The sequence below is a fragment of the Podarcis bocagei genome (genome assembly GCF_964188305.1).
Source record: "Podarcis bocagei genome assembly, chromosome: 10".
NCBI classification, from domain to species: domain Eukaryota; kingdom Metazoa; phylum Chordata; class Lepidosauria; order Squamata; family Lacertidae; genus Podarcis; species Podarcis bocagei.
Window position 1 is genome coordinate 2,280,575 of NC_138135.1, and position 248,325 is coordinate 2,528,899.

A 248,325-nucleotide genomic window follows, 5' to 3' on the forward strand; every position below is an offset into this window, starting at 1 on the left:
TTCTTCCGCACCCTCCGTACTGGGCGCATAGACTCGTGCCTGCAGGGGTTGTTCTGGATCTGCGGCCACCGCGGCTATGTATGGGCCAGCCCCCACTCCCGTGGCACCTGTTACCTTGGACTGATTTTACCTGGGGTCCGTGTTACCCAAGAACTTCCCCCCGGAAACAGGCGCAATAAGAGAGCAAAGGACTTGTCAGAGCTCTCCGATGTTGCAGCCAACGGAGAAACCTACGGCCGGGCCCTCTTCCCCGCATATGGGGCCGGCTCCAACCACGTCGATATCCTTAAACTGACCGACATACTGCTGAACTTTATGGAAGAATCCAATGCGGCCACCCAATCTATCTTAACTGAACTAACGGAGGTCAGGCAGAATTCGATTCAGAACCGCCTTGCTTTGGACTACGTACTCGCCTCGACTGGAAGGTTTGTGCCCTCATAGGAACCGAATGCTGCACGCACGTCTCTGACCAGACCTTGAACATCACGGGTCATCTTAATAACATTCACAAACTGACCGATGGACTTAGGAATATCCAACATGAGGGCCTGTCGGATACTCAATTTTGGAGCTGGCTACCTGGATCCACTTGGATAAAACAACTTTTAGGGAACGGCCTCTTAATATTGATCACTGTTGCCATCTGCATTGCTTTCTTCTGCTGCATAATCCACTGCTTCCCGATGTGCTGTCAAACTTGCGGCTCTTGCCTTCCTACCCTTCGCCCGCGATCGGCCACCACCTACAGTCCACCGACGTCAGGAATCCAGTCGACCCCCATCGAAATGGGACCCTTACACGACTTCCGAACCCTGGACTCTAGGTATGACATGTCAAACTTCTATTGATTTATGCGGAGAAAAGGATTGCGCGGTTTCCCTACCTTCGCAATCTTATCTCCGAAGGGGGGAACTGTCGCCGGAAATCACCCCCCCACACACACTAACATGAGTTTGCACAAGCACCACACTCACACATACACGCATCTCCCCTCCTAACCCCAGAGGTGTCCCTTTAGAGGGCCATCCCTTAAAAGCCTTCCGTAAATAAGGAAGCGCTAACCTGACAGTTTCCTTCTATAATACTCCGTATCGCCCTCTCTTTATTGCGAGTAGACCGGCCGGCCGAGTTCTGCTGTCAATCGGCGGCCGCCTCAGCCAATCAGCGTTAGCGAACAGCGCCTCTTGCGGCGGCCACGCAGGTACTGCAGGCTACTGCTGCTCTCTCCCCTTACCTTTGACAGCTCTCAATACAAAGTTTCCGAGTTCAATTGACCGTGACTGATCTAATCAAAATGTAGCAAGCCGCTTCCTGAAGGCGAAAGTGCTTTGAACTTCAAGGACAATATTCTTTATAAATTCACTAAAAATCAACCGTACATCGGATTTTCACCGGACCACTTTTATTCTCCTAGATATTACAAATACTATCAAAGGGGGGTGACCTGATATCAGGCGGCCATAATCCCCTAACCGAGCAGTCACGTACCCTGCGCTCCCTCCAGGTAGACGTGACCACCTTGATAGCCATCGTGATGGGTTCAGACAGAAGACTATCAAGGATACAATGGACTGTATACTTTAGTGTATTCCGCACGGATTTTCACAAAGGAACTGTGACCGGATTCCCCTCAGGGGGCAGGAAACTTCGTCCTTCTCCTTTGTTTCAACCATGACTCATGCAGGGAGGGGGAAGGAGGCTCCGGCCAGGTGTCAAGACACTCGGATTACCTGTGCAGCCCCTCCTCAACTCCTCCTATTTTTAATATAATCATGATGTAAATATGATGTAATTCTGAGGGTGTAGCTTAGGGGATTAGCAGCTAATAAAAGTTAGGGTCTTCCTTTGTTCGGGGCTTCCATCTTGCTTCACCTTGTGGGCGGTGGGAGTCCTGTCGCGACAGTCTTTTCTTTAATAAAGACCGAGCCTACTGGCTGCTGTTTTGCTCTGATTACTCTAGTCGGTGTCTTCATTTGCCCAAGAGAACCCTCGGATTTTCCGGTAACAGCAGCAATCCCGGAGAAATTCAACATCAGGCCCCTCTGCCTCATCTGCCGGGGCTTCTGCACCAGTACACTCAAAACCAAGAGGAATGTCGACAGAAGAGGCCTTAGCGGTTGCATTAAATAAGAGAAATGACTCACTGGAACAGCTTAACAAGAAAGTGGATGTTGCAAATACTAAAATTGACTTAAATACAGAAAGTATAAATTATTTGGGACAAAAGGTGAATACTAATACAGAAACTATTCAGAGATTGATACAGGAATCTACTTTGATACGTCAGACTGCGGAGGAAGCCAGGGAGAAAGCCGTTGCTGCTGAATGTAAAGTAACACAACTGGAGAGAGAGAGAGTCCCAGACCTACAGAGGCAACTTGATGAGCATAAGTTGACGCTTTCTATGATTGAATTTAAAGAAAAACAGACGAATTTGAGGATCAGAGCCCTACCTGAATTGGAGAAGGAAAGTTTGACAGACTTTCTCACACAGGAATTTGCAGACTTTTGGGACCTGGACTTGGGTAAAGAAGAGTTTAGAATTGTGAGGGCCTTCAGACTTCTTTCAAAGATCTGTAATATCTTGAAGTCAAACCACCTGGTCCTGGAGATTTACCTAATTGCATATTCTGGATGGCCCCTTCCACCTCCTGATCCGTTATTTTATAATTCAACATTAACTGTTTTTCCTGAGAGATTTTGTATAGTCCATTGATTTTCAGAAATCAATCAATGTCCATTTCTTTTTGCTTCTCCTGTGTATAAAGTTGTTTAAAATATCTCTGGAAACACTTCCTAATCTCCACTGTGTTCTGTATATTCTTTCCTTCCACTTCCAAATTCGTAATAGTATTGAGTTTTTGTCTTTTTTTCATTTGCCAGGCCAACAATTTCCCACACTTATTTGCCGATTCAAATGTCTTTTGTCTCATCTGTTTAATCTTACATTCTATTTCCTGATTCATCAGCTTCATATATTGTACTTGATATAACTTTATCTCTTTCAGGATCTCCTGGAAGACCTATTGCAGTCGTTAAGAGTCGTCAACAGGCTCATCTCAGCTATCTGCCAATCTCCCATTCCCACCACCCTTCTGAGTAATACCCCTCCCCACCTTCTCACTATATAGAAGGATCTGGCAACTTTTCTAAATAAATTTTTAAAACTTTCTTCCAATCTTCATCCATCGTCTCTTCTCCTGGTCTCGGGTTTTGTCAGTACTTTCTATCCCATCCATCTAGTCCATCAACCTGGTGACCTTATATCCGAGGCTCTTAGGTCTTTTCCATGTCCCTTCCGCAGGTCTTCTTCATGTGATCACCAATAGTCAGCATGGATTTCTGAAAAATAAGTCATGTCACACTAACCTGATCTCGTTTTTTGACAGAATTACAAGCCTGGTAGATGAAGGGAACGCAGTGGATGTAGCCTACCTTGATTTCAGCAAGGCATTTGACAAGGTGCCCCATGATATTCTTGTAAAGATGCTGGTAAAATGCGGTCTTGACTATGCTACCACTCAGTGGATTTGTAACTGGCTGACTGACCGAACCCAAAGGGTGCTCTTCAATGGTTCCTCTTCATCCTGGAGAAGAGTGACTAGTGGGGTGCCACAGGGTTCTGTCTTGGGCCTGGTCTTATTCAACATCTTTATCAACGACTTGGATGATGGACTCAAGGGCATCCTGAATGCTAACACCCCGGAGGACAGAATCACACTTCAAAACAACCTTGACAGATTAGAGAACTGGGCCAAAACAAACAAGATGAATTTTAACAGGGAGAAATGTAAAGTATTGCACTTGGGCAAAAAAAAAATGAGAGGCACAAATACAAGATGGGGGACACCTGGCTTGAGAGCAGTACATGTGAAAAGGATCTAGGAGTCTTGGTTGACCACAAACTTGACATGAGCCAACAGTGTGATGCGGCAGCTAAAAAAGCCAATGCAATTCTGGGCTGCATCAATAGGAGTATAGCATCTAGATCAAGGGAAGTAATAGTGCCACTGTATTCTGCTCTGGTCAGACCTCACCTGGAGTACTGTGTCCAGTTCTGGGCACCACAGTTCAAGAAGGACACTGACAAACTGGAACGTGTCCGGAGGAGGGCAACCAAAATGGTCCAAGGCCTGGAAACGATGCCTTATGAGGAACGGCTAAGGGAGCTGGGCATGTTTAGCCTGGAGAAGAGGAGGTTAAGGGGTGATATGATAGCCATGTTCAAAAAGATAAAAGGATGTCACATAGAGGAGGGAGAAAGGTTGTTTTCTGCTGCTCTAGAGAAGCGGACACGGAGCAATGGATCCAAACTACAAGAAAGAAGATTCCACCTAAACATTAGGAAGAACTTCCTGACAGTAAGAGCTGTTCGGCAGTGGAATTTGCTGCCAAGGAGTGTGGTGGAGTCTCCTACTTTGGAGGTCTTTAAGCAGAGGCTTGACAACCATATGTCAGGAGTGCTCTGATGGTGTTTCCTGCTTGGCAGGGGGTTGGACTCGATGGCCCTTGTGGTCTCTTCCAACTCTATGATTCTATGTTTATACATGTACTTTACTTTGTCTTCTGCTCCTTTCACTCTGGGAGACTCCAACTTGACAATATTTTTGTTCCTTCTCAACAAGTCAGCCCCTTTTCCATAGTCAACACTGAAATCCATGTGGTATTTAAAGGCATGTTTCAAGGCCCCTCCAAAATTAGGGGCCCCCACAGCTCCGAGCTCCCCCCGGCCTAAAGCCAGACTTGAAAAATCAAAACATCTCTGCATAGGGGGGTCCATCCAGCCCCCCATCTCCAAACCAAGCAGAACTCCATCTCAGAGTGAAACCCTTGATTTACGTCAACAAAGTCACACAATAGACAAACAACATAAATGTCAAGAAGAACTTTAAGGGTAGAGGTTCAGTCCTATTGGAAGTCCTACATCAACAGAGCCAGTGGGGTGTAGTGGTTCAGAGCGATAGACTCGTATTCTTGGGAACCAGGTTCGCATCTCCGCTCCTCCACATGCAGCTGCTGGGTGACCTTGGGCCAGTCACACGTCTCTGAGGTCTCTCAGCCCCACTCACCTCACAGAGTGTTTGTTGTGGGGGAGGAAGGGAAAGGAGAATGTGAGCCACTTTGAGACTCCTTCGGGTAGTGATAAAGCGGGATATCAAATCCAAACTCTTCTTCTTCACGGTCAGGAAGAACTTTAAGAGCTGACGCCCTACAAACCAACAACAAACTCAAAGACGAGAAGCAGTTTAGATGGAAACATCGCAGAAAGTGCTTTTGTTACAATGGAGTGTTTATGAAACATCTAGGGAGATCTAAAGGGGAGAACCTATTTAGATGTATGGAGTGCTTATATGTAAAACTATATAGCCATGAAATAATGAAGGTAATGTCCCACAACAGTGATTATAATTTTATATGTAAAGTACATTTTGATAGAGAGGGGGAATCTAGATTGCTGGTGGTGAGGATCAGGGCTTTGTAAAGCAATTGATATTGCAATACAGCGTGAATCACAGTGTGTGTTTCTGGGATGTGCCTGGAAGCAGGAGGCAGAAAGCTTTGCTTCATGAAGCCCCTGCAGATGCCGAGTTGCTGACTTCCCTCCCAGATGACAGGAAGCGAAACACACACATCCATTGCCCTGTGTCCTTCCAGCCACTTTCCTCCCTTTGCTCCCTTCTGCCGGTTTGTGTGCCTGACTTAGATATCCTGTGTGCTGTATTTTTTTACTGCTGAAACTGGATTTGCTCTCAGGAGCTAAGTTTTGTGCCTCACTGGGGACCCAGTGAGAACTGTATGCTTTGAAAGCTCAGTAAACTATTACTGAAGAAGTCCTGCTGCCTCTCTGTGTGTTTTTGACCTCAGTGTGGGACTTGCTCTGCACGTGGCCCCTACCCTGCTGCTACTTGGCTCATGCCCTGGAGTTGCTCTACTCAAGCATGCAAGACGGTTTTTGCACAAAACTCTGTCACACACGCCCCACCTCATAATCTCCAAACATTGCTTCTTCACCAAAACTTCTCCCCGCCCCCTGTGTCTTCTGAAGAAAATTTAAATTCCGTAATTTAATGGGAGATCTTCCCCCAAGCCTAATTGCAAGAGGGGTAAGGAGGAGCTGCAGGAACCCACCAGAACATTAAAAACACAGATTGAGGTCAGCAGAAAGCAAAGCAAATCCTACTCCAAGAGAAGCCGCTTCAGCTTCCAGCCTTCCACTCCCACAATCGCTGAAGAAGACTTGCCATTTGAGGATGGCAGAGCTGAATGGAAGCGGGCAAGGAAGCCCCACAATCGCTCCTGCTAGAGCAGGGGTAGGCAACCTAATGCCCAAGGGCCGGATATGGCCCATTCGCCTTCTCAATCTGGCCCAGGGCAGTCCAGGAATCAGCATGTTTTTCCATGAGTAGAATGCGTCCTTTTATTTAAAATGCATCTCTGGGTTATTTGTGGGGCATAGGAATTCGTTCATTCCCAGAAGACACAAGATTTACCCACCCGGGAAGAATGGCAGATGAAGCTGATGGACTACATGGAACTGGCGGAAATGACTGGCAGAATCCGAGACCAGGGAGAAGAGTCGGTGGAAGAAGATTGGAAAAAAATTAAAGACTATTTACAGAAACACTGTAAAATTAATAAATGTTAGAAGGATGCTGGAATGAAGTTATATGGCTTTAGCAGAAATGTTATAAAGAATTAAGTAAAAATAGACTGTTAATGGGCTAAAGGGGGAAAAAATAAGGTCAGATTGTGTTAAGATAAATTATGGGACAAAAATTGAGAAAGGTGGAAAGGATTTGCTGAAATAGCTAATTGAACTAGAATACAAAAAAGGGAGGTGTGAGGAGGTTGTCGAAACAAGTAAATGAAAGATAAGACATGGAAATATTGGATGTGTTTTTAATTGTTTCTGTTTTTGTTTTTGTTTTGTTAAGCTAAGTAGTGTTTTCTGTTTTATATGTATTGTATTGTTTTGTTTTGTTTACTTTTTTCTTTTTTCTGTAATTTCTAAACTCTTAATAAACATTATTTTTTTAAAAAAAAAAAGGAATTCGGACACTGTATTTTGAAGGGGGGGGCCCCTTCAAAATACAGTCCGGCCCACACATGGTCTGAGGGACGGTGGACCGGCCCACGGCTGAAAAATGTTGCTGACCCTGTGCTAGAGGAATAGGGGCAGTGACCCCTATACTCAAAGGTGACGGCCAGGAAGGAATTCCTCCCCACCCTTGCCACATGCAGCTGGGCTCACTTGCCAGAGCCACCTCGAGGGCCTGACTACATTTCCCATTTATGTATATGGGAAGGGGGGGTTCTCGGTTATGTTTCTGAGATTGTTATTAAGAAAATGTATATTCCCCAAAGTGTAAAGCCTTGGCTCTAACGTGGTCATGTTGATACAAAATCGTACTGTGTAATGCTTTGAATGTGCTACTGAAAGAGACTTTGTAAAACTTTGTACAAAATAAGTGAAACAGTTGCTGTCATGACAGACCCAATATAGAGCACCCCACACTGCCATCCACTGGCTCCACAGTGAAAAACACACCCATTCATGACTAAGGCACATTTACTGAATAAGCCATTCTTCAAACAAAGTAACAACCTTTCACAAATAAAGACTGACTTCTCGCGGTCCCAATCGGACACAAAGCTGGGAACATCTTAGCACAAGATTCTAATTATCGCTTCCAGTGCTGTTGCCTCTGGCGTGCCCATTCCTGCAACATCACAAAAGGGACAGCCATTAACAGAATGGGTTCAGCCCAGACACTGGCACCAGGTACTTTGCAAACACATAAATAATAAACACATCACTATCGCCCTCCACTTCACAAAGGATCCTTAGCTGTAACCTCACGCTGGGGCACCTCCTCTCTGACGTCCTCCGTGACAGATCTACGAGGGTGGTATAAGGTGGGGTGGACAACCTTTTCTGACATTTATAAAAGTATGGTCTTTCTTTTGTTCAGAGTTCCCCCCCTTCCCCCCGCGTGAGTGACTTCAGACCCTGCTGCAGAAGGTCTATTAATAAAAGATCAGGGAGGACGCGGGTGGAACTGTGGTCTATGTGTGAATCTTCAGGGATACAGAAGAGGATATATTGTTTAATAATATCCTATCTAACTTGCGCTAGGAAGTTCTATAACTCAGCAGAGTTTTGCATTTCCCTATTAAACTCTCAGTCACCACTCTAGCTGCCACATTCTGGATTAATTGCAGTTTCCGGGTTACCTTCAAAGGTAGCCCCACATAGAGTGCATTATAGTAGTCCAAGCAGGAGATAACTAGAGCATGCACCACTCTGGCGAGACAATCCGCGGGCAGGTAGGGTCTTAGCCTGCGTACCAGGTGGAGCTGGTAGACAGCTGCCCTGGACACAGAATTGACCTGCGCCTCCATGGACAGCTGTTAGTCCAAAATGACTCCCAGGCTGCTCACCTGGTCCTTCAGGGAAACAGTTACCCCATTCAGGACCAGGGAGTCCTCCACACCTGCCTGCCCCCTGTCCCCCAAGAACAGTTCAGGATTCAACCTCAATCTGTTTGCTGCCGTCCATCCTCCAACCGCCTCCAGGCACTCACACAGGACCTTCACCGCCTTCACTGGTTCTGATTTAAAAGAGAGGTAGAGCTGGGTGTCATCCGCATATTGATGAACACCCAGCCCAAATCCCCTGTTGATCTCTCTCAGCGGCTTCATGTAGATGTTGAAAAGCATGGGGGAGAGGACAGAACCCTGAGGCTCCCCACAAGTGAGGTCCCAGGGCTCTAAACACTCATCCCCCAACACCACTTTCTGAACACGGCCCAGGAGGAAGGAGGAGAACCACTGTATGACAGTGTCCCCAGCTCCCAGCCCCTAGATGGTCCAGAAGGATGTTATGGTCGATGGTATCAAAAGCCACTGAGAGATCCAGCAGAACTAGGAAACAGCTCTCACCTTTGTCCCTAGCCCTCTGGAGACTCCTTTTGCATCTAGAAGCGCTATTAAATGTTGCTTCCAGTGCCCAAAATTTTATTCATTCAGCATAGGCATTTCTTGCCCTGCATCACTATCAAAAGCTACACTGGCCCTCTCAAAATTCAAAAATTTGGAAATATTCAAAATTTCAAAAGCTGTCAAAATTTCAAAATCAAAATAGCAAACAATCTCAAAATACAAAACAAATCTTCACTGCCTTAGGTCACTGTGAACTCTGAGGGACTGGGCGGGGGGGGGGTTGCTTAATCCCCACTACACTATGGAACAAAGGACCATGTGCTTACCAGGAAGTATGCTCAGAAAAATACTTTTCAGCTTAGGATCTCAATCCTTTGCAATCCTTCAAAAATACGCAACGCTGGGGCCAATAACCCTTTGTGGGAATGTTCAGAGAGGCAGGAGAGGATATATTGTTTAATATACTTCCTAACTTGTGCTAGCAAGTTCTATAACTTAGCAGAGTTTTGCATTCCCCTTTTAAACACACTGTGGTTAGCTTGTTGCAAGCTTGTTTCAGCTTCTCAATATAAGATTCCTGGTAATTTCCCTATTCTTAAAAAGAATAGACACAACACAATCTTGTGTAAAGTATATAAAAGAAGTTTACTCACACATTCAGTTCACAGATGGCTCCCTGAAGGCAGACTTGGTTACAAAGTATATACACGTGGATCTACCCCCATATGAGGGGTTGATCCCAGTGACTGCAGACTGTCACTCACTGCAGCTCACATGGCGAAAGCAAGATGGAGAAAGAGAGAGGGGGTCTGCTTGCCCTGTGCTTTTGTTACCTGAACAGGTAAGGTCACGCCCACCTCTAGTCACATGCTAAAGGAAGTTTGTCCCAGTCAGGAGGAAACAGGAAGTTTTCAACTGACTTGGCCCAAACATGTCCCCACATGTCCACTCTAGAAAAACTAGGAATGTTGTACTTGACTGCTATCTATGTATCACAGTCTAAACCACTGAGCCTCTTGGGCTTGCTGACCAGTGGTTCGAATCCCCATGATGGGGTGAGCTCCCATTGCTCTGTCCCAGCTCCTGCCAACCTAGCAGTTCGAAAGCATGCCAGTGCGAGTAGATAAATCGGTACCGCTGCGGTGGGAAGCTAAGCGGCATTTCAGTGCACTCTGGTTTCCGTCACGGTGTCCTGTTGTGCCAGAAGCAGTTTAGTCATGCTGGCGACATGACCCAGGAAGCTGTCTGTGGACAAAGGGCGGCTTCCTGGGCCTGAAAGCAAAATGAATGTCACAACCCATAGTCACCTTTGACTGGACTTAACTGTCCAGGGGTCCTTTACCCTTTTTACCATAATAAAAGATCAGACTTAGCAGCCGCTTTGCTCCAGCATTACTCTGGTTGGTCTCTGTTAGTTTCTCCAACCGATGGGAGACTTACGGTTTCCTAGACGGGCTCCTCGTGCATCCCTTAAGGAGGAGCTGTTTTACGATCTTTTTCACCATCATCCCTGACCACTAGTCTTGCTAGCTAGGGGTGATGGGAGCTGTAGTCCAAAAACAGCTGGAGACCCAAGTTTGGGAAACCCTGTTCTCCTTGAAGGACAAAGGAGCGTTCACTTGCATCAGAACGTCAGATGAGCCCTGCAGGATCAGGCCAAAGGGCCCCCTGTGGAGGGACTGCAGCTTCCCCGCATGTGAAGGAGCTGTAGGGTGAAGGTGCCGCAGGAGCCATGGGGAGGCAGGCAGTATGTGGGGGGGAGTGGAGGAACCAGCGAGAAGGAGTTTCTGGAGCCTCTACAGCCCCCTCCTCGCCTGCTCCCTCAAGGTTTCCTCTCCCCTTCTCATTTCAAGGATTGGGGCATCTCAGCCCCACGGGGTTGCTTGGCTTGGGGGGCGGGGAGCTATTTTGTTTGCTGAGGGCAGGAGTCACAATCCTGTCACATTGTGGGTGTCAGGCTTTTAGGTAAGGGGGTGAGGCTCAGGTGGGAAAGAGTTGATAAGGAAAATATGCTGGGGTGTGGATTTACTTTGCTGCGCAGCTCCTCAGGTTCCCACTCCCAGCAGGTCTCTCTGGGGTCAGCAAAAGAAGGAGCCTCCAGCCAAGTTAAAGATGCAAAACAGCAGTCAGTTAACCTAATATTTATTTGTTGCAACAAGGTTCAAACACACCAAGAGTAGGAACCCTGAGCATGGGTTTTCACATACTTTTAAGACCTCTCCCCATTTCCCATAATACACTACCAACAGCATCATTGATACGTCACAAATATGTCACAAAATAGGAGTCTTTGGCATTTAGAAACATGAGTCTGTCACCCATCCCTTCAATATCCCCAGTTTCCCACACATTTTAACTTCCCTCTTCCCCAAAGAATGTTGTTGTTTAGTCCTTTAGTCGGATCCAACTCTTCGTGACCCCCTGGACCAGAGCACTCCAGGCCCTCCTCTCTTCCCCTGCCTTCCTCATGCTGGTAGCTTCGAGAACACTGTCCCACCAGCTCGTCCTTTGTCATCCCCTTCTCCTTGTGCCCTCCATCTTCCCCAACATCAGGGTCTTTTCCAGGGAGTCTTCTCTTCTCATGAGGTGGCCAAAGTATTGGAGCCTCAGCTTCAGGATCTGTCCTTCCAGTGAGCACTCAGGGCTGATTTCCTTCAGAATGGAGAGGTTGGATCTTCTTGCAGTCCATGGGACTCTCAAGAGTCTCCTCCAGCACCAGAATTCAGAAGCATCAATTCTTCGGCGATCAGCCTTCTTTATGGTCCAGCTCTCACTTCCATACATCACTACTGGGAAAACCAGAGCTTGAACTGTACGGACCTTTGTCGGCAAGGTGATGTCTCTGCTTTTTAAGATGCTGTCTAGGTTTGTCATTGCTTTTCTCTCAAGAAGCAGGCATTGTTTAATTTCATGACCATCTGCAGTGATCATGAAGCCCAAGAAAGTAAGATCTCTCACCGCCTCCATTTCTTCCGTTTCTATTTGCCAGGAGGTGATGGGACCAGTGGCCATGATCTTCGTTTTTTTTACAGATGGGTAGCCGTGTTGGTCTGCCATAGTCAAAATAAAAAAAAGTCTCAATGGTCATTGTCCTGTACTTAGTCAGAGGCTGCGTTGGGGACTTGGGGTTTTTGGGGAGTCGTCTAACCGCCCCCACCATTCCTGGTGTTAATAGCACCAATAACTAAAACGTGGACGGATCTAAGTTCATGGCGTGGGGTGGGGGAGGGAAGAAATTTGCAATGTAAACACTGTTTGTCCGGGATCCCACTTTGCAATTGGATTGCCGGGATCAGCCCCTCTCCCGCTCTCTTGATCCCCAGAAAGAGGAGGGGAGGGGGAATCTTCCTCTCCTCTCCCCCCCCATTCTTTCCCTTCCCTCCCAGCATATCACTCTCTCACCCCTTCCCGCGCTACCCCAAATCCCTCCCCCAATACATTGCTCCTCCTCCTCCTCCAATCCGGCTTCTGCTCCGGGAATGGGGGGGGGGGTGAGCCCCCCTCCCAACCTGCCTGCTTCTGTCGGACGTGGAGCTTCCACTCCGGATTGCTGCTCTGACCCATAGCTCTAGGGGCGCGTTTTCGGAAAGGGGAGGAGGGGCGACAGGGAAACCCCCCCCCCGGATGTTGCAGGAAAGGAAAGGAGAATGGGGAGGGAGGACAAAGAGGTAAAGGGGTCGCGGGGGGGGGGCGGAGAGGGGAGAAAAGGACCCAGAGACCCCGCCAGCTCCCCAAAGCGCCTTCCGTGGGCCCCGTGGCAGGGCCTGGATCCCGGCACGCGTGCTGCGAAGGGGGCTTTCCTTGGCCCCTCAGGCGCCTTGGCAGGGGCGGACATGGAGCCCCCACCCACGGGGTCCCCACGAGGGCCTCCTTGCCCCGTTTCCCATACGCAGGCATCCCCCGGGCGCTGTGGGGTTCCCGGGAAGAGAGTCGGGCCTGGAAAGGGTTAACGGGCGCTACAGACCCCACCCCCGTCCCTCCCCATTTCGTCCTGGGGTGGCCCCTCCGGATGGAAAGATGGGGCGTGCATGGCGAGGGTTGGGCCGGGCCAAGGGGGCCTTTGGGTGCAGGGGAGACTCTGGGAGAGAGGGAGGGGGTCGAGGAAGTGGGGGGAAGGGAGGGGAGCATCCCAGCAGCATTGGGGGGGGGAGAGCTAGGAAGACCAGTCTTTGGGGAGACATCTCCATCGTGGTGCCCGCAGGGATTCTCTGGAGGGGCCACCTTGGCTTCTCCCTCCCTCCCAGGAATGGGCCACCCCTTCAAGGCGACCAGAGAGGGATCCCTGGAAAGTGGGGGGTCATATCCCCCCACCTCTTCCTTCCTGTAATCTCCATCCTCTTCCCACCCCATAAGCCCCTGCCCTGTCCGGACGCAGCGGTTCTTCCAATTCCAGCCATTGTTCCGCTGGAGAGGAGAGGAAATCCCGAGAGGAAGAGGGGAGAGGCCTTCTCAGAAGCGGCTCTTGGTTTCCGCAATCCCACCCAGGAAGCAGCCAGAAACCTTTTCCTCTCTCTCAGGCTTCCATCTTTATTGTCTTTTCCGCTGAGAATGAGGATAATGTACACCTGTCATCAGAAACGGGTGCAGAGTCCATGGAATGGCTCTCAGGATTGATACAGAAGTTGCACCTCAAAAGCATTTCTGTTCCTCTTATTGTTCATAGGCAATGCCAGAGTGACTGACAAGCTGAGATACAACCCATCATCATCTGATGACAGCGAGTGCATGAATCTTCCCAGTCAAAGGACCCATTTTCATGATAGACAGTGCCTGTGGCTGGAGGCTCTACACACCGGGTGTGCCTGTGGAGGCCAAAGACTGCCAGTATTAGCACAGGTGAGGTGTGTGACCTCCCCAAATGTACAGACTGTATGTGAATGAGAATTTTTGGGTGGGATTATAGTTTATGGCAACCCTGTGATTTTCTCCATCCATAACATTTTGTAAGCTAATATTGCAGTATGAATTTCAAAATAACTTTAAAAAATCACAAGATGATGATGATGATGATGATGATAATAATAATAATAATAATAATAATAATAATAATAATAATAATTATTTATTTATACCCCACCCTCCCCAGCCATGGCCGTGCTCAGGGGGATGAAAAGAATGATTGCAGAATTTATGCCCTGCCCATCTGGTTGGGTTTCCCCAGCCACTCTGGGAAGCTTACAGTACATATACAAGACAGTAAAACATCCAACATTACAAACCTCCTGATACAGCTGTCTTCTAAATGTCAGATAGCTGCTCATTTCCTTGCCCTCTGAAGGGAGGGCATTCCATGGGGCAGGAGGCCCTCTGCCTGGTTCCCTGGAACCTCACTTCTGACAGCAATGGAACCAGCAGAAGACCCTCGGAGGAGGACCTCCTTGTCCGGACTGAGTGATGGGGGTGGAGATGCTCCTTCAGGTCTACAGCGCCGAGGCTGTTTATGGCTTTAGGTTGCAGATCTTGCTCCTCCATAACGATCTCCAGAGCAAGTCTGAGATATAATTAGCAGAGTAGCAAAAAACGCTCAGAGGCAGAAAAAAATAATTCAGCTGAGAAATCTATTACAGTGGCACATCTGGTTGCGAACGGGATCCGTTCTGGTGGCCAGTTCGCAACATGAGCAGAATGCAACCCACGTCTGTGCATGCATGGGTCACGATTCGCTGCTTCTGCAAATGCACGTGACCTGATTTTGCACGTCTGCACATGCACGAGCGGCAAAACCCGGAAGTAACTGGGATGCCACAGGACACAACCCGAAAAGGCACAACCTGAAGCAAGTAATTTCGTTGTCCCCGAGAGGGGGCAATGACAATAAAGATATTATTATTATTATTATTATTATTATTATTATTATTATTATTATTATTATTATTATTATTATTATTATTACATAACATGAGGTATGACTGTACTGAAGACAAATAAGCATAACAAGATCCAAAAAATAGCAAAAATGTAACTGACAGTAAAACCATGACTTAGCATACCAAAACAGCACTCAAGTAAGAAACAGACAAACAGAGTAGAGTAATATCAGAATAGGAAGTGGGAGCAGGCACATTTCAATACTGTAATTCATATATAATTCAATGTCAGAGTAACCCTGGGACTAGATAACAAGCCTCCAGGTGGACGTGCCCCATCTGCCCTTCACGTTCCTCTTCCGCACGGGCAGAATCTGCCTTCTGGACTGTGGGATTCACGGTTGTTCTCCTCCTCTCCATCCACCAGGGCTTGACTTCAGGTGCAGCAGAATTCCCCAGCCCCCCAAGGATTTGAGACCCATCAGCTTTCCTCACCTGGTTTAGCCGGCCGGTTGAAGCCGTTGCTTGAACCCCTGTTGCATGCTGACAGCTTCTGGAAGCCACAGGTGAGAGCTGAGTGCAGGGTGGGGACCAAGGGTGGAAAAATGACCCCAGGATGTGCAGGACATGTCCCCCACCAAAGGAACTACTGCTCCCCAACACCCCATGACATCTAGATTCAGGTAGGTAGCCGTATTGGTCTGACGCAGTTGAAATAAAAAAATAAAAAATAGTCCAGTAGCACCTTAGAGACCAACTATGATTCTTCTAGGTATAAGCTTTTGTGTGCATGCGCACTTCTTCAGATACACTGAAGCAGATGTCACCAGACCCTTGTATATCGTGGGAGGGTGGGTTGGGGTTTTTCTCTGAAGGGTACTCCTACTACCATCTCCCACTACGCATCACTATATGAAGAAGTATGCATGCACACAAAAGCTAATGCCTAGACCAAAATTAGTTGGTCCCTAAGTTGCTGTTGTTGTTGTTGTTTTATAGTCGATTAGTCGTGTCCGCCTCTTCGTGACCCCATGGACCAGAGCAGGCCCTCCTGTCTTCCACTGCCTCCCGCAGTTTGGTCAAACTCATGCTGGTCGCTTCAAGAACACTGTCCCACCATCTCGTCCTCTGTCGTCTCCTTCTCCTTGTGCCCTCCATCTTTCCCAACATCAGGGTCTTTTCCAGGGAGTCTTCTCTTCTCCTGAGGTGGCCAAAGTCTTGGAGCCTCAGCTTCAGGATCTGTCCTTCCAGTGAGCACTCAGGGCTGATTTCCTTCAGAATGGAGAGGTTTGATCTTCTTGCAGTCCATGGGACTCTCAAGAATCTCATCCAGCACCAGAATTCAAAAGCATCAATTCTTCGGCGATCAGCCTTCTTGATGGTCCAGCTCTCACTTCCATACATCACTACTGGGAAAACAATAGCTTTAAATATAAGGACCTTTGTTGGCAAGGTGAGGTCTCTGCTTTTTAAGATGCTGTCTAGGTTTGTCATTGCTTTTCTCCCAAGACCCTAAGTTGCTACTGGACTATTTTTGTTAATTTTTTACTTCAACAGTGTCAGACCAATATATCGACCTCCCATTAAGTACAGTTATCTCCTTGCCTTGAATATCCTGCTTTTCAGTGCCAGATTAGGATAGTCCTCTGTCAGAAGACAAGCACAGGATCAGGCAGCACATCATCATTATAAAGAACCATTGGGGTGGGTGTTTCCGCCTGGGATTCCCATCTGCTTTCCTTCTGCTTCTCCTGCTCTCTCCATGCAATGTGAGGCACGTAGACAGAGGTCCATCTCCAAGAACAGGAGCTTCCCTGAGCACCCATTCAGCTGACCCCAAGCACCAAGCCTTGTCACTAGTTCTCTGACTGACCCAGACCACAGTCCCTGGAAGAGATGAAGGCCTGGGTCTCCCAAAATAGTCCATATGGACCTCCTGAGGTCAGCGGAACTGTGAAGGTGATTCATGAAGATCTAGGGGTCGAAATGGGGGCAACCACTTGATTTGAAAGGCAGTCCCACAGGACAACAGTATTCCAAGATCATGCTGTGTTATTAAAGATGATTGAGGATTATGAAAGGTTCCTGATGCATTACTACCATTTGACATCATACCATTTTCATTTCCTAAAAATTGGGAACATGGGGAGGACATGGGAGAATGTAGGAGATGTTGAAATAAGAGAAGGTCTAATGGCGGTTGATGTGTCCTTTTCCCCCTGTGTTCTCTTCCTTGAAACCCAAACAGGATTTCCTTTCTGCCCACTCTGAAAAAGGTGATGGAGAAGACAGAATTGCAGGGGACAAGGCACCTTTCATTTCATTAGGAATAGCCATTAAAATGTGTGAAATGTGGAATATGCTTCACTGAATGAGCACACATAGTTCACATCAACAAACAAAAAAAAGGAAAGAACCCATTTAAAAGGTATGGAGTGCGGAAATAGCTTCTCTTTCAATGCAAAACTTAGAACACACCAGTGGACTCACACAGAGAGAAAGCGTTTTAAGTGCAGGGAGTGTGGGAAGAACTTCAGTAAGAGTGGAAACCTTAAATTGCACAAATGGACACACACAGGGGAGAAACCATATGAATGTATCGAGTGTGGAAAGAGCTTTAGTGATAATGGAAAACTTAGAAGACATCAATGGATTCACACAGGGGAGAAACCATTTCAGTGTATGGAATGTGAAAAGAGTTTTAGTGATAATGGAAAACTTAGAAATCATCAATGGATTCACACAGGGGAGAAACCATTTAAATGCATTGATTGTGGAAAGAGCTTTAGTGATAATGGAAAACTTAGAAGACATCAATGGACTCACACAGGGGAGAAACCATTTAAATGCATTGAGTGTGGAAAGAGCTTTAATAATAGTGGATGCCTTAGAAGACATCAACGGACTCACACAGGGGAGAAACCATTTGAATGCATAGAGTGTGGAAAGAGCTTCAGTGAGAGTGGAAACCTTAGGAAACATCAACGGACTCACACAGGAGAGAAACCATATGAATGTATTGAGTGTGGAAGGAGCTTTAGTGATAATGGAAACCTTAGACAACATCAATGGACTCACACAGGGGAGAAACCATTTAAATGCATTGATTGTGGAAAGAGCTTTAGTGATAATGGAAAACTTAGAAGACATCAATGGGCTCACACAGGGGAGAAACCATTTGAATGCATAGAGTGTGGAAAGAGCTTCAGTCAGAGTGGAAACCTTAGGAAACATCAACGGACTCACACAGGAGAGAAACCATATGAATGTATTGAGTGTGGAAGGAGCTTTAGTGATAATGGAAACCTTAGACAACATCAACGGACTCACACAGGAGAGAAACCATTTAAATGTATGGAGTGTGGAAAGAGTTTTAGTGATAGTGGAAGCCTTAGAACACATCAACGGACTCACACAGGGGAGAAACCATTTGAATGTATGGAGTGTGGAAAGGACTTCAGTCAGAGTGGACACCTTAGAAGACATCAACAGACACACACAGGGGAGAAACCATTTAAATGTATGGAGTGTGGAAAGGACTTCAGTCAGATTGGACACCTTAGATCACATCAACGGACTCACACAGGGGAGAAACCATTTAAATGTATCGAGTGTGGAAAGAGCTTTAGTGAAAATGGAAGCCTTAGAAATCATCAACGAACTCACACAGGAGAGAAACCATTTAAATGTATGGAGTGTGGAAAGGACTTCAGTCATAGTGGACACCTTAGATCACATCAACGGACTCACACAGGAGAGAAACCATTTAAATGTATGGAGTGTGGAAAGAGTTATAGTGATAGTGGAAGCCTTAGATCACATCAACGGACTCACACAGGGGAGAAACCATTTGAATGCATGGAGTGTGGAAAGGACTTCAGTCAGAGTGGACACCTTAGAAGACATCAACAGACACACACAGGGGAGAAACCATTTAAATGTATCGAGTGTGGAAAGGACTTCAGTCAGATTGGACACCTTAGATCACATCAACGGACTCACACAGGGGAGAAACCATTTAAATGTATCAAGTGTGGAAAGAGCTTTAGTGAAAATGGAAGCCTTAGAAATCATCAACGAACTCACACAGGAGAGAAACCATTTAAATGTATGGAGTGTGGAAAGAGTTTTCGTGATAGCAGCAGCCTTAGTTCCCATCATCGGACTCACACAGGGGAGAAACCATTTGAATGCATGGAGTGTGGAAAGGACTTCAGTCAGAGTGGACACCTTAGAAGACATCAACAGACACACACAGGGGAGAAACCATTTAAATGTATCGAGTGTGGAAAGGACTTCAGTCAGATTGGACACCTTAGATCACATCAACGGACTCACACAGGGGAGAAACCATTTAAATGTATCGAGTGTGGAAAGAGCTTTACTAAAAGTGGAAGCCTTAGAAGACATGAACGGACTCACACGGGAGAAACCATTTCAATGTATGGAGTGTGAAAAGAGCTTCAATGAGAGTGCACACTTTAGATCACATCAACGGAGTCACACGGGGAGAAACCATTTAAATGCATGGAGTGTGGAAAGGACTTCAGTCAGAGTGGAACACTGGAAAAAAATCAACGGACTCATACACGGGAGAAACCACATAAATGTATAGAGTGTGGATAGAGTTTCCATTGTAATCCAAGCCTTAGATCACATCAACGGACTCATATAGGAGAGAAACCCTTTCAATGTATGGAGTACAGTAAATACTTCACTCAGAGTGGAAATCTTAGAAAACATCAGTAGATACACAGGGGAGAAACCATTTAAAGGTATGGACTGTGGAAGGAGCTTCAGTCAGAGTGGAACCCTTGATTTATGTCAACAAACTTACACAAAAGACAAACCGTATAAATATCAGGAAAGTAGATAGAGGTTCACTCTTAGTGGAAGTTGAAAATCAACAGACTCACGGACAGGAAGAACTCTAAGAGTTGAAACCCTTCAAACCATCAACAAACTCAGAGAGAAGAAGCAGTTTAAATGAAAAGATTGCAAGAAGTGCTTTATTTATAATGGAGTGATCAAGGAACATCCCAGGACTCTCACATGGGAGAACCCATTTAGATGTATGGAGTGTGGGACTTCTTCCTCTCAGAGTCCACTCTGAGCAATGAACTCAGCAGGAAATCATTCCTAAAAGCATGAGGTATATGTGAAGTTCTGGTCTTTATATGTAAAACATTACAATAATCAAATAATGAAGGCAGCATCTCACAATGGTGAGTATAATTTTAGATGAAAGTACTTTTGGTTTTTGTACCAAACTCTGTCACCACCACCACATGATCTCCAAGCACTGCTTCTTCACCAGAACTTCATCGCTGCCTCCTGCCCTGCGCGTTCTGAAGAAAACTTGAAATACTGTAATTGAATGGGAGATTCCCCCCCCCCAAGTCTAATTTCAAGAGGGGGAATGAGGGGCTGCAGATACCAGGGAAGTCTCCTGGGGGGGGCATCTTCACTCATGAACCCCATGGGGCAACCCCAGAGCTCCTGCTCATTCTGGGGTTTGAGGAAGATAGCATTTTTCCATAGTCCCAGAAGGCTTGCTTCAATCATGCTTCTCAGGTGTTTTCCTACCAGAGGACCACAGTGCTGTGGCTGCTGTTGTTGTCAAGGACTGGCTGATGGGGGGAGGCACCAGCTGGGGGACCCACAAGGGAAGAAGGCTCAGATCCTGTTGACTGGTGATGGGATGAGGCAAAAGAAGGAGAAAAGGGAGCAGACCGGAAGGGGAGATGTTGCAAGCTGAGGAGGAAACTGGGTTAGGTGAGTGGGAAAAGTCTGGGGCAGAGAGCAGTTCAGGCTCAGAGGGAGGAGAGGAGGGGGCCAGGAGACCCAGAGGAGGCCGGCTGCTGAAACATCCAGGGAGACCCCCCTCCTGCTGCGACCAGCACATGCCTCTGAGTCTGGGGGTTAGAACGCTTAGATTGTGGGGATCCCATTTTTCAACCAAAACCAAAACAAAAACCCGCTAGCCTTTTCCCAGGTCTTTCCTGACCTGACAGTCGTTCGTCTTCTCTACAAAGTCCTTCTCCCTCCCTTTATTTACCATGGGGTCCCAGCAACCTTTTCAGCCTCTAGGGAAAAGAGTCCCTTTCCACTGGACCCCTGGCAGCCCAGTGCCAAATCCGGCTGCTCCAGAGAGAACGGAAAGGAACTGTAAACGCCCTTGCGCTCTGACGTGCACCAGTCACTTCCTTCCGGATCATTGTGCTCCGGTGCAGCTGCATTTACGAGAAAAAGAGAAATCGGAAACCAAGCCCAAGTCCCTCGCTATCCAAACTGGCCACTTGGACCAGCCTTGGGGCGTCTTCCTTGGGGAAAAGGAAAAGTTTCAGATCTCAGGTTCCCCGACAGGGAATGAAAGCTTTGATTGGCGTTCTCCCCTTGCAGTTAATTGCCCCTCTAATTGCAGAACCCCAATTCTCCCGTTCTCCCCTCCCCCTCCTAGCTACCTCTTGCCAGGAAGGGTTGGAGTGAAGACCGTCAGCAAAAGAGACAGCAAAGGATGAGAATCTGGGTTGCTGGGTGTTTCAGAGAATCCCGCCCACAATCTTCTCCATTCCTAGACTCACGTCCGCATGCGCTGCTCCTGGCCATCCCAGGGTCTTTTACTAGATTAATTTATGGCCGGCCTGGGGCTGAAAATAAACTACCAAAAAACTAAATTACTGACAAAAAGCCTCACAATGGAAGAAAAAAAAGAACTTCAAGAAAAAACAGGCCTGGAAACTAAAAATAAGGTTAAATACCTAGGGATCTGGATTTCAAATAAAAGTATAAATGTATATGAGGATAATTATAGTAAAGTATGGAAAGAACTTTTTAAAAATATGGAAACCTGGACCAAACTCCATCTCTCACTCTGGGGAAGAGTCTCGGTTGTGAAAATGAATATCCTCCCCAAAATGATGTTCTTATTCCAAACAATACCCATTTTAGGAGGAATGAATTGTTTTAAGGAGTGGCAAAGGGAAATATCTCGATTTATATGGAGTGGAAAGAAACCGAGAAGTAAACACCAGTTATTAACAGATCAAAAGGAGAGAGGAGGTTTTGCATTGCCAGATTTGGAATTCTACCATACGGCGGAAGGATTGGTTTGAAAAAGACTGGATTACACTAAAAGATACGGACCTATTAGACTTGGAAGGCCACAAGAATCGGTCTGGATGGCACGCTTCTTTAATATACGGAAAAGTGAAGGTCCACAGGGGATTTTTGAGCCATGTGAAATAAAATCTGGAGTAAATATAAAGGAATATTTGAGCCAAAAATACCCTTGTGGACATCACCAAGAGAAGCCATATACTCATGTTAGAATATTTACAACTAGCAAAACTGACGGGAAGAGTTAGAGGAGTATTGAACCGGAAAATATTTGGAGAATGGAGAATATTTAAGGATTATAAAAGATCATATTGTACCAACCACTCCATATTAGCAGAACTTGAGTGATACTTGTAAACACAACAAATGCTGTTTGTGGAGTAAACCGGAACAATATTAAAGAATAAAACTGTGCAGAAAAAACGACAGTATAAACAGTACAATGAGAATGATTGGAAGACTCGTTTTGTCAGAAGTCTTTTTTATTTAATTAGGAAGATTAAGTTTTTTCATGCACATAAATCTGCTTCTTCTTTCTTTTTCTGTATTTTCTTCTTTCCTTTATTCTTCATTGTTTTTTCTTTAATTTTCTTTTTGCAGTATGAGATTCCAAATTCTTTGTATATGTGTGTAATTTAAATCAATAAAGATTATTTTTAAAAATAAATTTGAGGCCGGCCTGATCAAGCGTTGCTTCCTCTGGTTAGCCCCACTGGGACTCCACTTCTTTCCAGACCCTGGGGTCACTAGAGGACTGGTGGCTCCTCCTGGCAAATGGCCTGGTGCGCGCTGGATCACCAGTCCTTCCTTACCCCCAGAATCTGGGCAACCGAAGGTCCCATCTGGGGTGCCATCTGTTGTAAACAAAAGCTGCCCTTCTTCCCTTATGGGGGACACAAGACCCCTTTATAGAGTCCCTTGTAGGTTCTCCATCGGTAGGAGGAAATAACAGAGACATCCAGAGAATATTGAGAGGCAAAGCAGCTAGTAAGCCTGATCTTGATTGATCTGTTTCTCCCCTAACACGCAGGAAAGGAGGAGGACCCAGAAGAAAGGTTTGCCTGCCTTTATATAGACATTTTAAATTCCCTGCCCTGGAGCTCCAGACCACCCCTCCATACATCACAGAAGGGGTGTAACCCAGGACCACCCCCCACAAACATCATACCTGCATCACAGAAAAGGTGGTCTACAACAGAAATGTGAATGTTGTTTTTCCTGTCTGCCAGGTTATCTGATAATTCCTTATCTGATTCCCTTTCCTGGTAGTCTGGCCATTCGGTTAAGATGGTGATTTCCCAATCCCTGAGACAATGGGAAGGTTCCCTCACCCGCTCCCTCCTTGCAGAGAAAACATTTGGTCAGTTGGGGGGTCTAAATGGTTTCAGGACGGTCTTCCTGTGCTGCTCCAGACATGTGGTCCACATATCTATGAATGCGCTTGCTTGGTACATTTATGAACATTTATTGTATATTGTCAGAGCTGCTTCCAGATCCTAGCTCACAGAGGATCACGCTAGCCAGTGATCACTTGTACCTGGCACCCTTCCTCTCCACTGCGTTCTGTTGGTGATGCTGGTCCCGATTTCCAACTGCTGCTCTCTGAGCCCCCTCTGGACCCTTCTTCCTGGGGTGTCCCCCTAGGCTCCCCCCTTGCTCTGGCCACTGGCGCCCCTTCCTGTGAATCTTCTGATTCACTGGAAAGACTCGGAGATCTCGGGTCGTCGTCATCACTCATCTTTTCTTCTGCCTCCTCCCCTTCGCTCTCTGTTTCCTCCCTTGCCCTCGCCTCTGCTCCTGAACCCCTGACATATATTATAAGACCTTGTTACGGAAAATCTAGGTGTGAGGCTGCTCTGCCACCCAGCTCGTCGGACTGAGTCCGCGGGTCCCTGCGGAACAAAAGGAGCGCAGCCAGAGACTGGAGCAAGTTGGAGAAGATCCACATTTGTTGTGCAACAGGTTCAAGGCGAGATTGAATCCCGAGGATAGGGTGACATGAACTTTTAAAACTTCCCACCATTACCCCAGATACAGTTCAAAAGCATCATCACTACATCATTGCTACATCACGATTACATCAGAAAAGGGGTGGGTTACACGGGATTAACATATGGAGGAGGGAGGGGGAGACATGCAGAGCTGGAACATGTATTGAAAGGCACATTCTGAGTACCGGTAGTAAGAGAGCAATGGGGTCTTAGTTTGCATAGTCTGTCACCCGGCCGAGCCTGGAGGAACGGCTAGACTGGGTGATTTGGCATCAATGGGGTCCTTCCTGGGTGTACGTGACCGTGACCTCCAGCTTGAGGGATTATGGAAGGTACTGGGCAGTCTTGAAGTCCTGAGTAAATTGAGCAGTTTGGCATTGAAAGCAAGAGAATCGGTGGTACGGGTGATTTTCTATGAATTTTTATATTTTTTTAGCCCTTTGAAACAGTGGCAGCTCATTTGGGAAGCGAATTGATACATTGTATCACTTTTGATGGGCTTAGCAAGGATACGAGGTGTCAGTCCATTGTTCTCCCCGCAGGGAGCTGTCAACAGCTTGTCAGAAGGTGAATGAGGCCTGCAAGAGCTGACACTGCAGACCAAATGCATTGTCTTGATTGGTTGGAGGCTGCGTTTAGTGCAGGCTGATTGGTCAGGACGCTCCCGTAGGCAAATAGTCTGTTCATTCATAAAATATGCTACTCGCTCCTCCGGTCTACCCAGGGAAAGGGCACTATTTGGGGGCTTCGGTTTCGCCTGGTGCTTAGTGCAAAAGAGTGAGGGAGCTGAGGGGTCCTTGTAGGACCGGGTGCCCTTGAGGTCATCGCCTCGAACCCTCTGAAGGCTTCTGGGAAGGGGGTTGACAAACATGCCCCCCCTTCCGTATCAACCTTAATTTTTTTATTACAGGATTCATCCATTCCAGCCTTTTGCATGATGAATTCTGCATCTACGTTAAATAAGCAGGGAGACAATTTAAAGCCATACTCCTAACTCAATTTTGAACCAATCAGTTGTTCCATATCCAGTTCAAACTGTAGCTTCTTGTCCCACATAGAGATTTCTCAGGAGACAGATGAGGTGATCAGGCGCTCCCATTTCTTTAAGAACTTGCCATCATTTGCTGTGGTTGACCCAGTTAAATGGTTTTGCATAGTCAATGAAGCAGAATAATAATAATAATAATAATAATAATAATAATAATAATAATAATAATAATAATTTATACCCCGCCCATCTGGCTGGGCCTCCCCAGCAACTCTGGGCGGCTTCCAAAAGAACACCAAAATACGATAATACATCAAAGATTAAAAGCTTCCCGAAACAGGGCTGCCTTCAGATGTCTTCTAAAAGCCTGATAGTTGTTGTTCTCTTTGACATCTGTGGGAGGGCGTTCCACAGGGCGGGTGCCACTGCCGAGAAGGCCCTCTGCCTGGTTCCCTGTAACTTGGCTTCTCGCAGGGAATCATAGAATCATAGAATCATAGAGTTGGAAGAGACCACAAGGGCCATCGAGTCCAACCCCCTGCCAAGCAGGAAACACCATCAGAGCACTCCTGACATATGGTTGTCAAGCCTCTGCTTAAAGACCTCCAAAGTAGGAGACTCCACCACACTCCTTGGCAGCAAATTCCACTGTCGAACAGCTCTTACTGTCAGGAAGTTCTTCCTAATGTTTAGGTGGAATCTTCTTTCTTGTAGTTTCGATCCATTGCTCCGTGTCCGCTTCTCTGGAGCAGCAGAAAACAATCTTTCTCCCTCCTCTATGTGACATCCTTTTATATATTTGAACATGGCTATCATATCACCCCTTAACCTCCTCTTCTCCAGGCTAAACATGCCCAGCTCCCTTAGCCATTCCTCATAAGGCATCGTTTCCAGGCCTTTGACCATTTTGGTTGCCCTCCTCTAGACACGTTCCAGTTTGTCAGTGTCCTTCTTGAATTGTGGTGCCCAGAACTGAACACAGTACTCCAGGTGTGGTCTGACCAGAGCAGAATACAGTGGCACTATTACTTCCCTTGATCTAGATGCTATACTCCTATTGATGCAGCCCAGAATTGCATTGGCTTTTTTAGCTGCCGCGTCACACTGTTGGCTCATGTCAAGTTTGTGGTCAACCAAGACTCCTAGATCCTTTTCACATGTACTGCTCTCAAGCCAGGTGTCCCCCATCTTGTATTTGTGCCTCTCATTTTTTTTGCCCAAGTGCAATACTTTACATTTCTCCCTGTTAAAATTCATCTTGTTTGTTTTGGCCCAGTTCTCTAATCTGTCAAGGTTGTTTTGAAGTGTGATCCTGTCCTCTGGGGTGTTAGCCACCCCTCCCAGTTTGGTGTCATCTGCAAATTTGATCAGGATGCCCTTGAGTCCATCATCCAAGTCGTTGATAAAGATGTTGAATAAGAGCGGGCCCAAGACAGAACCCTGTGGCACCCCACTAGTCAATCTTCTCCAGGATGAAGAGGAACTATTGATGGGCACCCTTTGGCTTCGGTCAGTCAGCCAGTTACAAATCCACTGAGTGGTAGAATAGTCAAGACCGCATTTTACCAGCTTCTTTACAAGAATATCATGGGGCACCTTGTCAAATGCCTTGCTGAAATCAAGGTAGGCTACATCCACTGCGTTCCCTTCATCTACCAGGCTTGTAATTCTGTCAAAAAACGAGATCAGGTTAGTCTGACATGACTTATTTTTCAGAAATCCATGCTGACTATTGGTGATCACAGCATTCCTTTCTAGGTGCTCACAGACTGTTTGCTTAATGATCTGCTCCAGAATCTTCCCTGGTATTGATGTCAGACTGACTGGGCGGTAATTATTTGGGTCCTCTCTTTTCCCCTTTTTGAAAATAGGGACAACATTTGCCCTCCTCCAGTCTGCCGGGACTTCGCCTGTTCTCCAGGAATTCTCAAAGATGACTGCCAGTGGTTCTGAGATCACATCTGCCAGTTCTTTTAATACTCTTGGATGCAGTTCGTCTGGCCCTGGAGACTTGAATACATCTAAACTAGCCAAGTATTCTTGTACCATCTCCTTAGTTATTCTGGGCTGTGTTTCCTCTGCTGAATCATTTGCTCCAAATTCTTCAGGTCGGGCATTGTTTTCTTTATCGGAGAAGACTGAGGCAAAGAAGGCATTGATACGGAACGGGGGGGCATGTCTTCTTCACTACAATATATCCATTTATTTCCATCTGCCAAGCCCTTCCTCCGGGCGATGCCAGGTTACAGACTATGCAAACATGGACCATTGTCTTCTCAGGATGTGCTTATCTGCGCATATCTCCAGCTCTCTGCATATTCCCCCCTCCCTCCTCCATCCAGCTCTCTGCATATTCCCCCCTCCCTCCTCCATATGTTAGTCTGTGTAACCCAACCTCTTAATGTATTCATGATGTAACTGGGATGTATTTTGCACTGTATTCTGGGATATGGAGGGAAATTTCAAAAGTTCATGTCACCCCTTTCTCGCTGTTGAATCTTGCCTTGAACCTGTTGCGCAATAAACTTGGATCTTCTGCAGTTTGCTCCTGTCTCCGGCTGAGCTCATTTTCCTCCGCAGAGACCCACGGACCTAGTCCGATGAGCTGGGTGGCAGAGTAACCCCGCACCCAGATTTTAGCCGTAACTGTTGGCGCCCAACGTGGGGCTTGCGGTTCTCCCGAGCTGCTGACTGGGGGCCCTGAAATCTTCAGCCGGCTCCAGGCCATTTTGCCTGGGAAGATCCTTTTGGACCCCCAGCCATCTTCCGGGCGGTAATCGAAAGCCCTAGGAGTTCATCAATCCCGGGATCATCATAGAAGACGCGTGAGTATAAGGAAAAAGGAAAATCCAGTGCACTGGTGGGAAGGGGGTGGAATCTCCTGGCAACTGAATTCTCTGCCCTCCTCTCTATCGCTCCTTCTTGCCTTTCTCTTGGTCCGGTTAGTGAGAGAGACCGTGGACCGCTGCTCAACCCGAAAGGGGGGTTCTGAGCTCTATCTCTTTTCTTTAAAATCTCCAGCCAGCCGCACCAATTGGGAGCCCGAAAGTAAGACGGAGAGACCCGACTTGAAAGATAGCCGACTCTTCGCAACGGGCATCCCAGTTGAAAGCAAGGGGTTGGAGCTCTCTTTCCGAACTTCCCGAGCGTCCTTGCTAGGGGGCAGGAAGTGGTCTTGCTTTCTGTATCAATCCCAGCCGCACCGGTCGGAGCTACGTACCACGTGTATCGTAAGCCCGCTTCCGAAAGCAAGGGGGATTTTCGATTCAAAATTCTATCCAGGGATCACCCGATCTGGCACCGCATGGCGCGGGCGTCCAGTAGGGCCCCTTTTCCTGAGATGTGACGATAGGTAGGAGGTTGCCAGGAGGGATAGCCCATGAGGAATTGGGCAGGACCGGCAGAGTGGAAAGAGACCCCAGGTTATAGGAAATAAGGAAATAAGGAAATAAGGAAATAAGGAAATAAGGAAATAAGGAAATAAGGAAATAAGGAAATAGGAAAGGGAACGCAAGGAACTGGATAGCTAGAGCTCTCTAAAACCCACTAAGAAAGTTGCCAGGCAACTAGAAGCCCCTTCTCTTCTTTACTATACGTCCCTGTACTAAGCATACCAAACCCCTAGACATACCAATCCTTACAGACCCCTTTCTTTCCCCCTTTTCTGTCTAGACACGCGTGAATCATAAAGGGGTACCCAGTCAACCAAGCGTTGTGAGCCCTGCCAGTTTGATTAACTGGTGGTGTGTTTAAAGAGGCAAGGAGGCTCATAAAACCATGTGGGACCTTCCTACTAATTTCACTTAATGAAGCCAAAGGTAGTGGCCAACTCCTTGCAATAACCAACTAAAGGATGAGAATATGTATGTTTACATGTTGTCTGTTATGTGTGTTGTCTGTTCCTTCTGTCTCTGGCAGACTGCCTTTCTTAAGTGTGCATAGTTTAAACTGCAAGCTTGCTTCAAAATTTTAAATCTAAGGAAACCATGCTGGACCTTAGCAGTCCTAAATAAGACAAAAATTGAGAATGAAGTGTGCAAATGTTTGTTATTTGAGAGGGGCTCCAAAAGAGAGTTTTCCTCCCAAGTGGTAAAACCTAATGTTTCTGCTGCAAAAGCCTAGTTGAGCCAACTGCTCTCAAGCTAAAATGCAGTGTATGTATTTCATTAAGCATATGCCTATGAAAGTATGGTGTTCCTTCTAAGAAAAAATATTTGAGTCCAGTTTTAACTTTGATTTGGTTATTGTGAGAGTTATTGTAAGGCTCCTGATATCAGTCTCTATAAGACGTCCTGGCCTCTTTTCTTAGAAAATGCCCCCCCCGTTTCATTCTGTCTCTTTCAGGGTTTTTTCCCCCTTCTCCTTCTTATTCTGTGCCAGGTAAATTTACTCCCGAGTAAGCTTCCTTTAAAGGAAACTGCAAAGGGGGGGGGCATAGATTAGGCTTACTATTCCTCTGCAAGTTCAGGAAAAATTGTTTACTTTTGTATTCCTTTAAATCAAATCTATGGCTGTTTTAATTATTTGTGAGTGGTTATATCAATTGAATTAACTTTCCTTTATAAAAGATCCTCTCCCTCTCTTAGGAAAAACTGTTCAATTCAATCTTCCTTTAAAGATCATTTCTCTATCTCAAGATCTGCTAAAAGGGTTCTGTATAGAATTGGGTACTTTTATTTTCCTCTTCCTTAGTACATGATAGGCGCATGGCTTGTGATCTCTTCTCCAGTTGTGTCTGTGTACATAAGTATGTGTGTGTTTCTGGTAGTACAAATCTTGCTATGAACCCTGTATTTTAGGGTTGGACTAGATGACCCCAGGTCCCTTTCAACTTTCCCAATTTGTGGCTAATGAGTTGAAATTCAGCCCAGATTTGCTCTTTGTTTTTTAAAAGGTGTGAGGTGAAGCCATGATGTTTGAAGCAGAACTGGTGATATCAGGCATTTAAGTGATTACAGTGTTTATCGTTTTGTCTATTATTTACAAAAATCAGACTTAAAAGTCCACTCAAAGTTTAAGCACATACAAATGAATAATCAAGTAGAATTAGCCTTGACCAATCCTGTAAATAAAGGGCAGGAAAAAATTGTCTGCAAATGGTAAGGCTGAAATGACTGAGAATGTTAAAAAAAATCCTATGAATTCTGATCCTCTGGCCATTTTCCCCATATATAAGGGCGTGGCATTGTTCCGCGAATGGCCAGAGGCATATTAGCCCTTTCCTATACATAAAGGAAGCAGTCCCTTTTGCTTGGGCTGAAATTACTAGCTATGGTGAATACTTGAATTGCTGAGTTTCTCTTTTTTGTTTTAAAATCTAACCCTATTTTTAAAATCTACTCCTTACCCTTCCCTTCCTTATTCTAATTTAGCCAAAAGATGCAACATTTTCAATGGTATAAAAGGTTTGCTGAGACATGAACTCTGCACATGCACAGAGGCTAGATCAGCTTACGAAAAAGAGAGAGTGAGAAAAAGGAGGGGGTGAAACCTATCCAAATTTCCTTATGTAAAACTTGGAACCATTGAGGGAAATCACCCTTAATGTGTCTTTGCTCCAGGGGCTACGTAAGACAAAAGGCTTTAAAAAACAACAACAAAAAACTAGCCCATCAAAAGTCAAGAGCTTTCCAGGTTCCAAATCTTAACATGCCAAATTCTTTTCACAGGTAAATATCAAAGCATTCCCCCCCTCGATGGGAATTTTAGGAACAGCATTTCCTGACAGGCTTCTCACATGAAATAATTTCCCCTTTGAACAAGATATGTGAACCCCGATAACAAAGTGTTTGTCCCTTTTTCCTCCCACAGCAACTTTCTTTCGGTTCTGTGAAACAAGTCTGAATCCCTGCTATATTAGTGACTTCCATCTCTTTGTGGCTTTGACATTTTTTTAGGTTACAAATAATCTGTTTTCGTTTATATTAAAATCAGTTCTTCCATTATATATATGAAATTAATCGAAGCACAACCAAACATTGTTTATGGAATGGTATTTGTTTACCTTTTTGCCTGAGCATTTCTTATTAATTCTGTCATTTTGGCTAGTGCAAGGTACGTGCACAACTTTAAATTGCCATTCATTTTTTATTGGTATTAACTCATTTCCCAGTATTCCGCTATTAACATTACAGCTGATGTCACACCAAGAAACACTATTTTATTTTCATTTGGGATGTTAGAATGCCAAAACAGATTACTTTAGGTTACTTCAGGTTTCTTATTAATTGTGTGTCTTAGCATTTATTAATTTTTGGTTCCTCATAGCTCATTTTGTGTGTGTGTGTTTTACTTTGGGGACATGTTCATCACATGTTGAAAGTCAGTTTCATGAAGTTCTTTTATCAGATAGCACATGGTGAATTTTAAGTTTTCCCCCCATTGTTTTCCCATTTTTTTCAGTCCAGTAGTAATCTGCGTGGTTTTGATAATATCTTTGTATTATTTAATAATAATTCTTTTCTAAATCTGATGTCTTTGTGTCAAGTTTGTTTTCATCTGACTGGTAATTTAATTTTTTGCTTTCTTTTGTATTTTTTAACCTTTGTATTTTTTACAGTCCTCTTTCTATACGTGTGGAGTAATTTTTTATTTTATAATATGAAAAAAAACAACAACAAAAACTAAGTGAAGGAAAGCAAACAAACTTAGCAGATAATAACAGTAATTATGTGGAAATGTGATAATGATATTGAAATGAATAAAATGCTTAATGTGCTAAGATTTTTTATTATTTGCAGCTTCCCACGTAAATTGAAGGACATCCTTTTTGCCTTTTGCTCCTTCCTTTTTCTAACTGTCCTTTAAGTCTCCCCAAAACCCTGCCCCCTTACAGGATATCACTTCTACAGATGTGCAATGATGAAAAGCAGCAACAACCCCTCAACTCAGTTCTTCGCCATCACAACACCAGAGTTTTCAAAGTGCCCACAGCTATCTCTTTCAAAGGCTATAGACTGAGGGGGGAGGAGTTGAATTGCAAGGACATTTTCTCACTTTTGAACCTTAAGACTGTGCTCCAGGATTCAAAAGATACATACATAAAAGATCACAATTGTGTCAAGATATGCAACTGATATTTAATTAGTTTGTTTTGTATTATGTGTTATTATGTAGGAATGTTGAAATGTGTCTGACAGTGTGATCTCCACAAAGGGGGGGGGGGAGGCTATTTTTGTGTGTAATTGTTTTTATGTTTAATGTCTTATTCCTTACACCCCAGTGGAGGATTCTCATGCATTTTATACTTTCTAATAGCTCACACTATTGTGTAGTCCAATGTTTAGATAACCACAATTCGTTGTCCCACCTGGCACTATGCCAACCTTCCCTACCCATTTTAAAAAATGTGCTAAAACTTGCTTTACCAAGGAGAAGCTTCTAAGAAACATGAAGGTGGATATGCTTTGGTTTAGCAGGAATGATCCCTTATAGACTTAAATTGACTTATTTGGACAACTGCCCTTGTTAAGAATGGTTTTCTTTTAACAGATTGGTTTGAAGAGTTGAGAACCATGGGGCAAGATAAATTCAAATTGGACTCAGTTTGAATTGGGCAAGTGTATCCAGGCTGCAATTAGGTTTTTGGTCCTTTAAGTGCAAGTGAGCAACTTCCCATGAGTGCAAGACCACAGCCTATAATAAAATCCCATAGCTAAAGGTCAAGGCGAAGACCTCTACCTCACGAGATGTCCAAACCTGTGCCAGCTATGGTGAATGCTAGGCAACATGGTTAAATGAAAGCCCTGAGGGGATTCAACAGACAGGATGTGTTGCTGTAGCACTATGTCAGTGTGAGACCACAGAAGAGCTAGCTTGACACCTGAGAAACACACAAAAATGGCGAAGGGCAAAACACCAACTGCATTTTTCAGTCAGTAGTGGACCTTCTAAATGTAAAGCATACACCACTATTGAAAATGTTTCTCCCAGGAACTAGGATGCCACGAGTAATTTAGCAACAAAATACAAGAGGTGTTCTTTTATATAATACCCTATATGCAGCTACCTGCACTGCTATACTTGCAAATGACCGTAAGAGGCATGGCTTGCAAGTCCCTTTCAGGTTTGCATAAAGCCACACATCCCATTCACCGAGATTTAGGGTGCGGAGAAAAGATTTGCAAGTTCTTACAGAACTTTAATGCAAATCTATCTCCGAATGGGGGACTGATACGGAACGGGGGGGCATGTCTTCTTCACTACAATATATCCATTTATTTCCATCTGCCAAGCCCTTCCTCCGGGCGATGCCAGGTGACAGACTATGCAAACATGGACCATTGTCTTCTCAGGATGTGCTTATCTGCGCATATCTCCAGCTCTCTGCATATTCCCCCCTCCCTCCTCCATCCAGCTCTCTGCATATTCCCCCCTCCCTCCTCCATATGTTAATCTGTGTAACCCAACCTCTTAATGTATTCATGATGTAACTGGGATGTATTTTGCACTGTATTCTGGGATATGGAGGGAAATTTCAAAAGTTCATGTCACCCCTTTCTCGCTGTTGAATCTCGCCTTGAACCTGTTGCGCAATAAACTTGGATCTTCTGCAGTTTGCTCCTGCGTCCGGCTGAGCTCATTTTCTTCCGCAGGGACCCACGGACTTAGTCCGATGAGCTGGGTGGCAGAGTAACCCCGCACCCAGATTTTAGCCGTAACAGCATTGAGGAGTTCAGTCCTTTCTGTGTCCCCTGTTTGCATTTCACCATCTTCTCCTCTGAGTGACTCCACTGTTTCTTTGTTCTTCCTTTTGCTACGAACATACCCATAAAAGCCTTTTTTGTTGCTTTTAACCTCTCTAGCCAGCCTGAGTTCATTCTGTGCTTTAGCTTTTCTGACTTTGTGTCTACACGTGCTGGCTATTTGTTTGAATTCCTCTTTGGTGGTTTCCCCCCTTTTCCATTTTTTGTACACATCCTTTTTTAATCTTAATTCAGTTAAAAGTTCTTTAGATAGCCACCCTGGCTTCTTTAGGCACCTTCCATGTTTCTGTCTCATTGGTATTGCCTGACGTTGTGCTTTTACTATCTCCCTCTTAACAAACTCCCAGCCATCATGAACTCCCTTTCCTTTTAGTATTGCTGTCCATGGGATCTCACCCAGCACTTCCCTAAGTTTTATGAAGTCGGCTTTCTTAAAGTCAAGAAATTGGCTGCTCCTTTCGTGGCCATCGTGGCCGCATCTAAAGATGGTTTTTTAAGAAGCGGTTTAATAACCGCCTCTTTCAGCGGGTCTGGGAAGGCTCCCTCACGGAGGGAAGCATTCACCACCCCACGAAGCCCATCACCCAGTCCTTCCCGGCTAGCTTTTATAAGCCAGGATGGGCAAGTATCAAGGAGATAGGTGGTTGGTTTCACTCGTCCAAGCAGCCTGTCCACATCCTTGGGGGTAACAGATTGGAATTGATCCCACACAACTTGACTAGACAGGACTCTAGCACTCTCCCGCCCCGGCCCTGCTCCCACGGTGGAGTCTACCTCTTCTCGAATCTGAGCGACTTTATCTGCAAAAAACTTTGCAAAGTCATTGCAGGAGATCATGTTGCCCCTACTGGGCCCTGATGGAGCAGGTGGTTCCGCTAAATTGCGAACCACCTGAAAGAGTCTCCTGCTGTTGTTTTCCGCAGATGCAATAGAGGCGGTGAAGAAAGTCTTCTTCGCCGTCGCTATCGCCACTTGGTAGGCTCGACATTGAGCTCTAACCCGTGTCCAGTCAGCTTCAGAATGAGTTATCCGCCACTGGTGCTCTAGCCATCTCAGCGATTGTTTCATTGCCCTCAGATCCATGGAAAACCACGGGGCTGTCCAGGCTCCATGCAATCGGAGAGGGCGCTTTGGAGCCAGACAGTCAATAGCCCTGGTTAACTCCACATTCCAGCGGGCCACCAGGGAATCAGCTGAAAGGCCATCAACATGGGATAAAACATCCCCTACCACTCTCTGGAAACCATTTGGATCCATTAAGTGGTGGGGGTGGACTATCCAAATCGGTCCCACCTCCCTGCAGAGGGGAAGGGTCGTGGAAAAGTCAAGTTGACCATGGCACTTCTTTTGTTTCGCTTTTACTTAGTGTCAGATCACCAACATCCATAGAGGTGAACACCAAGTCCAAGGCATGTCAGCGGCTATGAGTTGGGCCAGACTTATTCAGGGACAGCCCCATGGAGGCCATGCATTCCACGAAGTTCCAAGCAGCCCCTTGTAAGGTCGTGTCGGCATGGATGTTAAAATCCCCTAGGACGACCAAGCTAGGTGTCTCCAGGAGAACATCCGCCACGACCTGAAGCAGCTCGGGCAGGGAATCCTTGGTGCAGCGGGGAGGTCGGTACACCAAAAGGAATCCTGTACTGCCCCTATTGCCCAACTTCCAGAACATGCACTCAGAGAACTGGGTCTTCCCAATAGGACGCCTGGTGCAAACTAATGACTTCCTAAAAATCACTGCAACCCCCCCTCCCCGCCCACAAGGCCTGGGTTGCTGTGCGTAAGAGAAACCTGGTGGGCAAGCAGTGGCAAGGACAGGCCCATCTGCTTCATCCAACCAGGTCTCTGTCACACATGCCAGGTCAAAGCCTCCATCCACAATCAGGTCGTGGATGGCAGTGGTTTTATTCATCATTGACCTGGCATTGCACAGCAACACTTTCAGGTCATGTGGGTTTCCCTTGTTGATTCCAGTATCCTTCCGGTCAGGACCAGAGCTGGAGGCAGGGATAGTCCTCAGACAACGACTAAACCTGCGTCCTCGGTAATGACATGGTCTGGTCTTAGCGTAACTCCTCCTCCTACCCATGATCACTGCGATCGGTTGTCCGAGTGCACCCCCCCTATGGAACCTGCCCCAGCCATTTTGTTTGCTGGGACCCACTCCCGGGCAGCCCTGACCCCTCCCCTTAAAATCAAATTAAAGCCTATACAAAAAACAAACTAACAGAACAATAAATCTATAAAAACAAAAAACAAAGTTACAAACACAACATAATTAAATTAAACAAATTCCCCCACCCAACTAAACACCCACCCCACACACCCGAGGCCTCCCTGGAGCCCCATAAGCTGGGGAGGTGAGTATGGGGCCCGCCCCCAGGCCCAAGGTGGAAAAAGGGCTTCAGGGGGGAGCGGTCCTCCCCACAAGCTCACGGCAAAGCGGCAGTAGATGTCTTTCTGGAACTCTCTAGCTTTCTCCATAATCCAGCGCATGTTTGCAATTTGATCTCTGGTTCCTCTGCCCCTTCGAAATCCAGCTTGCACTTCTGGGAGTTCTCGGTCCACATACTGCTTAAGCCTGCCTTGCAGTATTTTAAGCATAACCTTGCTAGAGTGTGAAATGAGTGCAATTGTATGGTAGGTGGACCATTCTTTGGCACTGTCCTTCTTTGGGATTGGGATTCATGTGTTGCAGGAAACAGGGTCTGCATAAAAGGCGGATCTACACGGATCCTCATGGATCCTCCACTTTTTAAAAAATAATTCCAACAAATGCAGTGTCAAATCACACCTAGAAGGCATGCCTACAAACTGGACTATAAAAAATGTGGATCCAACACTTTGCCGCGCTGCAGTACCATAAAAACATGGATCCGAGGCACGGATCCTCATGAATTCATATGATTTTTATATTGAAACAAAATAAAAACACCATGCTACTGTAGACCACATCTTAGTCTGTAGGAGGAACCAAAAAAATCACGCATCCACTGTTTCGTGATGCTGCAATGGCGCAATGGTTATAAAACACGGATCCTCATGAATCCTCATGATTTTTGCACTAGATCAGCCCAAACTCACTTTCAAATTACACATCATGTCCAGGGGCACAACATCCACCACAGAAATCACGGGTCCATGGCTTCCTGGCCATATCATGGCCAAAAAACGTGGTTTTCAAGAACAGATCCTCATGGATCCTCACACTTTTTGCATTGGACCAACCCAAACTCACCGTCAAATCACACATCATAGCCAGGGGCACAGCCTACATCACAAAAAACTCAGATCCACGCCTGCCTGGCCACTCCATGGCCCAAAAACGTGGTTCCGAAGCACGGATCCTCATGGATCCTCACGCTTTTTGAATTGGGCCAACCCAAACTCCCTGTCAAATCACACATCATAGCCAGGAGCAGAGCCTGCACCATAAAAATTATGGATCCACGGCTTCCTGGCAACGCCATGGCCCAAAAAGGTAGTTTTGAAGCACGGATCCTCAAGGATCCTCACTCTTTTCGCATTGGGGCTCCCCAAACTCACCATCAAATCACACATCATAGCCACAGACACAACTCACAAATCATGAGTTACACTACAAAAATCACAAAAATCCCCTTACCTGCACTGTTAATGTCACCACTGCAATATTATTATTAGAGCAGATAGGAGAATATATGACTACCGTATTTTTCGCTCTATAGGACACACTTTTTACCCTCCAAAAATTAAGGGGAAATATGTGTGCGTCCTATGGAGCGAATGCAGGCTCCTTGGCTTCAGCGATAGCAACACGAAGCCTCTGAAGCGCTGAGGGAGCGCTCCCTCCATGCTCCAGAGGCTACGCATTGCTTTCGCTGAAGCCTGGAGAGCGAGAGGGGTCAGTGCGCACCGACCCCTCTCGCTGTCCAGGCTTCAGGGATAGCCGCCTGAAGCCTTTGGAGCACAGCGCAAGTTCCTGCTGATCTCCGAAGGCTTGTGGTAAGCCGCCTGAAGCCTGGAGAACGAGAGGGGTCGGTGCACACAGCATTCGCATCCTGAAGCGCCACGTCTGCACACGCACTGGTGCAATTTGGCGCTTCTGCGCATATGAAAGACCCAGTTCTCTGAGTGCATGTTCTGGAAGCTGGGCAATAGGGGCAGTACAGGATTCCTTTTGGTGTACTGACCTCCCCGCTGCACCAAGGATTCCCTGCCCGAGCTGCTTCAGGTCATCGCGGATGTTCTCCTGGAGATACCTAGTTTGGTTGTCCTAGGGGATTTTTACATCCATGCCAACATGACCTTACAAGGGGCTGCTTGGGACTTTGTGGAAAGCATGGCCTCCATGGGGCTGTCCCTGAATAAGTTTGGCCCAACTCATAGTCACGGACATGCCTTGGACCTGGTGTTCACCAATAGTGACATGGGTGATATGACATTAACTAAAAGCGAAACAAAAGAAGTGCCATGGTCAGATCACTTCCTGGTGCAACTGGACTTCTCCGTGACCCTTCTCCTCTGCCGGGAGGTGGGACCAATGCGGATGGTCCGCCCCCGCCACTTAATGGATCCAAATGGTTTCCAGAGAGTGGTAGGGCATGCTTTATCCCATGTTGATGGCCTTTCAGCTGATTCCCTGGTGGCCCGCTGGAATGTGGAGTTGACCAGGGCTATTGACTGTCTGGCTCCGAAGCGCCCTCTCCGATTGCATGGAGCCCGGACAGCCCCGTGGTTTTCTTTGGAGCTGCGGGTGAGGAAACAATCGCTGAGACGGCTAGAGTGCCAGTGGCAGAAAACTTACTCTGAATTGGACCGGACACAGGTTAGAGCTCAATGTCCAGCCTACCAAGTGGCTTTCTTCACCGCCTCTATAGCATTTACAGAAAATAGTAGCAGGAGACTCTTTCAGGTGGTTTGCAATTTAACGGAACCACCTTTACCACCGGGGCCTTGTAAAGACCCCAAGACCTCCTGCAACGATTTTTCAAATTTTTATGCAGATAAAGTTGCTCATATTCAGAAGGAGGTAGACACCACCGTGGGAGCAGGGCCGGGGCGAGAGAGTGCTAGAGCCCTGTCTGGTCCTGTTACACGGGATCAATTTCAATCCGTTACCCCCAAGAATGTGGACAGGCTGCTTGGAAGCGTGAAACCAACCACCTGTCTCCTTGATCCTTGCCCATCCTGGCTAATAAAAGCAAGCCGGGAAGGGCTGGGCAATGGGCTCTGCGGGGTGGTGAATGCTTCCCTCTGTGAGGGGGCATTCCCAGACCAGCTGAAAGAGGCGGTCATTAAACCGCTTCTTAAAAAAAATCTTCAGACCCGGCCAGTATGGCCAACTATCGCCCAGCCTCAAATCTTCCATTCTTGGGCAAGGTGATTGAGCGGGTGGTTGCTGAACAACTCCAGGCACGCCTGGAGGATGCGGACCATTTGGATCCCTTCCAATTGGGATTCAGGTCTTCTCATGGGACTGAAACTGCCTTGGTGGCGACAATCGATCATAACATCCTTCTGGACCGTCTAGAGGAGCTGGGAGCTGAGGGCACTGTTATACAGTGGTTCTGCTCCTTCCTTCTGGGCTGTGTCAAAGAAAGTTGTGGTGGGGGATGAGTGTTCAGACTTACTTGTGGGGTGCCTCGGGGTTCCGTCCTCCCCTCCATGCTTTTTAACATCTACAGGAAGCTGCTGGGAGAGATCATCAGGGGGTTTGAGCTTGGTGTCCATCAATATGCGGTTGATACCCAGCTCTACCTCTCTTTCAACTCAGAACCAGTGAAGGTGGTGAAGGTCCTGTGTGAGTGCTTGGAGGCGGTTGGAGGATGGATGGCAGCTAGTGGATTGAGGTTGAATCCTGACAATAATGAAGTTCTGTTCTTGGGGGATAGGGGGTGGGCTGGTGTGAAGGACTCCCTGGTCCAGAATGGGGTAACTGTGCCCCTGAAGGGCCAGGTGCACAGCCTGGGAGTCATTTTGGACTCACAGCTGTCCATGGACGCACAGGTCAATTCTGTATCCAGGGCAGCTGTCTACCAGCTCTATCTGGTACGCAGGCTGAGACCCTACCTGCCCGGAGACTGCCTCACTAGAGCGGTGCATGCTCTTGTTATCTTCCGCTTGGACTACTGCAATGTGCTCTACGTGGGGCTACCTTTGAAGGTGACCCAGAAACTACAACTAATCCAGAACGCAGCAGCTAGTCTGGTGACTGGGAGTGGCCACCAAGACCATATAACACGTGTCCTGAATGACCTACATTGGCTCCCAGTACATTTCTGAGCACAATTCAAAGTGTTGGTGCTGACCTTGAAAGTCCTAAACGGCCTTGGCCCAGTATACCTGAAGGAGCATCTCCACACCCATCATTCTGCCCAGACACTGATGTCCAGCAGCAAGGGCCTTCTGGTGGTTCCCTCACTGTGAGAAGCAAAGTGACAAGGCACCAGGCAGAGGGCCTTCTTGGTTGTGGCGCCCGCCCTGTGGAATGTCCTCCCATTAGATGTCAAAGAGATAAACAACTACCTGACATTTAGAAGACATCTGACGACAGCCCTGTTTAGGGACGTTTTTAATGTGTGACTTTTTAATGTATTTTTATTTCATTTTTTGGGAAGCCACCCAGAGTGGCTGGGGAAACCCAGCCAGATGGTGGGCAGGGTACAAATATATTTGTAGTAGTAGTAGTAGTAGTAGTAGTAGTAGTAGTAGTAGTACTTTGTAGGATTTGATAATCTTTATAGGTCTTTTAAATTTCTAATCTATCTATCTATCTATCTATCTATCTATCTATCTATCTATCTACCCCCTCCCCCGTTTCCCTTTCTGTACTTCCTTATCCTTATAAAATTGAATATATATATATATATATTTAAAATTTACGGCTCCACAGTTTTCTGGGTCACCCCATATTCATTACCCAACCACCTATGCTGCTCATGGCCAGATCACTTTGGGGCACTGCCATGCTGTAAAAAGATTCTCATGAAGCACAGATCCCCATGGATCCTTAGGGTTTTTTTATGTTTGGTCACCCTGAAATCACTATCAAATCACACCTGATGTATATGACAACAGAACGAACCACAAAAACCACAGAGCACAGCCAAGGAACAAACACTATATTAAATACTTTAATCCTCATGGATCGGCATGATTGTTAAATGGACTCCACCAAATTATATTGTAAGATCACACCAATGTCCATGGAATGACCGAAATACAAACGCTATCTGAAATGGTTCTGCATTAGCAAGAACATTGAAATAAAATGACATTCATATTCATAGCTTCCACTGTGAAGAACTGCACCTGGAAATTTTTGACACTGCTAAACCTCAAGAATGTCCAAGGCAGAGATTGTGATGATCTTACCTGTGAATGTAAATTATCAAACCAACTAGATGGAGACCACCAAAGTAACCATGAAAAACAATCACCTGTCTTGCGTCAATTCAGCTACAAATGGTTTTGGGACAAAAGTTGGTTGCTTTGCAGGGGTAGTAATTATAAATGGAGGTTTAACTGCAAGTTTTTTTGAGAACAGATTTTGTCAGTGCAAACTTTGAAATAGGGGGTTTCCAACGTGGTGCCCATGGGAATCATGTTGCCTGCTGACAGCTTTCCTGGAGTCCACCACGTGTTTTTAGAAAAAGAACAGGATTAGTGGTGAATTGTGCCCAGCATGACTTCAGATTGTTCATAGTACATTTGATTGACTACAGGGGCATATGAAGGGGCAGCGGGGTGATGGTGCCCCAGGGTGCCATGCTGGGGGGAGAGTGACAGTAAGGTCGCTGTACTGGCTGCCGCTCTTGTGGCAACTGTACAGGCAGCCCCTCTCGCAGCAACCGTATGGGCCATACGGGCAGCTGCTCTCGCGGCGACTGTACAGGCTGCTGCTCGCGTAGCGTCCATACAGGCAGCTCCTCTCACGGCGGCCGTACAGGCTGTATGGGCAGCCGCTCTCCTGGCGACCATACGGGCAGCCATGCATGCACAGTCCGAACAGGACATCATCCAGGACTTGTTACCATATTATAGCTGCCACAAAATCTATCGGCATGCCACCAGAACCAGGGAGGCCTTGCCAGTTGCAGCTCACACAGTTGAAGTGAAATAAAAGACAGAAGAGTAGATCGGGAAGAAAGTTCCCCAGACTGCAGGAAAAGATAACAGTACCTCCAGCATCTGATTCAGTGCAGGCTGCTGAGGGGTTTGACTCCTTAAGATCACCAACTGACTATGAGACACCTGGAAAGCACTCAGCCTCAGATGACCTCCACTCCAACAGGTGGGAAAGAGGATTTGACAGTGACCAATATTGATTATTTTGATAGCAGCCCCATATTCTCAACACAAAGTGAGAAGTGTTTGGACAAATCACTGATTTGTACATCAGTTCCCCCATGGCACAACTGTACCTTCCCCACACTCAGTCTACAAACCATGGGACTTGGGTTCAGTTGGCAACATCTGTGTGTATGACTATGACATAAACACACTGAAAGGATCAAACTGGATAAATGATCGCATAATAGATGCCTTTCTTGCCTCCAGGGTGATCATGGCCAAAGAGCTAGGTCACAATGGAACAATTTTCCCACTTACCGTACTTGCCACTTCATGCAGATATGTCAAAGATTGCCAGTGCAAGCTCTGAAGAACTGTTTGAGATTTGGAGTGCTAAAGAAAGATGTTTTGATTATTCCAGTAAATGACAGAGAAGTCCACTGGAAACTGATAGTAATCATTTTTAAAAGGAAGACCATGCTCTATCTAGATTCCAAACATGGATTGAACCACTCTGTGATTGATGCAATAACATCCTTCTTAGCATGTCTGTATGAGATGGATTCAAAATATCCCTATAGTTTTGCGGCTGATCATTTTTTGCACCAACTGATATACCCAGGCAAGGTACCGTAATTCCAGTGACTACGGTCCTTTCACATGTACCATTGCCCATCTGATTGCTTCTGCTGCCCAATTACAGTTCATACAAAAGGATATGGCTGCCATTAGACCCTGGATTGCAAAAGAAATAATACAGTACTGTGGGAAAACCTATTTTGAAGGACAAGACAAATATTTTCAAGTGGAAATTGATGCTGTTCCTCTCAAGAAGAGACAAATCTTGAACGAGAGTTACATTACTGTGTCTCGATCATGCCCAGAGGGATGGAAAGATACACTAGCCTATTGCTCAGATATCCTTGTTTGAAGGCTGCTGGTCACTATGTTTCTTGAAGGAAGGGTGCAGGAGGCCCAGTGGTGACCTAACTATGACTTACTGTGACGGAAACTGCAAGGACTGGTACCACTGCTTTCGCATAGGCATTGATTCAAAAGATCTTCCAGAGGTTTTTGTGTGTCCAGACTGTCAATCCACTGTGGCCAAATAGATTTTGAAACTGCGAACTGTCATATTCCACAGGTTGGTATAATACAGCAAAATCCAAACATATAGTTTTCATCATCATGGCAGGGATGGTCCTTTTCCATAGAATTCTTATTTATGGAGTTAGTTTTTATATCCTGCTTTTCTCTACTTGAAGGAGTCTCAAAGTGGCTAAAAATCTCCTTTCCCTTCCACCCCCACAACAGACACCTTGTGAGGTAGGTGGGGCTGAGAGAGTCCAGAGAGAAGTGTGACTGGCCCAAGGTCACCCAGCAGCTGCATGTGGAGGAGCGGGGAAGCGAACCCAGCTCACCAGATTAGAGTCCACCGCTCTTAACTACTACACCACAGAAACGTATCTCTTAAAACTCTGGAGCAAGCTGTTCAGTTCAGCCTCATAGTGATACTGATTTGTGGAGGGAAGGTTGGTGATGAGCAAGATCTGTTCCCATTTCCCAACACAGAGACCATAGAGCAGTTTCTTTTGGGGGCTGAACCTGCAGAGTGTTTCTGTTCAGAATTTCCGTGGCAGAAATTGGCTAAGTGCCTTTATAAACATTCAGCTTCTCAAATCGAACCCCATCATGAAACTTTCAGGTGTAGCTGTTGGAGGTGGAGGGCAGAGAAGGTGCTAGTCCTTACCTCCCTCCTCCCAGCCTATCACTGCCCAATGGGCTGAATTTCAGGGCTTTTGCATGTAAAGGGCAAGCTTGTTCTTTACTTGTTTAGACTCTTTAAACTTGGAAACATATATTTGGCTCCATGACCACAATGACCAAAAGGGTCAGCTTCTAGAGGACTGGAAAGATCATACTTGTACTTCCCCTACCCTCAGCCCTAACTCCGTTGAGTATTTTTTGTTATGAGACTGAGTGTTTGGGGCTGATGCTGTAGCATTCTTGTCTGGGGGCTTGATGGAAAAACAGAAAAGTGACCCTCACCTAACTCTCCAATGCCCTTCAACAAGAATGCTGTAGGAAATATTGCTAAGCCCAAAGGGAGGCAAGAATTTGCTTCAGCTCACCTTGTTAATGGCAGAGCAAAAGCTATGCGTGTGTCATTCTCAATCAGTCTACTTTCAGGACTGATTTTAGAACCCTCTTATATCAGGCCACATGGTCACTGGAGGTGGCCCCATCATGCAAACATGACTATCCACACAGGGACCATCTATTTTTGGTTTTTTCCCCTGATACTGGATTTTAAGTTACAGTTACATCTTTTAAAACAGCTGTCAGTATATCACACTGTATTCCACTTGCCTTCCAAAGGAACACGTGGCTCTCCCCACATAGCGGGTAATCAGTAATTTTTACGGTAATTACAATCCTGCTTTCCCTTGTACCAGCTTACTTTGACTTCAGTAAGGCCTTTGAAAAGGTCCCCCATGATATTATTGCAAAACAACTAGTAAAATGTGGGCTAGACAAAGCTACTGTTAGGTGGATTTGTAATTGGTTGATGGGCTGAACCCAAAGAGTGCTCATCAGTGGCTCACCTTCATCCTGGAAAAAAATGACTACTGGGGTTCCACAAGGTTCTGTCCTGGGCCTGGTGCTATTCACTATTTTTATAAATGATTTGGATGATGGAATAGAGGGTGTGCTAATCAAATTTGCAAATGACTGCAAACTGGGAGGGGTTGCTAATACACCAGAGGACAGGGTCAGAATTCAAAATGACCTGAATAGCCTAGAGAGCTGGGCCAAAACCAACAATATGGAGTTCAATAGGGAGAAATGTAAGGTACTGCACCTGGATAGAAAAAATGAAATGCACAGGTGGGGGACACTTGGCTTGACAACAGTACCTGTGAAAGGGATCTGGGAGTCTTAGTCGACCACAAGCTGAATATGAGTCAACAGTGTGATGTGGCAGCTAAGAATGCCAATGCAATTCTGGGCTGCATCAATAGGAGTATAGTGTCTAGATCAAGTGAAGGAATGCTACCACACTATTCTGGTTGGTTGGTCAGACCACACCTGAAATACTGTGTCCAGTTGAAGAAGGATATTGTCAAGTTGGAGTATGTCCAGAGGAGGGTGACCAAAATGTAAAAGGTCTGGAATTCAAGCCCTATGAGGAGAGACTTAGGGAGCTGGATTTGTTTAATCTAGAGAAGATTAAGGAGTGGCATGATAGCCATGTTTAAATATTTGAAGGGATGTCATGTTGAAGAGGGAGCAAGCTTGTTTTCTGCTGTTCTAGAGACTAGGATGCAGAATAATGGATTCAAACTATGGGAAAAGAGATTCCACCTGGGCGTGGTAATCCAGTCAGGGAAAAAGGGAGGCATACTATGTTTAGGGCACCGTTTCCAGCCCCTTCCCCTTTTCGGGGTGAGCATAGTGGATCCTAAAAAGGGCTGCTCAGTCATGGATACAGCTGCTGAGCTGCTCAATGGCCTCATTCCTTGAGTCAGAACGACTGACCGCCCATGTGTCGGTTCATGACTAGGGGCTTCACATTCCTGCCACAGTAGCCATTTAGTGATGGCCATGGGGGGAGGGTTTGGGGAGGTTGGGTTTGGTTTTTGGAAGACGCCTGTGCATGAATTTGTTTTATGTGTGTAGATTAGTGCACGCTGACCAACGCGCAGTCTTCGCAGTAGGGCTCTGTTCTGATGGCATGAGTAGTCATGACAAACTGGTGGATCCTATCTGCTGCAGGCTTCATCCGCCTTCAGAGCCGTTGTAACACACTGCTTGTTATCACCCGCCTGTTCTGCCGTTGAGGACTTCTTGGATCATTCTTTGTCTAGCTCCTTCCCTGTTATGTACTAAGCTTGGATCCTAGAACAATAGGCAAGTAGGATCCTAGAATGAAAGAACTGATTGGCTTGCAGGAAAAGACCAATCAGGCTCCAGGAGGGAAGCAGAATCAGCTAGTCAGACGGGACTCATTGTGTGAATAATGTATATAAAAGCCTGAGGTTTGGGGGGGAATTCAATCACTGTTTTACAAGCTGCAATAAAGAGCATGAAATCACTACAGGACTCTGAGCATATTTAATTTTCTTTGACCTTGCTGGGAGTACGAGATTCCCAATGGCTTCACTCACAAGGGTCATAGGAATGTGCAAGCCCACTCACCATGACAAGTGAGAGAACTGAGATAGATTGCACTGAGCCCTGGTCTCATTAGACAAAGCGTTCCACCAAAAAGGCTCTGGCTCTGGTTGAGGACAGCTGGATATGTTTTGGGCCAGGGACCACCAGTAGGTTGCTGTTAGATGAGCGTCACACTCATGGGGGGTGTATTGGAAGATAATTCCCACAGATAAGAAAGGTCACAGACTGTTTAGGGCTTTAAAGATTAGCACCAAAACATTGAACCTGATTCGATACTCCATCTGGAGCCAATCCAGCTGATGAACAACCAACTGAATGTGGGTTCTCCACAAAGTCCAAGTAAGAACTCATGCACCTGCATTTTAGACCATTTGGAGTTTCTGGAGCAGTCTCAAGGGTAGCCCTGCATCTCTCTCTCTCTCTCTCTCTCTCTCTCTCTCTCTCTCTCTCTCTCTCTCTCTCTCACACACACACACACACACACACACACACACATTTATACCCTGCTCTCCCCGGCTCAGGTGTACAGCAAGTTAAAGTAGTCTAGTCTGCAGGTGACTACTGCATGGATCACCATGGCTAGGTTGGAAAGGGACAGGTACGGTACCGATCTCCTAACCTGACATAGGTTCAAAAATTCCAGTTTGGCTACATTTGTGACCAATGCCTCCATAGAGACAGAAGCATCCAGGATCACACCAGGACTCCTGATGGCAGCTACAGGTGACTATTGCGCCCCATGAAGACCTGGGAGCTGGCAAACCAAACAGAAATTATTCTGGCCCAGCCATTGGACGCCCATCTTTAATGGATTGAGATTCAGCCGACTCCGTTTCCTCCATCCCAGCGCACCCACCAAAAAATTGGCCAATATATCCAGGGTAGCATCTGGCCAGGGCCATGAAGCAGTAGATCCATGATGTTTGTGGTCAGATCTGTGGTTATGTACAAGATATGTGAATAAAGGGTGAATTTGGGGTTCCCCAATGCAAAAAGGGTGATGATCCATGAGGATCTGTGCTTCAAAACCATGTTTTTGAGCCATGGAGTGGCCAGGAAGCCATGGATCCGTGATTTTTGTGGTGCGGGCTGTGGCCCTGGCCATGATGTGTGATTTGACGGTGAGTTTGGGCTGATCTAGTGCAAAAAGCGTGAGGATCCATGAGGATCCGTGCTTCAAAACCACCTTTTTTGGTCCACAATATGGCCAGGAAGCCGTGGATCTGAGTTTTTTTGTTGTGCAGGCTGTGCCCCTGGACATGATGTGTGATTTGACAGTGAGTTTGGGTTGGCCCAAAGCAAAAAGTGTGATGATCCATGAGGATCCGTGCTTCAAAACCACGTTTTTGGGCCACGGTATGGCCAGGAAGCCGTGGATCCGTGATTTTTGTGGTGGATGTTGTGCCCCATGCCATGATGTTTGATCTGATGGTGACTTTGGGCTGATCTAGTGCAAAAATAATGATGATCCATGTGGATCCGTGCTTCGAAACCATGTTTTTGGTCCATGGTGTTGCCATATAACCGGAAATCCGTGATTTTTGTTGTGTAGGCTGTGCCCCTGACTATGATATGTGATATGATGGTGAGTTTGGGTTGGCCCAATGAAAAAAGCGTTAGGATCCATGGCGTTGCCAGATAACCGTGGATCCTAGTCTATTGTGGTGCAGACTGTACCCCTGGACATGATGTGTGATTTGATGGTGAGTTTGGGTTGGCCCAATGCAAAAAGCGTGAGGATCCATGAGGATCCATGCTTCGAAACCACGTTTTTGGGCCATGCCGTTGCCAGATAACCGTGGATCTGATTTTTTTGTGATGGATGCTGTGCCCCTGGCCATGATGTGTGATTTGACAGTGAGTTTGGGTTGGCCCAATGCAAAAAGCGTGAGGATCCATGAGGATCCATGCTTCGAAACCACGTTTTTGGGCCATGCCGTTGCCAGATAACCGTGGATCTGATTTTTTTGTGGTGGATGCTGTGCCCCTGGTCATGATGTGTGATTTGACAGTGAGTTTGGGTTAAAGCGTGAGGATCCATGAGGATCCATGCTTCGAAACCACGTTTTGGGGCCATGGAGTGGCCAGGAAGCCGTGGATCCGTGATTTTTGTGGTGTAAGCTGTGCCCCTGGAAATCATGTGTGATTTGACGGTGACTTTGGGCTGATACAGTGCAAAAAGGGTGAGGATCCATGAGGATCCGTGCTTGAAAACCACGTTTTTGGGCCATGGAGTGGCCAGGAAGCCGTGGATCCGTGATTTTTGTGGGGCAGGCTGTGCCTCCGGACATCATGTGTGATTTGACGGTGAGTTTGGGGCAGCCCAATGCAAAAAGCGTGAGGATCCATGAGGATCCGTGCTTCAAAACCATGTTTTTGGGCCACGGAGTGGCCAGGAAGCCATGGATCCGTAATTTTTGTGGTGCAGGTTGTGCCCCTGGGAAAGATTTGTGATTTGACGGTGAGTTTGGAGTGGCCCAATGCAAAAAGTGTGAAGATCCATGAGGATCCATGGTTCGGAACCAAGTTTTTGGGCCACGGTTTCGCCAGGAAGTCGTGGATCTGTGATTTTTGTGTTGCATGCTGTGCTGCTGGTCATGATGTTTGATCTGATGGTGACTTTGGGCTGATCTAGTGCAAAAATAATGAGGATTCATGAGGATCCGTGCTTCGGAACCACGTTTTTGGGCCATGGAGTGGCCAGGCAGGTGTGGATCCGAGTTTTTTGTGGTGTAGGCTGTGCCCCTTACTATGATATGTGATTTGACGGTGAGTTTGGGTTGGCCCGATGCAGAAAGCGTGTGGATCCATGAAGATCCGTTCTTGAAAACCACGTTTTTGGGCCACGGTTTCGCCAGGAAGCCGTGGATCCGTGGTTTTTGTGGTGGATGCTGTGCCCATGGCCATGATCTTTGATCTGATGGTGACTTTGGGCTGATCTAGTGGGAAAATCATGAGGATCCATGAGGATCCGTGTTTTTTAACCATGTTTTTGCGCCCCTGCGCCCCCCCGAAACAGTGGATGTGTGATTTTTTTTATGCTTTCTACAGAGTAAGATATGGTCTACAATATCATGGTGGTTTTATTTAATTTGAATGAAAAAATCATATGAATTCACGAGGATCCGTGTAGATCCGCCTTTTACCTTTTTCCGGGGCTTTCCTCGCAGGGCGGACCCCTCGCCCCGTTTCCCAGGCTCCGCGCATCCCATGAAAGGGTTAAGGGGCGTGAGAGAAGCCAGGATAGAGCCCCCTGTCCCCCTTGCTCATCTTGGGGGGCAATAGGGACGGAGAGATGGGGGGCGCAGGGCGAGGGGTGAGCCGGGCCAAGGGGGCGTCTGGGTGCAGGGGAGACCCCGGGATGGGGGGGCAGGGCCGGGGGGAGGAGGGGGCAGCATTCCCGGGGCAGGGAAGGGCAGCACTGGGGGGGGGGAGATAGGAAGACCAGTCTTGGGGGGGCGTCTCCATCGTGGCTTCCTTGGGGACTCTCCGGAGGGGCCGCCTTGGCTTTCCCCTCCCGCCCAGGAATGCCCCCCCTTTAAGGCGACCAGAGAGGGATCCCTGGAAAGTGGGGGGTCCTGTCCTCCCACCCTTCTTTCCTGCAATCTCTATCCTCTTCCCACCCCATAAGTCCCTGCCCTGTCCAGACACAGCGATTCTGCCCAGTCCAGCCATTGGTCCCCTGGAGAGGAGAGGAAATCCCGAGAGGAAGAGGGGAGGGGAGAGGCCTTCTCAGAAGCTGCTCTTGGTTTCCCCAATCCCACCCAGGAAGCAGCCAGAAACCTTTTCCTCTCTCTCAGGCTTCCATCTTTAATGTCTTTTCCACTGAGGATGAGGATAATGTACACCTGTCATCAGAAACAGGGGTGCAGAGTCCATGGAATGGCTCTCAGGATTGATACAGAAGTTGCACCTCAAAAGCATTTCTGTTCCCCTATTCTTTGAAGGCAATGTCAGAGTGACTGACAAGCTGAGATACAACCCATCATCATCCGATGACAGTGACTGCATGAATCTTCCCAGTCAAAGGACCCATTTTCAGGATAGACAGTGCCTGTGGCTGGAGGCTCTACACACCGGGTGTGCCTGTGCAGGCCAAAGACTGCCAGTATTAGCACAGGTGAGGTGTGTGACATCCCCAAATTTACAGACTGTGTGAGAATGAGCGTTCGTGGGTGTGACTATAGTTTACGGCAACCCTGTGATTTTCTCCACCCATAAAATTTCGTAAGCTGATATTACAGTAAAAAATCCAAAATAACTACAAAAAATCACACGACAATAATAATAGTACAGTGGTACCTCAGGTTAAGAACTGAATTCATTCTGGAGGTCCGTTCTTAACCTGAAACTGTTCTTAACCTGTGGTACCACTTTAGCTAATGGGGCCTCCTCCTGCTGCCGCACAATTTCTGTTCTCATCCTGAAGCAAAGTTCTTAACCCAAGGTACTATTTCTGGGTTAGCAGAGTCTGTAACCTGAAGCGTCTGTAACCTGAGATACCACTGTAGAAGTTCTAGTATTAGTATTTTCCCCCAGCCGATCTGGGCAGCTTACAGTACATATAGGTAAAGGTATAGGGACCCCTATGGGGTGGCGCTGTGGGTAAAACCTCAGTGCTTAGGGCTTGCCGATTGCATGGTCGGCGGTTCGAATCCCCACAACGGGGTGAGCTCCCATCTTCGGTCCCAGCTCCTGCCCACCTAGCAGTTCGAAAGCACCCTTAAGTGCAAGTAGATAAACAGGTACCGCTTTATAGCGGGAAGGTAAACGGCGTTTCCGTGTGCTGCGCTGGTGCTGGCTCGCCAGAGCAGCTTCGTCACGCTGGCCACGTGACCCGGAAGTGTCTCTGGACAGCGCTGCCCCCGGCCTCTTAAGTGAGATGGGCGCACAACCCTACAGTCGGACACGAATGGCCCGTACGCGCAGGGGTACCTTTACCTTTACTAAAGGGACCCCTCACCATTAGGTCCAGTTGTGGCAGACTCTGGGGTTGCGGCACTCATCTCGCTTTATTGGCCGAGGGAGCCGGTGTACAACTTCCAGGTCATGTGGCCAGCATGACTAAGCCGCTTCTGGCAAACCAGAGCAGCGCACGGAAACACCGTTTACCTTCCCACCGGAGCGGGACCTATTTATCTAGTTGCACTTTGACGTGATTTCAAACTGCTAGGTTGGAAGGAACAGGGACTGAGCAACGGGAGCTCACCCTGTTGTGGGGATTCGAACTGCCGACCTTGTAATCAGTCGTAGGCTCTGTGGTTTAACCCACAACGCCACCCGCGTCCCTACAGAACATATACAAGACAGTAAAACATCCAACATTAAAAACCTCCTGATACAGCTGTCTTCTAAATGTCAGATGGTTGCCTACCTCCTTGCCCTCGGAAGGGAGGGCATTCCATGGGGCAGGAGGCCCTTTGCCTGGTTCCCTGGAACTTCACTTCTAACAGCAAGGGAACCAGCAGAAGACCCTCGGAGGCGGACCTCCCTGTCCGGACTGAGCGATGGGGGTGAAGATGCTCCTTCAGGTCCACAGGGCTAAGGCTGATGAGGGCTTGAGGTTGCAGATCTTGCTCCTCCATAATGATCGATGAATAGATAGCAGAGTAGGAGAAAACACTCAGAGGCAGGGGGAAAAATCAGCTGAGAAATTTATTACTGAAGACAGATAAGCATGACAGGAGCCAAAAAATAGCAAAAATGTAACTCACAGTAAAACCCTGACTTAGCAAACCAAAACAGCACTCAAGTAAGAAAGACACAAGAAGAGTAGAGAATAGCAGAATAGGAAGTGGGAGCAGGCGCATTTCAATACTGTAATTTATATATAGTTCAAGGTCAGAGTAACCCTGGGACTAGATAACAAGCCTCCAGCTGGACGTGCCCCACCTGCCCTTCACGTTCCTCTTCCGCACGGGCAGAATCTGCCTTCTGGACTGTGGGATTCACGGTTGTTCTCCTCCTCTCCATCCACCAGGGCTTGACTTCAGGTGCAGCAGAATTCCCCAGCCCCCCAAGGATTTGAGACCCATCAGCTTTCCTCACCTGGTTTAGCCGGCCGGTTGAAGCCGTTGCTTGAACCCCTGTTGCATGCTGACAGCTTCTGGAAGCCACAGGTGAGAGCTGAGTGCGGGGTGGGGACCAAGGGTGGAAAAATGACCCCAGGAGGTGCAGGACATGCCCCCCACCAAAGGAACTACTTATCCCCAACACCCCATGACATCTAGATTCAGGTAGGTAGCCGTATTGGTCTGACACAGTTGAAATAAAAAATTAAAAAAGAGTCCAGTGGAACCTTATAGACCAACTAGGTTTGTTCTAGATATAAGCTTTCGTGTGCATGCACACTTCTTCAGATACACTGAGACAGATGTCACCAGACCCTTGTATATCGTGGGAGGGTGGGGTGGGGTTTTTTCTCCGAAAGGTACTCCTACTTCCATCTCCCACTACCCATCACTATATGAAGAAGTGTGCATGCACACAAAAGCTTAGACCTCAAACAAACTTAGTTGGTCCCTAAGTTGCTTTTGTTGTTGTTTAGTCGATTAGTCGTGTCAGACTCTTCGTGACCCCATGGACCAGAGCACGCCAAGCCCTCCTGTCTTCGAGAACACTGTCCCACCATCTCGTCCTCTGTCTTCCCTTTCTCCTTGTGCCCTCCATCTTTCCCAGCATCAGGGTCTTTTCCAGGGAGTCTTCTCTTCTCATGAGGTGGCCAATGTCTTGGAGCCTCAGCTTCAGGATCTGTCCTTCCAGTGAGCAGTCAGGGCTGATTTCCTTAAGAATGGAGAGGTTGGATCTCCTTGCAGTCCATGGGACTCTCAAGAATCTCATCCAGCACCAGAATTCAAAAGTACCAATTCTTCAGTGATCAGCCTTCTTGATGGTCCAGCTCTCACTTCCATACATCACAACTGGGAAAACCATAGCTTTAACTATACGGACCTTTGTTGGCAAGGTGATGTCTCTGCATTTTAAGATGCTGTCTAGGTTTCTCATTGCTTTTCTTCCAAGATCCTAAGGTGCTGCGGGACTATTTTTATTACTTTTTTACTTCAGCTGTGTCAGAACAATATGGCTACCTACCATTAAGTACAGTTATCTCCTTGCCTTGAATATCCTGCTTTTCAGTGCCAGATTAGGACAGTCCTCTGTCAGAAGACAAGCACAGGATCAGGCAGCACATCATCATTATAAAGAACCATTGGGGTGGGTGTTTCCGCCTGGGATTCCCATGTGCCAGCTGCTTCCCTTCTTCTTCTCCTGCTCTCTCCATGCAATGTGAGGCATGTAGACAGAGGTCCATCTCCAAGAACAGGAACTTCCCTGAGCACCCATTGAGCTGACCCCAAGCACCTAGCCTTGTCACTAGTTCTCTGACTGACCCAGACCACAGTCCCTGGAAGAGATGAAGGCCTGGGTCTCCCAAAATGGTCCATATGGACCTCCTGAGGTCAGTGGGACTATGCAGGTGATTCATGAAGATCTAGAGGTGGAAACGGGGGCAATCACTTGATTTGAAATGCAGTCTCAGAGGACAACAGTATTCCAAGATCATGCTGTGTTATTAAAGATGATTGAGGATTATGAAAGGTTGCTGATACATTACTACCATTTGACATCATACAATTTTTATTTCCTAAAAATTGGGAACATGGGTAGGACATGGGAGAATGTAGGAGATGTTGAAATAAGAGAAGGTGCTAATGGCGGTTGATGTGCCCTTTCCCCCCTTTGTTCTCTTCCTTGAAACCCAAACAGGATTTCCTTTCTGCCCACTCTGAAAAAGATGATGGAGAAGACAGAATTGCAGGGGACAAGGCACCTTTCATTTCATTAGGAATAGCCATTAAAATGTGTGAAATGTGGAATATGCTTCACTGAATGAGCACACATAGTTCGCATCAACGAACACAAAAAGGAAAGAACCCATTTAAAGATATGGAGTGCGGAAAGAGCTTCTGTATCAATGCAAAACTTAGAACACACCAGCGGACTCACACAGAGAGAAAACGTTTTACGTGCAGGGAGTGTGGGAAGAACTTCAGTCAGAGTAGACACCTTAAATTGCACAAACGGACTCACACAGGGGAGAAACCATTTAAATGTATCGAGTGTGGAAAGAGCTTCCGTTGTAATACAAGCCTTAGATCACATCAACGGACTCATACAGGGGAGAAACCATATAAATGTATGGAGTGTGAAAAGAGTTTTCGTGATAGTGGATACCTTAGAAGACATCAACGGATTCACACAGGGGAGAAACCATATGTCAGGGGTTTAGGAGCAGAGGCACGGGCAAGGGAGGAAACAGAGAGCGAAGGGGAGGAGGCAGAAGAAAAGATGAGTGATGACGACGACCCGAGATCTCCTAGTCTTTCCAGTGAATCAGAGGATTCACAGAAAGGAGCACCAGTGGCCAGGGCAAGGGGGGAGTCAAGGGGGGCACCCCAGGAAGATAGAGCCAGAGGGGACTCAGGGGGGAGCAGCTGGAAATCGGGACCAGCGTCACCGCCAGGAAGCAGGGAAGAGGAAGGGAGCCAGGGGGGAAGCGCTGGCAGCTCACCACAGGAGGGAGGGCATGAGTCAGGAGTGGCCACACCTCCATCGGGGAGCGAAGAAACGGTTAAGAGGAAAGTGGAAGGTTGGGCGCGCGCGCCAAGTTCAAATGCAGAGGAAGGCGGCGCAGTAAGCAGCCCCGAAAGGGAACCAGGTCCTAAAGCCCGGCGCAAGGAGGCAGGAGGGTCCGGGTCAGCGTCAGAAGAATCCCGGAAGGAAGAAGCCCCGGGGGGTAGAGGGACCCAGAGGAGGACAGTCAGGCGGAAAAGGTGGAGCAAGGCTAGGATATTAAGTTGGTGCACACGGGGCGGAGAATCAGACGGAGCTTCGCCGATCTAGCTACTAGACGTAGAGTTTGCGCGCAGCAGCGTGAGAATGGAAACTGTAATTCAATAAAGACTTTTACTTAATGATCGCTGGCTAGCGTGATCCTCTGTGAGCTAGGATCTTCAAGCAGCTCTGACAGTAAGCTCCGTCCCCTCTCCATTGTGGGCATCTACAGCCTCGAGGAGGGGAGAGAAACAGGTGCCTACTAGCGAGCTCACGAACGGCAGACGACATGACGGCTGAGCAGCAGATAGAGGACCTCAGAAAAGCAGTGGCACAACTGAACGCCGAGGTTCTCGCATCCAGGAAGAGAGAGGAGGAGGCAGCTGCCGCCTGCAGGGATCTCCAGGTCAGGTTAGATGTGCTGACAAAGCAGACACCCCGGCAGGAGGGAATTGGGTTGGCGAGACGGACAGGCGGGCTAGTCTCTCACTTCGATGGGAACCTGCAACAGTATCCCAACTTTAGAGCCGACGTACTGTGCGCACTGCAACTGCTGCATAAAGACTTTAGAGATGAACAAGAGAGAGTGGGGTTCATCATGTCCCATCTGCATGGGGATGCGAAAGCATGGCTACGCAATTTATGGAGAGATAAGGATCCGGCGCTCCAGAATGCGGATGCCTTTATTAAAGCGATGGATGGGTGCTTTTTATCAAGTATTGACGTGGATCTTGCACGGAAGGAGGTGCATGGGCTGAGACAAGGGAGGGCCAGCGTCAGGCAGTATCATGCCCGCTTTTTCGCCTTGGTCAGTGCCCTGGAATGGGACAGAGATTCGGCTCCTGTAAGAGACCTCTTTTGGGAGGGGCTGCACAACTCGATTAAAGATGAGATCGCGAGGGGGGAGAGACCCCGAACCACCCAGGAGGTCGTTCAGAGGGCACTGGCAGTGGGGGTGAGGCTGGAAGGACGTCCGTGGAGCAGGGACGAAGGGCGTGGAGGGCGCGAACCAGCCGGGGGCCCCTCCTTCCTTCCCAGAGAAGCAGCGCGGGCGCAATCCACGCCTCCGCCAGGAGGAGGAGCCGAACCTATGGAGGTTGGAGGTGCAAGGGCTCAGTCAGCAACCAGAGCCCTAGCACCGGCAGCAGTGAAAGCGAAGCCTCCTAGAGGGAACAGGAAGTGTTACGTCTGTGAGGAACCAGGGCATATGGCAAAAGAGTGTCCCCAGAGGCCCCACAAGCTCACTGCAGCCTCAGCAATGGTGACTGCAGCAACGCAGCAAGGAGGACCACAGCAGGGAAACGACGCAGTCTGGCTGGAGGAAGAGGCACTGGGGCCCAGCCAGACGTGTTAGTGACGCAGTCCCCAGAGATTTTACAGCCCGTGAACCCCCTCCCGCCCAAACCAGTAGTGAGGCTCACAGCATCTCTCCAGCTGCCCAATGGAATCACCATAGACGTGCCAATCACCATCGACTCAGGCAGCAATGCGGACTTTATAGGGCAGGACTTTGTCGACAGGCACGCTGTGCAGTTGCTGCCGGCCACACTGCCCCTGCAGGTTGTCACGGTGGATGGCAGGGAGCTGCTCGGGGGGCAAGTGGTGAAGCAGACGCCACCAATGGTGATGCGACTTGGGAATCACAGAGAAATCATCAGCTTCAACGTCACTCAACTATCTGACACGCCCGTTGTATTGGGCATGAGTTGGCTGGACAAGCACAGCCCAACGATGGCTTGGTACCAGAGGCAGCTGACCTTCGGCTCTTCCTTTTGTGCTGAACACTGCATCGTGCCCAGGCAGGAAGGAGAGGAAGAGGAGTCACAGCTGCTGCTAGGCACGCTGCAAGCGATTCCCCACAAGTACGCTGAATTTTTGGAAGTTTTCTGCGAGAAGGAGGCAGACAGGCTACCCCCTCACAGGCCATATGACTGCAAAATTGACCTGCTGCCGGGGGCGGCGCTGCCTAAAGGGAAACTGTATTCCATGTCAGAGGACGAACTGCAAGAACTCAAGGAGTTCATTGATCATAATTTGCAGCGCGGCTTCATCCGGGAGTCCAAGGCAGTGGGGGGCAGTCCCGTATTCTTTGTTAAGAAGCGGGACACGCCCCAAAAGAGACTCGTAGTGGATTACAGGATTTTGAACAGTGTGACTAGGCCATCGGACTTCCCCATGCCCCGAATTGACGACCTCCTCGCAAAGGTACGGAAGGGCAGAGTGTTCACCAAGTTGGACCTGCGGGGGGCGTACAACCTCATTCGCATGCGGGAGGGTGATGAGTGGAAGACAGCCATGTTCACGCCACTGGGGACCTACGAATATAGAGTTATGCCTTTTGGATTGCAAAATGGCTCCCACGTTTTTCAAGCATTTATGCATCACGTGTTGGCGGGACTTCTCTACAAGACGTGCGTCTGTTTCTTAGATGACATCCTGATCTTTTCGGAGTCGCAGCAGGAGCATGACAAACACGTCAAGGAAGTGCTGAGCAGGCTAAAGCAACATAGGCTCTACGCCAAGCTGGAGAAGTGCCAATTTGACGTGACGGAGGTGGATTTTCTGGGCTACAAGCTGTCTGACAAGGGGCTCGCCATGGACAGCGCCAAGGTTCGAGCGGTGTTGGATTGGAAGAGCCCGCGCAACCGGAAGGAGGTCCAACGGTTTGTCGGCTTTGCGAACTTCTATCGCAAGTTTATCAAGGGCTTCGCGATGCAGACGGCGGCCATCACTGACACGCTTAGCTCCAAGAAAAAGAAGTTCATTTGGACAGAGCAGGCGGAGCAGTCCTTTCAGGCACTCAAGCGTCTCTTCGCGTCGGAAGAGCAGCTGCTTCATGTCAACCCCAGCAAGCCGATGAGGGTGGAGACAGATGCTTCGGACAGAGCCGTGGGGGCGGTCCTGCTGCAGAAAGACCCGCAGGGGGTGTGGCGACCGGGAGCGTTTTACTCCAGGAAGCTCAGCAAGTCCGAGCAGAACTACACCATATGGGACAGGGAGTTGCTGGCCATTCACGCAGCGTTCAAGGCGTGGAGGCACTTTCTGATCGGCGCCAAGCACACGGTGCAGGTTTGCACGGACCACAAGAATCTAGAGCACTGGCGCACGGCACAGTTCCTGAACCAGAGGCAGATACGTTGGGCAGAGTTCTTTGCGAACTTCGACTTCCGAATAGAGTATGTCCCGGGGGACACCAACATCATGGCAGACGCTCTCTCCCGTAAGCCACAATATCTGGAGGACGCAACGCCAGCGGCCGCCATGCACATCTTCGCACCGACAGTGTGGGCGTGCGCCGCGGCGACCGTGGACCTAGAGGCGGTGCGACGAGCGTTGCAGGGGGACTCCTTCGCACAAGCAAAGATGGCAGAGGTGCAAAGGGGCAAGGCAGCGGCCGACGGTTTCCAGCTAAGAGATGGATTGCTCATCCGTAAAGGGGCCATCTACGTGCCGGGAGACGAACTTCGAGCCAAGGTGCTGCAGCAGCTGCACGACGCGCCCACGGCCGGGCACTTTGGCAAGGAGAAGACGGTGGAATTAGTAGCCAGGGATTTCTGGTGGCCTGGAATGAGAGGGGAGGTCGCAGACTACGTAGCGAGGTGTGACACCTGCCAGAGGGCCAAACCAGTGCACAAACCGCCGGCCGGACTGTTGGAACCGCTGCAAACTCCGGTCGAACCTTGGGAAAGGGTGGCCCTGGACTTTGTCACGGATCTGCCCAGCTCAAGGGGCAAGACGGCAGTGCTGGTGGTGGTGGACCTGTTTTCCAAGATGGCGCATTTCATTCCGTGTGCTAAGGTGGCCACGGCGGAGCAAACCGCCAAACTGTTCATAGACCACGTGTTCAAGGTTCACGGTCTGCCACGGTCTATTCTGTCCGACCGGGGGCGGCAGTTCATCTCGAATTTCTGGCAGAAGCTGATGGGCTTCCTGAACGTCAAGATCAACCTGGCGTCGGCGAGACACCCGCAGACCAACGGGCAAGCGGAGCGGGTCAATGCCATCATGCAGCAGTACCTGAGATGTTATGCAAATCAACAGCCTGCAACGTGGGTGGATTACCTGCCGCTTGCCGAGTTCGCCTACAACAACACGAAGCACGTGTCCACGGGGGTCACGCCGTTCTTCGCCAACAACGGGAGGCACCCCAGAACCTTCCCGGGACTGGAAAGAATGGGGGAGGGGGAGCCGCAGACAGCAGATGCGTTCGCGTCGGAGCTGCAGGAAGTCCACGATCAGCTGAGGCGCCACCTGGAGCTGGCCAAGCACGCATACAAGGTACAAGCAGACAAGCACAGAAGGGTTGGAGAAGAGCTCCACGTGGGAGACTGGGTTTGGTTAGCAGCCCACGCAGTGCCGGCCAGGTCGTTGGCCAAGAAGAAACTAGGGCATAAGCAACTGGGGCCCTACCAAGTCGAAGAGCAGGTCAACCCGGTAGCTTTCAGACTGGCACTTCCGGAGGGTTCCAGAATGCATCCGGTATTCCACAGATCGGTGCTCACTCCCTACAAGGCACCGCACAGGTTCCAGGAACCCGGAACGGCGCCGAGTCCGGCCAGAGACAGAACAGGGCACGCGGGAGTGGCACAGAAGGAGCGCATCAACGAAGTCACAGAGATTTTGGACTCCAGATGGGGGGAAGAAGGGGTAGAATACTTTCTCGCCAAGGAGGGCACCCCGGCCAGTGCGAACAGCTGGGTGCCGGGCTACGCCTTAGACGAACCTCTGCTCAAAGACGAGTTTCATGCCCTCTTCCCACATAGACCTATGCCAGCAGACTTTTTCGACGACTGGCTTTTCACGCCCACGCTTTCGGCCAGCACGTTCCGGGGGTTCGACTCGGACGAGGAACCGACACGAGACGTCCGTTCCCCGGAGGGGTCACCCTCGGGATCCGCCTCAGAACCCTCGTATTGGTGGGACGATAGGCCAGAGGAGCAGTTCCGCAGAAAGTGGCTGGAATGCTCAGGACGAGCAACGCCGCCAGGAGGAAGTGAGGGAGAGACGGACATGGACATTTTCGGGGACGACCCTGGTTTCGAGCACGGCGGCACAGAGATGGAAGCGGAGGTGACCGTCGTCGACGAGAGCAGGGAGGAAGACCCGGGAGAGTTCAGATGGAGGCCCGCCACGGGAAGCGACCGATATCCGACGTTCGTCCCTTTGCAACAGCAGCCCCCAGCTCCAGCACCGGAAGGAGGGGAGGGGGGAATGGGGGGCTTCGAGGGGGGGATGGATGTCAGGGGTTTAGGAGCAGAGGCACGGGCAAGGGAGGAAACAGAGAGCGAAGGGGAGGAGGCAGAAGAAAAGATGAGTGATGACGACGACCCGAGATCTCCTAGTCTTTCCAGTGAATCAGAGGATTCACAGAAAGGAGCACCAGTGGCCAGGGCAAGGGGGGAGTCAAGGGGGGCACCCCAGGAAGATAGAGCCAGAGGGGACTCAGGGGGGAGCAGCTGGAAATCGGGACCAGCGTCACCGCCAGGAAGCAGGGAAGAGGAAGGGAGCCAGGGGGGAAGCGCTGGCAGCTCACCACAGGAGGGAGGGCATGAGTCAGGAGTGGCCACACCTCCATCGGGGAGCGAAGAAACGGTTAAGAGGAAAGTGGAAGGTTGGGCGCGCGCGCCAAGTTCAAATGCAGAGGAAGGCGGCGCAGTAAGCAGCCCCGAAAGGGAACCAGGTCCTAAAGCCCGGCGCAAGGAGGCAGGAGGGTCCGGGTCAGCGTCAGAAGAATCCCGGAAGGAAGAAGCCCCGGGGGGTAGAGGGACCCAGAGGAGGACAGTCAGGCGGAAAAGGTGGAGCAAGGCTAGGATATTAAGTTGGTGCACACGGGGCGGAGAATCAGACGGAGCTTCGCCGATCTAGCTACTAGACGTAGAGTTTGCGCGCAGCAGCGTGAGAATGGAAACTGTAATTCAATAAAGACTTTTACTTAATGATCGCTGGCTAGCGTGATCCTCTGTGAGCTAGGATCTTCAAGCAGCTCTGACACCATATAAATGTATGGAGTGTGAAAAGAGCTTTAGTGATAGTGGATACCTTAGAAGACATCAACGGATTCACACAGGGGAGAAACCATTTAAATGTATGGAGTGTGAAAAGAGCTTTAGTGATAATGGAAGCCTTAGAACACATCAACGGACTCACACAGGGGAGAAACCATATAAATGTATCGAGTGTGGAAAGAGCTTCAGTCAGAGTGAACACCTTAAAATACATCAACGGACACACACAGGGGAGAAACCATATAAATGTATCGAGTGTGGAAACAGCTTTGGTAAAATTGGAAACTTTAGACGACATCAACGGACTCACACAGGGAAGAAACCATATAAATGTATCGAGTGTGGAAAGAGCTTTAGTGATAATGGAAACCTTAGGAACCATCAACAGACTCACACAGGGGAGAAACCATATAAATGTATCGAGTGTGGAAAGCGCTTTAGTCAAATTGGAAACCTTAGGAAGCATCAATGGACTCACACAGGGGAGAAACCATATAAATGTATCGAGTGTGGAAAGAGCTTCAGTCAGAGTGGAGACCTTAGGAACCATCAACGGACTCACATAGGGGAGAAAGCATTTAAATGTGTGGAGTGTGGAAAGTGCTTCAGTTTCAGTGCAAGCCTTAGACGACATCAACGGACTCACACAGGGGAGAAACCATATAAATGTATCGAGTGTGGAAAAAGCTTTAGTTATAGTGGAAGCCTTAGGAAACATCAACGGACTCACACAGGAGAGAAACCATTTAAATGCATGGAGTGTGGAAAGAGCTTCAGTCAGAGTGCACACCTTAGAAATCATCAGCGGACACACATGGGAGAAACCATTTAAAGGTATGGACTGTGGAAGGAGCTTCAGTCAGAGTGGAACCCTTGATTTTTGTCAACAAACTCATACAAAAGACAAACCATATAAATATCAGGAAAGTAGATAGAGGTTCACTCTTAGTGGAAGTTCAGAATCAACAGACTTATGGACAGGAAGAACATTAAGAATTGAAACCCTTCAAACCATCAACAAACTCAGGAGAAGCAGTTTGAATGAAAAGACTACAGAAAGTGCTTTATTTATAATGGAGTATTTAAGGAACAGGGACGCGGGTGGCGCTGTGGGTTAAAGCACAGAGCCTAGGACTTGCCGATCAGAAGGTCGGCGGTTCGAATCCCCACAACAGGGTGAGCTCCCGTTGCTCAGTCCCAGCTCCTGCCAACCTAGTAGTTCAAAAGCACGTCAAAGTGCAAGCAGATAAATAGGTACCGCTCCAGCGGGAAGGGAAACTGTGTTCTGGTTTCCGCTCAGAGTCCACTCTTTTCTTCACAGAAATGAACTCAGGAGGAAATCAGTCTTTAATACATGTTGTGTATTTGAAGTTCTGGTACTTATGTGTAAAACTGCATAGTAATGAAATATTGAAGGCAATGTCAAACAATGTGATTATAATCTAGCATGTAAAGTACCTTTTGATAGAGAAGGGGTGAGGGTTTATCTGGACTGCTGGTGGTCAGTGAGGATTAGGGCTGGGCGATATAATGTTCTATACTGGTTTCTAGACCACATCGTGATAACCTTCCAAAAACAATGGATATGGCAACAGCCCACAGATCAGACTGTGTTTCTGGGATGCTGATTTGCCTGGAAGCAGCCGGCAGAAAGCTTTTCTTCATGAAGCCCCTGCAGATGCCGAGTTGCTGACTTCCCTCCCAGATGACAGGAAGCAAAAGACACACCTCCATTGCCCTGTGTCCTTCCAGCCTCTTTCCTCCCTTGCTCCCTTCTGCCGGTTTGTGTGCCTGACTTGGATATCCTGTGTGCTGTATTTTTTTACTGCTGCATCTGGATTTGCTCTCAGGAGCTACGTTTTGTGCCTCACTGGGGACCCAGTGAGAACTGTATGCTTTGAAAGCTCAGTAAACTATTACTGAAGAAGTCCTGCTGCCTCTGTGTGTGTTTTTGACCTCAGTGTGGGACTTGCTCTGCACGTGGCCCCTACCCTGCCGATACTTAGCTCATTCTCTGGAGTAGCTCTTCTCAAGCATGCAAGACGGGTGCATCTGTGTGCACTCAAAAGCAAATAAAGTGGGACTCACCTTTCTAAGTGTGTAATCTGTTTTCAACTGTTCTTATTGCTGTTTTTTATATTTAGTAATCAGCTCTTGGAAATTCGGGTGATGGGCAGGGAACAAGCAATAACAATGATGATGTTACATTGCTTAACGCTCCCCCTCCCCCGTCATGAATACTTGAGGGCACTCCTGGGTCCATCATGGTCGCTTGAGGCCCATGTCCAGCTCAGGCTAATTCCCCACCCCACAGACTTTTGGGACAAAGAGGACATGGCCCTGGTCCTCTCTGCACCAGATGGGATGGTGGCAACGCTCTCTGTGTGGAACTGCCTTGAAGGCGACTCTGGAACTGGCCCAAAATGCAGCAGCCAGATGATTGGCTGGGCTGCCTCTCTTTATGAATGGCATTTCTCTCCCACCTCTTTGCCCAAGGAGATCAAGGCGGCATCCATGGGACTACCCCTCCCCACTGAGTCCCCCCACAACTAACACATTGGATTCCTGTTTTAAAACAGTTGCACTGGTTGTTTCCTTTCCAGCAGGACCTCTCCTGCTCTCAATGCCTTGGCTTGTGAGACCTCCAGTGGTGCTTTCATGGAACTATAGAGGTGGATGGCACCCCAAGGATCATCTAGCTCAACCTCAGGCAATCTCAGAGGGCAAACTTGCATCTGGAGGAACTGAGCACTGGAGGAGAAAACGGGCCCTGCAGGATCAGGCCAGAGGCCTCCCTCCTATAGGGGAGACAGAGAAGAGGAGCCGCCCATTGCCCTCTCCTCCTCCACAGATTGGCCTCCTCCTCTTTTAACACCACCTTGATTGGTGGCCTCTGCCTCTTATGGGAGGGAGTTCCACAGGTTTTACTCTGCCCTGCAAGAGGAAGCGCTTTCTCTTCTCTGCCTTCCTTCCTTCTTCTTTCACAGGTGAGGTTTTAGGGACCAGGGTATATTTCATGTCCAAATGTTTCCATCCGCGGACGACCTCTGTTATAAAAGGGGACTGATCCATACATCTGAATGGGGTATATCTGCATGCGTTCCCCCGCTCCTGGACCCAAGGGGCCAGCTGCGCATCCATGAAAAGGAAGAGCCGAGCTGCCGCCCTCCTGCGACCCTCCGCGCCCTGACTTGCCCCCCTCTCGCCATGCAGCGCTGGGACCCCCGCTCTCCCCATGGGCCCTATCCTGGGAGAGAGGAGACGCACCGGATCCCAGCAGAGCCGAACCAACGGGACCCCCACACGCCCGACTTCTTGCAGGAAAGGGAGGGGCTGGGCTTTCGCTCTGGAGGACCCTGCCCCCCCCCCCGGTCTTACTTTCCTCTCCAGGAATCTAGCTCATTTCCGTTTAACCCTTGGCAAGCCGAGCGCACCCAACTCACGCCTTTCCCTCTTTCGAGAGCCGGAGCATCGCGCACCAATGGCATCCCGAGAAGACGAAAGAGGAGAGGCTTATGGATTACTTCCGGCAAGGGATACCTTCAGTTTTGGACAGCAGCTGAAAGGCCCCCTAACAGCTGGCCCCTGAACACGGGTCCTAAGAAATCCTCACTGGCTCCCGGTCCTTTTCCGAGCACCATTCAAAGTGCTGGCACTGACCTTGAAAGCCCCAAATGGTCTCAGCCAAGTAGAAGGGAAGGAATGTCTCCACGTCCATCGCTCAGCCCGGACACTGAGGTCCAGCTCCGAGGGTCTTCTGGCAGGTCCCTCAGTGCGAGAAGTGAGGTTACAGGGGGCCTTCTCGGTTGTCGTGACTGCCCTGTGGAACGCTCTCCCACCAAATGTCAAGGAGATAAACCTCCATAAACGCCTGAAAGCAGCTCCGTATCGGGAAGCTTTTAATGTTTTATGTTGGGTTATATTTTCTTCTCTTCTTTTGGCTGGAGCAATCCGGTCTGATGGGTGGGGACAAAAAAAGTTGTTGATGTTCTTGTTGTTGGACACCCAGCTTTTGACAGCTAGCTAGGCAGGGATTAAGGGCTGCTACGTTCTGTGCTTTTGGACTTCTATGTGGGCTTACGGTTTTGGTGCTTGTGGATCTCATGGGATTTAATGTCTTGCCATTATAAATGCACGGGGATAAGTGCATTTACACAGACACATTTCCACAACCCACCCAAACTCTGGCATGTAGCCGCAGGTGATACAATAGGAGCCTTTCTGCAAATGGCCTTTGCAATACAACTCATTGGGTGGTTACAAAGTAGACACATTTGCCTCTTTTCAACTGATGCTTTCGCTTAGTCCAGTTTCGCAATGAATCTACCCATTTCTGGATGAAATGTAACTTCTGCCAAGAAAACCTGAGCTGAAATAGTAAGGAGAGCAAAACAGCAGCCCTGTCTGACCCCCGTCACCCCCAGACTCCCCCAGTCACGTGGCAGGAGATTCATCCTGAGCCCCCCCCCCTCCGTGAGATGGGTATGACATCATGGATGATCCATATGAACCATTGATGATCCCCATGATCCAAGCAGACTGGGCGAAAGGGCAGATCTCTAGGCCTGAATGAAACGGGTCTGCGATGATGGATTCTGGAGTCAAGAAATCCTCCCTTTCCAGTGATCTCTCAGGCTGGAAATGGCAGCGAGCGGGAATCGCCAGGCATCCCGACGGACAGACAGACTTGTCATGTTGCCAAAACACGAACTCGGAGTCTGATCTGATTTAAATGCAGAACTCATTTTGTGATGCAACCGGGGATGTTTTTGGGGTGCTCTCTCTGTGACAGGGGGGGCGATTATTTGAGGGTGTACAAATTGCAACGCGCTTTAGTTCTGGGCTGCTTCACTCCTCGCATGGGGGGGGGGGGCTCTGCCTGCAAACAGATCAACAGCTGCCTTGCTTTCTTCCTGGCCGCATTGTGTTACCTCTGAGGGAGACACAAGGGAGGAATTGTGTTGGGGTGTGTGTGTGTGCAAAAGCCCAAGCCCCATTTTCTCCGTAACACAGGAGTCACAAAGCCTAACCCGCTGCTCATTGTGCACCAATACCAAAAACAAGGAATGGATCTAAGATCATGGCGTGTGGGGCGGGGGGGGGGGGGAAAAGGATTTTCAATGTAAACATTGCAGGGGGGGACTCCACTTTGCAGCTGGATTGCCAGGATCAGCCCCTCCCCCGCTCTCCTAATCCCCTGAACGAAGAAGGGAGGGGGGAAACCTTCCTCTCCTCCCCCCCCTCTATCCCTCCCTTCCCGGTACATCCTCCTCTCACCCCGCCCCCACAACCCTCAAACCCCCCCCCCCCCGTATGTCGCACCTCTTCCTTCTGCTCCTCCTCCAATCCGGCTTCTGTTTCCGGAATGAGCGGAGAGAGCCCCACTCCCGAACTGCCTGCTTCCCCCGCAAGTGGAGCTTCTGCGCCGGATTGCTGCTCTGCCCCGTAGCTCGGGGGGGGGGGGCACTTCAGGAAAGGGGAGGAGGGGCGGCAGGTAAACCTCCCCCCCCTGGATGTTGCGGGAAAGAAAAGGAGAATCGGGAGCGAGGACAAAGAGGTAAAGGGGTCGCGGGGGAGGGGAAAGGGGAGACGGGAGAGAAGGATTCAGAGACCCCCGCCAGCTCCCCCAGGCGCCTTCCGTGGGGTCTGGATCCCTGCGCGCGTGCTGCGAAGGGGGCTTTCCTTGGCCCCTCAGGCGCCTTGGCAGGGGCGGACATGCAGCGCCCACCCAGGGGATCCCAGCGAAGCGCCCTCGCCCCGTTTCCCCCGCTTAGGCATCCCTGGGGCGCTGTGGGTTCCGCGCGGAGAGAGGTGGGCCATGAAAGGGTTAATGGGAGTGAGGGACGCCTGGATAGAGACCCCCCTGTCCCTCCCCTGCTCGTCTTGGGGTCGCAGGGCGAGGGGTGAGCCGCGCCAAGGGGTGCAGGGCCTATGGGTGCAGGGGAGACTCTGGGACAGAGGGAGGGAGTCGAGGAAGTGGGGAGGGGGAGCATCCCTGGGGCAGGGAAGGGCAGCATTGGGGGAGGGAGAGATAGGAAGACCAGTCTTTGGGGAGACTTCTCCATGGTGGTGCCCGCTGGGGATCTCCGGAGGGGCCGCCTTGGCTTCTCCCTCCCGCCCAGGAATGCCCCCCCTTCAAGGCGACCAGAGAGGGATCCCTGGAAAGTGGGGGGGCCAGTCCCCCCACCCCTTCCTGCAACCTCCATCCTCTTCCCACCCCATAAGCCCCTGCCCTGTCCAGACACAGCGCTTCTGCCCAGTCCAACCATTGGTCCCCTGGAGAGGAGAGGAAATCCCCAGAGGAAGAGGGGAGGGGGGAGGCCTTCTCAGAAGCGGCTCTTGGTTTCCGCAATCCCACCCAGGAAGCAGCCAGAAACCTTTTCCTCTCTCTCAGGCTTCCATCTTTAATGTCTTTTCCACTGAGGATGAGGATAATGTACACCTGTCATCAGAAACGGGGGTGCAGAGTCCATGGAATCCCTGTCAGGATTGATATAGAAGTTGCACCTCAAAAGCATTTCTGTTCCGCCTATTATTTGTAGGCAATGTCAGAGGGACTGACAAGCTGAGATACAATCCTTCAGCATCCGATGACAGCGACTGCATGAATCTTCCCAGTCAAAGGACCCATTTTCTGGTTGGGTTTCCACAGCCCCTCTGGGCAGGTTACAGCACATATAAAAAACAGTAAAACATCAAACATTAAAATCCTCCCGATACAGGGCTGCCTTCAGCTGTCTTCCAAATGTCAGGTAGTTGCCCATTTCCTTGCCCTCTGCCTGGTTCCCTGTAACTTCGCTTCTCACAGGCAAGGAACCAGCAGAAGACCCTCAGAAGAGGACCTCAGTGTCCAGACTGAGCCATGGGGGTGGAGACGCTCCTTCAGCTCTACAGGGCCGAGGCTGTTGAAGACTTCAGCTCGCAGATCTTGCTCCTCCATAATGACCTCCAGAGCAAGTCCGACGTATATTTAGCAGAGTAGGAAAAAACGCAAAGAGGCAGCAAACATTTTATTCAGCAAATAAATTTATTACTGAATGCAAAGAAGCATAACAGGATCCTAAACATAGCAAAGCCCTAACTTAAATAGAAACCTAACTTGGCATACCAAAGCAGCACTCAAGTAAATAAAAAGAAATGTCCAGTAGCTCCTTAGAGACCAACTAAGATTGTCCTGGGTATAACCTTTGATGTGCATGCAAACTTCTTCAGATACACTGAAACAGAAGTCACTAGACAGACCCTTATATATAGTGGGAGGGTGGGGTGGGGTTTTTCTCAGAAGGGTAGTAGGAGATGGGTATGGTAAAGCTGTTGACAACTGTTAATGACTGCAATTAGTCCTACAGGAAAAAGCAAGGGATAGTATGCAGATGACCAAAAATAGCTTTAGTATGTGTAATGAGACAAGAATCCAATATCTCTATTCAGACCAGGTCTCTCCATTGTTTTCAGTTTAGTAATAAGTTGTAATTCAGCAACTTCTCTTTCAAGTCTCTTTTCAGCAATAAGTCTTTCAAGTATTTCTGAAATTCCTTTTTTATTAATTTTGACTGCGTCAGACCAATACGGCTACCTGCCTGAATCTAGCACTCAAGTAAGACACACACAAGCAGAGTAGAGAAATAGCAGAATAGGAAGTGGGACCAGGCGCCTTTCAATACTGCAATTTATAAACAATTCAGTGTCAGAGTAACGTTGGGACAGGATAACAAGCCTGGCTCACTCCAATTTAACCAGTTTCATCTGGTTCCCAAAATCAAGGAAGGTTCAGCATAACCTCATTACAATTGATCCCACCACCTGCTCTCAGCAGAAAGGAAACTCCGTGATCAGCTAAAATATTCCAGCTAGAGAAAACTCCAGCTTTGAATCACACAGAGCAAAACCACCAGAACCTTCTTGAAGCAATAGACCAGGAATGATTGATCTCTCTACATTAGATCAATACTTTTCTATGCCTGAAAAATGCAACTATGACACTTTAAAGGTCAGCACCAACAGTGTGAATTGTACTTGGAAATGCGCTGGGAGCCAGGGAAGATCCTTTAGCACAAGTGATATGTGGTTTCCGTGGCTGCTCCCAGTTACTAGTCCAGCTGCCGCATTCTGTTTTAGTTGCAGTTTCTGAGTCATCTTCAAAGGTAGCCCCATGTACAACACATGACAGTAGTCCAAACTGGAGATAACCATAGCATGCGCCACTCTGGTGAGACAGTCCGAGGGCAGGGAGGGTCTCATCCAGTGTACCAGATGGAGCTGGCAGACAGAACTGACCTGGACACAGAACTGACCTGCACCTCCATGGACAGCTGTGAGTCCAAAATGACCCACAGGCTGTGCCCCTGGTCCTTTTGGGCCACAGTTACCCCATTCAGGACCAGGGAATCCTCCACATCTGACCGTCCTCCAGGGACAGTACTTCTGTCTTGTCAGGATTCAGCCTCAATCTGTTAGCTGCCACCCATCCTCAAACCACCTCCAGGCACCAACACAGGGCATTCACCACCTTCACTGGTTCGGATATAAATGAGAAGAAGAGCTGGGTATCACCCACATACTGGTGAACACCCAGCCCAAAACCCCTGATGATCTCTCCCAGCAGCTTCGTATAAATCTTAAAAAGCATGGGGGAGAGGATGGAGTCTTGAGGCTCCCCACAAGTGAGAGCCCAGGGGTCTGAACACTCATCCCCCAACACCACTTTCTGGGCATGGCCCAGGAGGAAGGAGGGAACCACTGCACAGCAGTTCCCCCATCTCCCCTAGAGGGTCCAGAAGGACACCATGGCCAAAGGTCTCCAAAGCCACTGAGAGATTTAGCAGAAACAGGAAACAGCTTCCCCCTCAGACCATTCAGAGAACATCAGTCACAGCAACCAGGGCAGTGTGAGTTCCATGATGAGGCCTGAATCCCAATTGGAAGGATCATGGTGGCAGGAGCTTTCCTGGTCCTGCACCCCCAAAAGCTCCAGGCACAATACATTCATTAGCTTTCAAGGGGCCACCTGATACACGGTGGTCTTTTCTTCAAAAACCAAATATTTTGAATACTTTTACATTGCTGTATGATGTAAATAGCACTTCTGTTTCCCTTGCTCCACATCAGAGAGACTTTGATACACAGGTCTGAGCTGATTTCTCCACCTGAAACTGCTGTGTTAGCAGCAATGGCAGCCTGGGCAGTGTGTTTGGGGGTCCTGGGCTGCCTAGACAAGAAGACCCCCTTCTCAGCAGAGCAGTATGTTAGGCACCAGCTAGGCTGCAGGAGTTGCTGGCAGGAGGTGTGCAGGGCACTATCTAAGCATCTTAGAAACTCCACTCAAGATTTGTGTCAGGTTTCCCTCCATAGCCTTTTCTTCCCCTGAAAATAACTCACGAGGCCGCGAATGTTTAGGACCAGAGTTTTCCTTCTTGATGGGCTCCCTTCCCTGGTTGACGATCCCATCTGCCCTTCATTTTCCTCTTCAGCACGGGCAGAATCTGCCTTCTGGACTGTGGGATTCACAGTTGTTCTCCTCCTCTCCATCCACCAGGGCTTGACTTCAGGTGCAGCAGAATTCCCCAGCCCCCCAAGGATTTGAGACCCATCAGCTTTCCTCACCTGGTTTAGCCGGCCGGTTGAAGCCGTTGCTTGAACCCCTGTTGCATGCTGACAGCTTCTGGAAGCCACAGGTGAGAGCTGAGTGCAGGGTGGGCACCAAGGGTGGATAATTTACTGCAGAAGGTGCATGACAATGTCCCCCACTAAAGGAACTACCGCTCCTCTACATCCCAAGGCATGTAGATGGAGGTCCATCTCCCAGAACAGGAGCTTCCCTGAGCACCCATTCAGCTGGCACCAAGCACCAAGCCTTGTCACTAGTTCTCTGACTGACCCAGGCCACCGTCCCTGGAAAAGATGTAGACCTGGGTCTCACATCGTCCGTATGGACCTCCTGAGGCCAATGGGGCTGTGCAGGTGATTCATTAAGAGATTGAGGTGGATGGGGGCTTCCGGTTGAGCTGCGATCAGCCCTCAGGGGGGTCTCGAGTAGTGTGGGGGCTTTAGAGGGGCTACGAAGGCTACGTGGACCTCCATACCCTGAGAGGAGTATCTTGGGGGGCAGAGTACCTGGCAGAGCCTGGACGTTCTCTCCTGTTCCACAGGCTTTAAAGCTAAACTTGAGCTCGGGGACGGGATTGAGCTGCAGGCACTGAGGGGAAGCAGCAGACCCCGCGCTGTGCAGTCTCAAGCTTCGACTGAAAGCGGCCAGCTTCCAAACAAAGAAAGCAAATCTGGACTAAAACTAAAGCAGTTATTATCTGCGGATTTTAGAAAAGAAAATTAACAAGATTCGGAGGGCTGAGGGTGAAAAAAGGGAGTCCGTCCCAGCGGTAGGGAGAAAATGGCGTCTGGCAGAAGACTGAGAGAGGACTGAAAGTAAGAAAGCAGCCGCCAAGTGAGGTTCGCAGAAAATCCTTGGTTACTATGTTCCGAGGTAACGATTTGTGGGGAAACAACAGAGAGGCATAGAAGGGGAGGAAAAACTTCTTGGTATCGTCTTGGTTGAAGCGTCCTGTGCCAGGGGTCGGAGAGTGAGCTTAAAATGCCCACCAGTGAACACCCGTGAACTCTGTTTTTTTCCTGCTGTTTGTGAAGAGGTTGGGCAGAAGTCTATGTTGGAGTAACAGTCGGTACGTTTGCAGGAGCAAGAAAGAAGAGACTGGGGGATTGCTGTGAATTGCTGTGAATATCTGCTGAAGTTCTATCTGAGCCTCTCCTTTGCTTTTTTCGCCCTTTATGTTGGGGAGGAGATAAACGGTACCCTTTATAATGCTTGATTATCGGTCTTGAGTGGAGAATTTATGGATTAAGCTGATAAGGAACCGGAAAAAGAAGATTTTGTATTTGGAATACAACACGGAGAATAAGTCTTTGACTTTTATTTTTATCTTTACTTCTTACTCCTGTTTTTCCCCCCTCTCCCCCCTCTTCTTCTTTCCTGATCTTTTCCCCTCCCTTTCCTTACTCTATCGCCCCTCGTGTATCCCCTTCCCCCACCCTTATCCCCCCCCTTCTCTCTTTTTTATCTGCTCTCCCTCCCTCCCTCACTTTCTGCTCTCTCTGTGTTTTGGAGGTTTCATTCCCTTCTTTACTTTTTGTGCCTTTCTTCCTGACACTCTATGGCAGTCTCCCCGTCTGGTCCTCCAGCCACGTGAAAGGGGAAATTCCATTTGAAGGACAAAGAAACAGAAAGTAACTTTACTTAAGGAAGGATTTTTATTGAATTGGTTCCCGGCAAGCCAATTTGCAAATCGCCTGGCCGTCAGGTAGCCCTGTAAGGGTGAAGAGTACGGCGGAGAGAGAAGCAGGCAGAGGGAAGCCATTAACTATCCTCTAAAAATCGTAGCCCCGAACTTGCAAGGGAAGCGACCGACACTCAAGCTTAAGAAATTCGGACCTAATTGGGATAGAATTTGGAAGTTCAAGGCTAAAGGAAGGTTTCAGAGCAAAAAGAATTAAACGTGGAGTTCAGCTGTATCTGCAATTGAAAACAGACGCAGAACTGTCAGCAGAGCGGGAGCGAGCTGTGTGAGTAATGGCTAGCGGTCGTTGCCACTTTCTCCTCTAAAACTTCTAAGCTAAGGAACTAGCTAAGAACTAGCAATAAGATAAAAAAGAAACAGAAGAGGAAGCAGAGGGACGTTTGACTGTTATTTTTTTGCAAATCTTCAGTGTGTTGGTGGGGGAAAGAAAGAGACGAGATTAGAAGGAATTCTTAGTTTCACTTTTAATAAAGAACTGCGCAACTGGATGTAAGGACTTCCGTCGCCATTGTTACATTGCTGTACTCTGGAAAAATAACAGCAACGTTTTTGGAGAAGTGAATATTTTAACGGACAAAAGGGGAAGTTTTATGCACTGTAATAGATTATAATAATCTGACTTTTGAAACTGAACAATGCCACAGGTTTTAAGGGTTGATGGTGAGCATCAAAATTAACTTCTAAAAAAACACTGCTCCCCCTCCCCCTCCCCCTTCCTTCCCTTGTCGTTGGAGTATAACACCATTGCAGAAGTTGTGTAGAGTGGTTTTAACGAATGGATAAGGCTGGCAACTGATTGAGATCGTCCCTCAGAAGAATCCTGCTCTGGATATAATCTTTGTTTTTGTTGTTGTTTCCCTTTTTTTTGGGGGGGGGTGGGACTTATTTTATGGTTTTCTGCTACTTCTTCTTTACTTCCTTCCTTGGACTAATCTGGGATTGGAGAGTTTGAAGACTACATTGGATTATAATTGGAGTATAATTAAAATCTAAAATAACTGGCAATAACAAAACTGAGAAAATATATTATTTTTTACTTTTTTATGGTTTGGTCCTTTTCTTCCCCTGTTGCATTTTATTTTCGAAAGGACGGATTGGAATTAGCCTAAGTGGCGGCAAGAAGATTTTTGTCTTTCTATCATCTCTTCAATAATAAAAAGTTTTAAAACCTTGGCAAAAATTTGAAATTTGAGGACTGTGAATTAGTGAATTCTCCTAACAAAAAGGCTAAAAGTACAATCACGATTATATTCTCTCTTTTGGGATTTTTTAAGATAATAAGAGCATCTCCATTGGGTTATATTTTATTTTTATTCTGGCAATTTATTTTGTGATGTAGGAAATACCTGGGTTGATATATTGATCGGAGGAGTTCGGTGTTAGTTTTTATATGTTATTGGGTTTTGCTAAATATTGTATTGGGCCTTGTATACTGGTTGTGCTAATTTTGGTGCATTAATTAACTTTGGTAGGAGTGTGAAGAGACTAAAAGATATGTCGCACCAGCAGAAAAAAACAAGTGAAGGGGGGACACCGGCAGATAGGAGAAGCTCAAAACAAGAGTCAGATTTTAAGGGAGAAATATTGAAAATGTTTGGAGAAATTAAAAATGATATAAAGCAGAGTGAAAAAATTTTAGAGGCCAAATTAGAACAAATGGACAAAGGATTGGAAAAATGGACACAAAAAATGATGAAACAGTAAATGAATTAAAGTGGTGGGAGGAAAAAATCCTTAAATAAGAGACACTGGGAAATGATTAATGGACTTCAGTGTCTGTACACTAATGTGCAAAGCATGGGAAATAAACAAGATGAGCTTGAGCTCTTGGTACAGCAAACTAAATATGACATAATAGGCATCACTGAAACCTGGTGGGATAAGTCCCATGATTGGAATGTAATAACGGGGGGATACAATCTATTTCAGAGAAACAGACCAGACAAGAAAGGAGGAGGAGTGGTGTTATATGTCAGGGGTGTGTATACCTGTGAAGAGATCCAAGATTTAGAACCTCAAAGCCAAAGTGAGAGCATTTGGGTCAAAATTAAGGGAGAGAAGAATAACAGTGACCCCATTGTGGGAGTTTACTATAGATCCCCAAGCCAAACGGAGGACATAGATGATGCCTTCCTGGAACAGATGGCCAAGCATGCAAAAGGAAGGGAGATAGTAGTAATGGGGGACTTCAATTACCCGGATATTTGTTGGATGTCAAACTCAGCCAAGAGCATAAGGTCAAACAGATTCCTCACTGGCCTTGCAGACAACTTCATTGTCCAGAAAGTGGAAGAAGCAACAAGAGGAACAGTCATTTTAGATCTGGTCTTAACCAATGTTGATGACCTGGTTAGTGGGGTAGAAATAGAAGGATCATTAGGCGCGAGTGATCATGCTCTTCTGAAGTTTACTATATAGTGGAAAGGAGCAGCCAAGCATACTAGGACTCAATTTCTTGACTTTAAGAAAGCCGACTTCATAAAACTTAGGGAAGTGCTAGGTGAGATCCCATGGACAGTAATACTAAAAGGAAAGGGAGTTCATGATGGCTGGGAGTTTGTTAAGAGGGAGATAGTAAAAGCACAACTTCAGGCAATACCAATGAGACGGAAACATGGCTCTCTAAAGAACTTTTAACTGAGTTAAGATTAAAAAAGGATGTGTACAAAAAATGGAAAAGGGGGGAAACCAACAAAGAGGAATTCAAACAAATAGCCAGCACGTGTAGACACAAAGTCAGAAAACCTAAAGCACAGAATGAACTCAGGCTTGCTAGAGAGGTTAAAAGCAACAAAAAAGGCTTTTATGGGTATGTTCGTAGCAAAAGGAAGAACAAAGAAACAGTGGGGTCACTCAGAGGAGAAGATGGTGAAATGCAAACAGGGGACACAGAAAGGGCTGAACTCCTCAATGCCTTCTTTGCCTCCGTCTTTTCCGATAAAGAAAACAATGCCCGACCTGAAGAATTTGGAGCAAATGATTCAGCAAAGGAAACAGCCCAGAATAACTAAGGAGAATGTACAAGAATACTTGGCTAGTTTAGATGTATTCAAGTCTCCAGGGCCAGATGAACTGCATCCCAGAGTATTAAAAGAACTGGCAGATGTGATCTCAGAACCACTGGCAGTCATCTTTGAGAATTCCTGGAGAACAGGCGAAGTCCCTGCAGACTGGAGGAGGGCAAATGTTGTCCCTATTTTCAAAAAGGGGGAAAGAGAGGACCCAAATAATTACCGCCCAGTCAGTCTGACATCAATACCAGGGAAGATTCTGGAGCAGATCATTAAGCAAACAGTCTGTGAGCACCTAGAAAGGAATGCTGTGATCACCAATAGTCAGCATGGATTTCTGAAAAATAAGTCATGTCAGACTAACCTGATCTCCTTTTTTGACAGAATTACAAACCTGGTAGATGAAGGGAACACAGTGGATATAGCCTACCTTGATTTCAGCAAGGCATTTGACAAGGTGCCCCATGATATTCTTGTAAAGAAGCTGGTAAAATGCGGTCTTGACTATGCTACCACTCAGTGGATTTGTAACTGGCTGACTGACCGAACCCAAAGGGTGCTCATCAATGGTTCCTCTTCATCCTGGAGAAGAGTGACTAGTGGGGTGCCACAGGGTTCTGTCTTGGGCCTGGTCTTATTCAACATCTTTATCAACGACTTGGATGATGGACTCAAGGGCATCCTGATCAAATTTGCAGATGACACCAAACTGGGAGGGGTGGCTAACACCCCAGAGGACAGGATCATACTTCAAAACGACCTTGACAGATTAGAGAAATGGGCAAAAACAAACAAGATCAATTTTAACAGGGAGAAATGTAAAGTATTGCACTTGGGCAAAAAAAAATGAGAGGCACAAATACAAGATGGGTGACACCTGGCTTGAGAGCAGTACATGTGAAAAGGATCTAGGAGTCTTGGTTGACCACAAACTTGACATGAGCCAACAGTGTGACGCGGCAGCTAAAAAAGCCAATGCAATTCTGGGCTGCATCAATAGGAGTATAGCATCTAGATCAAGGGAAGTAATAGTGCCACTGTATTCTGCTCTGGTCAGACCTCACCTGGAGTACTGTGTTCAGTTCTGGGCACCACAATTCAAGAAGGACACTGACAAACTGGAACGTGTCCAGAGGAGGGCAACCAAAATGGTCAAAGGCCTGGAAACAATGCCTTATGAGGAACGGCTAAGGGAGCTGGGCATGTTTAGCCTGGAGAAGAGGAGGTTAAGGGGTGATATGATAGCCATGTTCAAATATATAAAAGGATGTCACATAGAGGAGGGAGAAAGGTTGTTTTCTGCTGCTCCAGAGAAGCGGACACGGAGCAATGGATCCAAACTACAAGAAAGAAGATTCCACCTAAACATTAGGAAGAACTTCCTGACAGTAAGAGCTGTTCGACCGTGGAATTTGCTGCCAAGGAGTGTGGTGGAGTCTCCTACTTTGGAGGTCTTTAAGCAGAGGCTTGACAACCATATGTCAGGAGTGCTCTGATGGTGTTTCCTGCTTGGCAGGGGGTTGGACTTGATGGCCCTTGTGGTCTCTTCCAACTCTATGATTCTATGATTCTAAAGGGACAATTGAAAGATGTGACTAAGAGAACACAAACGTTGGAGGAGGGGATGAAGAGGACAAAACAGGAAATGAGGGAAGTGAGGTGAGAAGAGGAGAAAATAAAGGTAGAAATGTCAGAGATTAATAAAACACAAGAAGAAGTCTTGGATGCGATTGCTATGAATGAATTGAGGCAGCGGGAGACTAATTTGAGGTTGAGAGCTGTACCAGAGATACAGGGTAAAAATATTAAAGAGACACTGATTGCAGAAATAGCACAATGGTTAGAACTTCAACCAGCGGAGGTAGCTATGACAGTGCAAAATGCATTTAGAATGAAGGCAAGAACAACTAAGACAAGGAAATCTCCGGGGGACTGTCTAATTATATTCAAGGACAGAGAAATGAGAAATATGATCTTGCAGAAGAACAGAGAGAAAAGATTGAATATTGATGGGAATTATATAATTATTTTTAAAGATATACCGATCAGACTGTTGAAACGGAGAGATCCATATAAACCATTGGTGCAAATTTTAAAGAAGAACAAAATAAAATTCAAGTGGGAATTTCCAGAGGGGATCTCTTTTTTCTATAAAAGTAAGAAACACAAACACACAAGCCCAGAGGAAGCAAGCAAGTTTCTGAGAAGATACAAGGAATTAAGACCAGAAGATGAAGAAATAAGAGGTGCAGCAGCAGGAGCAGGAGCTACGGGGGAAAGTGGACTGGGAGAGGGAGAAGAAGAAGATGGAAGAAACACAGAAGAAGAAGAAGAAGAAGTACAAGAAGAAAGATTATAAAATTTTAAATAAAATTTAATTAATTAGGATACCAAGATGGTGTTAAAATTATGGAATTGGAATATTAATGGGATGAACGATAGGAAAAAACGGCATAAAATTGAACAATATCTAAAAAAGGAAAATTTGGATATAATATGTTTACAAGAGACACATGTGGCGAGAAGACATAGAAGAGTTTTGATCAACAAAAGACTAGGAAATGAATTTATATCGTCAGACAAAAACAAAAAGAGAGGGGTGGTATTTTATATAAGAAATAAAATTGAAGCTCAGCAAATTTTCAAAGATGAAGAAGGAAGAATAATTGCATTCCAGATCAAGTGGCAAGGTGAAAAAATAATAACAGTCGGGATCTATGCACCAAATGGAAACAAGACTGATTTTTATAAAGATTTGGAAGAAAAACTGTTTGATTATATGGACCAAGAGATTATAATAATGGGAGATATGAATGGAGTAGTGTCAATGGAAATGGATAGACTGAGAGCATCAGGAATGAGTAAAGAGGGAAAAGTACCAAAGTTTTTTTTCTCAATGATTAAGAATTGTAACTTAATAGACATTTGGAGACTGAGACATCCACCTGACAAACAGTTTATGTTTTATTCAGAATCGAATCAGTCAATGTCGTGAATCTATCAAATATGGGTATCTAATGAATTAACTCCAAGAATCATGCAAGTTGAAATTCAACCAAGAGTGATCTCAGATCATAATCCAATCAAATGTGAAATAAGAGGTTACGGAGAAAGATCATTCAGATGGAGAATTAATGACTACCTTCTAGATGATCAATTTTTTTTAGAGAGGGCACAAAAGAAGCTGGTGGAGTTTTTAATGAACAATTGTAGTAAGGGTACAAAAATGAATGTAGTGTGGGATGCCAGCAAGGCGGTGATGAGAGGATTTTTTATCCAACAGAATTCAATAAAAAATAAAAGCAGAGCGAAAGGCAAGAAGGAAATTTTAAGACAAATAATGCACAATGAACAAAAATTAATTGAGAAACCAGACAATTTGAAAATAAAACAGAATATAAAAGCTCTGCAAACACAATTTGCTATGATAATAAATAAAGAAGTGGAGTAGAATATAAAAAAAATTGCGACAAAGGAACTTTGAATTTGCAAATAAATCAGGCAAATGGCTGGCATAGCAAATTAAGTAAAGAAAGGAACAGAATACAATAAATAAAATCATCATAGAAGGAGAAGAGATAGTTAATCCAAAAGGTATCAGAAAAGGATTCTTGGACTTTTACAGACATTTATATAATAGTAAAGAGAAAAATAACATGAGAAAAACAGAAAGATTTTTAAAAGAAAAAAGGTGCAGAAGATCCCGACAGAAAAGATAGAAAGGCTGAACGCCCCTATAGAAATGGAAGAGATTCAAGAAGCCATAAAAGAGTTGAAAAAGGGGAAAGCTCCAGGACCAGATGGATTTACAGCAAGTTATTATAAAGAAATGAGGCACATCCTGTCTACACCGCTGAGAGAAGTCATGAACAATATTATTCAGGATAGAGAAATGCTAGAGACGTGGAAAGAAGCTTTTATTACACTAATTCCAAAACAAGACTCTGATTTGACTCAAGTTAAAAATTACAGGCCTATCTCATTGCTAAGTACGGACTACAAAATTTTTGCAAGTATCTTAGCGAAGAGGTTGAAAAAGATATTACAAGAAATTATTCATAAAGACCAGGCGGGTTTCCTTCCTGGCAGACAGATGAAAGATAATATAAGGAATATAATTAATTTGTTAGAATATCTGACAGCCAGGAATGAGAAACAAGCTGCGTTAATATTTGTGGATGCAGAAAAGGCCTTTGGTAACATTTCTTGGGACTTTATGTTAAAAAAATTAGAATATATGGAAGTGGGGAAAGAATTCTTTAATGGAATAAAAGTGATATATACTGAACAAAGAGCAAAGCTTATTGTAAACAACAGGACTACAGAAGAATTAAAAATATCAAAAGGTACGAGACAAGGATGCCCTCTCTCACCAATGTTATTCATAATGGTTCTGGAAATTTCCTTAAATTCAATAAGGAGAAATGAAGCAATAAAAGGTGTGTCAGTAGGCCAGAATCAGTATAAAGTAAATGCCTTTGCTGATGATCTGGTAATAATAGTGGAAGAACCGCTGGAAAGTGCAAAAGTAGTTTTAGAAGAAGTTGAACAATTTGGTCAAGTGGCAGGGTTTATATTAAATAAGAAAAAAACCAAAATACTTACAAAAAATATGGAACAAGGTATGATAGAAACAAATGCAACAACAAATAGGGATAGAAGTGGTGAAAAAAGTTAAACATTTGGAAATCTGGTTAACCCTTAAGAATCTTGATTTGTTTCAGAATAACTATGAGCCAGTGTGGAAGGGAATAAAGAAAGATCTAGAGGTGTGGGGTCGAATGAAGTTACCTTTTTGGGGGAGAATTTCAATGATTAAGATGAGCGTGCTGCCAAAGATGTTGTTTTTGTTTCAGACAATTCCAATAATCAAGGGGACAGTGATCTTTAAAGAATGGCAAAGAGCAATTTCAAGATATATCTGGCAGGGTAAGAATTCAGTTTAAGTTATTAATGGATGTGAAAGAAAGAGGAGGCTTCGCCCTGCCAGACTTGAAATTATATTATGAAGCTTCATGTCTCTGTTGATTGAAGGAATGGATAAAGTTAAAAAAGACTGATTTGTTAGATTTAGAAGGTTTAGATAACAGATTTGGCTGGCACCCATATTTATGGTGTGAGAAGAAAAAAATCCATAAAGGTTTCGAAAACCACATCTTTAGAAGATCTCTCATAGAAATATGGGAGAGGTATAAAGGTTTATTAGAACCAAGAATTCCCCACTGGCTATCTCCGTTAGAAGTTATGAGTCTCAAGAAAGTCAATTTAAGGGGGAACTGGATTACATATAAAGAATTGATAGTAAAAGAAGCAGGAAAATGGAAAATGAAACCTTATGAAGATGTGAAGGAGCATGTATATGATTGGCTGTATTATTATCAGGTTAATGAAATGTTTTAAAAGGATTTTAAAGAAAGAGGTTTTGATGAAAAAGAATCAAAATTTCAAATGGAAATAATAAATAATGAGTACAAAATTTTATCTAAAATGTATAAAATGTTGCTGGAATGGTATACAAAAGACGAGGAAGTTAAATCGGTTATGATACACTGGGCCAGAGATTTGGGTTGTAATATACAGTTCAATGACTGGATAAAATTATGGAATGAAAATATAAAATTTATGGCATGCACTGTGTTAAAGGAAAATGTTATGAAAATGGTTTATAGATGGTATATTACACTCGTAAAATTGGCAAAAATGTATAAAACATGTAATAAGTGTTGGAAATGTAAAGAAAAAGAGGGAACATTTTACCATATGTGGTGGGATTGCAAGAAGGTGAAGGGTTTCTGGGAACTGATATATAATGAGTTGAAAAAGATGTTGAAATATACATTTGTTAAGAAACCAGAGGCTTTTCTTTTAGGAATAGTAGGAAATGAGATAAATAGAAAGGACTGTAAACTTTTCCAATACGCAGTAACTGCAGCGAGAATACTACTGGCCCAAAAATGGAAACAGGAACAACTACCGACGTTAGAAGAATGGAGAATGAAACTGATGGACTATGCAGAACTAGATAAACTAACGGGGAAGATCAGATATCTATGAGACCAAAAGTTCATCGAGGATTGGGGAAAATTTTCAGATTATTTGAAATGTATATGTGATGAGCAAACAACGCTAGTGGGATTTCAAAAAGCTCTGTGAATGTTTGAGGAATATTGTGTAGAAGAAAAATAAGAGGGTGAAAATTGAATAATGGATGATTGTTAGAGAGGCTGAAGGAAGTCCAAAAGAGAAAATATGTGATAAATTTAGATTGGATAGTATAAATGTATGTTGGAAAATTAATAAAAAATATTTATAATAAATAAATATATATATAGGTACAAAAAAATCTTTTCTAAAAAAACCTGAAGCCTTTTTATTGGTATTGAAAGGGAAGGAAATTAAAAAGAAGGATAAAAATCTTTTCTTGTACGCCACGACAGCAGCTAGAACTATGTTGGCCCAGAACTGGAAAACTGATACTCTACCTAGAATCATGGAATGGCAGACCAAAATGATGAATTACGCAGAATTGGCTAGATTGTCAGGAAAAATACGGGACCAAGATGAAAAGAAGTTTGTTGAAAATTGGAGTAAATATTCGGTATATGTAAGAGAAAATGGTAAAACTTTAAAGACACTGGCAGGGTTGGAGTAACTCTAACGGCATAAGACAAAATAGTATTAAATAGAATATGTGATGTTATAACTATATGATACTTACTGAAGAGATGGAGGGAAGTCTGAAGCTCGGCAGAGCTTAAGGCTTAGGTGGATGGATAAATGTATAATGAGTGTATGTATTCTATGTGTATGTGTAATAATGAAAATCAGTAAAAACTGATTAAAAAAAGAGAGAGAGAGAGAGAGGTGATGGAGGATTATGATGCCGAGGATGGGAAATGTCCAAAGGAATGATGAACCAGAGAAAAGGGGGGCCTCTTCATGGACAGAGAGCAGCTGCCTTTCCTTGTGAGAAAACAATTGATTTGAAAAGGCAGTATTCCAAAATCATGCTGCGCTGTTAACAATGATTGAGGATTATGAAAGGTGGTGATGCATTACTATCATTTGACATCATTGCATCTTCATTTCCTAAAAACTGGGAACATGGGTAGGAGACGGGGGAATATAGGAAATGTTGAAATAAGAAAAGCTGCTAATGGCATTTGATGTGTTCTCTTTCCCTTTGTTCTCTTCCTTGAAACCAAAATAGGATTGTCTTTCTGCCCATTCTGAAGAAGGTGATACAGAAGACAGTCAGAATTCCTGGAGATGGGGAACCTTTCGTTTCATTAGGAATAGCCATTAAAAAGTGTGAAATGTGGAATATGCTTCACTGAATGAGCACACATATCTCACATCAATGAACTCAAACAGGAGAGAAACCATTTAAAGGTATGGAGAGTGGAAAAAGTTTCACTGATAGTGGAAAACTTAGAAGACATCAGCGGACTCACATGGGCAAGAAACGATTTCAATGCACAGAGTGTGGAAAGAACTTCAGTCAGAGGGGACACTTAACTTTACATCAACGGACACATACAGGTGAGAAACCTTTTAAATGTATGGAGTGTGGAAAGAGCTTCAGTCAGAATGGAAACCGTAGAAAACATGAACAAACTCACACTGAGGAGAAACCATTTAAATGTATAGAGTGCGGAAAGAGCTTCAGTCGGAATAGTAATCTTAAATTGCACCAGAGGATTCACACAGGGGAGAAACCATATAAATGTACGGAGTGTGGAAAGAGCTTTAGTGATAGTGGAAGCCTTAGAAGACATCAACGGACTCACACAGGGGAGAAACCATTTCAATGCATGGAATGTGGAAAGAGCTTTAGTGATAGTGGAAGCCTTAGAAGACATCAACGGACTCACACAGGGGAGAAACCATTTAAATGTAAGGAGCGTGGAAAAAGCTTCAGTTTCAATGCAACCCTTAGAATACATCAACAAACTCACACGGGGGAGAAACCATTTAAATGTATGGAGTGCGGAAAGAGCTTCAGTCAGAATAGTAATCTTAAATTGCACCAGAGGATTCACACAGGGGAGAAACCATATAAATGTTTGGAGTGTGGAAAGAGCTTCAGTTTCAATGGAAACCTGAGAAGACATCAACAGACTCACACAGGGGAGAAACCATTTAAATGCCTGGAGTGCGGAAAGAGCTTTAGTGATAGTGGACACCTTAGAAGACATCAACAGACTCACACAGGGGAGAAACCATATAAATGTTTGGCGTGTGGAAAGAGCTTTATTAATAATGGAAAACTTAGAAAACATCAATGGACTCACACAGGAGAGAAACCATATAAATGTATAGAGTGCGGAAAGAGCTTTAGTGATAGTGGAGAACTTAGAAAACATCAACGGATTCACACAGGGGAGAAACCATATAAATGTATAGAGTGCGGAAAGAGCTTCAGTGATAGTGGAGCCCTTAGAAAACATCAACGGATTCACACAGGTGAGAAACCATATAAATGTATAGAGTGCGGAAAGAGCTTCAGTCAGAGTGGAGACCTTAGAATACATCAACGGATTCACACAGGGGAGAAACCATTTCAATGTATGGAGTGTGGAAAAAGCTTCCGTCGGAGTGGACAGTTAAGTTCACACCTACGGATTCACACGGGTGAAAAACCTTTTAGATGCATGGAGTGTGGGAAGAGCTTCAGGCAGAATGCAGAACTTAAATTGCACCAGCGAAGTCACACTGGTGAAAAACCATATAAATGTATGGAGTGTGGAAAGAGCTTCATTCACAGTGGGCACTGCAATATGCATCAACGGACTCACACAGGGGAGAAACCATTTCAATGTATGGAGTGTGGAAAAAGCTTCTGTCGGAGTGGACAATTAAGTTCACATCAACGGACTCACACAGGCGAAAAACCATTTCAATGTATGGAGTGTGGAAAGAGCTTCATTCAGATTGGAAACCTTAGAATACATCAACGGACTCACACAGGGGAGAAACCATATAAATGTATGGAGTGTGGAAAGAGCTTCAGTCTGAGTGGACACCTCAATAAACATCACCAGACTCACACAGGGGAGAAACCATTTAAATGCATTGAGTGCGGAAAGAGCTTCAGTCGAAATGGAAACCTTAAAACACATCAACGGATTCACACAGGGGAGAAAACATTTAAATGTATGGAATGTGGAAAGAGCTTCAGTCAGAGTGGGCACCGCAATAGGCATCAACGGACACACACAGGGGAGAAACCATAAGAATGCATGGAATGCGAAAGCGCTTCAGTTTCTTTTCTTATATATATAATATTTATTAAGATTTTTTGAAATATTACAGTAAAAATGAAAAAGAAAAAGAAAAATACAAAATAAAAACAGTTAAAAACACACCTATTTTCTATTACTTATTTTCCTTTAGCTTATTTCCCGGACCTCCTCATACCTCCCTTTTTTGTATTCCGCTTCAATTCATTGGTTCAGCAAATCCTTACCATTAGATTTTAACCCAATTATAACCCTTTTTTCATATTCTCTTAAAGCATTACAGCTGGGAACCCTTAATTGCTATCCAACATCATTCTATCATTCATTAATTTTACAATATTTCTGTAGATAGTCTTTAAATTTCTTCCAATCTTCTTCCACCGACTCTTCTCCCTGGTCTCGGATTCTGCTAGTCATTTCTACCAGTTCCATGTAATCCATCACCCTCATCTGCCATTCTTCCAAAGTGGGTAGTTCTTGTGTCTTCCAATACTTTGCAATGAGTATTCTTGCTGCTGTTGTAGCGTACATAAAAAAAGTTCTGTCCTTCTTTGACACCAATTGGCCGACAATGCCCAGAAGAAAGGCCTCTGGTTTCTTCAAGAAGGTATATTTAAATACCTTTTTCAGTTCATTATATATCATTTCCCAGAAGGCCTTCCAAAGGTTTTTCCAAAATATCAATTATGTTCCTCAAATTATCAGACAAGTGTCTTCCCGGGAGAAAGCCCGCTTGGTCTTTATGCATCTCTTCCATCAATACAAAGAGCTTCAGTTTCAATGCAAGCCTTAGAAGACATCATCTGACTCACACAGGGGAGAAACCATTTAAATGTATGGAGTTTGGAAGTATCTTCAGTCTGAGTGGAACCCTTGATTTACATCAACAAACTCCCACATGAGAGAAACCATATAAATGTCGTGTAAGTCCTACATCAACAGACTCATGGACAGGAAGAACTTTAACAGTTGACACCCTACAAACCCATCAACCCTCAAAGAGGAGAAGCTGTTTAAAGGGAAAGATTGCAGAAAGTGCTTTAGGTATAATGGAGTGTTTAAGGAACATCTAAGGACTCAGAGGGGAGAACCCATTTAGATGTATGGAGTGTGGGACATGTTCCTTTCAGAGTCCACTCTTTTCGTCACAGCAATGAACTCAGCAGGAAATCCATCTTAAAAGCATGTCATGTATTTGAGGTTCTGCTCTTTATATGTAAAACTGTATAGTAATGAAATAATGAAGGTAACGTCTCACTCTAGTGAGTATAATTTTAGATGTAAGGTACCTTTTGATAGTGAGGGGGAGTTGATGAATCTGGATTTCTGGGATGCTCATTTGCCTGGAAGCAGCTGGCAGAAAGCTTTTCTTCGTGAAGCCCCTGCAGATGCCGAGTTGCTGACTTCCCTCCCAGACGACAGGAAGCAAAAGACACACTTCCATTGTCCTGTGTCCTTCCAAGCCACTTTCCTCCCTTTGCTCCCTTCTGCCGGTTTGTGTGCCTGACTTGGATGTCCTGTGTGCTGTATTTTAATATTGCTGAAACTGGATTTGCTCTCAGGAGCTACGTTTTGTGCCTCACTGGGGACCCAGTGAGAACTGTATGCTTTGAAAGCTCAGTAAACTATTACTGAAGAAGTCCTGCTGCCTCTGTGTGTGTTTCTGACCTCAGTGTGGGACTTGCTCTGCACATGGCCCCTACCCTGCTGCTACTTGGCTCATGCCCTGGAGTTGCTCTACTCAAGCATGCAAGATGGTTTTTGCACCAAACTCTGTCATCCCCCCACCGCATGATCTCCAATCACTGATTGTTCACCCAAACTTCATCCCTGCCTCCTCAGCATTCTGAAGAAGACTGATAATACTGTAAGTTAATGGGTGATTTCCCCCCAAGCCTAATTGCAAGAGGGGAACGGAGGGGCTGCAGGGACCAGGGAAGTGTCCTGATGGGCCCATCTTCACTCTTGAACCCCATGGGGCAACCCCAGAGTTCCTGCTTATTCTGGGGTTTGGGGAAGGTACCGTAGTATTTTTCTATAGTCCCAGAAGTTTTTATTCAGTCATGCTGCTAGGGAGTTTTCCTACCAGAGGCCCACAGTTCATACTGCTATCATACTGATTTTACTGTTGTTTCTGCTTTTGCTGTCATGGAACAGCTGGGTGCTGGGGGGGGGGAGGCACCAGTTGGGGGACCTACAAGGGAAGAAGGCTTAGATCCTGGGGACTTGTGGGGGGATGGCAGTGAGCAGAGAGAGGGAGGAAAGGGAGCAGACTGGGAGGGGAGGTGTTGCAAGCTGAGGAGGAAACAGGGTTTGGTGAGCAGGAAGAGGCTGGGGCAGAGAGCAGTTTAGGCTCAGAGAGGGGAGAGGAGGGGGCCAGGAGACCCAGAGGAGGCCGGCTGCTGAAGCATCCAGGGAGACTCCCCCTCCTGCTGTGACCAGCTCCCCTCTCCCCTGGTCTTCCCAGAGCACACAGAGAAATCCAGTTCAGACCCATGAGCCTGTACATTATATTAACGGGCGTAGGGTTTTTTTGTCCCAACATGCATCACTTTAATCTCATTGACAATGAACTGTATTTTCGGCCCATTCACCCCGTTTGGAGAAGTCCCTTTGGAGCTCCTTGCAATCTCTCTCCTTGCAATCTCTCTTTATTTGCTCCGGTTGGCTGGACTCCTCCCTTTATTCCGCAGGGACCCGCAGGGCTCAGCCCGACGAGCTGGGGGACTGAGCAGTCTGGCACCTAGATTTTTCTGTAACACCCCCCTCCCAAAGAAAGGCTCAACATCCACGCCCATGGGTGCCAGCCCAGACCCTGGAGCATCTGCATCTCTGCCCCAGCTTGAAAGTTAGGGGCTGCAGTGCTGGCGAACCTTATCTCCCCCTCCCCGTCCAGACAGGGGTTGGACCAGAGAGTCCCATCTGGGTGGTGTGGAGGGGGCAGTGCGGGGGCTTCTAACTGTAAAGTAGGGAGGGCCCTCCTGAGTCATCTAGTTGAACCCCCAGCATTGCAGGAATCTCAGCTAAGCATCACAGGCAGGGGGCCATCCAAGCTCCCCCCACCCCACCCAAGGAAGGCACTCTCCCCACTGGCTGTGCTGTACTGCCGTCTCAATGGCCCCTCCTGGCACACTTTCCTGTGGCCAACGACTCTTCCCCAGGGAGGGCATCTGAACAAGAGACCACCCCCCTGTAGGGTGCTGTGTTGATGTCCGCCAGGCGGAGGAAAAGCAAAGCAGCTGCGCATTGGCACCGAGGGCTCCCAGACTTCAGCCAGTGCCCTCCAGGTTTCCTGAGTGCAGGCATCGTGCTGGCTGGCACTGAGGGGAACTGCAGGCCAACCTGCCTCGGGGGCACCTGCGTGGAGATGGCGGTGCCAGGGAGAAGAGCAGCAGGTTCAGCCAGAGGCTCCTAAAGGCTCTGCCCAGTTTCTTGGCGTGGAAGATGTGACCAGCCAGCAGGGGCTGGGGCTGCAGCAGGGGGCTGGCCCCTGTTACCCAAGGTAAAGGACCCCTGGATGGTCAAGTCCAGCCAAAGGCGACTATGGGGACTTACTTCTGAGTAAGCGTGCATCAGATGGAACGGCAAATCCCTTTGAACCGCGTAGGGGTTACTCCTAAGTAAGCGTGCATCAGGCAGGGCCCCAGTTTGCACATCTCATGGGATTTAATGTCTTGCCATTATAAATGCACGGGGATAAGTGCATTTATAGAGACACATTTCCACAAAAAGACCCAAACTCCAGCATGTAGCCGCAGGTGATACAACAGGAGCCTTTCTGCAAATGGCCTTTGTAACACAACTCACTGGGTGGTAACAAAGTACACACATTTGCCTCTTTACAGCGTAGCCCCGTTTCTTCAATAAATCCACCCATTTCAGTAAAACCTGAGCTGAAATAGTAAGGAGAGCAAAACAGCAGCCCTGTCTGAACCCCGTCAGCCCCCAGACTCCCCCAGTCACGTGGCAGGAGATTCATCCTGAGCCCGCCCCCCTCCGTGAGACGGGTATGACATCATGGATGATCCAGTGATGATTCATATGATCCATTGATGATCCACATGATCCAAGCAGGCTTGTCCAAAGAGCAGATCTCTGGGTCTGAATGAAACGGGTCTGCGATGATGGATTCTGGAGTCAAGAAATCCGCCCTTTCCAGTGATTTTTCAGGCTGGTCAGGAAAAGGCAGGGAGCAGGAATCCTCAGGCGTCCCGGTTGACAGACCTGTCATGTTGCCAAAACACGAACTCGGAGTCTGATCTGATTTAAATGCAGAACTCATTTTGTGACTTCTCTGTTGGATTGTCGGGATCAGCCCCTCCCCCCTCTCCTGATCCCCAGAAGGAAGACCGGGGGGGGGATTTCTACTCCTCCTTCTCCCCCCCCCCGCACCCGCTCAACACTTTCCCTCCCCTCCCGGCACATCCTTCTCTCATCCCGCCCACACAATCCCAAATCACCCCCCCAATACATTGCTCCTCCTCCTCCTCCTCCTCCAATCCGGCTTCTGCTGAAGGAATGGGGGGGGTGAGCCCCCTCCCACCCTGCCTGCTTCTCCCGGAAGTGGAGCTTCCACTCTGGATTGCTGCTCTGCCCCGTAGCTCGGCGGGGGGCGCTTTCGGAAAAGGGAGGGAGGAGGCAGGGGACCCCCCCCCCCGTGGATGTTGCAGGAAAGGAGGATCGGGAGCGAGGAGAAAGAGGTAAATGGGTCGCGGGGGGGCGGAGAGGGGGAGGAAGGACCCAGAGACCCCCGCCAGCTCCCCCAAGCGCCCCCAGGGGGCTTTCCTCGCAGGGCGGACCCCTCACCCGTCTCCCCTGGCTCTGCGCGGAGAAAAGCGGCCCATGAAAGGGTTAAGCGGCGCGAGAGACGCCTGGATAGAGACCCCCTGTCCCTCCCATGTTCTCTTGGGGGGGCGCCTCCGGCTGGAGAGATGGGGGCTCAGGGTGTGGGGTGAGCGGCGCCAAGGGGGCCTCTGGATGCAGGGGAGACTCTGGAGAGATGGAGGGAGTCAATGGGGGGAGGGAGGGAGAGGAGCATCCCTGGGGCAGGGAAGGGCAGCATTGGCGGCGGGGGGGGGGGGAGAGATATCGCGTCTCCATTGTGGCAGCTGCGGGGGATCTCTGGTGGAACAGCCTTGGCCTCTCTCTCCCGCTGAGTAATCGACCCCCCCCTCCAGGCGACCAGAGAGGGATCCCTGGAAAGTGGGGGTCCTGCCCCCCACCCTTCCTTCCCGCAATCTCCATCCTCTTCCTGCCCCATAAGCCCCTGCCCTGTCCAGACACAGCGATTCTGCCCAGTCCATTCCTTGGTCCCCTGGAGAGGAGAGGAAGTCCAGAGGAAGAGATGTCAGTATTTGTGAAAAGAAAAGAGAAGGTTCTGGCCTCCCTTGGTCGCCTCAGCCTGGTCCTTGGGCCCTTGTCAGCATGAAAGAGTCCACGAGAAGAGCATCCTTGCAGAGTACTTTCTGCTTTTACAGTGGTACCTCGGGTTACAGACGCTTCAGGTTACAGACGCTTCAGGTTACAGACTCCGATAACTGAGAAATAATACCTCAGGTTAAGAACTTTGCTTCAGGATGAAAACAGAAATATTGTGGTGGTGGTGCAGCGGCAGTGGGAGGCCCCATTAGCTAAAGTGGTGCTTCAGGTTAAGAACAGTTTCAGGTTACGAATGTAACTCTGGAACGAATTAAGTACTTAACCCGAGGTACCACTGTATTCTCAAAAGTCTTTCTGCAAAAGCGACTGACCAACTGTACACACATCAACACTGCCAGCTTTCACCAACCAACCAACCCAACACCAAACTAACATTTCTCACTCTATATATACAACCCGCAGCTTTTTAAGCATTAAAGAAACAGCGGCCAATTTTTAGCCGTAACAAGAGGGGAGGGGGGAGGCCTTCTCAGAAGTGGCTCTTTGTTTCCGCAATCCCACCCAGGAAGCAGCCAGAAACCTTTCCCTCTCTCTCAGGCTTCCATCTTTATTGTCTTTTCCACTGAGGATGAGGATAATGTACACCTGTCATCAGAAACAGGGGTGCAGAGTCCATGGAATGGCTCTCAGGATTGATACAGAAGTTGCACCTCAAAAGCATTTCTGTTCCCCCTATTCTTTGTAGCCAATGTCAGAGTGACTGACAAGCTGAGATACAATCCTTCATCATCCGATGACAGCGACTGCATGAATCTTTTGTCACGTGACAAAGACACATGAGAGCAGAAGCAGCCAAGCAGGCTGGGAAGTGCAGGGACTGCACAGTCATTTGGGCCTCCTCAGTTTATTCAGGCTTCACTGCTAACTGTGGAGTCATTCTGACATGTGACGTAGTAGCCAGTTGCACATTGTGCTCTCTGTAAGATTTCAGCAAGAGTCTGTCTGTCTCAGCCGTGAGCAGAGTCTGTATGCAATCTCAGTCAAACTGTTTGGAACCATGTTGTTTATGAAGAAGCTTCTTTTAATTCAGTAAAGCTTTTATTCTTTAAAACTCTGCATTATTAGTTTACGCTGCGTGTCATCTTCCCAGTCAAAGGACCCCTTTTCAGGATAGACAGTGCCTGTGGCTGGAGGCTCTACACACCGGGTGTGACTGTGGAGGCCAAAGACTGCCAGTATTAGCACAGGTGAGGTGTGTGACCTCCCCAAATTTACAGACTGTATATAAATGAGAAGTCGTGGGTGGGAGTATATTTTACAGCAACCATGTGATTTTATCCACCTATAACATTTTGTGAGCTGATATAGCAGTACGAATTCCAAAATAACTTTTAAAAACCCCACAAGATCATCCATCATCATCATCATCATCATCATCATCATCATCACATTTATACCCCCAGGCCTTAGTTTGCCTCCCCATGATCTAGAGAAAGCACCAACTTTGAATCATGCAGAGTAAAACCACCAGAACCTTCTTGAACCGATAGGTTAGGAATTATCGCTGTACTTAGATCCGTACTTTTCTATGCCTGTACAATTTAGCAGAGTAACATTCTCCCTTATAAACTTACAGCGGATGCATTTGCTTAGGCCCGCTAAAGCCTTTAAAATAAGATTCCTTGGTAATTTCCCCTTTAGTCCCTCATAAAAAGATAAGAAACGACACAATCTTCTATAAAAGTATAAAAAGAGTTGACTCACACATTCTGTTCACAAATGGATCCCAGAAGGCGGTGACCCACAGGCTGCACACCTGGTCCTTCAGGGGCACAGTTACCCCATCAGGACCAGGAAGGCTCCCACCCTCCCCCAGGGACAGTATTTCTGACTTGTCAGGATTCAACCTCAATGTGTTAGCTGCCATCCATCCTCCAACCACCTCCAAACAGACACACAGGGCATTCACCATCTTCACTAGTTCCAATTTAAAAGAAAGGAAGAGAAATGAGATTGAAAATGACAGACGATGCGGAATTGGATAAATTAACTGGGAAAATCAGATATACCAAAGACCAAAAGTTCATCAAAGACTGGGGAAAGTTTGTAGATTAGCTGAAAAACATATGTGGTGTGAACACAACGCTAGTGGGATTTCAAGAGGCACTGTAAAAACGGAGAAGTTTTGTTAAAGGGAAATAGTGGGAGAAGGGAAGTGTAATGGCAATACGAAAGGAGGAATGTGTAACTACAGTTATAAATATGGATGATTGTCAGAGACGCTGAAGGAAGTTCAAAAAAAAAAAGAAGTAATCTGTTGTATTTTGGAAGATTGTATAATTGTTTGGAAAATTAATAAAAGAATTTGGGGGGAAAAAGAAAGGAAGAGCTGGGCATCATCCACATACCGGTGAACACCCAGCCCAAACCCCCTGATGATCTCTCCCAGTGGCTGCATATAGATAGTAAAAAGCATGGGGGAGAGAATGGAGTCCTGGGGCACCCCACAAGTAAGCATCCAGGGGTCTGAACACTCATCCCCTAACACCACTCTCTGGACATGGCCCAGGAGGAAGGAGGGGAACCACTGCAAAGCAGGGTCCCCAGCTCCCCTAGAGGGTCCAGAAGGACACCATGGCCAAAGGTCTCCAAAGCCGCTGAGAGATCCAGCAGAACCAGGAAACAGCTTCCCCCTCAGCCTCTGGCCCGTTGGAGATCATCAACCAGCACAACCAGGGCAATTTCAGTCCCATGATGAGGACTGAATCCCAGTTGGAAGGATCATGGTGGCAGAAGCTTTCCTGGTCCTGCACCCCCAAAAGCTCCAGCCACAAGACTTTCATTAGCTTTGAAGGGGCCACGTGATACATTGTGGTCTTTTCTTCGAAAAACAAATATTTTGAATACTTTTACAGTGCAGTATTATGTAAATATGGGATCCGGGTGGCGCTGTGGGTTAAACCACAGAGCGTAGGACTTGCCAATCAGAAGGTCGGCGGTTCGAATCCCCGTGATGCAGTGAGCTCCCATTGCTCGGTCCCTGCTCCTGCCAACCTAGCAGTTCGAAAGCATGTCAAAGTGTAGGTAGATAAATAGGTACCACTCTGGCGGGATGGTAAACGGCGTTTCCATGCGCTGCTCTGGTTCGCCAGAAGGGGCTTAGTCCTGCTGGCCAAATGACCCGGAAGCTGTACGCTGCTGTTTCCCTCGGCCAATAAAGCGAGATGAGCGTCGCAACCCCAGAGTCGGCCACGACTGGACCTAATAGTCAGTGGTCTCTTTACCTTTACCTTTTTGATGTAAATTTTATTTCTGTTTCTGTTTCCCTTGTTCCACATCGGAGAGACTTTGATACACAGCTCTGAGCCCATCTCCCCACTTGAAACTGCTGTGTTTGTAGCACTGCCAGCCTGGGCAGGGTGTTTGGGGGTCCTGGGCTGCCTAGACAACCAGACCCCCTTCTCGGCCCGGCTGATATGGTCCCAAGGAAAGCAGAGCAGTATGTTTGGCACCAGCCTGGCTGCAGGAGTTGAAAGAAGAAGGTGTGCAGGACACCATCCAACCGTCTTAGAGACTCCACTCTGGATTTGTGTGGGTTTCCCTCCATAGCCTTTTCTTCTCCTGAACATAACTCACGAGGCAGTGAAGGTTTAGGACCAGAGTTTTCCTTCTCGATGGGCTTCCTTCCCCCGTTGACGATCCCATCTGCCATTCACTTTCCTCTGCAGGATGGGCAGAATCTGCCTTCTGGACTGTGGGATTCACTGTTCTTCTCCTCCTCTCCATCCACCAGGGCTTGACTTCAGGGGCAGCAGAATTGCCCAGCCCCCCAAGGATTTGAGACCCATCAGCTTTCCTCACCTGGTTTTGCCAGCCGGTTGAAGCCATTCCTGGGATTGTGGCCCCTGATTCATCCTGACAGCTTCTGGAAGGCACAGGTGAGAGCTGAGTGCACGGTGGGGACCACCAAAGGTACTACCGCTCCCATGACACCTCATGACATCATATAATAGCTATATTTGAGACAGAACCGGAATGAATTCATGTCTCTAGAAATAACACAACTTCAGGCCTTCAATAATTTAACACTATATATTCAAGGTAGAAGTTTTCACTAGTACAGTTATCCATTTGCCTTTAATATGCAGCTTTTCCAGTGTCACTTTAGGATGAGCTCGAGATCAGGCAGCCCCTCATTATTATAAGGAGCAGTGGGGGTCTGGGATTCCGATGTGCCATCTTCTTTCCTTCTGCTTCTCCTGCTCTTGACATGCAATGTGAGGCATGTAGACAGAGGTCCATCTCCAAAAACAGGAGCTTTCCTGAGCACCCATTCAGCTGACCCCAAGCACCAAGCCTTGTCACTAGTTCTCTGACTGACCCAGACCACAGTCCCTGGAGAAGATGTAGACCTGGGCCTCCCAAAATGGTCCACATGGACCTCTTGTGGCCAATGGGACTGTGCAGATGATTCATAAAGATCTAGAGGTGGATGCAGGATTATGATGCAGAGGATGGGGAATGTCCAAAGGAACGATGGACCAGAGAAAGAGAGGGCCTGTTCATGGACAGAGAGCAGCTGCCTTTCCTGTGAGGAAACAATTGATTTGAAAAGGCTGTATTCCAAGATCATGCTGCTTTATTAACGATGATTGAGGATTATGAAAGGTGGTGATGCATTACTCTCATTTGATGACATTGCTTTTTCATTTCCAAAAATTTGGGAACATGGGTAGGAGGTGGGGGAATGTAGGAGATGTTGAAATAAGAGAAGGGGCTAATGGCGCTTCATGTGTTCTCTTTCCCTTTGTTCTCTTCCTTGAAACCCAAACAGGATTTCCTTTCCTCCCACTCTGAAGAAGGTGATGGAGAAAACATTCAGAATTCCAAGGAATGGGGCACCTTTCGTTTCATGAGGAATAGAAATAAAAATGTGTGAAATGTGGGATATGCTTCATTGAATGAGGACACATAGCTCACATCAATGACTCTGAGAGGAGAAACCATTTAAAGGTATGGAGTGTGGGAAAGGTTTCACTGATAGTGGAAAACTTAGAACACATCAGCAGATTTACATTTACAAGAAAGGATTACAATGCAGGGAGTGTGGAAGAACTTCAGTCAGAGAGGATTCCCCAATATACATCAGCGGACTCACACAGGAGGAAAACCATTTAAATGCATGGAGTGCGGGAAAAGCTTCCGTCAGAGTGGACACTTAAGTTCACATCTACGGACTCACACAGGGGAGAAACCATATAAATGTATAGAGTGCGGAAAGAGCTTTAGTGATAGTAGAGACCTTAGAAAACATCAACGGATTCACACAGGGGAGAAACCATATAAATGTATAGAGTGCGGAAAGAGCTTCAGGCTGAGTGGAGACCTTAGAAATCATCAACGGACTCACACAGGGGAGAAACCATTTCAATGTATGGAGTGTGGAAAAAGCTTCTGTCAGAGTGGACAGTTAAGTTCACACCTACGGATTCACACGGGTGAAAAACCTTTCAAATGCATGGAGTGTGGGAAGAGCTTCAGGCGGAATGCAGAACTTAAATTACACCAGCGAAGTCACACTGGTGAAAAACCATATAAATGTATGGAGTGTGGAAAGAGCTTCATTCAGAGTGGGCAGTGCAATATGCATCAACGGACTCACACAGGGGAGAAACCATATAAATGTATAGAGTGCGGAAAGAGCTTTAGTGATAGTGGAGACCTTAGAAAACATCAACGGATTCACACAGGGGAGAAACCATATAAATGTATAGAGTGCGGAAAGAGCTTCAGTCAGAGTGGAGACCTTAGAAAACATCAACGGATTCACACAGGGGAGAAACCATTTCAATGTATGGAGTGTGGAAAAAGCTTCTGTCGGAGTGGACACTTAAGTTCACATCAACGGACTCACACGGGTGAAAAACCATTTCAATGTATGGAGTGTGGAAAGAGCTTCAGTCGGAGTGGACACCTCAATAAACATCACCAGACTCACACAGGGGAGAAACCATATAAATGTATGGAGTGTGGAAAGAGCTTCAGTCGGAGTGGACACCTCAATAAACATCACCAGACTCACACAGGGGAGAAACCATATAAATGTATGGAGTGTGGAAAGAGCTTCAGTCAGAGTGATAGACTTAGAATACATCAACGGACTCACACGGGTGAAAAACCATATAAATGTATGGAGTGTGGAAAGAGCTTCAGTCAGAGTGGGCACCTTAGAAATCATCAACGGACTCATACAGGGGAGAAACCTTTTAAATGTAGGGAGTGCGGAAACAGCTTTAGTGATAGTGGAAACCTTAGAAAACATCAACGGATTCACACAGGGGAGAAACCATTTCAATGCATGGAGTGTGGAAAGAGCTTCAGTCATAGTGGAGTCCTTAGATATCATCAACGGACTCACACAGGCAGGGGAAAACCATATGAATGTATGGCATGCGGGAAGAGCTTCAGTCAAAAAGGAGACCTTAAATTACATCAGCAGACTCACAAAGGGGAGAATCCATTTAATGCATGGAATGTGGAAAGAGCTTCCGTTTCAATGCAAGCCTTAGAAGACATCAACTGGCTCACACAGGGGGAAAACCCTTTAAATGCATTGATTGCGGAAAGAGCTTCAGTCAGAATGGAGACCTTAAAACACATCAACGGATTTACAGAGGGGAGAAACCATATAAATGTGTGGACTGTGGAAAGAGCTTCATTCAGATTGGAAACGTTAGAAAACATCAGCGGACTCATAAAGGGTGAAACCATTTAAATGCACTGAGTGCGGAAAGAGCTTCAGTCGAAATGGAAACCTTAAGACACATCAACGGATTCACACAGGGGAGAAAACATTTAAATGTATGGAATGTGGAAAGAGCTTCAGTAAGAGTGGACACCTCAATATACATCAACGGACACACACAGGGGAGAAACCATAAGAATGCATGGAAAGCGGAAAGAGCTTCAGTTTCTTTTCTTTTTATATATATATAATATTTATTAAGATTTTTGAAATATTACAGTAAAAATGAAAAAGAAAAATACAAAATAAAAACAGTTAAAAACACACCTATTTTCTATTACTTATTTTCCTTTAGCTTATTTCCCGGACCTCCTCATACCTCCCTTTTTTGTATTCCGCTTCAATTCATTGGTTCAGCAAATCCTTACCATTAGATTTTAACCCAATTATAACCCTTTTTTCATATTCTCTTAAAGCACTACAGCTGGGAACCCTTAATTGCTATCCAACATCATTCTATCATTCATTAATTTTATAATATTTCTGTAGATAGTAAATGTCTTTAAATTTCTTCCAATCTTCTTCCACCGACTCTTCTCGCTGGTCTCGGATTCTGTTAGTCATTTCTGCCAGTTCCATATAGTCCATCACCTTCATCTGCCATTCTTCCAAAGTGGGTAGTTCTTGTGTCTTCCAATACTTTGCAATGAGTATTCTTGCTGCTGTTGTAGCGTACATAAAAAAAGTTCTGTCCTTCTTTGACACCAATTGGCCGACAATGCCCAGAAGAAAGGCCTCTGGTTTCTTCAAGAAGGTATATTTAAATACCTTTTTCAGTTCATTATGTATCATTTCCCAGAAGGCCTTAATCCTTGGGCACGTCCACCAAAGGTGAAAAAATGTACCTTCAGTTTCTTTACATTTCCAGCATTTATTATCGGGCAAATGATAAATTTTTGCAAGCTTGACTGGGGTCATGTACCACCTGTATATCATTTTCATAATATTCTCTCTTAGGGCATTACATGCCGTAAACGTCATACCTGTGGTCCATAACTGTTCCCAGTCAGCAAACATAATATTATGTTCAACATCTTGTGCCCATTTAATCATAGCAGATTTCACCGTTTCACCCTGAGTATTCCATTTCAACAGCAAGTTATACATCTTTGACAAAATCTTAGTTTTGGGTTCTAACAGTTCTGTTTCTAATTTTGATTTTTCCACCTGGAAGCCAATTTTCTTATCCAAATTATATGCCTCCATTATCTGATAATAATGAAGCCAGTCTCACACTTTGTTTTTTAATTTATCAAAACTCTGCAGTTTCAGTCTATCTCCTTCTTGTTCCAAAATTTCCCAATATTTCGGCCATTTGGCCTCCATATTGAGCCTTTTCAGAGCTTTCGCTTCCATCGGTGACAACCACCTTGGGGTTTTATTTGCCAATAAATCCTTGTATCTTATCGAAACATTAAACAATGCTTTCCTGACAATATGATTTTTGAATGCTTTATGTGCTTTGACCTTATCATACCATAAATATGCATGCCATCCAAATATGTTCTTAAATCCTTCTAGATCCAAAATGTCTGTATTTTCAAGAAGTAGCCATTCTTTCAACCAGCAAAAAGCTGCTGATTCATAGTAAAGTTTAAAGTCTGGCAGGGCAAATCCACCCCTTTCCTTTGCATCAGTTAATATCTTAAATTTTATTCTGGGCTTCTTGCCCTGCCAGACAAATCTAGAGATATCTCTCTGCCACTTCTTGAAACAGTCCATCTTGTCCACAATTTGCAATGTCTGAAACAAAAACAACATTCTAGGCAATACATTCATTTTTATCACAGCAATACGACGCAACAGTGAAAGCTTCAAATTTGACCAAATTTCTAAATCTTTTTTCACTTCTGTCCAACATGTTTCATAATTATCTTTAAATAAGTTCCCATTTTTGGCTGTCATATTAATCCCCAAGTATTTCACTTTCTTAACCACAGTCAGGCCTGTCTCATTCTGAAACCTCTCTCTTTCAATTGGTGTTAAATTTTTCTCTAAAACCTTAGTTTTTAGCTTGTTCAGTTTAAATCCTGCCACTTGACCAAATTCTTGAATTAATTCTAAAACCCTTTTAGTACTAGATTCTGGCTCCTGTAACGTCAATACTAAGTCATCTGCAAATGCTCTCAGTTTGTACTGTTTGGCTCCGACCTGTATACCTTTAACCAACCGGTCCCTTCTAATCATATTCAGCAGAACCTCCAGGACCGATATGAAAAGCAGTGGGGAGATAGGGCACCCCTGTCGTGTCCCTTTTTCTATCTTAAATTCTTCCGTCACCACATTATTTACAATTAATTTAGCCTTTTGTTCAGAGTATATTGCACCTATACCATTTTCAAAACCTTGGCCTACCCCCATCCCCTGTAGGTTCTTCTTCATGAAACTCCAAGACATATTGTCAAAAGCTTTCTCCGCATCCACAAATATCAGAACTGCTTTAGTGTTTATATTCACTTCTAGTTTTTCCAAAATATCAATTATGTTCCTCAAATTATCAGACAAGTGTCTTCCCGGGAGAAAGCCCGCTTGGTCTTTATGAATCTCTTCCATCAATACAAAGAGCTTCAGTTTCAATGCAAGCCTTAGAAGACATCATCTGACTCACACAGGGGAGAAACCATTTAAATGTATGGAGTTTGGAAGGAGCTTCAGTCCGAGTGGAACCCTTGATTTACATCAACAAACTCCCACATGAGAGAAACCCTATAAATGTCAAGTAGACAGAGGTTCAGTCCTAGTGGAAGTCCTACATCAGCAGACTCATGGACAGGGAGAACTTTAACAGTTGACACCCTACAAACCCATCAACCCTCAAAGAGGAGAAGCTGTTTAAAGGGAAAGATTGCAGAAAGTGCTTTAGTTATAATGGAGTGTTTAAGGAACATCTAAGGACTCAGAGGGGAGAACCCATTTAGATGTATGGAGTGTGGGACATGTTCCTTTCAGAGTCCACTCTTTTGTTCACAGCAATGAACTTTTGGGAGAATCAATTCCTGCGTCCAGTCAGAGCTTCCCCTGTGCAGCTCTGCTTTGGGGCTTGAGGCTGACCTGGGCAGGAGAGCAGAGTAGCAGCGGTCCTGCGTCCGTGTGAGATGAGGGATAAATCAAGTCCAAAGACAGTTCGGTTCTTATCTCTAGAAGCGTTTATTTACACGCCATAAATCAGTCACATTCCATCGGAGCTTTCCGGCATCTTCTGTGCTCAAAAGCACACACGCAGCCTCTGAGTTGAGCTGCGTCTTAGGCAGAATCGAAAGCAAGTCTGAACAGAGATACAGACTGTGACTCACTTCTGTGCGTCAAGCTCCTCCCAGATACAGGACACCACAGAGTTTTAACCCTGTCAGTTCCAAACTCCACACCCCCTCTTGTCCTGCATCTGGGGACAATAGCCAACAATGCTTTCCCCATACACAGACCCTCACAGAACTCCTCGTGCTTCTGGAAGGTTAATGGTTTTGTGAAACCATCAGCGAGGTTCTTGGTTGAGGGACAGTATTTCAGAGCAACTAGCCCCTCATGAACACTCTGACATACATTCCGGAAACGTATGTCCAAATGTTTGGTCCTCGCCTTGAATTGCCCCGTCTCGGCCAATTTGAGGCATGGTTGATTGTCTTCATGCACCACAATGGGCAGACAATGCTCTCCACAGATTTCCTCGACCAAACACACATAGAACTCCAGCTCTCTGCAAACCTCTGATAGAGCACTGAACTCAGCTTCAGTAGATGAAAGCGCTATGAGACTTTGCTTCCGGGACCTCCACCCAACTACTGAGTCTCCAAACTTCACCACTAGGCCTGACACTGATTTGCGGTCCTCAAGGTTAGCCCAATCCGAATCCACCCATGCGGTCAGCTTGACACCGCCCTCAGCTGACATCTTGAGGCAAAAGTCTTTGGTATCTTGCAGGTAACGTAGCACCCGCTTAATACCATTCCAGGCCTGCACACTAGGACTTGAAGCCTCTCTACTGAGCAGATTGACAGCAAACACTATGTCTGGTCTGCTCCACTGTGACAGATACAGTAGACTACCCAGAGCTGACTGAAAGAGTTCAGTATTTTCGAACACAACGCGTTCTACTTGCTGACACTCCTTCATGTATCCAGCCTCCATGGGAGTTTTGGCACCTGCACAATCAGACATCCTGAAATTCTCAAGCAACTGTTCAATCTTACCTTTCTGGCGAAGCAAAAAGCTTCCATCACTTGCTCTTGTGATCTCTAAGCCTAAATACGATTTGACATCTCCAAGCTGCTTGATCTTGAACCGTTTTCCAAGCTCCCTAGCAAACTTCTCCACCTGTTTACTTGTCTGTGCCATGATCAAGATATCATCAACAAACACCTGAACCACTTATTGTTTCAAGCCTGAATCTCTAATGTAAAGACTACTGTCTGCAAGAGATCTCTTAAAAGGTTCATACCTTTTCATCCAAACTCCACAGAACTCAGCAGGAAATCCATCTTAAAAGCAGGTCATGTATTTGAGGTTCTGCTGTTTATATGTAAATCTGTATAGTAATGAAATAATGAAGGTAACGTCTCACTCTAGTGAGTATAATTTTAGATGTAAGGTACCTTTTGATAGTGAGGGGGAGTTGGTGAATCTGGATTTCTGGGATGCTCATCTGCCTGGAAGCAGCCGGCAGAAAGGTTTTCTTCGTGAAGCCCCTGCAGATGCCGAGTTCCTGACTTCCCTCCCAGGCGACAGGAAGCGAAAGACACACCTCCATTGCCCTGTGTCCTTCCAGCCTCTTTCCTCCCTTGCTCCCTTCTGCCGGTTTGTGTGCCTGGCTTGGATATCCTGAGTGCTGTATTTTTCTATTGCTGAAACTGGATTTGCTCTCAGGAGCTAAGTTTTGTGCCTCACTGGGGACCCAGTGAGAACTGTATGCTTTGAAAGCTCAGTAAACTATTACTGAAGAAGTCCTGCTGCCTCTGTGTGTGTTTCTGACCTCAGTGTGGGACTTGCTCTGTACGTGGCCCCTACCCTGCTGCTACTTGGCTCATGCCCTGGAGTTGCTCTACTCAAGCATGCAAGACGGTTTTTGCACCAAACTCTGTCATCCCCCCACCGCATGATCTCCAAGCACTGCTTCTTCACCCAAACTTCATCCCTGCCTCCTAAGCATTCTGAAGAAAACTGATAATACTGTAAGTTAATGGGTGATTTCCCCCCAAGCCTAATTGCAAGAGGGGAACGGAGGGACTGCAGGGACCAGGGAAGTCTCCTGATGGGCCCATCTTCACTCTTGAACCCCATGGGGCAACCCCAGAGCTCCAGCTTTTTCTGGGGTTTGGGGAAGGTAGTATTTTTCCATAGTCCCAGAAGTTTTTATTCAGTCATGCTGCTAGGGAGCTTTCCTACCAGAGGCCCACAGTTCATATTGCTATCATACTGATTTTACTGTTGTTTCTGCTTTTTCTGTCATGGAACAGCTGGGTGCTGGGGGGGGGGAGGCACCAGTTGGGGGACCTACAAGGGAAGAAGGCTTAGATCCTGGGGACTGGTGAGGGGATGGCAGTGAGCAGAAAGAGGGAGGAAAGGGAGCAGACCGGGAGGGGAGGCGTTGGAAGCTGAGGAGGAAACAGGGTTTGGTGAGCAGGAAGAGGCTGGGGCAGAGAGCAGTTTAGGCTCAGAGAGGGGAGAGGAGGGGGCCAGGAGACCCAGAGGAGGCCGGCTGCTGAAGCATCCAGGGAGACTCCCCCTCCTGCTGTGACCAGCTCCCCTCTCCCCAGGTCTCCCAGAGCACACTTCTTGTTGTTTAGTCGTTTAGTTGTATCCGACTCTTCGTGACCCCATGGACATGCCGCTAGCCTCAAGAACACCATCCAACCATCTCATTCTCTGTCGTCCCCTTCTCCTTGTGCCCTCCATCTTTCCCAACATCAGGGTCTTTTCCAGGGAGTCTTCTCTTCTCATGAGGTGGCCCAGAGCACACAGAGAAATCCAATTCAGACCCATGAGCCTGTACATTATATTAACGGGCGTAGGGTTTTTTTTGTCCCAACATGCATCACTTTAATCATAGTGACAATGAACTGTATTTTCGGCCCGTTCAGCTCGTTTGGAGAAGTGCCTTTGGAGCTCCTAGCTATCTCTCTCCTTGCAATCTCTCTTTATTTGCTCCGGTTGGCTGGACTCCTCCCTTTATTCCGCAGGGACCCGCAGGCCTCAGCCCGACAAGCTGGGGGACTGAGCAGCCTCGCACCTAGATTTTTCTGTAACAGCCCCCCTCCCAAAGAACGGCTCAACATCCACGCCCATGGGTGCCTGTGGCCAGCCCAGACCCTGGAGCATCTGCATCTCTGCCCCAGCTTGAAAGTTAGGGGCTGCAGTGCTGGCGAACCTTATCTCCGCCTCCCCGTCCAGACAGAGGAAAGGCCTTGTGGGGTTGGACAAGAGAGTCCCATCTGGGTGGTGTGGAGGGGGCAGTGCGGGGGCTTCGAACTGTAAAGTAGGGAGGGCCCTCCTGAGTCATCTAGTTGAACCCCCAGCATAGTAGTAATCTCAGCTAAGCATCACAGGCAGGGGGCCATCCAAGCTCCCCCCACCCCACCCAAGGAAGGCACTCTCCCCACGGGCTGTGCCAGACTGCCCTCTCAATGGCCCCTCCTGGCACACTTTCCTGTGGCCAAAGACTCTTCCCCAGGGAGGGCATCTGAACAAGAGACCACCCCCCTGTAGGGTGCTGTGTTGATGTCCGCCAGGCTAAGGAAAAGCAAAGCAGCTGCGCATTGGCACCGAGGGCTCCCAGACTTCAGCCAGTGCCCTCCAGGTGTTCTGAGTGCAGGCATCGTGCTGGCTGGCACTGAGGGGAACTGCAGGCCAACCTGCCTCGGGGGCACCTGCGTGGAGATGGCGGTGCCAGGGAGAAGAGCAGCAGGTTCAGCCAGAGGCTCCTAAAGGCTCTGCCCAGTTTCTTGGCGTGGAAGATGTGACCAGCCAGCAGGGGCTGGGGATGCAGCAGGGGGCTGGCCCCTGTTACCCAAGGTAAAGGACCCCTGGACGGTCAAGTCCAGCCAAAGGCGACTATGGGGACTTACTTCTGAGTAAGCGTGCATCAGATGGAACGGCGTAGGGGTTACTCCTAAGTAAGCGTGCATCAGGCAGGGCTGCAGAGTGGTGCTTCCAAAAGCAGCCAGTTTGCACATCTCATGGGATTTAATGTCTTGCCGTTATAAACGCAAGGGGATAAGTGCATTTATAGAGACACATTTCCACAAAACACCCAAACTCCGGCATGTAGCCGCAGGTGATACAATAGGAGCCTTTCTGCAAATGGCCTTTGCAACACAACTCACTGGGTGGTAACAAAGTACACACATTTGCCTCTTTGCAACGTAGCCCCGTTTCCTCAATGAATCCACCCATTTCAGTAAAACCTGAGCTGAAATAGTAAGGAGAGCAAAACAGCAGCCCTGTCTGACCCCCGTCAGCCCCCAGACTCCCCCAGTCACGTGGCAGGAGATTCATCCTGAGCCCCCCCCCCCCGAGACGGGTATGACATCATGGATGATCTAGTGATGATTCATATGATCCACTGGTGATCCACATGATCCAAGCAGACTTGTCCAAAGAGCAGATCTCTATGCCTGAATGAAACGGGTCTGCGATGATGGATTCTGGAGTCAAGAAATCCTCCCTTTCCAGTGATCTCTCAGGCTGGCCAGGAAAAGGCAGCGAGCAGGAATCCTCAGGCATCCCGACGGACAGACAGACCTGTCATGTTGCCAAAACACGAACTCGGAGTCTGATCTGATTTCCATGCAGAACTCATTTTGTGACTTCGCTGTTGGATTGTCGGGATCAGCCCCTCCCCCCTCTCCTGATCCCCAGAAGGAAGACGGGGGGGGGATTTATACTCCTCCTTCTCCCCCCCCACCCGCTCAACACTTTCTGCTTCTCCCGGAAGTGGAGCTTCCACTCCGGATTGCTGCTGTGCCCCGTAGCTGGGGGGGCGCTTTCTGAAAGGGGAGGGAGGAGGCAGGGGACCCCCCCCGTGGATGTTGCAGGAAAGGAGAATCGGGAGCGAGGAGAAAGATTTAAAGGGGTCGCGGGGGGGCGGAGAGGGGGGGAAAGGACCCAGAGACCCCCGCCAGCTCCCCCAAGCGCCCCCAGGGGGCTTTTCTCGCAGGGCGGACCCCTCACCCTTCTCCCCTGGCTCTGCGCGGAGAAAAGCGGCCCATGAAAGGGTTAAGCGGCGCGAGAGACGCCTGGATAGAGACCCCCCTGTCCCTCCCATGTTCCCTGGGGGGGGGGGCGCCTCCGGCTGGAGAGATGGGGGCTCAGGGTGTGGGGTGAGCAGAGCCAAGGGAGCCTCTGGATGCAGGGGAGACTCCGGGAGAGAGGGAGGGGTCAAGGAAATTGGGGGGAGGGAGGGAGAGGAGCATCCCTGGGGCAGGGAAGGGCAGCATTGGCGGCGGCGGGGGGGGGGAGATATCGCGTCTCCATTGTGGCAGCTGCGGGGGATCTCTGGTGGAACAGCCTTGGCCTCTCTCTCCCGCCCAGTAATCGACCCCCCCCCTTCAAGGCGACCAGAGAGGGATCCCTGGAAAGTGGGGGTCCTGCCCCCCACCCTTCCTTCCCGCAATCTCCATCCTCTTCCTGCCCCATAAGCCCCTGCCCTGTCCAGACACAGCGATTCTGCCCAGTCCATTCCTTGGTCCCCTGGAGAGGAGAGGAAGTCCAGAGGAAGAGATGTCAGTATTTGTAGAAAGAAAAGAGAAGGTTCTGGCCTCCCTTGGCCGCCTCAGCCTGCTCCTTGGGCCCTTGTCAGCATGAAAGAGTCCACGAGAAGAGCATCCTTGCAGAGTAATTTCTGCTTTTACAGTGGTACCTCGGGTTACAGACGCTTCAGGTTACAGACTCTGATAACTGAGAAATAATCCCTCAGGTTAAGAACTTTGCTTCAGGATGAAAACAGAAATATTGTGGTGGTGGTGCAGCGGCAGTGGGAGGCCCCATTAGCTAAAGTGGTGCTTCAGGTTAAGAACAGTTTCAGGTTACGAATGGAACTCTGGAACGAATTAAGTACTTAACCCGAGGTACCACTGTATTCTCAAAAGTCTTTCTGCAAAAGCGACTGACCAACTGTACACACATCAACACTGCCAGCTTTCACCAACCAACCAACCCAACACCAAACTAACATTTCTCACTCTATATATACAACCTGCAGCTTTTTAAGCATTAAAGAAACAGCGGCCAATTTTTAGCCGTGACAAGAGAGGAGGGGAGAGGCCTTCTCAGAAGCGGCTCTTGGTTTCCCCAATCCCACCCAGGAAGCAGCCAGAAACCTTTCCCTCTCTCTCAGGCTTCCATCTTTAATTGTCCTTATTTGGGATAACCTAGCCATGGCTGATATGCGGTCAAAACAGCTCCATCTTAAATTTAGGGGAGTAACGGAGGGAAGAAACGAGGATATTAGAGGGAAAATGATAAAAGAACTGTCTAATTGGTTAAATGTAAAGGAAGAAGAGATGGCAGCTACGGTAGATAATGTATACAGAATGACTAGGCCTAACCATTTGAAAGTGAGCAAATTCTTGGGGGATTGTCTGGTGATCTTCAACTCTTTGGAAATGAGAAATTTAATTCTGAGAAAGAGCTATAATAACAGATTAAGAATTGATGGACGGCCTATCATTATTTACAAAGATATACCGGTCAGGTTACTTCGTAAAAGAGAAGGATACAAACAAGTGGTAGCAGCTTTGAAGAGAAATGAGATCGCATTTCGTTGGGAATTCCCGGAGGGGGTAAGCTTCTTCTATAAAGAGAAAAAATTTAGACTGTTGGATACTCAGGAGGCGGATAAGTTTCTGAGAAGATACGAAAAAGATTTGGGAAAGATAGAGAATAGAATAAGGAATAGGGTGGAAAAGGAGGATGGAGAGATAAGAAATAAACTTGAGGAGGAGAGGGGTGCGGAGGGGGAGGTGGGGGAATCAGATGAAGATGACGAGGAAGCCGCAGTGGGAGCGGAGATGGTAGAGGAGGGGGAATACCCGGGTAGCAGGGGAGAGAGAGTATAGTTGCTGAATAAGGCTAGAGGTTTAGAGGCAGACAAAAAGTAAATCATAACACACTCACTGAAATTTTTATCCTGGAATGTAAATGGGCTGAACGACAAAGTGAAAAGGAATAAAATTGAGAAAGTTTTGAAAAATAAGAAATACGATGTAATCTGCTTTCAGGAAACTCATATCGCTAAAAAACACAAACATATCTTGGTGAATAAAAAATTAGGGGTAGAATTTATTAATTCTGATGATAAGAAAAAAAGAGGAGTAGCAATATATGTTAAAGAGAAATGGGAACCAACTTTGATTTGTAAGGATGAGGAAGGAAGAATTTTAGGGATCCAATTAAACTTCCGGGGGGAAAAAATTAGTGTTGTCACGGTATATGCTCCGAATACAAACAGACTGGAGTTCTTTGAAAAACTAGAAAGTATGTTACTAGAATTGGACACCAATAAATTAATTCTGCTTGGGGATATGAACGGCGTCCCAGCGCCGGATATGGATAGGAGTACAGAGAAGAGATCACGGAATAGGGGAAAATTGCCGAAATCATTCAGTGATATGGAAGATAACCTAGATTTAATTGATATCTGGAGACACCAAAACCCCACCTCTAAACAGTTCACCCATTACTCCGAACCCCATCAGAGTTGGGGTAGAATAGATCAGATCTGGATGACAAGAACACTCTCTATTAGAGTTAGGAAATGTGAGATCCATCCTAGGACATTATCAGATCACTGTGCCTTAGATATGGAATTAAAAAATGAAGTGAAGGGACAATATAGATGGAGGATGTGTGAGAATCTATTTGATAGTGAAGAGGTGAGGGAAAGAATTAAAGACACTTTAAAAGAATATTTAAACTTAAACTTGAACAAAGAAACCCCTATAGATGTAGTCTGGGACGCCAGTAAGGCGGTTCTGAGGGGTGTCCTAATACAACAAAATAATTATAGAAGAAAGGTAAGGGAGCGTAAGAAAGAGGAGATCCTCTCTCAACTAAGGAACCTCGAGAAAAAACTAACTAGAAACCCAACAGACGAAGCTGCGAACCGGGCCTCCAAGGTGCTACAGTCTCAATATTCAGCAATATTAAATCAGGAGATAGAGTGGAAAATTAAATTCACAAAGCAAAGGTATTTTGAGTCGGCAAACAAAATGGGGAAGTTACTTGCTTGGCAGTTAAGAAAAAGAAAGAAACAAAATATGATAAATAAAATAATACTGGATGATAATAGTATAGAAGACCCAGAGGAAATAGAAAATAGGTTTACTCAATTTTTTGAAAAGTTATATGAAAAAGGAGGGGAAAGTAGCGCAGAGATTAAGAGCTACCTGGAACAAAATGAAAAGAAATACATTTTAGAAGAGGATAGAACGGAATTGAACAAGGAGATCACAATAAATGAGATTAAGGAGGCCATTAGTAGAATGAAGACCGGGAAAGCCCCCGGGCCGGACGGTCTATCCGCAAAATACTATAAAATACTAGAAGAACATCTAGCCCCGGTCTTAAAAGACGTGATTAATAATATCTTCCAGGGGGGGAAGACTCCGGCCTCATGGAAGGAGGCTTATATAACCTTAATCCCAAAAACAGAGAAAGAAAAAACAGATATAAAAAACTACAGGCCAATCTCTTTGCTTAACAACGATTATAAGATCTTTGCGGACATTATGGCCAATAGACTCAAGAAGCTTCTAACGAAGTATATACACAAAGATCAAGTGGGCTTTCTCCCAAACAGACATCAAAAAGAAAATGTTCGCCACATATTAAATATTATCGAATACCTGGATATGAGAATAGACGTCCCTGCAGCACTAATCTTTATAGATGCCGAAAAGGCCTTCGATAATGTTTCCTGGGAATTTCTACTACAATGCTTGGGGAAGGCAGGTATTGAAGGCCCTTATTTGAAAGGTATCAGGGCAATATATTCAGAACAACAGGCCAGGCTGATCATAAATGACAATCTGACGAAATCATTCAAGATCCAGAAGGGTACAAGGCAGGGCTGCCCACTGTCTCCCCTGCTATTTATAATGGTCTTAGAAGTAATTGCAAACAGAATAAGGGAGGCAGCGAATGTGAAGGGGATAAAAATCGGGAAGAAAGAATTTAAGCTCAAGGCTTACGCCGATGACCTGGTTCTGTCGGTGGAGAATCCAGTGGAAAGTGCAAGTAGAGTGGTTGAACTTTTAGAGGATTTTGGTAGGATGTCCGGTTTTAGATTAAATAGGAAGAAAACAAAAATTCTAACAAAAAACATGACCGAACAGGAGAAATCTCAATTGGAAGAAAAGATTGGCATTGAAGTTGTGAAGAAAGTAAAATACTTGGGAATCTGGTTATCACCCAAAAACATAAACCTGGTTGAGGATAATTACAGTAAGGCGTGGCAGGATATCAAAAAGGACTTAGATACCTGGCATAGACTAAAACTCTCCTGGACAGGGAGGATGTCAGCTATTAAGATGTGCATCCTCCCGAAATTACTATTTCTTTTTCAAAATATCCCGATAATTAAAGGCACCTCTCTCTTTAAGAACTGGCAGAAAACCCTGACCAAGTTTATTTGGCAGGGGAAGAGGGCCAGAGTAAAGCTAAAATATTTAACAGATTCGAGAGAAAGGTGCGGGTTTGCAGTGCCAAATATTAGGATATATTATGAAGCAGCCTGTATTTGCTGGATAAAGGAGTGGGCCACCCTCAGAAACTCAGATCTCTTGGATTTGGAGGGATTTGATACAAGATTTGGGTGGCATGCCTACCTATGGCAAGAGAAAGGGCAGGTTCACAGAGGATTTTCTAACCATATAATTAGAGGCCCATTACTGGAAGTATGGAAGAGGTACAAAAATTGGATTGAGAAAGGTATTCCCTGGTGGCTCTCTCCATCCAACATCGTTAAAATAAAAAAAATAAATATGGCGGAAGAAAAATGTACGTATGAGGACATTTTGGAAAAGATAGATACAGGATGGAGGCTGAAACCTTATGAAGAACTGAAAGACAAAATAAAAGAATGGCTCCACTATCACCAGATTCATGCTTTATGGGTTGAACATAAGAGACTGGGTATAAAGGAAAAAAAATCGTGGTTTCAGGTTGAAATCCTGGAAAGCAATGATAAACTCCTCTCAAAAATGTATAAACGATTATTGGAATGGGACACCAAAGAAGACCGGGTGAAGGGGGCCATGGTAAAATGGGAGAAAGACTTTGGGCATAAGATAGACTATAACAAATGGCAAATACTTTGGACGAAAGGTGTAAAATTCACAGCTTGCGTAGCCTTGCGGGAAAATTTGGAAAAAATGGTATACCGCTGGTATCTGACCCCAGCAAAGATAGGAAAAATGTATAAAACTGCTGATAATACATGCTGGAGATGTAGAGATAAGGTTGGGACTTTTTTCCATATTTGGTGGACCTGTGATGTAATAAAAGAATTCTGGAAGCAGATCCATGACGAAATGAAAAAAATTTTGAAGTATAACATCCCCAAATCCCCAGAGATGTTTCTCTTAGGGTTGATTGGTAAAGAAGTAAAGAAAATAGACCAAACCTTTTTCCAATATGCCATGGCCGCGGCGAGGATCCAAATAGCACAAAAATGGAAAACCTCGGAATTACCGACAGTAGCAGAGTGGCAACTGAGGTTATACCAATATATTGAACTAGCGAGACTGACACAAAAAATAAGACAAAATAATACTAGTAAATTTAAAGATGAATGGAATAAATTTTTAACTTATTTAGAAAACACTCAGGGAATAAATAATTTATCAGTAGACGTTGGTTAAAATCATTGATGTGTATCTGGTCTGTTAGAAATCATGTGTATCTGGTCTGTTAGAACTGCAGAAGTAATGTAAGAATTGGAAATTCCAAAACCGAGTTGGACGGAAGTTCTGCTAATTGTATTTGTGTCCTTTACTTTTCTCTTTTTTCTCCTTTTTTTTTTTTTTTGTTTTTTTTCATACTTTTTTTCTTTTTTTTTCCTTTTTCTTTTGTTCCCCTTTTTTCTCTCCTTTTCTTCTCTCTTGGTTCATTGTTTTTTTGATGGAATATTTTTTTCTGATGAATTTTGTCTTTTTTGTATGTTGGTATTTGTAATTTGGTGTAAATATGTATGTATTATGTATGTATTTGTGCTTTTTCATAAATAAAAAAATTAAAAAAAAATAAAAAAAAAATAATTGTCCTTTCTTGAGGATGAGGATAATGTACACCTGTCATCAGAAACAGGGGTGCAGAGTCCATGGAATGGCTCTCAGGATTGATACGGAAGCTGCACCTCAAAAGCATTTCTGTTCCTCTTATTCTTTGTAGCCAATGTCAGAGTGACTGACAAGCTGAGATACAACCCATCATCATCCGATGACAGCGACTGCATGAATCTTCCCTGTCAAAGGACCCCTTTTCTTGATAGACAGTTCCTGTGGCTGGAGGCTCTACACACCGGGTGTGCCTGTGGAGGCCAAAGACTGCCAGTATTAGCACAGGTGAGGTGTGTGACCTCCCCAAATTTACAGACTGTATATAAATGAGAAGTCGTGGGTGGGAGTATATTTTACAGCAACCCTGTGATTTTCTCCACCTATAACATTTTGTGAGCTGATATAGCAGTATGAATTCCAAAATAACTTTTAAAAACCCCACAAGATCATCATCATCATCATCAATCGCATTTATACCCCCAGGCCTTAGTTTGCCTCCCCATGATCTAGAGAAAACACCAGCTTTGAATCATGCAGAGTAAAACTACCAGAACCTTCTTGAACCGATAGGTTAGGAATTATCGCTGTACTTAGATCCTTACTTTTCTATGCCTGCACAATTTAGCAGAGTAACATTCTCCCTTTTAAACTTACAGCGGATGCGTTTGCTCCGGCTTGCTAAAGCCTCTAAAATAAGTTTCCTTGGTAATTTCCACTTTAGTCCCTCATAAAAAGATAGACACGACACAGTCTTCTATAAAAGTATAAAAAGAGTTGATTCACACATTCTGTTCACAAATGGATCCCAGAAGGCGGTGACCCACAGGCTGCACACCTGGTCCTTCAGGGGCACAGTTACCCCATCAGGACCAGGAAGGCTCCCACCCTCCCCCAGGGACAGTATTTCTGACTTGTCAGGATTCAACCTCAATGTCTTAGCCGCCATCCATCCTCCAACCACCTCCAAACAGACACACAGGGCATTCACCATCCTCACTAGTTCCAATTTAAAAGAAAGGAAGAGAAATGAGATTGAAAATGACAGACGATGCGGAATTGGATAAATTAACTGGGAAAATCAGATATACCAAAGACCAAAAGTTCATCGAAGAGTGGGGAAAGTTTGTAGATTATCTGAAAAGCATATGTGGTGTGAACACAACGCTAGTGGGATTTCAAGAGGCACTGTAAAAACGGAGAAGTATTGTTAAAGGGAAATAGTCGGAGAAGGGAAGTGTAATGGCAATACGAAAGGAGGAATGTGTAACTACAGTTATAAATATGAATGATTGTCAGAGACGCTGAAGGAAGTTCAAAAAAAAATAAGAAGTAATCTGTTGTATTTTGGAAAATTGTATAATTGTTTGGAAAATTAATAAAAAAAAATTGGGGAAAAAAAGAAAGGAAGAGCTGGGCATCATCCACATACTGGTGAACACGCAGCCCAAACCCCCTGATGATCTCTCCCAGTGGCTGCATATAGATAGTAAAAAGCATGGGGGAGAGAATGGAGTCCTGAGGCACCCCACAAGTAAGCATCCAGGGGTCTGAACACCACTTTCTGGACATGGCCCAGGAGGAAGGAGGGGAACCACTGCATAGCAGGGCCCCCAGCTCCCCTAGAGGGTCCAGAAGGACACCATGGCCAAAGGTCTCCAAAGCCGCTGAGAGATCCAGCAGAACCAGGAAACAGCTTCCCCCTCAACCTCTGGCCCGTTGGAGATCATCAACCAGCACAACCAGGGCAATTTCAGTCCCATGATGAGGCCTGAATCCCAGTTGGAAGGATCATGCTGGCAGAAGCTTTCCTGGTCCTGCACCCCCAAAAGCTCCAGCCACAAGACTTTCATTAGCTTTGAAGGGGCCACATGATACATTGTGGTCTTTTCTTAGAAAAACAAATATTTTGAATACTTTTACAGTACCGTATGATGTAAATATGGGATCCGGGTGGTGCTGTGGGTTAAACCACAGAGCGTAGGACTTGCCAATCAGAAGGTCGGCGGTTTGAATCCCCGTGATGCGGTGAGCTCCCATTGCTCGGCCCCTGCTCCTGCCAACCTAGCAGTTCGAAAGCACGTCAAAGTGCAGGTAGATAAATAGGTACCACTCCGGCGGGAAGGTAAACGGCGTTTCCATGCGCTGCTCTGGTTCGCCAGAAGCGGCTCAGTCATGCTGGCCACAGGACCCGGAAGCTGTATGCCGCTGGCTCCCTAATAGTCAGGGGTCTCTTTACCTTTATGATGTAAATTTTGTTTCTGTTTCCCTTGTTCCACATCGGAGAGACTTTGATACACAGCTCTGAGCCCATCTCCCCCCTTGAAACTGCTGTGTTTGTAGCACTGCCAGCCTGGGCAGGGTGTTTGGGGGTCCTGGGCTGCCTAGACAACCAGACCCCCTTCTCAGCCCGGCTAATATGGTCCCAAGGAAAGCAGAGCAGTATGTTTGGCACCAGCTTGGCTGCAGGAGTTGAATGAAGAAGGTGTGCAGGACCCCATCCAACCGTCTTAGAGACTCCACTCAAGATTTGTGTAGGTTTCCCTCCATAGCCTTTTCTTCTCCTGAACATAACTCACGAGGCAGTGAAGATTTAGGACCAGAGTTTTCCTTCTCGATGGGCTTCCTTCCCCGGTTGACGATCCCATCTGCCCTTCATTTTCATCTTCTGCACGGGAAGAAACTGCCTTCTAGACTGTGGGATTCACTGTTCTTCTCCTCCTCTCCATCCACCAGGGCTTGACTTCAGGTGCAGCAGAATTGCCCAGCCCCCCAAGGATTTGAGACCCATCAGCTATCCTCACCTGGTTTTGCCAGCCGGTTGAAGCCATTCCTGGGATTGTGGCCCCTGATTCATCCTGACAGCTTCTGGAAGGCACAGGTGAGAGCTGAGTGCACGGTGGGGACCACCAAAAGTACATCCGCTCCCATGACACCTCATGACATCATATAATAGCTGTATTTGAGACAGAAGAAGAATGAATTCATGTCTCTAGAAATAACACAACTTCAGGCCATCAATAATTCAACACTACATATTCAAGGTTGAAGTTTTCACTAGTACAGTTATCCATTTGCCTTTAATATGCAGCTTTTTCAGTGTCACTTTAGGATGGGCTCGAGATCAGGCAGGCCATCATTATTATAAGGAGTAGTGGGGGTCTGGGATTCCGATGTGCCAGCTGCTTTTCTTCTGCTTCTCCTGCTCTCTCCATGCAATCTGAGGCATGTAGATGGAGGTCTCCAAGAACAGGAGTTTCCCTGAGCACCCATTCAGCTGACCCCAAGCACCAAGCCTTGTCACTAGTTCTCTGACTGACCCAGACCACAGTCCCTGGAGAAGATGTAGACCTGGGCCTCCCAAAATGGTCCACATGGACCTCTTGTGGCCAATGAGACTGTGCAGGTGATTCATAAAGATCTAGAGGTGGATGCAGGATTATGATGCAGAGGATGGGGAATGTCCAAAGGAACGATGGACCAGAGAAAGAGAGGGCCTGTTCACGGACAGAGAGCAGCTGCCTTTCCTGTGAGGAAACAATGGATTTGAAAAGGCTTATTCCAAGATCATGCTGCTTTATTTGCAATGATTGAGGATTATGAAAGGTGGTGATGCATTACTCTCATTTGATGACATTGCTTTTTCATTTCCAAAAAATTGGGAACATGGGTAGGACAGTGGAGAATGTAGGAGATGTTGAAATAAGAGAAGGGGCTAATGGAGCTTGATGTGCTCTCTTTCCGTTTGTTCTCTTCCTTGAAACCCAAACAGGATTTCCTTTCCTCCCACTCTGAAGAAGGTGATGGAGAAGACATTCAGAATTCCAAGGAATGGGGCACCTTTCATTTCATGAGGAATAGAAATTAAAATGTGTGAAATGTGGGATATGCTTCATTGAATGAGGACACATAGCTCACATCAATGACTCTGAGAGGGGTGAAAACATTTAAAAGTATGGAGTGTGGGAAAAGTTTCACTGATAGTAGAAAACTTAGAACACATCAGCGGACTCACATGGACAAGAAAGGATTCCAATGCAGGGAGTGTGGGAAGAACTTCAGTCAGAGTCAATACCGCAATATACATCAGCGGACTCACACAGGGGAAAAACCATTTAAATGCATGGAGTGCGGGAAAAGCTTCCGTCAGAGTGGACACTTAAGTTCACATCAACGGACTCACACAGGGGAGAAAACATATAAATGTATAGAGTGCGGAAAGAGCTTTAGTTATAGTGCAGACCTTAGAAAACATCAACGGATTCACACAGGGGAGAAACCATATAAATGTATAGAGTGCGGAAAGAGCTTCAGTCAGAGTGATAAACTTAGAATACATCAACGGACTCACACGGGTGAAAAACCATATAAATGTATGGAGTGTGGAAAGAGCTTCAGTCAGAGTGATAGACTTAGAAAACATCAACGGATTCACACAGGGGAGAAACCATATAAATGTATGGAGTGTGGAAAGAGCTTCAGTCAGATTGGAAAACGCAATATGCATCAACGGACGCATACAGGGGAGAAACCTTTTAAATGTAGGGAGTGTGGAAAACGCTTCTGTCAGAGAAGACAGTTAAGTTCACATCTACGGATTCACATGGGTGAAAAACCTTTCAAATGCATGGAGTGTGGGAAGAGCTTCAGGCGGAATGGAGAACTTAAATTACACCAGCGAAGTCACACTGGTGAAAAACCATATAAATGTATGGAGTGTGGAAAGAGCTTCATTCAGAGTGGGCAGTGCAATATGCATCAACGGACTCACACAGGGGAGAAACCATATAAATGTATAGAGTGCGGAAAGAGCTTCAGTCAGAGTGGAGACCTTAGAAATCATCAACGGATTCACACAGGGGAGAAACCATATAAATGCATAAAGTGCGGAAAGAGCTTCAGTCAGAGTGGAGACCTTAGAAATCATCAACGGATTCACACAGGGGAGAAACCATTTCAATGTATGGAGTGTGGAAAAAGCTTCAGTCGAAATGGAAACTTAAGTTCACATCAACGGACTCACACAGGTGAAAAACCATTTCAATGTATGGAGTGTGGAAAGAGCTTCAGTCAGAGTGGGCACCGCAATAGGCATCAACGGGGACACACAGGGGAGAAACCATAAGAATGCATGGAATGCGGAAAGAGCTTCAGTTTCTTTTTTTTATATATATATAATATTTATTAAGATTTTTGAAATATTACAGTAAAAAAGAAAAAGAAAAATACAAAATAAAAACAGTTAAAAACACACCTATTTTCTATTACTTATTTTCCTTTAGCTTATTTCCCGGACCTCCTCATACCTCCCTTTTTTGTATTCCGCTTCAATTCATTGGTTCAGCAAATCCTTACCATTAGATTTTAACCCATTTAGAACCCTTTTTTCATATTCTCTTAAAGCATTACAGCTGGGAACCCTTAATTGCTATCCAACATCATTTTATCATTCATTAATTTTACAATATTTCTGTAGATAGTCTTTAAATTTCTTCCAATCTTCTTCCACTGACTCTTCTCCCTGGTCTCGGATTCTGCTAGTCATTTCTGCCAGTTCCATGTAATCCATCACCTTCATCTGCCATTCTTCCAAAGTGGGTAGTTCTTGTGTCTTCCAATACTTTGCAATGAGTATTCTTGCTGCTGTTGTAGCATACATAAAAAAAAGTTCTGTCCTTCTTTGACACCAATTGGCCGACAATGCCCAGAAGAAAGGCCTCTGGTTTCTTCAAGAAGGTACCGTATTTTTCGCTCTATAACACGCACCCGACCATAACACGCACGTAGTTTTTACAGGAGGAAAATCTGTAGGCATGCCACCTGTAGGCATTTCCTCCATAACACGCACAGACATTTCTCCTTACTTTCTAGGAGGAAAAAAGTGAGTGTTATGGTGCAAAAAATACGGTATATTTAAATACCTTTTTCAGTTCATTATATATAATTTCCCAGAAGGCCTTAATCCTTGGGCACGTCCACCAAAGGTGAAAGAATGTACCTTCAGTTTCTTTACATTTCCAGCATTTATTATCGGGCAAATGATAAATTTTTGCAAGCTTGACTGGGGTCATGTACCACCTGTATATCATTTTCATAAGATTCTCTCTTAGGGCATTACATGCCGTAAACTTCATACCTGTGGTCCATAACTGTTCCCAGTCAGCAAACATAATATTATGTCCAACATCTTGTGCCCATTTAATCATAGCAGATTTCACCGTTTCATCCTGAGTATTCCATTTCAACAGCAAGTTATACATCTTTGACAAAATCTTAGTTTTGGGTTCTAACAGTTCTGTTTCTAATTTTGATTTTTCTACCTGGAAGCCAATTTTCTTATCCAAATTATATGCCTCCATTATCTGATAATAATGTAGCCAGTCTCACACTTTGTTTTTTAATTTCTCAAAACTCTGCAGTTTCAGTCTATCTCCTTCTTGTTCCAAAATTTCCCAATATTTCGGCCATTTGGCCTCCATATTGAGCCTTTTCAGAGCTTTCGCTTCCATCGGTGACAACCACCTTGGGGTTTTATTTTCCAATAAATCCTTGTATCTTATCCAAACATTAAACAATGCTTTCCTGACAATATGATTTTTGAATGCTTTATGTGCTTTGACCTTATCATACCATAAATATGCATGCCATCCAAATACGTTGTTAAAGCCTTCTGGATCCAAAATGTCTGTATTTTCAAGAAGTAGCCATTCTTTCAACCAGCAAAAAGCTGCTGATTCATAGTAAAGTTTAAAGTCTGGCAGGGCAAATCCACCCCTTTTTTTTTGCATCAATTAATGTCTTAAATTTTATTCTGGGCTTCTTGCCCTGCCAGACAAATCTAGAGATATCTCTCTGCCACTTCTTGAAACAGTCCATCTTGTCCACAGTTTGCAATGTCTGAAACAAAAACAACATTCTAGGCAATACATTCATTTTTATCACAGCAATACGACCCAACAGTGAAAGCTTTAAATTTGACCAAATTTCTAAATCTTTTTTCACTTCTGTACAACATGTTTCATAATTATCTTTAAATAAGTTCCCAGTTTTGGCTGTCATATTAATCCCCAAGTATTTCACTTTCTTAACCACAGTCAGGCCTGTCTCATTCTGAAACCTCTCTCTTTCAATCGGTGTTAAATTTTTCTCTAAAACCTTAGTTTTTAGCTTCTTCAGTTTAAATCCTGCCACTTGACCAAATTCTTGAATTAATTCTAAAACCCTTTTAGTACTAGATTCTGGCTCCTGTAACGTCAATACTGAGTCATCTGCAAATGCTCTCAGTTTGTACTGTTTGGCTCCGACCTGTATACCTTTAACCAACCGGTCCCTTCTAATCATATTCAGCAGAACCTCCAGGACCGATATGAAAAGCAGTGGGGAGATAGGGCACCCCTGTCGTGTCCCTTTTTCTATCTTAAATTCTTCCGTCAGCACATTATTTACAATTAATTTAGCCTTTTGTTCAGAGTATATTGCACCTATACCATTTTCAAAACCTTGGCCTACCCCCATCCCCTGTAGGTTCTTCTTCATGAAACTCCAAGACATATTGTCAAAAGCTTTCTCCGCATCCACAAATATCAGAACTGCTTTAGTGTTTATATTCACTTCTAGTTTTTCCAAAATATCAATTATGTTCCTCAAATTATCAGACAAGTGTCTTCCCGGGAGAAAGCCCGCTTGGTCTTTATGAATCTCTTCCATCAATACAAAGAGCTTCAGTTTCAATGCAAGCCTTAGAAGACATCATCTGACTCACACAGGGGAGAAACCATTTAAATGTATGGAGTTTGGAAGGACCTTCAGTCCGAGTGGAACCCTTGATTTACATCAACAAACTCCCACATGAGAGAAACCCTATAAATGTCAAGTAGACAGAGGTTCAGTCCTAGTGGAAGTCCTATATCAACAGACTCATGGACAGGGAGAACTTTAACAGCTGACACCCTACAAACCCATCAACCCTCAAAGAGGAGAAGCTGTTTAAAGGGAAAGATTGCAGAAAGTGCTTTAGTTATAATGGAGTGTTTAAGGAACATCTAAGGACTCAGAGGGGAGAACCCATTTAGATGTATGGAGTGTGGGACATGTTCCTTTCAGATTCCACTCTTTTGTTCACATCAATGAACTTTTGGGAGAATCAATTCCTGCGTCCAGTCAGCGCTTCCCCTGTGCAGCTCTGCTTTGGGGCTTGAGGCTGACCTGGGCAGGAGAGCAGAGTAGCAGCGGTCCTGCGTCCGTGTGAGATGAGGGATAAATCAAGTCCAAAGACAGTTCGGTTCTTATCTCTAGAAGCGTTTATTTACAAGCCATAAATCAGTCACATTCCATCGGAGCTTTCCGGCATCTTCTGTGCTCAAAAGCACACACGCAGCCTCTGAGTTGAGCTGTGTCTTAGGCAGAATCGAAAGCAAGTCTGAACAGAGATACAGACTGTGACTCACTTCTCTGCGTCAAGCTCCTCCCAGATACAGGACACCACAGAGTTTTAACCCTGTCAGTTCCAAACTCCACACCCCCTCTTGTCCTGCATCTGGGGACAATAGCCAACAATGCTTTCCCCATACACAGACCCTCACAGAACTCCTCGTGCTTCTGGAAGGTTAATGGTTTTGTGAAACCATCAGCGAGGTTCTTGGTTGAGGGACAGTATTTCAGAGCAACTAGCCCCTCATGAACACTCTGACATACATTCCGGAAACGTATGTCCAAATGTTTGGTCCTCGCCTTGAATTGCCCCGTCTCGGCCAATTTGAGGCATGGTTGATTGTCTTCATGCACCACAATGGGCAGACAATGCTCTCCACAGATTTCCTTGACCAAACACACATAGAACTCCAGCTCTCTGCAAACCTCTGATAGAGCACTGAACTCAGCTTCAGTAGATGAAAGCGCTATGAGACTTTGCTTCCGGGACCTCCACCCAACTACTGAGTCTCCAAACTTCACCACTAGGCCTGACACTGATTTGCGGTCCTCAAGGTTAGCCCAATCCGAATCCACCCATGCGGTCAGCTTGACACCGCCCTCAGCTGACATCTTGAGGCAAAAGTCTTTGGTATCTTGCAGGTAACGTAGCACCCGCTTAATACCATTCCAGGCCTGCACACTAGGACTTGAAGCCTCTCTACTGAGCAGATTGACAGCAAACACTATGTCTGGTCTGCTCCACTGTGACAGATACAGTAGACTACCCAGAGCTGACTGAAAGAGTTCAGTATTTTCGAACACAACGCGTTCTACTTGCTGACACTCCTTCATGTATCCAGCCTCCATGGGAGTTTTGGCACCTGCACAATCAGACATCCTGAAATTCTCAAGCAACTGTTCAATCTTACCTTTCTGGCGAAGCAAAAAGCTTCCATCACTTGCTCTTGTGATCTCTAAGCCTAAATACGATTTGACATCTCCAAGCTGCTTGATCTTGAACCGTTTTCCAAGCTCCCTAGCAAACTTCTCCACCTGTTTACTTGTCTGTGCCATGATCAAGATATCATCAACAAACACCTGAACCACTTATTGTTTCAAGCCTGAATCTCTAATGTAAAGACAACTGTCTGCAAGAGATCTCTTAAAAGGTTCATACCTTTTCATCCAAACTCCACAGAACTGAGCAGGAAATCCATCTTAAAAGCATGTCATGTATTTGAGGTTCTGCTGTTTATATGTAAAACTGTATAGTAATGAAATAATGAAGGTAACGTCTCACTCTAGTGAGTATAATTTTAGATGTAAGGTACCTTTGGATAGTGAGGGGGAGTTGGTGAATCTGGATTTCTGGGATGTCATTTGCCTGGAAGCAGCTGGCAGAAAGCTTTTCTTTGTGAAGCCCCTGCAGATGCCGAGTTGCTGACTTCCCTCCCAGGCGACAGGAAGCAAAAGACACACATCCATTACCCTGTGTCCTTCCAGCCTCTTTCCTCCCTTGCTCCCTTCTGCCGGTTTGTGTGCCTGACTTAGACATCCTGTGTGCTGTATTTTTCTATTGCTGAAACTGGATTTGCTCTCAGCAGCCAAGTTTTGTGCCTCACTGGGGACCCAGTAAGAACTGTATGCTTTGAAAGCTCAGTAAAGTATAACTGAAGAAGTCCTGCTGCCTCTGTGTGTGTTTTTGACCTCAGTGTGGGACTTGCTCTGCACGTGGCCCCTACCCTGCTGCTACTTGGCTCATGCCCTGGAGTTGCTCTACTCAAGCATGCAAGATGGTTTTTGCACCAAACTCTGTCATCCCCCCACCGCATGATCTCCAAGCACTGATTCTTCACCAGAAATTCATGACTGCCTCCTCAGCATTCTGAAGAAAACTGACAATACTGTAAGTTAATGGGTGATTTTCCCCCAAGCCTAATTGCAAGAGGGGAATGGAGGGGCTGCGGGGACCAGGGAAGTCTCCTGATGGGCCCATCTTCACTCTTGAACCCCATGGGGCAACCCCAGAGCTCCAGCTTTTTCTGGGGTTTGGGGAAGGTAGTATTTTTCCATAGTCCCAGAAGTTTTTATTCAGTCATGCTGCAAGAGAGTTTTCCTACCAGAGGCCCACAGTTCATACTGCTATCACACTGATTTTACTGTTGTTTCTGCTTTTTCTGTCATGGAACAGCTGGGTGCTGGGGGGGGGAGGCACCAGTTGGGGGACCTACAAGGGAAGAAGGCTTAGATCCTGGGGACTGGTGAGGGGATGGCAGTTCGCAGAAAGAGGGAGGAAAGGGAGCAGAACGGGAGGGTTGGTGTTGCAAGATGAGGAGGAAACAGGGTTTGGTGAGCAGGAAGAGGCTGGGGCAGAGAGCAGTTTAGGCTCAGAGAGGGGAGAGGAGGGGGCCAGGAGACCCAGAGGAGGCCGGCTGCTGAAGCATCCAGGGAGACTCCCCCTCCTGCTGTGACCAGCTCCCCTCTCCCCTGGTCTCCTAGAGCACACAAAGAAACCCTGTTCAGACCCCATGAGCCTGTACATTATATTAACGGGCGTAGGGTTTTTTCCGCCCAACATGCATCACTTTAATCTCATTGACAATGAACTGTATTTTCGGCCCATTCAGCCCGTTTGGAGAAGTCCCTTTGGAGCTCCTTGCAATCTCTCTCCTTGCAATCTCTCTTTATTTGCTCCGGTTGGCTGGACTCCTCCCTTTATTCCGCAGGGACCCGCAGGCTCAGCCCGACGAGCTGGGGGACTGAGCAGCCTCGCACCTAGATTTTTCTGTAACACCCCCCCTCTCAAAGAAAGGCTCAACATCCACGCCCATGGGTGCCTGTGGCCAGCCCAGACCCTGGAGCATCTGCATCTCTGCCCCAGCTTGAAAGTTAGGGGCTGCAGTGCTGGCGAACCTTATCTCCCCCTCCCCGTCCAGACAGAGGAATGGCCTTGTGGGGTTGGACAAGAGAGTCCCATCTGGGTGGTGTGGAGTGGGCAGTGCGGGGGCTTCCAAGTGTAAAGTAGGGAGGGCCCTCCTGAGTCATCTAGTTGAACCCCCAGCATAGCAGGAATCTCAGCTAAGCATCACAGGCAGGGGGCCATCCAAGCTCCCCCCACCCCACCCAAGGAAGGCACTCTCCCCACTGGCTGTGCCAGACTGCCCTCTCAATGGCCCCTCCTGGCACACTTTCCTGTGGCCAACGACTCTTCCCCAGGGAGGGCATCTGAACAAGAGACCACCCCCCTGTAGGGTGCTGTGTTGATGTCCGCCAGGCGGAGGAAAAGCAAAGCAGCTGCGCATTGGCACCGAGGGCTCCCAGACTTCAGCCAGTGCCCTCCAGGTGTTCTGAGTGCAGGCATCGTGCTGGCTGGCACTGAGGGGAACTGCAGGCCAACCTGCCTCGGGGGCACCTGCGTGGAGATGGCGGTGCCAGGGAGAAGAGCAGCAGGTTCAGCCGGAGGCTCCTAAAGGCTCTGCCCAGTTTCTTGGCGTGGAAAATGTGACCAGCCAGCAGGGGCTGGGGCTGCAGCAGGGGGCTGGCCCCTGTTACCCAAGGTAAAGGACCCCTGGATGGTCAAGCCCAGCCAAAGGCGACTATGGGGACTTACTTCTGAGTAAGCGTGCATCAGATGGAACGGCGTAGGGGTTACTCCTAAGTAAGCGTGCATCAGGCAGGGCTGCAGAGTGGTGCTTCCAGTTTGCACATCTCATGGGATTTAATGTCTTGCCATTATAAACTCAAGGGGATAAGTGCATTTATAGAGACACATTTCCGCAAAAAGACCCAAACTCCGGCATGTGGCCGCAGGTGATACAATAGGAGCCTTTCTGCAAATGGCCTTTGCAACACAACTCACTGGGTGGTAACAAAGTAGACACATTGGCCTCTTTGCAACGTAGCCCCGTTTCCTCAATGAATCCACCCATTTCAGTAAAACCTGAGCTGAAATAGTAAGGAGAGCAAAACAGCAGCCCTGTCTGACCCCCGTCAGCCCCCAGACTCCCCCAGTCACGTGGCAGGAGATTCATCCTGAGCCCCCCTCTCCGTGAGACGGGTATGGCATCATGGATGATCCATATGAACCATTGATGATCCACATGATCCAAGCAGACTGGACCAAAGAGCAGATCTCTATGCCTGAATGAAAAGGGTCTGCCAAGATGGATTCTGGAGTCAAGAAATCCGCCCTTTCCAGTGATCTCTCAGGCTGGCCAGGAAAAGGCAGCGAGCAGGAATCCTCAGGCATCCCGACGGACAGACAGACTTGTCATGTTGCCAAAACACGAACTCGGAGTCTGATCTGATTTCCATGCAGAACTCATTTTGTGACTTCGCTGTTGGATTGTCGGGATCAGCCCCTCCCCCCTCTCCTGATCCCCACAAGGAAGACGGGGGGGGGGATCTCTACTCCTCCTTCTCCCCCCCCCACCCGCTCAATACTTTTCCTCCCCTCCCGGCACATCCTTCTCTCACCCCGCCCCCATCATCCCAAATCCCTCCCCCAATACATTGCTCCTCCTCCTCCTCCTTCTCCTCCAATCCGGCTTCTGCTGAAGGAATGGGGGGGTGAGCCCCCTCCCACCCTGCCTGCTTCTCCCGGAAGTGGAGCTTCCACTCCGGATTGCTGCTCTGCCCCTTAGCTGGGAGGGGGGCGCTTTTTGGAAGGGGAGGGAGGAGGCAGGGGACCCCCCCCCCGTGGATGTTGCAGGAAAGGAGGATCGGGAGCGAGGAGAAAGAGGTAAAGGGGTCGCGGGGGGGGGCGGAGAGGGGGCGAAAGGACCCAGAGACCCCCGCCAGCTCCCCCAAGCGCCCCCAGGGGGCTTTCCTCGCAGGGCGGACCCCTCACCCGTCTCCCCTGGCTCTGCGCGGAGAAAAGCGGCCCATGAAAGGGTTAAGCGGCGCGAGAGACGCCTGGATAGAGACCCCCCTGTCCCTCCCATCTTCTCTTGGGGGGGGCGCCTCCGGCTGGAGAGATGGGGGCTCAGGGTGTGGGGTGAGCAGAGCCAAGGGAGCCTCTGGATGCAGGGGAGACTCAGGAGAGAGAGAGGGGGTAGAGGGGGGGAGGGAGAGGAGCATCCATGGGGCAGGGAAGGGCAGCATTGGCGGCGGGGGGAGATATCGCGTCTCCATTGTGGCAGCTGCGGGGGATCTCTGGTGGAACAGCCTTGGCCTCTCTCTCCCGCCCAGTAATCGACCCCCCCCTTCAAGGCGACCAGAGAGAGATCCCTGGAAAGTGGGGGTCCTGTCCCCCACCCTTCCTTCCCGCAATCTCCATCCTCTTCCTGCCCCATAAGCCCCTGCCCTGTCCAGACACAGCGATTCTGCCCAGTCCATTCCTTGGTCCCCTGGAGAGGAGAGGAAGTCCAGAGGAAGAGATGTCAGTATTTGTGAAAAGAAAAGAGAAGGTTCTGGCCTCCCTTGGTCGCCTCAGCCTGCTCCTTGGGCCCTTGTCAGCATGAAAGAGTCCACGAGAAGAGCATCCTTGCAGAGTGCTTTCTGCTTTTACAGTGGTACCTCGGGTTACAGACGCTTCAGGTTACAGACTCCAATAACTGAGAAATAATACCTCAGGTTAAGAACTTTGCTTCAGGATGAAAACAGAAATCATGCTCTGGCGGCACAGCGGCAGCAGGAGGCCCCATTAGCTAAAGTGGTGCTTCAGGTTAAGAACAGTTTCAGGTTACGAATGGAACTCTGGAACGAATGAAGTACTTAACCCGAGGTACCACTGTATTCTCAAAAGTCTTTCTGCAAAAGCGACTGACCAACTGTAGATACATCAACACTGCCAGCTTTCACCAACCAACCAACCCGACACCAAACTAACATTTCTCACTCTATATATACAACCCGCAGCTTTTTAAGCATTAAAGAAACAGCGGTTAATTTTTAGCCGTGACAAGAGGGGAGGGGAGAGGCCTTCTCAGAAGCGGCTCTTTGTTTCCGCAATCCCACCCAGGAAGCAGCCAGAAACCTTTTCCTCTCTCTCAGGCTTCCATCTTTAAGCGTCTTTTCCGCTGAGGATGAGGATAATGTACACCTGTCCTCAGAAACGGGTGCAGAGTCCATGGAATGGCTCTCAGGATTGATACAGAAGTTGCACCTCAAAAGCATTTCTGTTCCTCTTATTCTTTGTAGGCAGCGTCAGAGTGACTGACAAGCTGAGATACAATCCTTCATCATCCGATGACAGCGACTGCATGAATCTTTTGTCACGTGACAAAGACACATGAGAGCAGAAGCAGCCAAGCAGGCTGGGAAGTGCAGGGACTGCACAGTCATTTGGGCCTCCTCAGTTTATTCAGGCTTCACTGCTAACTGTGGAGTCATTCTGACATGTGACGTAGTAGCCAGTTGCACTTTGTGCTCTCTGTAAGATTTCAGCAAGAGTCTGTCTGTCTCAGCCGTGAGCAGAGTCTGCATGCAATCTCAGTCAAACTGTTTGGAACCATGTGGTTTATGAAGAAGCTTCTTTTAATTCAGTAAAGCTTTTATTCTTTAAAACTCTGCATTATTAATTTACGCTGCGTGTCATCTTCCCAGTCAAAGGACCCCTTTTCAGGATAGACTGTGGCTGGAGGCTCTACACACCGGGTGTGCCTGTGGAGGCCAAAGACTGCCAGTATTAGCACAGGTGAGGTGTGTGACCTCCCCAAATTTACAGAATGTATATGAATGAGTTTGTGGGTGGGATTATATTTTACAGCAACCCTGTGATTTTTTCCACCTATAACATTTTGTGAGCTGATATAGCAGTACGAATTCCAAAATAACTTTTAAAAACCCCACAAGATCATCATCATCATCACATTTATACCCCCAGGCCTTAGTTTGCCTCCCCATGATCTAGAGAAAACACCAGCTTTGAATCATGCAGAGTAAAACCACCAGAACCTTCTTGAACCGATAGGTTAGGAATTATCGCTGTACTTAGATCCGTACTTTTCTATGCCTGTACAATTTAGCAGAGTAACATTCTCCCTTATAAACTTACAGCGGATGCATTTGCTTAGGCTCGCTAAAGCCTTTAAAATAAGATTCCTTGGTAATTTCCCCTTTAGTCCCTCATAAAAAGATAAGACACGACACAATCTTCTATAAAAGTATAAAAAGAGTTGACTCCCACATTATGTTCACAAATGGATCCCAGAAGGCGGTGACCCCCAGGCTGCACACCAGGTCCTTCATGGGCACAGTTACCCCATCAGGACCAGGAAGGCTCCCACCCTCCCCCAGGGACAGTATTTCTGACTTGTCAGGATTCAACCTCAATGTGTTAGCTGCCATCCATCCTCCAACCACCTCCAAACAGACACACAGGGCATTCACCATCTTCACTAGTTCCAATTTAAAAGAAAGGAAGAGAAATGAGATTGAAAATGACAGACGATGCGGAATTGGATAAATTAACTGGGAAAATCAGATATACCAAAGACCAAAAGTTCATCGAAGACTGGGGAAAGTTTGTAGATTAGCTGAAAAACATATGTGGTGTGAACACAACGCTAGTGGGATTTCAAGAGGCACTGTAAAAACGGAGAAGTATTGTTAAAGGGAAATAGTGGGAGAAGGGAAGTGTAATGGCAATACGAAAGGAGGAATGTGTAACTACAGTTATAAATATGAATGATTGTCAGAGACGCTGAAGGAAGTTCAAAAAAGAAGAAGTAATTTGTTGTATTTTGGAAAATTGTATAATTGTTTGGAAAATTAATTTAAAAAATTGGGGGGGGGGGAATAAAGGAAGAGCTGGGCATCATCCACATACTGGTGAACACCCAGCCCAAACCCCCTGATGATCTCTCCCAGTGGCTGCATATAGATAGTAAAAAGCATGGGGGAGAGAATGGAGTCCTGGGGCACCCCACAAGTAAGCATCCAGGGGTCTGAACACCACTTTCTGGACATGGCCCAGGAGGAAGGAGGGGAACCACTGCATAGCAGGGCCCCCAGCTCCCCTAGAGGGTCCAGAAGGACACCATGGCCAAAGGTCTCCAAAGCCGCTGAGAGAACCAGCAGAACCAGGAAACAGCTTCCCCCTCAGCCTCTGGCCCGTTGGAGATCATCAACCAGCACAACCAGGGCAATTTCAATCCCAGGATGAGGCCTGAATCCCCATTGGAAGGATCATGGCGGCAGGAGCTTTCCTGGTTCTGCACCCCCAAAACTTCCAGCCACAATACGTTTATTAGCTTTCAAGGGCCCACCTGATACACTGTGGTCTTTTCTTCGAAAAACAAATATTTTGAATACTTTTACAGTGCCGTATTATGTAAATATGGGATCCGGGTGGCTCTGTGGGCTAAACCACAGAGCGTAGGACTTGCCAATCAGAAGGTCGGTGGTTCGAATCCCCGTGATGCGGTGAGCTCCCATTGCTTGGTCCCTGCTCCTGCCAACCTAGCAGTTCGAAATCACGTCAAAGTGCAAGTAGATAAATAGGTACCACTCCGGCGGGAAGGTAAATGGTGTTTCCGTGCGCTGCTCTGGTTTGCCAGAAGCGGCTCAGTCATGCTGGCCACATGACCCGGAAGCTGTATGCCGCTGGCTCCCTCGGCCAATAAAGCGAGATGAGTTCCGCAACCCCAAAGTCGGCCACGACTGGACCTAATAGTCAGTGGTCTCTTTCCCTTTACGTTTACGATGTAAATTTTGTTTCTGTTTCCCTTGTTCCACATCAGAGAGACTTTGATACACAGCTCTGAGCCCATCTCCCCCCTTGAAAGGGCTGTGTTTGTAGCACTGCCAGCCTGGGCAGTGGGTTTGGGGGTCCTGGGCTGCCTAGACAAGAAGACCCCCTTCTCAGCCCGGCTGATACGGTCCCAAGGAAAGCAGTGCAGTACGTTTGGCACCAGCTTGGCTGCAGGAGTTGAATGAAGAAGGTGTTCTCACGAGGCAGTGAAGGTTTAGGACCAGAGTTTTCCTTCTCGATGGGCTTCCTTCCCCCGTTGACGATCCCATCTGCCCTTCACTTTCCTCTGCAGGATGGGCAGAATCTGCCTTCTGGACTGTGGGATTCAGGGTTGTTCTCCTCCTCTCCATCCACCAGGGCTTGACTTCAGGTGCAGCAGAATTCCCCAGCCCCCCAGGGATTTGAGACCCATCAGCTTTCCTCACCTGGTTTTGCCAGCCGGTTGAAGCCATTCCTGGGATTGTGGCCCCTGATTCATCCTGACAGCTTCTGGAAGGCACAGGTGAGAGCTGAGTTGAGGGTGGGGACCACCAAAGGTACTACTGCTCCCATGACACCTCATGACATCATATACCGTCTTTTTCGCTCTATAGGACGCACCGGACAATAGGACGCACCTTGTTTTAGAGGGGGGGGGAAACAAGGGGAAAAAATTCTCCCCCTCTCTGCCCAGCACCCCTTCAGCGAAGCGGCAGGAGGCGCTGCGCAGAGAGGGGGAGAATTTTCCCCCTCTTGTTTTCCCCCTCTAAAACAAGGTGCCGTTTAAGGTGCGTTCAGTCGCCTTCAGGCGGCTACCTTGGAAGCCTGGAGAGCGAGAGGGGTCGGTGCGCACTGACCCCTCTCGCTCTCCAGGCTTCAGGTTCCTTTCAACCTGCTCTTTGGGCCTGGCAGGGGGAAGCCCACCACCAGCCCCAAAGAGCAGGTCGGGGAGCGGGAAAAGGCGTGCAGCGGAGAGGCTCCTGCCATAGACCCCCGCGCGCTCTCCAGGCTGGAGAGGTGACACACGGAGAGGCTCCTGCCATAGTCGCGCGTCACCTCTCCAGCCGGGAGAGGGTCCCGGGGGGCTTGCTTAGCCGTGGGCGCGCTCTCCTGGCTGGAGAGGTGACACGCAGCTATAGAGGCTCCTGCCGTAGTCGCGCGTCACCTCTCCAGCTGGGAGAGGGCCTCGGGGGGGGGGGCTGTTTTAGCCGCGTGCGCGCTCTCCCGGCTGGAGAGGTGACACGCGGCTATAGAGGCTCCTGATAAAACCGCCCGTCATCTCTCCAGCCGGGAGAGGGTCTCGGGGGGCTTGTTTAGCTAAAGAAGCCCCCCGCGACCGTCTCCCGGCTGGGGAAGTGGTGTGCGGCTAAAGAGGCTCCTGCCATAGCCGCGCGCCACCTCTCCAGCCAGGAGAGGGTCACGGGGCTATGGCTTCTTCGCTCCATAGGACGCACATACATTTCCCCTTCATTTTTGAAGGGGAAAAAGTGCGTCCTATAGAGCGAAAAATACGGTAATAGCTATATTTGAGACAGAACCGGAATGAATTCCTGTCTCTAGAAATAACACAACTTCAGGCCATCAATAATTCAACACTACATATTCAAGGTTGAAGTTTTCACTAGTACAGTTATCCATTTGCCTTTAATATGCAGCTTTTTCAGTGTCACTTTAGGATGGGCTCGAGATCAGGCAGCCCATCATTATTATAAGGAACAGTGGGGGTCTGGGATTCCGATGTGCCAGCTGCTTTCCTTCTGCTTCTCTTGCTCTCTCCATGCAATGTGAGGCATGTAGATGGAGGTCCATCTCCAAGAACAGGAGCTTCCCTGAGCACCCATTCAGCTGACCTATCATTTTCATTTCCAAAATATTGGGAACATGGGTAGGACATGGGAGAATGTAGGAGATGTTAAAATAAGAGAAGGGGCTAATGTTCTCTTCCTTGAAACCTAAACAGGATTTCCTTTCCTCGCACTCTGAAGAAGGGGATGGAGAAGACATTCAGAATTTCAAGGAATGGGGCACCTTTCGTTTCATGAGGAATAGAAATTAAAATGTGTGAAATGTGGGATATGCTTCATTGAATGAGGACACATAGCTCACATCAATGACTCCGAGAGGAGAAACCATTTAAAGGTATGGAGTATGGGAAAAGATTCACTGATACTGGAAAACTTAGAACACATCAGCGGATTTACATGGACAAGAAAAGATTACAATGCAGGGAGTGTGGAAGAACTTCAGTCAGAGAGGATTCCTCAAAATACACCAGCGGACTACACAGGGGAAAAACCATTTAAATGCATGGAGTGCGGGAAAAGCTTCCGTCAGAGTGGACACTTAAGTTCACATCTACGGATTCACACAGGGGAGAAACCATATAAATGTATAGAGTGCGGAAAGAGCTTTAGTGATAGTAGAGACCTTAGAAAACATCAACGGATTCACACAGGGGAGAAACCATATAAATGTATAGAGTGCGGAAAGAGCTTTAGTGATAGTGGATACCTTAGAATACATCAACGGATTCACACAGGGGAGAAACCATATAAATGTATAGAGTGCGGAAAGAGCTTCAGTCAGAGTGGAGACCTTAGGAAACATCAACGGACTCACACAGGGGAGAAACCATATAAATGTATAGAGTGCGAAAAGAGCTTTAGTGATAGTGGACACCTTAGGACACATCAACGGACTCATACAGGGGAGAAACCATATAAATGTATAGAGTGTGGAAAGAGCTTCAGTCAGAATGGAAATCTTAGAAAACATCAACAGACTCACAAAGGGGAGAAACCATTTAAATGCATGGAGTGTGGAAAAAGCTTCTGTCAGAGTGGACAGTTAAGTTCACACCTACGGATTCACACGGGTGAAAAACCTTTTAAATGCATGGAGTGTGGGAAGAGCTTCAGGTGGAATGAAGAACTTAAATTACACCAGCGAAGTCACACTGGTGAAAAACCATATAAATGTATGGAGTGTGGAAAGAGCTTCAGTTGTAGTGGACACCTCAATAAACATCACCAGACTCACACAGGGGAGAAACCATATAAATGTATGGAGTGTGGAAAGAGCTTCAGTCAGAGTGGACAGCTCAATAAACATCACCAGACTCACACAGGGGAGAAACCATATAAATGCAGGGAGTGTGGAAAGAGCTTCAGTCGGAGTGATGTACTTAGAATACATCAACGGACTCACACGGGTGAAAAACCATATAAATGCATGGAATGTGGAAAGAGCTTCAGTTTCAATGCAAACCTTAGAAAACATCAACTGGCTCACAAACGGGGGAAAACCATTTAAATGCATTGAGTGCGGAAAGAGCTTCAGTCAGAAGGGAGACCTTAAAACACATCAACGGATTTACACGGGAGAAACCATATAAATGTGTGGACTGTTGAAAGAGCTTCATTCAGATTGGAAACCTTAGAAAACATCAACGGACACACAGGGAGGAAACCATTTAAATGTATGGAGTTTGGAAGGAGCTTCAGTCCGAGTGGAACCCTTGATTTACATCAACAAACTCCCACATGAGAGAAACCCTATAAATGTCAAATAGACAGAGTTTCAGTCCTAGTGGAATCCTACATCAAGAGACTCATGGACTGGAAGAACTTTAACAGTTGACACCCTACAAACCCATCAACCCTCAAAGAGGAGAAGCTGTTTAAAGGGAAAGATTGCAGAAAGTGCTTTAGTTATAATGGAGTGTTTAAGGAACATCTAAGGACTCAGAGGGGAGAACCCATTGAGATGTATGGAGTGTGGGACGAGTCCACTCTTTTGTCCACAGCAATGAACTCAACTCAGCAGAAAATCCATTTTAAAAGCATGTCATGTATTTGAGGTTCTGCTGTTTATATGTAAAACTGTATAGTAATGAAATAATGAAGGTAACGTCTCACAATAGTGAGTATAATTTTAGATGTAAGGTACCTTTTGAAAGTGAGGTGGAGTTGGTGAATCTGGATTTCTGGTGGTGAATGAGGATTAGGGCTGGGCGATCTATTAATCTCATCCTATACCGGTTTCTAGACCACATTGTGATAACTTTTCAAAAACAATTGATATGGCAACACCCCACAGATCACAGTGTGTTTTTCTGGGATGCTCATTTGCCTGGAAGCAGCCGGCAGAAAGCTTTTCTCCGTGAAGCCCCTGCAGATTCCGAGTTCCTGACTTCCCTCCCAGACGACAGGAAGCGAAAGACACACCTCCATTGCCCTGTGTCCTTCCATCCTCTTTCCTCCCTTGCTCCCTTCTGCCGGTTTTTTTTAAAAAAAAGATATTTATTGAAGTTTCAGAAACAAATGATTACATAGATAAAAAGAAAGGAAACAAGAGAAAGAATAAAAAAGAGAAAAAATACAAAATACAGGAAAAAAATAAAAAAACACATAAAAACAAATCAATCTTTCCTTAACTTACATTTCATTTCCTTGCTTCCCTGACCTCCTCTCACCTCCCTTTTTTGTATTCCAGTTTAATTGGTTAATTCAGCAATTCCTTTCCCTCTTTGTTTTTATCTTAATCCTTTAACTTAATATATTATAGCTTTGGATTCTCACCTATTAACAATCCATTTTTACATACACCTTTATAACATTGCTGGTAGAATCACTTAATTTCATTCTGACATCATTCTAACATTCATTAATTTTACAGTATTTCTGTAAATAATCTTTAAATTTCTTCCAATCTTCTTCCACCGACTCTTCTCCCTGGTCCCAGATTCTGCCAGTCATTTCCGCCAATTCCATAGAGTCCATCACCTTCATCTGCCATTCTTCCAGGGTGGGTAAATCTTGTGTCTTCCCCTTCTGCCGGTTTGTGTGCCTGACTTACCATATTTTTCGCTCTATAACACCCACCTGACCATAACACGCACATTGTTTTTAGAGGAGGAAAACAAGGGAAAAAACATTCTGAATGAAACAGTGGATGTGTCATTTTTGTGCTTCATGCTGTGGCCACAAACATTTAATCTGATGGTGAATTTGGGGTGACCCAATGCAAAGATCCTGAGAATTCCTGTGGATCCATGCTTTGTAACCACATTTTTGCACCATTGCAGCCCCAGGCAACAGTGGGTGTGTGATTTTTTTGGTGCAGGCTGTAGCCATGGGCATGCTATGTGATCTGATGGTGAATTTGGGGTGACCCAATGCAAAGAACCTGAGAATCCCTGTGGATCCATGCTTTTTAACCACGTTTTTGCACCATTGCAGCCCCAGGCAACAGTGGGTGCATGATTTTTTTGGTGCAGGCTGTAGCCATGGACATGCTATGTGATCTGATGGTGAATTTGGGGTGACCCAATGCAAAGAACCTGAGGATCCATATGGATCTATGCTTTGTAACCACGTTACAAGCGAAGGAAAAACAAAGAAGGGACATGAGAGGGGTGTGCAGAGAAGCAGCTGGCTAAGAATGCAGGAGAGGGATTTAACGGGAGGGAGGAAAGAGACAAAAGTTTATCCCCACCCAAGCCAGCCATCTCTCTCTCTCTTTCTCTCTCTCTCTCTCTCTCTCTCTCTCTCTCTCTCTCTCTCTCTCTCTTTCTCTCTCTCCCTCCCCCTCTCTCTCCCTCCCGCCCCCCTCTCTCTCTCCCTCCCCCCCTCTCTCTCCCTCTCCCCCAGCAGCACCAGAGCACAGAGAGGAATTAGAAGGAAGGACGCTCTGCTTTCCCCTCTGCTTGCCTGGAGGGGAGGGGCTTTCCCTGCTCTTTGTTCCGTTTGAGCAAACACAGCAATGAAACAGAGGAGGGTGGGCAGTAAGACCCTGAGGCAGAATGCAGGAAAGCAGCCGCTGCCTCTTTTCAGGTTTCCCTTCTCCGTGAAGCGCAATTTGATTTTTCCCTGATTTTCCGGCTCCAGGAACCACACAATCAATAACACGCACAGACATTTCCCCTTCCTTTTTAGGAGAAAAAATCTGCGTGTTATAGAGGGGGAAATAGGGTTGATATCCTGTGTGCTCTATTTTTCTATTGCTGAAACTGGATTTGCTCTCAGGAGCCAAGTTTTGTGCCTCACTGGGGACCCAGTGAGAACTGTATGCTTTGAAAGCTCAGTAAACTATTACTGAAGAAGTCCTGCTGCCTCTGTGTGTGTTTTTGACCTCAGTGTGGGACTTGCTCTGCACGTGGCCCCTACCCTGCTGCTACTTGGCTCATGCCCTGGAGTTGCTCTACTCAAGCATGCAAGACGGTTTTTGCACCAAACTCTGTCATCCCCCCACCGCATGATCTCCAAGCACTGCTTCTTCACCTGAACTTCATCCCTGCCTCCTGCACGTTCTGAAGAAAACTGATAATACTGTAAGTTAATGGGTGATTTCCCCTCAAGCCTAATTGCAAGAGGGGAACGGAGGGACTGCAGGGACCCGGGAAGTCTCCTGATGGGCCCATCTTCACTCTTGAACCCCATGGGGCAACCCCAGAGCTCCTCCTTATTCTGGGGTTTGGGGAAGGTAGTATTTTTCCATAGTCCCAGAAGTTTTTATTCAGTCATGCTGCTAGGGAGTTTTCCTACCAGAGGCCCACAGATCATATTGCTATCATACTGATTTTACTGTTGTTTCTGCTTTTTCTGTCATGGAACAGCTGGGTGCTGGGGGGGGGGAGGCACCAGTTGGGGGACCTACAAGGGAAGAAGGCTTAGATCCTGGGGACTGGTGAGGGGATGGCAGTGAGCAGAAAGAGGGAGGAAAGGGAGCAGACCGGGAGGGGAGGCGTTGGAAGCTGAGGAGGAAACAGGGTTTGGTGAGCAGGAAGAGGCTGGGGCAGAGAGCAGTTTAGGCTCAGAGAGGGGAGAGGAGGGGGCCAGGAGACCCAGAGGAGGCCGGCTGCTGAAGCATCCAGGGAGACTCCCCCTCCTGCTGTGACCAGCTCCCCTCTCCCCAGGTCTCCCAGAGCACACTTGTTGTTGCTTAGTCGTTTAGTTGTATCCGACTCTTCGTGACCCCATGGACATGCCGCTAGCCTCAAGAACACCATCCAACCATCTCATTCTCTGTCGTCCCCTTCTCCTTGCGCCCTCCATCTTTCCCAACATCAGGGTCTTTTCCAGGGAGTCTTCTCTTCTCATGAGGTGGCCCAGAGCACACAGAGAAATCCAATTCAGACCCATGAGCCTGTACATTATATTAACGGGCGTAGGGTTTTTTTGTCCCAACATGCATCACTTTAATCTCATTGACAATGAACTGTATTTTCGGCCCATTCAGCCCGTTTGGAGAAGTCCCTTTGGAGCTCCTTGCAATCTCTCTCCTTGCAATCTCTCTTTCTTTGCTCCGGTTGGCTGGACTCCTCCCTTTATTCCGCAGGGACCCGCAGGCTCTGCCCGACGAACTGGGGGACTGAGCAGCCTCGCACCTAGATTTTTCTGTAACACCCCCCCTCCCAAAGAAAGGCTCAACATCCACGCCCATGGGTGCCTGTGGCCAGCCCAGACCCTGGAGCATCTGCATCTCTGCCCCAGCTTGAAAGTTAGGGGCTGCAGTTCTGGCGAACCTTATCTCCCCCTCCCCGTCCAGACAGAGGAATGGCCTTGTGGGGTTGGATCAGAGAGTCCCATCTGGGTGGTGTGGAGTGGGCAGTGCGGGGGCTTCGAACTGTAAAGTAGGGAGGGCCCTCCTGAGTCATCTAGTTGAACCCCCAGCATAGTAGTAATCTCAGCTAAGCATCACAGGCAGGGGGCCATCCAAGCTCCCCCCACCCCACCCAAGGAAGGCACTCTCCCCACTGGCTGTGCCAGACTGACCTCTCAATGGCCCCTCCTGACACACTTTCCTGTGGCCAACGACTCTTCCCCAGGGAGGGCATCTGAACAGGAGACCACCCCCCTGTAGGGTGCTGTGTTGATGTCCGCCAGGCGAAGTAAAAGCAAAGCAGCTGCCCATTGGCACTGAGGGCTCCCAGACTTCAGCCAGTGCCCTCCAGGTGTTCTGAGTGCAGGCATCGTGCTGGCTGGCACTGAGGGGAACTGCAGGCCAACCTGCCTCGGGGGCACCTGCGTGGAGATGGCGGTGCCAGGGAGAAGAGCAGCAGGTTCAGCCAGAGGCTCCTAAAGGCTCTGCCCAGTTTCTTGGCGTGGAAGATGTGACCAGCCAGCAGGGGCTGGGGCTGCAGCAGGGGGCTGGCCCCTGTTACCCAAGGTAAAGGACCCCTGGATGGTCAAGCCCAGCCAAAGGCGACTATGGGGACTTACTTCTGAGTAAGCGTGCATCAGATGGAACGGCGTAGGGGTTACTCCTAAGTAAGCATGCATCAGGCAGGGCTGTAGAGTGGTGCTTCCAGTTTGCACATCTCATGGGATTTAATGTCTTGCCGTTATAAACGCAAGGGGATAAGTGCATTTATAGAGACACATTTCCACAAAACACCCAAACTCCAGCATGTAGCCGCAGGTGATACAACAGGAGCCTTTCTGCAAATGGCCTTTGCAACACAACTCACTGGGTGGTAACAAAGTACACACATTGGCCTCTTTTGAACGTAGCCCCGTTTCCTCAATGAATCCACCCATTTCAGTAAAACCTGAGCTGAAATAGTAAGGAGAGCAAAACAGCAGCCCTGTCTGACCCCCGTCAGCCTCCAGACTCCCCCAGTCACGTGGCAGGAGATTCATCCTGAGCCCCCCCCCCCGTGAGACGGGTATGACATCATGGATGATCCATATGAACCATTGATGATCCCCATGATCCAAGCAGACTGGTCCAAAGAGCAGATCTCTAGGCCTGAATGAAAAGGGTCCGTGATGATGGATTCTGGAGTCAAGAAATCCGCCCTTTCCAGTGATCTCTCAGGCTGGCCAGGAAAAGGCAGCGAGCAGGAATCCTCAGGCATCCCGACGGACAGACCTGTCATGTTGCCAAAACACGAACTCGGAGTCTGATCTGATTTAAATGCAGAACTCATTTTGTGACTTCGCTGTTGGATTGTCGGGATCAGCCCCTCCCCCCTCTCCTGATCCCCAGAAGGAAGACGGGAGGGGGGGGGAATTTCCTCTCCTCCTTCTCCCCCCCCCGCTCCACACTTTCCCTCCCCTCCCGGCACATCCTCCTCTCACCCCGCCCCCACAACCCCAGATCCCGCCCCCAATACATTGCTCCTCCTCCTCCTCCTCCTCCAATCCTGCTTCGCTCCGGAAATGAGGGGGGAGCCCCCCTCCCAACCTTTCTGCTTCTCCCGCAAGTGGAGCGTCCACTCCGGATTGCCGCTCTGCCCCGTAGATCGGGGGGGGGGAGGAGGACGGGAAGAGGAGGATCCCCGCCCAACGTGGATGTTGCAGGAAGGAAATGAGAATCGGAGCGAGGACAAAGAGGTAAAGGGGTCCCGGGGGGGGGGAGAGGGGAGAAGAGGACCCAGAGACCCCGCCAGCTCCCCCAAGCGCCTTCCGTGGGGCCTGGATCCCGGCACGCGTGCTGCGAAGGGGCGGAGATGGGGCGCCCACCCACGAGGACTCCCTGGGGCGCGGAGAAGCGGGCCAGGAAAGGGTTAAGGGGTGCGGGAGGCGCCCGGATAGAGACCCCCCTGTCCCTCCCTTGCTCCTGTCGGGGGGGGGCGGGAATGGAGATGTGTGGCGCGCAGGGCGAGGGGTGACCCGAGCCAAGGGGGCCTTTGGGTGCAGGGGGGAGACTCCGAGAGAGAGGGAGGGGGTCGAGGAATGGGGGGAGGGAGGGGAGCATCCCTGAGTCAGAGAAGGGCAGCGGGGGGGGGGAGATAGGAAGACCAGTCTTTGGGGAGAGGTCTCCATCGTGGCGCCCGCTGGGAATATCCGGAGCGCTGGGGGCTCCGCGCAGAGAGAGGTGGGCCACGAAAGGGTTAACGGGCACGAGGGATAGAGACCCCCCTGTCCCTCCCCGGCTCGTCTTGGGGGGCCCCTCCGGCTGGAGAGATGGGGGCACAGGACGTGGGGGGAGTGGTGCCAAGGAAGCCTCCGGATGCAGGGGAGACTCCGGGAGAGAGGGAGGGGGTCGAGGAAGTGGGGGGAGGAGGGAAGGCAGCATTGGCAGGGGGGGAGATAGGAAGACCAGTCTTGGGGGGGGGTCTCCATCGTGCCTTCCTTGGGGAATCTCCGGAGGGGCCGCCTTGGCTTCTCCCTCCCGCCCAGGAATGCCCCCCCTTCAAGGCGACCAGAGAAGGATCCCTGGAAAGTGGGGGTCCTGTCTCCCCACCCTTCCTTCCTGCAGCCTCCATCCTCCTTCCACCCTATAATCCCCTGCCCTGTCCAGATGCAGCCATTCTGCCCAGTCCAACCATTGTTCCCCCTGGAGAGGAGAGGAAACCCCGAGAGGAAGAGGGGAGGGGGGAGGCCTTCTCAGATGCGGCTCTTGGTTTCCGCAATCCCACCCAGGAAGCAGCCAGAAACCTTTTCCTCTCTCTCAGGCTTCCATCTTTAAGGGTCTTTTCCACTGAGGATGAGGATAATGTACACCTGACCTCAGAAACAGGGGTGCAGAGTCCATGGAATGGCGCTCAGGATTGATACAGAAGTTGCACCTCGAAAGCATTTCTGTTCCTTTCATTCTTTGTAGCCAATGTCAGAGTGACTGACAAGCTGAGATACAACCCATCATCATCCGATGACAGTGACTGCATGAATCTTCCCAGTCAAAGGACCCATTTTCATGATAGACAGTGCCTGTGGCTGGAGGCTCTACACACCGGGTGTGCCTGTGTAGGCCAAAGACTGCCAGTATTAGTACAGGTGAGGTGTGTGTCATTCCCAAATTTACAGACTGTGTGTGAATGAGAGTTTGTGGGTGGGATTATAGTTTACGGCAACCCTGTGATTTTCTCCACCCATAACATTTCGTAAGCTAATATTGCAGTACGAATTCCAAAATAACTACAAAAAATCACAAGATGATAATAATAGTACACTGGTACCTCGCGTTAAGAACTGAATTCGTTCTGCAGCTCTGTTCTTAATCTGAAACTGTTCTTAACCTGAAGCACCACTTTAGCTAATGGGGCCTCCTGCTGCCCAAGACAGGTGTTGATCATCATGTGAGCTGGGCACAGGTAGGCTGAAGCGAGCTACTGCCATTCCTGTGGAGCCTCCTTTTATTGACACAAGTATGCAAGCCAGGCAAATACATTTTTGGGCTGTGACCTTTACATCTTCCGTCCCAAAATCATGGGGTGGTACAAAGCTATTTTGGCACCTGTTCCACAGCGTCATTTCCCCCTTGCTCAATGTATGATGAATGGAGACAAACGTCTCATGGAAAAGGGTTACAGACAGGACACCGCAAACTGCTGAGATTGCAAAAGGTCAGGCAGAGGTGGAACGATGTACAGACAGCTGTGGCTTGTCGGGGGGGGGGTTGCCCTGCACCCCAAGGTCACGCGTGCAGGCAGATTGTGGCTGCCTGCTGGTGGAAAGTGTCTCCCTCCGGACCCCACTGTCCACTCTGCAATATCCCTACACACCAGAGCAGGATTTCTGTTCTCATCCTGAAGCAAAGTTCTTAACCCAAGGTACTATTTCTGGGTTAGCAGAGTCTGTAACCTGAAGCGCCTGTAACCTGAGGTACCACTCTAGATGTTATACTATTAGTATCTTCCCCAAGCCACTCTGGGCAGCTTACAGTACATATAGGTAAAGGTAAAGGGACCCCTGACCGGAAGGTCCAGTTGCGGGAAACTCTGGGGTTGCGGCACTCATCTCGCTTTATTGGCCGAGGGAGCCGGCGTACAGCTTCCGGGTCGTGTGGCCAGCAGAACTAAGCGCTTCTGGCGAATCAGAGCAGAGCACGGAAACGCCGTTTACCTTCCCGCCAGAGCGGTACCTATTTATCTACTTGCTCTTTGATGTGCTTTCGAACTGCTAGGTTGGCAGGAGCAGGGACCAAGCAACGGGAGCTCACCCTGTCGCAGGGATTTGAACCGCCGACCTTCTGATCAGCAAGTCCTAAGTTCTGGGGTTTAACCCACAACGCTACCCGCGTCCCTACAGTACATATACAAGACAGTAAAATATCCAAAAATTAAAAACCTCCTGATACAGCTGTCTTCTAAATGTCAGATAGTTGCCTGTTTCCTAGCCCTCTGAATGGAGGGCATTCCATGGGGCAGGAAGCCCTCTGCCTGGTTCCCTGGAACTTCACTTCTAACTGCAAGGGAACCAGCAGAAGACTCTCGGAGGCGGACCTCCCTGTCCGGACTGAGTGATGGGGGTAAAGATGCTCCTTCAGGTCCACAGGGCCGAGGCTGATGAGGGCTTTAGGTTGCAGATCTTGCTCCTCCATAATGATCGATGTATAGATAGCAGAGTAGGAGAAAACACTCAGAGGCAGGAAAAAAAAATCAGCTGAGAAATTTATTACTGAAGACAGATAAGCATGACAGGATCCAAAAAGATAGCAAAAATGTAACTCACAGTAAAACCCTGACTTAGCAAACCAAAACAGCACTCAAGTAAGAAACAGACAAGCAGAGTAGAGTAATATCAGAATATGAAGTGGGAGCAGGCACATTTCAATACTGCAATTCATATATAATTCAATGTCAGGGTAACCCTGGGACTAGATAACAAGCCTCCAGGTCGACGTGCCCCATCTGCCCTTCACGTTCCTCTTCCGCACGGGCAGAATCTGCCTTCTGGACTGTGGGATTCATGGTTGTTCTCCTCCACTCCATCCACCAGGGCTTGACTTCAGGTGCAGCAGAATTCCCCACCCAGCCCATCAACGATTTGAGACCCATCAGCTTTCCTCACCTGGTTTAGCCGGCTGGTAGAAGCCGTTGCTTGAACCGCTGTTGCATGCTGACAGCTTCTGGAAGCCACAGGTGAGAGCTGAGTGCAGGGTGGGCACCAAGGGTGGAAAAATGACCCCAGGAGGTGCAGGACATGTTCCCCACCAAAGGAACTACTTATCCCCAACACCCCATGAGATCTAGATTCAGGTAGGTAGCCGTGTTGGTCTGACACAGTTGAAATAAAACATTTAAAAATAGTCCAGTAGCACCTTAGAGACCAACTAAGATTGTTCTAGGTATAAGCTTTGGTGTGCATGCACAATTCTTCAGATACACTGACCCAGATGTCACCAGACCCTTGTATATCGTGGGAGGGTGGGGTGGGGTTTTTCTCAGAAGGGTACTCCTACTACCATCTCCCACTATATGAAGAACTGTGAATGCACACAAAAGCTTATATCTAGAACCTAAGGTGCAACTGGACTATTTTTTTACTTTTTTACTTCAACTGTGTCAGACCAATATGTCTACCTACCATGAAGAACAGTTATCTCCTTGCCTTGAATATCCTGCCTTTCAGATTAGGATAGTCCTCTGTCAGAAGACAAGCACAGGATCAGGCAGCACATCATCATTATAAAGAACCTTTGGGGTGGGTGTTTCCGTCTGGGATTCCCATCTGCTTTCCTTCTGCTTCTCCTGCTCTCTCCATGCAATGTGAGGCATGTAGAGGGAGGTCCATCTCCAAGAACAGGAGCTTCCCTGAGCACCCATTCAGCTGACCCCAAGCACCAAGCCTTGTCACTAGTTCTCTGACTGACCCAGACCACAGTCCCTGGAAGAGATGTAGGCCTGGGTCTCCCAAAATAATCCATATGGACCTCCTGAGGTCAGTGGGACTGTGCAGGTGATTCATGAAGATCTAGAGGTGTAAACGGGGGCAACCACTTGATTTGAAAGGCAGTCCCACAGGACAACAGTATTCCAAGATCATGCTGTGTTATTAAAGATGATTGAGGATCTTGAAAGGTTCCTGATGCATTACTACCATTTGACATCATACCATTTTCATTTCCTAAAAATTGGGAACATAGGTAGGACATGGGAGAATGTAAGAGATGTTGAAATAAGAGAAGGTGCTAATGGCGGTTGATGTGTTCTCTTTCCCTTTGTTCTCTTCCTTGAAACCCAAACAGGATTTGCTTTCTGCCCACTCTGAAAAAGGTGATGGAGAAGACAGAATTGTGGGGGACAGGGCACCTTTCGTTTCATTAGGAATAGCCATTAAAATGTGTGAAATGTGGAATATGCATCACTGAATGAGCACACATAGTTCACATCAACGAACACAAAAAGGAAAGAATACATTTAAAGGTATGGAGTGCGGAAAGAGCTTCTCTTTCAACTGAAAACTTAGAACACACCAGCGGACTCACACAGAGAGAAAACGTTTTAAGTGCAGGGAGTGTGGGAAGAACTTCAGTCAGAGTGGAAACCTTAAATTGCACAAAGGGACTCACACAGGGGGAAAACCATATGAATGTATGGTGTGTGGAAAGAACATTAATAATAGTGGAAGCCTTAGAAGATATCAAGGGACCCACACAGGGGAGAAACTGTTTAAATGCATGGAGTGTGGAAAGACCTTCAGTCAGAGTGCACAACTTAGATCACATCAATGGACTCACACAGGGGAGAAATCATATAAATGTATCGAGTGTGGAAAGAGCTTTAGTGATATTGGAAACCTTAGAAAACATCAACGGACTCACACAGGGGAGAAACCATTTAAATGTATCGAGTGTGGAAAGAGCTTCAGTCGGAGTGGAAACCTTAGAAATCATCAACAGACTCACACAGGGGAGAAACCATTTGAATGCATGGAGTGTGGAAAGAGCTTTAGTGAAAATGGAAGCCTTAGGAACCATCAACGGACTCACACAGGGGAGAAACCATATAAATGTCTGGAGTGTGGAAAGAGTTTTAGTGATCGTGGAAGCCTTAGATCACATCAATGGACTCACACAGGCGAGAAACCATTTAAATGCATGGAGTGTGGAAAGGAATTCAGTCAGAGTGGAGATCTTAGAAGACATCAACGGACTCACACAGGCGAGAAACCATTTAAATGCATGGAGTGTGGAAAGGAATTCAGTCTGAGTGGAGATCTTAGAAGACATCAACGGACTCACACAGGGGAGAAACCATATAAATGCATGGAGTGTGGAAAGGAATTCAGTCAGAGTGGAAGCCTTAGAACACATCAACAGACTCACACAGGGGAGAAACCATTTAAATGTATCGCGTGTGGAAAGAGCTTCAGTCGGAGTGGAAACCTTAGAAAACATCAACAGACTCACACAGGGGAGAAACCATATAAATGTCTGGAGTGTGGAAAGAGTTTTAGTGATAGCGGAAGTCTTAGAAAACATCAACGGACTCACACAGGGGAGAAACCATTTAAATGTATCGAGTGTGGAAAGAGCTTTTTTGAAAATGGAAAGCTTAGGAACCATCAACGGACTCACACAGGGGAGAAACCATTTAAATGTATCGAGTGTGGAAAGAGCTTTAGTGAAAATGGAAAGCTTAGAAGACATCAACGGACTCACACAGGGGAGAAACCATTTAAATGTATCGAGTGTGGAAAGAGCTTTAGTGAAAATGGAAGCCTTAGGAAACATGAATGGACTCACACAGGGGAGAAACCATTTCAATGTATGGAGTGTGGAAAGAGCTTCAGTCAGAGTGGAGACCTTAGAACACATCAACGGACTCACACAGGGGAGAAACCATTTAAATGTATTGAGTGTGGAAAGAGCTTCAGTCAGAGTGGAAACCTTAGAAATCATCAACAGACTCACACAGGGGAGAAACCATTTGAATGCATGGAGTGTGGAAAGAGATTTAGTAAAAGTGGAAGCCTTAGAACACATCAACGGACTCACACAGGGGAGAAACCATTTGAATGCATGGAGTGTGGAAAGAGCTTCAGTCAGAGTGCACAACTTAGATCACATCAATGGACTCACACAGGCGAGAAACCATATAAATGTATCGAGTGTGGAAAGAGCTTTAGTGATATTGGAAGGCTTAGAACACATCAACGGACTCACACAGGGGAGAAACCATTTAAATGCATGAAGTGTGGAAGGGAATTCAGTCAGAGTGGAGATCTTAGAAGACATCAACGGACTCACACAGGGGAGAAACCATATGAATGTGTGGAGTGTGGAAAGAGCTTCAGTCTGAGTGGAAACCTTAGAACACATCAACAGACTCACACAGGGGAGAAACCATTTAAATGTATCGAGTGTGGAAAGAGCTTTAGTGAAAATGGAAAGCTTAGGAACCATCAATGGACTCCCACAGGGGAGAAACCATATAAATGTATAGAGTGCGGAAAGAGCTTTAGTGAATATGGAAAGCTTAGGAACCATCAACGGACTCACACAGGGGAGAAACCATATAAATGTATAGAGTGCGGAAAGAGCTTCAGTCAGAGTTCAGACCTTAGAAATCATCAACGGACTCACACAGGGGAGAAACCATTTCAATGTATCGTGTGGAAAGAGCTTTAGTAACAGAGGATGCCTTAGAACACATCAACGGACTCACACAGCGGAGAAACCAGATACCGTATTTTTCACCCCATAGGACGCACCTAGTTTTTTTTTGGGGGGGGGAATAAAGAAAAAATATTTTTTTCCTGGGTGGCTTCCCCCGACCCCAGCCCCCAGAACAGGCTGCTGCCTGTAAGCCTTGCGAACATGGTGCGCAAGGCTTGTGGACATCTGCCCGAAGCACGGGGCGGGCTCTGCAGCGTGCCCCATGATTCGGGCTGCAGGCTGCCGCCCGCAAGCCTTGCGAACCCGGTGGGAGCTGCCGCTGGGCGCGCGAGGCTTGCGGATAGCTTCCTGAAGCCTGGAGAGCGAGAGGGGTCGGTGCACACAGATGCCTCTCGCTCTCCAGGCTTCAGCGAAAGCCTGCATTCACCCCATAGGACGCACACACATTTCCCCTTCATTTTTGGAGGGGAAAAATGTGTCCTATAGGCCGACAAACGTGGTGAGCTCCCTTTGCTTGGTCACTGTTCCTGCCGACCTAGCAGTTTGAAATCATGTCAAATTGCAAGTAGATAAATAGGTACCGCTCTGATGGGAAGGAAGAACTTTAAGAGTTGAAACCCTTCAGACCATCAACAAACTCAGAAGAGAAGCAGTTTAAATGAAAAGACTGCAAAAAGTGCTTTCTTTATAATGGAGTATTTAAGGAACAGGGACACGGGTGGCACTGTGGGTTTAACCACAGAGCCTAGGACTTGCCGATCAGAAGGTCGGTGGTTCGAATCCCCACAACGTGGTGAGCTCCCGTTGCTCGGTCACTGTTCCTGCCGACCTAGCAGTTTGAAATCATGTCAAATTGCAAGTAGATAAATAGGTACCGCTCTGATGGGAAGGTAAACGGCGCTTCTATGCGCTGCTCTGGTTCGCCAGAAGCGGCTTAGTCCTGCTGGCCACATGACCCAGAAGCTGTAGCCCGGCTCCCTCGGCCAATAAAGTGAGATGAGCACCGCAACCCCAGAGTCGTCTTTGACTGGACCTAATGGTCAGGGGTCCCTTTACCTTTACCTTTATTTAAGGAACATCTAGGGACTCTCACATGGGAGAACCCATTTAGATGTATGGAGTGTGGGACGTCTTCCTCTCAGAGTCCACTCTGAGCAATGAACTCAGCAGGAAATCATTCCTACAAGCATGAGGTATATGTGAAGTTCTGGTGTTTATATATAAAAAATTCCTTCCAGTAGCACCTTAAAGACCAACTAGGTTAGTTCTTGGTATGAGCTTTCGTGTGCATGTGTATCTGAAGAAGTGTGCATGCACACGAAAGCTCATACCAAGAACTAACCTAGTTGGTCTTTAAGGTGCTACTGGAAGGATTTTTTTTTTTGTTTTGACTATGGCAGACCAACACGGCTACCTATCTGTAACTGGTGTTTATATGTAAAACTATAATAATGAAATCAGGCAACATCTCACAATGGTGAGTATAATTTTAGATGAAAGTACCTTTGGTTTTTGCACCATACTCTGTCACCCCCCCACCGCATGATCTCCCAGCACTGCTTCTTCACCAGAACTTTTTCGCTGCCTCCTGCCCTGCGCGTTCTGAAGAAAACTTGAAATACTGAAATTGAATGGGGGATTTCCCCCCCAGCCTAATTTCAAGAGGGGGAAGGAGGGGCTGCAGGTATCAGAGAAGTCTCCTGGGGGCCCCATCTTCGCTCATGAAACCCATGGGGCAACCCCAGAGCTCCTGCTCATTCTGGGGTTTGAGGAAGATAGTATTTTTCCATAGTCCCAGAATTTTTGATTCAATCATGCTTCTCAGGAGTTTTCCCACCAGAGGACCACAGTGCTGTAGTGTGTTCCCACCATTTCAGAACACCATTTCAGATAAAACCACAGCGGACTTTGCCACCAAACTCTGCCAATTTGTCCTTACCCACAACAACTTCAAATTCAGTGATGACCTGTTCCTTCAGATCAGCGGCACAGCAATGGGCACCCGCATGGCCCCACAGTATTCCAACATCTTCATGGCAGATTTAGAACAATGTTTCCTAAACTCCTACCCACTCAAACCTCTCTTGTACCTGTGATACATTGATGATATTTTTATCATCTGGACACATGGTCAACAGACCCTGGACACCTTCCACCAGAAATTCAATGATTTCACCCCACAATCAACCTAACAATGAATCAATCTATGCAAGAAATACATTTTTTTGACACTACTATAAAAATACAGGATGGGCGCATAGACACCACCTTATACCGTAAACCAACTGACCGACAAACATATCTACATGCCTCTAGCTACCATCCCAAACATACCAAACAGTCCATTGTATATAGCCAGGCACTACGTTACAGCCATATCTGTTCCAATTCTACAGGCAGAGACTCTCACCTAAGAGATCTACAGCAAACCTTTTTAGAACTAAAATACCCAGCAGATGAAGTTAGACAACAGATCAACAGAGCCAGACTGATACCCAGAGAGAACTTGCTGCAAGACAGACCCAAAAAAGAAAATAACAGAACACCTCTAGTCATCACATACAGCTCCCAAGTTAAAACAGTACAACGCATCATCAGAGATCTACAACCTCTCCTGGACAATGACAGTTCTCTTTCTCAAGCTCTGGGAGGAAGACCTTTCATTGCCTACAGACAGCCACCCAATCTCAAACAACTCCTAACCCACAATAATACTACAACCAGACTTAACACGGACACTGGCACCAGAGCCTGCAATAAACCCAGATGCCAACTTTGCTGCCACATACACCCGGACAACACCATTACTGGCCCCAACAACATCACACATACCATCTCAGGACTATTTAATTGCTCATCGTCTAACATTGTATATGCCATCAAATGCCAACAGTGTCCTTCAGCTCTCTATATTGGACAAACAGGCCAAACCTTACGCCAAAGAATAAACGGACATAAATCTGACATCAAGAATCACAAGACAGAGACACCAGTAGGAGAACACTTCAATCTCCCAGGACATTCTATACAAGATCTCAAAGTAGCTGTTTTACTACAAAGGAATTTCAGAAATAGACTGGAAAGAGAAGCTGCTGAATTGCAACTCATTACCAAACTTAAAACCATGGAGAGACCTGGTCTGAACAAAGACATTGGATTCTTATCTCACTATACATGACAAAGCCATTTTTCACCTTCTCACCCCTTGCTTTTTCCTGTAAGACCTATTGCAGTTGTTTAGAGTCGTCAACAGGCTCATCACAGCTATCTGCCAATCACCCATTCCCACCACTCTTCTGAGTAATACCCTCCCCACCTTCTCACTATATAGAAGGATCTGGCAACTTCTGTTTCAGTGTATCTGAAGAAGTGTGCATGCACACGAAAGCTCATACCAAGAACTAACCTAGTTGGTCTTTAAGGTGCTACTGGAAGGATTTTTTTTTTTGTTTCGACTACGGAGAAGACCTTCAGAAAGGGACTGAAGGAGAATCAAGAGCCTCAGGATCTGGACCACTAAGTTTTATACCTACACCTTTGGGTTCTGATGAGCCTGAGAAAGTGATACCACCACCAAAGGGAGAATAGAACTATCTCAACATGTCTCTGCAACTACTAAGTTGGAACATTCATGGTTTTAATTCCCCTGAGAAAAGGAAGAAGATTTTTCATTTATTAAAAAAGGAACAATTAGACTTAATTTGCCTACAGGAAACACATGTGATTAGGCTCCATAGGAAAGTTTTAATCAATAAGAGACTGGGTCAAGAATTTATTTCATCTGATAGAGTGAAAAAGAGAGGAGTTGCTATCTATGCAAAAGAAAGCCTATCACCAAAATTTCTTTTTAAAGATGAGCAAGGAAGAATTTTGGCAATTGAAATTCAAATACAAGGAGAAAAAATTTTGATTTTGGGAATTTATGCACCAAATGAGGGGAAGTCGGAATTTTACAAGAAGTTGCATGAGACAATGCTGGATTATGTGGACTATAATAACATCATTATGATGGGTGACATGAATGGGGTGGTATCTACGAATATGGATAAAGCGCAAAGTCAAAGCATAACAAAAGAGGGCAGGCTACCAAAAACTTTTTTTGAACTAACTGACAACATGGATCTGATTGACATTTGGAGAACAAAAAACCCCTTAGGAAGAGAAGGGACATTCTTCTCTGAAGCCAAAATGACACGGACAAGAACTGACCAAATATGGATAACTAGAGGATTGGCTCCCAAGACTAGAAAGGTGGAAATCTGCCCAAAAACCTGCTCCGACCATAATGCAGTAAAGATGGAAATGAGATTAAATTTAACTGGCTCCTTCAGATGGAAGATGAATGACACCTTATTAAGAGACCAAGAGATTGTCAAGAAGGCCCCAAAGAACCTGCGGGACTACTTTGAAGTAAACTTGAAAACCACAGTGGAAAAAAGAATAATCTGGGATGCAAGTAAAGCGGTGGTGAGGGGGTTTGTGATACAACAGAATGCAATAAAAAAGAGAACCCAAAATGAGAAAAGGGACAGAATTTTGGAGAAAATAAAAGAAGGAGAGAAAAAATTAAGATTGAAACCAAAGTCACAGGAGATTCTGAGAGAAATTAAATTATATCAAGTACAATATATGAAATTGATAAATCAGGAAGTCGAATGGAAAATCAAACAAATGAGACAAAAGACCTTTGAATTGGCTAATAAATGTGGAAAACTGCTAGCATGGCAGTTGAAAAAAAGACAGAAGTTGAACACGGTTACCAATCTTGAGATTGAGGGGAGAAATATCCAAATCCTGTGGAGATTAGAAAATGCTTCCAGAGATACTTCAAACAACTTTATACCCAGGGGCCGCAGAAAGAGACGGATATAGACCAATTTTTAAGAACTAATGGATTACCAAAACTATCTCAAGAAAACAAGACAATATTGAACCATAAGATAACGGAACAGGAGATTGAAGGTGCCATTCGGAACATGCAACTGGGCAAGTCTCCAGGGCCGGATGGGTTAACCTCCAAGTATTATAAGACTTTGAAAGACTATTTAATTCAACCATTAAAGGAGGTGTGCAACGAGATTATGGAGGGGAAGAAGGCACCGGAGTCATGGAAAGAAGCTTTCATCACACTTATACCAAAATCTGAAGCTGAAAAGACACAACTCAAGAACTACCGTCCCATTTCCCTTTTAAATGTGGATTATAAAATTTTTGCAGATATTTTAGCTAACAGATTAAAAAGAGTGTTAAATGAAGTGATCCATAAAGACCAGGCAGGCTTCCTCCCAGGCAGACATTTGTCTGACAATACAAGGAACATTATTGATATTTCGGAGTTATTGCAAACGAACACTAACACAAGAGCAGTTTTGATTTTTATTGATGCGGAGAAGGCCTTTGACAATATCTCTTGGAATTTTATGAAGAAAAATCTTAAGGGAATGGGAGTGGGACGGGGGTTTGAAAATGGTATAGACGCAATCTATTCAGGACAAAAAGCAAAATTGATAGTTAATAACGTGGTGTCAGAAGAGTTTAAAATTGAAAAAGGAACACGACAGGGTTGCCCTATCTCTCCATTGCTATTTATTTCGGCCCTGGAGGTGCTCTTGAACATGATTAGGAGGGACCGGTTGATTAAAGGAATCCAGGTCGGAGCTAAACAATATAAACTCAGGGCCTTTGCAGATGACCTGGTTTTGACATTACAGGAGCCAGAATCTAGTACGAAAAGAGTTTTAGAACTGATTCAAGAATTTGGTCAGGTGGCAGGATTTAAATTAAACAAGCAAAAAACTAAGGTTTTGGAGAAAAATTTGACAACAATGGAAAAAGAAAGGTTTCAGAAGGAGACAGATTTAAATGTGGTGAAGAAAGTGAAATATCTAGGGATTAATATGCCGGCCAAAAATTTGAATTTATTTAAAGATAATTATGAAAAATGTTGGTCAGAGGTTAAAAAAGATTTAGAAATTTGGTCAAAATTGAAGCTTTCCTTGTTGGGTCGAATTGCTGCCATAAAGATGAATGTACTGCCAAAAATGCTGTTTTTGTTTCAAACTTTGCAGATTGTGGACAGGATGGACTGTTTCAAGGGGTGGCAGAGAGACATTTCTAAGTTTGTCTGGCAGGGCAAAAAGCCCAGAATAAAATTTAAAATATTGACTGATGCTAAAGAAAGAGGGGGGTTTGCCCTGCCAGACATAATAATAATAATAATAATAATAATAATAATAATAATAATAATAATAATAATAGATTATTTGTTCCCCCCCCATCTGGCTGGGTTTCCCCAGCCACTCTGGGCGGCTTCCAACAAAGATAAAAAATACACTAAAATGTCACATATTAAAAACTTCCCTGAACAGGGCTGCCTTCAGATGTCTCCTGAATGTCAGGTAGTTGTTTATCGCTTTGACATCTGATGGGAGGGCGTTCCACAGGACGGGCGCCACTACCGAGAAGTTGACATGAAGTTGTATTATGAATCAGCAGCATTCTGCTGGTTGAAAGACTGGCTACTTCTGGAGAACACTGACATTTTGGATTTGGAAGGGTTTAACAATGCGTTTGGGTGGCATGCATATCTGTGGTACGACAAGGTTAAAATTCATAGAGCATTCAAGAACCATATTGTCAGGAAAGCAGTGTTTAATGTCTGGATAAGATATAAAGATTTATTAGAAAACAAGACCCCAAGGTGGCTATCACCCATGGAAGCTAAGGCTCTGAAAAGACTCAATATGGAGGCCAAGTGGCCGAAATATTTGGAGATATTAGAACAAAATGGAGACACATTGAGATTGCAGAGTTTTGAGAAATTAAAAGATAAAGTGCAAGATTGGCTACATTATTATCAAATTAGAGAGGTTTTTAATATGGATTAAAAAATAGGCTTCCAGGTGGAAAAATCGAAATTAGAAACAGAATTGTTAGAACCTAAAACTAAGGTACTTTCAAGAATGTATAACTTGCTGTTAAAATGGAACACTCAGGATGAAATGGTCAAATCAGCTATGATTAAGTGGGCGCAAGACATTGGTTATAACATTATGTTGCTGACTGGGAACAGTTATGGACCACCGGTGTGAAATTTACGACATGTAATGCCTTAAAAGAAAATATTATGAAAATGATATATAGGTGGTACATGACACCAGTCAAGCTTGCAAAAGTATATCATTTGCCTGATAATAAATGTTGGAAATGTAGAGAAAATGAGGGAACATTCTTTCACCTTTGGTGGACTTGCCCAAAGGTCAAGGCTTTCTGGGAAATGATCTACAATGAACTGAAAAAGGTATTTAAATATACCTTTCTTAAGAAACCAGAGGCCTTCCTTTTGGGCATTGTCGGCCAATTGGTGCCAAAGAAGGACAGAACTTTTTTTATGTATGCAACAACAGCAGCAAGAATACTCATCGCAAAGTACTGGAAGACACAAGATTTACCCACTCTGGAAGAATGGCAGATGCAAGTGATAGACTACATGGAATTGGCAGAAATGACTGGCAGAATCCGAGACCTGGGAGAAGAGTTAGTAGAAGAGGATTGGAAGAAGTTCAAAGACTACCTGCAAAAACATTGCAAAGTGTTTGAATGTTAAAATGATGTTCAGGCTATAAAGATAATATGGCATTAGTGACATGATTGAAAGGAATACGTAAAAAATGTTTTAAAAGAATAAGGGTGAAAAAGAATTGAATAATATTATGTCAAATTTAAACTAAATGGCACAAAGGGATTAAGTTATAAAGAACAGGTAAAAATGGACGTACAAGGAAAGGAAAAATTGGAGACATAATAGGTTGGAAAGTATAAATATAGAATAAGATTTGAAAGAAGGTAAGGTACTGCTGAATATGAGTGTGTTAAAGAAAAGGGATGTGTGAGGAAGTCAGGAAAGAAGGTTATAAAAATAATAAGTAAAAAATTGGATTTTCATGTTTCTGTTTTTCTGTTTTTCTTTTATTTACTTTTTGTATGTTTTTTTGCTGTATTTTTCTGTTTCTGTTTGAATGTGATAATGTTTTCTTTTTTTCTGGTTGATTATAAAGTTAGTTTTATTATTTAAAATTTCAATAAATATCTTTAAAAAATAAATAAATCCTTGGGCACGTCCACCAAAGGTGAAAGAATGTACCTTCAGTTTCTTTACATTTCCAGCATTTATTATCGGGCAAATGATAAATTTTTGCAAGCTTGACTGGGGTCATGTACCACCTGTATATCATTTTCATAATATTCTCTCTTAGGGCATTACATGCCGTAAACGTCATACCTGTGGTCCATAACTGTTCCCAGTCAGCAAACATAATATTATGTCCAACATCTTGTGCCCATTTAATCATAGCAGATTTCACCATTTCATCCTGAGTATTCCATTTCAACAGCAAGTTATACATCTTTGACAAAATCTTAGTTTTGGGTTCTAACAGTTCTGTTTCTAATTTTGATTTTTCCACCTGGAAGCCAATGTTCTTTTTTCCCCTTAAATAATATTTATTAAAGTTTCAAGTAGTACAAAAGATAAAAAGAAAAAAGAAAAAAAAGAAAATTTCCCCCTTTATAATCCAAATTTTCAATAACTTTCTTCCAGAACTTCTCCTCACCTCCCCTTCTTGTATTCCATGTCCAAATATTTATCCAACAAGTTCTTTTAACTTATATACATCAATCATTTATACTTAAAATTTTTTTTTCTAAGGTCAACCCAGTTTCCCTTCCACGGATTCCCCATTTTTATACTAATAACAACACAAAATTAAAAAAAATCAAACAGCCTTTGGATTTCCAAACGCCACCCTCCCTTCCCCGGTTTCGATCCCAGAACCATTGTCCATTGCCTTTTCAGAGCTTTCGCTTCCATCGGTGACAACCACCTTGGGGTTTTATTTTCCAATAAATCCTTGTATCTTATCCAAATATTAAACAATGCTTTCCTGACAATATGATTTTTGAATGCTTTATGTGCTTTGACCTTATCATACCATAAATATGCATGCCATCCAAATACGTTGTTAAAGCCTTCTAGATCCAAAATGACAGTATTTTCAAGAAGTAGCCATTCTTTCAACTAGCAAAAAGCTGCTGATTCATAGTAAAGTTTAAAGTCTGGCAGGGCAAATCCACCTCTTTCCTTTGCATCAGTTAATATCTTAAATTTTATTCTGGGCTTCTTGCCCTGCCAGACAAATCTAGAGATATCTCTCTGCCACTTCTTGAAACAGTCCATCTTGTCCACAATTTGCAATGTTTGAGAGTTTGCAGGGCATCAGTTGAAGAAGGAGCAAAAAGGGTTTTCTTGTGTCTGTGTGTTTCTTTGTGGCTGATTAGCTGTTTTCCCTGTGTAAAGGTCAGAGGGGGCAGGGTTTCTGTTGAGGAAGGGGATTAGCTGTGGGAGGAGCTTATCAGAGTTTGCAGGGCATCAGTTGAAGAAGGAGCAAAAAGGGTTTTCTTGTGTCTGTGTGTTTCTTTGTGGCTGATTAGCTGTTTTCCCTGTGTAAAGGTCAGAGGGGGCAGGGTTTCTGTTGAGGAAGGGGATTAGCTGTGGGAGGAGCTTATCAGAGTTTGCAGGGCATCAGTTGAAGAAGGAGCAAAAAGGGTTTTCTTGTGTCTGTGTGTTTCTTTGTGGCTGATTAGCTGTTTTCCCTGTGTAAAGGTCAGAGGGGGCAGGGTTTCTGTTGAGGAAGGGGATTAGCTGTGGGAGGAGCTTATCAGAGTTTGCAGGGCAGCGGCGCGCGCCTAGCGGCGCGCGCAGTTAAATCCATCTTTTAGATTTAGGGGAGCTAGTCTCTAACGTTTGTTGGGGGAGATCTAGGTGTTTTTTTGTGTGGGGGAAGTTATTTGTCCTGTCTTCAAGCTTTTTATGATGGAGGACCTCTGTAGCCAACCCCAACGACACGATCTCAAGATGGAAGGGGAGGGAACAGCTGCAGTCGCCTGCGATTCCTGCGCAATGTTTGCCATCTTGCCAAAGGTTGCAGGCAGCTTTACCTGCAGCAATTGCATGTTGATTTCCCTCTTAAAAGACAAAGTCCAGCAACTGGAGGAACGTGTAGCTACGCTCCAAAGAATTAGAGAGCTGGAGCTCTTCTTGGAAGCATCAGAGCACACCGTCTCCACCAAGGAGGAGACAGGGGACTCCCCTGAGAAGGAGTCTAGTTCACCAACACAGGAGCCAGATATATGGAGAAACGTGACTCAAAGAAGTAGGAGGCCCAGGGTTCACTCTGATTGCTTAGAAATACACAATCGCTTTGAGGTCCTCTCCCCTAGCATGGAAGACGAAGAGCAGACTCCATTTGAGGATCTCTCCCTCATTACAGTCGATCAGGTATATGAAGACGAGCAGCAAAGTCAGTCCTCAGGGAATGTGCAGGCGACCTTGGAATGGACAGCTCACGGAAGAACCCCGACCAAACCCAAGAGGAGGCGTGTAGTGGTGATAGGGGATTCCCTACTGAGGGGAACAGAAGCAGTGATCTGTGGGACTGACAAGATGTCTCGGGAAGTGTGCTGTCTCCCCGGGGCTAAGATCCAAGATGTAACTGAACGACTGCAAGGAATCATAAAACCCACTGACAAATACCCCTTCCTCTTGGTTCATGTGGGAACCAATGACACTGCAAGCAATAGCCTCCAGAAGATCAAAAGAGACTACGAGGCTCTCGGCAGGAAATTGAAGCAACTAAATGCACAAATTGTCATCTCGTCTGTCCTCCCAGTTGAACGACGTGGCCCAGGGAGAGAGGGGAAAATAGTGGAAGTGAACAGCTGGCTTCGCAAATGGTGTAAACAGGAACGGTTTGGATTCTTAGATCACGGACTGCAGTTTCTTGAAGATGGACTTCTGGCAAGTGATGGGCTGCACCTCACAACGGTTGGGAGAAATGTTTTTGCCAAAAATCTCAGAAACCTCATCAGGAGGGCTTTAAACTGACTAATGTGGGGGAGGGAGACAGTGCTCCTGAAGGTAGGAGTCTATCAATTAATGAAGATGATCATCCAAATGTCATAGACCATCCTCCCCCTAGTGGTGGGAGGAAAAAATCCTTAAATAAGAGACACGGGGGAATGATTAATGGACTTCAATGTCTGTACACTAATGCGCAAAGCATGGGAAATAAACAAGATGAGCTTGAGCTCTTGGTACAGCAAACTAAATATGACATAATAGGCATCACTGAAACCTGGTGGGATAAGTCCCACGATTGGAATGTAATAATGGGGGGATACAATCTATTTCAGAGAAACAGACCAGACAAGAAAGGAGGAGGAGTGGCGTTATATGTCAGGGATGTGTATACCTGTGAAGAGATCCAAGATTTAGATCCTCAAAGTCAAAGTGAGAGCATTTGGGTCAAAATTAAGGGAGAGAAGAATAACAGAGACCTCATTGTGGGAGTTTACTATAGATCCCCAAGCCAAACGGAGGACATAGATGATGCCTTCCTGGAACAGATGGCCAAGCATGCAAAAGGAAGGGAGATAGTAGTAATGGGGGACTTCAATTACCCGGATATTTGTTGGACGTCAAACTCAGCCAAGAGCATAAGGTCAAACAGATTCCTCACTGGCCTTGCAGACAACTTCATTGTCCAGAAAGTGGGAGAAGCAACAAGAGGAACAGCCATTTTAGATCTGGTCCTAACCAATGTTGATGACCTGGTTAGTGGGGTAGAAGTGGAAGGATCATTAGGCGCGAGTGATCATGCTCTTCTGAAGTTTACTATACAGCGGAAAGGAGCAGCCAAGCATACTAGGACTCAATTTCTTGACTTTAAGAAAGCCGACTTCATAAAACTTAGGGAAGTGCTGGGTGGGATCCCATGGACAACAATACTAAAAGGAAAGGGAGTTCATGATGGTTGGGAGCTTGTTAAGAGGGAGATACTAAAAGCACAACGTCAGGCAATACCAATGAGACGGAAACATGGAAGGTGCCTAAAGAAGCCAGGGTGGCTATCTAAAGAACTTTTAACTGAATTAAGATTAAAAAAGGATGTGTACAAAAAATGGAAAAGGGGGGAAACCACCAAAGAGGAATTCAAACAAATAGCCAGCACGTGTAGACACAAAGTCAGAAAAGCTAAAGCACTGAATGAACTCAGGCTTGCTAGAGAGGTTAAAAGCAACAAAAAAGGCTTTTATGGGTATGTTCGTAGCAAAAGGAAGAACAAAGAAACAATGGGGTCACTCAGAGGAGAAGATGGTGAAATGCAAACAGGGGACACAGAAAGGGCTGAACTACTCAATGCCTTCTTTGCCTCAGTCTTCTCCGATAAAGAAAACAATGCCCGACCTGAAGAATTTGGAGCAAATGATTCAGCAAAGGAAACACAGCCCAGAATAACTAAGGAGATAGTACAAGAATATTTGGCTAGTTTAGATGTATTCAAGTCTCCAGGGCCAGATGAACTGCATCCAAGAGTATTAAAAGAACTGGCAGATGTGATCTCAGAACCACTGGCAGTCATCTTTGAGAATTCCTGGAGAACAGGCGAAGTCCCGGCAGACTGGAGGAGGGCAAATGTTGTCCCTATTTTCAAAAAGGGGAAAAGAGAGGACCCAAATAATTACCGCCCAGTCAGTCTGACATCAATAGCAGGGAAGATTCTGGAGCAGATCATTAAGCAAACAGTCTGTGAGCACCTAGAAAGGAATGCTGTGATCACCAATAGTCAGCATGGATTTCTGAAAAATAAGTCATGTCAGACTAACCTGATCTCGTTTTTTGACAGAATTACAAGCCTGGTAGATGAAGGGAACGCAGTGGATGTAGCCTACCTTGATTTCAGCAAGGCATTTGACAAGGTGCCCCATGATATTCTTGTAAAGAAGCTGGTAAAATGCGGTCTTGACTATGCTACCACTCAGTGGATTTGTAACTGGCTGACTGACCGAACCCAAAGGGTGCTCATCAATGGTTCCTCTTCATCCTGGAGAAGAGTGACTAGTGGGGTGCCACAGGGTTCTATCTTGGGCCCGGTCTTATTCAACATCTTTATCAACGACTTGGATGATGGACTCAAGGGCATCCTGATCAAATTTGCAGATGACACCAAACTGGGAGGGGTGGCTAACACCCCAGAGGACAGGATCACACTTCAAAACGACCTTGACAGATTAGAGAACTGGGCAAAAACAAACAAGATGAATTTTAACAGGGAGAAATGTAAAGTATTGCACTTGGGCAAAAAAAATGAGAGGCACAAATACAAGATGGGTGACACCTGGCTTGGGAGCAGTACATGTGAAAAGGATCTAGGAGTCTTGGTTGACCACAAACTTGACATGAGCCAACAGTGTGACGCGGCAGCTAAAAAAGCCAATGCAATTCTGGGCTGCATCAATAGGAGTATAGCATCTAGATCAAGGGAAGTAATCGTGCCACTGTATTCTGCTCTGGTCAGACCTCACCTGGAGTACTGTGTCCAGTTCTGGGCACCACAATTCAAGAAGGACACTGACAAACTGGAACGTGTCCAGAGGAGGGCAACCAAAATGGTCAAAGGCCTGGAAACGATGCCTTATGAGGAACGGCTAAGGGAGCTGGGCATGTTTAGCCTGGAGAAGAGGAGGTTAAGGGGTGATATGATAGCCATGTTCAAATATATAAAAGGATGTCACATAGAGGAGGGAGAAAGGTTGTTTTCTGCTGCTCCAGAGAAGCGGACACGGAGCAATGGAGCCAAACTACAAGAAAGAAGATTCCACCTAAACATTAGGAAGAACTTCCTGACAGTAAGAGCTGTTCGACAGTGGAATTTGCTGCCCAGGAGTGTGGTGGAGTCTCCTTCTTTGGAGGTCTTTAAGCAGAGGCTTGACAACCATATGTCAGGAGTGCTCTGATGGTGTTTCCTGCTTGGCAGGGGGTTGGACTCGATGGCCCTTGTGGTCTCTTCCAACTCTATGATTCTATGATTCTATGATTCTATGATTCTATGTCTGAAACAAAAACAACATTCTAGGCAATACATTCATTTTTATCACAGCAATACGACGCAACAGTGAAAGCTTCAAATTTGACCAAATTTCTAAATCTTTTTTCACTTCTGTCCAACATGTTTCATAATTATCTTTAAATAAGTTCCCATTTTTGGCTGTCATATTAATCCCCAAGTATTTCACTTTCTTAACCACAGTCAGGCCTGTCTCATTCTGAAACCTCTCTCTTTCAATTGGTGTTAAATTTTTCTCTAAAACCTTAGTTTTTAGCTTGTTCAGTTTAAATCCTGCCACTTGACCAAATTCTTGAATTAATTCTAAAACCCTTTTAGTACTAGATTCTGGCTCCTGGAACGTCAATACTAAGTCATCTGCAAATGCTCTCAGTTTGTACTGTTTGGCTCTGACCTGTATACCTTTAACCAACCGGTCCCTTCTAATCATATTCAGCAGAACCTCCAGGACCGATATGAAAAGCAGTGGGGAGATTGGGCACCCCTGTCGTGTCCCTTTTTCTATCTTAAATTCTTCCGTCACCACATTATTTACAATTAATTTAGCCTTTTGTTCAGAGTATATTGCACCTATACCATTTTCATCCCCTGTAGGTTCTTCTTCATGAAACTCCAAGACATATTGTCAAAAGCTTTCTCCGCACCCACAAATATCAGAACTGCTTTAGTGTTTATATTCACTTCTAGTTTTTTTCAAATTATCAATTAAGTTCCTCAAATTATAAGACAAGTGTGTTCCCGGGAGAAAGCCCGCTTGGTCTTTATGAATCTCTTCCATCAATACAAAGAGCTTCAGTTTCAATGCAAGCCTTAGAAGACATCATCGGACTCACACAGGGGAGAAACCATTTAAATGCATGAAGTGCGGAAAAAGCTTCAGTCAAAGGGGAAATCTTAGAAAACCTCAGCAGACACACAGGGAAAAAACCATTTAAATGTATGGAGTTTGGAAGGAGCTTCAGTCTGAGTGGAACCCTTGATTTACATCAACAAACTCCCACATGAGAGAAACCCTATAAATGTCAAGTAGACAGAGGTTCAGTCCTAGTGGAAGTCCTACATCCACAGACTCATGGACAGGAAGAACTTTAACAGCTGACACCCTACAAACCCATCAACCCTCAAAGAGGAGAAGCTGTTTAAAGGGAAATATTGCAGAAAGTGCTTTAGTTATAATGGAGTGTTTAAGGAACATCTAAGGACTCAGAGGGGAGAACCCATTTAGATGTATGGAGTGTGGGACATGTTCCTTTCAGAGTCCACTCTTTTGTTCACAGCAATGAACTCAGCAGAAAATCCATTTTAAAAGCATGTCATGTATTTGTGGTTCTGCTGTTTATATGTAAATCTGTATAGTAATGAAATAATGAAGGTAACGTCTCACTCTAGTGAGTATAATTTTAGATGTAAGGTACCTTTTGATAGTGAGGGGGAGTTGGTGAATCTGGATTTCTGGGATGCTCATTTGCCTGGAAGCAGCTGGCAGAAAGCTTTTCTTCGGGAAGCCCCTGCAGATGCCGAGTTCCTGACTTCCCTCCCAGACGACAGGAAGCGAAAGTCGCACATCCATTGCCCTGTGTCCTTCCAGCCTCTTTCCTCCCTTGCTCCCTTCTGCTGGTTTGTGTGCCTGACTTGGATATCCTGTGTGCTGTATTTTTCTATTGCTGAAACTGGATTTGCCCTCAGGAGCCATGTTTTGTGCCTCACTGGGGACCCAGTGAGAACTGTATGCTTTGAAAGCTCAGTAAACTATTACTGAAGAAGTCCTGTTGCCTCTGTGTGTGTTTCTGACCTCAGTGTGGGACTTGCTCTGCACGTGGCCCCTACCCTGCTGCTACTTGGCTCATGCCCTGGAGTTGCTCTACTCAAGCATGCAAGATGGTTTTTGCACCAAACTCTGTCATCCCCCCACCGCATGATCTCCAAGCACTGATTCTTCACCCAAACTTCATCCCTGCCTCCTCAGCATTCTGAAGAAGACTGATAATACTGTAAGTTAATGGGTGATTTCCCCCCAAGCCTAATTGCAAGAGGGGAACGGAGGGGCTGCAGGGACCAGGGAAGTGTCCTGATGGGCCCATCTTCACTCTTGAACCCCATGGGGCAACCCCAGAGTTCCTGCTTATTCTGGGGTTTGGGGAAGGTACCGTAGTATTTTTCCATAGTCCCAGAAGTTTTTATTCAGTCATGCTGCTAGGGAGTTTTCCTACCAGAGGCCCACAGCTCATACTGCTATCATACTGATTTTACTGTTGTTTCTGTTTTTGCTGTCATGGAACAGCTGGGTGCGGGGGGGGGGGAGGCACCAGTTGGGGGACCTACAAGGGAAGAAGGCTTAGATCCTGGGGACTTGTGGGGGGATGGCAGTGAGCAGAGAGAGGGAGGAAAGGGAGCAGAACGGGAGGGGAGGTGTTGCAAGCTGAGGAGGAAACAGGGTTTGGTGAGCAGGAAGAGGCTGGGGCAGAGAGCAGTTTAGGCTCAGAGAGGGGAGAGGAGGGGGCCAGGAGACCCAGAGGAGGCCGGCTGCTGAAGCATCCAGGGAGACTCCCCCTCCTGCTGTGACCAGCTCCCCTCTCCCCTGGTCTTCCCAGAGCACACAGAGAAATCCAGTTCAGACCCATGAGCCTGTACATTATATTAACGGGCGTAGGGTTTTTTTGTCCCAACATGCATCACTTTAATCTCATTGACAATGAACTGTATTTTCGGCCCATTCAGCCCGTTTGGAGAAGTCCCTTTGGAGCTCCTTGCAATCTCTCTTTGTTTGCTCCGGTTGGCTGGACTCCTCCCTTTATTCCGCAGGGACCCGCAGGCTCAGCCCGACGAGCTGGGGGACTGAGCAGCCTGGCACCTAGATTTTTCTGTAACACCCCCCCACTCCCAAAGAAAGGCTCAACATCCACGCCCGTGGGTGCCTGTGGCGAGCCCAGACCCTGGAGCATCTGCATCTCTGCCCCAGCTTGAAAGTTAGGGGCTGCAGTGCTGGCAAACCTTATCTCCGCCTCCCTGTCCAGACAGAGGAATGGCCTTGTGGGGTTGGACAAGAGAGTCCCATCTGGGTGGTGTGGAGGGGGCAGTGCGGGGGCTTCGAACTGTAAAGTAGGGAGGGCCCTCCTGAGTCATCTAGTTGAACCCCCAGCATAGTAGTAATCTCAGCTAAGCATCACAGGCAGGGGGCCATCCAAGCTCCCCCCACCCCACCCAAGGAAGGCACTCTCCCCACTGGCTGTGCCAGACTGCCCTCTCAATGGCCCCTCCTGGCACACTTTCCTGTGGCCAACGACTCTTCCCCAGGGAGGGCATCTGAACAAGAGACCACCCCCCTGTAGGGTGCTGTGTTGATGTCCGCCAGGCGGAGGAAAAGCAAAGCAGCTGCGCATTGGCACCGAGGGCTCCCAGACTTCAGCCAGTGCCCTCCAGGTTTTCTGAGTGCAGGCATCGTGCTGGCTGGCACTGAGGGGAACTGCAGGCCAACCTGCCTAGGGGGCACCTGCGTGGAGATGGCGGTGCCAGGGAGAAGAGCAGCAGGTTCAGTCAGAGGCTCCTAAAGGCTCTGCCCAGTTTCTTGGCGTGGAAGATGTGACCAGCCAGCAGGGGCTGGGGCTGCAGCAGGGGGCTGGCCCCTGTTACCCAAGGTAAAGGACCCCTGGATGGTCAAGTCCAGCCAAAGGCGACTATGGGGACTTACTTCTGAGTAAGCGTGCATCAGAAGGAACGGCAAATCCCTATGAACCGCGTAGGGGTTACTCCTAAGTAAGCGTGCATCAGGCAGGGCTGCAGAGTGGTGCTTCCAAAAGCAGCCAGTTTGCACATCTCATGGGATTTAATGTCTTGCCATTATAAACTCAAGGGGATAAGTGCATTTATAGAGACACATTTCCACAAAACACCCAAACTCCGGCATGTAGCCGCAGGTGATACAACAGGAGCCTTTCTGCAAATGGCCTTTGCAACACAACTCACTGGGTGGTAACAAAGTAGACACATTTGCCTCTTTGCAACGTAGCCCCGTTTCCTCAATGAATCCACCCATTTCAGTAAAACCTGAGCTGAAATAGGAAGGAGAGCAAAACAGCAGCCCTGTCTGACCCCCGTCAGCCCCCAGACTCCCCCAGTCACGTGGCAGGAGATTCATCCTGAGCCCCCCCCCTCCGTGAGATGGGTATGACATCATGGATGATCCATATGATCCATTGATGATCCACATGATCCAAACAGACTTGTCTAAAGAGCAGATCTCTAGGCCTGAATGAAACGGGTCTGCGGTGATGGATTCTGGAGTCAAGAAATCCTCCCTTTCCAGTGATCTCTCAGGCTGGCCAGGAAAAGGCAGCGAGCAGGAATCCTCAGGCATCCCGACGGACAGACAGACCTGTCATGTTGCCAAAACACGAACTCGGAGTCTGATCTGATTTAAATGCAGAACTCATTTTGTGACTTCGCTGTTGGATTGTCGGGATCAGCCCCTCCCCCCTCTCCTGATCCCCAGAAGGAAGACGGGGGGGGGGATTTCTACTCCTCCTTCTCCCCCCCCCGCTCAATACTTTCCCTCCCCTCCCGGCACATCCCTCTCTCATCCCGCCCACACAATCCCAAATCACACCCCCAATACATTGCTCCTCCTCCTCCTCCTCCTCCTCCAATCCGGTTTCTGCTCCAGAAATATGGGGCGGGGAGCCCCCCTCCCACCCTTTCTGCTTCTCCCGGAAGTGGAGCTTCCACTCCGGATTGCTCCTCTGCCCCATAGCTGGGAGGGGGGCGCTTTCGGAAAGGGGAGGGAGGAGGCAGGGGACCCCCCCCCCGTGGATGTTGCAGGAAAGGAGGATCGGGAGCGAGGAGAAAGAGGTAAAGGGGTCGCGGGGGGGGCGGAGAGGGGGGGAAGGACCCAGAGACCCCCGCCAGCTCCCCCAAGCGCCCCCAGGGGGCTTATCTCGCAGGGCGGACCCCTCACCCGTCTCCCCTGGCTCTGCGCGGAGAAAAGCGGCCCATGAAAGGGTTAAGCGGCGCGAGAGACGCCTGGATAGAGACCCCCCTGTCCCTCCCATGTTCTCTTGGGGGGGGCGCCTCCGGCTGGAGAGATGGGGGCTCAGGGTGTGGGGTGGGCAGAGCCAAGCGATCCTCTGGATGCAGGGGAGACTCCGGGAGAGAGGGAGGGGGTCAAGTGGGGGGGAGGGAGAGGAGCATCCCTGGGGCAGGGAAGGGCAGCATTGGCGGCGGGGGGGGGGAGAGATATCGCATCTCCATTGTGGCAGCTGCGGGGGATCTCTGGTGGAACAGCCTTGGCCTCTCTCTCCCGCCCAGTAATCGACCCCCCCCCCTCAAGGCGACCAGAGAGGGATCCCTGGAAAGTGGGGGTCCTGCCCCCCACCCTTCCTTCCCGCAATCTCCATCCTCTTCCTGCCCCATAAGCCCCTGCCCTGTCCAGACACAGCGATTCTGCCCAGTCCATTCCTTGGTCCCCTGGAGAGGAGAGGAAGTCCAGAGGAAGAGATGTCAGTATTTGTGAAAAGAAAAGAGAAGGTTCTGGCCTCCCTTGTTCGCCTCAGCCTGCTCCTTGGGCCCTTGTCAGCATGAAAGAGTCCACGAGAAGAGCATCCTTGCAGAGTGCTTTCTGCTTTTACAGTGGTACCTCGGGTTACAGACGCTTCAGGTTACAGACTCCGATAACTGAGAAATAATCCCTCAGGTTAAGAACTTTGCTTCAGGATGAAAACAGAAATCATGCTCTGGCGGCACAGCGGCAGCAGGAGGCCCCATTAGCTAAAGTGGTGCTTCAGGTTAAGAACAGTTTCAGGTTACGAATGGAACTCCGGAACGAATTAAGTACTTAACCCGAGGTACCACTGTATTCTCAAAAGTCTTTCTGCAAAAGCGACTGACCAACTGTACACACATCAACACTGCCAGCTTTCACCAACCAACCAACCCAACACCAAACTAACATTTCTCACTCTATATATACAACCTGCAGCTTTTTAAGCATTAAAGAAACAGCGGCCAATTTTTAGCCGTGACAAGAGAGGAGGGGAGAGGCCTTCTCAGAAGCGGCTCTTGGTTTCCGCAATCCCACCCAGGAAGCAGCCAGAAACCTTTTCCTCTCTCTCAGGCTGCCATCTTTATTGTCTTTTCCACTGAGGATGAGGATAATGTACACCTGTCATCAGAAACAGGGATGCAGAGTCCATGGAATGGCTCTCAGGATTGATACGGAAGCTGCACCTCAAAAGCATTTCTGTTCCCCCTATTCTTTGTAGGCAATGTCAGAGTGACTGACAAGCTGAGATACAATCCTTCATCATCCAATGACAGCGACTGCATGAATCTTTGGTCACGTGACAAAGACACATGAGAGCAGAAGCAGCCAAGCAGGCTGGGAAGTGCAGGGACTGCACAGTCATTTGGGCCTCCTCAATTTATTCAGGCTTAACTGCTAACTGTGGAGTCATTCTGACATGTGACGTAGTAGCCAGTTGCACTTTGTGCTCTCTGTAAGATTTCAGCAAGTCTGTCTGTCTCAGCCGTGAGCAGAGTCTGTATGCAATCTCAGTCAAACTGTTTGGAACCATGTTGTTTATGAAGAAACTTCTTTTAATTCAGTACAGCTTTTATTCTTTAAAACTCTGCATTATTAATTTACGCTGCGTGTCATCTTCCCAGTCAAAGGACCCCTTTTCAGGATAGACAGTGCCTGTGGCTGAAGGCTCTACACACCGGGTGTGACTGTGGAGGCCAAAGACTGCCAGTATTAGCACAGGTGAGGTGTGTGACCTCCCCAAATTTACAGATTGTATATGAATGAGAAGTCGTGGGTGGGATTATATTTTACAGCAACCCTGTGATTTTCTCCACCTATAACATTTTGTGAGCTGATATAGCAGTACGAATTCCAAAATAACTTTTAAAAACCACACAAGATCATCATCGTCGTCGTCGTCGTCATCGTCGTCGTCGTCGTCGTATTTATACCCCCAGGCCTTAGTTTGCCTCCCCATGATCTAGAGAAAACACCAGCTTTGAATCATGCAGAGTAAAACTACCAGAACCTTCTTGAACCGATAGGTTAGGAATTATCGCTGTACTTAGATCCGTACTTTTCTATGCCTGTACAATTTAGCAGAGTAACATTCTCCCTTTTAAACTTACAGCGGATGCGTTTGCTTAGGCTCGCTAAAGCCTCTAAAATAAGTTTCCTTGGTAATTTCCACTTTAGTCCCTCATAAAAAGATAGACATGACACAGTCTTCTATAAAAGTATAAAAAGAGTTTACTCACACATTCTGTTCACAAATGGATCCCAGAAGGCGGTGACCCACAGGCTGCACACCTGGTCCTTCAGGGGCACAGTTACCCCATCAGGACCAGGAAGGCTCCCACCCTCCCCCAGGGACAGTATTTCTGACTTGTCAGGATTCAACCTCAATGTGTTAGCCGCCATCCATCCTCCAACCACCTCCAAACAGACACACAGGGCATTCACCATCCTCACTAGTTCCAATTTAAAAAAAAGGAAGAGAAATGAGATTGAAAATGACAGACAGATGCGGAATTGAATAAATTAACTGGGAAAATCAGATATACCAAAGACCAAAAGTTCATCGAAGACTGGGGAAAGTTTGTAGATCAGCTGAAAAACATATGTGGTGTGAACACAACGCTAGTGGGATTTCAAGAGGCACTGTAAAAATGGAGAAGTATTGTTAAAGGGAAATAGTGGGAGAAGGGAAGTGTAATGGCAATACGAAAGGAGGAATGTGTAACTACAGTTATAAATATGGATGATTGTCAGAGACGCTGAAGGAAGTTCAAAAAAAAGAAGAAGAAGAAATTTGTTGTATTTTGGAAAATTGTATAATTGTTTGGAAAATTAATAAAAAAAATTGGGGGAAAAAAGAAAGGAAGAGCTGGGCATCATCCACATACTGGTGAACACCCAGCCCAAACCCCCTGATGATCTCTCCCAGTGGCTGCATATAGATAGTAAAAAGCATAGGGGAGAGGATGGAGCCCTGGGGCAGCCCACAAGTAAGCATCCAGGGGTCTGAACACCACTCTCTGGACATGGCCCAGGAGGAAGGAGGGGAACCACTGCATAGCAGGGCCCCCAGCTCCCCTAGAGGGTCCAGAAGGACACCATGGCCAAAGGTCTCCAAAGCCGCTGAGAGAACCAGCAGAACCAGGAAACAGCTTCCCCCTCAGCCTCTGGCCCGTTGGAGATCATCAACCAGCACAACCAGGGCAATTTCAGTCCCACAATGAGGCCTGAATCCCAATTGGAAAGATCATGGTAACAGGAGCTTTCCTGGTCCTGCACCCCCAAAAGCTCCAGCCACAAGACTTTTCATTAGCATGGGCAGAATCTGCCTTCTGGACTGTGGGATTCACGGTTGTTCTCCTCCTCTCCATCCACCAGGGCTTGACTTCAGGTGCAGCAGAATTGCCCAGCCCCCCAAGGATTTGAGACCCATCAACTATCCTCACCTGGTTTTGCCAGCCGGTTGAAGCCATTCCTGGGATTGTGGCCCCTGATTCATCCTGACAGCTTCTGGAAGGCACAGGTGAGAGCTGAGTGCAGGGTGGGGACCACCAAAGGTACTACCGCTCCCATGACACCTCATGACATCATATAATAGCTATGTTTGAGACAGAAGCGGAATGAATTCCTGTCTCTAGAAATAACACAACTTCAGGCCATCAATAATTCAACACTACATATTCAAGGTTGAAGTTTTCACTAGTACAGTTATCCATTGGCCTTTAATATGCAGCTTTTTCAGTGTCACTTTAGGATGGGCTCAAGATCAGGCAGCCCATCATTATTATAAGGAACAGTGGGGGTCTGGGATTCCAATCTGCCAGCTGCTTTTCTTCTGCTTCTCCTGCTCTCTCCATGCAATGTGAGGCATGTAGATGGAGGTCCATCTCCAAGAACAGGAGCTTCCCTGAGCACCCATTCAGCTGACCCCAAGCACCATGCCTTGTCACTAGTTCTCTGACTGACCCAGACCACAGTCCCTGGAGAAGATGTAGACCTGGGCCTCCCAAAATGGTCCACTTGGACCTCTTGTGGCCAATGAGACTGTGCAGGTGATTCATAAACATCTAGAGGTGGATGCAGGGTTATGATGCAGAGGATGGGGAATGTCCAAAGGAACGATGGACCAGAGAAAGAGAGGGCCTGTTCACGGACAGAGAGCAGCTGCCTTTCCTGCAAGGAAACAATTGATTTGAAAAGGCTGTATTCCAAGATCATGCTGCTTTATTAACGATGATTGAGGATTATGAAAGGTTGCTGCTGCATTACTATCATTTGATGACATTGCTTTTTCATTTCCAAAAAATTGGGAACATGGGTAGGAGGCGGGGGAATGTAGGAGATGTTGATATAAGAGAAGGGGCTAATGGCGCTTGATGTGTTCTCTTTCCCTTTGTTCTCTTCCTTGAAACCCAAACAGGATTTCCTTTCCCCCAGTCTGAAGAAGGTGATGGAGAAGACATTCAGAATTCCAAGGAATGGGGCACCTTTTGTTTCATTAGGAATAGAAATTAAAATGTGTGAAATGTGGGATATGCTTCATTGAATGAGGAGACATAGCTCACATCAATGACTCTGAGAGGAGAAACCATTTAAAGGTATGGAGTGTGGGGAAAGTTACACTGATAGTGGAAAACTTAGAACACATCAGCGGATTTACATGGACAAGAAAGGATTACAATGCAGGGAGTGTGGAAGAACTTCAGTCAGAGAGGATTCCTCAATATACACCAGCGGACTAACACAGGGGAAAAACCATATAAATGTATAGAGTGCGGAAAGAGCTTTAGTGATAGTAGAGACCTTAGAAAACATCAACGGATTCACACAGGGGAGAAACCATATCAATGTATAGAGTGCGGAAAGAGCTTTAGTCAGAGTGGAAGCCTTAGAAATCATCAACGGATTCACACAGGGGAGAAACCATTTCAATGTATGGAGTGTGGAAAAAGCTTCTGTCGGAGTGGACAGTTAAGTTCACACCTACGGATTCACACGGGTGAAAAACCATTTCAATGCATGGAGTGTGGGAAGAGCTTCAGTGAGAGTGGACATCTCAATAAACATCACCAGACTCACACAGGGGAGAAACCATATAAATGTATGGAGTGTGGAAAGAGCTTCAGTCAGAGTGACCACCTCAATAGACATCACCAGACTCACACAGGGGAGAAACCATATAAATGTATGGAGTGTGGAAAGAGCTTCAGTCAGAGTGACCACCTCAATAGACATCAATGGACTCACACGGGTGAAAAACCATATAAATGTATGGAGTGTGGAAAGAGCTTCAGTAAGATTGGAAACCGCAATATGCATCAACGGACTCATACAGGGGAGAAACCTTTTAAATGTAGGGAGTGCGGAAAGAGATTTAGTGATAGTGGAAACCTTAGAAAACATCAACGGATTCACACAGGGGAGAAACCATTTCAATGTATGGAGTGTGGAAAAAGCTTCTGTCGGAGTGGACACTTAAGTTCACATCAACGGACTCACACGGGTGAAAAACCATTTCAATGTATGGAGTGTGGGAAGAGCTTCAGTGAGAGTGGACACCTCAATAAACATCACCAGACTCACACAGGGAAGAAACCATATAAATGTATGGAGTGTGGAAAGAGCTTCAGTCAGAGTGGCCACCTCAACAGACATTACCAGACTCACACAGGGGAGAAACCATATAAATGTATGGAGTGTGGAAAAAGCTTCAGTCAGAGTGATAAACTTAGAATACATCAACGGACTCACACGGGTGAAAAACCATATAAATGTATGGAGTGTGGAAAGAGCTTCAGTAAGATTGGAAACCAGAATATGCACCAACGGACTCATACAGGGGAGAAACCTTTTAAATGTAGGGAGTGTGGAAAGAGCTTTAGTGATAGTGGAAACCTTAGAAAACATCAACAGATTCACACAGGGGAGAAACCATATAAATGTATGGAGTGTGGAAAAAGCTTCAGTTTCGATGCAGGCCTTAGATCACATCAACGGACTCACACAGGCAGGGGAAAACCATATGAATGTATGGCATGCGGGAAAAGCTTCAATCAAAAAGGAGACCTTAAATTACACCAGCACACTCACACAGGGGAGAATCCATTTAATGCATGGAATGTGGAAAGAGCTTCAGTTTCAATGCAAGCCTTAGAAGACATCAACTGGCTCACACAGGGGGAAAACCATTTAAATGCATTGAGTGCGGAAAGAGCTTTAGTCAGAATGGAGACCTTAAAACAAATCAACGGATTTACACAGGGGAGAAACCATATAAATATGTGGCGTGTGGAAAGAGCTTCATTCAGATTGGAAACCTTAGAAAACATCAACGGACTCATAAAGGGTGAAACTATTTAAATGTATGGAATGTGTAAAGAGCTTCAGTAAGAGTGGACATCTCAATATACATCGACGGACACACACGGGAGAAACCATAAGAATGCATGGAATGCGGAAAGAACTTCAGTTTCTTTTATATATATATATATATATATATATATATATATATATATATATATATATATAATATTTATTAAGATTTTTGAAATATTACAGTAAAAATGAAAAAGGAAAAGAAAAATACAAAATAAAAACAGTTAAAAACACACCTATTTTCTATTACTTATTTTCCTTTAGCTTATTTCCCGGACCTCCTCATACCTCCCTTTTTTGTATTCCGCTTCAATTCATTGGTTCAGCAAATCCTTACCATTAGATTTTAACCCTTTTTTCATATTCTCTTAAAGCATTACCGCTGGGAACCCTTAATTGCTATCCAACATCATTCTATCATTCATTAATTTTACAATATTTCTGTAGATAGTCTTTAAATTTCTTCCAATCTTCTTCCACCGACTCTTCTCCCTGGTCTCGGATTCTGCTAGTCATTTCTGCCAGTTCCATATAGTCCATCACCTTCATCTGCCATTCTTCCAAAGTGGGTAGTTCTTGTGTCTTCCAATACTTTGCAATGAGTATTCTTGCTGCTGCTGTAGCGTAAATAATAATAATACCGTATTTTTCGCACTATAGGACGCACTTTTTCCCCTCCAAAAATGAAGGGGAAATGTGTGTGCGTCCTATGGTGCGAATGCAGGCTTTTGCTGAAGCCTGGAGAGCGAGAGAGGTCCGTGCGCACCGACCCCTCTCGCTCTCCAGGCTTCAGGAAGCTATCCCAAGTCTTGCAAGCCCCGCGGTATGTCCCGCGGGCTCGCAAGGCTTGCGGGCAGCAGCCTGCACCCAAAAGCTGGGGACAGCGGGGAGGCGCAGAGCCGCCATCCCGCTTTTCCCCGACCTGATCTGGAGGCTGGCGGGGGGAGAAGCAAGCCTGCTTCTCCCCCCCACCATCCCCACAACCTCCAGATCAGGTCGGGGGAAAGCGGGATGGCGGCGCTCCGCCATCCCGCTTTTCCCCGACCTGATCTGGAGGCTGGGGGAGGGAGAAGCAAGCCTGCTTCTCCCCCCCCACCATCCCCACAACCTCCAGATCAGGTCGGGGGAAAGCGGGATGGCGGCGCTCCGCCATCCCGCTTTTCCCCGACCTGATCTGGAGGCTGGGGGAGGGAGAAGCAAGCCCCACAACCTCCAGATCAGGTTGGGGAAAAGCGGGATGGCGGCGCTCCGCCATCCCGCTTTTCCCCGACCTGATCTGGAGGCTGGGGGAGGGAGAAGCAAGCCTGCTTCTCCCCCCCCCCACCATCCCCACAACCTCCATATCAGGTCGGGGGAAAGCGGGATGGCGGCGCTCCGCCATCCCGCTTTTCCCCGACCTGATCTGGAGGCTGGGGGAGGGAGAAGCAAGCCTGCTTCTCCCCCCCACCATCCCCACAACCTCCAGATCAGGTCGGGGGAAAGCGGGATGGCGGCGCTCCGCCATCCCGCTTTCCCCCGACCTGATCTGGAGGCTGGGGGAGGGAGAAGCAAGCCCCACAACCTCCAGATCAGGTCGGGGAAAAGCGGGATGGCGGCGCTCCGCCATCCCGCTTTTCCCCGAACTGATCTGGAGGCTGGGGGAGGGAGAAGCAAGCCTGCTTCTCCCCCCCACCATCCCCACAACCTCCAGATCAGGTCGGGGGAAAGCGGGATGGCGGCGCTCCGCCATCCCGCTTTTCCCCGACCTGATCTGGAGGCTGGGGGAGGGAGAAGCAAGCCCCACAACCTCCAGATCAGGTCGGGGAAAAGCGGGATGGCGGCGCTCCGCCATCCCGCTTTTCCCCGACCTGATCTGGAGGCTGGGGGAGGGAGAAGCAAGCCTGCTTCTCCCCCCCACCAGCCCCACAACCTCCAGGCTTCAGGAGAGCCTCACCGCCAGCCCCACAAGCTCGGGGGACAGCGGGAGAGGCGCAGCGCGCCATCCCGCTGTCTCCCGACATGGTTTGGAGGCTGGCGGAAGGCTTCCTCCTCCCCCAGCCCCGCAAGTTCCCAGAGCGATGCCAAAGTTGCGCGCAGCTTCGGCATGGCTCTGGGTCCCGTTCTGGGGGAGGGGGAAGCTCGGGCTTCCCCGCCCCAGCCCCGCGCCTGGCGGGGGGGGGGGATAAATTTTTTTTTGCCTCTATTTCCCCCCCCCAAATCTAGGTGCGTCCTATGGACCGGTGCGTCCAATAGTCCGAAAAATACGGTAATAATAATAATAATAATAATAATAATAATAATAATAATAATAATTGTATTTATATCCCGCCCTCCCCAGCCGAAGCTGGACTCAGGGCGGCTAACAACAATAAAACAGTATAAAAGTATAGCATAAACAACATTCTAAAATCATTCATTATAAAATTAATTAATTCAGGCCACTGGCAACCATTGGGCCAGAGCTCCGCGAAGATTGCCGAGGGAGGGAGTCAGGCTGTGCCCTGGCCAAAGGCCTGGTGGAACAGCTCTGTCTTGCAGGCCCTGCGGAAAGATGTCAAGTCCCGCAGGGCCCTGGTCTCTTGTGACAGAGTGTTCCACCAGATCGGAGCCACAGCCGAAAAAGCCCTGGCTCTAGTTGAGGCCAGCCTAACTTCTCTGTGGCCTGGGACCTTCAAGATGTTTTTATTTGAAGACCGTAAGTTTCTCTGTGGGGCATACCAGGAGAGGCGGTCCCGTAGGTACGAGGGTCTTAGGCCATATAGGGCTTTAAAGGTTAAAACCAGCACCTTAAACCTGATCCTGTACTCCACCGGGAGCCAGTGCAGCTGGTGTAGCACCGGGTGAATGTGATCTCGCAGTGAAGACCTCGTAAGGAGTCTCGCTGCAGCATTCTGCACCCGCTGGAGTTTCTGGGTCAGTCTCAAGGGCAGCCCCACGTAGAGCGAGTTACAATAATCCAGTCTGGAGGTGACCGTCGCGTGGATCACTGTGGCTAGGTCCGGGCGAGAGAGGCAAGGAGCCAACTGCTTAGCTTGGCGGAGATGGAAAAATGCCGCCTTTGTTATAGCTGCAATCTGCGCCTCCATGGAAAGAGAGGTGTCGAAGATTACACCCAACTCTTAACGGACAGTGCTGGCACTAATTGCGCCCCCGCAAGAGATGGGAGTTGCACCCCCAATCCCATATCGCCCCGTCCCAGCCACAGGACCTCTGTCTTCGAAGGATTTAGCTTCAACCAGCTCCCACGTAACCATCCAGCCACAGCTTCCAACATAAAAAAAGTTCTCTCCTTCTTTGACACCAATTGGCCGACAATGCCCAGAAGAAAGGCCTCTGGTTTCTTCAAGAAGGTATATTTAAATACCTTTTTCAGTTCATTATATATCATTTCCCAGAAGGCCTTAATCCTTGGGCACGTCCACCAAAGGTGAAAGAATGTACCTTCAGTTTCTTTACATTTCCAGCAGTTATTATCGGGCAAATGATAGATTTTTGCAAGCTTGACTGGGGTCATGTACTACCTGTATATCATTTTCATAATATTCTCTCTTAGGGCATTACATGCCGTAAACGTCATACCTGTGGTCCATAACTGTTCCCAGTCAGCAAACATAATATTATGTCCAACATCTTGTGCCCATTTAATCATAGCAGATTTCACTGTTTCATCCTGAGTATTCCATTTCAACAGCAAGTTATACATCTTTGACAAAATCTTAGTTTTGAGTTCTAACAGTTCTGTTTCTAATTTTGATTTTTCCACCTGGAAGCCAATTTTCTTATCCAAATTATATGCCTCCATTATCTGATAATAATGAAGCCAGTCTCACACTTTGTTTTTTAATTTCTCAAAACTCTGCAGTTTCAGTCTATCTCCTTCTTGTTCCAAAATTTCCCAATATTTCAGCCATTTGGCCTCCATATTGAGCCTTTTCAGAGCTTTCGCTTCCATCGGTGACAACCACCTTGGGGTTTTATTTTCCAATAAATCCTTGTATCTTATCCAAACATTAAACACTCCTTTCCTGACAATATGATTTTTGAATGCTTTATGTGCTTTGACCTTATCATACCATAGATATGCATGCCATCCAAATACGTTGTTAAAGCCTTCTGGATCCAAAATGTCTGTATTTTCAAGAAGTAGCCATTCTTTCAACCAGCAAAAAGCTGCTGATTCATAGTAAAGTTTAAAGTCTGGCAGGGCAAATCCACCTCTTTCCTTTGCATCAGTTAATATCTTAAATTTTATTCTGGGCTTCTTGCCCTGCCAGACAAATCTAGAGATATCTCTCTGCCACTTCTTGAAACAGTCCATCTTGTCCACAATTTGCAATGTCTGAAACAAAAACAACATTCTAGGCAATACATTCATTTTTATCACAGCAATACGACGCAACAGTGAAAGCTTCAAATTTGACCAAATTTCTAAATCTTTTTTCACTTCTGTCCAACATTTTTCATAATTAAAATGCCCGCTTGATCTTTATGAATCTCTTCCATCAATACAAAGAGCTTCAGTTTCAATGCAAGCCTTAGAAGACATCATGTGACTCACACAGGGGAGAAACCATTTAAATGCACGAAGTGCGGAAAAAGCTTCAGTCAAAGGGGAAATCTTAGAAAACCTCAGCAGACACACAGTTAAGAAACCATTTAAATGTATGGAGTTTGGAAGGAGCTTCAGTCCGAGTGGAACTCCACACCCCCTCTTGTCCTGCATCTGGGGACAATAGCCAACAATGCTTTCCCCATACACAGACCCTCACAGAACTCCTCGTGCTTCTGGAAGGTTAATGGTTTTGTGAAACCATCAGCAAGGTTCTTGGTTGAGGGACAGTATTTCAGAGCAACTAGCCCCTCATGAACACTCTGACATACATTCTGGAAACGTATGTCCAAAAGTTTGGTCCTCGCCTTGAATTGCCCCGTCTTGGCCAATTTGAGGCATGGTTGATTGTCTTCATGCACCACAATGGGCAGACAATGCTCTCCACAGATTTCCTTGACCAAACACACATAGAACTCCAGCTCTCTGCAAACCTCTGATAGCGCACTGAACTCAGCTTCAGTAGATGAAAGCGCTATGAGACTTTGCTTCCGGGACCTCCACCCAACTACTGAGTCTCCAAACTTCACTACTAGGCGTGACACTGATTTGCGGAGTTGCCAGATCCTTCTATATAGTTGCCAGATCCTTCTATATAGTGAGAAGGTGGGGAGGGGTGTTACTCAGAAGGGTGGTGGGAATGGGAGATAGGCAGATAGCTGAGAGATAGCTGGCCACCTTCTCACTATATAGAAGGATCTGGCAACTTCTGTTTCAGTGTATCTGAAGAAGTGTGCATGCACACGAAAGCTCATACCAAGAACTAACTTAGTTGGTCTTTAAGGTGCTACTGGAAGGAATTTTTTTTATTTTGACTATGGCAGACCAACACGGCTACCTATCTACTACTCAAGCATGCAAGACGGTTTTTGCACCAAACTCTGTCACTCCCCCCACCGCATGATCTCCAAGCACTGCTTCTTCACCAGAACTTCATCCCTGCCTCCTAAGCATTCTGAAGAAAACTGATAATACTGTAAGTTAATGGGTGATTTCCCCCCAAGCCTAATTGCAAGAGGGGAACGGAGGGGCTGCAGGGACCCGGGAAGTCTCCTGATGGGCCCATCTTCACTCTTGAACCCCATGGGGCAACCCCAGAGCTCCAGCTTTTTCTGGGGTTTGGGGAAGGTAGTATTTTTCCATAGTCCCAGAAGTTTTTATTCAGTCATGCTGCTAGGGAGTTTTCCTAACAGAGGCCCACAGTTCATATTGCTATCATACTGATTTTACTGTTGTTTCTGCATTGGCTGTCATGGAACAGCTGGGTGCAGGGGGGGGGAGGCACCAGTTGGGGGACCTACAAGGGAAGAAGGCTTAGATCCTGGGGACTGGTGAGGGGATGGCAGTGAGCAGAAAGAGGGAGGAAAGGGAGCAGAACGGGAGGGGAGGTGTTGCAAGCTGAGGAGGAAACAGGGTTTGCTGAGCAGGAAGAGGCTGGGGCAGAGAGCAGTTTAGGCTCAGAGAGGGGAGAGGAGGGGGCCAGGAGACCCAGAGGAGGCCGGCTGCTGAAGCATCCAGGGAGACTCCCCCTCCTGCTGTGACCAGCTCCCCTCTCCCCAGGTCTCCCAGAGCACACTTCTTGTTGTTTAGTCGTTTAGTTGTATCCGACTCTTCTTGACCCCATGGACATGCCGCTAGCCTCAAGAACACCATCCAACCATCTCATTCTCTGTCGTCCCCTTCTCCTTGTGCCCTCCATCTTTCCCAACATCAGGGTCTTTTCCAGGGAGTCTTCTCTTCTCATGAGGTGGCCCAGAGCACACAGAGAAATCCAATTCAGACCCATGAGCCTGTACATTATATTAACGGGCGTAGGGTTTTTTTGTCCCAACATGCATCACTTTAATCTCCTTGACAATGAACTGTATTTTCAGCCCATTCAGCCCGTTTGGAGAAGTCCCTTTGGAGCTCCTTGCAATCTCTCTCCTTGCAATCTCTCTTTCTTTGCTCCGGTTGGCTGGACTCCTCCCTTTATTCCGCAGGGACCCGCAGGCTCAGCCCGACGAGCTGGGGGACTGAGCAGCCTCGCACCTAGATTTTTCTGTAACACCCCCCTCCCAAAGAAAGGCTCAACATCCACGCCCATGGGTGCCTGTGGCCAGCCCAGACCCTGGAGCATCTGCATCTCTGCCCCAGCTTGAAAGTTAGGGGCTGCAGTGCTGGCAAACCTTATCTCCCCCTCCCCGTCCAGAGAGAGGAATGGCCTTGTGGGGTTGGACAAGAGAGTCCCATCTGGGTGGTGTGGAGTGGGCAGTGCGGGGGCTTCGAACTGTAAAGTAGGGAGGGCCCTCCTGAGTCATCTAGTTGAACCCCCAGCATTGCAGGAATCTCAGCTAAGCATCACAGGCAGGGGGCCATCCAAGCTCCCCCCACCCCACCCAAGGAAGGCACTCTCCCCACTGGCTGTGCTGTACTGCCCTCTCACTGGCCCCTCCTGGCACACTTTCCTGTGGCCAAAGACTCTTCCCCAGGGAGGGCATCTGAACAAGAGACCACCCCCCCCCCGTAGGGTGCTGTGTTGATGTCCGCCAGGCGGAGGAAAAGCAAAGCAGCTGCGCATTGGCACCGAGGGCTCCCAGACTTCAGCCAGTGCCCTCCAGGTGTTCTGAGTGCAGGCATCGTGCTGGCTGGCACTGAGGGGAACTGCAGGCCAACCTGCCTCGGGGGCACCTGCGTGGAGATGGCGGTGCCAGGGAGAAGAGCAGCAGGTTTAGCCAGAGGCTCCTAAAGGCTCTGCCCAGTTTCTTGGCGTGGAAGATGTGACCAGCCAGCAGGGGCTGGGGCTGCAGCAGGGGGCTGGCCCCTGTTACCCAAGGTAAAGGACCCCTGGCTGGTCAAGTCCAGCCAAAGGCGACTATGGGGACTTACTTCTGAGTAAGCGTGCATCAGATGGAACGGCGTAGGGGTTACTCCTAAGTAAGCGTGCATCAGGCAGGGCTGCAGAGTGGTGCTTCCAAAAGCAGCCAGTTTGCACATCTCATGGGATTTAATGTCTTGCCATTATAAATGCACGGGGATAAGTGCATTTATAGAGACACATTTCCGCAAAACACCCAAACTCCAGCATGTAGCCGCAGGTGATACAACAGGAGCCTTTCTGCAAATGGCCTTTGCAACACAACTCACTGGGTGGTAACAAAATAGACACATTTGCCTCTTTGCAACGTAGCCCCGTTTCCTCAATGAATCCACCCATTTCAGTAAAACCTGAGCTGAAATAGTAAGGAGAGCAAAACAGCAGCCCTGTCTGACCCCCGTCACCCCCAGACTCCCCCAGTCACGTGGCAGGAGATTCATCCTGAGCCCCCCCCCCCCCGTGAGACGGGTATGGCATCATGGATGATCCAGTGATGATTCATATGATCCATTGATGATCCACATGATCCAAACAACATTCTCCAAAGAGCAGATCTCTAGGCCTGAATGAAAGGGGTGTGCGATGAGGGATTCTGGAGTCAAGAAATCCTCCCTTTCCGATAGTAGATAGGTAGCCGTGTTGGTCTGCCATAGTCAAAATAAAAAAATTCCTTCCAGTAGCACCTTAAAGACCAACTAAGTTAGTTCTTGGTATGAGCTTTCGTGTGCATGCACACTTCTTCAGATACACAGATGATCTCTTTCCGATGATCTCTCAGGCAGGCCAGGAAAAGGCAGCGAGCAGGAATCCTCAGGCATCCCGACGGACAGACAGACCTGTCATGTTGCCAAAACACGAACTCGAAGTCTGATCTGATTTCCATGCAGAACTCATTTTGTGACTTCGCTGTTGGATTGTCGGGATCAGCCCCTCCCCCCTCTCCTGATCCCCAGAAGGAAGACGGGGGGGGGATTTCTACTCCTCCTCCTCCCCCCCCCCGCTCAATACTTTTCCTCCCCTCCCGGCACATCCTTCTCTCATCCCGCCCACACAATCCCAAATCACACCCCCAATACATTGCTCCTCCTCCTCCTCCTCCTCCTCCAATCCGGTTTCTGCTCCAGAAATATGGGGCGGGGAGCCCCCCTCCCACCCTTTCTGCTTCTCCCGGAAGTGGAGCTTCCACTCCGGATTGCTCCTCTGCCCCATAGCTGGGAGGGGGGCGCTTTCGGAATGGGGAGGGAGGAGGCAGGGGACCCCCCCCCCCGTGGATGTTGCAGGAAAGGAGGCTCGGGAGCGAGGAGAAAGAGGTAAAGGGGTCGCGGGGGGGGGCGGAGAGGGGGGAAAGGACCCAGAGACCCCCGCCTGCTCCCCCAAGCGCCCCCAGGGGGCTTTCCTCGCAGGGCGGACCCCTCACCCGTCTCCCCTGGCTCTGCGCGGAGAAAAGCCGCCCATGAAAGGGTTAAGCGGCGCGAGAGACGCCTGGATAGAGACCCCCCTGTCCCTCCCATGTTCCCTGGGGGGGGGCGCCTCCGGCTGGAGAGATGGGGGCTCAGGGTGTGGGGTGGGCAGAGCCAAGGGAGCCTCTGGATGCAGGGGAGACTCTGGAGAGAGGGAGGGGGTCAAGGGGGGAGGGAGAGGAGCATCCCTGGGGCAGGGAAGGGCAGCATTGGCGGCGGGGGGGGGGAGATATCGCGTCTCCATTGTGGCAGCTGCGGGGGATCTCTGGTGGAACAGCCTTGGCCTCTCTCTCCCGCCCAGGTATCGACCCCCCCTTCAAGGCGACCAGAGAGGGATACGTGGAAAGTGGGGGGTCCTGCCCCCCACCCTTCCTTCCCGCAATCTCCATCCTCTTCCTGCCCCATAAGCCCCTGCCCTGTCCAGACACAGCGATTCTGCCCAGTCCATTCCTTGGTCCCCTGGAGAGGAGAGGAAGTCCAGAGGAAGAGATGTCAGTATTTGTGAAAAGAAAAGAGAAGGTTCTGGCCTCCCTTGGTCGCCTCAGCCTGCTCCTTGGGCCCTTGTCAGCATGAAAGAGTCCACGAGAAGAGCATCCTTGCAGAGTAATTTCTGCTTTTACAGTGGTACCTCGGGTTACAGACGCTTCAGGTTACAGACTCCGATAACTGAGAAATAATCCCTCAGGTTAAGAACTTTGCTTCAGGATGAAAACAGAAATATTGTGGTGGTGGTGCAGCGGCAGTGGGAGGCCCCATTAGCTAAAGTGGTGCTTCAGGTTAAGAACAGTTTCAGGTTACGAATGGAACTCCGGAACGAATTAAGTACTTAACCCGAGGTACCGCTGTATTCTCAAAAGTCTTTCTGCAAAAGCGACTGACCAACTGTACACACATCAACACTGCCAGCTTTCACCAACCAACCAACCCAACACCAAACTAACATTTCTCACTCTATATATAAAACCTGCAGCTTTTTAAGCATTAAAGAAACAGCGGCCAATTTTTAGCCGTGACAAGAGAGGAGGGGAGAGGCCTTCTCAGAAGCGGCTCTTGGTTTCCGCAATCCCACCCAGGAAGCAGCCAGAAACCTTTCCCTCTCTCTCAGGCTTCCATCTTTATTGTCTTTTCCGCTGAGGATGAGGATAATGTACACCTGTCCTCAGAAACGGGTGCAGAGTCCATGGAATGGCTCTCAGTATTGATACAGAAGTTGCACCTCAAAAGCATTTCTGTTCCTCTCATTCTTTGTAGCCAATGTCAGAGTGACTGACAAGCTGAGATACAATCCTTCATCATCCGATGACAGCGACTGCATGAATCTTTTGTCACGTGACAAAGACACATGAGAGCAGAAGCAGCCAAGCAGGCTGGGAAGTGCAGGGACTGCACAGTCATTTGGGCCTCCTCAATTTATTCAGGCTTCACTGCTAACTGTGGAGTCATTCTGACATGTGACGTAGTAGCCAGTTGCACTTTGTGCTCTCTGTAAGATTTCAGCAAGAGTCTGTCTGTCTCAGCCGTGAGCAGAGTCTGTATGCAATCTCAGTCAAACTGTTTGGAACCATGTTGTTTATGAAGAAGCTTCTTTTAATTCAGTAAAGCTTTTATTCTTTAAAACTCTGCATTATTAATTTACGCTGCCTGTCATCTTCCCAGTCAAAGGACCCCTTTTCAGGATAGACAGTGCCTGTGGCTGGAGGCTCTACACACCGGGTGTGCCTGTGGAGGCCAAAGACTGCCAGTATTAGCACAGGTGAGGTGTGTGACCTCCCCAAATTTACAGACTGTATATAAATGAGAAGTCGTGGGTGGGATTATATTTTACAGCAACCATGTGATTTTATCCACCTATAACATTTTGTGAGCTGATATAGCAGTACGAATTCCAAAATAACTTTTAAAAACCCCACAAGATCATCCATCATCATCATCATCATCATCATCATCATCACATTTATACCCCCAGGCCTTAGTTTGCCTCCCCATGATCTAGAGAAAGCACCAACTTTGAATCATGCAGAGTAAAACCACCAGAACCTTCTTGAACCGATAGGTTAGGAATTATCGCTGTACTTAGATCCGTACTTTTCTATGCCTGTACAATTTAGCAGAGTAACATTCTCCCTTATAAACTTACAGCGGATGCATTTGCTTAGGCCCGCTAAAGCCTTTAAAATAAGATTCCTTGGTAATTTCCCCTTTAGTCCCTCATAAAAAGATAAGAAACGACACAATCTTCTATAAAAGTATAAAAAGAGTTGACTCACACATTCTGTTCACAAATGGATCCCAGAAGGCGGTGACCCCCAGGCTGCACACCTGGTCCTTCATGGGCACAGTTACCCCATCAGGACCAGGAAGGCTCCCACCCTCCCCCAGGGACAGTATTTCTGACTTGTCAGGATTCAACCTCAATGTGTTAGCTGCCATCCATCCTCCAACCACCTCCAAACAGACACACAGGGCATTCACCATCTTCACTAGTTCCAATTTAAAAGAAAGGAAGAGAAATGAGATTGAAAATGACAGACGATGCGGAATTGGATAAATTAACTGGGAAAATCAGATATACCAAAGACCAAAAGTTCATCAAAGACTGGGGAAAGTTTGTAGATTAGCTGAAAAACATATGTGGTGTGAACACAACGCTAGTGGGATTTCAAGAGGCACTGTAAAAACGGAGAAGTTTTGTTAAAGGGAAATAGTGGGAGAAGGGAAGTGTAATGGCAATACGAAAGGAGGAATGTGTAACTACAGTTATAAATATGGATGATTGTCAGAGACGCTGAAGGAAGTTCAAAAAAAAAAAAGAAGTAATCTGTTGTATTTTGGAAGATTGTATAATTGTTTGGAAAATTAATAAAAGAATTTGGGGGGAAAAAGAAAGGAAGAGCTGGGCATCATCCACATACCGGTGAACACCCAGCCCAAACCCCCTGATGATCTCTCCCAGTGGCTGCATATAGATAGTAAAAAGCATGGGGGAGAGAATGGAGTCCTGGGGCACCCCACAAGTAAGCATCCAGGGGTCTGAACACTCATCCCCTAACACCACTCTCTGGACATGGCCCAGGAGGAAGGAGGGGAACCACTGCAAAGCAGGGTCCCCAGCTCCCCTAGAGGGTCCAGAAGGACACCATGGCCAAAGGTCTCCAAAGCCGCTGAGAGATCCAGCAGAACCAGGAAACAGCTTCCCCCTCAGCCTCTGGCCCGTTGGAGATCATCAACCAGCACAACCAGGGCAATTTCAGTCCCATGATGAGGACTGAATCCCAGTTGGAAGGATCATGGTGGCAGGAGCTTTCCTGGTCCTGCACCCCCAAAAGCTCCAGCCACAAGACTTTCATTAGCTTTGAAGGGGCCACGTGATACATTGTGGTCTTTTCTTCGAAAAACAAATATTTTGAATACTTTTACAGTGCAGTATTATGTAAATATGGGATCCGGGTGGCGCTGTGGGTTAAACCACAGAGCGTAGGACTTGCCAATCAGAAGGTCGGCGGTTCGAATCCCCGTGATGCAGTGAGCTCCCATTGCTCGGTCCCTGCTCCTGCCAACCTAGCAGTTCGAAAGCATGTCAAAGTGTAGGTAGATAAATAGGTACCACTCTGGCGGGATGGTAAACGGCATTTCCATGCGCTGCTCTGGTTCGCCAGAAGGGGCTTAGTCCTGCTGGCCAAATGACCCGGAAGCTGTACGCTGCTGTTTCCCTCGGCCAATAAAGCGAGATGAGCGTCGCAACCCCAGAGTCGGCCACGACTGGACCTAATAGTCAGTGGTCTCTTTACCTTTACCTTTTTGATGTAAATTTTATTTCTGTTTCTGTTTCCCTTGTTCCACATCGGAGAGACTTTGATACACAGCTCTGAGCCCATCTCCCCACTTGAAACTGCTGTGTTTGTAGCACTGCCAGCCTGGGCAGGGTGTTTGGGGGTCCTGGGCTGCCTAGACAACCAGACCCCCTTCTCGGCCCGGCTGATATGGTCCCAAGGAAAGCAGAGCAGTATGTTTGGCACCAGCCTGGCTGCAGGAGTTGAAAGAAGAAGGTGTGCAGGACACCATCCAACCGTCTTAGAGACTCCACTCTGGATTTGTGTGGGTTTCCCTCCATAGCCTTTTCTTCTCCTGAACATAACTCACGAGGCAGTGAAGGTTTAGGACCAGAGTTTTCCTTCTCGATGGGCTTCCTTCCCCCGTTGACGATCCCATCTGCCATTCACTTTCCTCTGCAGGATGGGCAGAATCTGCCTTCTGGACTGTGGGATTCACTGTTCTTCTCCTCCTCTCCATCCACCAGGGCTTGACTTCAGGGGCAGCAGAATTGCCCAGCCCCCCAAGGATTTGAGACCCATCAGCTTTCCTCACCTGGTTTTGCCAGCCGGTTGAAGCCATTCCTGGGATTGTGGCCCCTGATTCATCCTGACAGCTTCTGGAAGGCACAGGTGAGAGCTGAGTGCAGGGTGGGGACCACCAAAGGTACTACCGCTCCCATGACACCTCATGACATCATATAATAGCTATATTTGAGACAGAACCGGAATGAATTCATGTCTCTAGAAATAACACAACTTCAGGCCTTCAATAATTTAACACTATATATTCAAGGTAGAAGTTTTCACTAGTACAGTTATCCATTTGCCTTTAATATGCAGCTTTTCCAGTGTCACTTTAGGATGAGCTCGAGATCAGGCAGCCCCTCATTATTATAAGGAGCAGTGGGGGTCTGGGATTCCGATGTGCCATCTTCTTTCCTTCTGCTTCTCCTGCTCTTGACATGCAATGTGAGGCATGTAGACAGAGGTCCATCTCCAAAAACAGGAGCTTTCCTGAGCACCCATTCAGCTGACCCCAAGCACCAAGCCTTGTCACTAGTTCTCTGACTGACCCAGACCACAGTCCCTGGAGAAGATGTAGACCTGGGCCTCCCAAAATGGTCCACATGGACCTCTTGTGGCCAATGGGACTGTGCAGATGATTCATAAAGATCTAGAGGTGGATGCAGGATTATGATGCAGAGGATGGGGAATGTCCAAAGGAACGATGGACCAGAGAAAGAGAGGGCCTGTTCATGGACAGAGAGCAGCTGCCTTTCCTGTGAGGAAACAATTGATTTGAAAAGGCTGTATTCCAAGATCATGCTGCTTTATTAACGATGATTGAGGATTATGAAAGGTGGTGATGCATTACTCTCATTTGATGACATTGCTTTTTCATTTCCAAAAATTTGGGAACATGGGTAGGAGGTGGGGGAATGTAGGAGATGTTGAAATAAGAGAAGGGGCTAATGGCGCTTCATGTGTTCTCTTTCCCTTTGTTCTCTTCCTTGAAACCCAAACAGGATTTCCTTTCCTCCCACTCTGAAGAAGGTGATGGAGAAAACATTCAGAATTCCAAGGAATGGGGCACCTTTCGTTTCATGAGGAATAGAAATAAAAATGTGTGAAATGTGGGATATGCTTCATTGAATGAGGACACATAGCTCACATCAATGACTCTGAGAGGAGAAACCATTTAAAGGTATGGAGTGTGGGAAAGGTTTCACTGATAGTGGAAAACTTAGAACACATCAGCAGATTTACATTTACAAGAAAGGATTACAATGCAGGGAGTGTGGAAGAACTTCAGTCAGAGAGGATTCCCCAATATACATCAGCGGACTCACACAGGAGGAAAACCATTTAAATGCATGGAGTGCGGGAAAAGCTTCCGTCAGAGTGGACACTTAAGTTCACATCTACGGACTCACACAGGGGAGAAACCATATAAATGTATAGAGTGCGGAAAGAGCTTTAGTGATAGTAGAGACCTTAGAAAACATCAACGGATTCACACAGGGGAGAAACCATATAAATGTATAGAGTGCGGAAAGAGCTTCAGGCTGAGTGGAGACCTTAGAAATCATCAACGGACTCACACAGGGGAGAAACCATTTCAATGTATGGAGTGTGGAAAAAGCTTCTGTCAGAGTGGACAGTTAAGTTCACACCTACGGATTCACACGGGTGAAAAACCTTTCAAATGCATGGAGTGTGGGAAGAGCTTCAGGCGGAATGCAGAACTTAAATTACACCAGCGAAGTCACACTGGTGAAAAACCATATAAATGTATGGAGTGTGGAAAGAGCTTCATTCAGAGTGGGCAGTGCAATATGCATCAACGGACTCACACAGGGGAGAAACCATATAAATGTATAGAGTGCGGAAAGAGCTTTAGTGATAGTGGAGACCTTAGAAAACATCAACGGATTCACACAGGGGAGAAACCATATAAATGTATAGAGTGCGGAAAGAGCTTCAGTCAGAGTGGAGACCTTAGAAAACATCAACGGATTCACACAGGGGAGAAACCATTTCAATGTATGGAGTGTGGAAAAAGCTTCTGTCGGAGTGGACACTTAAGTTCACATCAACGGACTCACACGGGTGAAAAACCATTTCAATGTATGGAGTGTGGAAAGAGCTTCAGTCGGAGTGGACACCTCAATAAACATCACCAGACTCACACAGGGGAGAAACCATATAAATGTATGGAGTGTGGAAAGAGCTTCAGTCGGAGTGGACACCTCAATAAACATCACCAGACTCACACAGGGGAGAAACCATATAAATGTATGGAGTGTGGAAAGAGCTTCAGTCAGAGTGATAGACTTAGAATACATCAACGGACTCACACGGGTGAAAAACCATATAAATGTATGGAGTGTGGAAAGAGCTTCAGTCAGAGTGGGCACCTTAGAAATCATCAACGGACTCATACAGGGGAGAAACCTTTTAAATGTAGGGAGTGCGGAAACAGCTTTAGTGATAGTGGAAACCTTAGAAAACATCAACGGATTCACACAGGGGAGAAACCATTTCAATGCATGGAGTGTGGAAAGAGCTTCAGTCATAGTGGAGTCCTTAGATATCATCAACGGACTCACACAGGCAGGGGAAAACCATATGAATGTATGGCATGCGGGAAGAGCTTCAGTCAAAAAGGAGACCTTAAATTACATCAGCAGACTCACAAAGGGGAGAATCCATTTAATGCATGGAATGTGGAAAGAGCTTCCGTTTCAATGCAAGCCTTAGAAGACATCAACTGGCTCACACAGGGGGAAAACCCTTTAAATGCATTGATTGCGGAAAGAGCTTCAGTCAGAATGGAGACCTTAAAACACATCAACGGATTTACAGAGGGGAGAAACCATATAAATGTGTGGACTGTGGAAAGAGCTTCATTCAGATTGGAAACGTTAGAAAACATCAGCGGACTCATAAAGGGTGAAACCATTTAAATGCACTGAGTGCGGAAAGAGCTTCAGTCGAAATGGAAACCTTAAGACACATCAACGGATTCACACAGGGGAGAAAACATTTAAATGTATGGAATGTGGAAAGAGCTTCAGTAAGAGTGGACACCTCAATATACATCAACGGACACACACAGGGGAGAAACCATAAGAATGCATGGAAAGCGGAAAGAGCTTCAGTTTCTTTTCTTTTTATATATATATAATATTTATTAAGATTTTTGAAATATTACAGTAAAAATGAAAAAGAAAAATACAAAATAAAAACAGTTAAAAACACACCTATTTTCTATTACTTATTTTCCTTTAGCTTATTTCCCGGACCTCCTCATACCTCCCTTTTTTGTATTCCGCTTCAATTCATTGGTTCAGCAAATCCTTACCATTAGATTTTAACCCAATTATAACCCTTTTTTCATATTCTCTTAAAGCACTACAGCTGGGAACCCTTAATTGCTATCCAACATCATTCTATCATTCATTAATTTTATAATATTTCTGTAGATAGTAAATGTCTTTAAATTTCTTCCAATCTTCTTCCACCGACTCTTCTCGCTGGTCTCGGATTCTGTTAGTCATTTCTGCCAGTTCCATATAGTCCATCACCTTCATCTGCCATTCTTCCAAAGTGGGTAGTTCTTGTGTCTTCCAATACTTTGCAATGAGTATTCTTGCTGCTGTTGTAGCGTACATAAAAAAAGTTCTGTCCTTCTTTGACACCAATTGGCCGACAATGCCCAGAAGAAAGGCCTCTGGTTTCTTCAAGAAGGTATATTTAAATACCTTTTTCAGTTCATTATGTATCATTTCCCAGAAGGCCTTAATCCTTGGGCACGTCCACCAAAGGTGAAAAAATGTACCTTCAGTTTCTTTACATTTCCAGCATTTATTATCGGGCAAATGATAAATTTTTGCAAGCTTGACTGGGGTCATGTACCACCTGTATATCATTTTCATAATATTCTCTCTTAGGGCATTACATGCCGTAAACGTCATACCTGTGGTCCATAACTGTTCCCAGTCAGCAAACATAATATTATGTTCAACATCTTGTGCCCATTTAATCATAGCAGATTTCACCGTTTCACCCTGAGTATTCCATTTCAACAGCAAGTTATACATCTTTGACAAAATCTTAGTTTTGGGTTCTAACAGTTCTGTTTCTAATTTTGATTTTTCCACCTGGAAGCCAATTTTCTTATCCAAATTATATGCCTCCATTATCTGATAATAATGAAGCCAGTCTCACACTTTGTTTTTTAATTTATCAAAACTCTGCAGTTTCAGTCTATCTCCTTCTTGTTCCAAAATTTCCCAATATTTCGGCCATTTGGCCTCCATATTGAGCCTTTTCAGAGCTTTCGCTTCCATCGGTGACAACCACCTTGGGGTTTTATTTGCCAATAAATCCTTGTATCTTATCGAAACATTAAACAATGCTTTCCTGACAATATGATTTTTGAATGCTTTATGTGCTTTGACCTTATCATACCATAAATATGCATGCCATCCAAATATGTTGTTAAATCCTTCTAGATCCAAAATGTCTGTATTTTCAAGAAGTAGCCATTCTTTCAACCAGCAAAAAGCTGCTGATTCATAGTAAAGTTTAAAGTCTGGCAGGGCAAATCCACCCCTTTCCTTTGCATCAGTTAATATCTTAAATTTTATTCTGGGCTTCTTGCCCTGCCAGACAAATCTAGAGATATCTCTCTGCCAATTCTTGAAACAGTCCATCTTGTCCACAATTTGCAATGTCTGAAACAAAAACAACATTCTAGGCAATACATTCATTTTTATCACAGCAATACGACGCAACAGTGAAAGCTTCAAATTTGACCAAATTTCTAAATCTTTTTTCACTTCTGTCCAACATGTTTCATAATTATCTTTAAATAAGTTCCCATTTTTGGCTGTCATATTAATCCCCAAGTATTTCACTTTCTTAACCACAGTCAGGCCTGTCTCATTCTGAAACCTCTCTCTTTCAATTGGTGTTAAATTTTTCTCTAAAACCTTAGTTTTTAGCTTGTTCAGTTTAAAACCTGCCACTTGACCAAATTCTTGAATTAATTCTAAAACCCTTTTAGTACTAGATTCTGGCTCCTGGAACGTCAATACTAAGTCATCTGCAAATGCTCTCAGTTTGTACTGTTTGGCTCCGACCTGTATACCTTTAACCAACCGGTCCCTTCTAATCATATTCAGCAGAACCTCCAGGACCGATATGAAAAGCAGTGGGGAGATAGGGCACCCCTGTCGTGTCCCTTTTTCTATCTTAAATTCTTCCGTCACCACATTATTTACAATTAATTTAGCCTTTTGTTCAGAGTATATTGCACCTATACCATTTTCAAAACCTTGGCCTACCCCCATCCCCTGTAGGTTCTTCTTCATGAAACTCCAAGACATATTGTCAAAAGCTTTCTCCGCATCCACAAATATCAGAACTGCTTTAGTGTTTATATTCACTTCTAGTTTTTCCAAAATATCAATTATGTTCCTCAAATTATCAGACAAGTGTCTTCCCGGGAGAAAGCCCGCTTGGTCTTTATGAATCTCTTCCATCAATACAAAGAGCTTCAGTTTCAATGCAAGCCTTAGAAGACATCATCTGACTCACACAGGGGAGAAACCATTTAAATGTATGGAGTTTGGAAGGAGCTTCAGTCCGAGTGGAACCCTTGATTTACATCAACAAACTCCCACATGAGAGAAACCATATAAATGTCAAGTAGACAGAGGTTCAGTCCTAGTGGAAGTCCTACATCAGCAGACTCATGGACAGGGAGAACTTTAACAGTTGACACCCTACAAACCCATCAACCCTCAAAGAGGAGAAGCTGTTTAAAGGGAAAGATTGCAGAAAGTGCTTTAGTTATAATGGAGTGTTTAAGGAACATCTAAGGACTCAGAGGGGAGAACCCATTTAGATGTATGGAGTGTGGGACATGTTCCTTTCAGAGTCCACTCTTTTGTTCACAGCAATGAACTTTTGGGAGAATCAATTCCTGCGTCCAGTCAGAGCTTCCCCTGTGCAGCTCTGCTTTGGGGCTTGAGGCTGACCTGGGCAGGAGAGCAGAGTAGCAGCGGTCCTGCGTCCGTGTGAGATGAGGGATAAATCAAGTCCAAAGACAGTTCGGTTCTTATCTCTAGAAGCGTTTATTTACACGCCATAAATCAGTCACATTCCATCGGAGCTTTCCGGCATCTTCTGTGCTCAAAAGCACACACGCAGCCTCTGAGTTGAGCTGCGTCTTAGGCAGAATCGAAAGCAAGTCTGAACAGAGATACAGACTGTGACTCACTTCTGTGCGTCAAGCTCCTCCCAGATACAGGACACCATGGAGTTTTAACCCTGTCAGTTCCAAACTCCACACCCCCTCTTGTCCTGCATCTGGGGACAATAGCCAACAATGCTTTCCCCATACACAGACCCTCACAGAACTCCTCGTGCTTCTGGAAGGTTAATGGTTTTGTGAAACCATCAGCGAGGTTCTTGGTTGAGGGACAGTATTTCAGAGCAACTAGCCCCTCATGAACACTCTGACATACATTCCGGAAACGTATGTCCAAATGTTTGGTCCTCGCCTTGAATTGCCCCGTCTCGGCCAATTTGAGGCATGGTTGATTGTCTTCATGCACCACAATGGGCAGACAATGCTCTCCACAGATTTCCTCGACCAAACACACATAGAACTCCAGCTCTCTGCAAACCTCTGATAGAGCACTGAACTCAGCTTCAGTAGATGAAAGCGCTATGAGACTTTGCTTCCGGGACCTCCACCCAACTACTGAGTCTCCTAACTTCACCACTAGGCCTGACACTGATTTGCGGTCCTTAAGGTTAGCCCAATCCGAATCCACCCATGCGGTCAGCTTGACACCGCCCTCAGCTGACATCTTGAGGCAAAAGTCTTTGGTATCTTGCAGGTAACGTAGCACCCGCTTAATACCATTCCAGGCCTGCACACTAGGACTTGAAGCCTCTCTACTGAGCAGATTGACAGCAAACACTATGTCTGGTCTGCTCCACTGTGACAGATACAGTAGACTACCCAGAGCTGACTGAAAGAGTTCAGTATTTTCGAACACAACGCGTTCTACTTGCTGACACTCCTTCATGTATCCAGCCTCCATGGGAGTTTTGGCACCTGCACAATCAGACATCCTGAAATTCTCAAGCAACTGTTCAATCTTACCTTTCTGGCGAAGCAAAAAGCTTCCATCACTTGCTCTTGTGATCTCTAAGCCTAAATACGATTTGACATCTCCAAGCTGCTTGATCTTGAACCGTTTTCCAAGCTCCCTAGCAAACTTCTCCACCTGTTTACTTGTCTGTGCCATGATCAAGATATCATCAACAAACACCTGAACCACTTATTGTTTCAAGCCTGAATCTCTAATGTAAAGACTACTGTCTGCAAGAGATCTCTTAAAAGGTTCATACCTTTTCATCCAAACTCCACAGAACTCAGCAGGAAATCCATCTTAAAAGCAGGTCATGTATTTGAGGTTCTGCTGTTTATATGTAAATCTGTATAGTAATGAAATAATGAAGGTAACGTCTCACTCTAGTGAGTATAATTTTAGATGTAAGGTACCTTTTGATAGTGAGGGGGAGTTGGTGAATCTGGATTTCTGGGATGCTCATCTGCCTGGAAGCAGCCGGCAGAAAGGTTTTCTTCGTGAAGCCCCTGCAGATGCCGAGTTCCTGACTTCCCTCCCAGGCGACAGGAAGCGAAAGACACACCTCCATTGCCCTGTGTCCTTCCAGCCTCTTTCCTCCCTTGCTCCCTTCTGCCGGTTTGTGTGCCTGGCTTGGATATCCTGAGTGCTGTATTTTTCTATTGCTGAAACTGGATTTGCTCTCAGGAGCTAAGTTTTGTGCCTCACTGGGGACCCAGTGAGAACTGTATGCTTTGAAAGCTCAGTAAACTATTACTGAAGAAGTCCTGCTGCCTCTGTGTGTGTTTCTGACCTCAGTGTGGGACTTGCTCTGTACGTGGCCCCTACCCTGCTGCTACTTGGCTCATGCCCTGGAGTTGCTCTACTCAAGCATGCAAGACGGTTTTTGCACCAAACTCTGTCATCCCCCCACCGCATGATCTCCAAGCACTGCTTCTTCACCCAAACTTCATCCCTGCCTCCTAAGCATTCTGAAGAAAACTGATAATACTGTAAGTTAATGGGTGATTTCCCCCCAAGCCTAATTGCAAGAGGGGAACGGAGGGACTGCAGGGACCAGGGAAGTGTCCTGATGGGCCCATCTTCACTCTTGAACCCCATGGGGCAACCCCAGAGCTCCAGCTTTTTCTGGGGTTTGGGGAAGGTAGTATTTTTCCATAGTCCCAGAAGTTTTTATTCAGTCATGCTGCTAGGGAGCTTTCCTACCAGAGGCCCACAGTTCATATTGCTATCATACTGATTTTACTGTTGTTTCTGCTTTTTCTGTCATGGAACAGCTGGGTGCTGGGGGGGGGAGGCACCAGTTGGGGGACCTACAAGGGAAGAAGGCTTAGATCCTGGGGACTGGTGAGGGGATGGCAGTGAGCAGAAAGAGGGAGGAAAGGGAGCAGAACGGGAGGGGAGGTGTTGCAAGCTGAGGAGGAAAGAGGGTTTGGTGAGCAGGAAGAGGCTGGGGCAGAGAGCAGTTTAGGGTCAGAGAGGGGAGAGGAGGGGGCCAGGAGACCCAGAGGAGGCCGGCTGCTGAAGCATCCAGGGAGACTCCCCCTCCTGCTGTGACCAGCTCCCCTCTCCCCAGGTCTCCCAGAGCACACTTGTTGTTGTTGCTTAGTCGTTTAGTTGTATCCGACTCTTCGTGACCCCATGGACATGCCGCTAGCCTCAAGAACACCATCCAACCATCTCATTCTCTGTCGTCCCCTTCTCCTTGTGCCCTCCATCTTTCCCAACATCAGGGTCTTTTCCAGGGAGTCTTCTCTTCTCATGAGGTGGCCCAGAGCACACAGAGAAATCCAATTCAGACCCATGAGCCTGTACATTATATTAACGGGCGTAGGGTTTTTTTTGTCCCAACATGCATCACTTTAATCTCAGTGACAATGAACTGTATTTTCGGCTCATTCAGCCCATTTGGAGAAGTCCCTTTGGAGCTCCTTGCAATCTCTCTCCTTGCAATCTCTCTTTCTTTGCTCCGGTTGGCTGGACTCCTCCCTTTATTCCGCAGGGACCCGCAGGCCTCAGCCCGACAAGCTGGGGGACTGAGCAGCCTCGCACCTAGATTTTTCTGTAACAGCCCCCCTCCCAAAGAACGGCTCAACATCCACGCCCATGGGTGCCTGTGGCCAGCCCAGACCCTGGAGCATCTGCATCTCTGCCCCAGCTTGAAAGTTAGGGGCTGCAGTGCTGGCGAACCTTATCTCCGCCTCCCCGTCCAGACAGAGGAAAGGCCTTGTGGGGTTGGACAAGAGAGTCCCATCTGGGTGGTGTGGAGGGGGCAGTGCGGGGGCTTCGAACTGTAAAGTAGGGAGGGCCCTCCTGAGTCATCTAGTTGAACCCCCAGCATAGTAGTAATCTCAGCTAAGCATCACAGGCAGGGGGCCATCCAAGCTCCCCCCACCCCACCCAAGGAAGGCACTCTCCCCACGGGCTGTGCCAGACTGCCCTCTCAATGGCCCCTCCTGGCACACTTTCCTGTGGCCAAAGACTCTTCCCCAGGGAGGGCATCTGAACAAGAGACCACCCCCCTGTAGGGTGCTGTGTTGATGTCCGCCAGGCTAAGGAAAAGCAAAGCAGCTGCGCATTGGCACCGAGGGCTCCCAGACTTCAGCCAGTGCCCTCCAGGTGTTCTGAGTGCAGGCATCGTGCTGGCTGGCACTGAGGGGAACTGCAGGCCAACCTGCCTCGGGGGCACCTGCGTGGAGATGGCGGTGCCAGGGAGAAGAGCAGCAGGTTCAGCCAGAGGCTCCTAAAGGCTCTGCCCAGTTTCTTGGCGTGGAAGATGTGACCAGCCAGCAGGGGCTGGGGATGCAGCAGGGGGCTGGCCCCTGTTACCCAAGGTAAAGGACCCCTGGACGGTCAAGTCCAGCCAAAGGCGACTATGGGGACTTACTTCTGAGTAAGCGTGCATCAGATGGAACGGCGTAGGGGTTACTCCTAAGTAAGCGTGCATCAGGCAGGGCTGTAGAGTGGTGCTTCCAGTTTGCACATCTCATGGGATTTAATGTCTTGCCGTTATAAACGCAAGGGGATAAGTGCATTTATAGAGACACATTTCCACAAAACACCCAAACTCCAGCATGTAGCCGCAGGTGATACAATAGGAGCCTTTCTGCAAATGGCCTTTGCAACACAACTCACTGGGTGGTAACAAAGTAGACACATTTGCCTCTTTGCAACGTAGCCCCGTTTCCTCAATGAATCCACCCATTTCAGTAAAACCTGAGCTGAAATAGTAAGGAGAGCAAAACAGCAGCGCTGTCTGACCCCCATCAGCCTCCAGACTCCCCCAGTCACGTGGCAGGAGATTCATCCTGAGCCCCCCCCCCCTGAGACGGGTATGACATCATGGATGATCTAGTGATGATTCATATGATCCACTGGTGATCCACATGATCCAAGCAGACTTGTCCAAAGAGCAGATCTCTATGCCTGAATGAAACGGGTCTGCGATGATGGATTCTGGAGTCAAGAAATCCTCCCTTTCCAGTGATCTCTCCGGCTGGCCAGGAAAAGGCAGCGAGCAGGAATCCTCAGGCATCCCGACGGACAGACAGACTTGTCATGTTGCCAAAACACGAACTCGGAGTCTGATCTGATTTCCATGCAGAACTCATTTTGTGACTTCGCTGTTGGATTGTCGGGATCAGCCCCTCCCCCCTCTCCTGATCCCCAGAAGGAAGACGGGGGGGGGGATTTATACTCCTCCTTCTCCCCCCCCCACCCGCTCAACACTTTCTGCTTCTCCCGGAAGTGGAGCTTACACTCCGGATTGCTGCTGTGCCCCGTAGCTGGGGGGGCGCTTTCTGAAAGGGGAGGGAGGAGGCAGGGGACCCCCCCCCCGTGGATGTTGCAGGAAAGGAGAATCGGGAGCGAGGAGAAAGAGGTAAAGGGGTCGCGGGGGGGCGGAGAGGGGGGGAAAGGACCCAGAGACCCCCGCCAGCTCCCCCAAGCGCCCCCAGGGGGCTTTTCTCGCAGGGCGGACCCCTCACCCTTCTCCCCTGGCTCTGCGCGGAGAAAAGCGGCCCATGAAAGGGTTAAGCGGCGCGAGAGACGCCTGGATAGAGACCCCCCTGTCCCTCCCATCTTCTCTTGGGGGGGGGGGCGCCTCCGGCTGGAGAGATGGGGGCTCAGGGTGTGGGGCGAGCAGAGCCAAGGGAGCCTCTGGATGCAGGGGAGACTCAGGAGAGAGGGAGGGGGTCAAGGAAGTGGGGGGGAGGGAGAGGAGCATCCCTGGGGCAGGGAAGGGCAGCATTGGCGGCGGGGGGGGGGGAAGAGATATCGCGTCTCCATTGTGGCAGCTGCGGAGGATCTCTGGTGGAACAGCCTTGGCCTCTCTCTCCCGCCCAGTAATCGACCCCCCCCTCAAGGCGACCAGAGAGGGATCCCTGGAAAGTGGGGGGTCCTGCCTCCCACCCTTCCTTCCCGCAATCTCCATCCTCTTCCTGCCCCATAAGCCCTGCCCTGTCCAGACACAGCGATTCTGCCCAGTCCATTCCTTGGTCCCCTGGAGAGGAGAGGAAGTCCAGAGGAAGAGATGTCAGTATTTGTGAAAAGAAAAGAGAAGGTTCTGGCCTCCCTTGGCCGCCTCAGCCTGCTCCTTGGGCCCTTGTCAGCATGAAAGAGTCCACGAGAAGAGCATCCTTGCAGAGTACTTTCTGCTTTTACAGTGGTACCTCGGGTTACAGACGCTTCAGGTTACAGACGCTTCAGGTTACAGACTCCGATAACTGAGAAATAATCCCTCAGGTTAAGAACTTTGCTTCAGGATGAAAACAGAAATATTGTGGTGGTGGTGCAGCGGCAGTGGGAGGCCCCATTAGCTAAAGTGGTGCTTCAGGTTAAGAACAGTTTCAGGTTACGAATGGAACTCTGGAACGAATTAAGTACTTAACCCGAGGTACCACTGTCTTCTCAAAAGTCTTTCTGCAAAAGCGACTGACCAACTGTACACACATCAACACTGCCAGCTTTCACCAACCAACCAACCCGACACCAAACTAATATTTCTCACTCTATATATACAACCTGCAGCTTTTTAAGCATTAAAGAAACAGCGGTCAATTTTTAGCCGTGACAAGAGAGGAGGGGGGAGGCCTTCTCAGAAGCGGCTCTTGGTTTCCGCAATCCCACCCAGGAAGCAGCCAGAAAACTTTTCCTCTCTCTCAGGCTGCCATCTTTATTGTCTTTTCCACTGAGGATGAGGATAATGTACACCTGTCATCAGAAACAGGGATGCAGAGTCCATGGAATGGCTCTCAGGATTGATACGGAAGCTGCACCTCAAAAGCATTTCTGTTCCCCCTATTCTTTGTAGGCAATGTCAGAGTGACTGACAAGCTGAGATACAATCCTTCATCATCCGATGACAGCGACTGCATGAATCTTTGGTCACGTGACAAAGACACATGAGAGCAGAAGCAGCCAAGCAGGCTGGGAAGTGCAGGGACTGCACAGTCATTTGGGCCTCCTCAATTTATTCAGGCTTAACTGCTAACTGTGGAGTCATTCTGACATGTGACGTAGTAGCCAGTTGCACATTGTGCTCTCTGTAAGATTTCAGCAAGAGTCTGTCTGTCTCAGCCGTGAGCAGAGTCTGTATGCAATCTCAGTCAAACTGTTTGGAACCATGTTGTTTATGAAGAAGCTTCTTTTAATTCAGTAAAGCTTTTATTCTTTAAAACTCTGCATTATTAATTTACGCTGCCTGTCATCTTCCCAGTCAAAGGACCCCTTTTCAGGATAGACAGTGCCTGTGGCTGGAGGCTCTACACACCGGGTGTGCCTGTGGAGGCCAAAGACTGCCAGTATTAGCACAGGTGAGGTGTGTGACCTCCCCAAATTTACAGGCTGTATATAAATGAGAAGTCGTGGGTGGGATTATATTTTACAGCAACCCTGTGATTTTCTCCACCTATAACATTTTGTGAGCTGATAGAACAAGAGATAGAGGCTGCCATTCAGAATATGCAATTGGGCAAATCTCCGGGACCAGATGGACTGACTTCTAGATACTACAAATCGTTGAAGGAATGGTTGACTCAACCATTAAGAGAAGTTTGTAATGAGATCCTCGAAGGAAAAAGGGCACCTGAATCGTGGAAAGAGGCATATATTTCACTCATACCAAAGTCAGAGACTGAAAAGACCCAACTCAAGAACTACCGCCCAATATCATTGCTTAATGTGGATTACAAAATTTTTGCAGATATTTTGGCAAAAAGACTCAAAAGAGTTTTGATGGAGACGATTCATAAGGACCAAGCAGGCTTTCTCCCTAAAAGACACCTGGCAGACAAGGTAAGGAATGTAATAGACATTCTGGAAAAGCTAGAGGTGAATATAAACACTAAAGCAGTATTGATCTTTGTGGATGCGGAGAAAGCCTTCGACAATATTTCTTGGAGTTTTATGAAGAAGAATCTTCATGGGATGGGGGTAGGCCGGGGTTTTGAGAATGGTATGGCTGCAATATATTCTGAACAAAAAGCCAAACTGATTGTAAATAATGTCGTGACTGAGGAGCTTAAGATAGAAAAAGGAACACGACAGGGGTGCCCGATTTCCCCATTACTTTTTATTTCAGTTCTGGAGGTGTTGCTGAACATGATAAGAAATGACCAGCAGGTCAAAGGTGTGCAGGTCGGAGCTAAACATTATAAGTTAAGAGCGTTCGCAGATGACCTAGTATTGACCTTGCAAGAGCCAAACACTAGTACGAAAAAGGTATTAGAAATAATACAACAGTTTGGCCAGGTAGCTGGATTTAAGTTGAACAAGCAAAAAACCAAAGTTTTAGGGAAAAACCTAACAGATATGGAAAAGGAGAAATTTCAAGAGGAAACAGGTTTGACTGTGGTCAAGAAGGTCAAATATCTAGGGGTTTATCTAACATCTAAGAATCAGAATTTGTATAAGGACAATTATGAAAAATGTTGGTCAGAAATTAAAAAAGATTTAGAAATATGGTCAAATTTGAAATTGTCAATGTTAGGCCGAATTGCAGTAATTAAAATGAATGTATTGCCTAGAATGCTATTTTTGTTTCAGACCTTGCAGATTATTGATAAGATGGAATGTTTTAAGAGGTGGCACAAAGATATCTCGAAATTTGTCTGGCAGGGCAAAAAGCCCCGAATTAAATTTAAAATATTGACAGATGCTAAAGAAAGAGGGGGTTTTGCCCTGCCGGACTTAAAATTGTACTATGAGGCAGCAGCTTTTTGCTGGCTCAGAGAATGGATGCTCCTCGAGAACACAGACATCTTGGATCTGGAAGGTTTCAATAATGCTTTTGGTTGGCATGCATATCTTTGGTATGATAAAGTTAACAGTGCCTTTAAAAACCACATTGTCAGAAAAGCATTGTTTAATGTTTGGATACGATATAAAGATCTATTGGAAAACAAAACCCCTAGATGGGTGTCACCAGTGGAGGCTAAAGCAGTGAAAAAACTCAATATGGAGGTCGGATGGCCGAAGTATTGGGAAATTTTAGAACAGGATGGAGATAAGTTCAAACTACAAAGTCAGGAGAAATTGAAGCATAAAGTAGAAAATTGGTTCCAATATCGCCAAATAATGGAATTTTTCAAACAGGACAAGAAAGTCGGTTTCCAGGTGGAAAAATCAAAATTAGAAACCGAACTGTTAGAACCCAATACTAAGAATTTATCTAGAATGTACAACTTGCTGTTGAAATGGAACACACAGGATGAAACAGTTAAATCGGCTATGATTAAGTGGGCTCAGGATGTTGGACATAACATTATGTCAGCTGACTGGGAATGGTTATGGAACACCGGTATAAAATTTACGGCATGTAATGCCTTAAAGGAAAACATTATGAAAATGGTATACAGGTGGTACATGACCCCAGTCAAGCTGGCAAAAATCTATCATTTGCCCGATAATAAATGTTGGAAGTGTAAAGAGACTGAAGGTACCTTTTATCACCTTTGGTGGACATGCCCGAAGATTAAGGCCTTCTGGGAAATGATCTATAATGAAATGAAAAAGGTACTTAAATGTACTTTTTCTAAAAAACCAGAGGCCTTCCTCTTGGGCATTGTCGGCCAATTGGTGACAAAGAAAGATAGAGCTTTTTTCATGTATGCCACAGCAGCAGCAAGAATACTTATCGCAAAGTATTGGAAGACACAAGATCTACCCACTCTGGAAGAATGGCAGATGAAAGTGATGGACTACATGACACTGGCCGAGATGACAGGCAGAATCCGTGACCAACGAAAAGAGACGGTGGAAGAAGAATGGAGAAAATTTAAAAGCTATCTTAAGGACTACTATAAACTTATTGAATGTTAAAATGTCGTGGTTTCCAGAAACAAAGGGGTACAGGGACATAAGGTCAGGGTGTAAGAGAGGACTAAGATGATAGAGATCGGAAAGTAATAATTGGGAGTTGCTAGTTGAACTATGGACATTGGGATGCAGAGAGGGGGGGTATGGGGAAGTCCTAGAAAAGAGGTTTATGAAAATATGTTTGAAACTATACGTGTATGTTTGTCTTTTTTAATGTTTGTCTGTTTTTCTTAAAAATGTTGTAAAACCAATAAAAATTTTATAAAAAAAAAAAAAAAACATTTTGTGAGCTGATATAGCAGTACGAATTCCAAAATAACTTTTAAAAACCCCACAAGATCATCATCATCATCATCATCATCATCATCATCATCATCACATTTATACCCCCAGGCCTTAGTTTGCCTCCCCATGATCTAGAGAAAACACCAGCTTTGAATCATGCAGAGTAAAACTACCAGAACTTTCTTGAACCGATAGGTTAGGAATTATCGCTGTACTTAGATCCTTACTTTTCTATGCCTGTACAATTTAGCAGAGTAACATTCTCCCTTTTAAACTTATAGCAGATGCATTTCCTCAGGCTCGCTAAAGCCTCTAAAATAAGTTTCCTTGGTTATTTTCCACTTTAGTCCCTGAAAAAAAGATAAGACACGACACAGTCTTCTATAAAAGTATAAAAAGAGTTGACTCACACATTCTGTTCACAAATGGATCCCAGAAGGCGGTGACCCCCAGGCTGCACACCTGGTCCTTCAGGGGCACAGTTACCCCATCAGGATCAGGAAGGCTCCCACCCTCCCCCAGGGACAGTATTTCTGACTTGTCAGGATTCAACCTCAATGTGTTAGCCGCCATCCATCCTCCAACCACCTCCAAACAGACACACAGGGCATTCACCATCCTCACTAGTTCCAATTTAAAAGAAAGGAAGAGCTGGGCATCATCTACATACTGGTGAACACCCAGCCCAAACCCCCTGATGATCTCTCCCAGTGGCTGCATATAGATAGTAAAAAGCATGGGGGAGAGAATGGAGTCCTAAGGCACCCCACAAGTAAGCATCCAGGGGTCTGAACACCACTTTCTGGACATGGCCCAGGAGGAAGGAGGGGAACCACTGCATAGCAGGGCCCCCAGCTCCCCTAGAGGGTCCAGAAGGACACCATGGCCAAAGGTCTCCAAAGCCGCTGAGAGAACCAGCAGAACCAGGAAACAGCTTCCCCCTCAGCCTCTGGCCCGTTGGAGATCATCAACCAGCACAACCAGGGCAATTTCAGTCCCATGATGAGGACTGAATCCCAGTTGGAAGGATCATGGCGGCAGGAGATTTCCTGTCCTGCACCCCCAAAAGCTCCAGCTACAAGACTTTCCTTAGCTTTGAAGGGGCCACATGATACATTGTGGTCTTTTCTTCGAAAAACAAATATTTTGAAGACTTTTACAGTGCCGTATGATGTAAATATGGGATCCGGGTGGCGCTGTGGGTTAAACCACAGAGCGTAGGACTTGCCCATCAGAAGGTTGGCGGTTCGAATCCCCGTGATGCGGTGAGCTCCCATTGCTCGGTCCCTGCTCCTGCCAACCTAGCAGTTCGAAAGCACGTCAAAGTGCAGGTAGATAAATAGGTACCACTCTGGCGGGATGGTAAACAGCGTTTCCATGCGCTGCTCTGGTTCGCCAGAAGCGGCTCAGTCATGCTGGCCACATGACCCGGAAGCTGTACGCCTGGATCCCTCGGCCAATAAAGCGAGATGAGTTCCGCAACCCCAAAGTCGGCCACGACTGGACCTAATAGTCAGTGGTCTCTTTACCTTTACCTTTTTGATGTAAATTTTCTTTCTGTTTCCCTTGTTCCACATTGGAGAGACTTTGATACACAGCTCTGAGCCCATCTCCCCACTTGAAAGTGCTGTGTTTGTAGCACTGCCAGCCTGGGCAGTGTGTTTGGGGGTCCTGGGCTGCCTAGACAAGAAGACCCTCTTCTCAGCCCGGCTGATATGGTCCCAAGGAAAGCAGAGCAGTATGTTTGGCACCAGCTTGGCTGCAGGAGTTGAATGAAGAAGGTGTGCAGGACACCATCCAACTGTCTTAGAGACTCCACTCTGGATTTGTGTGGGTTTCCCTCCATAGCCTTTTCTTCTCCTGAACATAACTCATGAGGCAGTGAAGGTTTAGGAGCAGAGCTTTCCTTCTCGATGGGCTCCCTTCCCCGGTTGACGATCCCATCTGCCCTTCACTTTCCTCTGCAGGATGGGCAGAATCTGCCTTCTGGGCTGTGGGATTCACTGTTCTTCTCATCCTCTCCATCCACCAGGGCTTGACTTCAGGTGCAGCAGAATTCCCCAGCCCCCCAAGGATTTGAGACCCATCAGCTATCCTCACCTGGTTTTGCCAGCCGGTTGAAGCCATTCCTGGGATTGTGGCCCCTGATTCATCCTGACAGCTTCTGGAAGGCACAGGTGAGAGCTGAGTGCAGGGTGGGGACCACCAAAGGTACTACCGCTCCCATGACACCTCATGACATCATATAATAGCTATATTTGAGATAGAACCGGAATGAATTCATGTCTCTAGAAATAACACAACTTCAGGCCATCAATAATTCAACACTACATATTCAAGGTTGAAGTTTTCACTAGTACAGTTATCCATTTGCCTTTAATATGCAGCTTTTTCAGTGTCACTTTAGGATGGGCTCGAGATCAGGCAGCCCATCATTATTATAAGGAGCAGTGGGGGTCTGGGATTCCGATGTGCCAGCTGCTTTTCTTCTGCTTCTCCTGCTCTCTCCATGCAATGTGAGGCATGTAGATGGAGGTCCATCTCCAAGAACAGGAGTTTCCCTGAGCACCCATTCAGCTGACCCCAAGCACCAAGCCTTGTCACTAGTTCTCTGACTGACCCAGACCACAATCCCTGGTGAAGATGTAGACCTGGGCCTCCCAAAATGGTCCACATGGACCTCTTGTGGCCAATGAGACTGTGCAGGTGATTCATAAAGATCTAGAGGTGGATGCAGGATTATGATGCAGAGGATGGGGAATGTCCAAAGGAACGATGGACCAGAGAAAGTGAGGGCCTGTTCACGGACAGAGAGCAGATGCCTTTCTGTGAGGAAACAATTGATTTGAAAAGGCTGTATTCCAAGATCATGCTGCTTTATTAGCGATGACTGAGGATTATGTAAGGTGGTGATGCATTACTAACATTTGATGACATTGCTTTTTCATTTCCAAAAATTTGGGAACATGGGTAGGACAGTGGAGAATGTAGGAGATGTTGAAATAAGAGAAGGGGCTAATGGAGCTTGATGTGCTCTCTTTCCCTTTGTTCTCTTCCTTGAAACCCAAACAGGATTTCCTTTCCTCCCACTCTGAAGAAGGTGATGGAGAAGACATTCAGAATTCCAAGGAATGGGGCACCTTTCGTTTCATTAGGAATAGGAATTAAAATGTGTGAAATGTGGGATATGCAACATTGAATGAGGACACATAGCTCACATCAATGACTCTGAGAGGAGAAACCATTTAAAAGTATGGTGTTTCGGAAAAGTTTCACTGATAGTGGAAAACTTAGAACACATCAGCGGATTTACATGGACAAGAAAGGATTACAATGCAGGGATTGTGGAAGAACTTCAGTCAGAGAGGATTCCCCAATATACATCACCGGACTCACACAGGGGAAAAACCATTTAAATGCATGGAGTGCGGGAAAAGCTTCCGTCAGAGTGGACACTTAAGTTCACATCTACGGACTCACACAGGGGAGAAACCATATAAATGTATAGAGTGCGGAAAGAGCTTTAGTGATAGTAGAGACCTTAGAAAACATCAACGGATTCACACAGGGGAGAAACCATATAAATGTATAGAGTGCGGAAAGAGCTTTAGTTGGTGTGGAGACTTTAGAAAGCACCAACGTATTCACACAGGGGAGAAACCATTTCAATGTATGGAGTGTGGAAAAAGCTTCTGTCGGAGTGGACAGTTAAGTTCACACCTACTGATTCACACGGGTGAAAAACCTTTTAAATGCATAGAGTGTGGGAAGAGCTTCAGGCGGAATGCAGAACTTAAATTACACCAGCGAAGTCACACTGGTGAAAAACCATATAAATGTGTGGAGTGTGGAAAGAGATTCATTCAGATTGGGCACTGCAATATGCATCAACGGACTCACACAGGGGAGAAACCATATAAATGTATAGAGTGCGGAAAGAGCTTCAGTGATAGTGGGGACCTTAGAAAACATCAACGGTCTCACACAGGGGAGAAACCATATAAATGTATAGAGTGCGGAAAGAGCTTCAGTCAGAGTGGAGACCTTAGAAAACATCAACGGATTCACACAGGGGAGAAACCATTTCAATGTATGGAGTGTGGAAAAAGCTTCTGTCGGAGTGGACACTTAAGTTCACATCAACGGACTCACACGGGTGAAAAACCATTTCAATGTATGGAGTGTGGAAAGAGCTTCAGTCGGAGTGGACACCTCAATAAACATCACCAGACTCACACAGGGGAGAAACCATTTCAATGTATGGAGTGTGGAAAGAGCTTCAGTCAGAGTGGACACCTCAATAGACATCACCAGACTCACACAGGGGAGAAACCATATAAATGTATGGAGTGTGGAAAGAGCTTCAGTCAGAGTGATAGACTTAGAATACATCAACGGACTCACATGGGTGAAAAACCATATAAATGTATGGAGTGTGGAAAGAGCTTCAGTAAGATTGGAAACCGCAATATGCATCAACGGATTCACACAATGGAGAAACCATTTAAATGTATGGAGTGTGAAAAGAGCTTTAGTGATAGTGGATACCTTAGAAGACATCAACGGATTCACACAGGGGAGAAACCATATAAATGTATGGAGTGTGGAAAGAGCTTCAGTTTCGATGCAGGCCTTAGATCACATCAACAGACTCACACAGGCAGGGGAAAACCATATGAATGTATGGCATGCGGGAAGAGCTTCAGTCAAAAAGGAGACCTTAAATTACACCAGCAGACTCACAAAGGGGAGAATCCATTTAATGCATGGAATGTGGAAAGAGCTTCCGTTTCAATGCAAGCCTTAGAAGACATCAACTGGCTCACACAGGGGGAAAACCATTTAAATGCATTGAGTGCGGAAAGAGCTTCAGTCAGAATGGAGAACTTAAAAAACACCAATGGATATACACAGGGGAGAAACCATATAAATGTGTGGACTGTGGAAAGAGCTTCATTCAGATTGGAAACCTTAGAAAACATCAACGGACTCATAAAGGGTGAAACCATTTAAATGCATTGAGTGCAGAAAGAGCTACAGTCGAAATGGAAACCTTAAGACACATCAACGGATTCACATAGGGGAGAAAACATTTAAATGTATGGAATGTGGAAAAAGCTTCAGTAAGAGTGGACACCTCAATATACATCAACGGACACACACAGGGGAGAAACCATAAGAATGCATGGAATGTGGAAAGAGCTTCAGTTTCTTTTCTTTTTATATATATATAATATTTATTAAGATTTTTGAAATATTACCGTAAAAATGAAAAAGAAAAAGAAAAATACAAAATAAAAACAGTTAAAAACACTTATTTTCCTTTAGCTTATTTCCCAGACATCCTCATACCTCCCTTTTTTGTATTCCGCTTCAATTCATTGGTTCAGCAAATCCTTACCATTAGATTTTAACCCAATTATAACCCCTTTTCATATTCTCTTAAAGCATTACAGCTGGGAACCCTTAATTGCTATCCAACATTATTCTATCATTCATTAATTTTACACTATTTCTGTAGATAGTCTTTAAATTTCTTCCAATCTTCTTCCACTGACTCTTCTCCCTGGTCTCGGATTCTGCTAGTCATTTCTACCAGTTCCATGTAATCCATCACCTTCATCTGCCATTCTTCCAAAGTGGGTAGTTCTTGTGTCTTCCAATACTTTGCAATGAGTATTCTTGCTGCTGTTGTAGCGTACATAAAAAAAGTTCTGTCCTTCTTTGACACCAATTGGCCAACAATGCCCAGAAGAAAGGCCTCTGGTTTCTTCAAGAAGGTATATTTAAATACCTTTTTCAGTTCATTATATATCATTTCCCAGAAGGCCTTAATCCTTGGGCACGTCCACCAAAGGTGAAGGAATGTACCTTCAGTTTCTTTACATTTCCAGCATTTATTATTGGGCAAATGATAATTTTTTGCAAGCTTGACTGGGGTCATGTACCACCTGTATATCATTTTCATAATATTCTCTCTTAAGGCATTGCATGCCGTAAACTTCATACCTGTGGTCCATAACTGTTCCCAGTCAGCAAACATAATATTATGTCCAACATCTTGTGCCCATTTAATCATAGCAGATTTCATCGTTTCATCCTGAGTATTCCATTTCAACAGCAAGTTATACATCTTTGACAAAATCTTAGTTTTGGGTTCTAACAGTTCTGTTTCTAATTTTGATTTTTCCACCTGGAAGCCAATTTTCTTATCCAAATTATATGCCTCCATTATCTGATAATAATGAAGCCAGTCTCGCACTTTGTTTTTTAATTTCTCAAAACTCTGCAGTTTCAGTCTATCTCCTTGTTCCAAAATTTCCCAATATTTCGGCCATTTGGCCTCCATATTGAGCCTTTTCAGAGCTTTCGCTTCCATCGGTGACAACCACCTTGGGGTTTTATTTTCCAATAAATCCTTGTATCTTATCCAAACATTAAACAATGCTCTCCTGACAATATGATTTTTGAATGCTTTATGTGCTTTGACCTTATCATACCATAAATATGCATGCCATCCAAATACGTTGTTAAATCCTTCTGGATCCAAAATATCTGTATTTTCAAGAAGTAGCCATTCTTTCAACCAGCAAAAAGCTGCTGATTCATAGTAAAGTTTAAAGTCTGGCAGGGCAAATCCACCCCTTTCCTTTGCATCAGTTAATGTCTTAAATTTTATTCTGGGCTTCTTGCCCTGCCAGACAAATCTAGAGATATCTCTCTGCCACTTCTTAAAACAGTCCATCTTGTCCACAGTTTGCTATGTCTGAAACAAAAACAACATTCTAGGCAATACATTCATTTTTATCACAGCAATATGACGCAACAGTGAAAGCTTCTGTCCAACATGTTTCATAATTATCTTTAAATAAGTTCCCATTTTTGGCTGTCATATTAATCCCCAAGTATTTCACTTTCTTAACCACAGTCAGGCCTGTCTCATTCTGAAACCTCTCTCTTTCAATCGGTGTTAAATTTTTCTCTAAAACCTTAGTTTTTAGCTTGTTCAGTTTAAATCCTGCCACTTGACCAAATTCTTGAATTTGTGGGAATGTTCTGGGGTGCAGGAGAGGATATATTGACTAATTATATCCTTATCCAACTTGTGCTAACAAGTTCCCAAAATATCAGCAGAGTTTATAGACATTCCCCTTTTGTTCGCAAAGGTAATGTGTGCACAGGTTCGCTAGAACCTCTATAATAATTACTCTGGTAATTTCCCCTTTGTTCCCTCTTAAAATACAAGACACAACACAGTCTTTATAAAAGTATAAAAGAGTTTACTCACGATCTGTTCACAATATGATCCCAGACGGCAGATAGGCTTAAAAAGGTAAAATACACTTAGAATCTATCTTATAGGAAGATAGGCCTCTCCTCTCTTGGCTGAGAGCCAAGAGGGCATCCTGCTTTTTCGAAAGGTGATGGCAGAGAGAGAGAGATGGCTGCCTGCCCTGTGCTTTTGTCATTTACCTGCACAGGTGAGGCCACACCCACCTCTGGTCACATGTGGAGGAAGTCCGTCCCCAGGAAGTTTACCTGCTTGCTGGACAGACATCCCTCCCCATGTTTCTAACATGTACACTCTAGGAATGTTGTCATTGACTGCTCCTGTGTTTACATCCCACATACCCCTTCTCAGGCAATACAACATATACAAAACATAAACAACTTTATTCAACCACCCAGAGTCCCAGCTTGACACGTAGATTCTGGAAACTCTCTCTTGGTAGGGGTTTCGTCAGGATGTCAGCAGTCATCTCTTGGGTGCTGCAGTAGGATAGTTCCACAAGTCCATCCTGGATCATCTGGCGTATGTAGTGGTATTTAACCCCAATGTGTTTTGTTCTGGCCAGGAACTTCTCACTCTGCGTCAGCTTCAGGCAACTTTGATTGTCCTCAAGCAAGCTGACAGGCCCTTTTCTCACCAACCCAAAGTCCTTTATGAGTTGATCAAGCCAGGCGATCTCTCTGCAGGCTTCTGTTGCTGCAACGTATTCTGATTCTGTGGAAGATAATGCTACACAGCTCTGTTTATAACTGCCCCATGAGACAGGTCCATCCCCAAACATGAAAACATGACCACTTGTTGATTTATAATCAGCATTATCCCCAGCCCAATCCGCATCAGTATACCCAACCAACTTAGGGTCTCTGACGGCTGGTAACCTTAATTTACAATTCATGGTACCCTTCAAATATCGCACCACCCTCTTTACACCTGCCCAATCATGCTCAGTGGGAGAATTCACTTTTCTGCTAAGAATCCCCACAGCATTAGCTAAGTCAGGTCTACATGTGGTAACTAAATACAAAAGTTTACCAATCGCCGACCTGTAGTCATTGTTGTCTGGCAACTGCTTCGAATCCTGCTGATTCTTCAGGAAGTCAGTAGCCATCGGTGTAGCAACTGGATGTGCGTCTTGCATCTGCATGTGCTCAATTAGCTCGTGGATCTTCTGTCTTTGGCTAAGAAGAAATGATCCGTCCTCTTCTCTTTCCACCTGGATCCCGAGGTAGTACTGGACATCTCCTAGCTCCTTGACCTCCACCTCCTTGCTAAGGTGTTTTACTATCTGTGTATAGTCTTTCTCACTTGCTGTGGCAATAATCAGGTCATCAACAAATGCTAGGATATATGAGAATTGTCCATTATTTGACTTACTGTACAAGCACTTGTCAGCGTCGCCTTGCTTGTACCCAAGTTGCGTCAACATTTTATGCAACTTCTGGTTCCAGGCTCTGGCAGCCTGTTTAAGTCCATAAAGTCCTTTCTGCAGTTTGCACACTAGATGTGCCTCATGTGGTTTTACAAAACCTTTAGGCTGTTTCATATAAATTTCCTCTGAAATCTGCCCATGTAGAAAAGCGGTAGCAATGTCTATGTGTTTCACCCTCATTTTCTTGGAGGCTGCAATGCTTAAAAGCATTCTTACGCTGCTGTACCTCACAGTTGGTGCAAAAACTTCATCATAGTCTTCACCAAAACGCTGTGAAAATCCCTGTGCCACAAGTCTAGCTTTGTAGCGCTGCACTTCTCCTTCTGACCCCTTCTTAACCTTGAAAACCCATTTACTGCCAATGGCCTTCTTACCGGGAGGCAGCTCAGTGAGTGTCCAGGTCTTGTTCTGATGCAGTGCATCCATCTCCTCCTGCGCGGCCTTCCTCCAGAGACTGGCTTCTGCAGCTGGCATCTCCTGTATCTCTTCCCAAGTGGAAGGTTCCTGCGGAAACGCCGACCCTGCAAAGTAGGACAACCGTACTGGTGAGACACCTTTGTTGGTTCTGGATGAGATCCTGACCTCTGGTTCTGCGACCGCATCAGCTTCCTCATCCTCCTCCAATGCAGGCATGTCCCCATCTGAGTCCTCATCTTCGTCTCTGGTGCCGCCAGGGTTCTGGTCCTCTGCGTCCTCTGGTGCGTCGCCTGTGGGGGGCGCTGTAACACTTGAAGGCAGATAATTACTTTGTGGGGTCTCAAAAGGGAAATATACAAACTCTTGAGTCCTTTCCGACTCATCTGAAGAATCCACAACAGTGTTCTTAGTGTCTACTTTTCCATATTCATCAAAATAAACCGCATGGTATGCATTTGTCTTACCAGTTTGTAAGTCCATAATTCTGTATCCTTTGCCTCCAGAAGCATATCCCACAAGGATACCTGCTTTTGCCCTGGAGTCAAGCTTGTGTCTGTGTTCCTTGGGCACGTGGAAGTAACACGGACTTCCAAACACACGTATGTGCGACAGATTGGGAGCTTTCCCATGCCAAAGTTCAAATGGTGTGCGCTCTGCACCTTTAGTTGGCAGTCTATTCTGCAAATAGACTGACGTGTACACCCCTTCGGCCCACAGCTTTTGTGGCAAACGTGCATCCTTTAGCATGCACCTTGTCATGTCCATAATGGACCTAAACTTTCTCTCAGCTATGGCATTCTGCTGTGGTGTGTAAGGAATCGTAGTTACGTGTGCAATTCCTTCTTTGGCCAGGAGAGCCTGCATTTCATTTGAGCAGTACTCACCTCCATTGTCACTCATTAACACAGCTGGAGCTCTCTGGAATTTATTCTTGACCATGGCAATGTATTCCTGGAGCTTGTCCACTGTCTCACTCTTCTCTTTGAGGAAATATACAACACAAAATCTTGAAAAGTCATCCAGAAATATTAAAATATATCTATTCTTTCCCAGTGAGGGAACATTCATGGGTCCACAAATGTCAGTGTGCACTATGTCAAGCACTTTGTTGCTTCTTTGTTCTGCACAACGTGGAAATGAAGGTTTTACAGCCTTCTCAGTAATACAGCTTATGCACTTTGCTGGAGCTTTGTTGCTCTGCTTTACCTGCAAACCTCTTACAAGATTTCTTTTCTGTAGATCCAGAATGAGGCTGGCGTCCCTGTGTCCTAGCCTTCTGTGCCATAAGTCTAGATCTGCTTCATCCTTCTGGCTGGAATGTGCCACTTTTGCAGACTGGTTCTCTGAAAGATCAAGCTCATATACACCATTTATTAGCTTTGCTTGAGCAAACACTTTGCCATTTCTAGTCACTTTACATTCTCCATTTCCAAATGTGACCTGGAAACCTTTCTTGTCCAAAGTGGACACGCTGATTAAATTGCAGCTCAGCTCTGGAACGTACAAAACTCTAGAGATTGTGTTCTCAATGCATTCATTGTTTATATTGCATTTCAGGCTCATGGAACCTGCACCTTTTGCTTTAACAATGTTGCCATCTGCAATCTCAATTTCAGATCCTTCTTCTTCATTTATTTCATTAATCTCATTAAAATAGTCCTTTTTATATGAAAAATGCGAACTCGCTCCTGAATCTAAAATCCATTTATTACGTTTATTTTCACGATTCTGGACAGCTAAATTCCTTTCTTGCAGTAACCATGTGCATTCACATTTCCCCTTCTTTTCCCCTTTTGGCTGAAAGGGGTGGGGTTTCCTCGCTTTAGGAGCTTTGCAGTTCTTTGCAATGTGTCCTTCTTTGTTACAATTGAAGCAAATCACTTTCTTAGGCATCTCTTTGGACTTTGTACATTGCCTAGATGCATAACTGCTGTCCTTGCTTCTAGCATTCCTTACTGGAGATTCAGCTCTATCTCTGCATTCTTCTTTTAAATAACCAATCAAGTCTTTAAAAGTCAGACCTTGTCTATGAGCCATCAAACTTACAAATGCGCTAAAGCGTGGTCCAAGTGATGATAACAAAAATGCTATCTTTGTATCCTCATCAAAAGCTTTGGGAGTCAGATCAATTCTTTGAATAATCTCAGTAAACTTGTTGATGTGCTCTGTGAATTCCTCTTTTGAATTCATTCTCAATCTGGTTAATTTACACATCAAGTTTCTGAAGCTGTTTATGCTAGATTCTCCATACACGCGCTCAATATCTCTTAAGATTTGAGATGCATCATCTGTACTATTTATTAATGATAGCTGCTCATCACGAAGTCCACTCAAAATTATGTGTCTAGCTTCGCTGTTCATGCGTTTCCAAGCACTTATCTTGGCTAAATCCTCCTCAGACGATCCTGTAGGCTGAGGCTCTAAAGCTTCCAAAATATGCTTATAATCTAAACATGCTATCAAGCGCTGCTTCCAGTGCATGAAATTGTACTCATTCAGCACAGGCATTCCTAGCTTTGCATCACTATCAAAAGCTGCTCTAGCCATCTTAAAATCCAAAATTTCAAAATTCTTCAAAATTTGAAAATTTCTCAAAATTTCAAAATCAAAATCTCAAAAATCTCAAAATACAAAACAATTCTTCACTGCCTTGGGTCACTGTGAACTCTGAGGGAAGGGGGGGGTTGCTTAATCCCCACTGCACAATGGAACAAAGGACCATGTGCTTACCAGGAAGTTAACTCAGAAAAATACTACTCAACTCAAAATCACAATCCAATGCAATCCTTCAAAAATACGCAGAAATATGCAATACTGGGCCCACTAACCCTTTGTGGGAATGTTCTGGGGTGCAGGAGAGGATATATTGACTAATTATATCCTTATCCAACTTGTGCTAACAAGTTCCCAAAATATCAGCAGAGTTTATAGACATTCCCCTTTTGTTCGCAAAGGTAACGTGTGCACAGGTTCGCTAGAACCTCTATAATAATTACTCTGGTAATTTCCCCTTTGTTCCCTCTTAAAATACAAGACACAACACAGTCTTTATAAAAGTATAAAAGAGTTTACTCACGATCTGTTCACAATATGATCCCAGACGGCAGATAGGCTTAAAAAGGTAAAATACACTTAGAATCTATCTTATAGGAAGATAGGCCTCTCCTCTCTTGGCTGAGAGCCAAGAGGGCATCCTGCTTTTTCGAAAGGTGATGGCAGAGAGAGAGAGATGGCTGCCTGCCCTGTGCTTTTGTCATTTACCTGCACAGGTGAGGCCACACCCACCTCTGGTCACATGTGGAGGAAGTCCATCCCCAGGAAGTTTACCTGCTTGCTGGACAGACATCCCTCCCCATGTTTCTAACATGTACACTCTAGGAATGTTGTCATTGACTGCTCCTGTGTTTACATCCCACAGAATTAATTCTAAAACCCTTTTAGTACTAGATTCTGGCTCCTGTAACGTCAATACTGAGTCATCTGCAAATGCTCTCAGTTTGTACTGTTTGGCTTCGACCTGTATACCTTTAACCAACCGGTCCCTTCTAATCATATTCAGCAGAACCTCCAGGACCGATATGAAAAGCAGTGGGGAGATAGGGCACCCCTTTTTCTATCTTAAATTCTTCCATCACCACATTATTTATAATTAATTTAGCCTTTTGTTCAGAGTATATTGCACCTATACCATTTTCAAAACCTTGGCCTACCCCCATCCCCTGTAGGTTCTTCTTCATGAAACTCCAAGAGATATTGTCAAAAGCTTTCTCCGCATCCACAAATATCAGAACTGCTTTAGTGTTTATATTCACTTCTAGTTTTTCCAAAATATCAATTATGTTACTCAAATTATCAGACAAGTGTCTTCCCGGGAGAAAGCCCGCTTGGTCTTTATGAATCTCTTCCATCAATACAAAGAGCTTCAGTTTCAATGCAAGCGTTAGAAGACATCATCTGACTCACACAGGGGAGAAACCATTTAAATGTATGGAGTTTGGAAGGAGCTTCAGTCCAACTGGAACCCTTGATTTGCATCAACAAATTCCCACATGAGAGAAACCATATAAATGTCAAGTAGACAGAGGTTCAGTCCTAGTGGAACTCCTACATCTACAGACTCATGGACAGGAAGAACTTTAACAGTTGACACCCTACAAACCCATCAACCCTCAAAGAGGAGAAGCTGTTTAAAGGGAAAGATTGCAGAAAGTGCTTTAGGTATAATGGAGTGTTTAAGGAACATCTAAGGACTCAGAGGGGAGAACCCATTGAGATGTATGGAGTGAGGAACGTGTTCCTTTCAGAGTCCACTCTTTTCTTCACAGCAATGAACTCAACTCAGCAGGAAATCCATCTTAAAAGCATGTCATGTATTTGAGGTTCTGGTGTTTATATGTAAAATTGTATAGTAATGAAATAATGAGGGTAATGTCTCACACTAGTGAGTATAGTTACAGATAGGTAGCCGTGTTGGTCTGCCATAGTCAAAATAAAAAAATTCCTTCCTGTAGCACCTAAAAGACCAACTAAGTTAGTTCTTGGTATAAGCTTTCGTGTGCATGCACACTTCTTCAGATACACAGGAAGGATTTTTTTTATTTTGACTGTTGTTGTTTAGTCGTTTAGTCGTGTCCGACTCTTCGTGACCCCATGGACCAGAGCACGCCAGGCACTTCTGTCCTCCACTGCCTCCCGCAGTTTGATCAAACTCATGCTGGTAGCTTCAAGAACACCAGCATTATTTTGACTAGTGAGTATAATTTTAGATGTAAGGTACCTTTTGATAGGGAGGGGGATGGGGGGGGGGAGTTGGTGAATCTGGATTTCTGGTGGTGAGTGAGGATTAGGGCTGGGCGATCTATTAATCTCATCCTATACCGGTTTCTAGACCACATTGTGATAACTTTTCAAAAACAATTGATATGGCAACACCCCACAGATCACAGTTTGTGTTTTTGGGATGCTCATTTGCCTGGAAGCAGCTGGCAGAAAGCTTTTCTTCATGAAGCCCCTGCAGATGCTGAGTTCCTGACTTCCCTCCCAGATGACAGGAAGCGACACACACACCTCCATTGCCCTGTTTCCTTCCAGCCTCTTTCCTCCCTTGCTCCCTTCTGCCGGTTTGTGTGCCTGACTTAGATATCTTGTGTGGTGTATTTTTTTACTGCTGAAACTGGATTTGCTCTCAGGAGCCAAGTTTTGTGCCTCACTGGGGACCCAGTGAGAACTGTATGCTTTGAAAGCTCAGTAAACTATTACTGAAGAAGTCCTGCTGCCTCTGTGTGTGTTTCTGACCTCAGTGTGGGACTTGCTCTGCACGTGGCCCCTACCCTGCTGCTAGTAGTATAGTATAGTATAGCATCTAGATCAAGGGAAGTAATAGTGCCACTGTATTCTGCTCTGGTCAGACCTCACCTGGAGTACTGTGTCCAGTTCTGGGCACCACAATTCAAGAAGGACACTGACAAACTGGAACGTGTCCAGAGGAGGGCAACCAAAATGGTCAAAGGCCTGGAAACGATGCCTTATGATGAACGGCTAAGGGAGCTGGGCATGTTTAGCCTGGAGAAGAGGAGGTTAAGGGGTGATATGATAGCCATGTTCAAATATAGAAAAGGATGTCACATAGAGGAGGGAGAAAGGTTGTTTTCTGCTGCTCCAGAGAAGCGGACACGGAGCAATGGATCCAAACTACAAGAAAGAAGATTCCACCTAAACATTAGGAAGAACTTCCTGACAGTAAGAGCTGTTCGACAGTGGAATTTGCTGCCAAGGAGTGTGGTGGAGTCTCCTCCTTTGGAGGTCTTTAAGCAGAGGCTTGACAACCATATGTCAGGAGTGCTCTGATGGTGTTTTCTGCTTGGCAGGGGGTTGGACTCGATGGCCCTTGGGGTCTCTTCCAACTCCATGATTCTATGATTCTATGATTCTATGATTCTATGATTCTACTTGGCTCATGCCCCGGAGTTGCTCTACTCAAGCATGCAAGACGGTTTTTGCACCAAACTCTGTCATCCCCCCACCGCATGATCTCCAAGCACTGATTCTTCACCAGAAATTCATCCCTGCCTCCTAAGCATTCTGAAGAAAACTGATAATACTGTAGGTTAATGGGTGATTTCCCCCCAAGCCTAATTGCAAGAGGGGAACGGAAGAACTGCAGGGACCAGGGAAGTCTCCTGATGGGCCCATCTTCACTCTTGAACCCCATGGGGCAACCCCAGAGCTCCAGCTTTTTCTGGGGTTTGGGGAAGGTAGTATTTTTCCATAGTCCCAGAAGTTTTTATTCAGTCATGCTGCAAGAGAGTTTTCCTACCAGAGGCCCACAGTTCATATTGCTATCACACTGATTTTACTGTTATTTCTGCTTTTGCTGTCATGGAACAGCTGGGTGCCAGGCGGGGGGGAAAGTTGGGGGACCTACAAGGGAAGAAGGCTTAGATCCTGGGGACTTGTGGTGGGATGGCAGTGAGCAGAAAGAGGGAGGAAAGGGAGCAGAACGGGAGGGGAGGCGTTGGAAGCTGAGGAGGAAACAGGGTTTGGTGAGCAGGAAGAGGCTGGGGCAGAGAGCAGTTTAGGCTCAGAGAGGGGAGAGGAGGGGGCCAGGAGACCCAGAGGAGGCCGGCTGCTGAAGCATCCAGGGAGACTCCCCCTCCTGCTGCAACCAGCTCCCATCTCCCCTGGTCTCCTAGAGCACACAGAGAAATCCAATTCAGACCCCATGAGCCTGTACATTATATTAACAGTTGTTTGGTTTTTTGTCCCAACATGCATCACTTTAATCTCATTGACAATGAACTGTATTTTCTGCCCATTCACCCCATTTGGAGAGGTCCTTTTGGAGCTCCTTGCAATCTCTCTTTGTTTGAACAACCCTGGACAATTTACTGCCATCAGCAAACTTTGTCCCCTGCCTGCCCCCTCCTAAGTCTAGATCATTTATGAACAAGTTGAAAAGCCACAGGTCCCAATACTGATCTTGAGGGGACTCCGCTTCTGCTCCTCTCCATTCAGAGTACCGTCCCTTTCTTAGTACGTGTTCCCCCCTCCCGCCTTCCTTCTGCGCAGTGAAGGGAACCCTGCAGAAAAGTTCTGGGGTGAATTTTGCTTCCCCACACATCCAACACAGCTCAGCATTCAGGGAAATGGAAGAGGAAAGCTGGCCACAATCCAAGAGACTGAGGTCAGCAGAAAGCAAAGCAAAGCCTACTCAAAGGGAAACCTCTTCAGCTTCCAGCCCGTCTGCTCCCACAATGGCTGGAGAAGAATTGCCATTTGGGAACGGCACAGCTGAATGGAATCCCCACAATCGCTCCTGCTGGAGGAATAGGGGCACTTAGCCCTATACTATATAATAATAATAATAATTTATTATTTATACCCCGCCCATCTGGCTGAGTTTCCCCAGCCACTCTGGGCGGCTCCCAATCAGTGTTAAAAACAATACAGCGTTACATATTAAAAACTTCCCTGAACAGGGCTGCCTTAAGATGTTTTCTGAATGTCAGGTAATTATTTATCTCTTTGACATCTGATGTGAGGGCGTTCCATAGGGCGGGCACCACTACCGAGAAGGCCCTCTGGTTCCCTGTAGCCTCACTTCTCGCAATGAGGGAACTGCCAGAAGGCCCTCGGCGCTGGCTCTCAGTGTCCAGGCTGAACGATTGGGGTGGAGACGCTCCTTCAGGTATACAGGACCAAGGCCGTTTAGGGCTTTAAAGGTCAGCACCAGCACTTTGAATCGTGCTCAGAAACGTACTGGGAGCCAATGCAGATCTCTAAGAACCGGTGTTATGTGGTCCCAGCGGCCACTCCCAGTCACCAGTCTAGCTGCCGCATTCTGGATTAATTGCAGTTTCCGGGTCACCTTCAAAGGTAGCCCCACGTAGAGCGCGTTGCAGTAGTCCAAGCGTGAGATAACTAGAGCATGCACCACTCTGGCGAGACAGTTCGCGGGCAGGTAGGGTCTTAGCCTGCGTACCAGGTGGAGCTGGTAGACAGCTGCCCTGGACAGAGTTAACCTGTGCCTCCATGGACAGCTGTGAGTCCAAAATGACTCCCAGGCTGCGCACCTGGTCCTTCAGGGGCACAGTTACCCCATTCAAGACCAGGTAATCCCCCACACCAACCCGCTCCCTGTCCCCCAAAAACAGTACTTCTGTCTTGTCGGGATTCAACCTCAATCTGTTAGCCGCCATCCATCCTCCAACCGCCTCCAGGCACTCACACAGGACCTTCACCGCATTCACTGGTTCTGATTTAAGGAGAGGTAGAGCTGGGTGTCATCTGCATACTGATGAACACCCAGTCCAAACCCCCTGATGATCTCTCCCAGCGGCTTCATATAGATATTAAAAAGCATGGGGGAGAGGACAGAACCCTGAGGCACCCCACAAGTGAGAGCCCAGGGGTCTGAACACTCATCCCCCACCACCACTTTCTGGACACGGCCCAGGAGGAAGGAGCGGAACCACTGTATAACAGTGCCCCCAGCTCCCAGCCCCTCAAGACGGTCCAGAAGGATGTTATGGTTGATGGTGTCAAAGGCCGCTGAGAGATCCAGCAGAACTAGGAAACAGCTCTCACCTTTGTCCCTAGCCCACCGGAGATCATCAACCAGCGCGACCAAGGCAGTTTCAGTCCCATGGTGAGGCCTGAATCCCGATTGGAAGGGATCCAAATGGTCCGTTTCCTCCAGGCGTGCTTGGAGTTGTTCAGCAACCACCCACTCAATCACCTTGCCCAAGAATGGCAGATTTGAGACTGGGCGATAGTTGGCCAAATTGGCCGGGTCTAAAGATGTTTTTTTAAGAAGCGGTTTAATGACCGCCTCTTTCAGCGGGTCTGGGAAGGCTCCCTCACAGAGGGAAGCATTCACCATGCCACGAAGCCCATCACCCAGTCCTTCCCGGCTTGCTTTTATTAGCCAGGATGGGCAAGGATCAAGGAGACAGGTGGTTGGTTTCACGCGCCCAAGCAGCCTGTCCACATCCTCGCAGGTAACAGATTGGAATTGATCAAAAAACTTTGCAAAAGCAAAAAACTTTGCAAAAGCATTGCAGGAGATCTTGGGGTCCCTACCAGGCCCCAGTGGTACAGGTGGTTCTGATAGATTGTGAACCACCTGAAAAAGTCTCCTGCTGCTGTTTTCTGCAGATGCAGTGGAGGCGGCGAAGAAGGCCCTCTTCGCCGTCACCATTGCCACTTGGTAGGCTCGACGTTGAGCTCTAACCCGTGTCCGGTCTGATTCAGAATGAGTTTTCTGCCACCGGCACTCTAGCCGTCTCAACGATTGTTTCATTGCCCTCAGATCTGTGGAAAACCACGGGGCTGTCTGGGCTCCATGCAATCGGAGAGGGCGCTTCGGAGCCAGACAGTCAATAGCCCTGGTTAACTCTGCATTCCAGTGGGCCACCAGGGAATCAGCTGAAAGGCCATCAACATGGGATAAAGCATCCCCTACCACCCTCTGGAAGCCAATTGGATCCATTAAGTGGTGGGGGCGGACCATCCGAATCGGTCCCACCTCCCTGCAGAGGGTGATGGCCAGTGATAAGGAAAATCCCGGGTTGAGAGGGCCCATCTCGTCCCCCATGAGTCTGTGAGGTCAGTGAAAGAAGGAAGTTAAACTCCGCTAACCTTGAAGAGTTACCCACCTCTGGAACGAATTAAGTTCGTAACTAGAGGTACCACTGTAATCTGGAGCAAACCAGCGATCAGTAGACCATGATCTTTATTGTTGTGCAAGAGATTTCCACACAGAGCAAGAACCCCGAGCCTGGGATGACATCAACCTTTTTAACTCCCCCCCCTCACCCAGAATACATTTTGAGCAGCATCCTCACTAGTATGTCACAAGTGGGGAGGGGTATCAAAGGGTTACACAAGTTCAGCAGTTCGTCCTTCTATCAGATACATCTCCGGACACCTCTCAAGTACCCACCACCCAGAGAACAATAAAACTATCGACATACATCCTTGCCCTCAGGGCTTTATGCGCTCAGGGGATTATGGCAGGAGGCCCTGTTCTTACGGCCTGCGTGACTATCCGCTTCGAGGGTCATGGAGGAGGGTGAAGCCTAAATTCACCTTAAAATGGCATTGGAATGGGAAGAATTGGTTAAAGAATGGATATTATATGAATTTGCAAAGTTAGGTATCTTTCCCTGAGCTGTCAAGCTGAAAGGATACATTCAGACACAATCTTTGTAACAGTGTAGCAACTTTAGGCAATCGAAACCAAAATGGATACATTTAATATACTTTGCCCATAGTCTGAGCAGCAGGAGGGCGCTGAGACAACCGTGCAAAGGCTGAGCTGAATGGCTGGTTTGCAGAGAGTTCCAGCCGTCTACGGATTCCCCCATTGCCTAGCTGTCAAAGCATAGCACTCTTGATTGGTGAGCTTCAGTTATTAATAAATCCCATTCATAAAACACAAAGTCCGTAAATCTCATTCATAAAATGCAGAGACCGTGTTTTCCTGTATTTATATGATGTGTGTGTTGTTCTTGTGCGACTGAGGGGAGAGGGGTTTTGGACCTAGGGGATAATGTCAGATGGTAAAGACACACACACCCTTGTATTTTCCATGTCACCAGGACGGAATTCCCCCACTCTTGTCACACGCAGCTGGGCTCACTCGCCAAAGCCACCCGGAGGGCATGACTACAATTCCCATCATCCCTGACCACTGGTCTTCCAGCTAGGGGTGATGGGAGCCGTAGTCCAAAAGCAGCTGGAGACCCAAGTTTGGGAAACCCTCTTCTCCCTGAAGGACAAAGGGGGGTTCACTTGCACCAGAGCGTCAGGTAAGCCCTGCAGGATCAGGCACAAGGGGCCCCTGTCCTCCCAGGGGCCAAGCAGGGGCCTCTTCTGGGAAGCCCACCGGCAGCACTTGAGCACCAGAGAAGGGGGGGAGGGGCATTTCTTCTAGGGACTTATTTCTGGGGTCCCCACGGTGCGCCCCAATCTGGCTCCACTCTGCCGGGGCAGCTGCGTTTTGTTTCGCTGCAGGTGAGCCTGCCCCCTGCAATGTGGGGCTCTTAAATGAACTTTGAGGGGGGCGGAGGGGCTGCAGCTTCCCCGCACTTGCGAAGCAGCCCTAGGAGCGGAGGGGAGGCAGGCAGCAGGAGGGCGATGGGGAGGAACCAGCGAGAAGGAGCTTCTGGAGCCTGGGCAGCCCCCTCCCCGCCTGCTCCCTGAAGGTGTCCCGAGCCCCCCCCTTTTCATGTCAAGGATTGGGGGACACAGCACCCCGGGGTTGCTTTGCTCCGGTGGGGGGGAGGCGGAGCTATTTTGCTTCCTGAGGGCAGGAGTCACAATCCTGTCACATTGTTTTGTGTTGGGATTGTGTCAGGCGGTGAGGCTCAGGTGGGAAAAAGTTGAGAAGGAAAATATCCCGGGGTGCGGATTTACTCTGCTGCCCAGCTGGTCAGGGTGCCACTCCCCGCGGATCCCTCCGGTCAGCAAAAGAAGGAGTCTCCAGCCAAGTTAAAGGAGCAAAACAGCTGTCAGTTGACCTGATCTTTATTCGTTGCAACAAGGTTCTGAGACGGAAAAATTCTGGGTGCGTGGTTGCTCTGCCACCCAGCTCGTCAGACAGAGTCCGCGGGTCCTTGCGGAGAAGAAAGGAACTCAGCCGGACGCAGGAGCAAACTACGAAGATCCGAGTTTATTGCGCAACAGGTTCAAAAAGAGATTGAACCCCGAGAATGGGGCGACATAGACTTTTAAAAGTTCCCTCCAAGTCCCAGAATACAGTGCAAGAAAACGTCATGAATACATTATGGGAAGGTTGAGTTTCACAGATTACATCATGAATATGTTACAAGAGGGTGGGTTTACACAGATTAGCATTTCAGGGAAGGGAGGGGGGAATATGCAGAGTAAGAGATATGCAAAAGATAAACACTCTTGAGTACCAGTGATGATAGAACAATGCTCCAGATATGCATCGTCTGTCACTTGGCATTGCCCGGAGGATAGGCCTGGCAGAACGATCTGACAGGATTAGGGTCTTCCTGCGTACGTGACCTGTCGTTTCGGGGATTATGGAGTCGGGGTTAGTATCATGGAGTCCGGGAAGAGCTGAGTCGAACGATGCCAAGATGAGGGAAATTGGAGTTACGGTTGATTTTATATTAATTTTCGAAGGTTTCAGCCCTTTGCCGGTCAAATGTGTATCAATAGATATATTGTAGCAAGAATGGATACATTGTAGCTAGATTTTGACAGTTTTGCGAGGTCGCTGGTTTCGGATCCATTGTTCTCGCCGTGGGGGGCCGTCATCAGCTTGTCAGGGGGTTAAATGAGGCGTGCAAGAGCTAGCTGAGCTAGTCCTGCAAAGGGAATGCATTGTCCTGATTGGCTAAAGCGCGGCCATAGGAATAAGCGGGGATACAGCAACACACGGTCTACTCGTTATAAGTATGGAGCGCGAATAGGCATAGCAGAGAGATATGGAGATATATTAGAGCTTATTTTGCTCGTGGAAGGGAAGGGAAAGGAGCGTTTCATTGGGGACTGAGGAAAGTGTGGTGCTTATGCAACGGTGAGGGGGCTGAGGGTGAGGGTACAGTGGGCACCTTCGAGGTCATTGCCTCGGACGTTCCAAAAGGAGGGGAGAAAGGAGGCACCCCCCTCGTTTCCGTATCAGTTCAAACACACAAAAAGTAGGAACACCGAGAATATGGTTGCATCAACTTTTAAGACTTTTACCCTGTTACCGTAAAATCTGGGTGCGAGGCTGCTCTGCCACCCAGCTCGTCGGACTAAGTCCGCGGGTCCCTGCGGAGGAAAATGAGCTCAGCCGGAGACAGGAGCAAGATGCAGAAGATCCAAGTTTATTGCGCAACAGGTTCAAGGCGAGATTGAACAGCGAGGAAGGGGTGACATGAACTTTTAAAACTTCCCTCCATGTCCCAGAATACAGTGCAAAATACATCCCAGTTACATCATGAATACTTTAAGAAGAGGTTGGGTTACACCGGATTAATATATGGAGGAGGGAGGGGGGAATATGCAGAGCTGGAGATATGCGCAGATAAGCACATCCTGAGAAGACAATGGTCCATGTACGCGTAGTCTGCCATCTGGCATTGCCTGGAGGAAAGGCTTGGCAGAGTGATTTGACAGGATTAGGGCCTTGACACCTTGCTTGAGGGATTATGGAGGACAGGGGAGGTGTCATGGAGTCCTAGAGAAATTGAGCAAATTGGCACCGAAAGCAAGAAAATCGGTGTTACAGTTGATTTTCTATGAATTTCATAGATTTTATTCCCTTTTGACATTGACAATTGGACTCGGAAATAAATGGATATATTGTAGCGAAGAAGAAGGTGAAGAAGACATGCCCCCTCTCCATATCATACCCCCTTCCCCATAATAAATTTTCCAACAACTTCATCGATACATGACAGGGGGTTTTCCCCCACAATTTTTTCTGCCCATTTCCCACAATACATTTTTCAACAGCATCATAGATGCATCACAAATATGTCACAAAGTAGGAGTCTTTGGCATTTAGAAACATGAGCCCTTCACCCACCCCGTCAATAACCCCAATTTCCCAAACCTCTTCCCCAAAGAACGTAATAGTATTTGCCCATCCCCCAGCTGAAAGGCTTTCCTGCCCTTCTCCCTTCAAAGTATCAGGATTCAACCCGCCATCCCGATGGATTTCTGCCTGGGGCATGTGCTGCCCTTGATCGCCTCCGGCCTGCTAAGGGATCCCCTAATTGGAGAGGAGTCATTAGACTTTGGAAGCAAGGAAACCAGTCAAACCGTAGAATTTTGGCGATTATTTGACGTTTCTTCAGCTTTCTATATTGGATAGTCGAGGAAACAGTCCGATTCATGGAATCCGCTTCTGGCTCCAATTCTATAGGCTGCTTTTCTGAGCCTCTTGGCTGTTGTGCAGGGACGGGGCCTGTGTCCACGGTCCTTGTCCTGGCCTGAGTCAGAGGCTGGGATTTGGGGGGGGGGTCGTTTAGCTGCCCCCCTCCATTCCTGGTTTGAACAGCACCAAGACCTAAAACACGGAGGGATCTAAGCTCACGGGGTGGGGGAGGGGAGGATGTTGCAATGCAAACCTTGTAGGAGGGACGGGACCCACTTGGCAGATCTTCTCCCCCCCCTCAATTCTTTCCCTCCCCTCCTCCTCTCACCCCGCCCCCACAACCCCAGACCCTGCCCCCAAACATCCCACCCCTTCCTCCTCCTCCTCCAATCCGGCTTCTGCTCCGGGAATGTGGGGGGAGAGCCCCCTCCCACCCTGCCTGCTTCTCCCGCAAGTGGAGCTTCCACTCCGGATTGCTGCTCTGCCCCGTAGCTCTAGGGGGGCGCTTTCGGAAAGGGGAGGAGGATGGAGAGAGAAGGATCCTCTCCCCCCCCCCCGTGGATTTTGCAGGAAAGGAGAATCGGGAGCGAGGACAAAGAGGTAAAGGGGTCGCGGGGGGGGGAGGGGAGAAAAGGACCCAGAGACCCGGCCAGCTCCCCCAAGCGCCTTCCGTGGGGCCTGGATCCCTGCACGCGTGCTGCGAAGGGGCGAATATGGGGCGCCCACCCACGAGGACTCCCTGGCCCCCTTTCCCCCGCGCAGGCATCCCTAGGACGCGGAGAGAAGCCAGGATAGAGACCCCCCGTCCCCCTTGCTAGTTTTGGGGGGCAATAGGGGCGGAGAGATGGGTCGCGCCTGGCGAGGGGTGAGCCAAGGGGGCCTTTGGGTGCAGGGGAGACTCCGGGAGAAAGGGCGGGGGTCGGGGAAGTAGGGAGAGAAGGGAGGGGCATCCTCGAGTCAGGGAAGCGCAGCATTAGCGGGGGGGGGGGAGGGAGATAGGAAGACCAGTCTTTGGGGAGAAGTCTCCCTCGTGGCTTCCTTGGGGACTCTCCGGAGGGGCCGCCTTGGCTTCTCCCGCCCGCCCAGAGAGGGATCCCTGGAAAGTGGGGGTCCTGTCCACCCACCTCTTCCTTCCTGCAATCTCCATCCTCTTCCGACCCCATAAGTCCCTGCCCTGTCCGGACACAGCGCTTCTGCCCAGTCCAACCACTGGTCCCCTGGAGAGGAGAGGAAATCCCCAGAGGAAGAGGGGAGGGGGGAGGCCTTCTCAGAAGCGGCTCTTGGTTTCCGCAATCCCACCCAGGAAGCAGCCAGAAACCTTTTCCTCTCTCTCAGGCTTCCATCTTTAATTGTCCTTTCTTGAGGATGAGGATAATGTACACCTGTCATCAGAAACGGGTGCAGAGTCCATGGAATGGCTCTCAGGATTGGTACAGAAGTTGCACCTCAAAAGCATTTCTGTTCCTCTTATTCTTTGAAGGCAATGTCAGAGTGACTGACAAGCTGAGATACAACCTATCAGCATCTGATGACAGACATTGCACGAATCTTCCCAGTCAAAGGACACATTTTCAAGATAGACAGTGCCTGGGGCTGGAGGCTCTACACACCGGATGTCCCTGTGCAGGCCAGAGACTGCCAGTATTAGCACAGGTGAGGTGTGTGACCTCCCCAAATTTACAGACTGTATGTGAATGAGAGTTTGTGGGTGGGATTATAGTTTACGGCAACCCTGTGATTTTCTCCACCCATAACATTTTATGAGCTGATATTGAAGTACAAATTCCAAATTAATTACAAAAAATCACATGATAATAATAATAGTACAGTGGTACCTCGGGTTAAGAACTGAATTCGTTCTGGAGGTCCGTTCTTAACCTGAAACTGTTCTTAACCTGTGGTACCACTTTAGCTAATGGGGCCTCCTGCTGCCGCCGTGTGATTTCTGTTCTCATCCTGAAGCAAAGTTCTTAACAAAAGGTACTATTTCTGGGTTAGCAGAGTCTGTAACCTGAAGCGCCTGTAACCCGAGGTACCACTCTAGACCAGTGTTTCCCAACCGGTGTTCCGCGGCACACTAGTGTGCCGCGAGACGTTGCCTGGTGTGCCGTGGGAGGGAGGCGGGCGGGGCGGCAGCGGCGGCGAGGAGAGGCCGCCCAGCGCGGGGCTCTCGCCGTCTGCGTGCCTGGCTGCCTGCGTGGCGCTGACGTCACGGGGCTGTAACGTGCCCCACATAGGCACACGCAGGGCGGCGAGCGAGTTCCCTCCCACATCCCATTGCCGGCTCTGCACCAGGCGGTAGAGCTCGGCGAAGTCGCCGCGCTGGAAGGCCAGCAGCGCGCGCACCTTGGCCAGGCTCTCGCCCGCCTGCGCCTCCAGGCACGGCGCCTCGGCGTTGGGCGGCAGCGAGCCCAGGAAGCGGCCCAGCCGGCCGGGGTCGCCCGCCTGCAGCAGCGCCTCGCACCCGCACGAGACCTGCTCCGCCGAGAAGCGCGGCGAGCACGGAGGATCGGGCGTGGCGGAGGCCAGCCCCGCGCTTGGAGAGGACGCAGCAGCCGTCGCAAAACCCGATCCTCCTCCTCCTGCTCCGCCGCCGTCCTCTGGCTCTCGGCCGGGAGGAACCTGCGGCGACGGGGCGGGCGCCGAAGTTGGCAGAAGTTGGCGCGCCTCCTTGGCAGCGCCTTCGTCCTCCTCCTCCTGCCTCTGCTCTCCTCCGGCGGCGGGGGCGCGCCGCCCTCCCCGGCCGGGGGGCTCGGCGGGGCCCGCGGGGAAGGAGGCCATGTTCGCAGCGCGCGGGATCGCGGCCCCCCTCGCCCGCCTCCGGCCCGCTCCCCTCCCCCTGCACCCTGCCCTAGCCGTGCGGTCTCCTCCCCCTGCGCCGCCGTCCCCTTTTCACATCCTAGGAGCCGCGGTCCGCCTACCGCCCCCGGGCCGCGGCGCGGCTCCCAGCCCGGGCTGGCCTCCGCCTCTTGGGACGCGCGCCCACCCCCGCGGCCCCCCAAACTTCGGAGCAACTCTCCAGACGCTTCTCCCCCACCTCGGTCTCCCTCCTTTCCACTTCTCTTCCCCCCTTCCTTCCCTCTTTCTTTCTCTTTCTCTCCCACCCGCCTTTCCTTCTATTAACTTTCCTTTCCCCTCCCTTCGTCCTTCCTACTTTTACTCCTGGGCTCCTCCCCCCTTTGCGCAGCCACAAATCAATCTCTCTCTCTTTTTCCCCCTCTCTCTCTTCTTTGCTCAGACGCAAAAAAGCGCCGCTTTTTGGAAATCCGGACTGCTGTCCCCGCTGAAACGATACTTTAAAAAAGGAAGAACCCACTGGCTCTTATTTCTGTTTAAAGCAGTAGATCCCGAACTCTTTTGGCCCACTGCCCCCTTGGTTCCACATCCCCCAGTGTCCCCTATGCTTACTCTATAGAAACCATTACAGGGGTTAACGCGGCTCGCTAAGGAAGATATTAATAGAATTCTGCATTTGGGGGGAGACCCTAACAGTCATCTACCATTACCTTCTATGCTGTTACTATTTTTTTATTTTTTTTTACATAAGTAAAAAGTGACCTTTCCCCATCTGGCATGGTGGTGTGCCTCGAGATTTTTTTCATGAAACAAGTGTGCCTTTGCCCAAAAAAGGTTGGGAAACACTGCTCTAGACGTTATAGTATTAGTATTTCCCCCCCCCCCAGCCGCTCTGGGCAGCTTACAGTATATATAGGTAAAGGTAAAGGGACCCCTGACCATTAGGTCCAGTCGTGGCCGACTCTGGGGTTGCGGCACTCATCTCGCTTTATTGGCCGAGGGAGCCGGCGTACAGCTTCCGGGTCGTGTGGGCAGCATGACTAAGCCGCTTCTGGCGAACCAGAGCAGCGCATGGAAATGCCGTTTACCTTCCCGCCAGAGTGGTACCTATTTATCTACTTGCACTTTGACGTGCTTTCGTACTGCTAGGTTGGCAGGAGCAGGGACTGAGCAACGGGAGCTCACCCCGTCACGGGGATTCGAACCGCCGACCTTCTAATCGGCAGGTCCTAGGCTCTGTGGTTTAACCCACAGCACCACCCGCGTCCCTACAGTACATATACAAGACAGTAAAACATCCAAAAATTAAAAACCTCCTGATACAGCTGTCTTCTAAATGTCAGATAGTTGCCTCCTTCCTTGCCCTCTGAAGGGAGGGCATTCCATGGGGCAGGAAGCCCTCTGCCTGGTTCCCTGGAACTTCACTTCCAACAGCAAGGGAACTTCTAACTTCTATCAGCAAGGGAACCAGCAGAAGACCCTCGGAGGCGGACCTCCCTGTCCGGACTGAACGATGGGGGTGAAGATGCTCCGTCAGGTCCACAGGGCCGAGGCTGATGAGGGCTTGAGGTTGCAGATCTTGCTCCTCCATAATGATCGATGTATAGATAGTAGAGTAGGAGAAAACACTCAGAGGCAGAAAAAAAAATCAGCTGAGAAATTTATTACTGAAGACACATAAGCATGACAGGATCCAAAAAGATAGCAAAAATGTAACTCACAGTAAAACCCTGACTTAGCAAACCAAAACAGCACTCAAGTAAGAAACAGACAAACAGAGTAGAGTAATATCAGAATAGGAAGCGGGAGCAGGCGCATTTCAATACTGTAATTTATACATAGTTCAATGTCAGAGTAACCCTGGGAGTAGATAACAAGCCTCCAGGTGGACGTGCCCCACCTGCCCTTCTCTTTCCTCTTCCGCACGAGCAGAATCTGACTTCTGGACTGTGGGATTGACGGTTGTTCTCCTCCTCTCCATCCACCAGGGCTTGACTTCAGGTGCAGCAGAATTCCCCAGCCCACCAAGGATTTGAGACCCATCAGCTTTCCTCACCTGGTTAAGCCGGCCGGTTGAAGCCGTTGCTTGAAGCCCTGTTGCATGCTGACAGCTTCTGGAAGCCACAGGTGAGAGCTGAGTGCAGGGTGGGCACCAAGGATGGAAAAATGACCCCAGGAGGTGCAGGACATGTCCCCCACCAAAGGAGAACTACAGCTCCCCAACACCCCATGACATCTAGATTCAGGTAGGTAGCCGTGTTGGTCTGACGCAGTTGAAATAAAAAAATTAAAAATAGTCCAGTAGCACCTTAGAGACCAACTAAGATTTGTTCTAGGTATAAGCTTTTGTGTGCATGCACACTTCTTCAGATACACTGAAACAGATGTCACCAGACCCTTGTATATCGTGGGAGGGTGGGGTGGGGGTTTTCTCAGAAGGTACTCTTACTACCATCTCCTACTACCCTTCACTATATGAGGAAGTGTGCATGCACACGAAAGCTTATACCTAGAACAAACTTAGTTGGTCCCTAAGGTGCTACTGGACCATTCTTTCTTACTTCAACTGTGTCAGACCAACACGGCTATCTACGATTAAGTACCGTTATGTCCTGCTTTTCAGTGTCACTTTAGGATAGTCAGAAGACGGGCTCGAGTTCAGGCAGCACGTCATCATTATAAAGCACCATTGGGGTGGGTGTTTCCGCCTGGGATTCCCATGTGCCAGCTGCTTTCCTTCTGCTTCTGCTGCTCTCTCCATGCAATGTGAGGCATGTAGATGGAGGTCCATCTCAAAGAACAGGAGCTTCCCTGAGCACCCATTCAGCTGACCCCAAGCACCAAGCCTTGCCACTAGTTCTCTGACTGACCCAGACCACAGTCCCTGGAAAGGATGTAGACCTGGGTCTCACATAATGGTCCACATGGACCTCCTGAGGGCAGTGGGACTGTGCAGGTGATTCATGAAGATCTAGAGGTGGAAACGGGGGCAACCACTTGATTTGAAAGGCAGTCTTAGAGTAAAAATTCTTGCTAAATGTAGTTTTTATCAATCTCTTTATCTCTTCATAAATCATGGTCCAAAATCTTTGTATCTCTAGACAGGACCACCACATATGGTAGTATGTTCCTATCTGTTCCTTACATTGCCAGCACTTGTTATTATTTATTTATTTTTGCAAGTTTTACAGGGGTCAGGTACCACCTATAGAACATTTTCATAAGATTTTCCCTTATATGGAAACAAGCCGTGAATTTTATATTTTTAGTCCATAATTCGTTCCAAATATTGGGTTTGATCGTATGTCCCAGGTCCCTCTCCCATTTTACTGTAATTTCTTTGATATCTTCCTCCTTTCTTTGCCAATTCAAAAGTAGTTTGTACATTTTAGAAAGTGTCTTTTGATTATTATATAAAATATCCTTCTCCAGATAGGATTTTTTTTTTGGTTCTTTTATCCTTTTCAAGGGCGGCTTTTAATTGATAATACTCCAGCCAGGTTATTCTCTTCTGTTTCAATTCACTTAGGCCCTTTATTTTCGGATCACTACTTGTTTCCTCTACTAAATCCTTATATGTTAGCCAATCGCTGTTCATATTCATCCTGTGAACTGACATAGATTCCATTGGTGACAGCCACCATGGTGTTTTGGTTACTACTGATTTTTTACTCCTCTCCCATGCTTCATATAATGCCCTTCTCACAATGTGATTTAAAAATCCTGTGCGGGATTTAACCTTGTCATAGCCTATGTAGCCATGCCACCCGTACACAATATCCCATCCCTCCAGATCTAGGACTTCCGTGTTTTTAATTAATATCCAGTCCTTAATCCATGTCCAACACACTGCCTCAAAGTACAGTTTAAGGTCAGGGACCGCGAAGCCTCCTTTTTCCTTCAACTCTGTTAGTAGCTTAAATTTTATGCGTGGTTTTTCCCCTTGCCAAATAAACTTGGCAAGGTCTTTCTGCCAATCCTTAAAGCACTTTACACCTCTAATTATAGGTATTGTTTGGAACATAAAAATCATCTTTGGCAATACCATCATTTTAACTGTGGATATTCTCCCCCACAGGGATAAATTCAATTTTCCCCAAGTCTCTAATTCTTTTTTTATTTCCTTCCACTTCTTCTCATAATTGTCCTTATATAAGTTTATATTCTTATTGGTGATCCAAACCCTCAAATAATTTACCTTATTGGCTACCTTTAAACCTGTTGTATTTTCCAGTTCCTCTTGTTCCAACTTTTTCTTGGAGCTTAGCGTGTCCGTAATAGCCGCCGTCTGCATCGCGAACCCTTTGATAAACTTGCGATAGAAGTTGGCGAAGCCGACAAACCGCTGGACCTCCTTCCGGTTGCGCGGGCTCTTCCAATCCAACACCGCTCGAACCTTGGCGCTGTCCATGGCTAGCCCCTTGTCCGACAACTTGTAACCCAAGAAATCCACCTCCGTCGTGTCGAACTGGCACTTTTCCAGTTTGGCGTACAGTCTATGCTGCTGCAACCTCTCCAGCACCTCCCAAACGTCTTGGTCATGCGCTTGCTGCGACTCGGAGAATATCAGGATGTCATCCAGAAAGCAGACGCACTTCTTGTAGAGGAGTCCCGCCAACACATGATGCATGAAAGCTTGAAAACAGTGAGAACCGTTTTGCAATCCAAACGGCATCACTCTGTACTCGTAGGTGCCCAGAGGCGTGAACATGGCTGTCTTCCACTCATCGCCCTCCCTCATGCGGATGAGATTGTACGCCCCTCGCAGGTCCAACTTGGTAAACACGCGTCCCTTGCGCACCGTCGCCAGTAGGTCGTCAATCCTGGGCATGGGGAAATCAGAGGGCTTGGTCATCTTGTTCAAGAGGCGAAAATCCACCACCAGCCTTTTTTGGGGCGTGTCCTTCTTCTTCACAAAGAAAACAGGACTGCCCCCTACTGCCCTGGACTCCCGGATGAAACCGCGCTCCAAATTGTGATCTATGAACTGTTTGAGTTCCTGTAGTTCATCCTCAGACATGGAATACAGCTTCCCCTTCGGTAGCGTCGCCCCTGGTAGGAGGTCAATCTTGCAGTCATATTGCCTGTGCGGTGGTAACTTGTCCGCCTCCTTCTCGCAGAAGACCTCCAGAAAGTCTGCGTATTTGTGGGGGACTGCTTGCAACGTACCCAACTGCAGTTGTGATTCCTCCTCCTCTCCCTCCTGTCCGGGCAGGATGCAGTGTTCTGCGCAGTAAGAGGAGCCGAAGATCAGCTGTCGCTGGTACCAAGCCAGTGTCGGACTGTGCCTGTCCAGCCAACTCATGCCCAACACAATGGGTGTGTCCGACAGGCGGGTGACGTTAAAACTGATGACTTCCCTGTGGTTGCCAAGGCGCATCACCATTGGCGGCGTTTGCTTCACCACCTGCCCCCCCAGCAACTCCCTACCATCCACTGTGATGACTTGCAGGGGCAGAGTGGCCGGTAATAGCTGTATAGCGTGCTGCTCCACAAAATCCTGTGCTATAAAGTCTGTGTTGCTTCCAGAATCCACAGAAAGCGGCACCTCGATAGTGACGCCATCGGGCAGCTGGAGAGATGCTGTGAGTTGCACTACTGGTTTGGGTGGGAGGGGGTCTGTGGGTTGCAAGATCGCTGGGGACTGCTTCAGTGATGCGTCTGGCTGGGCCCCAGTGCCTCTGTCTCCAGCCAGACATTGTCGTTTCCCTGCTGGTGTTCGCTGTGTTGCGTGGCCGCTTTCACCGTTGCAGAGGCTGCAGTGTGCTTGGAGCTCCTCTGGGGACACTCTTTCGCCAAGTGTTGAGAGCTGTCGCATATAAAACACTTCCTGGTCCCTCTAGGAGGTTTAGTCTTGACTGCCGCCGGTGCAGGGGCTCTGGTAGCTGATGGAGCCCTGGCGCCTGCCACCTCCATAGGTTCCACTCCCCCTCCTGGCAGAGGTGTGGATTGCGCACGCGCAGCTTCCCTGGGAATGAAAGAGAAACTTCTCGCTGCTTCGCGCCCTCCACGTCCTTCGTCTCTGCACCATGGACGTTCTTCCAGCCTCACCCCCACAGTCAGCGCCCTTTGGACCACCTCCTGCGTGCTCCGGGGCCTCTCCCCCCTCGCAATTTCGTCTTTAACAGCATTGCTCAAACCCTCCCAGAATAGGTCTCTGACTGGGTGCGAATCCCGGTCCCATTCCAAGGCACTGACCAGCGCAAAAAAGCGGGCGTGATACTGGCGTACGCTCGCCCTCCCTTGTTTCAGTCCATGAATCTCCCGTCGGGCAAGATCCACGTCAATGGTAGATAAAAAGCACGCATCCATCGCTTTGATAAAGGCATCTGCATTCTGAAGCGCCGGATCTTTATCCCTCCACAAATTGCGTAGCCACGCTTTAGCATCCCCATGCAAATGGGATAGTATAAACCCCACTTTCTCTTCCTCATCCCTAAAGTCTTTCGCCAGCAGTTGCAGTGCGCACATTACGTCTGCTCGAAAATTGGGGTACTGTTGTAAATTCCCATCGAAGTGAGCCACAAGCCCTCCTGCTCTCCGTGCCAACCCAACCCCCTCCGGTCTGGGTCCTGGCTGCCCATGCTTAACCAATGCTTCAAACCTGGCGTGGAGATCTCTGTAGGCGGCTGCCGCATCCTCCTCCCTTTTCTTGGATGCCTGTACCTCTGCGTTCAATTGGGTCACTGCCTGTTGCAGCGCTGAAATTTTCTCTGCTTCCGTCATCTCTGCCAACCGTTGTGAGCTCGCTCCCAAACACCAATTTCCTCCTCTAGCTGCTTCTGCCTCCGCTGCGAGGTATCAGGTGTCCGAAGCTTAAGAGAGACGGGTCTTACTGTCAGGGCTGCCACTCAGTCCCAGCTCACATAGGACCACGTTAGCCAGCGTTCAGGTTAAAAGAGTCTTTATTGGATTACAGGTTCCATTTCCAAACTGCAATGCGCAGCCCTACTTCTTCTAGGTCAGACCGGCGAAGACCCATCTGAGTCTCCGCCTCTAGCACACCAGCTTAATACCCTAGCCTTGCTCCACCTCCTGCGCCTTTCCTTCCGTCTCTGGGTCCTTCTGCCCCCCGGGGTCTCCTCTTTCCTACTCTCTTCTGACGCGGACCCCCCTGACCCTTCCGCCTCCTTGCGGCGGGCTTTGGGACCTGGCTCACTCTCGGGGCTGCTTACTGCGCCAGCTTCCGCTACATTTGAACTTGGCGCGCGCGCCCAACTCTCAACCTTCCTCTTGATCGTTTCGTCGCTCCCCGAGGTGGGCGTGACTACTCCTGACTCATGCCCTCCCTCCTTCTGAAAGCCTCCGGAACCCGATACCTGGTCCCCTTTCTCCCCGCTGCTCCCTGCTGGGTACGTGGGTCCCGATCTCCAACTGCTGCTCTCTGATTCCTCTCTGGACCCTTCTTCCTGGGGTGTCCCCCTGCTTTCCCCCCTTGCTCTGACCGCTGGCGCTCCCTTCTGGGAATCCTCGGACTCACTGGATAAGCTCGGCGATCTCGGTTCGTCATCCCCACTCATCTTTCCTTCGTATTCCTCCCCCTCGCTCTCTGTCTCCTCCCTTCTCTGCGTCTCTGCTCCTGAACCCCTGACAGTATTCAACAGGGAGATTGGTCTATAATTTTTCATGTCTGTCAACTCCACTCCCTGTTTTGGGATTAGAGTGACCAGTGCTTCTTTCCATAATAATAATAATAATAATAATAAATTTTATTTATATCCCGCCCTCCCCAGCCGAAGCCGGGCTCAGGGCGGCTAACAACACTAAAACAGTGCGACATTATAAAAACATCATAAGAATTAATTAAAATCAGAATTGATGGCAACCATAAACTAAAGTATTGTAAAGATTGCCAAAGGAGGGAGTCAGGCTGTGCCCTAACCAAAGGCCTGGTGGAACAGCTCTGTCTTGCAGGCCCTGCGGAAAGATGTCAAGTCCTGCAGGGCCCTTGTCTCTTGTGACAGAGCGTTCCACCAGGTTGGAGCCGCAGCCGAAAAAGCCCTGGCTCTAGTTGAGGCCAACCTAACCTCTCTGAGGCCTGGGACCTTCAAGATGTTTTTATTTGAGGACCGTAAGTTCCTCTGTGGGGCATACCAGGAGAGGCGGTCCCGTAGATACGAGGGTCCTAGGCCGTATAGGGCTTTGAAGGTTAAAACCAGCACCTTAAACCTGATCCTGTACTCCACCGGGAGCCAGTGCAGCTGGTATAGCACCGGATGAATGTGATCTCGCAGCGAGGACCCCGTAAGGAGTCTCGCTGCGGCATTCTGCACCCGCTGGAGTTTCTGGGTCAGTCTCAAGGGCAGCCCCACGTAGAGCGAGTTACAATAATCCAGTCTGGAGGTGACCGTCGCGTGGATCACAGTGGCTAGGTCAGGGCGAGAGAGGTAAGGGGCCAACTGCTTAGCTTGGCGGAGATGAAAAAATGCCGCCTTTGTTATAGCTGTAATCTGCGCCTCCATAGAGAGGGAGGTATCGAAGATTACACCCAAACTCTTGACGGACGGTGCTGGCACTAATTGCACCCCCGCAAGAGATGGGAGTTGCCCCCTCAATCCCATATCGTCCCGTCCCAGCCAGAGGACCTCTGTCTTCGAAGGATTTAACTTCAACCGGCTCCCACGTAACCATCCAGCCACAGCTTCCAAGCATCTGATCAGTGTGTCTGGGGCAGAGTCAGGATGGCCATCCATCAACAGATAGAGTTGGGTGTCATCAGCATACTGATGGCAGCCCAGCCCAAAACTCCGGACAAGCTGGGCGAGGGGGCGCATAAAGATGTTAAAAAGCATCGGGGAGAGAATCGCACCCTGAGGCACTCCACACACCAAGGAGTGGCGGGATGACAGTTCCCCCCCAAGCGCCACCCTCTGTCCCCGACCAGAGAGAAACGAGCGCAGCCATTGAAGGACTGTGCCCTGGATCCCCACGTCGGCGAGGCGGTGGTCCAGAAGTTCGTGATCGACCATGTCGAAAGCTGCTGACAGATCTAGGAGAATCAGCAGCCCCGACCCGCCTCGATCCAGCTGTCTACGAAGATCATCTGTTAGGGCGACCAGAGCCGTCTCGGTCCCATGACCAGCGCGGAAGCCGGACTGGAATGGATCCAGAGCCGATGTTTCATCCAGAAACCTACAGAGCTGTTCAGCAACCGCTCTCTCAATCACCTTACCCAGGAATGGAAGATTCGAAACTGGGCGGTAATTGGATAGATCTAAGGGATCTAATGATGTTTTCTTTAAGAGCGGACGCACCACTGCCTCCTTCAGTTCCCCTGGGAATGTCCCGGTGCCAAGGGACAAATTGATGATATCCCCCAGGGGGGCCCGCACCTCGTCTGGACATGCTCTAATCAGCCAAGACGGGCACGGGTCGAGAGGACAAGTGGTGGGCTTTCCAGCTCGGAGGAGTCTGTCCACATCGGCTGGGGATATCCGGTCAAAGTGGTCCAGTACTGGACCCGAGGACAGTCGAGGGGCCTCCAGTTCCTTTATTGTATCCAAATTGGCAGGGAGGTCATGGCGGAGCGACAGGACCTTCTCCGCAAAAAAGCTCGCAAATGCCTCACAGCTGTGTGTCGAATTGTTATTTAAATTTGGCTGTCCTTCGAGGGACGTTAAAGACCGAATTATACTAAATAATTGTGCCGGGCGAGAGCTAGCGGATGCAATGGAGGCCGAGAAGTAGGACTTCTTAGCGGCCTTCACTGCCATCTCGTGGGTTTTCATAAAAACCCTATAAGATGTTCTTGAGGCTCCGTCACGGGCACCCCGCCATACTCGCTCTAGCCGTCTGAGGTCCCGCTTCATTTTCCGGAGCTCCTCAGTAAACCAGGGAGCCCGGTTTCTGCGGGGTCGCAGAGGGCGCTTAGGTGCGATCTCATTGATGGCTGCCAGGAGCTGGGTATTCCAGCCCTCAACAAGCTCAGTCAATGAGTCGCCAGGGGGAGAAAGGTCCCGCAAGGCTTGGCGGAATCTATCAGGGTCCATCAGCCTCCGCGGGCGAGCCCAAATCGGCTCACCACCTAAGCAGGGTGGGGGTGGAACATCAATCCTGGCTTTCATAGCATAGTGATCAGACCATGGCACCTTCATTGAAGGAAACATGATCACATCTATACCAACGCCAAAGATCAGATCCAGCGTGTGGCCTGCTTGATGTGTGGGGCCCGAAACAAACTGGGAGAGCCCTAGTGTCGCCATGGAAGACACCAGGTCCAGAGCCTGTGAGGAGGGAGTGGCATCGGCATGGATGTTGAAGTCCCCCAATACCAATAGGTTAGGGAACTCCAAGGCCCAGCCGGCCACCGCCTCCAGCAGGCCTGACAGGGTGGCTGCTGGTGCGCTAGGTGGCCGGTACACCAGCCAGACAGCCAAGCTCACCTCGGAGCCCCACACTAGGCCAACACATTCAATGCCGGGGATCGATGGCGGTGGTAGAGCCCTGAAAGAACAATCTTCCCGGATTAATAGTGCCACCCCTCCCCCCCGGCCCACAGTCCGTGACTGGTGGAGGACGGAGAAACCCGGGGGCGCCATCTCTCGTAAGGTAACAGTTACCCCTTCGCGCACCCAGGTCTCCGTCACACAAGCCAGGTCGACCCCCTGCGAGATGATGAAATCTCGCAGGGTGGCGGTTTTGTTGCCTATAGACCTGGCATTGCACAACACCAGTGACGGAGGTGAGTAATCCTTTCTCACCCTACCCTCGTCTCTTGGGATGGGGCGCAGATTGGAAGGGGTACGAGCATATCCGTATCTCGATCCCCTTCGCCTATGCCATCTGCCCCCACCGCCATACCTCCCTCGCCCCTCCACGGTAGGAATCCCAAGCCTCATACTCGCCTCCATTTACAGAATATAAAAGCAGACAAAAAATACACCGAAACAAAACCAATCCCCACCCCACTCAACAAACCATCCCACCCCAACCCAAAATAAAACAAAACAAAATAAAAATACATGGATAAAAACCACCGTTTCTGGTGGTACAACAAAATAAAAAGTAAAAACACCTTTGAAACATTTTAAAATATATAACACGCTTAAACATTTGCTGCCACAGCAGCAGTGTCCTTAGAGTTGTGGCGGTGGTGAGTATGGGGGCCGCCCCCAGGCCCAAGATGGAGAATGGGCTTGCAGGGGGAGCGGTCCTCCCCATGATTGTGGTATATCTTTCCCTCCCAGTATATTATTCATTATTCTTTGTAATATAGGGAGGATTACTTCTTCCAGGTTCTTATACTACAGTAATGTGATTCCGTCAAGACCTGGCAATTTGCCACTCTTCATTTTTTTTTATTACTTGTGCCATTTCATCTATTTCTATATTGGAGTTTAGGGCCTCAACTTCTTCTTTTTCAATTCTTGGTAATTTATTTTGTTGTAAATACTCTTCCATTTTATTAACCTCTAAATGTTCTTGTTTATACAAATCTTTATAAAAGTTTAAGAAGTTTATTTTTATTTTTACTGGGTCTGTTATTTCCTCTCCTTGATCCAAAATTTTATTTATAATTTTTTTTGTTTGCTTTTCCTTTATCATCCATGCTAACAACTTACCGGGCTTATTGGCGGACTCAAAATACCTTTGTTTTCCCCATTTAATTTTATTTTCTACTTCCTTATTTAATATACTAGAGTTATGGGATTGCAATATCTTTATTTTTTGTAATATTTCATGACTTTTTGGATTTTTGATCAACTCTTTTTCATTAATTCTTATCTGGTTAGTTAGCTCTTGGATATTATTGTCTTTTATCTTCTTCAGCCTAGCCATTTGTTGTATTCCAAGACCCCTCATGTATGCTTTACTAAACTACATTTATGTCTGCATTTTGTTTCCCATTTATCTCAAAAAATTCCGCTAACTTGATTTTTGCTTGCGTCACTCATTGGTCGTCTCTCCATATAATTTTTAGTAGGAATGGTTTCAGATAATATTCCCAAAAACAAAACTAGGCTATTTATGTACGCAACGTCAGCAGCAAGGGTTGTAGTGGCAAAACACTGGAAAGATAAAAATACACCCACTAAAGAGGAATGGGTAGTCAAATTGTGCGAGTACTTGGAGCTGGCAAAGCTGACAGATGGAGTAAGAGATAAACCTTAAAAAATGGTGAAAGAAGAATGGGAATATTTAAATAATTATGTAGGGGACAAGGGCTCAACCAGAAAGACCTGGCTATGTTTAGAATGATACCACATAGAGAAATGCTCCCTGATACCAAGATGAGGGATTCCTTTGGAATGCAGATAGAGAGAATTGATAAGAATAATGATCTGTTGTGAGCTTGACGGATGTGTACAATAGATGAGCTTTCCTGCTTTGGCTCATTTTTGTTTTTGTTTTTCTCTTTTTCTTTCTTTCTTTTTTCTTTTTTCTTTTATCTTTCCCATAGTTGCTTATGTTCTGTGTCATGTACCTCAATATTTTTTGTAGACTTTTTTCATTTTTTTTCATTACTACTAAGGAATTTTCCTTTGTAATTTTGGTTGTCTATATTTCTGAGTACCTGTTTACATGTACCTATTTAAAGCAAAATAAAAGTTAAAAAAAAGAGAAGAAAAAAGAAAGGCAGTCTCAGAGGACAACGGTATTCTAAGATCATTCTGTGTTATTAAAGATGATTGAGGATTATGAAAGGTTGTTGATGCATTACTACCATTTGACATCGTACCATTTTCATTTCCTAAAAATTGGGAACATGGGTAGGACATGGGAGAATGTAGGAGATGTTGAAATAGGAGAAGGTGCTAATGGAGGTTGATGTGTCCTTTTTTTTTTCTGTGTTCTCTTTCCTAAAACCCAAACAGGATTTCCTTTCTGCCCACTCTGAAAAAGGTGGTGGAGAAGACAGAATTGCGGGGGACAGGGCACCTTTCGTTTCATTAGGAATAGCCATTAAAATGTGTGAAATGTGGAATATGCTTCACTGAATGAGCACACATAGTTCACATCAACGAACACAAAAAGGAAATAACCCATTTAAAGGTATGGAGTGCGGAAAAAGCTTCTCTTTCAATGCAAAACTTAGAACACACCAGAGGACTCACAAAGAGAGAAAACGTTTTAAGTGCAGGGAGTGTGGGAAGAACTTCAGTCAGAGTGGAAACCTTAAATTGCACAAACGGACTCACACAGGGGGGAAACTATATGAATGCCTGGAGTGTGAAAAAAGTTTTCATGATAATGGAAACCTAAGAAGACATCAACAGACTCACACAGGGGTGAAATCTTTTAAATGTATAGAGTGTGGAAAGAGCTTTAGGGATAATGGAAACCTTAGGAACCATCAACGGACTCACACCGGGGAGAAACCATTTAAATGTATTGAGTGTGGAAAGAGCTTTAGTGAAAATGGAAGCCTTAGGAGACATCAACGGACTCACACAGGGGAGAAACCATTTAAATGCATGGAGTGTGAAAAGAGCTTCAGTCAGAGTGGAGACCTTAGGAACCATCAACGGACTCACACAGGGGAGAAACCATTTAAATGTATGGAGTGTGGAAAGAGCTTTAGTGAGAATGGAAACCTTAGGAAACATCAACAGACTCACACAGGGGAGAAACCATATAAATGTCTGGAGTGTGGAAAGAGCTTTAGTGAGAATGGAAACCTTAGGAAACATCAACAGACTCACACAGGGGAGAAACCATTTAAATGTATGGAGTGTGGAAAGAGCTTTAGTGAGAATGGAAACCTTAGGAAACATCAACAGACTCACACAGGGGAGAAACCATTTAAATGTATGGAGTGTGGAAAGAGCTTTAGTGAGAATGGAAACCTTAGGAAACATCAACAGACTCACACAGGGGAGAAACCATATAAATGTATCGAGTGTGGAAACAGCTTTAGTAATAGTGGAATCCTTAGACGACATCAACGGACTCACACAGGGGATAAACCATTTAAATGCATGGAGTGTGGAAAGAGCTTCAATCAGAGTGGAAACCTTAGAAATCATCAACGGACTCACACAGGGGAGAAACCATTTAAATGCATGGAGTGTGGAAAGAGCTTTAGGAACAGAGGATCTCTTAGAACACATCAACAGACTCACACAGGGGAGAAACCATATAAATGTATCGAGTGTGGAAACAGCTTTAGTAATAGTGGAAGCCTTAGACGACATCAACGGACTCACACAGAGGAGAAACCATTTAAATGTATTGAGTGTGGAAAGAGCTTTAGTAACAATGGAAGCCTTAGACTACATCAACGGACTCACACAGGGGAGAAACCATATAAATGTATTGAGTGTGGAAAGAGCGTTAGTAACAGAGGATATCTTAGAACACATCAACGGACTCACACAGGGGAGAAACCATATACGTGTATCGTGTGTGGAAAGAGCTTTAGGAACAGAGGATATCTTAGAACACATCAACGGACTCACACAGGAGAGAAACCATATAAATGTATCGAGTGTGGAAAGAGCTTTAGTCATAGTGGAAGCCTTAGACTACATCAACGGACTCACACAGGGGAGAAACCATATAAATGTATTGAGTGTGGAAAGAGCTTTAGTAACAGAGGATATCTTAGAACACATCAACGGACTCCTACAGGGGAGAAACCATTTAAATGCATGGAGTGTGGAAAGAGCTTCAGGCAGAATGGACACCTTAGAAATCATCAGCAGACACACAGGGGAGAAACTGTTTAAATGTATGGACTGTGGAAGGAGCTTCAGTCAGAGTGGAACCCTTGATTTATGTCAACAAACTCACACAAAAGACAAACCATATAAATATCAGGAAAGTAGATAGAGGTTCACTCTTAGTGGAAGTTCAAAATCAACAGACTCATGGACATGAAGAAGTTTAAGAGTTGAAACCCTTCAGACCATCAACAAACTCAGAGAGGAGAAGCAGTTTAATGAAAAGACTGCAAAAAGTGCTTTATTTATAATGGAGTATTTAAGGAACAGGGACGCAGGTGGCACTGTGGGTTAAACCACAGAGCCCCAGACTTGCCGATCAGAAGGTTAACTGACTTTCAATCCCATCAGGCAAAAGGACCAAATTATAGACTATAAACACAGCATTTTCAAAGTTTAGGAATATATATATTCTTGGTTTGAAATAAAGATATCTAGATCAGAACCAAAAGGAAGAAGACAAATATGGGTTCTAAAAAATACCAAACTACACTGACATCTGGGTCAGGTCTACAAGTGAGAAGACAATCAACAGCTGAAACAGACCCCAATGCTGACATAAAAGACCTTATAATGGGGGTGGAAAAGAGCCTGAATGATAAGCTGGACATACTAGCTGGCAACATCCAACAAAACTCAAAGCTAATAATAGACCTAACAACACAAATAAGTGACCTCTCACTTAAAAATAAAGAACTGGATAAATCTGTACAAGAACTTAAGAGTAAATCTACCAAACAAGAAGAAACTGCAAATGGAAAATAAGGACATTAAAAAATCACAAGACTCAACGAAGGAAGAAATAAACAACCTAAAGAGAGTCCATGAAGAGCTGCTAGATGATATATCATTGATGGAGATGCGTCAGAATGAGATGGTCCTCCGCCTCCGAGGCGTCCCACAAACTCATGATGAACAAATTCAAGAGAAACTATCACAGGAGATTGCAAACTGGTGGGGAGTAGAGGTAGAAGAGATGCTATTGGATATTGATAAAATTTTCAGGATCAAATCAGAAAGATTGGACACTTATAAAGGGCCAGGAGATTGCTTAATTTTTTTCAACTCAAGACTTTTAAAGGACAAAATAGTACATCAAAAAGGACAAGTGAAGTTAGTAATAGATGATAGGCCTATCAAAATATTTAAGGAAATCCCAATAAGAATTCTGAAGAAAAGGCAGAATTATAAGACAGTAACAGAAGCACTCAAGAAGAATTCGATTAGATTCCGGTGGGAATTTCCTGAGGGCATCACCTTCACATATAAGGACAGAAGAAAAACTTTTAGATCAGTAGATGAGCTGGGAAAATTCTGGAGGAAGTACAAAAAAGAATTAACTGGAGAGGCAACATTGGAGCAAGAGGAAACAACGCAGACACCACAACAAGCATAGAGAGATAAGCACGTATTAAGGGGGGGGAGAGACTGGAAGAAGCAGATTATCAAAATCCTAAAATTTCTGAGTTTTTTCTTTTCTTTTTTTATTTACTCAACGAAACTACTGTAGATAATAAATAAAAATTAATGAATATAAAAATTATATCTTGGAATGTTAACGGTTTAAATGATAAGAGGAAGAGAAATAAAATAGAACATGTATTGAGGAAAGAACAATGGGATATTATATGCTTGCAGGAGACCCATGTGACTAGAAACCATAGAAGGGTTTTAGAAAACAAGAGATTGGGTCAAGAATTTATATCCTCAGATGTAAAAAAGAAAAGGGGAATTGTGATCTATGTGAACCCTAAACTAGATGCAAAAAAAATCTTTAAGGATGATGAGGGTAGATTACTAGGGGTAAAAATAACAAAAGGTAAAGAACATTTAATTATAGTAGGAGTTTATGCACCGAATGGTAACAAAACAGAATTTTTCAGAAAAGTAGAAGCTAATTTACTGGAATTTATAGAAGAGGAAATTATTTTGATGGGAGACCTAAATGGTGTCACATCAATAGAATTAGATAGGACACAGAGAGAAAGAAAATCCAAAAAAGGCAGACTCCCAGACACCTTCTTTCAGATGGTAGAAAACTTAAATTTGATTGATACATGGAGATATAAAAACCCAGGAGAAAGACAGTATACACATTTCTCGGAAGTTAAAAAATCAGCCGGCAGAATTGACAGCATATGGGTATCAAATAACTTAACAACTAAAATTAAAAAAGCAGAAATACAGACCAAAATTATTACAGATCACAACCCAGTCACATTAGAATTAAAGGAACACAAGAAAACTAATAAAAGATGGAGACTTAATGAAAGATTATTTAATGACGAAAAGATTGTGAAAAAAGCGCAAGAATTACTGAAAGAATTTTTTGAATTAAATAAAGAACAGGACACAGACTTCAGGACAATATGGGATGCAAGTAAAGCTTTTATAAGAGGCTTTTACAGACAACAAAGTGTAATAAGGAAAAGAAACAGAGAGCAAAAACTGGAACAAATACGGAAGGAAATAGGAATAAATGAAAAATTATTAGCAAAACAACCAAAAAATGAATTAATAAACCAAAAACTAAAAATATTACAAACCCAGGCTTCAGCAATATTAAATAGTGAAATTGAAGACAATATTAAATGGATGAAACAAAGGTCGTTCGAATTTGCAAATAAACCCGGAAAGATGCTAGCCTGGCAACTGAAAAAGAGACAAAAGGAAAAACTGATTGATAAAATAGTGGAAGAGGGGAGAACTTTAGATAACCCTGAGGAAATTAAAAAGTGTTTTACAAAATATTATAATAAGCTATATAAAGCAGGAAATGAGACAGAGGTTGAAATAAAAGAGTATTTATGTGGAAAGGATATACCTAAAATTAAGAAAGAAAAGATTCAAGAGCTAAACTCCCCAATAACCACGACAGAGCTTCATCAAGCGATAATTAAGATGAAACTGGGAAAATCCCCAGGCCCAGATGGTCTTACCACAATACATTACAAAAAATTAGAGGAACCACTACTATCACCTATGAAGACATTCTTAAATAGAATATTAGAAGACGGGAAGATTCCCAACACCTGGAAACAGGCGCTGTCAGGGGTTCAGGAGCAGAGGCACAGGGGAGAGAGGAGATGGAGAGCGAGGGGGAGGAATCTGGGAGCAGCGGAGAGCGGACTGAGAGTGACCCGAGAGATTCCATGAGCCTCTCCAGTGAATCAGAAGATTCCCAGAAGGGGGCGCCGATGGCCAGGGCAAGGGGGGTCCCAGGGGGGACACACCAGGAGCAAGGGGCCAGCGGAGATTCCCAAAGCAGTAGCTGGAAATCGGGGCCAGGTTCCCCACCGGAGCGCAGGGGGGGGGGGAGATTATTTCGACGGCAGATTATTTCGACGACTGGCTTTTCACACCCACACTTTCCGCCAGCAGGTTCCGGGGGTTCTCCTCAGAGGAGGAACCGGTGCCAGAAACCAGCTCCCCAGAGGGATCGCTCTCTGGGTTTGGCACGGACCGCTCTTATTGGTGGGACAATCAACCGGAAGTTGGGTGGAGCAGGGGACTCTTACACGCATCCTCGCCCGAGGTGACAGGGGGAGAAGAGGACATGGACAGGTTGGGGGGGGGCTCCTGCATTCGAACACAGCTGCAGAGAGATGGAAGCAGAGGAGATCGATGCCGACGAGCCCATTACGAGCTGGCCAGATCCAGATTACCGGCTGCACACCAGGGGGAAAGAACGGTATCCTGCACTTACCCCCGCAGCACTGGAGCACCCGGAACCCACACCCGAAGAGAGGGAGGGGGAAGGGGGGGCTTCGAGGGGGGATGGATGTCGGGTTCAGGAGCAGAGGCACAGGGGAGAGAGGAGATGGAGAGCGAGGGGGAGGAATCTGGGAGCAGCGGAGAGCGGACTGAGAGTGACCCGAGAGATTCCTTGAGCCTCTCCAGTGAATCAGAAGATTCCCAGAAGGGGGCGCCGATGGCCAGGGCAAGGGGGGTCCCAGGGGGGACACACCAGGAGCAAGGGGCCAGCGGAGAATCCCAAAGCAGTAGCTGGAAATCGGGGCCAGGTTCCCCACTGGAGCGCAGTGGGGGGGAAGAACCCCGTAGGTCAGAGGCAGTGTCTCCTCCGGCAAGCAGGGAGGAGGAGTCAGGCCCAGCTAGCGTCCCCGAGGAGGGAAGCAGCGACAGGAGCAGTGTAACGGTCAGAAGGAAGGTGGCAGGCTGGGCGCGCGCGCCAAGTTCAAATGTACAGGCGCGCGGGACAGCTGACAGCCCGGAGTGGGAACCAGGTCCTAAAGCCCGCCGGAGGTTGGGGGAGGATTCAGGAGACTCAGCATCTGAAGAGGCTAGGAAGGGTGAGTCCTCGGCGGGCAAGAGGACCCAGAGGAGAAAAGAGCAAAGGAAGAGGTGGAGCAGGGCTAGAGTCTTAAACTGGTGTACGGGGGGAGGAGACTCAGACGGAGCTTCGGCGGTCTAGAGTTAGAGACGTAGAGATGCGCGCCAAGAATGTAAGAGCGAAGCAGAACTTAAATAAAGACTGTTTCATATAAGAACGATCTGGCGTTGGTCCTTTGTGAGCTGGGACCTGGGACAGCTCTGACAGTAAGCTCCGTCTCTCCAAAAAGACCCTCGCAGCGCGAGTTGGCACAGAGAGGGGGCAAAACTTGGTGTTTTGCGAGCTCACGAAGATAGGCGAAGATGGCCACAGAGGAGAAGGTAACAGAACTGCATAAAGCAGTCACGGCGCTTTACGCAGAAGTAGAAGTATCCCGAAGGAGAGAGCAAGAAGCAGCAGCGCTCTGCCAGGATCTGCAAAACAGGTTGGAAAGCTTGGGCAAGAAGGGGCTGCTGGAACCCAGACCGGAGGGAGTTGGTCTCGGAAAGAGGGGAGGCAGCGTCGTAACCCACTTTAATGGGGACCTGCAGCAGTATCCAAATTTCAGAGCAGACATAGTCTTCGCGCTCAGGTTGCATCAGAAAAACTTTAGAGATGAGGAGGAGAAGGTGGGGTTCATTATAACTCATCTGCATGGGGAAGCTAAATCATGGCTGCGCAATTTGTGGCGCGAAAATGATCCCGCCCTCCGGGATTCAGACGCATTTCTCAAAGCTATGGACGCTTGTTTTAAATCAGCGGTAGATGTGGATGTCGCAAGGAGGGACATGCACGGGCTACGACAGGGGAAAGCCACCGTGAGACAGTATCACTCCAACTTTTTTGCCTTGGTGAATGTGCTGGGCTGGGAGAAGCACTCCATTGCCGTAAGGGACCTGTTCTGGGAGGGGCTGAATGCCGCAGTGAAAGACGAACTAGCAAGGGGGGAGAGACCCACCACCACTTCAGAAGTCATCCAAAGAGCGCTGGCGATAGGAGTACGCCTGGAAGAACACCCCTGGGGCAGGAATGAGGGATGTTTGGGGCGCACGCCAGCCAAAACAGCCCCCTTCCTTACCAGAGAGGCAGGACGCGTGCAAACCACACCTCCTTTGGGGAGGGAAGAAGAGCCGATGGAGATAGGCGGTGCTAGGGCTCAGACAGCGACCAGAGCCCAAACACCGGGAGCAGTCAAGGCGCAAGTTCCTAGAAGGAACAGGAAGTGCTACATCTGCGACAGTGCACAGCACATGGCTAAAGAGTGTCCCCAGAGGATCCAGAAACAAACTGCAGGCTCAGCAACAGTAAGGGGAGCAGCTTCGCAGGAGCAACACCTGCAGGAAAACGACCAAGCCTGGTTGGAAGCAGTGGCACTGGGGCCCAGCCAGGCGAGTCAGTGAAGCAGTCCCCAGAGATTTTACAGCCCACAGACCCCCTCCCACCCAAACCAGTGGTGCAACTCACCGCATCGCTCCAACTGCCAAATGGACTCACCCTGGAAGTTCCTATTACCATTGACTCTGGCAGTAATGCAGACTTTGTAGGAGTGGACTTTATCCGGCAACATCGCATAGCGCTCTTACCAGCCACGATGCCCCTGAACGTAGTCACGGTCGATGGCAGGGAGCTACTGGGAGGACAGGTGGCACAACAAACACCCCCTATGGTGATGCAAATTGGGAATCACCGCGAAGTCATAAGCTTCAACGTCACCCACCTGTCGGATACACCCATAGTGTTAGGCATGAGCTGGCTGGATAGGCACAGCCTGGCATTGGCATGGTACCAGCGTCAATTGACCTTCGGCTCCTCCTACTGCGTGGAACATTGCATCCAGCCCAGCCCGGAAGGAGAGGGGCAGGAGGATGAATCACAGCTACACCTAGGCATGGTGCAAGCAGTACCGACCAAGTACAAGGCGTTTTTGGAGGTCTTCTGTGAGAAAGAGGCGGACAAGCTGCCACCCCACAGGCCCTACGACTGCAAGATTGACCTCCTGCCGGGGACGACGCTGCCTACTGGAAAGCTGTATTCCATGTCTGAAGACGAACTGCAAGAACTCAGGGAGTTCATAGATCACAACCTGAAGCGGGGATTCATCCGAGAATCCAAAGCAGTGGGGGGCAGCCCCGTGTTTTTCGTTAAGAAAAAGGACACGCCCCAAAAAAGGCTGATAGTTGATTATAGGCTCATAAATTCCAAGACAAAGCCCACAGCTTTCCCCATGCCCAAGATCGACGACCTGCTCGCGACGGTGAGGAAGGGACGGATCTTCACCAAGTTGGACTTACGAGGAGCGTACAACCTTATACGCATGAGGGAGGGCGATGAGTGGAAGACGGCCATGTTTACACCTTTGGGCACCTATGAATATCGAGTTATGCCATTTGGTCTCCAAAACGGTTCTCACTGCTTCCAAGCTTTTATGCACCACGTGTTAGCGGGACTCCTCTACAAGAAGTGTGTCTGCTTCCTGGACGACATCCTGATTTTCTCGGAATCGCAGGAGGCTCACGAGAGAGACGTCAAGGAGGTCCTGCAGAGACTGCGGGAGCACAGACTTTACGCCAAGCTGGAGAAGTGCCAATTCGACATGACGGAGGTGGATTTCCTGGGCTACAAGCTGTCTGACAAGGGACTCGCCATGGATAGCGCCAAAGTCCGCTCGGTGCTCGACTGGAAGAGCCCATGCAATAGGAAGGAGGTCCAGAAGTTTGTCGGCTTCGCCAATTTCTATCGCAAGTTCATCAAGGGATTCGCGATGGAGACGGCGGCCATCACCGACACCCTCAGCTCCAAAAAGAAGAAGTTCACCTGGACGGATCAGGCGGAGCAGTCCTTTCAGAAGCTCAAGCATCTCTTTGCGTCCGAAGAACAGCTGCTGCACGTAAACCCCAGCAAACCGATGAGGGTTGAAACGGACGCCTCAGACAGAGCGGTGGGGGCGGTCCTGTTGCAGCAAGATCTGCAAGGGGACTGGAGGCCGTGCGCATTCTACTCCAGGAAACTTAGCAAGTCGGAACAGAACTACACCATCTGGGACAGGGAGTTGCTGGCCATTCATGCAGCCTTCAAGGCGTGGCGACACTTCCTCATCGGAGCCAAACACACAGTGCAGGTCTGCACAGACCATAAGAACCTGGAGTACTGGCGCACGGCGCGGTTCCTGAACCAGAGACACATCCGCTGGGTGGAGTTCTTTGCGGATTTCGACTTCCGGATAGAATACATCCCGGGAGACAACAACATCATGGCGGATGCACTGTCCAGGAAGCCGCAGTATCTCGAGGAAGCGGCACCGGTAGCGGCCAAGCACATTTTCGCACCGAAAGCGTGGGCATGCGCTTCAGCCACAGTGAACCTGGACGAGGTGCGTCGTGCGCTGCAGACGGACTCGTTCGCACAAGCCAAGATGGAGGAGGTGCACAGAGGCACAGTGAAGGACGACGAGTTCCAGATACGCGGCGGACTGCTACTACGCAAAGGGGTTCTCTATGTGCCGGGAGACGACCTCCGCGCAAAGGTTCTGCAGCAGTTACTGACAGGCGCACATAGTAGTAATCCGAAAACAAGGACGAAATAAAGAGTTTATAACCAATTATAGACCAATATCATTACTAAATAATGATTACAAGATCTATGCACAAATACTGGCAACAAGATTAAAGACAGTTTTGCAGGAATGTATAAATAAAGAACAGGCAGGGTTCTTGCCGGGCAGGAAAATGAGTGACAATATAAGAATAGTGATTGATATGATCGAGTATTTAGACATGAAACCAAGTAAGAAGGTAGCCTTTGTTTTTGTGGACGCGGAAAAGGCGTTTGACAAAGTATCATGGAAATTTCTAAAAATATTATTAGACCAGATGGACATGGGAGACCAAATCACAAGAGGGTTAAAAGCAATTTATGAACAACAAGAAAATGTATAATTGGTTGGAAATCAATAAAAAAATTTAAAATGCAAAAAAAAGCAATTTATGAACAACAAGAAGCAAATATAATAATAAATAATGACACGACTGATTATTTTAAAATACAGAAGGGCACCAGACAAGGGTGCCCACTTTCACTTTTGTTATTCATTTTGGTTTTGGAAATATTAAATCAAGAAATCAGATTGGAGCAAGAAATAAATGGAATATCCCTAGGAGAGAAAATATACAAAATAAGGGCATTTGCAGATGATTTAGTTTTAATGGTGGAAAATCCAAAGGAAAGCGTAGCAACGGCTCTAGAAAAAATGGAAAACTTTGGAAGGGTATCAGGTTTTGCTTTGAATAAAGAAAAAACGAAACTAATGGTAAAAAACATAGGAGATCAAGAGAAAAAGGAACTGGTAGAAAAATTTGGATTACAAATTGTAAAAAAAGTAAAATATTTAGGTATACAAATAACAATGAAAAATATAAATTTGTTTGAAGATAATTATAAAAATTTTTGGGAAGAAACAAAAAGAGAAATGGAAACTTGGACAAGATTGAAATTAACACTCTGGGATAGAATTTCGGCTATTAAAATGAATATCTTACCAAAACTTCTGTTCCTTTTTCAAATGATTCCCATAACAGGTAAAGACGATTGTTTTAAAAAATGGAAAATGGACCTAACAAAGTTTATATGGCAAGGCAAAAAGCCACGGATCAAACATAAATTATTAACCGACATAAAAGAGCGGGGAGGTTTTGGACTCCCAGACCTGAGACTATATTACGATGCAGCATGCTTTACTTGGATCAAGGATTGGATCAAATTGGATAACAGTGACATTTTGGATTTGGAGGGATGGAACAACAGATATGGTTGGCGTGCCTATCTAATTTATAACAAAGTGGCAGTTCATAAAGAATTTCTAAGCCACGTAATTAGAAATGCACTATACAAGGTCTGGATGAGGCATAGAAGGTTGTTAGAACCAAAAACCCCATGGTGGGTCTCACCGCTAGAAGTAATATCGGT

General features: G+C 47.0%; 7 protein-coding genes and 1 long non-coding RNA gene across 13 annotated transcripts; 7 read left to right on the forward strand and 1 right to left on the reverse strand.

Annotated features, from left to right (window-relative positions):
* Positions 1-12,437: 12,437 nt before the first annotated feature.
* LOC308595584 (uncharacterized protein) lies at positions 12,438-170,226 on the forward strand. Of its 2 annotated transcripts, XM_081209993.1 has the most exons (4): positions 123,829-124,015; positions 128,327-128,471; positions 129,909-130,866; positions 168,109-170,226. In XM_081209993.1, the coding sequence occupies exons 3-4, from the start codon at positions 130,097-130,099 to the stop codon at positions 169,592-169,594; spliced, it is 2,256 nt and encodes a 751-aa protein (XP_081066119.1). In that variant the 5' UTR covers positions 123,829-124,015; positions 128,327-128,471; positions 129,909-130,096; the 3' UTR covers positions 169,595-170,226. The 2 variants fall into 2 exon arrangements, 1 of the variants encoding a protein (XP_081066119.1); XR_014012089.1 differs by lacking the exons at positions 123,829-124,015; positions 128,327-128,471; positions 129,909-130,866; positions 168,109-170,226 and adding exons at positions 12,438-12,614; positions 13,610-13,778.
* On the forward strand, positions 60,842-62,776 carry LOC308595790 (uncharacterized protein). Its single transcript, XM_081210506.1, has one exon. It carries the CDS (start codon positions 60,848-60,850, stop codon positions 61,679-61,681), a length of 834 nt encoding a protein of 277 aa, XP_081066632.1. The 5' UTR covers positions 60,842-60,847; the 3' UTR covers positions 61,682-62,776.
* Positions 66,201-86,050, forward strand: LOC308595627 (uncharacterized protein). Of its 2 annotated transcripts, XM_081210130.1 has the most exons (3): positions 66,201-66,406; positions 70,385-70,523; positions 82,380-86,050. In XM_081210130.1, exon 3 carries the CDS (start codon positions 82,564-82,566, stop codon positions 84,403-84,405), a length of 1,842 nt encoding a protein of 613 aa, XP_081066256.1. In that variant the 5' UTR covers positions 66,201-66,406; positions 70,385-70,523; positions 82,380-82,563; the 3' UTR covers positions 84,406-86,050. The 2 variants fall into 2 exon arrangements, with proteins under 2 accessions (XP_081066256.1, XP_081066257.1); XM_081210131.1 differs by lacking the exons at positions 66,201-66,406; positions 70,385-70,523 and adding an exon at positions 76,300-80,098.
* On the forward strand, positions 70,936-116,075 carry LOC308595729 (uncharacterized protein). 2 transcript variants are annotated; one of them, XM_081210393.1, is made up of 3 exons: positions 70,936-71,652; positions 113,599-113,743; positions 114,635-116,075. In XM_081210393.1, the coding sequence occupies exon 3, from the start codon at positions 114,785-114,787 to the stop codon at positions 115,985-115,987; it is 1,203 nt and encodes a 400-aa protein (XP_081066519.1). In that variant the 5' UTR covers positions 70,936-71,652; positions 113,599-113,743; positions 114,635-114,784; the 3' UTR covers positions 115,988-116,075. The 2 variants fall into 2 exon arrangements, with proteins under 2 accessions (XP_081066519.1, XP_081066518.1); XM_081210392.1 differs by lacking the exon at positions 70,936-71,652 and adding an exon at positions 110,886-111,150.
* LOC308595647 (uncharacterized protein) lies at positions 88,968-101,532 on the forward strand. Of its 2 annotated transcripts, XM_081210179.1 has the most exons (3): positions 88,968-89,111; positions 93,584-93,728; positions 94,625-101,532. In XM_081210179.1, the coding sequence occupies exon 3, from the start codon at positions 94,886-94,888 to the stop codon at positions 96,563-96,565; it is 1,680 nt and encodes a 559-aa protein (XP_081066305.1). In that variant the 5' UTR covers positions 88,968-89,111; positions 93,584-93,728; positions 94,625-94,885; the 3' UTR covers positions 96,566-101,532. The 2 variants fall into 2 exon arrangements, with proteins under 2 accessions (XP_081066305.1, XP_081066306.1); XM_081210180.1 differs by lacking the exon at positions 88,968-89,111 and having other exon boundaries at positions 93,534-93,728.
* Positions 137,133-239,356, forward strand: LOC308595640 (uncharacterized protein). The gene is made up of 5 exons (XM_081210171.1): positions 137,133-137,286; positions 138,500-138,672; positions 140,617-140,759; positions 141,866-142,043; positions 237,186-239,356. Exon 5 carries the CDS (start codon positions 237,309-237,311, stop codon positions 239,037-239,039), a length of 1,731 nt encoding a protein of 576 aa, XP_081066297.1. The 5' UTR covers positions 137,133-137,286; positions 138,500-138,672; positions 140,617-140,759; positions 141,866-142,043; positions 237,186-237,308; the 3' UTR covers positions 239,040-239,356.
* Positions 147,229-152,891, reverse strand: LOC308595925. The gene is made up of 2 exons (XR_014012221.1): positions 147,584-152,891; positions 147,229-147,546 (listed from the first exon to the last, which is right to left on the reverse strand). It is a non-coding gene; the product is annotated as an uncharacterized lncRNA (long non-coding RNA).
* On the forward strand, positions 162,894-186,075 carry LOC308595646 (uncharacterized protein). 2 transcript variants are annotated; one of them, XM_081210177.1, is made up of 4 exons: positions 162,894-163,047; positions 180,171-180,267; positions 182,812-182,956; positions 183,853-186,075. In XM_081210177.1, exon 4 carries the CDS (start codon positions 184,114-184,116, stop codon positions 185,791-185,793), a length of 1,680 nt encoding a protein of 559 aa, XP_081066303.1. In that variant the 5' UTR covers positions 162,894-163,047; positions 180,171-180,267; positions 182,812-182,956; positions 183,853-184,113; the 3' UTR covers positions 185,794-186,075. The 2 variants fall into 2 exon arrangements, with proteins under 2 accessions (XP_081066303.1, XP_081066304.1); XM_081210178.1 differs by lacking the exon at positions 180,171-180,267.
* Positions 239,357-248,325: the final 8,969 nt, after the last annotated feature.

Bases quoted from the DNA above. Each gene is read 5' to 3' on its own strand.
- LOC308595790 (XM_081210506.1), top strand. From the start codon at position 60,848: ATGGAGTGTGAAAAGAGCTTTAGTGATAGTGGATACCTTAGAAGACAT.
- LOC308595627 (XM_081210130.1), top strand. From the start codon at position 82,564: ATGGAGAGTGGAAAAAGTTTCACTGATAGTGGAAAACTTAGAAGACAT.
- LOC308595647 (XM_081210179.1), top strand. From the start codon at position 94,886: ATGCAGGGAGTGTGGAAGAACTTCAGTCAGAGAGGATTCCCCAATATA.
- LOC308595729 (XM_081210393.1), top strand. From the start codon at position 114,785: ATGACTCTGAGAGGGGTGAAAACATTTAAAAGTATGGAGTGTGGGAAA.
- LOC308595584 (XM_081209993.1), top strand. From the start codon at position 130,097: ATGGGAAAAGATTCACTGATACTGGAAAACTTAGAACACATCAGCGGA. The intron at 130,867-168,108 runs GTGGAATGAAGA...AAAGAGCTTTAG, and splicing joins GAGTGTGGGAAGAGCTTCAG to TCAGAGTGGAAGCCTTAGAA.
- LOC308595646 (XM_081210177.1), top strand. From the start codon at position 184,114: ATGCAGGGAGTGTGGAAGAACTTCAGTCAGAGAGGATTCCCCAATATA.
- LOC308595640 (XM_081210171.1), top strand. From the start codon at position 237,309: ATGAGCACACATAGTTCACATCAACGAACACAAAAAGGAAATAACCCA.